This window comes from Panthera pardus, unplaced genomic scaffold, assembly GCF_024362965.1.
Source record: "Panthera pardus isolate Hobbes unplaced genomic scaffold, ASM2436296v1 HiC_scaffold_1, whole genome shotgun sequence".
NCBI classification, from domain to species: Eukaryota; Metazoa; Chordata; class Mammalia; order Carnivora; family Felidae; genus Panthera; species Panthera pardus.
Genome location: NW_026526654.1, coordinates 8733450 through 9021807, shown reverse-complemented (window position 1 = coordinate 9021807; position 288358 = coordinate 8733450). Strand labels below are relative to the sequence as shown.

The 288358-nt window shown below is 45.4% G+C and overlaps 5 protein-coding genes and 2 long non-coding RNA genes across 17 annotated transcripts in view; 5 read left to right on the top strand and 2 right to left on the bottom strand.

Moving 5' to 3' along the window:
- The window catches only part of RASA3 (RAS p21 protein activator 3), a 119771-nt gene extending 41006 nt beyond the window's left edge, over positions 1–78765 (bottom strand). Inside the window, exons 1-6 of one of the 3 annotated variants that reach the window (XM_053907271.1) lie at positions 78577–78765; positions 42761–42840; positions 29419–29536; positions 18553–18656; positions 9331–9425; positions 2384–2460 (exon numbers count right to left, since the gene is read on the bottom strand). In XM_053907271.1, coding sequence (XP_053763246.1) covers positions 2384–2460; positions 9331–9425; positions 18553–18656; positions 29419–29495 — 353 coding nt within the window. In that variant the 5' untranslated portion in view covers positions 29496–29536; positions 42761–42840; positions 78577–78765. Of the gene's footprint in view, positions 1–2383; positions 2461–9330; positions 9426–18552; positions 18657–29418; positions 29537–42760; positions 42841–78576 lie in introns of those variants that run through there. The other 2 variants (XM_053907258.1, XM_053907294.1) reach the window with 2 other exon arrangements.
- Positions 78766–78855: 90 nt separating this feature from the next.
- On the top strand, positions 78856–84591 carry LOC109263984 (uncharacterized). The gene is made up of 3 exons (XR_008423945.1): positions 78856–78962; positions 79309–79498; positions 84459–84591. It is a non-coding gene; the product is annotated as an uncharacterized LOC109263984 (long non-coding RNA).
- A 37847-nt stretch (positions 84592–122438) lies between these two features.
- On the top strand, positions 122439–152964 carry CFAP97D2 (CFAP97 domain containing 2). 5 transcript variants are annotated; one of them, XM_053907500.1, is made up of 4 exons: positions 122439–125151; positions 131757–131837; positions 132755–132865; positions 152430–152964. In XM_053907500.1, exons 1-4 carry the CDS (start codon positions 125068–125070, stop codon positions 152532–152534), a joined length of 381 nt encoding a protein of 126 aa, XP_053763475.1. In that variant the 5' UTR covers positions 122439–125067; the 3' UTR covers positions 152535–152964. The 5 variants fall into 5 exon arrangements, with proteins under 5 accessions (XP_053763475.1, XP_053763538.1, XP_053763516.1 ...); XM_053907563.1 differs by having other exon boundaries at positions 132755–132872; positions 152430–152561; XM_053907541.1 differs by having other exon boundaries at positions 132755–132872; positions 152427–152561.
- A 16417-nt stretch (positions 152965–169381) lies between these two features.
- CDC16 (cell division cycle 16) lies at positions 169382–216235 on the top strand. Of its 4 annotated transcripts, XR_008423865.1 has the most exons (19): positions 169382–169576; positions 171245–171299; positions 171401–171498; positions 172435–172473; positions 172815–172955; positions 174445–174604; positions 175558–175649; positions 176360–176493; positions 177330–177409; positions 178442–178491; positions 179684–179757; positions 181489–181614; positions 191846–191998; positions 193321–193384; positions 195926–195987; positions 197101–197236; positions 198967–199057; positions 213011–213124; positions 216220–216235. XR_008423865.1 is itself a non-coding variant. In XM_019443801.2 (18 exons), exons 1-18 carry the CDS (start codon positions 169529–169531, stop codon positions 213034–213036), a joined length of 1629 nt encoding a protein of 542 aa, XP_019299346.1. In that variant the 5' UTR covers positions 169382–169528; the 3' UTR covers positions 213037–213742. The 4 variants fall into 4 exon arrangements, 3 of the variants coding, with proteins under 3 accessions (XP_019299346.1, XP_019299345.1, XP_019299347.1); XM_019443801.2 differs by lacking the exon at positions 216220–216235 and having other exon boundaries at positions 213011–213742; XM_019443800.2 differs by lacking the exons at positions 213011–213124; positions 216220–216235 and adding an exon at positions 202540–203022 and having other exon boundaries at positions 169383–169576.
- On the top strand, positions 215015–236168 carry UPF3A (UPF3A regulator of nonsense mediated mRNA decay). The gene is made up of 10 exons (XM_019443803.2): positions 215015–215221; positions 216220–216326; positions 217666–217772; positions 221016–221114; positions 221239–221349; positions 225317–225372; positions 225463–225621; positions 231088–231248; positions 232873–233170; positions 235217–236168. Exons 1-10 carry the CDS (start codon positions 215015–215017, stop codon positions 235367–235369), a joined length of 1458 nt encoding a protein of 485 aa, XP_019299348.2. The 3' UTR covers positions 235370–236168.
- A 23039-nt stretch (positions 236169–259207) lies between these two features.
- On the bottom strand, positions 259208–271210 carry CHAMP1 (chromosome alignment maintaining phosphoprotein 1). Of its 2 annotated transcripts, XM_019443797.2 has the most exons (3): positions 271079–271210; positions 267345–267474; positions 259208–262779 (listed from the first exon to the last, which is right to left on the bottom strand). In XM_019443797.2, the coding sequence occupies exon 3, from the start codon at positions 262723–262725 to the stop codon at positions 260254–260256; it is 2472 nt and encodes an 823-aa protein (XP_019299342.1). In that variant the 5' UTR covers positions 262726–262779; positions 267345–267474; positions 271079–271210; the 3' UTR covers positions 259208–260253. The 2 variants fall into 2 exon arrangements, with proteins under 2 accessions (XP_019299342.1, XP_019299343.1); XM_019443798.2 differs by lacking the exon at positions 267345–267474 and having other exon boundaries at positions 271079–271206.
- A 186-nt stretch (positions 271211–271396) lies between these two features.
- Positions 271397–278236, top strand: LOC109264017 (uncharacterized). Its single transcript, XR_002078531.2, has 3 exons — positions 271397–271676; positions 274313–274422; positions 275736–278236. It is a non-coding gene; the product is annotated as an uncharacterized LOC109264017 (long non-coding RNA).
- The last annotated feature ends 10122 nt before the right edge of the window (positions 278237–288358 follow it).

Below are 288358 nucleotides of genomic sequence, written 5' to 3'. Positions count from 1 at the left end.
GTGATGAAATGTGCTGGAACTAGACAGTGGTTAGTGGTGACGGTTGCACAACTGAGTGTGCATTTTACAATGCTGAATTTTATGGTATGTAAAGGATATTTCCTAGCGAAAGAAAAATCTACAGTGCAAGGCAAAGTGAAGAAAGAAAAGTCACTGGTCCCTCAGACACCTTTGACTCATGTGATTGGAGGATATGTGCCCCTGTGGGACTCTGTGGCACCCCCAGCCTCTTTCTCCCTCATTGCACCCCTATGGGGGACCCTTGTGCCCTGGAACTCTGAACAAAGTGTACTAGTGTGTGGCAGTATGTGCCAATGGGTGTGCTGCTTTGTACATATACGTATAGGGTGTATATACGCCAGCATGTAGACGAGTGTGTGTGCTCATGTGTACTAGCAGGTGTACCAGTGTACGTGCTAGTGTGCGCTAATGAGCATGCTAGCGTGCGCCAGTGTATCCTAACATATGTACTAGTGTGTGTTCATGTGTGCTAGCAATGTCAGCGTGTGCTAGCATGTTTGCCGGTGTGGGAAGTCGTATAGGCTGGCATGTACCTGTATGTGTAGTAGATGCGCTGCTGCGCTAGTGTATGTAGAGTATACACTAGTACATCTATCAGTGTGTACTCATGTGTGCTAGCGTGTATGCTAGTGTGCGTACTAGTGTACGCTAGGAAGAAGCAGGCAGGATCCCACCACAAAGATGCAGGAACCAGGCAAACCCCTGGTGCTCTAACCAAGGAGACTTCCAGAAGGCAGTGTCTGGGGAGCTCCCGCGGTTGGTTGGCAGGGACAACATGGAAGGCAGGAACTCTGGGGGTGGGTGGGGACCGGTGGGGATGGCAGGGTGGGTAGTTGTGAAGTATCGCTCCGTCTCCTGCTCTGGGCACCACACCTGTCCTCTGATCAGGCCCACTCCCCCCACCTCTCCCTGGACAGGACCACGGCTCTGTGTCCTCCCCAGAGAAACAGCTTACTTCCACCCTCCCTCACCTGGACATGAGGCTGGACGGGATGGCTGTCAGAACAGGAATCCTGGCCCATGTCTCCTATGTTCACCCTCCTGACTCAGTGCTCTGCCCAGCCTGGTCCATTCTGTCTCCCAACCTCTAAAGCGCACTTCTTATCCTACGTAAGGCTCTTTCTGAACAGCCTTAAGTTGTTTTGGAACACGGTGAGATAAGCCTACAAATAAACAAGGAAACAGGCAACTCTCTCTCCCTGCTACAGGGTCTGAGAGCACAGCAACTACTTCAAGAACAGGAGCACAGAAGCAGCGAAGGACAAAGCTCACGGTGTCCTCCCCATGTCCCATACCAAGTCCTGTGCACGTCCTACACACATTCCCATGCGTGTCCCCCTGCAGCCAGAAGTGACCAGATGACAGGTTCCAACAATGCTGTGGGAAGCAGGCCAGGGCTCCCCAGGGTGGCAGACGATGTAGGATCCTCCTCGAGCCCCCACCCTGGGCCCTATGCAGGGACACAGGGAGCACAATCCTAAAGTGGAACTCGCCCATTCTCACTGAAGCCCTTTCTGCCAGAGATGGTTAAGAGATGAATTCAGGAAACTGTCTTCTCCTAAGATGAAGCACGCGGAAACGTCTGGTCTCTCTCCTGGTTTCTGTGAACCTTCACTCTTCACTTCCTCTTCCGAGACTCCTTTCCCACCGCCCTTCACTCAGGACATACCAGAGGCTCCAAACATGCCAGCCACAGACAGATGGGCCAGATGGCACTCTGACGCCCTCCCACGGGACCCCCAACTACTGCAGGTGTCGTCGGTAAAAACAAATGTGGGGCCCATGGGGCAAGCAGTGAGAGAACAGGGTCTTGGCCAGGGTGTGTGTGCCCCAAGGTCTCATTGGGGTAACAGGGCAAGGACCCTGCACACAATGTGAGCTTGTGCGTGTGTCCGGGCGTCTCCCAAGAGTCCTCGGCCCCCTCCTCTATGGGATCCGTGACCCTAAATGTCAAGAGCCTCACCTGCTTAGACACGTGCACAGACATTCACACTCACCAAGCGTTGCAGGGTAGATGGAGCCCTGGATTCGGAGTGCAAGATCTGAGTTCAGGCCCTAGCTCTGCCGACAGGCCTCAGACACACCTCTGCACTGTTTCCTCACCTGTATTGCCCTGGGTGAGACAGCACCCGCTTTGCCTAAATGTCCCCCTGAGTAAGTATGGCTATTCACAAAAGCCAAATTCATTACCTCTAGCATTTGCTTTACTGAGGATTTCAAGAACAATGTGCCAGAACCTCTAAAAACACTGTCATTGTGGGGAATCACCGACTTTGGGATTTCTGACTCATTTGTTTGAAAAACAAGGACCCGTCCTGGGTCAGAGTTACTACTTCACGAAGACCAGGTGTCCATGTCTTACCGCGTGGCCAGCTTGTGGCAGACGACGCCCGTGTCGGTGATGACCTCACTCAGCCTCAGCTCCAGGTGGACCTTGCCCTGAAAGGCATAAGGACACAGGGTCACGAGGGGCTGGCCACGCGTAGGGGAGAGCTCCCCAGAGTCTCTGCTCATAAACGTGAAGCTGTGTCTGACCGCATGCAGCATCCACAGCGCTGCCCCCACCCTACTCAGATCCCAGGGCTCCAGATGAGGCACGGCTACCCCCGAGTTAAAGGGTCCAACCCAACAGGCACATTGCAATCCCAGCTTTAAGGACAGCAGACCGCTGTTTCAGAAGAAAGAAGTCAAAAGGCACAAGGAACAGGTGCCAGAGAAAGCAGCCTCCCCAACATGTTTGCTTGCTTTTATCTGCGTCCCTTCATACAACAGATGCCTGCGTCAGACACCTGCCCCATCGCCTCAGTACATGTGCATGTGTGTCTGTGTGTGTGTGGCCTGGACACCATGCCAGGGGAAATCAGTCCTGTGCCCCAGGCAGGAAGTTAATGCCCATGGATGCTTCTGAAGGACAGGGGAGCAGAGGTGGCTGGAATTTTGAGAGCAAGACCAGTGCTGTGTTTCTGCCTGCATCTACATCTCTGCCAATGTCAGCCCAGCTGGAGGACCCAACCAGGTTACCATCAGGGGTCAGGGGTCAGGAGAGGGAAGAGGAGAGGGGACTGCGAAGAAGAGAGGAGGTTGTTCCTAAGAAACATGCAACAGCAGCAGGTGTGACACACTGACATATTTCTAGGAGTACACACAATGTTAAAATTAACGCTCTTTTTAATTAGAAAAGTGGCTGAGCTGGATAATCTCCAAGGTCCCTTCTGACTGAAACTTCTAGACTCTGCAACTTGGGGAGGGCCCTCTGAAGGCTGCCTTGTGCTAGAAGAATCCAGGGCCCCAGACTGACAGATGGATGGATGGATGGACTGGAGGAAAGCATAGGCAGGACTGCTCAGCAGCGCCCCCAGTGGCCTCCTGGGTTCTCCTGCAGCTGCGGAGACACCTGCACAGGGCCCTGCTTGCCCAGCGGCGTTGAGGCCAGCCTCCCGGGTCCTCTGGCTCACCCACGACACTGACACGGGAGACCTGACGTGCCCCTGATGTGCCCCAGGCGCTGCCCTCTCTGGCCCTTCCCTCACCTGCAGGACAAATGGTCTCAGGAAGGGGAAGTGATGGATGATGGGTCCAGAGCAGCATCACACCTGCGTGACCCTGGGCAACATCCGGTGTCCAGGGCACTGACCCCGTATCTGCAGAGGCGCTGACGGGCTCCGGCCACGCACATAACTCCAGGAATACCTCCTGAGCACCGCGCTTCCCAAGGGGTCAACAGGCCCTTCCCAAAGCCCTGGGAGCTTCTGGCCCAGAGCGCCCCTCCCATGACAAGCGTGCACACAGCAGGCTCCAGGACGCACACCACCCCATCCACCCAGCCTGGGGTGGGGGGGGGGGGGGGCTCGGTGCCGCCGGCTCTGCAGGTGCGGCAAACACACGTCCACGCTGCCAGCAGTGACCCTGGCGGGCCGCATCCTGCAGCTCCCTTGCGCGTAGCCGGGTCAGGCTCCGGGCTCCCCGCTGGCGCCCTGAGGCAGGCGCTACCATCTGCCAAGGTGAGAGTGCGAGGCGCAGGCCACCCACTCCCCCTCGTCGCCCACGCCCCTTCGTCGCGCATGTCCCCCTCCCCCGCTCCCCTAGTCGCGCACATCACCCATGCCCCCTCGCCCCGCACGCCGCCCACGCCCCCCTCGCCACCCTTCAAACCCGACCACTCGGCAAATGCTCCACCTGAGGGAGCAGAGGAAGGACGTACCCCTAACAGGCTGCTCCCGGTTAACGCCCGCAACCTGCATTCCCAGCCGCGAAACAAAGTCCCCACGGCCGTTCGGAGATCACATCACTACTTCTGAGAGGCTTCTGACAAGTGGGGACGTGTCCGGGCTGAGACAACCCCACCAACGACGACCGACAGCCCCATTTCTGGTTTGTCCCAGAAGAGGACCCGCACATCACACGGCAGGCCCCGCTGCTCCGCTGCTGAGCTTCCTCTCCAGGGGGTGCACCTCCGCACCGAGGGGGGCAGACGCTGAGAGGAACACCTCCCTGGCCAGGGGGCAGATTTTGAGGGGAGCACCTCCCCAGCAAGGGGGCAGATGCTGAGGGGAAGCACCTTCCCACTGAGAGGGTAGATGTTGTTGGCTAATGCATGCTGCCACCATATTCGGGAGACTAGGGAGAGGACAGGTCGAAGTTACACAAAACAGTACAAACTCAGAACATCACTGAAAGGACTCCTCCCCCCTCCTCCCAAAGTTAAGGCAATAAATCTGCAGTTCAGAAGTTCACATCCGAAGCCAGACACAGGTTAAGGGCGTGCCCCGTGCCCTGTGGGTGACACACCACCGCCCTCACAAACAACCCGGCCACAAACACCTACACGCAGGGGCACGGGGGCGCCACACCCTCCACCCCCCCCGGACAGACAGGAAGTGTGGGTTCTCCAGCTCGCCTCTGCACAGCATTTGACACCCGCTAAATGCCACCCCGCCCTCGAAGAATCTGACCCTGGGCTTGTTTTGATCTCAGCAGAGGCTCCCCACTTAGAGGCCTAGTCACAGGCCCCACGTGCTGAGCTGAGGGCAGGAGGTGGGGCCCGGCTGGGCAGGCCCCCTGAGGACTCCGCCCAAGGGCCCTGCATCTGTGAGGAGAAAAGCCTTGGAGCAGCGCGTTACAAAATGCTGACTGCATAGCTTTTCCCATTTTTATTCAATGTGAACGGTGATAGTAAGAAGTTTAAAAAGCAACTGGGAGATGAACACCCGGACCTGCGGGCCGGCCGCTGCCCATAAACACCCTGTCCCGCTGCAGAGAGGGACCCATCCACATCAGGACCCACCAGCGCGGCCAGTCCTGGGCCATAAATCACACAATGTCTGCTCTTGGATCGGAACTTGAAATACAAATCACTATCAGAAAGACAGCTTAAAATCCCCAAATATTTGAAGATTGAACAGCATACTTCCAAATAACAGACCAAAGAAAAAGTCTCAAGAGCAACTGAGAGATATTTGATTTTATTTCTTTTCATAAGTGAAAATGAAAATAAAACTTATCACAATGTGTGGGATACAGTGAAAGCAGTGCTTGCTGAGAAATTTATAGCACACATTCGAGACAAAAGATCTAACCTCAATAATCTAAGGAAACTGGAAAGAGAAGAGCAAGAGCAGAAATCAACAAAACTGAAAACAGAAAATCAATAGAAAAAAATCAACAAAACCAAAAGCTGTTTTTGTTTGTTTGTTTTTTAACGACCAATAAAACTGATTAAACCTCTAGCTAGGCTAAGAAAATAGAAAACACAAATTACTAATAACAGAATGAAAGAGGGGCCATCACTGGTGCTGCCGCGAAGCCATCCTGTGGGTTCTGAACCGGCAGTTCCGGGGGCACCTTTGTCACACCAGTGGAACTCAGGACAAAGAATGACCCTCCGTGAATGGAGGATAAGAATCTCTCGTATTGTTATACTCTAGCTCCTGGAGGCAGCTAATGCGCCACAGGGATACTAATAATAGAGGCCTAGTGGGGCAAGGACACAGGAGTCCCTTCTACTTTCTGGTCAGTTTTCTGCGAACATAAAATTGAAAAAGTTTACCACCTAAGAAAGAAAATCACAGTGGTTCCCACACATTTTTCTCAGGAAAGCATCAGATCCCTGGCCTGGAGAGAGGGCCTCGACCACGGGCTGCAATGACAGCAGCAGACTGCACCCTCCCGGTCAAGCCCCGGTCCGCACGCCTGGAGGTCGGGGCCGGAGTCAGCGCACAGGAGGGCCCCTGGTCACCAAGCACTCGGACCTTGGTGGCGCTGAGAGCAGGCGAGACTCCCGTGAACACAGAAGCCAAGGACCAGTCAGAAACGGCACGTGGAGGCCAGTCCTTGCCTCCCTCACTTCCCCAAACCCACAGGAAGATTCAGAGCTGGGCCCTCAATGCAGACAGCTGCTGGCTCTTGGCAAGTCCTTCAAGCAGGGTTGTCTGACACAGAGGACAGACGAAATTCCTGGGGTTTCCAGCCACGCTAAAGGTGCTGGAAGACGGCCAGAGTTTGCTGTCAGAGTTTTCTGGATGCACACTTCAACGGCAAGTCTGCTGAGACCACAGAGCACGTGGCAGAGCTCAGTGGCAGCCGGGTGTCCTCAGAGGAGCTGGGGAAGGGTCCCTGGGCCCGCTCAGGTGATGGGTGGGGACCGACTCCCTCCCCTTGCAATACGGAGAAGCACCTGTCCCTGCCAACCGCGTGGTTCTGATCCTCTCACCCAGGGTCAGGGAAAGAACAGAGCAACTAATTCTTGTGAATAAAGTGATTTTCCAGAGACTTTAACAAACATCAGTTCCAGAAGGAATCAAGAAATTTTTAATTGCCTTTCCCCCCATTACTTTGATTCCTTGATCTCTTGTTGGCCCCAGTTTTCTGGCACTTTCTTTCTGACACATGCCTTTACATATGAATTGCAGAACCGATGGATTCAAGAAACCATATACCATCCTCTGCCCTTCTAAAAATTGTAAATGAGACATTTCAGGATGAAGCAGCTGTAGGCAAAAGATTGTGCTGCACTTTTACGGGCCAGTTTGAATGTAGGGACCACTGCTCCCTCCACAGTTATGACCGCTTCCTAGGCAGGTACTCTGAGATCGAAGTACCCTAAATAAAACCCTCAGCACAGGGCCTGGACCTTGGCGGGCACTCAATACACACAGTCCTTCCTCTGTCTCCCCAGTACCAGCAATACCCATTTGCTGCTCGTAACGCTGATCCCTAGGAAGCTGGCCCAGCTACAGGCACACCCCATCTGGAGGGTGTAAGGGTCGGGCTCAGGAGGACAAGGTCCTGGTCCACAGGCACATGAAAGGCACCAGTTATGAAACAGTCTGGATGCTCCACACAGCACAGTACAATCAACACACACACCGCATTTATAAGGTTTGTGGTGACGGAGTGGTTCTAGACCCTGATTGTGGTGGTGGTTGCACAGACCTCCACACATGATGAAATGCACGGGATACACATGTGATTTGCACATGCACGCACACACTGTATGTGTGCAGACATGTGAAAGTGGTGGGATCTGAGGTCTGTGCACTGCAGAATGTCTGTGTCCCGGCTGTGGCCAGTTACGCAGGATGTTGCCATGAGGAAAACGGCATGAAGGAACACAGGCCTTTCTTCACTTGGTTTTGTCTTTAAGGATAAAGAGGAGAGCACACAGTTTGCTAATCATCATTGCCTGTGTACTATTTTCTGGGACTGTCTATGAATCTGTAAGCATTTCAAAATTAAAAGTTAAGTTTAAAAACAAGGGGAGAAAAAAGAAAAGCTACACTTGACAATGAAGTCAGACTTAAACCAGGGCTGGCCCAGTGTGAAGAACGCAGTGAAGACACATCGTGGCCGGCTGCTGGCGGAGGAGTCCTCGTCACCGCCACAGCCTGTTCCACTGCTGAACAAAAGTCATGGGGAAACCGCCAAATCAAAAGGCAGGAATGGCACGTGGCCCTGTAGCCTTCCGTCTGCAGACGGGGTTTCTGGGCAGCCCGTGTGCTCCTGGTGTTAATTAGCTCATTGTCACTGCTACAGCTGCTCTTGGAATCTGGGCACACATGGGGATTCTGCAGTAGCTGTGTGTCTACTGATTTCTGCGGCACGTGTGGGCCCCTTGGCCAGAATTCAGTGTAAGCCACTGAGACAACATCTTTCTTGGGCTCAGCTCCTCAACCCTTCCCTCCCCCTGCCTCTTTCTCCAAGTCTGTGGATTGATCGCAGGGGCCACCAGGGGCCCCACAGCACATGGAAACTGGACGCTCTGCCTTCACCCTCACAGCTCAACCAAGGCTGAGGGTCTACAAGGAAGTGTGGGGACAAGCAGCCAGCCAGGGCCCCAAATGCCGGGCCAGGTGCCTGTGGGTGGGATGTGCCGGGCAGAGCGGGGTGCTCAGCAGCTACCTACTTTGGGGATTCTGTCCGAGGCACCACCTTGCCGCACATCAGGTCCCGTCCAGTATTCACAGAACCCCATTTTACATATGAGGAAACGAGGCTTGCTGGGGGCCCCGCCGACGTATTTCACTGGTGGATGGGGGCACTGGGCTTGGATCCAGGCCTGCCTATGCCAGACCCTGTGCTGGCTCCCATACCCTGGCCAAGCCCTGGCGACTCCCAGGACCGCTGACGACAGTGCTCCCATGTCCTGGTGTCACAGCGGTGCGCTATCCTCCCGCTTGTGGATTGCAGACACCAGCGCGGGCTTAGGAGCTCAGCTGGAAGCCACACAAGCAAGGTCGAGGGAGAAGAGAGGCTGTGGGCCACCCTCCCAGCGTGTGTTGTCCCAGATGCTTGGTGTGGGCATGGGCAGTGCCCCATCACAGAGAAGGGAGGGTTGGGAACTGGAACCCCACAGCCTCCCCACACCGGGGCAGGGGGTCAGTCCCTGATGACACATGGCCGAGAAGAGCCCAGGGGACGCTTCAGACGACAGGAAACTCGGTGACTGGTCACTTCCCTTCTCTCCAAACCCTCCTTTGCTACATGTGGGAGCTGGAAATGCACGCGGGCCCTTCCAGCAACTGGGACCCGCAGTGCGAGGCTGTGCGTTCGCTCCTGCCCCAGCTTTGCTTTTGCTTGCCCATATTTTCTGTTCACCTTCAGTTCTGTGTAATTACTGTCCTTTCCAATTTTATGCTTCACACATGTCAAAGTGCGACAATAACCGAAAGAATGAACACAGTGAACAGGCCTAGGCGCATCGTGGATAAGAGGACTCACTTGCTAACCATCACTCCCTGTTAGGATCCCAGTCCTGCATCTGTCTCTGCAGCCACCCCGCAGCCCCTCCCACAGGCCCCACCGAGGCCTCACCTGCACTTCAGAGTCTGCATCCACGTGCTGCAGCTGGAACCACGTGTCCCTGTTGTGGTACTTGGGCAGGTCCTCCTTCTGGATGGCCACCTTCCCTACAACACACACGCAGAAGAAAAGCAGTCACACGAGGGGACAAACCCCCGAAACAACAAGCGGGGCTCTCCACCACCACCGCCAGGCTTCGCAGAGGCATCGTCCAGAACAGGTAACTGGGTAACCCAATAACACCATGCTGTCTTCCTTCCAGCGGGTCAGTACGTGCCACATTTCCTCTGGAAAGCCTCACATGGGACCTGGCTGGGGCTACCCATTCTGCTCCTTGATTCGAGGTTTTAGGAGAAGAAAAGCCTGCCCATCTGTCTGGTCCCAGGGAGCTCAGAACAGGCTGCCTCAGAATAGGCCGCTCTGAGCTGGAGGCAAGTGAGTGCCAGCAGGTGCAGGAAGAAGCCTTCCCAGAGCTCCCTTGGCTGCCTGCCCCCTGCAGCCCAGGAAATGTCTGAGGAGCAGAGGCTGCCATGGACCCTCGCTCAGGAGGTGTTATGGTGAGGAGGTCAGAGGGGTGCCCCCAGGATAGTCCTGCACAAACAGCCCTAACTCCACTAACCCCCATGTGCTCGCCTCCCAGTCTGCCACCCTTGGAGGCCCAAACTCTTTCCCCCTCGTCTGGTTGCTGCTCTGGACACAGACTGTCCAGCCTGCTCTTGGAGCAAGCCGTCACTGAGGTGTCCCCTGCGTGACATATGCCACAGGTGTTAACTCTCTTGTTAATCTCTCTGTGAGTCCAGTGTCACAGGGAGAACCTCGGTGGGCAGAGAGAAAGGTTTCCTCCAACCTGGGACTCCAGACCCCATGAGACTTACCCACTGGGCACAGAGGGGTACTTGGAAGGCAACAAACGTGCCAAGAAGCCTGTCCAAGTGCCAGAGGGCTGGGCCCTCGGGACTTGGGACAACTGACTCCCACCATTGCTACCTTCAGCCCCCATGCACCCGTCCATTGGCCATTCATCATTTCGGCATATTTGTGTGGCTCCATATTCCCAAAGAGAAGGTCACAGCACCTCGCACCTCCCAGCCGGAAAACAGCCCTGGGAAAGACCCTGGAATCATGCCACTGGGCTCACTGGCACGGCCAGCACCACTGTCCCCCCGCCCCCCGAGAAGCAGATGCAGTGGCAATGCCACTGACCACCTGGACCCCACTGGTTCAGCTCTCACCTGGAGGACCCTGCACAGCCACAGACCGCACAACATATCAGAGCCACTGCTGGCAGTTGACAGGTGGCCACGGAAGGGAGAAGACAGACGGCGAGAGGCAGATGCAGAGCCAGGGACATGCAGCACACAAAGGCGCTACAGAAATGCAACAGAAGCCCAACTTACAGGCCACATGGGATCCCCTCCAGCAGCATCGTCATGGGGCAGGATGGCTCCCTCGGGACCCCCACTCCTTCTCCACCTCGGTCCTCCCTGCCCCCAGCACCTGGCCTGCTGGGTCTCGGGCCTCCGACCACCCCCCACCACCCCCACACACGGCCACCAGGCAGACTGGCAAGAAAACACTGTCCTTCCTCTCTGCAGCTCTTGCAGACCGATCCCTTTTCCTCGCCACGGGAATGTGATTCTGAGTCCATGGAATAAAGCCATGTGAAAACAATTCTTGGAATTGAATTGAGCAATATATTTCATTGAAAAAAAAAAAAAACCTTCAGACTGTGATTAGTGCAGCTGGATGGGAGGGTTACGTGTGAGGTTTGAAATTTTAAGTAACTGCAATGTTTTTATGAGCTTTAGTCGGAACAGGGAAGAGCCGCGTCTTTAATGCTTACGTGAACCCTACAGCTTACACATCCAGGCTTACACAGAAGTATACTAATGCGTCCTTTTTAAACACATATATTAGAGTTTCTAAGTGCCGTTTGGAGACAATACCTAACCCACAAACTATAATATCTACTTAAATGTGTCCCCATCTATCTGAGTGACAGCAAAAGGTCACTGAGCCGCTCTGGGCCTCGCTGTCTCACAGTGGTGGTGCTGCCTGCCTTAACACAGTAAAAAGTCCAGGCTTATTTCCTCTCTGGGGTGCTACATCTGTGAGGGTCTGTTCAGAACACAGCATATGCCAGGTGGCACAAGAGGGCAGGTGACGCAGAGAACCTGGTACAGAGGGTGAGAGGACGTGGCGGAAGATGGATACAGAAACCTGCAGGAAGGTTAAGCTGACTTAATGAGGGACAGACAGATGCTTCCTGAAATGAGCCGGCAGCAGGGATGCTGCTCGTATCACTCCAGTTCACCCCGGCGTCCTAGCTAGCGCACAGAGGCAAGAAAAAGAAGCAAGGGCACGTACCCTAGAAAGGAAGAAATGTTTGCAGAATCTATAGGAAAAGATAGTAGAACAGGTGTGTTCAGCAAAACCACGGAATGCAAAGTAATACATAAAGATCAATTGTACTTGTGCATGCAAGCAATGAGAACAAAAAGTGAAATAAAGGGGCACCTGGGTGGCTCAGTTGGCTAAGTGTCTGACTCTTGATTTTGGCTCAGGTCATGATCTCAGGGCTGTGAGATCGAGGCCCACATGGGGCTCTGCACTAACAATGTGGAGTCTGCTTAATATTCTCTCTCTCCCTCTGCTCCTCCACTCACACACTCGTGCCCTCTTGGTCTCTATCTCTCTCAAAAAAGAATTGAAATAAAAAAAAAAAAAAGTACCATTCACAAAATGATGCTTTTATGGCTTGTGCCTCTGGTGTGCTACCTAAGAAATCTTTGTCTACTCCATCAAAACCATAAAATACATAAGGATAAATACACACACACACACATATGTGTGTGTGTGTGTGTGTGTGTATTTATACATATGACGTATATACTGAAAACCTATCACAAACGCTGATGAGAGAGGTTAAGAGAAGACCAAGCATGTGCTCTATTAGAGGGTCCAAAGAGATGTTAAGATGTTAATTCTCCTCCAAATTAATCTACACACCTACACAATCTCAGTGGTGTTGGAAATTGAGAAGTGGATTAAAAAATGTGAGTCACAACTCGAAGGGCCTAGAACAGCAAAACAAGTTTGGAAAAGAACAGTTGACATGCTCACACCGCTGACTTGAGACTGGATTTGAGGCTACAGGCGCCGAGACAGCGGGCACCAGGGCCAGGCAAGGATCACAGACCAACGGACCAGGACAGAGGACCAGAAACAGACCCGTGCATATGAAGTTGGTGGTTTTCAGGAAGGCATCAGGGTAACTCAATGGATAAACCATTGCTGGATGGTCCTTCAGCAAACGAGGGTGCCACAACCCGACATTTATGAGAAAAAAAATGAACTTTGTGCCACGTGTGCAATTCACCTGGAATAGATGTAAATGTAGGAGCTAAAACCATAAGCTTTCTACAAAAAAGAAGGAGGAGGATGAGGAGGAAATCTTCACAGCCCTGGAGTAGGCAAAGATTTCTTAGATATGACATCAAAAATATAAACTATTAAAGAAAGAATTTTGACTAACTGGACTTCATCAAAATTAAAAACTTCTGGCCTTCAAGAGACACTGGTAAGAAAATGAACAAAGGGAAGAAAATATTTGTAAAACAAATGATCCAATGAAGCACTTGTATCCAGAATACACAAAAAACTTTAACAACTCTGTAATAAAACAACCCAGTTAAAAGGGCAAAAGATTTGGACAATTCACCAAAGAAGAGATATAGACGGTAGACATATGAAAACATGCCTCATTCTTCATCATGAAAATGCAGTAAAAACCACAGTGAGATCCTACACACATATTAGAATGACAAAAATGGGTTAAAAATTAAAAGTGCCAACTCTGAGTGTGTGGAGAGGCTGTGTGGTTCCTGAGGCTCTCACGCAGCTGCGGAGAATTCAAGATGGCACAGTCACGGAGGAGCACGGTGTGGCAGTCTCTACCAGGGGCAGACACACACCACAGCGGAGGGGGAACCTTTTTCCTCCTACCCTTCTAGGTTCTCTAGGGCTCTGCAACAGAGGAAAGATGAACAAGAGAACAACAAACAGAAGTTTACCAATATGTCTCTCAGATCTACATGGGGGAAACTCAGCAGTGCACAGGCACTTGTGCTAATGCAACATCTTAACCTGAAACAATGACAAATTTCAGAGAAGAGACACCAAGGAAAGGCCTTCAGGTTTCCAGGGCACAAACTGCAACAAGGGGTGAGTGGACTAAAGGGTGTCATGTAGACCCCTCTGGTGTCACCTTGAAGCTAACTCTAGGGTCATCTCGGTGATTAACTTCTGGCAAGTTCATGTCCTACTTTTAGGGCAGGCTGGAGATCTTTTCTTGTGCCTGCTTATTCTCAACTGCCTTCAGCTCAAAGTAATCCTTATGCCAAAGTGTGTATTTGGGGATGGCAAATTCTGCCATCTTTCAACACTTAGACGCCCTGGCAATCTGCCTCTTAGGAATCTTCCAAGAGAAACAAAAACACGTGTCAATATAAAGACCTGGTATAACGATAAGAGTGTTGCCAGCAGCTTTATTCACAACCACTAAAAATTGGAAACAACCCTCACTTCCATCCAGTGCTGAAGTGGTAAATAGCAGCACATGTGTACAAAGGGATGCTAGGTGAGGGGAGCATACTAGATGAAGGGAGCCAGACATGGCGGCCCACGTACTGTGTGGCTCCATTTGTGTGATACTCTGGAAAAGGTAAGACTGTAGAAATAGATGCCACATGCTTCGTTGGGGGCGCTGAGGGTATAGGGAGTGCGTCAAAAGAGGCTGCAGGGAAGCTCTGGGGGATGGAAAGAAGTCTTAACTGTGGACCATTAACACGGCTGTCAACACCTGTCAGACTCCATGCCTGAAGAAGGTGCATTGCACCGCATAAAAATTATACTTCAATAAACCTCGTTATAAACAAAAGAATAAAGGTCTTGTTTCTGCCTCTCCCCTTTGGTAGAGAATCTGGAGGAAGCTGCTGCCAGTCCTGGGCTGGAGGGACAGCTGGAGAGACAGTGGTTTGAGCCAGGTCCCCCAGAGGAAGAGGGGCCTTGGGAGGACCCTGGGCAGGGGTGGCCACCAGAGCCAGAGGCTGGAGAGTGGGGAACGCCCCAGCCTCTGCCCCACCTCCCAATCCTGCCAGCCCAGACCTAACTGGAGGCTGGGTGGGTGGAGGGGGAGAAGGGGAGCCCAGGAGCGATCCAAGGGGCACAGGGACCGTTCACTAGAATCCCCCGTACCAAGTAGCATGGACTAAACACACTTCCTTGTTTTGGTCACCAAAACCATCAATGCCGTTCAGAGCCTTGGTCTGCACCACAGGACGGCTCTGTGTTGGTGCAATTCTAGCCCAAAGGAGAGCAGCCACACTTCAGTGTGTCTAGCAGCCGCATCCCGGTTAAAGGACATCCGCTGTGCACGAGAAGCACTGAAAGCAGCTACTGGACCACGGCCCCTCAACACACTGAGGCCACCTGGCTGGAAACCCTGCCTGATATCAACTCCTTCTGGTGCTAACCTTCTCTGGCCCAGGAAACCCCAGGCTGCCGACCACATGTGATGGAGGGATCGCAGCCGATGTGCACCCTCCCGCGCAGGTCACTTCCAGTTACCCCCAAACCCACTCTGGATGTTTCTCGCCTGCAGCTGACCTTCAGCCCACAAGGGCACAGGGTGGACTGGAGGGAGGACACCTGGACCAGGTCGCGGCACCCTGCTCCTGCAGCTCTGGGTTCTGTAATCAGCCCTCGCTATTAAGCTCCAGAGTCTGGACTATGTGTTTCCAGTGGGCACCTCCACCGGGACACACGTGCGGCACCAGGGAGCCTGGAGGTGAGTGCGGTTTCCTCCAGGTGTGCGATGCCATCAGACCCGACATCAGAAACCCCAAGAAGTCAGTGACACTGTGATTGATCCCATGGCATGAATTTATACTCTCATCGTGGTAACAACATAATCACTAGTCCTAACTTTAGTCTCTCCCTGGAGACCCAGGTCGTTGATTATTTCTACAGCTGCAAAAATGGTGGCGGGGCATCGACATCCAACTGCTGACATAGCAGTTTCAACGCCACCAAGACTGCTAAGCCATTATGCTGCTGGTTACCTTTAAAAATGGCAGAGGCCCGGGGCGCCTGGGAGCTCCATTGGTTAAGTGTCCGACTTCGGCTCAGGTCATGATCTTGCAGTTCATGGGTTCGAGTCCTGCATCAGGTTCTGTGCTGACAGCTCAGAGCCTGGAGCCTGCTTCGGATTCTGAGTCCCCCTCTCTCTGCCCCTCCCCTGATCATGCTCTGTGTGTGTCTCTCTCTCAAAAATAAATAAATATTAAAAAAAAATTTTAATGGCAGATGCCTTAAAGAGGATATCAATAAACAGCTTATTTGATTATTTTGAGGAGACATAACCAACAACCATTTGAGCAGTTTCTCTGGTTGAAATGTGCAAAAGTAGGGCACCTGGGGGCTCAGTCAGTTGAAAGTCCAACTCTTGATTTCAACTTGGGTCATGATCTCACAGCTCTTGAGTTCGAGCCCTGCATCAGGCTCCATGCTGCCATGAAGCCTGCTTGGGATTCTGTCTCTCCCTCTCTCTGTCCTTCCCCTGCTCCTGCTCTCTCTCTAAAAATAAATACACAAACATTAAAAAAAAATTTAAATGTGCAAATATAATTTTTTATCCTTAAGATTACCACTCAAAAAAGCTTTCCTATGTCTCCAAAGATAAATCAAATCTTCTTCATTATAGTGTAATCTGAGTCAACACGGAAACCATCTGGGAAGCCTCTGGGTACTGGATGACATCTGATGCTCAGACTGAAGACCTATCACACACGAGCAGGATGAAAAGGGGATCCAGAGCGAGAGCAGGTTCTGGGGTGACGCGCAGGAGACCCACTAAAGGGTCTTTGGCAGGAAGGACCAAAGCGGGTGCGGACACACCCCCTCCTCCCATGCCTCTGCTAACACTGGTAACCACTCCCCTACAAAAACGACAGGAGATGCTTAGCACACATGCTAGCTGTGCATCTTCAGGCAAGTATCTTACCCTCTCTGAGCCCACTGCTTCTTCTTTAGCAAGTGCAGGTGGTACCTACTTCCAGGGGTTATGCCCATGAAAATACTGGCACAGTGTCTGGCATGTACCTGCGTCCAATACGTGTTAGTTTCCTTTTAACTGTTAGGATCAGCTGAGGAGCCCCACAAAACCAGGGAGTTTCAGGCTCAGCCCCCGAAGACAGGCTGCACACGAGCTCATCACCACAGGCTAGTCAGATGTCAGGAAATGGAGGTGCGTTTAGAGACTTCTTGCGTTAGGAAGGTGTGGCAGGCACCCCCATGATGGTGGTGGTCTGTGTGGATGCACAGTGGGGGCCATGCTTGTGTGTGTGAATGGAGACAGAGAGGCTCCTGTGGACATTGAGAGGTTTAGTCCAGATAACAATTTGAGTCAGATTACGAAAGGTCTTCAATGCATGCTACGGAGTACAGACTTTCCTCTCTGAGCCACATCCAGCAGTACAGCTACAAGCTTGACAATTTCTCCCTCCCTTCCCTTCTCTCCTTCTTTTTCTTCCCTCCTTTCTTCTCCTTCCCTCCCTTTCTATTCCTTTCTTCCTTTTTTTTTTTTAAATATTAATCAGGCTCTACAATGGAAGCACGTAGCCCCAGAAAAGGGTTTCTTCAGGAGGGGGAGTGTCTATAAAACACTGAATTTCTAAAATGGGATAAATATAACGTATGGAGGTATGTTATATTGTCTTTCAACAAATGTTTGGTGACTGTCTCCCAAGCCAAAGCCGGATGTTAGGGAGAGACTGGGTCCAGACTGTCCTGAGCTTTCTCGTAGGTGCAGAGGGATGCCAGTGGTCAGCTGCTCACAGGGAGGAGGTGCCAATGGCCGGCATGAAGAAAGGGCAGCTCTGGAAGCTGTGGGAGAACGGAAGGATGGAGGGAGAGAGAGGCAAGCTCTGCGGCCATGGTCCAAGCAGAGTGCAGGGGGTCGGGGCCACCCCTGGGATGGGAGAAAAGTGGACTCCAGGGTACTCCAGGGTACTGGGTCTCAGTGGGTCAGTCAGGAAGGTGAGGAAGGGGCAGGTGTGGGTTTTACCTGGTGATGAGGAACCTTGGGCCACCACCAGTTCAGCATGACAACCACAGGGGGCTGTGGGGCAGCCACACTTAAGGCTGGGCACCAAGGACGCAGCAGAGAAACAGCCAGCTGGGGCGGCAGCTGGACAGCATGAGGCCGGAGGCTGCGGAGGGGGGGGGGGGGGGGTCACCACTGCCTCGGGGCTACTGGCTGGGACAGAAATACCCCTCACTGGCTGTGCAGGTGACCTTCTCCGCAGCCGGATGCCCCAAGAGAGCGCAGGAGAGAGGCATGAACACTCCATGATTCAAATGCTCTACTGCAGAGCTAAGTCCCCCAAACGCCGCCCCAGGAGCAGCCATGGCCACAACACGGGCATCACATGGGGCCTGGAATTCAGAAACTACACTTGTGCCCACACTTAGCCTCTCAATTCCTAGTTTTCGTGCCACAGGAACATGAATAGGGTCTTCCTGGGACAAGTACCCTCTTGATTGGATAGGCCCTCCTTCCTCTCCAGCAGTGCTCCCCCGAGATGCTCGCGCCTCTGAGAGCCCCAGTACTATCCCAATCTCCGTGGAGGAAGTCAAGAGTCAGGGACAGGGACAGCCTGGGGAAGTGGGAGGTGTCCTCTATACACTGGTTCCTCAGAGGAGCCCTTGGAAGTCATTTGGGGACAGGCTAGGGGGTCTCTGTACCCTGACTTTGAAGGACAGTTCTGAAGCCTTTGCCAGTGTGGCCTGGTGTCTGCCATGTGAATTCATGGTGTGAAGTTTCTCTACACGCCGATGGGTAGGAGGGACTTAGGCAGCTTGTCCCTGCCACGGACGACACAGGAGGCCCATCCAGGGAGGCCCATCCATGCCACAGAGGACTCAGGAGGCCCATCCAGGGCACGGGGGACGTGGGAGGCCTGCCCCAGCCACCTCGCCAAAGCTAGGCCAGCCCCGTGATCACTGCCACTCCCCACCGCCACTCTGCACGGCCAGAGAGGCCAGGCCAAGAATGCTGATGGGCACTGCTGGCTCCAAGCAGAGGACCTGGAGGAGACACTGGTGGCTGGCCAGAATGAGATCCCATCCAGAAGAGGCAGAAGAAGTGAAGAAAACATCCATTTCAGTACCTACCTATGATGGAATCCCTCCGGAAAACATCTCTATCGAAAATGTAAAATGACAGGTGCCGAAAATTCCGAGGAATTTCGCAGTAGAAGTCTTCTCCGTAGAAAGGGCTGAGAAATAAACAGAATGGGCTCTGTTAGACTGTGGGAGCCGCGGCCTTGCTATCTGCCGGCAGGTGTGGGAGCCTGAAGACTGAGCACCAGCCTAGGGCACACGTGTGTCACCTCACCTTTACATGTCACACTGCGCGAGTGGCCTGCTATGCTGGCGGAGAGCTCCACGCAGTAAGAGTTGCGCCCACTGTGTGTGCCCAGGACCGCTGCGACACTCTGAGTGTCTGGGGCAGCAGCTGGCAGGCCCCCTTTATGCATTCAAGGAAAACTCGGCGTCCCAGTTTCAGACCACGCCCCTTTTGTCCCAGAAGTCGGGGTGAAACCCACACTTCTCACAGGGGAGAGGACCCCTGCCCACCAAGCTGAGCCTCCACACAGACCCTGTGCGTGAGTCACTGCGCAGGACACTCAGTGGCTTTTGGGCAGAAAGCCAGAGGCCCTGTCATTAAACAGACCCCAGGTGCTCTGGGTGGGCAGGGCTGAGGTCAGCAAATGTGGCTTGCGGACAGAGGACGTACACTGAAAACAGCCCTGCACCAGGCCGGTTGCAGCTGCTGACAAGGTGGTCAGCAGATCACTACAGCACACACACAGCTGCCTCGGACTTTGGTGTGTCCACCCCACGCACGCTCATGGCAAGGGTCCACAGCAGGAAACATAATCAGTCAAGGAAGAGCTAGAACAGCATGCTACATTGGTTAGAAAACGAGCCACGTTCGTTCCTGCTCAAGCTGGAAAGGTGAAGAGGGACAGTGGTGCCCGGAGTGGAAGTTTACGGGGAGGGACACAGACGTGCCCCAGAGAAAAAGGGAGGGGGCGGTGTCAGCTCACTCATCACCAGTCCTGAGATGACCCCCACCCCATGCTTAGGCATCTCTGAAGTCAGATGTCCCCTGCAGACAGCGTAAGGAAGGACTGCTCACACGTTAATTAGCCGTAACAAGATGGTGCCTCTCAGAACTGACCAATGCCACAGACCCCTGGGATATGGTGTTTCTGTGGCACGATGTGCCATGGTTCCATGTGGCTCAGTTGGTGTCTGCTTCCTACCATTCCGCTCCAGCAGGAAATAATGAAATATCCTAAAACACAGGCACTTGACACGTCAGTCAAAATTACCCAGCTCCTGAAGCTCACGGGCCTCATCTCGACTCACTCCGTAGTTGGATCAGCTCAGCATGGAAGGACAGACAGACGGAGCGTATGGGCCCTGGGATCAGCTCGGCATGGCCCGGTGGCCCCAGAAGGATGGAACATATGGGCCCTGGGATCAGCTCAGCAGGGCCCGGTGGCCCCAGAAGGATGGAGCGTATGGGTCCGTGCTGGGGCTAGAAGGAGACCCCATGAGGAAAACAGACCCACGACTGTTGGTTTGTTGATGCCAGCCCCCCAGGTAGGGGATGCACCAGCCCCTGGATGGGGGGCAGAGGGTGCGGTCAGGCCAGCCCCCCAGGTTGGGGACGCACCAGCCCCTTGGGGGGGGGCAGAGGGTGCGGTCAGGCCTCTGTCCTCTCTGCATGGCCGGGACAGGCTGCCTGAGTCCTGTCCCAGGCTCATGCTTGACATGAGGCAGAAGCAAGGAGCAGGTCAGTGCCCTGGCCTGGGCCCCCAATCCCAGCGTGTGGGACTCTGGTGTTTGCTCTCCACATGGAGCCGTCTTCACTCAGGTTGCAAGTCAGAACTACCTGCACAGGCTTGGAGAAAACGTGGCTGCCCTGGCCCTGTCCCCTGAGAACCCTCTCCAGGGTGAGGGGCCACAAAGCAGGAATCTTTAATCCCACACCCACATGAGTGTCTAACACAAGCTGCCAGGTCATTACGGTCTCTGAACCAACCACACATTACACATGGGCAGCATACAGATCCCTTCAGTGGTGCAGAACCCCACCTTGTACCCTCGGGCATGCCACGCGGGGCCAGGCTTCATCTTAGAGGCCACAGGGAGCCACACTCCAGGTGATGCCCGGCCCTGGGCAGCAAGCCCGTGTTCCTGAGGGGCTGGTGGCATCTGATAGAGCCCAGGCCTGTGCTCCGAGGCTCTGTCTGCAGGTACTAGGTCCCCGGTGACCACACCTGTCCTTCCCCAATGGAGCAAAGGCACCCAGGAAAGACACTGTCTTCCCCGTGTGTTGATTCCTAATTAGACTTACACGGATGTTCTTGGAACTGCCCTGTGCTTTGCTCCCTTTGGCCTGAACTGTTTGCTTTAAAAAACACACACATTCGTGGATAGGAATGTTACCTATAACTGTTAACTAAAAGCAAGAAATAGCTTTTTCTTCTTAAGAATGAAACTGTATTGAGAATTTTGCTTTATAAAATCAAAAGTAGGCTCACGAGGATGGCCAGAACTGAAAAGACAGAGAACAAGTGTGAACCCTGACATGTTGCCTGCAGGAACATAACACGGGGCACCACTTGGGCCAACAGTGGCAGCTCCTCAAAGCGGTAAACAGAGTAAGCATGTGGCCCAACAACCCCCACGCCCAGAGCAGGGGAAACACACGTCCGCACAAATACTTGCACATGAAAGTTTACAGCAGTGTTCGTACCAGCCAAAAAGTGAAACCCAAAAATCCGCCAACAGAGGAACGGATACACAAGGTGTGGTTCAGTCCACACAGGGGAATATCATCAGCCGTGGGAAGGAGACACGATTTGCCACCTGCTGCCACGTGGGTGCACCTTGAAATCATGACGCTCAGGGAGAGAAGCCACAAAAGGCCACACACGGTGTGATTCCATCTGCATGAAATGCCCCAAACAGGCAAATGTGGGGAGACAGAAAGTCTACTGGCGGCTGCCAGAGAGCAGGGTACCGGCAGGAAATGGGGGGCAGCAGAGGGGATGGGCTTCTTTGAGGGAGACAAAAATGTCCCGCATTGACCGCGGTGTGAGCTACAACCCCAAATATACTAAACCCACAGAGCTGTACATTTTAAATAGTTAGTTGTATGGCATGTGGATTATGTCTCAATAACGCTATTTTTTTAAAAACCAAAATTTCAGGGGCGCCTGGGTGGCTCAGTCGGTTAGGCGTCCGACTTTGGCTCAGGTCATGATCTCACAGCTCATGAGTTCGAGCCCTGCGTCAGGTTCTGTGCTGACAGCTCAGAGCCTGAAGCCTGCTTCTCACTCTGTGTCTCCCTCTCTCTGCTCCTCCCCTGCTTGTGCTCTGTCTCTCTCTGTCTCTCAAAAATGAATAAATGTAAAAAAAATTTAAAAAAAAAACCAAAATTTCAGAGTGCCTGGGTGGCTCAGTTGGTTAAGCGTCCGACTTCGGCTCAGGTCATGATCTCGCAGTTCGTGGGTTCGAGTCCCACGTCGGGCTCTTTGCTGACAGCTCAGAGCCTGGAGCCTGCTTCGGATTCTGTGTCTCCCTCCCTCTCTGCCCCTCTCCCCACTCACGCTTTGTCTCTGAAAAATGAATAAATGTTAAAAAAAATTTTAAAAAAACCAAAATTTTAAAAATACATAAAGAAGTCAGAAAGTGAAAGCCAGAGTTAGCATTATAGGGGATATCCTGCTAGATTTTTCCTCTGGAGATATATGAATAGATATAGATGGGGGTGCATGTTTTTAGATAGAAGCAGGATTACATGATGCATCCTTATACACAGTCTGCTTTTTCCTTTGATATCATGCCAAGGACCACTTTCCAAACAAGTACATAACAAGCCTGTCGCCAAAGAGCACCTGAGGTGTGAGTGAGCACAGCAGCTTGATTCGCCCTCGCCAACCCTGACGGGCACGGGCGCCTTCCTGCCTTGCCGTCGTTGGGGGGGGGGGGCGGCTGCGGGTGGCCACCCGCCCGAGAAGGACCCCCACGGCAGAAGGGTGCTCGCGGTCTGAAGGCTGTGGTGTGGAACGCCCCTCTAGAAAGTGGGGACAGATTCAGCCCACACCTACCCACAAGATTCTCAGCAGCATTTACAAACCTGTCTGGTCTGATGGCAAACTAAGCATGCTGCTTCCACCGGCTCAACAGCAGCCACACAAGCATGAGTGTGTCCGCTGAAACGCCTCTGGCCCAGGCTCTCTTAACGCCCATCTGTGTTCAGGATATTCATCCACTGAGAACTTTCAAATTTGTGTTGCAGCTTAGGAGACAAATAACTGACACGCAGCACGTGAGAAATGCCTTATTAACTGGAAACACCACAACGTGGTTAATAGTATCGGTCATCAATGGGCAAGGATGGGCGTGTGGTCCCGCCTTTTCCGAAACGTGGGAGGGACCCTGCCCTCAGGAGCTGAGGCCGCCCAGGCAGCAAGGCCTTTCAGAAAGACCAGCTGTGGCACTGTGGGGGCAGGACGGTGGACGGCAGCAGACCCACGCGGGGTGTGAGTGGGCCGGGCCTCGCCGTCGGTACCCTTCCCCTGAGTGTCCCCCAGCCCAGGACACACTGGCATGGTCATCCGGACAACCCCACCCCCTTCACGGGCAGCAGAAGTGGAAGTGTGTTTGCAAAGAGAAGGAAACTGAAGCCTTCTCCATCCCTGCCCTTCTCCGTGTGCCCGGCAGGACAGTATCTGCTTTCTGGTGAACTCAAAGGGGCCCCAGCTCCCAGCCTCCCCTTCCTTCCCATTAGTGTCTTAACCTGGGGCATCTCTCTGCACAGACCCCACTTTGCCCCGACCAAGGTCAGCAGCTGTCAGACGTGCGATTAATGCCCCACACAGTCAGCCCGCACTTGCAGCCTCGGGGCTCCAGAAAAGCAGCCCGAAGGACCCGGCTTGCCCTAAATGCTGCTGCCTAACGGAGGAAGTCACGCGTGCCGCGGCACCCACCTCTGAGGCTGGCCAGGGTGACGAGCTCTTTCCCTCAGTAACAGCAGGAGAAACTCGGATGGAACTTCACAGCATCAAGGGATCACACACAAACAAAACACCTCCAGACCAATCTTCAACAAGGAGGAACCACCTGTGGCCCCTCCGCTCCTCCCACAGCCCAGCGGTTCACACGGGGCCTCGGCTGGGACCCGTGGGAAACCTTGTGCTTGTCCCTGAGTAATTTCCTAACGTCCAGGGTTGGGGCGGGGGGGGGGGGCAGGGCTGCCTCAGCTGGGGTCGCTGGCAGATTTGGGGGAGACGGGAAGGAAAGAATAAGGAACGCCACGGAGTGACTCTGTGAGACGTCCATTCTTAGGACGGTCTTCATAACAGTCTGAGCGATGGATGTGCCACAGAGAAGACCCGTTAAGGTCAGAGCACCCAGAAGCAGCAGGTCCGGGCTCCCAGCGGGAATGTGGGGCCCACCTCATGGCCCAGGACGAACTGGGAGCCAGGTGGGCAGAGCAGGTTTTCTAGAAAGGGCTGCAGCCCATCTCCAAACAGCTCCGAATTCAGCTAATAAAACGTGCGTGTGGTTAAATCATTAACTGAAAGCTAGATTAAAATTTCATTAAGCCAATTCATTGCATTTCATTGCATGCAATTTCATTGCATGGGGGGTCACACAGCACTCTTGCTGCTGGGACTGGAGGGGTGGAGCTACGTCTCCACCAGGAAGGAGAGAATCAGATCAGTTTTCGTCCCAATGCTGGGTGGGCAGAAGTGTCCTGCCTGGACCCCACACACTTGTCACCTGGGTCAGTCACTGCCTGCACTGGCAGTGCAGCTCCGAAGGGTCCACGGCGGCTACTGCCGACCACAGGGACACCGAGGACACTCAAGGGTGCTGGCCTGGCAGGTGGGGCCGGAGGGGCCTCAGGTCAGCACTGGGCAGGCACGGGACCAGGCAGGAAACACACACAGGGGGCTGTTCACACTCTTCCCGCAGCACCAGGACCCAAACTAGAGATATCTCCTGGAGCGCCCCAGAACCGGGTGAAGGTGAGGGGAGGAAACGATTCCCTGCCTGGTGCGCCCCAGGACCGACCATGGTGCGGGGGACGGTTCCCCACCTGGAGTGCCCCAGGACCGTTGGTGGGTTAGGATCCCTGCCTGCAGCACCCCAGGATCTACTCCAGCTGGCAAGAAATGTCTGGGCCTAAAGTCCGCATTTATGTCCAAAAAACTTTTTTTTTTAAGTGGAGAAATTGGAGATAAGAGTAAACATCAGGAGAAAATGTTACGCATGTAGCCTCATGAGTCAAAGTCAGTGTCTGCTCACCAACAACTTGGTCTTTACTGACAACTTATAGAAAATGAAGTGTGTCTTCCCAAATCACAGACCCCTTCCCGTCCCTTTCAGATTCACCATCTGGGGTCTTCCCTGGTTTAGTCACCCCCACCACATTGCAGTGCTGTCTTCTGAGCAATCTGTACCTTTCGGGGTGAGCAGAAGACGCTCCCGGGTCACAGGCCCAAGAGGCACACACGCACCCACTCCACCATCTTGCACTGGGACGTTCTCAGCAAGAAGGATGTGAGGTGCTGTCACCACGCCCATGCCCGCCAACGCGATAGCGAGCTAGTGCACCTTGTCACTTGGCTCCAGAAAGTGGTTATTTTACTGTCTAACTCCTAACTTTATGTAAAAAAGCAAAACCAAAGTATACAAACAAAAGAACAAAAAAACCTCCCCAGAATCCCACTCTCCCTCCCCCACAAATAACCACATTGACATTTATGTCCATATATTCCAGACCGTTTGGGGAACACAGCCTTGTAACCTGCCCTCACGACTCAGCAAACGTTACCACCCCGAAGAGCGTGGGCAGCTCCCACGTTAAGGGGCCACCGGAGCCCCCGCTCTGCAGGAAGACAAGACGGGGGCTGCAGGCCAGGACCGTGCAGTCGGCCCCTTCCCCTCACATGGCGACGCAAATGCGAGCAGGTGAGAGGAGGCAGAAGGTGGCTGCACCAGGGCCGGGTCCTGGAGCAGCTGTGGGGACAGGCTCAGCACCGCGGGCACGAGGGCTGCCGGTAGGAAAGGCGAGGCTCACATCAGGAGCCTCTCCGGCCAGGAGCTGTCACACATCCTGGGGGAAAAGGGAGCCAGTGTCACCCTCACAGTAATCACCTACACCGACAAAAGGCAATGAAGACACTAGCACTTTGTGGAACCTTCTTGCAAAGGAGTGGGCTAACCCAGCACTTAAGAGGTCTTGTTTTTAACTTCTTTTGTGCCTGTAGCATCAGTACCCTCCTTCTACTGGATAAAATGGTGATTTCCTCCAGGGTAACCTTCCCCACCCCTGTAGTGCAAGCAGGAGGTGACCCTCCTGAACGGGACCAAAGATGTGCTCGGCAGACGTGCCGTGCTGTCCAGGACCCAGTCGGTCCAATGTCCTAGAGCCTTTAGTTCAGGTACACAGTAAACAGATAATGAGGTGCCATTTAAGTGATGACACAATCACAACCCTAAAAAGTTACACAAAGTTCGCTCTCAACATCAGGAAGGTTTTTTCCGAGTAAGAAAGAAACTTTGCCCAAAACCACCCTTCAGAGGAAAGGGCTCCTTCGCTCTCACAAGCGGGTCTGCAGCGGATGCTCCCCCACCCCCGCTCCCCCACATCAAAAGGAGAGGAAAGAAAAGGGAAAGAGAAGAACAAACTAGGCCCTCTCCCTAAGAAATCGGCTGAGTAATCACCAGTGAGTGCTGGGGACACCACGCAGTGTGGTCACAGCCTGCTGCCGCCCCAGAGACCACCATCTGCTGGTGAGGAGGAGGAGGAGGGAGACACGTGTCCCCTTCTCTCTCACATTCTGTCTGCACTTCCTACAGAGTCCAAACACATGCTGTGCAGCAGCTAAGCCCGAGGCTGACCTGCCCCAGAGGCTGCGGAAACTCCCGCTGGAGCTCCGTGTCCCTCCAGAGCATGAGGCCTGGCCAGGCCGCCAAGCCCTTTGGCTCTTCGAGTTCACAGACCAGATGGAGGCTCCTGTTTTCCCGGCGACTCTGCCACCTGAAGCATCGGACCCGAGAGGAAATGCTGGTCCTGGTGGAGGCGTGCTGGGGGTGCAAGATGCCACGGCGCAGTGAGGCGGGACCTCCTTGGAGGTGACTACCCCTGGGGTGTGGCGGGCCGAGCCCACACTGCAGACTGTAGGTATCACCAGCTCATGGCCCAATGTGCCCACTTCCTTCTGTCTGGCAGCCGCCGTTGGAGTTGGGGCCTTCTTCCTCTGGCCCCCGATAGCGGCAGAGGCCTACACACGGCCTTCTGCTCCTGGGTTCTGCCCTCCGGCCACGGCTGCTCAGGCCGGAATCTTAAAATACTGTCTTGTTCCAGCTGCTGTCCCATGCGGGCTCCTACCGTTCTCTCTCCCCTCACTGTGGGAAACCTCAGGACACACGTTTAGACACCATTCTGTTTGGTCCTTAACCCTCTCTTCATCCTTCCTTCCCATTTCTTTGTGCACCTGGGGTACGGCTCCACTAGGCCTTCTAGTTTACGAAGTCTCCCTTCAGCTGTGTCTCAGCAGCTATGTATTCATGCAGAGTTTTTCACTTTAATTCGTGTCTTCCTCATTTCTAGAAATTCTACCTGGTTCTTTTGTAAACTGGTTCATCACTTTACCATTTCTCACCCCGTGCCTGTTTTTAATCTTGTCTCTGATTACTTCAAATTCCTTAAACTTTGTTGGCTGACCTGCAAACTCAAAGGTCTGACTCTGTGGTCTATTGTTTCAGCAAATACACACAACACTTTATCTCTTGTGTTCCTTGTGAATCTTCTCCTCGGAGAACACAGACGAAGATTCTTTAAGGTGTGAACTGAAGGATATGCTTGAATTTGCTTTGACTGGCTTTTCATCAGCTCGGTGGACGTCACAAGCTACTAATCCAGGACTACAGTAATGTACGTGCATGGACTGAGGTTTCTGGACCACAGACACAGTATGGATTCAGGCCTGCAAACTCACAAGACAGCTGATTTTCGGTTTCAAACATTTGGTGCCAAGTGGAGGCAGCAATTTTTCTTGCCAACTTCTTGGATGGGGTGGATTTATTTGCCTTTTGTAAATAACTACCATAGAGGAGAACTCCGGGCTACCAGCTCACAAGGCCCACCAGTGTGAATAGGGTTTTGCCTCGATACTCAATGACCAAACGCACCCATGTTTTAAGCTCCTGGAATTATACTGTTGGTGTCTTTCTTTGCTATCAGCTTTCACTTTCTGCTTACAGCACCCTCTCCTTGTCTGGCATATTAGATAAGCACTCGATAAATACTCATTGAGCTAATAAAGAAACAAACAAAAACAGCCAAGCTTGTTGAAACTGTGTGTAAGGAGAGCATGAACATTCCACCAAGAGTTGGACGCTCTGATGAGCTCACGAGAGCTCACTGGCTTCTTGGGACACCATTTTGGGGGTTACCACTTGATTCTGGCTATTTCTCAGAGGGCTGATTCTCCAAACAGAACATATTACCACATCATCACTTTCATTTAGCTCTCGGCCTCCGTTTCCTTCTCTAGCACACTCTCTAGTGTCACCAAAGTCAGAAGCCACCATTTCTATTTCTAAACTTGTGTGAAATGCTTTGAAGACTGTGACTCCAATTCTCAGCCTTGTCTAAAACAGAGGCTCCCAAACACAGTCCAGGTCTGGGGGAGGTCCAGCTTCCCCGGGACTACAGGAACTTTCCAGGTGTATCCCCATGGGCCTCCAACATCAGCTGTGTAAACACGGGAAGGATTTATCCGGCATCAGGACAATGGAAATAACCCTGAAGGTTCCCTGGCACCACCTTCGCCATCAGCCCCAAAGCCGGACTTGACTCCTGACAAAGTCCTCAGGCTTCTGCAGAGAATCTTGCATGAAACAACCACGCCCACTTGGCCTCGAGGGCGGCCCTGAGTGCTGGTGGCCCTGGTGCAGACGGAGCACGAAAGGTGTCCCCGAGTTTCAGGGCCAGGAGATCCTCAACAGTCAGTGGTCTGGATGTGTCACTGGCTCCCACTCCAGGAGCAGTACACAAGGATATAATTCATCTGCTAACACGTTCTCAGATCCCAGCTGTTTGCAGGGATCCACACGACAGGCTTTGCCTGGATCCTTCTCTGCTCCATCAACCGCGTGATGACAAACACTCGTGCAGGAGCGGCCTCGGTGTGCTTCTCCCCGGCCACAAACCGCAACCCCAGCCCTTGCTAACACTCGCATTTTGGGGGCCCCTCTCCCCGCCCCCAATGTGAACTGCTGTGACTTTTAGGGCGCCCTCACCTCCCATCCCTGGGTGTGGTCTAGGGCAGCAACCCAGGGAACTTGTTAGGAACGCAACTCTTCCAAGTCCTGAGCAGACATCTGGGTCCCAACGAGCCCTCCAGCGATGACAGACCCTGAGCGCCTGACCTTGAGAAGCCGTCATGTGGCCTCCTTGGTGTGAGGCCTGTTAGGTGCCTGCTCCTTGACCTGCTCTAAAGCTATCACTGAGCGGTTCCCCAGCCTCTTGCCCCCTGTGGGCATTTACCTTCTCGCCCATCTCAGGTATGTCTCTCTAGGAAAACTGAAAGGAAGGTGGTAAAACAAAAATATTCACCCTCTCAAAATGCTTGATTTGTGCTCTGCGCTTGTACACACCTTCTGGCTCATCTCTGACCAGGAGGTGCCTGCATGTGTCCCCGCAGGAGGTGGGCATTGCCACCAGCACCGTGCCCCCGTGCCACGCAGTCCTGGGTGCCGCAAGCACTTGGGAACAGTGGCGGTCCGCCCCCAGGTGGAAGCACATTGCCCGGAAAACCAGAGCTCGAGGGAAGGTGCCAGCTGGCCACGCACACGGAGCAGTGGACGGCGGCCCCAGGCCCGGGCGCCCCCCCCCCCTGCAGAGGGAAACGTATCCAGTGAACCATCAGCAGACATTACCAGAGTGACTTCTCCACAATTTTGGTCCTAAAAACCTCCTCCTGGTCCAGGTTTACGGTGCAGTAGCAGTCTCGCATCTTGTTTGGCCCCGGGTACGTGGGAAGGTTTTTGGCTTCACCTAGAAAGAAAAGGTACATAACACTATCAACTGGGCCCGGAATTACTCACAGACGCATCTCCAAATCACGGCTTTCTTTCAGAGCAGCACTGCTTTCTCTTGTGTATACTTGGTAGCTCTTTTGTTTGTTTGTTTGTTTGTTTGTTTGTTTTGAGAGAGAGAGAGAGAGAGCAAACAGGAAGGGGCAAAGAGAGAGTCCCAAGCAGGCTCTGCACCATCAGCACAGAACCCAACGTGGGGCTCGAACTCACAACATGAGATCATGACCTGAGCTGAAATCAAGAGTCGGACACTTAACCGACTGAGCCACCCAGGCGCCCCCCATTAACTCTTTATAATGTCCTGGTTTTCTTGTCACCACAAGTCACAATGTCACAGTGAATACCATTTGCACTATTAGAATGCAAGGGAACACACACATTAACCTCCAAAACAGACTGAAAAAGTAGGGATCCATGGGCCTACCATTTGGGGTTATTAGTTTTATTTTATTCACACTAGCCCCCTTAATTTTGTTTAACGTTTAAATGATAGTAAGGTACATATAAACTAAAATTTATCATCTTAACCACCTTCAAGTGTAGAGCTCAGCAGTGTCAGGTGTATTTACACTGTTGGGCAACCAATCTCCATAACTTTTTCATCTTGCAAAACTGGGACTCTGCACCCACCCTACCCCCAGGCCCTGGCACCCACCCTCCCACTTTCTGTGTGTGAATCTGGCCAGTCGAGGTTAATTCACAGAAGTGGGATCATTCAGCCTCTGTCCTTCTGTGACCGGCTGACTCCCTCAGCACAATGCCCTCAGGTTCATCCATGTTGTCCCAGGTGTCAGGATCTCCTTCCCTGTCAGGGCTATAGGTGGGTCACACTGTATACAGATGGGCCCATTCACCCACCCTGGGTCACTTTCTAGTCTGATTTTGATTTGATAGCATTAGAACAAAATTGGGGCAATAATTAAGGAGGACTCTCTTTTATTGACAAGCTGTTTAAAATACAGAGTGATTAGCCAGTTAGAAGTGAGTCCCGAAGGGGGACCTGCGGCACAGATGTGGGCCGAGTGTCTCCCCCTCACAGCCCCTCCTCCACATGGAAGTGTGGCTGGAGTGAAGGAGAAACCCACAGGCAGCAGCACGGCCGGCCAAAAATGCCAGACTCCTCACTGACCTGGGTCTGTCTAGAGGCCATCATCAGAACCACAACCTATGTCCTCCGCTAGAAATGCACAAGTGTGAACGGCAGGCCCAAACAGCCCCGTCCACTTGCAAACGGAGAGTGATGGGTAGCTTGCAGCATGGACAGCTGATGTCCAGGTGACGTCTCCTCCGAGGAAGAAAAGCCTCAAACACACTCTTACCTCTAAGTCTTCTGGGGGGCGTCTGCAGGCACTGGACCCAGTGCTGGGGAGACAGAGAGGTTCTGAGAGCCCAGCACCACGCCATCCACCCAACACGGCCAGTAAATACCTGTCACACCGTAAGACCAAACTACCTCATTCTTGCCGAAACTGAAAAACACACCAAAAACCAACCTCAAACCGGAGCCCAAGTTCCTCCGAGCTCAGCGCCAAAGCCACCTGGCACACACCATCCTCCACAGAACTCCAGCAAAACCAGACATCATCACTCACTTGGGGGAAATGAGCTCATTTAAAAGATGCCATTTTGCAAACAGACGTATGCAAGAGTCCCCAGGAGGGCAGAGAGTGCCTTGATTTGTTCCAAGCTCTCAACTTTTCATTTAATGTCATTACAGAGTAGAACAAGTTGGGAGAGGGCGCTGACCTGGGTGGGCTTTCTGTGCCCAAACATCGTACTTCTGACCAAAGTGTCCTTCAGGACTCCTAAGAGCACCAGGTATAATCTGTGCGGGTGGCCCCTTCCTGCACACGGCCAGAACGTGAGACCCACTTCCGAGCCTCAGTTTCACCAACTGTAAGAACATGAGAACACACTAGCTCTCCAAGGCTCCTCCAACACCAAAAGTGTTTTAATTTCAAAGATTCCAGAGGTTTTTCTTTTGGGAATCATCACTGGCTCTTAGTTGGTAAGGAAAGAAATAACAGATGAGCGTTTTCTTGCACGGCCACCTCAACATTGCAATGCTCCAGAACACACCATTTTTAACATGAGTCCAACCCATGAAAACATGGCCAACCGGGTAAAAGGCACGTGAATCTGAGCCAAGCTTCAAGTCAGCTGTTAACATCAAAAAACAGACTTTGTGAAGACTCCTGGCAGATGTGAAAGGTCAGAAAAACGTGTGCGCAGGGTGGGGGAACAATCCCAGAGCCAAGGGCTGTGGCGGCGTCTTCAGGGACAGAAGGGCAGGTGGGGAGGTGCAGGATGGACATATGGCTCCTTCCGCTGAGCTGACCCAACAGGGCAGTCACATCACACACGTCACCCTGAACCAGCCCTTTCAAAAGTCTTCTGGTTCTGGACTGGGAACTGATCACTTTTGCCACGTTCACAAATCTTTAGCCTCATAAGCAGCCCAAATTTGTGGACGTCCCAGCTGACGCCTGTATGATGTGAATCAGGGCTTCCCACACTTCCCTTCGGAATTTCTTTTTGCAGCAGATGAGATACTTAGGTGCAAGTTCCTGTGTTCCTTAAAAGGAGAAGAGAAACTTGTCTGAAAGCTTCATGGGAGATGATGGTTGGTGGAAATCACAGAACTGGGATTTTGTTCCTGTTTGTTCTCCAAAGAACTTTGGAGCAGCAGGAACAGTGGCTGACACTCCTCTTCAAGGTGAGCACCGTCAGGGCACAAGAGAAAGATGAGCCCTCCCTGGACAAGATGACACTTGACACTGAAAGTGCCTGTGTGAACACAGACTGCCGCGTTCCTCCCACCCTGCTGGCCCCAGGCGGAGGGTTACAGAGGCATCCTGGCCGCCATGACGATGGTGCCACAGAGAGCCAACCTTAACAGGCCACTCAGATCAGCAGCAGTGGGGGCAGTGGGCAGCATCGCCAGCCACGTCCTATGCCCGGGGTCCTCACAGTTGGGGCGGAAAGGTGGAGAATGATAAGCTACCCCGAGTCTCTGCGTGGAGCCCCGCTGCAGAAGGGGTGGGGGTGTCTCAGCTCTCGGGTGGTCCATCCAACCACATGAGGAACCGGCACCACTTCTTCCATGCTGACTACTTGTCCCACAGTCTAGAGGCCGTTTCCCTGGCTGACTGTGTCATGGTGCCTCCCTTTTCCTAGCATGTGGAGACACTTACCCAGGAAAGTAAAGCCCTCCTGGCATACAGTAGGTGCTGAATTATTTGTTGAGCGAACGGATAAACAAATGACCACAAGGTAAAAGAAGGTTTCATTCTAAGAACCAGAGTAGGATCATTTTCCTCCATCTGACCACATCTGAAATGTACCCTCGGCACCAACAAGAGCCGTGTGCTGCAGACGGCAGCTCTGTCAGCCCTGAGAAAGCAGCCCCTGCCCGGTCCGGGTGGGCCGCTGGCCTCAAGGTGCCGAGAGAGAGACAAGTCCCCATCCCTGAAAGCGGATGTCGGAGGTCACAGACCCCAGTGCCCCACGAGAGACTCTGGCGACGGCGGGGGGGGGGGGGGGGGTCTGATCCTGCCTGCTGCCCCCAACACCCCAGAAGAGAAGGATAGAGGGAAGCAGGTGGGTGGAGAGCTCCGCTGACAAACCACCTCTCTTCCAGCTGTGAGCCTCGGGCGTCCTTCCTGTGTGTGCTCTGAGCCACCACATCCACGCCCCTTAGTGGCCCCCCAGCCCGTGGCCTCCACCTGTGAAGGGGAATATTGTGGGAGAACGCAGGCAGGTCTCTTGGCCACTCTGGTTCAGAATACTCAAACGGGCCCAGAGATTCCGGTCACTAACTTATGCTAACAACATAAAAGTCTATTTCCCCAAAAAGATCAATTCCATGATTAAAATATTCTCTTTCCCTGAGTATATATTTTTGAATACCTTGCTATCTTATCTTGATATTAAATAGAACACAACTGCATAAAAACAGACACAATTGGGATTTCTAAATGAAGCTACATGCGATCTTCCCTGCTGCATGCAGATTCGTCCTGAAAACCCCATGTTGAGCTGCCTGGACCCCCGCAGGGCACGACCTCACAACCACTACCGCCTGCTTCCTCTGCCTTCAGGAGGGTCACGGCCCAGGAAGGGGTACTGACACACCTTTCAGATTTCCTCAAGTAGATAAGAGACAATTCACAGGGAAATTAAAAGCTCAAAATACAATGAAAAGAAGGAAAATTACACGTATCCAGCTGCCCCTCCCCCACCACGTGTGACTCAGGGGTCAGTTGAGCTCTGAGTTCCCTAGTAGCTAAGGCAAGAATGGAAACAAGGCAGAACACACTCTTCAGACTTTCTCTGAAAATAAAGCACACCATTCTCCCTCGGGAAACACTGTTTTACAGCAAGGAGGTGACGGACTGGGCCTGTCTTCTGTGCTCCTTTTACGAGAGATCACATGGCTACTTCTCAGCCCGTCTGTCATGAGATGAGGCACACAAACTACAGTTGCTGTGAGAGTCCCGGTGAACGAGGTGGGGCGGCCCCACTCGGCTCAAGGCCAGGCCTCCACGTGCTTACCACAGACTCAGACGGCCATCTCCACAGCCAAACCATCCCACGGCCGAGGCTCCTGGAGACATCTGGATGGCCCAAGTTCAGTTGAGGGGCCTGGTAAGACCCCCAAGGAGGACAGCAGAGCCAGGCCCCAGCGGTCCTCAGTCAGGCCTCTGCCCTCAGATGGACAGCTTCCAGCCACACGGCCCCTCACTGGGCTCCTCTGTCCTCCCCGAGGAACCTGGGACATGGCTGGGTCTCACTTCTGTCTGCCTCCAGCATCTAAAACAGCATACTACTCTGGCAAACAGTAATGATCCTGTAAACGTTAGCTCAAACGAAAAGTGAGTGAATGCACTAATAAAATGACCAGCTGGGCAGGGCTTTGGGAGTACTGATTCCACACCTCTGCTGGGTATTTCGCAGGCGTCTTTGAGAGCCAAGGTGCATAATCAGGACCAGGGAGCTGGACCGTCCAGCAGTGATTGGGCAAGGACAGGGCCCTGTGGATTCCACCCCAGTCCAGGATGTGTGCTGCACCCTGAGCCAATGATCGGGCCCCTGGAGGCCACTGCTGGAGGGACAGCACAGCTGCTCTGGGAGACTGCATGAGCAGAGCCTGAACTCCCAATACCCTTGCAGACCCACAACATGTGACAGAGGCATCTGGGATCCCCAGCTCCTCCACCAGCAGACTGCCATAGCCCATCTGGACCTCACAGTACTGAGGATTCACCCGGCCAAATCCAGCCCAACCCGCCAGCCCCAAATCCCTGGCCTCAAAGCTGTGAGATACAGGTGGCTGTTTCTAAGCCTTAAAACTGTGAGGAAGCCTATTCCCAGGACACACACAAGTCCAAAGCCTCACAAGCTCATACAGGTCTACCCAATGCACACACAGCTTCCTCGTATCACAAGCTCATACGGTATGAGTATCACAAGCTCAGCCGGGCACACACAATTTCTCACGTTAGAAGCTCATAGAGGACTACCCAGGGCAAATGCAATTTACTCATTTTCTGAGCTCCTATATTGCTAACCGGGGCACACACTATGTCCTCAGGTCCTGATCTCATACACTGGAAGTCAAGTGGCTTTCCTTTTCCTCCCCCTCCGGCACACTGCTGATGACCTTAATCATGCGATTACTCCAGTGACAGGGTCTGACCCCATCCAGCCATCATCTTATCTGTGTGTCACAGCCCTGAGGGGCTCAGGACATGTGTCCTGTGGGCGGCACGGGGTGGCTACAGGAGATACTTTGCACATGCCGTGGCGTGATTCGGTTCCTATTGTACATCCGTTATCCCAGATTGGAGAGGGGGAAATAAAACGTGATAGACAGACACCCATGGCGAGCCAGATGACGGCACAGCCCGGTCTGTGGGGACCTTTGAAGGCTGAACCAGCCAGAGCCACAGCTGGTTGTGACCTGACCAGTCCCCTCCTAAGAGGTCATCATAGCAGCAAGAGAGAGCAGAGCAGGTCTGTCATGATGAACTGTGCCGGCTTGCTTTACAATTTCAGGATCCAACTGCTTTTTTTAACATTCCTTAACAGACCAAGAGACTGGAACAAAGAAGCTTAAAGCCCCCGAGTGAGTGTGCAGGAGGCCTGCCTGCTCTTGCCGAAGCCACATCAGACAAGGGCTGTGTTCTCATCAGGGCCCACACAGGATCCTGGACCGGGGTGGCCCTGCTGGTCCTTCGCCTCATGGTCACCTTACGTTTACCCCCTAGAAAAGGGGCTGTTGCCCCGACCTTGATTTCCATTTGTCAGGAAGGTAGCATTCTGAGCCTGTGAGTAGAAGACGCTGTCCCCCTGCCAGCCACACTGTCATAAAAACACATAAATCAGGTGTCGTGTCCCCAGGCCATGGCTCCACAGAGGCCAGGGAGACACCCTGTATTGGGTGCTCCCCTCAGGTCTCAGCCTGGGGCCCTTACCGAACACGGCGCTAAGACACAGTCTGCTCTCTAAATGCTGAGTTAGTGGATGTCATTTAAAAATGGAGTGATTTCACATTTATTTTAAATCCTTTAGAAAACTCTGAGGATCTGGCCATGCCCATAGCCACTTCCCCTTGCTGAAACGGTTGCAGCAGATCTGGTGGGGTGGCCCCTCTCAGGGGGCACCTGCTGGCCTTGTGCATTTGGAACCACCGTGCCACACATTTGGGGGACAGCCCAGACCTGTTCAGGTCTTTTTGTGCATGTGGTTGTCAGAATCCATCGCTCGAGAAAAGCCACCCCATGGTGGAAATGTCGTCAAAATACAAACCCAAGGGCCCTGGCTTCTCATGCAGTCTGCCCTCCCTGACCCCTCACTGAGTCTGCCTACACCCCACTCTCCAGAGTGCCTGTCAGCCAGGGGGCAACCGCCCCAGAGCCCTCCACCTCCCCAACAGTGCAAGTGGCATCTGGGGTCCCCTTGGAAAATGGAATCTCTAGCTGGAAGGCCACCTGTGGCAGACTGCGGGAGGAGGGGGACTCTGGGGCAAAGGCCTATAGTGCATCTGCAGGGACGGAGGGCAGGCTGGCGCCCACCTGCCGGGAGCGCCTCCCCCCTCCACGCCCCTCGCTCTGGGTCACCCCTGGCATCACTTAATCCCATGGTTCCCGAATGGCCGGGCAGACCCCTGTGCCAGGACCACTGCTACAGGTGCACGGAGCCCCCTTCACGTGGCGCTAGGGCTGCCAGGACAGGGTGAGAACGGAGGAGGCGGCCTCGGAAGTCTGAAGAACGGCCCCTGAATGAGAAACAGAAGCCTAAGACACTACAACGCCAAGACAGAAAATCAGTCACTTCTCCATTTTCCAATTAGTTCTGTACACAACAGCACATCCTCAGAATTATTTACATGTTCAATTTTGAACCAAACTCAAACTATTCAGCACCAAAAAGACACAAAACAGTAGCTAACCTCACCCTCTCACTTAAAATCTAGTCTTTTCCCAAGCGGGGAGAAATGCATGTTCTAATCTCACACTTTTCCAATGAAGCTAGAGGTGAAAACAGTGTTCTTGGACAATACCTCGATGCTGAAATAAAAAGCTGGAAAATCAAGAAAAGTGAAAAAGAAACCACCAGTTTCCTCTTCATTTTTAAAATATTGTGTTGAATGGGCCTTTGATTCCTTGGAAACTAAACTCTGTGTCTATTCGCAAAATACCTTTTCACCTAGTGCTGCATTTTCTATCTAACAGCCATGAAGATCAGAAAAGAGTAAGCAGGCCGTCGAGAGCACAGCCACTTTGCATGCTGAAGACACACTGAGTGTGCCCTCCGTGCCCGTGACCCTGACACCTCCCCGCAGCAACGTGGAGACGTGGTCCCCCCAGGACCTCACGCCCCTCCCAGGCAGCACGCTCCGGGCAGACAGGTGTCCACACCGGCAGGAGGGCCGCGCTCTGGCTCTGGTCCAGGCCAGGGCTCGGCGTGTCCCCACGGTGTGTCCCCGCAGCTCCGGGTGCCCCGGCCCCTTGGCAGCACACGGGCTGCCCCCCGGCCCCAGGAGGGGAAGTCCAGTTAGGGACCCCGCGCCTCTGAGCTGCGCGCCTGCACCTGCTTGGCCCTGGCGGGGAGGGGGAAGGGGAGAGAGGTGCCACCAGCAACAGCGACTTAAACCAAAGCCCCCAGACCCGGTCCCGTGTGCCGGGGGACCTGCACATTCGCACAAATCACAGACTTTCAAAGTCACAGAAGTTATCAAAAAATACTGTTTTAGAGACATAGATGCTCCCATGCCCTCAGGTTGCAAACTGCTGTGGGGACACATGTCACCTCCCCGCGACCCAGTCTGGGGCATCTCACACCTGCGAACGGCTCCATGCAGTGGCCAGAAGGGACCGTCCCTCACCGAGCTCCCAAAACGTGTTTGCGTCCCGTGTAGGCGATTCTCTTGTGTCACTTTGCCCAGTGCCTCTCCCCCTGCAAGGGTACACCTCCAAAAGAACCTCAGAATTCTCCAGAGAACATCCTCCCGCGACCTCCTCATCTGAGGGAAAGACGACAGATTTGAACAAATCTGCATAGTGCAATTTCCCAAATTAATGTTCACATGATGAAATGTTAGCTGGTTACTAAGATCAATGAATAAGCTTCCTGAGAACACAGTAGGGACATACATAAGAAATAAATAAAGAGGGACGAAATGTCAGTAAGTGTGAAACTATAATTACTAAAACAGCAACTGTGCCTCGCTGTAAGTAATCAAACTGTAAGACTTCCCGAGTCGTCTACACCTTCCAGCACCGTTCCCCTCCCCAAAGTCTCCTGCTCCTGTCCACTTTGTTTCTACTAATCACAGACACATTCTAGAAGGGGTGAGGATGTCCAGGCAGCTGAGAAGGGTGAAGAGAACAACAGAAACAGATGGCAGGAATATTCTGAGGTGGTGTTTTTAACGTAGGAACTAAGGTGAGGCTACTATGCAAACGTATGAAAGAGTGGGGGGGCCTAGACACTGGTGAAGATAAGGATCTGAGCTGTCTTCAAGCTGAGCCTGGGCCCTCCTGGGGGCAACTTGCAGGGAGGTTACCCCACGTTATCCCTGCCCATTAGCACAGTAAACAGGAGGTGCCAATAATCACAACCACACAAAGAGCATGCAGTCTGTAGGATGCCCCTGTGCCACAGAAACCTCAGCCTGGGAATGGTTTTCACCTGGTGCTCCCACCTACAGAGGAGGTAGAATGTGAATCAAATAGGGCAGAACAGCTGGGAAATCACCTGGGAGGTCACCTGAGAGAACGTCTGGGTCAACACCTGAGAAAACACCTGGGGGATCGGCTGGGAGATCACCTGGGAGATCACCTGGGGGAACACCTGGCGAATGTCTGGCAGTGGACACCAGTGCCACAGGGCCACGCCCAAGGCCCACCGTTTCCTCCGGTCGAGGTGTTGTACACTTGCTTGTATGTGTGCATGTCTCTGCATATGTGTGTACACGTGTGTGTTTTGATTTCTGGTTTTTCCTTTAACAGCTTTATTGTGACAGGATCAGAATACCAAAAAATCCACCTGTTTAAAGTGTACAACATGTTTAAAGTGTACAACTCAATGTTTTTTAGTATATTCACTAGATTGTGCAAATATCCCCACAATCAGTGTGAGAACATTTTCGTGCCCCTGAAATCAACAGCCTCACCCCTTCCGCCTCCCCCAGGCCCTGGCAGCTCACTCTCCATCTCTATGGTTTTGCCTGTTCTGGATGTTCATATAACACGTGATCTTTGGAGTCTGACTTCTTTCAGAAGCATAATGTTCTGGGTTCGGCCACACTGTGGCCTGTGTCAGGACCCTGTACTTTCTCAGGCTGAGTGATACTCCCCCGTATGGATGTACTATTACATATATACCCAGTTCTTCAGTCGACGGACACTTGGGTTGTTTCCAGCTTCGGACTGCTCTGAACCCTGCTGCTGTGGTGACTGTGTACAGGCTTCTGTGTGGACAGGTGCACCCGGGAGTACAGGTGCTGGGTCATGTGGTATCCCCGGGCTCTGGCCTCCGAACTGTTCCCTACGGCGGCTGCCACACTGCATTCCCGCTGGCAGTGGATGAGGGTCCAGTGACACTCACGACTGTCTGTCTTTTCAGTTACACATTGGCTTGGAATCAAAGAGATGCCTGTTCCTCAATTTGTTTTATGATGTAAAATGAGGCGATTGTGGTAACAGGGTTATGAAGACAGTAACATTTTTGGCACAGATTTCTGCACTTCCCACACAATGGCCGGACCATTGCACTCTGGTTTCATGTCCCAGGTGACTGGGCTCCCCAAGCCTTCATCCCAGCATGAGAGATTCTGGGTTTACACCGCCTGTGTCCGAGCACTGACACTGAAAGCACGGGGGGCTGGGCCTGAGAAGCTGGTGTGCGACGACAACCACGCACAACCCAATCCACCCACAAGCCTCTAGGCCGCCGGAGCTTAAGGAAAGATCCAGCTTCTTTCCTAGAGAAAGTGTGAGGTTCCCAAGGCTGGTCTACAACTCTGGCTCAGCCTCAGGGGCCAAGGAGAGAGGCGGAAATACTGTGTGTATAGGTTTCCTTTAAAATAGTTTCTTTATATGTATTTTGTCATTGCTGCTCAGAAGTACCGGTAACACAACTGTGGGAATCCAAGATTAAACACTACAGTCTTTCCACAGCCCCAGGCCCAGCCATAGACCCACCCTCTAGAAATGTCACTGGTTTCTATTTCTTGGCCCTGGAGCAAACATCACCAATTTAAATAACAGCATCACTGATATTTCTTGGTTTATCAATTTAAAATCAACTGTTGACTCCCTGCCATGAAAGGTGAAGAATTTAGGGTCATGCACATCCCCCACTCCTGCCTCCCAATCATTTTACTACGTCAAGTACTCAACACTTCACGCTGCTCTGTACCTCTCACTGTCTCACCTACTCTCTCAGTAAGTTGACTCCAAACATGCTAACTCCACAAGACGCCTGTACATCACGACCATGTGGCTGTGTGTTGTGACCAGACACCACTGCCCCCTCCAGCTCACCCTTCACTTCGTCCCCTCCCGCTCGGCCTGAGAGCCTGCCTTCTCCAGGCTGTGCTCTGGGCCATAAGGAGGACACCCCCCCGGCCCATCCAAGGGCCTTTATCACTTGACAAAGTATGAATTCAGCATCCAGGTCCTCTCACCCTGTTTAAGGCACAATTCCATTTCTAAGAGCTTTTTAAATACATTAAATGGTCCAAATTTCCATTCAAACCTGTAGCCGCTTCCACAAATGACAATTCCTTGATTCATAAAGTAAGACCCTGGCCTGGCAAGGACGACCCCTCCCAGCCTGTGCTGGAAAGAGAGCCAGCCTCTGCAAGACCTAGGGTTTGTTTGTTTGTTTGTTTTCTCCAGAAACAACCAACATAGGATTTCAGGCTGTTCTTTTCTGCCCTGAATACTTTGGTACTTTTCTTTCTTTTTCCCACACCGTTCTCTGTAAGAATCCGGCTTGAACTTGAGAAAGAAAATTTCTTAGATGTTAACAAAAGATTAGAAAAACCATTTTCTTCCTTATAAAATCAGAGCCTGTCACTCATACCTCTAATGCAAAACCCAAAGTTCTGGAAAGACTTTTAAACAGATGATGTTCCTTTGTTCATTCATGTCTGACCCAAAGGGAAACCGCCTGGGTCCTGACAGACCCAGGGTCTGCACCAAGAGCAAGATTTTATGTTATTCTGGGGTAAAGAGACTCAGAGGCCTTTCTGATGAAAGCTTGCCCTTTTCATAAGTAACTTATTATCTCTTCGGTTGGCCATGTCTCAGGCACTTCAAATGCTGCAGTCAGGGTGGTCTCCGACTCTGCTGGGGGGTCCCCAAGTAGTGAAGGCAATTATGACAGGTGAGCACAGGGCCATGTGCTCACAGGACTTCACACATAGGTAACATCCGTGTTAGTAAGTGTCACTGCAACAGTCCTGTGCAACACCTATGAGATGCATGTGTGTGCCACGTGTGGCTCCGTAAGGAAGGAGGCATTGCGGAAACCCTAGCGGTGCTAACATCTGCGTGCAGACGGCAGAGGGACTGCTCCCCCCAACAAACCCATAAAATTCCTTCTTCTTTTCCTTCCTCTCAGCGGCCAGAAGAGAGGCACAGAGAAGACAGACGGTGGCAACCCCCAGGCAGGGGCGGGGGGCTGGAAGAACCCCCCCGAGCAAGGCGCCACGACCACCAAGGCTGGCTGGCTCTGCTCCTCCGAGCCGGACAGAAAGAAACAGGCGATGAGAGCAGAGGTCTGCGGCAATGCAGAGTGTGGGAGACAGTTACCACAAAACAGAACCTGCTGGCCACAGATCTGGTAAGCATTCTGGTATCCAAAATATATAAAGAGTTCCTACAACTCAACAGCTACAAATGACCCAATTTAAAAACAGGCAAACAACCTGAAGGACATTTTCCCCAAGATATCCAAACTGGCACACGGACAGGAAAGGACGCTCAGCATCGTGTGTCCAGGGAAATGCAAGACAGACCAGCAAGGAGAGACCCTCCACCATGAGGGCAGCTGGGATGTCTGTAACACAGGAAAACACCAGGTGTCGGTGAGAAAGTGTGGCACTCCTCCACGGCCACTGGGAGCGTGAGCAGCGCAGCCCTGTGGGAAGCAGGCGGCCAAATGCTCACAAGAACTGAGAACAGAAAGGTGCAGGTGAATGTCCACGGCAGCGCTGTTCACAATACCCCGAAGGTGGGGACAACCCAGACGTGTGCACCTGCCATCCAGGGACCAGCGGACATCATAGGCTGTGCAGGGGCAGGTGGGACGGGCTTGCTGGAGGAATACACACTGCTCCTGTGGGTGATTAAAAAGTCTGAAACTAAAGGTGAGTGGTGGTTGCACGACAGGAGAATGCACTAAATCCCACTGAAGTCTATACTTAAAAAGGGATAGATGGTGATTTTTTTTTTTGAAAGAGAGAGAGCCTGTGTGTGCACAAGCAGGGGAGGGAAGCAGAGGGAGCCCAACACAGGGCTTGATCTCTCAACCCTGGGATGTGACCTGAGCAGAAACCAAGAGTCCAGTCAGAAGCTCAACCAACTGAGCCACCCAGTGGCCCGAAATGGTGAATTTTATGTTATACACATTTTATCACAATTTAAAAAAGAAAAGTAAAGATGCCTACCAGTGTTTTGACAGAGGCCATGGCTGTTCTGTGTGACTGTGGTTATGACACAGGGGCCACATTCCACCCAACATCCTTTTCTGGAGCAAGAAAGGGTATAAATAAATTCTTTTAAATTTTACATTTAATTTAATTTAATTTAAAAAATTTTTTTAATGTTTATTTATTCTTCAGGGAGAGAGAGAGAGAGAGAGAGACAGAGCGTGAGTGGGGGAGGGGCAGAGAGAGAGGGAGACACAGAATCCGAAGCAGGTCCCAGGCTCTGAGCTGTCAGCACAGAGCCCAATGCGGGGCTTGAACTCACAAACCTCGAGATCATGACCTGAGCTGAAGTTGGACGCTCAACCGACCAAGCCACCCAGGCACCACTAATTTCATTTTTATTCGTACATTTTTGTTGGGAGTGAACATACACTTGGTAAACACAACTCAGCGAATTTCACATATGTGCACAGTATGTAATCAGTAGCCAGACCAAGATGTGGAATGGTCCCAGCACTCTAGAATGTTCTTCCAGTCTTCCCAGGTCAATACCCCTCCCAGGAGGGCTTAGCACTCTTCAAAATGTTATAACATTTGTTAGTTTTGCCTGTTCTGAACCTCATAAAAATGGAGCCAGACCTGTTAAAGCACTAGATGTTGCACACTGGATTCGAATTTCATCTTTAAAAAAATTTTTTTAATGTTTATTTATTTTTGAGAGAGAGAGAGAGCACGAACAGGGGAGGGGCAGAGAGAGAGGGAGACACAGAATCCAAAGCAGGCTCCAGGCTCCGAGCTGTCAGCACAGAGCCCCATGCGGGGCTAGAACTCACAGACCATGAGATCATGACCTGAGCTGCAGTCAGATGCCCAACCAACTGAGCCACCCAGGCGCCCCTCACCTCTCATTTTAATTTATAAACTGAAATAATTTTATACAGAGAAGCTTGCCCCTCATCTACCATTTGATAACTCTTTTGTGAAGCTCACACAGAAAGCTGGGATAAATGCTTGATTATTCCACTTATTTACCAGATTTTCAAGTAACAAATTAGTGTCCTGTCGTCCTCGAAAGGTGAATAATTTAGGCTTTTTTGTAATTTTGCAATTATTTTTTATTGACACAATTTACATATAAAATTCAACATTTTAAAATGTACAACTCAGTGCTTTTCAGTAAATTCACAGAGTTGTACAACTATCAACACTAATTCCAAAGGATTTTCATCAACTGCAAGTGAAGCCGCCCTGAGAGCATTCACCCTGTCCTGGCCTCCGCCCCCAGCAACCCACTGTTGGCTCACAGATCTGCCTCATTGGGGTCTTTCGTATAAATGCAATCATGCACATTCGGCCTCTGGCTTCTTTGGCTTGACATCCTGTGTTCAAGGGCTTCCCACTGTGGCCTCAGGACAGTGCTTCAAGGTGTGGGCACAGCTTCATGTGCAAGCACGCACACACACACGTCTACACCTGCACCCCAGAGACTCAGGAGAAACAGCATGAGACAACACTACCCAAACCACATGACCTGGGCACATCAGCCTGCCTCCCTAGGGCTCAGTTTCCCATCTGTAAACTGGGTGGCCAATCATCAGGACAAGCAACACTCCGGTGGCTCAGAAAGTGGTCCCAATCATAGAGGACATGATGCTCTATGTGGAAAACCTGAAAGACTCCACCAAAAACCTGCTAGAACTGATCCACGAATTCAGCAAAGTCACAGGATATAAAATCAATGTACAGAAATCACTTGCATTCCTATGCACCAATAATGAAGCAACGGAAGGAATCGTTCCCATTCACAACTGCACCAAAAACCATACAATAGCTAGGAATAAACCTAACCAAAGAGGTGAAAAATCTATACACTGAAAACTATAGAGAGTTTATGAAAGAAATTAAAGAAGACACAAAAAAATGGAAAAAGATTCCATGCTCCTGGATAGGAAGAACAAGTATTGTTAAAATGTCGATACTCCCCAAAGCAATCTACATGTTCAGTGCAATCCCTATCAAAATAACACCAACATTCTTCACAGAGCTAGAACAGACAATCCTAAAATTGGTATGAAACCACAAAAGACCCTGAATGGCCAAAGAGATCTTGAAAAAGAAAACCAAAGCAGGAGGCATCACAATCCCAGACTTCAAGTTATATTTCAAAGCTGTAATCATCAAGACAGTATGGTACTGGCACAAGAACAGACACTCAGATCAATGGAACAGAATAGAGAACCCAGAAATGGACCCACAAACGTATGGCCAACTAATCTTTGACAAAGCAGGAAAGATGGAATAAAGACAGTCTCTTCAGCAAGTGGTGCTGGGAAAACTGGATGGCGACATGCAGAAGAATGAACCTGGACCACTTTCTTACACCAGACACAAAAATAAACTCAAAATGGATGAAAGACCTGAATGTAAGACAGGAAGCCATCAAAATCCTCAAGGAGAAAGCAGGCAAAAACCTCTTTGACCTCAGCCACAGCAAATTCTTACTCAATACGTCTCCAGAGGCAAGGGAAACAAAAGCAAAAATGAACTATTGGGACCTCATCAAGATAAAAATCTTCTGCACCACGAAGGAAACAATCAGCAAAACTAAAAGGCAACCAAAGGAATGGGAGAAGATATTTGCAAATGACATATCAGGTAAAGGGTTAGTACCCAAAATCTATCAAGAACTTCTCAAACTCAACACCCAAAAACAAATAATCCTGCGAAGAAATGGGCAGAAGACATGAATAGACACTTTTCCAAAGAAGACATCCAGATGGCCAATTGACACATGAAAAAAAAAATGCTCAACATCACTTATAATCGGGGAAATACAAATCAAAACCACCATGAGATACCACCTTACACCTGTCAGAATGGCTAACAACTCAGGCAACAACAGATGTTGGCGAGGATGAGAAGAGAGAGGATCTCTTTTGCATTGTTGGTGGGAATGCAAACTGGTGCAGCCACTCTGGAAAACAGTGTGGAGGTTCCTCAAAAATTAAAAATAGAACTACCCTACGACCCAGCAATTGCACTACTAGGTATTTATCCAAAGAATACAGGGGTACTGATTCAAAGGGGTACATGCACCTCAATGTTTATAGCCATGCTATCAATAATAGCCAAAGTATGGAAAGAGCCCAAATGTCAATCAACGGATGAATGGATAAAGAAGATGTGGTGTATATATATACAATGGAGTATGGAACTAGAGGGTACTATGCTAAGTGAAATAAGTCTGAGAAAGAGAGGTATCATATGATTTCACTCATGTGTGGGATTTGAGAAACTTAACAGAAGACCATAGGGGGAAGGAAGGAAAAATAAGATACAAACAGAGAGGGAGGAAAAGAAACCATAAGAGACTCTTAAATACAGAGGACAAACTGAGGGTTGCTCATGGGGGGGGCAGGGGAGAGGGGAAAATGGGGGACGGGAACTGAAGAGGGCACTTGGGATGAGCACTGGGTGTTGTATGTAAGCGATAAACCATGGGAATCTAGTCCCAAGCCGAGAGCGTACTGTATACACTGTATGCTAACAAACTGGACAATAAATTATTTAAAAAGAAACAAAAAAGAAAGTCGTCCCCAGGAGAGCAGCGGCAGCCACACCGTGTCAGAAGGCAGATTTCAGGGCCACCCAAGGCTGGTGTGTGAGCACAGAACCTGTGTGCTACCAGCCCCAGGGGGGTTCTGGGCTCCCGGGTCACGGTCCTAAGCCCACCTTGCTGCATTTGAGTGACACCCAGCTGTTCTGACACTGTCCCTAGCCGGAGTGCCTCCTCGTTGCCTCAGGAGACCCTCCCTGAACGGACCACCCTCCTCCGTGGCGGTAAAGACCCAGAAGCCTCAGCACCCTCCCTAGGAAGAGCTGTGCTTCCACGGACATCTGTTCCGGCCGGACCACCGTTTCGCCAAACCTCCCCACATGCCTGTTCTGTACTGACAGCAAGTGGCTGACGTGCGTGGGGCACTGTCCTTCCCTCCTCTGCCCTCAAAAGCACCCATTGCCTACCAAACAAAGCACTTCTGCCCGCCGAGCATTCAGAGATCCCCACCAGCTAACACCCATCTGTGTGTGCAGGATGACCTTCAACGACTCACCTCCACGAGTCAAAACGCGGCGCTGGCCCAAGCCCCTGTGTCTCCTCTACCACGGGCCATGCTGACCCACACTCCCAGCATCCACATACGCCCCATCCCTGGAGCCACATGGCAGGATTACCCTGTGCCACTCCCAGGGCGTGCAGGCGCCCCCTCCCACCCCACATGATCGCTGTGTTCTGTGCACGGTCTGCCCCTGCTGAGAGCAAAGGCCAGGCCTCACGGGCCCCACACTCACTTCCCAGAGCCAATCCTCACTCTTGGCAAACACATGCTGAACAAAAGAGCCATCCTTGGAGCTAACCAGGAACCACCCAGAGGTCAAAAGTCCTAGGCCTGCCAAGATGACCTCAGATGCATCACCCATGGAACATTCCGGAAGACAGACTTCTTCATGATAGGCTGGCAAGGAGAGAGGCAGCTGGAAGGCCCATGGGTTGAGGAGGCAGGACCTTCAGAGGGATTTTAAAAATGAAGTAATAAAAGCTTTAAAATTATTTCCAAAAGGCCACAGACTGCTGTGTTAGCTGATTCATGCACAGGAGAAAAGAAAAGGTCTGCCCATCTGCCAACCGCAAGAAAGCAGGAACCCCTGTTGGATTCCAGGCCCACCCGGCACATTTGGGCTGTGTGTCCCCACCTGACTTCACGCCCCAGACTGCAGCACAGGCTGTGGTGACCCCTCCCTCCCGGGGGCCGAAGCAAGTGTCCTTCAAACCCCTGCCCCCAACACCTCGCACGGAAGCCAGGGATCTCTGCTCAGCTGGATTTGTTTAAACTCCAAAGTTATTTTTAATGCTGCCATTGGTCTAATTAGGCAGGAAACACTGGCCAGCGTACAGGCCGGCTGTCCTGGAGGAACCATGGGCCACTAGGAATGAGGCCACGTGGACGCACACAGGATGTCTTGCAAAACTTTGCTGAAATAGTGAAAAAAAGTACCTGGAGACTCTGATTTCATCTCAACATTCAGATCACCCAGCCCCCCTCCCAGTGCTGGACTTCTGTGTGGCCACTTGCCCATCCCCTCGAGCCCAGATACCTTATCTTTAAAATCCAAGGGCTGTTAGGGGCGCCTGGGTGGCTCAGTTGGTTGGATGTCCCACTTCAGCTCAGGTCATGATCTCGCAGTTGGTGAGTTCAAGCCCCGCGTCAGGCTCTGTGCTGACACCTCAGAGCCTGGAGCCTGCCTCGGATTCTGAGTCTCCCCCTCTCTCTCTCTCCCCCGCTCATGCTCTGTCTTTCTGTCTCTCTGTCTCTCTCTCTCAAAAATAAACATTAAAAAGAAAAAGAAAAATCCAAGGACTGTGGAGAGGTCCTCTGCCTGGAGGGAGTGACACGTTGATCACAGGTGTCACAACACCCCCAATACCAGTGACCTCGCAGAGCTCACCAGCCACGGGCACAGCTTTCTGAGCATGACACCCATCTCGAAGCAGAACTGGGATTCAAAACCCACGGGGCTGTTTGGGCTCCTCACCACACCGCGGTGGCATTTTGGTCAGCACGCCACCTCCGCCTTCCTTGCTGCAGATGGCCCTCTGACACACACCAGAGCCTGAGGTGGCCTGTGGCACACAGGCAGTGATTCCAGGGCCCGGTAACACGGGTGTGGTGTTGCTGCAGGAATTTCTCAACAGCGGTCTGCACCGGGCCCACCTGCTAGACGGTGGGGATGGGGGCTTTCCTGCCGAGGAGCCTCACCGGAACAGGGCTGGGCAGACCCTGGTGCTGGCCAGGGCGGGAACCAAGCCCACAGGCAGCGCCCCTCGCCCTGTGCCATGGCGACCTGGGAAGTCTATGGCCCTCAGAGGCCTGACAGTACACTGACGTCTCCTTTCTGGGCTTGAAACTCAGGCCCTCTCTCCCAAGGGAACCGGGCATCACCCTCTCAGGGTCTGGGAGCTGTGGGACAAGCAAAGAGCAAAAGGCCAGGCTGTGGACCTGCTTCACACAGAAGGTGTGTGTTGCTCTGGGTCCCCAAGGAGTAACCAGTCCCAGAACAGGGACTAGAGTCAGAGCCTGTAGCTCCCAGCCCCTCGATGTCCTCATCTGCCAGAGTAAGGCAGCACTGCATCCTCTGCAGACTCGTGAGCCCGACCTAGGGAGTGATTGAGGGGTCTGCTTGCCACCAATGTCTCGGGGGCGTCTGGCAAAGACACGCAGCCCACCACCTCTCTGATGCCATGAGACATGTGCCTGGTTGCCCGCTGGCTGCTGGACTTTGGGTCCAAGCGGATGCTCTCTGAGCAGCACTTCCCATCAGGGTAGCTCTCCCCTGATCAAAGTGCAAGCGTCTAAAAGGCCCCAAGGCACCAAAATGTGCTGCAGAACCCCAGAGGCCCCTGTATCTATTGCAGAGACCACAGTCCTCCAAAGGGGGCTGCAGGCTGGTCACACAGACCTGGGCCCCGGAGAGAGCTCCTGCCACAGCCTGGCCCCCCGCCAGATGCAGCCAAATCTTAGGAAGGGCCTGCAGTGGCCACCAGCAGTCACCCACCACCCGCCGGCAGAGCCACTGCCGCCATCCAAGCCCGGCACTGCTGGGTTGTCATCACCTGAACCTTCAACCGGCAGCAATATCACCCACTAGGGGTGACACCGAGGGCCTTGCCCCCAGCACCACACAGTGGGAGCGGCCACCCTCCTTGGGTCACTGGCCACATGGACGGACGGCTCCAATGTGCTGCGCCCCGCAGAGAACCACAAACCAAAGCCTGTGCTGGCCCCTGGGTTTGCATCCTAATGGCAAGTTTAGAATAGGAAGCAATGGAAAACTTGAAACTTTGGTTTTTCCTTCCTCATTTATCAGTCCGCAAGACTGGCCAGGAGAGACAGATGTACCTTCCTCTTCAGCCTAACACCACGAGGCCCCAGCTGGCACAGAAGCGCAGCCGGGGCGCCGGCGCCCTCTCCCGCCCAACAGCACCAGTCAGCCCTGGCCGGCCCTCCGCTGCCCAAACCCGAGGGCCCCAGACAGAGCCCTCCAGGTGGTCCAGGGCTGGTGGCACGCTACAGACCTTCCCAGCTCACAGGTGAGACCAAGAGGCCCTCACTCCCTCAAGGCAGAACAGCCACCACCCACGGTCTGAAACCTCTGCCCGCAGGGGTTCCTGGCCGTGTCCCCAGTGGGCCACCAACCATGTGCTATCCCTGTGCCTCACACCCTCGTCCCAACACGCCACGGAGGCAGGCTGTGTAGCAAGCGAGGGCCTGGTGTATTTACACAGCAGCTGAGACTCTCAGAGCTTGGAGGCAGGTGCTGGTGAGCTGGCACCTCGACCGCGTCTCTGAACCTCTTTATCCTGGAACTGATGAGCAGCCACGGCTTCGGGACGGTGCCCAGGGCAAGGGGCTGTGGTGGAAAGGGGCTTGGGAGCCCCTCAGCTGAGAGCAGAGCAGCCCCAGCCTCCCAGGCAGGGGCAGGGATGCTCTCCCACTTGTCCCTGAAAAGCCACCATCACATCAAGGGGCCAAGCCTGACAAAGCAGAAGTTCACTTTCCACACTTTCAAGGACCCGCAGCTTGACACTGAGGCGCCCACACATTGTTGCTATGCCATACAAGAGGCCAAGGAAGCTTCTGTCACGCACACACTACTTTTCTGCCTCCCCTTATACCTGGCTGATTTCCATAGTTGCCATAGCTGCTCAATCTTCTAAAATATTTTTTTGAAAGCCATGAATAAATCAATATCTAGATCTCCTGGGAAAATACAACTTTACCCTTAAACAACGAATGCAGTGGTTACAGGTGATGCCCCCTGTGCAGTCACAAATCCACATATAATTTTTGATTCCCCTAAAACTTAACTACTCTTCTCAAACTATTCCAAAAAATAGAAGAAAAAGGAAAACTTCCCAATTCATTCTACGAGACCAGCATTACAAGCCAGATAAAGAGAGAACTATAGGCCAATATCCCTAATGAACATGGATGCAAACTCCTCAACAAAATACTAGCAAACCAAATCCAACATACATTAAAAAAGAATACCATCCACCACGATCAAGTGGGACCTATTCCAGGGAGGCAAGGGTGGTTCCACATCTGCAAATCAATGAAATACATCACATCAACAAGAGAATTGATAAAAACCAGACGATCACCTCAATAGATGCAGAAAAAGCACTTGACAAAATACAACACCCACTGATAATAAAAAAAAAAAAAAACCAAACCCTTGACAAAATAGGTTTAGACAGAACACACCTCAACGTTATAAAGGCCATGTATGAAAAACCCACAGCAAACAACCTCAATGGGGAAAAACTGAGATTTTTCTCCTAAAATCAGGAGCAAGACAATGATATCCACTCTCCCTACTTTTAATTCAACATAGTAACAAAAGTCCTAGCTATAGCAATCAGACAAGAAAAAGAAATAAAAAGGCATCTAAATTGGTAAGGAAGAAGTAAAACTTTTAGTATTTGCAGATGGCATGATACTATTTATAGAAAACCCTAAAGACTCTACTAAAAATCTATTACAACTGATAAATGAATTCAGTAAAGTCACAAAATACAAAATTAATGTACAGAAATCTGCATTCTTTTACAGTAATAATGAAGTAGCAGAAAGAGAAATTAAGACAACAATCCCATTTATAACTGCACCAAAAATAATGAAATACCTAGGAATAAACTTAGTCAAGGAAGTGAAAGAACTACACTCTGAAAACTATGAAACTGTGAAACATTCATGAAAGAAACTGAAGACAACACAAAAAGATGGAAAGACATTCCATGCTCGTGAGTTGGAAGAACCAATACTGTTAAAATGTCCATATTACCCAAAGCAACCTACAGATTTAATGCAATCCCTGTCAGCATTTTCCACAGAATTAGAACAAATGATCCTAAAATTTGTATGGAACCACAAAGACCCTGAGCAGTCAAAGCAATCTTGAGAAAGAAGAACAAAGCTGGAGGTATCACAATCCCAGATGTCAAGAAATACCATAAAGCTATAATAAAACAGTATGGTACTAACACAAAAACAGACTCACAGATCAAGAGAACAGAATAGAATCTAGCAATAAACTTACACTTATATTTTCAATTAATCTATGACAAAGGAGGCAAGAATATGTGATGGGAAAGACAGTCCCTCCAACTAATGGTGTTGGGAAAATTGGACAGCAACATGCATAAGGACAAGGCTGGACCGCCCTCCTCCACCACATACAAAAACAAACTCAAAACAGATTAAAGATCTTGGGCGCCTGGGGGGCTCAGTTGGTTGAGCATCTGACTTTGGCTCAGGTCATAGTCTCACAGTTCGTGAGCTTGAACTGTGAGCTCAGACTCTGTGCTGACAGCTCGGAGCCTGGAGCTGCTTCGGATTCTATGTCTCCCTCTCTCTCTCTCTCTCTCTCTGCCCCTCCCCTGCTCACACTCTGGCGTGCTCTCTCTCTCTCTCTCTCTCTCAAAAAGAGAAAAATAAAAATAAGCATTAAAAAGGTAATAATAATAAATAAAAACAAAGTGGATTAAAGACCTAAATGTGAGACTTGAAACCATAAAAATCCTAAAGGAAAACATAGGCAGTAAGTAACCTCATGAACATTGGCCAGAGCAACATATTTATGGATATGCCTCCTCAGGCAAGAGAAACAGAAGCAAAAATAACTCCACCAAAATAAAAATCTCATGCACAGCAAAGGAAACCACCAACAAAATCAAAAGGCAACCTACTAAATGAGAGAAGATATTTGCAAAGGACATAATCTATAAAGGATTGATATCCAAAATATATAAAGAACTTGTACAACGCAACACCAGAAAAATAATAATCTGATTAAAAATAGGAAGAGGACCTCAACAGACAATTTTCTTTTTTTTTTTTAATTTATCTTTATTTTCTTTTGAGAAACCTTCATGCAAGCAGGAGAGGGGCAGAAGGAGAGGGGGAGAGAGAATCTCACGCAGACTTGGCACTCAGCACGAAGCCCAACATGGGGCTCCATCCCGTGACCCTGAGATCATGACCTGAGCCAAAATCAAGAGTCCGATGCTCAACTGACTAAGCCACCCAGGAGCCCCTGAATGGACATTTTTCCAAAGAAGGCACACAGATGGCCAACACACACATGAAAAGATGCTCAACATCATCATCATCGGGGAAATGCAAATCAAAACCACAATGAGATACCACCTCACACCTGTCAGAATGGCTAAACTCAAAAACACAAGAAACAACAAGTGTTGGGGAGGATGTGGAGAAAGGGGACCCTCATATACTGTTGGTGGGAGTACAAAATGGTGCAGCCACTGTGGAAAACGGTGCGGAGGCTCCTCAAAAAATTAAATATAGAATTAACCATATGATCCAGTAATTCCACGACTGGGTATTTGCCCAAAGAAAATGAAAGTGCTAATTTGAAAAGATATATGCACCCTTATGTTTATTATGGCTTTATTCATATTATGTTATGTTTATTCATATAATATATATTATATTAACATTATTATATTATGCTATTTACATTACTGTTATACATATATATTACTCAACCATAAAAATGAAAGAAATCTTCCCATTTGTGACAACATGGATAGAGCTGGAGGTGCAACGCTAAGTGAAATAAGTCAGAGAAAGACAAGTGGCATACAATTTCACTTATATATGGACTCTTAAAAGCAAACAAACAAACACCAGACTCACAAATACAGAGAACAAACCAGCGGTTGTCAGAGGGGGGGGGGGGGGGTGTGAAACAGACGAAGGGGGTGAGGGGTTATATAAACTTCCAGTTATCAAATAAGTAAGTCAGGGAGATGAAAAGTACAGCACAGAGAACTGTAACAACCCTGTATGGTGACAGATGGTGACCACACTTATGGTGATGAGCCCTGAGCAACCTGTAGGACTACTGAGTCACTATGGTGCACACCTGACACTAACACAGCATTGTGTGCTAATTATACTTCAATTAAATAAAAAAACAACTACTAATAGCCTACTGTTGACCAGGAGCCTTACCAACAACACACAGTTGATTAACACATGGTTTTTAGGTACATGTGTTACACATTGTGTTCTTATAAAGAAGTAGGCCAGAGAAAAGAAAATGTTATTAAGACAACCATAAGGGAAGAGAAAAAATGAGATCATAAGGGAGAGAAAATACATTTATAGTACTGCACTGTATTTATTGGAAAAAATCCACGTGTAAGTGGACCCACAGAGTTCAAAGATACATTGTTTGAGGGTCAATTATAATACATAAAACGAAGATTCGTAAATGATCAATGTTTATTATAGCAATATTTGTGTTGGTAAAAAAACAAGGAAACAATTAAACATTCAACAATGGAGACTGCGACAGATAAAATGCCTTCGACCAGCGCTAGGCCAGGACGCGAGGCTTCAGACAGTGGGTTGGACCCCTGAGGACACAGGCAGGAAGCTCCTGGTGCCCCGAGCAACAGAGCGGCCAGGTGAGGGAGGGGAGGACAAGGAAAGCGAGGCTAGGAGAAGGCCGCACAGCAACCAAAGTGGTTTTTACAAAGAACTTCCAGAAATAAGTAGAAATGTTTGGAGTAAAATTCTCAAAAGATGTATGTAATATAGATGTATACATGTGTGTAGTTAATATCTAATAAACGTATATGTGCCCACAAGGTATCTCCCTAGGAAAAATAAGAATGGAGGAGAAGTACCTGAACAGAAGAACCGAGATGTTACCCAAAGGCTGGCTGTGAAGCCTCTCAGTGGGGGAAGGAGTCTCTTTTTTCTTATTCTTGAAAACCTAGAACTTAGTTTTTTAAAAACATGCATTATGTTTATAATTAAGTAGAAGTGCTTATGAATTTAATAGCCAATAATACCTGTCTTTGATATTAAACACTGACCATGTCAATGTATTATGTGTAACAATAAAGGCAATTTCTGATAAAGTTTAAGTGTAAAATGAAACCTAATTCAGAGCTTTGTGATTAAATGCCCATTTCATTTACCTTAAATCAGAAACTCACCCACAAACCACAGTTAGGCCGGGCCCTTCACAGTGCAGAAAGTGAATTCCTGGTGAATGGTAGACATGCCAGATCTACCTGCTGAGTTAATCACTTAGTTATTTTCTGTTTAACTCCTGAGCCACGTGGGTCCAAATTGTAACACATGCTACAAAATCATCTATCCCATTTCTGGGAATACGGTAGGCACATAATCCACAGTAACTAATAATATGCATCATCCCTTTTAGAAAGCTCTGTGTTTAAAATGAAGAGTTTTAGAGGCGCCTTGGGCTGCTAAGTAAGTTGGCTGTCCGACTTCAGCTCAGATCATGATCTCGTGGTTTGTGGGTTTGAGCCCCATGCCGGGCTCTGTGCAGACAGCTCAGAGCCTGGAGCCTGCTTCAGATTCTGTGTCTCGCTCTCTCTCTGCCTCTCCCCCACTCATTCTCTCCCTCTCTTACTCTCTCAAATATAAATAAACATTTAAAAATTAAAAAAAAATTATTTTTGTTAATGTTTATTCATTTTTGAGAGCAAGACAGAGACACACAGAACACGAGTGGGGGAGGAGCAGAGAGAGAGGGAGACACAGAATCCGAAGCAGGCCCCAGGCTCTGAGCTGTCAGCACAGAGCTTGATGTGGGGCTCGAACTCATGAATGGTGAGATCATGACCTGAGCTGAAGCCGGATTGCTTAACTGACTGAGCCTCCCGGTGCCCCTTAAAAAAATTTATTTTGGGGGGTGCCCCTGGGTGGCTCAGTTGGTTAAACGTCTGAGTTCGGCTCAGGTCATGATCTCACACTCTGTGAGTTCAAGCTCCGCGTCGGGCTCTATGCTGACAGCTCAGAGCCTGGGGCCTGTTTCAGATTCTGTGTCTCCCTCTCTCTCTGACCCTCCCCCGTTCATGCTCTGTCTCTCTCTGTCTCATAAATAAATAAACATTAAAAAACATTTTAAAAACAGATAACTAAAAATTTTAAAATATTAAAAATTTTGGGGGGGGGGCGCCTGGGTGGCTCAATCGGTTGTGTCCAACTTCGGCTCAGGTCATGATCTCACATTTCATGAGTTCAAGCCCCATATTGGGCTCTATGCTGACGGCTCAAGAGCCTGGAGCCTGCTTTGGATTCTGTGTCTCCCTCTCTCTCTGCCCCTAACCCGCTCACACTCTATCTCTCTGTCTCTCTCAAAAAAATTTTTTTTAAAGAGTTTTATAAAGATGGGAGCCTGGGTGGCTCAGTCGGTTGGGTGTCTGGCTCTTGATTTCGGCTTAGGTTATGATCTCACAGTTTATGGGATGGAGCCCTGAGTCTGGCTCTATGCTGAATGTGGAGCCTGCTTGGGATTCTCTCTCTCTCTCTCTCTCTCTCTCTCTCTCTCTCTCTGCCCCTCCCCTCTTCGAGTGCTCTCTCAAAATAAACCAGAGAGTTCTATAAATAGATTGTATTCTTTATCTATCTTTGAACATTTTTAATTACAAAGGAAATACAGATTCATTGTCACCATATGCTACAAAAGCATATATGGACACAGTAAATCATCTTTCCTCCCCTCCAACCCCCCCGCCCCCCACGCTGCTGAGTTGACCATTTGGTTGGAAAGCCTCCAGAGCTATCTCTGGTCTCACAACTGCATAAGGGTTACACGCATGGGAGGAGGTAGTTCTGAACTTGTTCACTAAAACGATAAGCTCTTTCTCTTTGCTGTGCAATAAATACGTTACTACCTGTGGATGTACCTCCATCCTTTTCAGGAATGACACAGTGTTCCACAGGCAGACCGACAGGGATGGGTCCACCCAACTGCTGTCTGGAAACAACCTGCCGCTGCTGCCGGTGGCCCTGCGTGCGCACCCCCACCACGCCTGGGTTCCTGCCTCTAGGATGGGGGCGCAAGCCAAGCACCAGGGGAATGTTGCTGCCGTGCCACTGAAACCAGACACACCTGTGCATGTGGGGCTCCTGGGGTCAGGTCCCAGACGCGCCCTGCAGATCCCGTGGCCCCCTCGTGGTTAGCGTGTCCAGTGTGAGCATGCCGGTTGGCGACAAGCAGGTAGGTCATGAGTGGGCGTCACAGACACTTCCCTCAACTACGTCATTTGTCATTTGCGGTGTCTTGCCATACTCTCATTTTTAGCTCTCATGTAGTCAAATCTGTCATGGTGTCCTCCTGAGCTCCTCCTTTACTGGTCACTTAGAAAGTTCTCCCACCTTCTAGAGGTCATTCACAATAGTCTCCAAGGGGTGCCTGGTATTCTTGTGCTATTTTTTCACATTCTAACCATTAATCCATTCAAATTTACTCTGTGTGGTGTGAGTTAGGATGACATTTTTTTCAAGACAGATGGCTAATTAAGCCAACTCCACTTACTAAACTACACGACCCTTCCTCAGTGAACTAAAATGCCATCTTCATCATAAATTAGGCTCCCGGGCATATTCTGACCTCCTCCTGCGTTCTCTGTGATACTTTTTTGTCTATTAGAAACCTAAGAATATCCTGCTGAACATTTTAAAAACCGACCACACAGCACATGCAGTAAACACCTCCTCCGTTAGTGAGTCCAGCACTTTCGTTAGTCTCCACGTTACAACTGCTCCCAGCCGCCGACTTACATACAAAGCAGGCACCCTGCCCTTTGACCTGAATAATTTTTTTTTTTTCTGGTTTGAAGTCTGGCTTCATCTAATAGAAAACCAACACTGCAATTTCACATTGATTCTTTAGTTCATCACAATTAGGCTTAAGCTGTCTGCTCCGCCCCTTAACATGCATGGTTGCTTGATGAGAGAGGGCTGTCTAGGCAAACCTGGACTCGCCTCACTTCCTCTGCCAGCCTCCTGGAGCTCAGGGCTCTGCTGTCCCTGCCAGGGCCAGCCCACATGCCCCATCTGGAGCCTCTACCCCTGCCAAACTGCCCTCTACTCCCCACTCCTATTTTTAGCTCCTAGAATCTGAGCCTTTGGCTGGCCTGAGCTGTCAATTTTCCATGAATCAAAATAAGTTTAATTCATAGAAAACCCTCAATCTCAATTTCTACCACCAAGACCTACTGCTGGCCCGACCCTGCCAAACACTGAGGAAGAAGGCAGGTCCTGGGTAGCCGGGGTCAGGGGGACCAGGAGGCAGAGAGGAGCAAAGAGGGCAGAGGGCAGGCCTGGCAGGAGGGCGGGACAAAGGCCACGACGAGGTCAGAGGGCAAAGGGCCCAGTCAGGGCAGGTGGATACACAAGGGCAGAGAGACCCAAATGTTTTGCACAACCTGAATTAGACACAGAGGAGGCCAAGAGCTGTGTGTTAAGACAGTAAACGACTGCCTGGAACAGCTAAATCACAGGGAAAGGAGAAGTATCACACACAAGCCCGGGCACTAGCACAGCTCCTGGTGCCCTGTGGGGTTTCAATCACAGATGTGACATCTTGGGCCCTGCCTCTTCGTGCTATCCTTCCACGGGGTTTGCAATCCACCCTCGTAAACTGCTCTGGGAATGTCTACATCTCACGTCCCGGAAAAGTGTGTAAGTCTTCCCACGGAGCAGAGGCCGGGCCACCCCCGACCTGGATGCCTACCACAGCTAGGGAGGGCCCGTCACTCCCCCAGGAGGCTCCCCTCCCACTGAAGGCTGCCCTGGCCCCTCCACTCACATCCCAATCCAGGGTCAGAGGAGACCAGGGTCCTGCAGGGCTCACACTACCACTGCACTTCCCGGAACAGAACCAAGCATGATTTTCCCCAAAACAGAGGTTCACAGGGATGGCCCGCAACTAGCCAAACTGCCCTCCCCCGCTGTCACCTCAGATTGTTGTTGTTGTTGTTTACATTTCCTGAGTTTTTGTTTTGTTTTGTTTCATTCTGTTTCAGGGAAGGAGGAAGAGAGATCCCTGCAAGACCCCTTCCCAGGCTGGGGAGGGGTCAAAATGCCATCATAGTAACATGGGGATAACAGTGCCTGAGAGAGGCCTGCAGAGCAAGCACCCAGCGGTGTTCATTCTGAATCTTTTACTCCCATTCAGCCCTCACACCCAACACAGAGTTTCAGCAATTAATGTGTGAGCAGGGACCAGTCCCCACTGTACAGGCCTCTCGGTGCTCCAGCACAGAGTACACCCGCTGAGAGTACACCCGCCAAGGGTACACCCCCTGACAGTATGCCTGCTGAAAGTACACCTGCTGAGAGTACATACACTGAGGGTACACCCACTGAGGGTACACCGGTGAGAGTATACTCGGTGAGAGTAGACCCGCTGAGGATACACCCACTGAGGGTATACCCACTGAGAGTACGCCCACTGAGAGGAGACCCACTGAGGGTACACCTGCTGAAAGTCTGCTGGGGGTACACCCGCTGGGGGTACTCCCGCTGAGAGTACACCTGCTGAGGGTACTCCCACTGAGGGTATGGTCAGAGGAGCCACGGAGCTGCAGGTCCATCAGGACACAACGTCACCTCGGGGGCTGCCATCCACAGAGGGGTGTGGACTCCAACCCCGACAACAACAACTCCACGGGAGCTTATCGCCATCCCCAAACGTCCCCCCAGTGAATCCCCATCTTCCCATAAAAATCTGGTTCTGCTCAGTTATCCGCACACCCAGTTTGTCAGAGAGCGGGACTGCAGGTCACAGACCCAGTGGCAACTGCATGCGTCACCCGACTCCCAGCCGGCCGCCGCGCCCATCTCAATCCACTCACAACTTCCAACGGGATCAAAACCCCGAGTTTCCCAGGGGAAACTTCTGGGAAGCCGTCGACCCCTCGGGTCTCTCGGCCGGCTCCACTGCAGGTTAAGCCCCTGGCGCCATGGTATCATATGGAGAAAGGGTTACGTAAACAGCAGGTGCTCTGAGGCACAGGTCACCTGCTTCTTCTCTCCCTTCATGCCCCAGCCGGGCCATGCTCTGCCTGTTTCCTCCCTGCCCACACCAGGCACCAGGAGCGCTATTCACAGCCTCCTCCAGCCTCCAGTGTTGGATGCAAAGCTTACCTCCCGTCTGCACCTCAGTCACACTCACACGATCCCAAACCAACAACAGCCCGAGGACACAAGGGTAAAACCAAGCAACATTTACCGTGCACTTTGCGTCCACAATCCGGTTCCACCTTCTCCCAAACCAGGAAACTGGCAAACCTCAACGCTAAAACTGAGCCCTAAGCACCTGACTCTAACTAGTCCTCTTAACACCTGCCCATGCTCTTGCAGAGCCACCTGTGAGGCTGAAGCCGGGCCCTCAAATCCACTGGACACCGTGCACAACCTCTTTCCGACTTCTAAAGCAGAGACTGCAGTGGGTCCCACGCACCACGGTGGGGGAGTCCTCCCAGCTTTAAGCATGGGATGACAGCTCTGAACCCACATGGGACATCGGCACGTGGAGCATCCTGGCGGCAGGTGCCCCATAAACACGCCCTGTGTCTTAGCCACCCACACCCGCAGCAACAGTCCAATCTCGCCCCCAGAAAGGAAGCGTCTGGGGGTTTTATCCATAACAAAAGACACTCGATGTAGAATAACAATTTTTCATATTCTCACTTTGCTTTCTATATCCTCCAAATCTTCTTCAGTGAGAAAACACACACACACACACACACACACACACACACACACAGTATCCAAAAGACACAAAGCCAACAGTTGCTGGAAACCCTCAGGAGACCTGGGTAAAGTGCACCTGTGCCAGAGACCCTTAGGGCAGGAAGAGGGGACAGAAGGCAAGGTGAGTACTGGCCCCCTAGGGGCCTCTCCTCCACTTTGGGGGACTACTGCAGCACGACTTGCACGGTGGTTAGGGTGTCTGGTGCCCTGGGGTGGGCCCCTGTCCAGGGGGGACCGGGAGCCCCTCCTTGTGTTGAGGATGAAATTCCTGTACTGGGAGGTCAGCCTGCAAGCAGCAGGCTGTGACACACCCACCAGCCTCTAGCCCCAGGCTCCTGGAGGACCCGGAGAGAGCCTCACTGCACAGGGACCCACTCCTCCCACCTGGTTCATGGTGTCTGGGGACTGTGAATCCACCCTAAAAGCCTGATCAGCCAGTGGGACCGACCCGAGGTGTCCCGGTGCTAAAAGACCCCGGGCGCATCAATGCTTCCCCCATATGGCCCTGGCAAAGCCCTCCAGGGCTGCCCAAAGACACAAATCAGAACTACAACACAGATCGGCAAACTGGTGATGCCGCAGCTGAGCTGTCACAAAAGCCCAGTGGGCTGGTGACTCTGGGAAAGGGGTGTCACTTTCCACCCCCACACAGAACCCCACCTCCCAACAACTCCTCAGGCGAGGCTCAGGGTTTTCAAAGACATTCGTGACAACCTTCCTTTCCAAAATAGCTCCTCACCAACACAAGCTGTTCAAAAAACCCTCCAATGTAATAGCAGAGTATGTAAAACCTCCATCCAAGGTCAGTAATCAGGGCTCTCCCTACTTGTAATTTGAGCAAAACCAGTACGTCTAGGGGCGCATCAAATCCCAAGTCGTGGATCAAAATAGAACATGATCAACTTCAAGTGTCTTCTATTTATGCTGTCCGAGAAGGCACACACTTCACCCCACCCTTTAATTAAAAAATGGAGTGCGGCTGTTAGTGGAAGAAACAAAAGCAAAACCCAGATGAGCCCCTCGTGTGGCTGAGCCCGTGGCGCTGCCCTGCCCTCTCCTGTAAACCCTGGCCCTGCGCTCCCCACCGGCACTGACGTCTGGGCCCACCACACAGTCTGCATGGAGACGCCGGGGTCCTCGCCCCAGCCTGGTGACCGCAACTGCTTGTGAGGGGAACAAAGCACTCCGTCTACACAGGCTCGCTGAGGGCTCCCGAAGAGCTCCTTCCCTGAGCTGCTTAGTGGCCACGGGGAGCTGGCATGTGGCCCAGGCAGGAGGACCTCCCCAGGGACTGTGCAGAGTTCCTTCCACAGATGACGGTGCTGGGGGCACTTCTGGGTTCTTAGCTGTAAGGGGCAGCTCGCCGTGGGCCAGGGCACTCACTTCAGACTACATGGGAATGAAACATGGGTCTCCGGGCCTGGCCCCAGAGTTCCTGATTCTGTGAGTCTGGGGTGGGGCCCCAACATCTACACGTCCAGCCAGCCCCAGGTGATGCTGCTGGTGTGGGGACCCCACTGGAGAGCCTTGGCAAAGGGGCAAAAACTTGAGGAGGGGGGTGATGGACATGACCCTCTACCTCCAACTCCAAGGGGGCCCAGCAGCCTCCTCTTCCTGTAAGGCAGCAGAGCTGAGGCAGCCCAGCCACAGACTCGGCAGTCAGTACACAGTATTTCATTTACACTGGTTTTTTTTTAATGTTTATTTATTTTGAGAGAGAGCATGTGCACATGAGCAGGGGAGGGGCAGAGAGAGAGGATCCCAAGTAGGCTCTGCACTGTCAGTGAGAAGCCCGATGCAGGGCTCGATCCCACAAACCATGAGATCATGACCTGAGCCGACTGAGCCCCCCAGGCACCCCCAGTGCACAGTATTTCAAAGAGGAACCTCAGTGGGCATGAGACCCTCTCCTGGGGGGTAAGGGAGAGTGAGTGTCAGGGGGGCTGGAGGGCAGGGGGCTGGGGGTCTGGAGGGCAGGCGGCTGGAAGGCTGGAGGGCAGGGGCAGGGGGGCTGGAGGGCAGGGCGCTGGAGAAAGCACTGGGAACTTTCCTGACCTGGGGGAGGGGCTCGGGGTAGGCCTGGGACCGCCCAAATGAGCAGGCCAGGCAGCTTTCCCTGCTCTGTGGTCTGAGGCAGAAGTTGCTCAAGGAGGGGCTCCCGGTCCCCCCTGGACAGGGGCCCACCCCAGTGCACCGGCCACCCTAACCCAATAGTCGTGTCCCCATGCACCCTCCAGGCAGGTCAAGAGGTCACTCAGAGGGTGCACTGCCTGTGTCTGCAGAGTGGCCCCGACGGAGTGGGATCCCTGTTAAGCCCACCTGGGGAACTGCTGTGGACAGACTGTCAAACACACGAATGAGGAAACCAGATTAGTGGGCTTGGTCACCTGCATTTCAAGATTGTGAGACAGTTTATGCTAGAGATTTCTACAATGCCCGTGAACTTACCCCACGAGCCGCTATCGAGCATGTACAGTGCACCAAGCAGACATGTGCAGGAGGCCTGCGTGGCGCTATCAGAAAGCCAGACGGCAACTTCATCCGCGGAGCAGAAAATGATTTCCTCTCGTCATGTGCTAGCTCCCTATTCTGGATTTCCTGGGGCTTCCTTTCTTAGGCTCAAGTCCAAACCAGCCTGGGAAGGATGCTGGGTCATCCTGACCTTGCCCCCCAAGGGGGGAGGGGAGGATAGGGTGGAGGGCAGACCATCACCAGCCATGAGCTCATCACACAGGGCCCAGGGGACTAAATTGTGCAAGATGGGCCAGGACCCTCATTCTACCTTGGAAAAAATAGCACCTTATTTTTGGCTGGTCTTTAAACTGCACAGGCCAACATGAGTGGAACATTATTATGTGTTTAATTTTACGTATCAAAGCAACTTGTTTTTCTTCATTCTTCACTGATCTCTGTTTACTCTCCTCCATTAATAAAATGTGGGCAAGTTTTTAGTATAAACCTAAGAGTCCATAAACACTCCCTCACCCTTGTTTGGTGTTGACCCCTTGGAAGCCCCATGTCCGTATGCAGGGAGAAGGCACTCTATAAATGACCAACGAAATTATCCAGAACTCCCAGTTAACCCCGGGGAGGGGAGAAGTCAGCTCCAGGGCTGGGGTCCTCAAGCCCAGCCAGTGCCCGTGTGCAGAAGGCCCCCAGGCGCGGAGTTCCAGTGCACAGAGGTCACCACTGCAGGAGACACAGAGCAAGGCCTGACCACCTGAAACACCTCCAGCCTGTGAGGCATCCCTTGCTGGTGGGTAACCTGCAACTGTGTCCAGCGACCCAGCATCTGTCCCTTGGGAAAGGTCACAGTTCACCCCGGCATCTCCCCTCGACACGTGAATGTGGTGCCTCATATCCATCATGAGAAGGCCAGTGGGGGCCATGGGAGGTTGCTCAGCTCACAAAAGCAGGGCCTAGGGCGGAAGGAGGGTGGCTGCACGTTGTACATGCTGTCTCATCACGAGACAACTTCCTACAGTTTCCAAAATAGTTAACTGATTCATTAGTACCCACTTCCCACCATCAGGGCCTGTGCCACGGAGATAAAACCATGAAATGACCCAGAAAAACGCTACAGAATTCAAAACAACATGCCAAATAACTTCACCATGCACCTAGCAGGCAGCAAGGCCTGCTGTTTCTAGCTTCTTCCATAGCACATGCAGCCTCGTAAGAGTTGTTCTAACTACTCTAAATGCTTCATAAACTAGCCTAGAACTCAGGAAAACCTCCCATTTCCTACTGCACCCGCAGGGAAAACACGGCCTCCTAACGACGTTCCGACAGGCACAACTGTTCCTGCAAAACTACATTTAAGGGTGAGATTACGATTCTTGGTTAATATTTTACTTTTAAGTCACAAGCAGCTGCTTAAGGAAGATGCACAGAATGGATGGTGTTGGAAGCAGCCTGCGGTAAAGCTGGAGCTGGAGACACCTCTGGGTCCCCTTGGAGGGCAACCTGATGGGACAACCGGGCCCCAAGGCCTGTGGGGTGGGGCAGGTAATGCAGCTGAGCCCACAGAGCCAGGAGCTCGGGGACCAGACCCCAGGTGCCCGCCACCAACTCGTGCTCTCCCAGCCTGGCCCTCTGCACAGCCACGTGCTGGACGAGACAGGGACAGGCACTTAGGCCCAGCACATCACCACCACTGTCACGCAACCCTCTTAGGAACCCTAGGAAACAGCCATTATTATCCTCTTTTTACAGACACAGAGAGGTTAAGTGACTTGCCAACGATCACACAGCAGGTAAGGTGCAGAGCCAAGAATGCCACCAGCTGTGTGGCCACATTGCCCCTCAGCTGCCCTTCTGGTCCACACCCTAGACCCTCAGGCCATATCAGTTTGGTACACGCTGCAGGGGTCTTTCCATCTGGCCAGCATGAGATCTGTCTATGCCCTGCCCCCAAGTGTGACTGAGGCACTTCAAGGCCACACTCCTGGGGAAGCAAAGAGCTAGTCAGACACAGCCTTGGTGTTCACAGGGATCCAACATGATGCCCCCAAAAGTCCCCCCTCCCCACCCAGTGCTGATGTGCTTGGGGTGAGCACCCTATGTGCTGTCAGGGGCGAGCTGTGTGGGTGCCCCCCTCTCCCCTCCCAGCCATGACAGACAAACACCGCCAAACATGGCCAAATGTCCCCTGGGATGCAAAACTGCCCAGGTTTAAAACCACGGCATTAAAGGACAAGCTGTGTGTCTGGACACGCTCCTGGAGACCAGCGCTGCCTAGGACCAGATGTGGGTGAGCCTAGGATACCTCTTGCAGAGGTGGGGTGGAGACGATGGTGGCCCGTATGTAGGTCCAGCCCCCACCCTCTCAAGGAAGGGGCAAGGTTCACTAGTTCCCCAAGAACAAACAATCTAAGAAAACCTCACAGGCCCCCTCTCCGTTGGGTTTTCCACTCTGCTTTCACAGGATCGGTGACTCTGAGTAGTGTTTACTAAAAACCCAGGAAGCTAGGGGGCTGGGGCCTTCCCACTGTGCTGTCACTCAAGGCCTAGAGGCCGAGGTTGGAAAACCCCAGGATCAGGAGGACCTCCCAGAAAGGGGTGAGCCTGCTGTTCCCACATTTCCCCAGTTGGGAGCCTCAGCTCTGGAGCAGCTGAATGACTGCTTTCTTCCTCTTGCTCCCGTGCCCTCCCAGCAAGGACCCTGCAAACTACAGAGGGGTCTGGAGAGGAAAAAGAAACAAACGACCCAAATCTGTGTGTTTGGGTACAGCCTGCTGCCTGCGGGCCTCTGCTGTGCCACACGGTTCTGCCCTGTCCTACGGGCCCTATTTTAGCTGAAGACAGTTTGCAACTCTGAGATGCACATGTGTAAACACAAACGTAGGAAACACTGTCCAGTCTCCAGGCCCGTCCCTAGCCCTCCCTGCTTCTGCTCCCCACTGCATGTCACTGCACCCCGTCTCAGGGAGTCCACGAAGCCTCCGTTACAAGACAGGGCGCTGTCACATCCTGCCAAGGAAGGGGAAGCAAATCTTCAGAGCTTCAAATGGGGGGAAGATTGCACTTGAGAAGAGATAAGCCCTTAGAGAAGGTAAAACACTGACTTGATTTTTAATTTATTTTTAAAGATAAAATAAATGCTATTCTTATTCAATGTGGCCCGTTTGCATAATGACAATCCCGCATACATAGTTTCTGTCATTTCTAAGGGTTCTCTAGCTTTGGGAAGTACGCTGTCAGCATATGTAGTGTGCACACCCAAGTATCTGTGCCCCAGAGAAGTGGCAGGTCAGACCTGTCCAGTCTTCTTAGCACAAGGGAGAGCTCGCCTCCCCAAGACCTGAACATTCTCCACTCACTATCACTCATAAATATGAGACTACTTATCCTTCAGTCTATACAACTTGGAAGGCAAGGCCTATATTTTCTCTGCATCCTGTGAAATCCCCAGTGTATATGGCTCCATAGTCCCATATGATGGTAGCAGCCAACTACCATGGGACAGTCGGAAACGTCAGACCCCCTGGGTTGGCTTTGGTTAATGGTCGACCTGTGTGATTCAGAATCAACGCCTAAGCAACCCATGAGCAGTTTACAGCAGGACAAAATCTGAAAACTAACTTTTCCCCAACTAGCATTTGTGATTAATACATCAAGTCAAACTAAAAGTTGTTGGGGCACCTGGGTGGCTCAGTCAGTTGAGCGTCCGACTTCAGCTCAGGTCATGATCTCACACTCCATGAGTTCAAGCCCCGCATCAGGCTCTGTCTTGACAGCTCAGAGCCTGGAGCCCGCTTCAGATTCTGTGTCTTCCCCTCTCTCTGCCCCTCCCCTGCTCATGCTCTGTCTCTCTCTGTCTCAAAAATAAATAAAAACATTAAAATAAAAAAAAAAATAAAAGTTGTTGCCATTGTCTTGCAGTGACCCAAGAAGTCCTCTGTCTGACACCTACTTCTGCATGCCACCCTTCCTGGCTGCCACCCCTCCCATCCCATCCCAACTCGTACTTACACACCCCATAGAACCCCCCAGATTAGGTGCCTACAGAGATTTCCCCCAACAGCCTGAAATCTCTTCTGGGAAAACAACGCCATCACCACCCTTAGGCCTCAGTGACACCGAACTCCAAGCTTCTGAGTGTGAGGCGGGGCTGTGGGCCCCGTGTGCTGTGCTGCCTGCCTCTCAACGCCAAGTGCCCTCGCCAGCCTGCCAGCTGCCTTCTCTACCGCCACTCGGCAGATATAGCCTACTTTTTCAAATCAGCATTCCCGAATTCACAAAACCGGCCCACAGGAGAGCTGACGCAGGCTGTGGGGACAGCAGTCCAGAGAGGCCAGGGGCGCCTTCCAGAAGGAGGAGAGACATACCATTACACTGTCACTGATCACAGTGAATAACGACCAGGGGATGAGAAGGCCCGGACACTCTGCCGGCCCCTCCTGCCCCCTCCGCCCCCCTACCCCCTTGTCCAGGAAGACAGGAAAGGGGTTCCCTGAAGAGAACACCGGGAAACACTTTAGGAAACAGTCACAAATAGAAAACCAAGATCCTGAGCAAAAACATCATGACAAGTGGTTTTTTTCTCTCCGTGTGACCCTTTATTTCCAGTCAGGACACGCATAAACACATTCTTGGGTCCAAATGCTGAGAAAGTCTTTCTCCACACGCTTGTCGCAAGCGCTCGGAGCAGGAAATGATGAACAGAGAAAGGAATGCCAGAGTCCAGATGGATGCGGCCAGCCGGGGGCTCGGGAAGCCCAGCGGCCTCCTGCCCGGGCCTCCCTCCTTTCTCAAGGCGTGCCCTGCAGCAGGAGGCTCCGACTGAAACAGTGACCCACCGGCGAGGCCTCCTCTCCCCCAGGGAGGTGTGTGCGGGCTTCCCACAAGCAAGTCGCCAGTCCCAGGGACACGAGAGCCCGTGTTCGTGCCCCCACCAAGTTCCCAAGCGGAAAGAACTTCTCATCAAAACCTACAGTCGCTCAAGGACGACCTTCTCCTGGTGCCACCCGGTGCCCCACGGGAAGCAGGCCCCCCCCACCCCGACCCAGTGCCCCATAGGGAGCAGCCCTCCCAACCGGTGCCCCACAGGGAGCAGGCCCCCCCCACCCCGACCCGGTGCCCCGCAGGGAGCAGGTGCTGGGACCAACGCTGGCAGTGCCCCTTGTCACGCCTCCCTGGAATGACAACCCTCGCACTCACTTCACTACATCCCCGGAGTCCCTGGAGAGGAACTGCCACCGCGGGCAGCCAGCTGACAAACAGGCCAGAAGCAAGTAGGAGAAAAAGCCACAAGAACACCCCAGGATGTGGGTCTAAAAAGCAAAGGCTTTTGATTCAAATACAAAAAATTAAAATATCAAAAACAGAGAAAGCTCTCAAGGCAGAGAGGGGACAGGTGGGCTGTCCCAGCATGGAGGCCCCAGGTAGGCTCAGACTAGCTGTGCCCCCAAAACACACCCGCAGACCCTGGGGGGCCAGCCCAGGGAAGCCACACCAGGCAGAAGAAAAAGGACTGATTTGCTTGAGAAACAGGAACCCTTTTTAAAGGCCACACACATTACCAAGGCAAGCAAGGCTGGCTCCCTGGTGCCGTGAGTCTCAGCGAATGGGGAGGAGCCATCACAAGTTAGTGGTAGGAGCCTCCCTCGCGTCTGTGCCACCACTACACTGGGCACACAGCACTGCGCTTCTACCCACAGACAAGCTCTGGGGCCCGTGTGTGTGCCCGTGTGTGTACTGTGTGCACAGGTGTGTGTGCACGTGTGTGTCTCTGTGCGTGCGCCCATGTGTGCACATGGCTGTGTGTATTCTGTGCACGCGTGTGTGCATCTGTGTGTGTGCTGTGCACACATGTGGTGGGTGCCTGTGTGTGCACGTGGCTATGTGTGTGCCTGTGTGTGTGTTCTGTGCCTGTGTGTACATCTGTGTGTGTGCTGTGTACGTGTGTGTACTGTGTACACATGTGGTGTGTGCCTGTATGCAAGCATGTGTAATGTACCTACATGTATGCATGTGTGTGTGTGCTTGTGTGCATGTGTGGTATATGCCCATGTGTGTGTTCTGTGCATGTGTGTGCACATGCAAAACCATGTTCCAACAGGAGGAGGCCTCATAAGAAAGTAAAGATGGACAGCTGCCCCTCTAAGCTAAACCCTCTGCCTCATGTGGTGCAGCTCTGAGGAAAGTCCGAGAACACCTGGCCTTCCATAAGCCTGGCCAGGTCCTGGACATGCTGCATGCTGACAGTATGTACTCTCCACATATGTACCATACGGGCAGAGTTTATTGCCCTGGAAACTCAGCCCTATAAAGTAATAAAATATCCAATTGTTTGACCCCAAGTTAAAGACTGTTTATGGCAGCCAGCCCTAGGACAGGCCAGCCTCAGCCCTGAGTGGTCTGGAATTCCCCAGTGGGGCCCTTATCCCGAAGGCCATGGGAAGACCAGGCAGGTCACAGCACCCACCCCAGACCTCAAAACAAGTAGTAGGCTTGGCCAGGCCCCCTAGGGTCTGCACACTGATGGGTTTTCTGGAACCAGCCCGTCTTCCTGGATCTCTGCTAATAGCTCTACACCACAGTCTGACCCCAGCCTTGGAAAGCCCCAGTTTAGCTGGGCCAAAATAAACAGATGCCCAGAGGCTTAGGGGCCTGGGGCTAAATTCCCCCCTGAAGTATCGGGAGTTTAACTGCCCTGCTCAACCCATCTTCCACCTGCTACGAGGCCAGGCCCTCACTGCCTGCCTCGCCCAGAGAGCTTTCCCTGCATGAGGTAAGGTGGCACCTGGAGGAGAGAGTGGGGCCGCCCTACCAGGAGCAGATGATCAGCCAGAAGCCAGAGGGCGGGAGTCAGGAGAGGCAGCGCTGCCTGGCCATGGCAGGCCTCCTTTGGAAGGAGGTCTCAGGTGTTCTAGGCAGGTCAAGACACTCAGCTGGGAAGTGGCTCAGCAGGCTCTGAGCCCCTGGCTGTCCACATGTTCATGCAAAGGGGTCGCTCTGCTGAGTGAGTCCCATAAATGCTCATTTAAAGATCCACCACGGAACAGAAGGGTTCGGGTGGGAAGGCAGATAGCTGCTGTCTGAGGAAGTAATTTGAGAACACACCCCAGAAGGCAGTTCCTCGTAAAGGAACAAAATGCCTGGGTCTGGGGCAGATGAAGTCCCTCGCAAGCCAACACGCACAGCCACAGGCTCTCTCGCTAGTGTGATCGTGGCAAAGTCACCAGCTTCTCCGAGCCTCGGAGGCGGGGGCCAGTTAAAACAGCTGTTCTGTGCTGCACAGAATCCTTACAAGATCTGACAGGGCAGTGTACTACTTTGGCGGACACGTCCACGGCTCCCTAACCAATGACTGATCTGGTGGTGTGAAAATGGACAAAATCAAACAGTCTGTTCTTGTACCTCCCAGAAGTGGATTCAGGAACAAAGAGAGAAACCACAAGAGCTAAAAAAGGAAAACGAATCTTTTTCCTCAGAAGAAAAGAAACACACGACAAAGCCACAGAGCTCTACAGGCACATGTAACAGTCCTCCAGTCTTGCATGGGCCTGATTGTGCGGCCTCTTTTAACGGACGTGACGAGAAAGCAGGAACCAGCCCTGAGTCAGTGCACGGACAAGTGGCCCACACGAGGGTCACACCTAACCAGACCCACAGTGTAACTTAGGAGACTGTGAGTCCAAAAACAAAGCTCCATAAAGATATACACGCATAATTAACACTCTCAACTCTGTTAAGTGTCCTGAAGAATCCAGAAGCCTGAGCTCAGTCCCAGGAGACCCACAGAGGGGGAAGTTGGTTCTCAGGAAAGGCCTGGAGACTTGGTCCTGCTCCTGGTGCTAAAGGAGGCATCGACGGCACCTGCAGCTGCTGAGGAGAAAATGCTGTGGTGGGTGCACCCTGTGGTGGGTGCACAGGGGTCCGGCCAGCCTGGTCGGGAAAACACTGCCAGGCGCGGGTCTCCAGGATGAGTCACCCTGAGTCTAAGAAAGACTTAGCCACTCTGTTTACCTTTGGGTTTTATCCCATTGGTGATGAGTGGGCCAAGATAGAACAATGCTTCATATTTTGGAAATTATTCAGACAACAGGAACAGAAACAATATGAAGAGGAAAGAGCAGGCACTAGCGTCATTCCTCAACAGACAACAGTGAAGGGTACTATGGTCTGTTGTGTTTCTAGAAAAGGTTCTGATTTACAGCGTAACCCTGAGCACAGATTCCAGCCTCCTCCCAACCATTGGAGGAGCGGGCTGCCCCTCACAGTGTGGGTCAGGTGCGTGGGATGAGGCGGCATGGGTCAGGTGCGAGATGTGGCACTTACCAGCTGACTCTAGGGCCAGGATGCCGCTGTCCCCAAAAAAGGATTCAAGCTTACTCAAAAACTGAACCAGGAAGGCCAAATTTCAAGATGAACAGAGCCACAGCCCCAGGGAGCCCAGCTCTGTGTACAGAAACACACCTCTGCTTTCAGATGCTCATCGAACAAGGAATCACTATCTTTGATCCCACAGTCAGCTTGATAATCCACCACTCCCAGCAAAGACTAAATACTCCAACCTAAAGCTTCCCAGATGCTGAGGCCCTGGTGGTCCCTGAGTCTGACCTGACAACCCTCTTGTGAGAACCACTTCCTGTGTTCTATCCCACAGGGCAAGCTGGGAAGCCAAGATGCGGGGCCATTCATCTCCTTATTGCTAAAGATGATCACGGGCCTGCATTTATACCAAAGCTGGAATGTGCTGACTGTTCATTCTGAACACTGCCTCACACTTAGAGAAAAGTACTGGGCCATCTGTTGTGACGAAATTCCCTTGCATCCATGTCAATTTCTCTGAGGGGCCAGGCTGACCGGAGGCCCGTCGCAAGCCAGCCCCTGCCCAGGGTTCCGACAGTCTTGCCTTTGCCCCACTGTCTTGTTCACTGGTTCCCAACTTCAAGGGCAACTCCGCCCCAGACTCTCCCTCAACTCTCAGCAATCTAGGCAAGTTATTTTACCTTTCTGGGCCTTTCCTCTCCAGAAAGTTCTTTCCATTTTAAAGTTGTGATTTTTAATTTTTTTTATTTCTTTTATTTTTTTTTTTAATTTTTAATGTTTATTTATTTTTTGAGAGAGACAGAGACAGAGCAGGAGCAGGGAGGGGCACAGAGAGGGGGAGACAGAATCCGAAACAGGCTCCAGGCTCTGAGCTGTCAGCGCAGAGCCTGACGCAGGGCTCGAACTCAAACCGTGAGATCATGACCTGAGCTGAAGTCGGATGCCCAACTGACTGAGCCACCCAGGCACCCCAAAAGTTGTGATTTTTAGACTGTTCATTTGCCAATCTATATACATAAATCCACATGCCTGAGTAATAGTAACGCCCTTGATTTTCTGAAACCGATCTTTTCTTTTTCACTCACTTTCCTCTTCCACACTTCCCACCACAGGGAGCCCAGCTGATAGGCTTATGTGGAACTTTATCTCCACATCTGCACGTGTGTATCTGTGTTGTACTATTCTTCACAAGGAATATCTTGGTAGATTTTTCTGCATTTTGTTTTTCTTTCTAGTCATACCCCATGGAACTTCCTGCACGTCACATGGCCTGGCCTGGCTCTAACTCATTCTTCTGAAAGCTGAATAATATTCCATACTGTGGAAGCCCCATAATAGAATCACCCTTTGAAGCGGCATTTACTTCGTTTCCACATTGCGCTATTGTTCATTCAACAGTGGACTGTGGTGGTGCGCCAGGCAGTGACCCTTCGCGTACACCCCCACCAGCTGGTCAAAGCAGTCTGTCCTGCGGTAAGCCCCTCCTCCACTGTTACAGACCCCCGTTCTGACGTCGGGGCGCAAAACACCAGACTATCAGTGAAGACTTCCTGCTCGGGCACCAGGATCTCCCCTCTTCTCTCGAGCGTCAGACCATCCAGGGGTGATCAGCACCACAGGGCAGGACGTCAGGTCCCCACAAGGCTCTCCCAGAGTCTGGAGGCCTGTCAGCACACAGCATTGGCTGTGCTGGCCGCGCTCGCCAACCATGTTGTCCCCCCAGGTCCACGCAAGTCTACGCCACACGCTGACTGCACACTTCTCACCGGGCAGGTTCACACCTTTCCTGATATTGCTCACGTGCAAACACACACGTGAAAGTCCAGCTCTCTCTTCCCGACGAATCCGCCTTAATTGGAGCTAGCTCCACTCCGTCACCTAAGTTACAGGAGAGCCTCAAACTGCACTGGCAGGAACACCCAGAAAGATCGAGCAGTGAAAGTGCCTTTGCTCACACATGCTCATTAAGCGCCACAAAAACAGCCTTACTCTCCACTCTGACAAAGGAAGAAACTGAGGCAGAGAGGGTTTGGGAGATTCTGCTAAAGTCACAGAATCAGTGAGAAACACAGGTGGGACTCACTCTGGAGTCTGGGATCCCAAGTGCCCTTAGTCATACCCTCCTCTTCTAGGCTGATTCCCAGAGGCTTTTGTCCCTACAGCACCCAGGGATGCTTGTCTGTGCCCACAGTGGCCTGAACCCACCTCCAAGGTCATTAGGAAGTAGGGGATGTGCACTCACAGCCTCACTTCCAAGGGCAAATTGCAAACCTCAAGTCTCCGGCATTACCAGCTAGCACTTCCGCTTGTTTCTAGCAAATACATCCATCTCCTTTCTAAACATGTGCACGTCAAGGGCGCCTGGGTGGCTCAGTCGGTTGAGCGTCAGACTTTGGCTCACGTCATGATCTCAGGGTTCATGGGTTCGAGCCTGGTGTCGGACTCTGTGCTGATGGCTCGGAGCCTGGAGCCTGCTTTGGATTCTGTGGTTTCCCTCTCTCTCTGCCCCTCCCCTGCTCATGTGCTCTCTCTCTCTCTCTCTCGCTCCCTCTCTCAAAAATAAATAAATGCTGAAAAAAAATTTAAACGTGCACATCTATGATTAAAACATGATGTGCGATGCTCTGATTCCCCAGTGCCTTCAGGAAGGTGTGAGTGTTTACATACTCAAATGCCTCATTAGTTTCAGAGGAGCAAATCCAAACGTTCCTACCAAATGCCACCTTCCAGCCAAGTGATTCTACCTGCGGGAGCCAATGCTCTGCTCACCTGCCCGATGCCTTCTCCCAAACGTATGGGCTGCCAGTGAACCTGCTTAACGAGCCATCTCTGGATTTCTGTGCTTAAGACCCCATCGCCACAATTCCCCTCCTCTCTAATGTCTACCTCGGCAGCCTCTAGTCAATGACCACAAGTCTCAGAACAACCAGGCCGGTGTCCCTGGCTGATCACCCACAAAAGACTGTGGCCCTGTCCCCCCACCTCATGAACATCAGCTGCCTGCTGGCCCTAAAACTCAGCACTGCTCTGCTTCCCAGCACGTCACTGTACCCAACACCACTCAAACCCAAGATCACACAGAAAGACCATAACAAGTGGTGTGGAGAACAAGAACGTCACCCAAACATGGATTTAAACCCCAGCTCTCTCTTACAGGCTAGGTGACTTTGGTTAAGTTACAGGAGTCTCCCTCAACTTCAATGTCATGGAGTTGTGAGAATTAAAACGAGTTAATACACGCAAACTAGATCCCAAAAGTCTGCAACCCTCTCCACCCCACACATATGCATGGCAAACCCACTCCTTCCCAGGTAAAACTTGGAATCGAACTAAAATCACCCTTGGCCCCTGAGCCCGGTGCTCCCCAGACATAGCCCAGAGCGGCACACTAGTCCTTAGGGTTAAAAATAGTACAGGCAGCTAGCTGAGCTCGGTTAATAGAATATCCAGGTTAATTTTAGCATCAGAGAGCTCAAGAGAATATAAATCCCTGATGCCAAGAACCATGTGTGGCCCGCACGACCCCTTCTTTCACCGTCAAACACACACGATGAAAAAGCCAACATCACTGATACCACTCCCTTATACCCACAAAATGGCTTCTCTAATTGGGGAAAACCATTTCTTCTTAGCCCTGTGAAGACACTACCACTAACAACTATTTTAAATTATCAAGCAGGACAGCACCTCATCTGACCCTTACAGGCCTCTGTGATGGGCACACTACTGCTTCCCCTGTAGGAAATCCACATTTAACAGAGCAGACCCAGAACCCTAAGCTTCCAGCCCCTGTGGTCTGGGCCTTCTTCACCACACCAAACCCCTCCTAACCAGCCATTCAGCCGAGGGAGGTGCAGGCCAGAACCCTCAGCCACCACTTCCTGTTCCCCTCTCATTTGGTCCCTGCCTGACAGACCTCCTGCTTCTGGTCCCTGGGATTATGTTTGGCGACCAGTTGCGGGGAGAGCACGAGGTTTGTGGGGCGCCCCCCGGGTCCCCAGCACCAACAGCCTGCAGGGCCACGGTTTGTGGGAGGAGCAGTCAGTTCTGATGTGCTTGCGCTGGACCCAGACCACCATCGACTTCTTGGTGGACAAGTTATAATCTTCCAGAGAAGGAACACGAGAGCACGCCCTGGGCCCGGCACAGCCCAAGAGGACCGAAGGAGAAGTAAGGGAGAGCTGGGGAACGGAGGAGAGCCCGCGGCAGGGAGCTGGCGTGAGACACAAATGCCAACACACCAAGCGGATCCAAACTGTGCCATCAAACCTGATGATGAAAACCAGTGACAGAGCACGAGGGCTCTTCTCACCCCGGAATGCAGGCTGGGATTTTTTTTTTTTCAGCTTGCCAGAAAAACCTTTGTATATCCCTCTTAATTGAACACATTTATCAAGGTGATACTTTTAAAAACCAGTAGTAGCCACCATGGAAAAGGCAAAAATCACTGGGTAGTGACCGTAACACAGCACCTAAAGGAGCACCGTGTCCAAAATAACACTGCCCTGAAGAGCTCTCGTGGGTCCCTCGCACAAGCTCCGACAATCTCTGAGCAGCCTCCCTTCCAGCACGAAGGTCCTGACTCATGGAAAGTCAGAAGAGCGCACTTCCTCAAAATTACCATCTCGTAGGAAGTGCACTTGGCCTTACCCAACACGAGCCACTGGTGTAAAAACAGTCACGACTGTTACCAAAGGTGGACAAGGTCTAAGGTTTGCAAGTGTGCAGAAGAACTACCCAGAACGACTGTGACATTTAAGTTGGGGGGAGACAAGAACTCACAACAGTCACAACACAAATGCCTCACTCTGATCCGGCATTTGCAGAAGGTGGACAAGCAGGAGGAGGAGGAAAACGAGGAAGAGACTCTGCCCAGTGTCCCCAGCTTCTCAGTGATACCAAGTCCCATCACGCATTCCGAAACTACTTGAGACAAGAGGGCCAAGGCCCAGGCACCTAAAAATCTCTTCATCCTCCCAAACATGTCCTGCCTTTTTTCTCAGCAACAGGAGCAGTGATACTGCTTGTTGGTGTCAGCTTAGGAGGAATTTTCTTTCTGTCCTTTTCTGGGATCGAGGAGGTGGGCATCAACGTGGGCCAGAACAATACCGTCTTGTAAGCCCCCACCGGATGCAGCCAACAGCTATTGCCTGCATTTTGCAAATGGAAAAATGAGTCTATGGAAGGGGAGGGCACTTGCTCCAGGTCACCCAGCAGGCCAAGAGCACACAGGCATGCAGCCAGCCAGCCTGGAGACGAGGCTCCGAGATGAATGGACAGCCTGGCCAGCGTGTCCCCGAACAAGGAGGGGCGAGCGTGCATGTGACCGTGTGTATGATTCATGCACGTCTGCCCCTCCTCCAGATCAACTGTGGTGTTCCTCGTCATCTCGCGCCTTCAAGACCAGGACATTCAGGCAAGTCAGAGCCGAGACTGACCAGAGCAGACCAACAAAGGAAAGAAATCAAGAGCTCAGCACACCCCCTTCCAAGCTCAGGATCACCCTCACCACATTCTATTAACAGGTGTCCCTCAAGTTCAAGCCAGCACACCCACAGTTCACCTTCAGGGTCTCCAGCCCAGGCCCGAACTCAGAAGCACAGCCTAGGTCATTTCTGTGCTCAGACACAGGAGGCTGCCCTGCCTGTGCTAGGTGGAGGCCCCTGCTCCCTGAATGCCCCCCCCCCACTACAAAGGTGAGACACAGATGTCTCCCCCTTGCAGCCCAGCCCCCGCCCCCAAACATGGGGAAGGAGGGCCCCAAAGGGTCCCACGTGGGGGTAGACACGGCAGATGGGCCGGGTCGAGGCACTAACCTCAGCTGAGCTGGGTGTGTTTCTCTTGCTTGTTTAAAGTGGAACAGAAAGGACAGAAAGCCTCGCCAAGCAGCATCTTCAAAGCCCTTTCCTTCCACCCCAGGCCCCTCCTTGTCCGGTCGAGAGCCCACTCACGAACGTGCACCAGCAGGCTAGTGGAGATGCTCTCCTGGATCTTCAGGTGTCTCTCCTCACTCCCCTGCGTCACATACTGTGCCATTCTGGAGAGAAATCAACCTCTCTGCTCAACACACCGGTGTTCCAGAACGCTCCCAGGATGAGTCTGAGACTGGCTGTGCCAGGCCTGAACCATAAAGTCCTCAGACCCACTCCTGCCTGCTGTGCCCGGAAGCCTGGCACACTCCTCCACAGACAGACCCCCACCCAGGTCCCCTCCTGCTCCCCTTGATTAAGGAAGCACCTCAAACCCTCACACATCTCAGTGGACCCAGGAACTGATGAGGGTTCTTGGCCAAAGGACCCTGGTACAGGCACCCTCCCTGCCCCCACGTCAGCAGGAAGGTAATGCCGAATCTCTCAGTGCGAAAGTGACAGCAGATCCCAACCAAGCGAACAGGGAAATGGTTGCAGGCAGCGTAAGTCCGCTTCTCAGCCAAATATCAACAGTGTCTCAGTGACGATCCATAAACCAAAATAAAGCAGACAGGAAACAACACGCTGATTTGGGGGAGCTGGAATTCCTCAGGCAGCATCGAATGTCATCAACAACTGACACTCAGTCACTGGGCGCCTGGCTGGGTTCCCAGCGGCCCCTTTTCACATGGGAATAGAAGGGACTGTGGAGGCAAGAAGGACCTGAGGACAGGCGACACTCTGGGTCCTCGGGAACCCTCTTCAACATAAACTGCCCTCCCAGCCGCACATTTATGGCACCAACGTCTAACGGTCACTCGAGGCAAGGATCTTGTTTTGGGGGGGAGGGGAAGGGGACGTGCACATCACCCTCCCGAGATAAAATGAATCCTCCAGATAAACCCAGGAAGTCCAGATATAGCCCTCCAGCCCACTCCAGAATCCGCCTGTCATTTCCCTCCCCCAGCTCCTGGACCCAGTGACAAGGGCAGAATCCTCCCCAGTGACACAGCCTGAATGGCAGGCGCTGGTGGCCAAAAGCTTCCCCCCCCCCGCCCCGCCCCGGCCAGTTCTCAATGGAAGGGGGGTGTTGGGGTGGCTCCCCGTCTCCCAGCCCGACGGAGCCCCGGACCGAGGGCACGCCACACACATCCGCCTACACGGACGCGCACGCCCGCACCAGTCCGCAGCCCCAGCCGGCCCCATGGCCCTGGGGGAACGCGGGGAAGGAAGTTTCTGGGTGCAGCAGCGGAGGGCAGATGCGGAACCTGAGGTCGGCGGGTCGGCCCCCGGCCATGCACGCACCCAGGGCCCCCACTCGCGCACGCTCCAGGCGGGGACGGGCCCCGTGTCCTGCACCGCACCGCCCCCCACCCCGAACCGCGCCTCCAGGGAGCCGCTTCCCCCGGAGCCGCCGCAGCCCGGCCCGTCCTCGGGGGGAGGGGACGCGCGGCGCCCCGCCGCCCCCGGCGCTCACCGATCTTGATCTTCACGCTCTGGAAGACCCGGAGCCCTTCCTCCTCCACCGCCATGCTGGGTCGCCCGCCCGGGAGCTCGCGGGGCCTCGCCGGAATTCGCGCGCCGAGCCCCGCAGAGCAGCCGGAGCCCGAGCGGCGGCGCAGTCCCCGCGCTCTGCGCCAGACCCCGCGCGCGCCGGGTCCGCGGCGCCACCGCCGCCCGGCTCCGCCCACCGGCCTGCCCAGCTCCCCATTGGCCGCGATCGCAGAGGGGCGGGGCGTGAAGGTTCCGCCCACAGCGCGACTCCAACTGCCCACTGGCTGAGGTCTAGGAGGCGGGAGCGAGACGGCTCCGCCCGCAAAACAGCCCCACCTCCACATTGGCCAAGGCTCGGAGAGGGGCGGGGTCGGTCTCTGGGAGGGATAGGAAGGGACCCCGCGGCGGTGGGGGGAAGGCGGGGCGCGGAATGGAGGGGGAACCGGGCGGGGCGAGGAGAGGAAGAGGGGGAGCTGGGAGGGGGATGAGAAACCGGCGGGGGCGTGGGGTAAAGGACTGGGCGTGGGGCGAGGGGCGCAGGATGAGAGGATGCCGGGCTGGGGGTGGGCACAGGACTGGGGGGGAGCCAGGCAGAGCATGGGGTTGGACCCTGCAGGGGCACGGGGGTGGGGGGCGGGGGGACGGGAAGAAGGGAGACCCTGAGGCTTGGGAGGGGATCATCCAGATTAATGCGCTCAAAAATCTTGAATCCTAGATGTCCCTAAATCTACAGGACCTGAAGACGTGTCCCATTTCTGCGTGTTAGACAGCGGTGCTCTCTCTGTGGTTGAAGATGATTTCAGAGACCTCTGAGACAGTAGTACACCCCGTGATCAGCCTGCAGCTCCACTCCTCCACCATGTCACCATCACCCAGCTGGAGAAGCGCCAGGCCTGAAGAAGAAAGTCCTATCTGCCAGGGAGCATCACGACCTAGGAAACATGTGCCTAGGGACTGAGAAAATCCACAGAACCGGATCCAGAGAATATTGGATTCTGGCAGGCAGGACAAGAACGTAGATCAGGTTAGAGTTTATTGATATGGGATCTTTCCATCATGATACAGGATTTGGCACCTTAGCAAGTACCCCATGCCACTAGCGTGGCCTTTGGAAGCTTATACAAAGTGGTGCCCCACACTAAGTGGAAATGCCAAACAGTCATGGCAGACAGCGGAGAAAAGCATCAAAATGCTCAGAGAAGTGGCACAGGAGAGTAAACACACTCACTAAGACCCGGAAACCTAGTTGTGAGCTAGGTTTCCTGGAAAGCCCAGAGGACACTCCATTTACAGAAAGGAGTGTGCAGATGACACCCTGAGCGGTAGCTGGCATTCTAGGACTGGTCGGGGAGTCTAGATGCTGCTACAGAGAACACTGGGCTCCCTGACAGCAGTGACCATGATCACACAGTGACAGAGGGCGAGCAGTGATGTCTAGCCACTAGAAGCAAGCCAGTTGCTATATTATACTGAGCAGCAGGACTGGAGTGGTGGCTGTGCACTCTGAACTGCAAAGAGCTACAAGATGGTCAGCTAGATGTGGTGTCAGGAGGGCACTTAGCCAGCCAGCGGGGTACTGCTCTATTCTTGCAACCAAAGGAAATCAAAGATAGGTATGAGGAGGCTGAAGGAATTTGCCCCAATAAAACCTGTGAACCAGTTCTCATCTCCAGAACCCCCTGACTGGAGGAGAGGACTTGGCCACACATATGCATAAGTGTTCCCTTAGGACTTCCCCCAATGGCAGCTGTGGCCATTTATCCAGACATTTCAAGGGCAGTTTGGCTTTGAGTCTGAATCGACATGATACCCAGTGACCCAAGATGTCATCATGCCCCTGTTAGAATAGGACTTGTGAGGTCCAGGAAATAAATGGAGGCCTGGCCCGGGGAAGACTCACAGTAGGCCCACTGGATCCAGGGACCCACCTAGTGACCATTTATTTTCTCTGGCACTGAAGGTAAAATTGGCATAGACATACGTTACAGTTGTCAGAAAACCCATATTTGTTCCTTGGTGTTGGGGCTAAGAGTCACCCCAGCAGGGAGGGCCAAGTGGGGTGCCAGGATGGAAAATAAAAACCATAACACATCCTAGGGAAGATTGGGACGAAGACTCCCCTTAAAGACCAGAAAGGTCATGTAACTCACCAGTCCCACCTATGACTCCAGACAGATTCTGGAGGGTGACAGTGGACCACACAAGCTCAAACCATGCAGTAGTCCCAATTGCAGCCACTGTACCAGAGTTGGTGCCACTGCCAGGCCACGTCAGCACAGCCTCTGGCCGTGGAGCTGACATGTCCACTCTTCTCCATCCTGAAGGAGAAAGAGAATCGGAAGCAATTTACATCATGTGGCATGGACTAATGCACACTTACAACCTGCCCCACTGCTAGGCTTCCCTGCCCTCTGTTATAAAACAGTCCAAAGAGACCTGGACCATCTGGGCAGGATTCAGAATGTTAATTGGCTCACTATATTAATGACATCATTTTAATTAGGCCAGATGAGCAAGAAGTTGGCAGTTCATTGGAGGCTTTGGTAAGACATGTGTGGTCTAAGACACATGTGCTCAGAGGACAGGAAGTAAATTTGTGAAGATTCAGGGCCTCCCCACATCAGTGAGGCAAGAGGTCCACGACTATGGGCCTCTCTTTCCCTCTACAAACCACAGAGACCAGCACAGCATACTTCCAGGATCCCTTCCTTAACAAAGCCCGGCATCCACAGAACTGTGCAAGTACCCTGTCTTCTCAAAACTGTGTTCTGCACAAAGGACTTGATCGCTAGTTTTCCAAATTAAACTCAGTTCCCTTAGAGCTTATGATGATAAGAAACAGGAAAATATTGGGGGATTAAAGGAAAAGATGAGACTTTGTTGAAAGTATCTATAATCTCTTTTGTTTATTACTCACTGTTAAATTTTTCCCTCTTTGATAGAACCCTCTTTTGTGACACTCCGCAAAAAAATATTTCTTGAAAAGTATCAGTCTATCAACAGGTATTTATGAATTGCTAAGACAGCATAATTAGACCATTTATTAATCATATCTGATCAATAGACTTTCAAAGTGGCATAAAATAAGTGACTAGTATATAATAGAAAAATTTTTATTATTTTTAAAGGTTTTTATTTATTTTTGAGAGAGACAGAGCACAAGCAAGGGAGGGGCAGAGAGAGAGGAAGACACAGAACCAGAAGCAGGCTCCGGGCTGTGAGCTGTCAGCACAGAGCCCGATGCAGGGCTTGAACCCATGAACTGCAAGCTCATGACCTGAGCCGAAGTCAGACACTTAACAGACCAAGCCACCCAGGCGCCCCTAGAATAATTTTTAAAGGGTCCAAAAAAAGTAATGAAGGAAGAAGCTATTGTATCAAACATCTACAGTGAAAACAGCTACTGCAAAGAGTTCACAGCTCTGCTTCCTGGTTTTCAAGGTGAAAACAGAAATATGGAAATATGGCATTTTATACAAGTTCTATTATTTAATACACAGAAGTGTATTAGTTTTCCAGAAAAGGCTATTTTAACCAACTAAGCAATGTAAGGAATTGTTTTCATAAGGGACATTCAGCACCTTGGGGAAGGATACTTTCAATCTCAAATGACTAAGTAACCTTTGCAACATGCTCACTTCAACACCTGGCTCAGAGTAAAAACTCAACTGGTATTTGTTGGGTAAATGTACTGGAATCTCCTATTGTCTCACAAAAACTTTAGGAACATGATGTTAACTCATAGCTTTCTGAGAAGATTCATCCAGCTCTTGGGAGTTAAGGAGCTCAGCTCCCTCATGGCCCAAGTGTCTATGAGACATGACACCACACACCTTTGGATGATGATGTTTGGGCCACACAGAGCACAGAGGCGTGCGGGGACACATCTACACTCAGGTTCCTTGTGGACACTCGAAGCCCAGATGTGCTGCTGGTAGAAAGGAGGCCCTGTGCTCCGGACGCAAGTGGACCAAGAGGCCACACCGGAGGCCTTGGTGGTGCATAGCCAAAGCTCTTCCGGGCAGCATGAGGGGCCACACTGCCTACCCTGCTCACGCCTCAACAAGCAACTGTGTGCCTGATGAGGGGAGGGAAGGGATGTCACATCTGTCTGGGAGCTGGGAAAACCCACTGGGATATTTTTCAGGCTCTCCTCCTGCTGTGGCAAATGAGAGGCCTCATTTTGAAACTCAGAGATAGACAGAGGCAGCCTGGATCCCTAAGTCACTACTGGAGGGCCACTGGGATCTGCGGCTGTGAAAGCGACAAGTGTGAAAGTTCCCTCAGGTAAAGCCGGTAAGATCTGGGAATCACGTAGCCCAAGCCTGTCCTACCCTTGCTAATAAAAACCTTAATGAAGCGTGTATGGTAAAATCCACAGCACAGGAAGCACCAGATGTTGGTGAGGATGCGGAGAAAGGGCATCCCTCCTCCACAGCTGGTGGGAATGCAAACCGGTGCAGTCACTCTGGAAAACAGTATGCAGCGTCCTCAAAAAGTTAAAACTAGAACTACCCTGTGATCCAATAGTCGCACTACTGGGTATTTGCCCAAAGAATGCAAAAACACTAATTCAAAGGATACATGCACTGGATGTTTATAGCAGTGCTATCTACAGTAACCAAATTACAGAAACAGCCCAAGTGTCCACTGACTGATGAATAGAGAAAGAAAATGTAGCATACCTAATTATCTATCTATCTATCTATCTATACGCACGATGGAATATTACTCAGCCATAAAAAGGAATGAGATCTTGCCATTTGCAATGACATGGATAGAGCTAGAGGGCATTATGCTAAGTGAAATAAGTCATTCAGAGAGACAAATATCATATGACTTCACTCATATGTGGAATTTAAGAAACAAAACAAATGAGTGAAGGGAAAAGAGAGAGAGAGATAAACCCAGAAACAGACTCTTTTTTTTTTTTTTAACATTTATTTGTTTTTGAAAGAAAGAGACAGAGACAGAGCATAAGCAGGGGAGGGGCAGAGAGAGAGGGAGACACAAAGTCCAAAGCAAGCTCCAGGCTCTGAGCTGTCAGCTCAGAATCCGATGCGGGGCTTAAACCCATGAACCACGAGATCATGGACTGAGCCGAAGTCAGATGCTTAACCGACTGAGCCCCCAGGGACCCCCAAGAAACAGACTCTTAACTCTAGAGAATGAACTGAAGGTCACCAGAGGGGAGGTGGTGGTGGCGGCGGGGGGGTGGTATGGGTGAGATAGGTGATGGGCGTTAAGGGGTACACCTGTTGTGATGTACAGAAGTGTTGAATCACCATATTGTACACCTGAAAATAGTATTACACTGTATGTTAACTAAAATCTAAATAACAACTTAAAAAATAAAGTTTACGTGGTATGCTATTTTATTAATACCAATGCAATAGTAATCAATATCAATTCAATCATCTGTGAATTTGAGTTAATAATAAAATACAACCCCAGATGTCCAGTGGATTTACCATTAAATAGATTTGTGTAATGTCTTGATTGCTTATTATGAAAATATTTGCTCAAAATAACTTTTTATCATAATAAAGTTTAATTTGCTATTTTTGACCGAATTAGTCAAATATCAAAGTACTTTTTGAAGACACCTCCTGAAATCAGCAATTAATTAGACTCCAAATCTTGTCTCATTAGCTATGGCAGGAATATATGTATTTTTTTCCTTTTAAAATCTCCATCAAATTACCCCAGAAAAAGTTAAAAGGAGGAGGGCCCCTAATTCACACCATTTGGGATGGGCATGTGCTGTTAAGACCATCGTGACTCTCAGTATTCAACAGAATCACAGCGCAAGCTCCACAGGAGAGAGAGCCCAGAACTGTAGAAAACCCTCTGTCTGCCCCACAGGTGCTTCCTGCAGGGATCCAGACACAGAGGCCAAACACAAGTGCACCAGCAAGTCCTACCCTGTTTCTCAACACCGTTACAACCCAGCAAATCAATTCATCAGCTGCCAGGAAGACCTGTTCCTTCTGTAAAACGTTAGACCCAACATAACAGTAAAAACTTTCAAAGGGTAAAAATGTATGTGTGTGCCCATCATTACAACACAAGTGTTTTTATTTCTCTTTATTTCCTTCAAGGTTTTATTAGTATTTATATGCATATAACTTGTTTAAATGCACATCTCTTGTGTTTAGCAGTTCATTTATTTAGCAAACCTTTATTGAGCACCTAGCACGTGTCCAGAACCTGCCAGGCCCTGCAGGAACACCAGAAAACAACACACACCCCTAACCTCAGGGCCCTTGAACTTCCTGTGTAGTGACTACCACTGACAGCTTTCCCTCTGGCTGCACTTAGTTCAGTTTGGAACAATATGGAAAAAAAGAGAAACAGAGGAGAAAATCCTAGAAGTAGGCACAGTCTCTGAGGTGTAGACACAACAGCAGCACTGCACAGAAAACTCGGAAAACTACCTTTGAAGCTGTGGTGGGGGGTCTGGGAACCGAAGAGCCCCCTCGGGACAGCCCCGCCCCAGGCACTGCCCTTCTGCCTCCAAGGCACCAAAGGGAATGGATGGTCACAACTGCTGAGAAGGAGATCTGCCAGAGTGCGTGTCATGGGAGGCCAGTGACCACAGAGAGGAAGAAAGACGAAGCCGGGGGCTCGGGAACAGACGCGGTCTCTGTGGGCATGGGGACATTTCATTTACCTTTGGGCACAATGTGAGGGACTAACACTGCTTCTCCACATCTATGGACTATGACAGGCCACTGATTTTCTATTCCTGCCAAATAATGCGATGTGAACATAACCGTTCCCCACGGTGATCTCCAAGTGTGTTTGTAAAGTGGGCATAACAGCACCAGTGCACAGGGCTCTGGGACCACCAGTGGCATGGGGGGGATGGGACCACAGTCAAGCCAGACACCGCCAGTTCCTGGTGGCTTTTTCATCATTACTCCCTGCGGGCAAGGGTGGGGCTCTTTCCTCCCTGCCCTGCTGATGCTGCAAACCCCCTGAGCACCTGGTAGACGCCAGCTGCCCCCCAACCACGGCAGGAGCCAGTGAGAAGCACAACTCAGCTTTCGTTCTGGGGTCTCAGGATATGGGTCCCTGCGGGTTTCCTCAGCAGGATGTCAGCTGCCCCTCTAGGCCCCCACCCCCTTCTGAGCACAGAGCAAGAGCCCTCTGCCCTCCTCTGGGGTGTGCTTGAGGCTAGTGTAGAGGGTGGCTTCTGGCGACCAGAGGTGATGGTGAGCTCACGTTCCTCTGCAGGAAGAAAACCTCATTCCAAAGACATGCACACAAAGCCTATGTGTGATAGGCAGAACCCAGAAACAACCTCCAACCTGTCCCCCGACGGGGAGGACGCTGAACAAGCTCAACTTAGCAACAACAAGGAACAAACTGCTGATACAAATGACAACCTGGGTGGACCTCAAGGCTGCGAGGAGAGCCTGTCACACACACCCTACAATTTCACTTACAGCACTGTTCAGGGACAAGCTGCAGAGATGGAGAACAGACAACGGGAGGAGGGACCCTGTGGGACAGAAAGGGTCTGTGTCTTGTCAGCCTTGGTGGCCACGGGAATCTGCACATGTGCTGGAATCACGCAGATCTGCACGCACACGAGTGCATGTACAGCGTGCCCTCTGTGCACAGCAGGTGCATGGGACCATGCAGTCTTCTGGCTGGGGCCTTATATGCAGTCACTGCCATCCTAGAAGGTGTCACCGCTGTACTGGTGGTGAAGAGTACACAGGATCTTTGCCTTGCTGTCTACAATGCATGTGAATCTACAGGTATCTCAAAATTAAAAAAAAACCAAAAAACTGAGGAAAGACAATATGGCAGTAGATACCAACGTGTCGACCGTCCCCTAGGGCTCCTGCTACAGCCCCACCTGGGCTTACATCCTCTCCTGTGGGGAGGCTGATCTCGGGCTACCCACAGGAAGGGTGTGACCTCATGTTTACCACCTGCACCTGAGGAAACTGTGCCCTCCTTGTCAAGAGGGGACAATCCTCGCTTGCAGACGCTGCCATCTGGCGTGACCTCAGGACACCCGATCCCATCTGAAGACAAACATGGTTCCCGCTGGATCCCTTCCTTTTCCAGAATTTCCTTCATCTCTCAGAGGCTCATTTGCCCTGCCTGCCATGGAGGGACAGGCCGACGTTCAGAAGCTCAACCGCCCCAGTCCCTCTCTTACACTGATGGATGGGGTGGCCCTCCTGGGAGTCACTCTCAGACCAACATTGATGGCAAGGCAGCCAGAGGTCCCAATTCCAGAAATGCCCAAACTTCTTATTAAAAGTAAGTAAATACATATCAGGTCAAGACCTGATGTACTCACAGAAACTTTATGAGACAATACCTATTGTGACCAGACATAATGTCTTCTACAATTTTACATTCTATTCCAGATTCAGTGAAACTAATCTTGTTTATTTGATTTTTAATTGATTTCAGGATCCTCAATTAGGCAGTGAGCCACTGGCGTGCTACAGATACCAGTTCACAAGATCCAACCGTTAAATTTTCAACAGTTTTGCCAGCTGGTTGTTGAACAGAATCATTATTAAAAATGAAATTATGGGGCACCTGGGGGGCCCAGACGTTTAAGCATCTGACTTCAGCTCGGGTCATGATCTCCCAGTTCGTGAGTTCAAGCCCCTCATCAGGCTCTGTGCTGACAGCTCAGAGCCCACTTCAGATCCTCTGTCTCCCTCTCTCTCTGCTCCTCCCCTACTCACGTTCTCTCTCTCTCTCAAAGATAAAACAACATTTTTAAGAAATGAAATTATGTAGGGCACATGGTAGCTCAGTCAGTGAAACAACTCTTGATTTTGGCTCAGGTGGTGATCTCGCGGTTTGCTTAGGGGGTCGAGCCCCAACAACAGGCTGGGCACTGACAGCGCAGAGCCTGCCTGGGGTTCTCTTCCTCTCACTTGTGCTCTCTCTCTCAAAAATAAATAAACACTTTGAAAAAGTTAAATTAGGTTATAAAATTACACGCACCGTGCTCTGGAGGCTGCGAATGCCTGTTATGTGGTGGAAATACTACCGGATGGCAGCTGTTTGCACGTCTTCCCACCGTGGAACGTTTGCGCCCTGGAAATTGGCAAACGCTACACACTCCCCCCCTTTCATTTCCAGCGGGATGTCAGGCACTTACCAGCACATGGGTGCTGTGAAGCTCGGTCTGAAAGCCTCCCCTCCCCCCACCGCTAGCTGGCTTCCTCCCCTCCCATTCCACCTCATGCTTGATGGTGAAGAGACTTAAGGAAGGTTGCAGGAGTGGCTGGGCCGGGACCAACGAGTGTCCGAGCAGGAGGGGTGCCCTCTCTGTTCACTCTAGGTCCAGTGCTGTACCCAAAAGTCCTGCCTCTCCTCTGTTCCCCCACATTGCAGGTGAGGGTGCCGGCATGCAGCTGGGCTGTGAGGCTCCGGGGCTGGAAGCGGAACCTTCTCCCATCCAGGGCTGATTGCCCCTCTGGACCTGTGGGCGTGGAGGGTGGGGAGTAGGTGCCAGGACCGGCGGGCAGCCAGACACTGGTCTTCTTGCTTAGGCAGCTGGTGCTCAGCCCACGGTGGGGTTCTGGGCCCGGGGGGCAGTTGTGGGGACTCAGCACCCAGCTTTCCCAGACCTGGTGAAAACATCTAAGTTCAGTTTGCAACAATAAACAGAACATTAATCTGCATCGAGACTGATGATACTCTGTAGTTTCATCTTTTTAAGAAAATCCTTGAGAATCTACTCCATGAATGAATTGGCCTATCCAAGCCGTAATAAGAGTGACAACGCAGGTGGTAGTGAAACCGTGCCATGCTAGGCATCACACCCTCCACATCACCGGACCCTCACAGCAAGGTGACAAGTCCCTGTGGTCCCTGCTCCATGTAAGTGCAGAAAGTCTAGTGACTTTCCCAAAGTCATGCAGAACTTTAATTTTATGAAATTCTTCTTGCAGCCCTTTGCAAGAAGAAAAAAGTCCAGTGTCCATTGGACACCCTCTCCTCTTGCTTTGAGAACCAAACGTCAGGCTTTTTGAACTTCACACATTGTGCTTTAAACCATCGTGAAACAAATCTGAAGACCTTGCGTGTGGGTCCCAACATCTGAACATTTCACAGGCCGTCCCTGGGTGGGGCGCCTCAGCCTGAGTTGGATGAGTCACCTGCCACCCAGATGCTCACTTCCTTCCTCCTTTCCAGAGCAGGGCTCCCTGCAAAGGGATGAGGACTGTCCCCACTCTGCGGTGCAGCTGCAGTGGCCCCCAAGCAAGTCCTCCGAGTGTGTGTGTGTGCGTGTGTGTGTGTGTGCACGCGCGTGCGCGTGTGTGGCCTGTTTTCCCTGCTCTCACCTCCCTTCACTCACACACACAGGTTCCTTTCACATCCATTGAAATAAGCAACTTTAAAAAAAGTGAAAAAAAGAAGAGTGACTAGACCCAAATGGGAATCAAAAAGTGGATTAAGATGAGAACTAAGGTCTGTGGCCTCGTAACCACTGTTGTTGTGATTGAGGATGTTTTCCAGTCTCACAGCTGTTTTGAACCTGACAACCACAGCCTCCCCTCAATAGTCGATTGAGGGTCCCAGAAGCTAAAGGTTGGTGGGTTTTGTCAGGTGTTGAGGGGGTGGGAAACCGCCAGCACAACTTCTGAGCCAGTAACGGGACGGAGACACCTTGCGTGTGGATGTCCCCGCATTCCCTCTCCACCGTTGAAAAAGGCAACTGACAGCGCATGGGGAGGACAGTGCACAGGTCCATCTCCTCCGGCTCCCAAGTCGGTTAGGGCAGAGCTGAGAGGAGTAAACAGGGGCAGGCCTCCAGCTCAGCGCGGGAGTCGGGTCCTGACAGTTTCCTCAGGTTCTTGTCTCCCTCGTGGGTGTTTTCCGGTGCGTGTCTCCATTTTCCCATGAAATAATCAGAAATACAAAACAAATGGTTGTACAGTGTTTTGAAATTCTTAGTCAAAGGGATGGTACCTGGTTGTTCCTCCTTTTTGAGAGGACTTGTTCTCTTGTTTCATCTTTGTTTTCACATTTTTTGTTCCCTAAACTAAATGCCAACATTTAAACTATTGTGTGATCATCAACACAGGACTCTCAAGACAGGTGTCCACAGGCTTTGCACCAACAGAATTCTCTATGACTCCCAACCACGTCCACAATGCCCTTGAAAGTTTGACTTTTCCCTGGACTTTAGAGGTAACTGGAAAGGCCCAGGTCAACCCAGAGCCCTGGCAGGGATGGCCAGCTCTGTTAGTTTCCTGAAACGATGGCGAAACGCTTAATCCCTGGCTCGGTCCTGGGCTGAGCTATATGCCCTCTGTTAAAAACTCTGAGCGGCTCATGTCACTGCTGATTTTCTCCCCGAATCCAGGAGTCATGGGAGCCGAGGTATCTGAGCTCAGTGGGCCGCAGACACTGTAGTAAGAGTGTTGAGCACACCCACTCAACTGCATTTCTCAGTCACATACTGTCATGAGGTAGGACACAAGGTTTCCACTGTGGTCTCGACAGGCTGCTGCGACTGACCAAGTTTTCTTCACGGGCAGAGGCAGAGCTGGGGGCTCAGGGCCCACGTCCCCCACTCCACTGCCTGCAGCTCAGGTTATGCCCAGAGGCCCCATATTCGTGGCTCTCTACCCCTTTGCAAAAGACAACAAGCCCCGAGACCACAATCACACACAGAAGTCACAGGAAGTTGGTATCACATGGGGTAATTTCGCCAGTAGCAGAAAATAACCAATACTATGTGCATTTTATATTAAGACAACTGTGAAATAATGGGGAGATGACAAAATTTTATAGGGCCTCTGTCTTTGCTTAGTCTCCATTTTTTTCCTTAAGAAATAAAAAAAATCCTAAGGGAAGTACAAATCAAAACCACAATGAGATATCACCTTACCCTTGTTAGAATGGCTACTATCAAAAAGACAAGAGATAACAAGTGTCGGCAAAGTGAAATAAGGGAGACGGAGACAAATATCCAGTGATCTCACCTGTATGTGGAATCTAAGAAACAAACAAAGCAGAAACACATTCATAAACACAAAGAACAAACTGGAGGTTGCCGGAGGGGAGGGGTGGGGGATGGGTGAAATAGATGAAGGGGGTGAGGGGTACAAACTTCCAGCTATCAAATAAGTAATTCAGGGACATGGAAAATACATCATGAGGAATGTATTCGACCACACTGTAGTAACTCTGTATGGTGAAAAAACGTACCATGGTGAACATCACATGGTAATGTATAATTGTTGCATCGATACATTGTGCACCTGAAATTAATATAACATTTTATATCAACTGTACTTCAATTAAAAAAAGAGAGGTTACATTTCTGGTCACACATGTCACAAAAGCACCTTATTTTCTTCTCTGTCCCACTGAAGACATTTCACAGATTTTTTTTACCAAACTGGGCACACCCACACGTCACCCACAAAGCACAGCAAATTCAAAAATGTGGTTGAGTAAACAGGCACCAAAGTCCAGAATATCCTTCTGTATCTTCTTCCCTCAAAAAAATCTGTGATTACCAGTGTCACTGTTTACTGGAGCATAAGAGAATTTTCTTTTTAATTATACACCCTGCACTCAAGTACTAATTATGCCAATCACAAGTGTCTCCATCACTGCTGATGGCAGAATCTGACTGCAAGTAGTTTGCAAATATATACGCCTGGTGTCTCAGCAACTAAGTCAACTGTTTGGTTTCCTCCAATTTCAAAGAAGGGTGATTAGCATGTGCCACCTGCTGGATATAATGACAACGTCCTCATGTGAACAGAGAAGCCTGGAAGGGGGCCCCAGAGCAACCCGGGCACCGGGGCCTCTCAAGTCTCCGCAGATCTCAGCTGAGTTGAGACCACTCCTTTCAGCCCAGGGAGCTGGTGGTCAGTCCACCATCTGGCAGCTGAGTGGAGCTGTTCCACATCTTCCCCAGCCTCTGGGCTACAGAGCACAGAGCCCTCCCTGGCCCCTCCCCAGACCAGCCTGGAGCCCAGCACCCCTGGAGCAGATTCTCAACCCTTAGCCGCCATCATGTCCCAAAGGGCCAGATGAAAGCAGCCGGGCAACCCCCCTGAGGTCCTGATTCAGCAGGTCCAAGGAGGCCCAGAGCCTGCATTTCCATCCAGTTCCCAAATGATGCTTCACTGTCCTTCCAGGAGCTGGCGACCAACATGTCCAGTCTGCCAGGAACTAAGGAGGGCTCTCAGGACGTGGCACTTCAGCTTTAAAACTGGAGCATTCCTGGGGCAAACCAGGGCAAGTTGGCCTCTTGGGGACCCCATTTTGAGAACAGCCATCTGAAGTATGTACCCCAGTAATGGAGTCATGCTTCTAATATTTACTGTTCAAAACTGTGTATTTTTATTGCAGACTTCCTCCTCTGAGACGTAAATGCATGAGGAAGACAGCAGAGTAAGTCGTGTGGTCTACCACAATCTCCTTTCTTTTAACAAAAACTTCATTTTCTCTGAATTGTCTTTATTTTCTTTTAATGTCTGAGAGAGAAAGGGGGCAAGGAGGGGCAGAGAGAGAGAGAGAATCCCAAGAAGGCTCTGTGTCATCAGTGCAGAACCCAATGTGGAGCTTGATCCCACCAACTGTGAGATCATGACCTGAGCCAAGATTAATAGTTGAACGCTTAACCCACGGAGCCACTCGGGCGCCTGTGAATTGTCTTTAAAAGTAACATGTGAGAACTTTCACCCTCTCCTGCTAAGTAAGTTACGGTTTCTTGGATCACGGACAATCAATCCAGCCCTAGGCTGGCACATGACAGGGCCTGCTGTAAAACAATGAGTGGACCCATCATTAGTTCTTTCCCAGGACTATGGACAGGGGACACTCAGATGATGAAGCAGGCAGCAGTGGGAACCGATGCTGGACACAAGCACAGGAACAGAGCACCCCTGAGTTGGGGGAGCATGTTGTGCACGTCATGTGCAAGTCACAGTCCGAGCGGCAGGGGCCTGAGGTGGAGAATACACACGCAGAAAGTCAGCACTCTTCTTAGTGCAGGAAAAGAAATTGGTGGCCTAGAGGCCCAGGGCACAGAGTCAAACTCCTTCAGCACCCCATTCTGAAGGCCCTCGAGCTGTCAGGGACCCCAAGCAACCTGCAGAGCCAGCCTCTGAGCCCCTCCGAATGTGACTCCAGCTTCTAAGTTTCCTTCTCCCTGGGGGTCACGCCAGGGTCAGTCCACTACCTGCTTCAGGGCCAGCAGGGTGAGTTCTCACTTCCTTACACACACTGCATCAGTTGAGACAGATGATAGATAGATAGATAGATAGATGATAGACAGATATTAGATGATAGATAGATGATATATAGGTAGATAGATAGATGATAGATATTACATGATAGATGATAGATATTAGATGATTGATAGATATTAGATGATAGATAGATAGATAGATAGATAGATAGATAGATAGATAGATGATAGATGACAGATGATATATAAAAGATAGATAGGCGCGCCTGGGTGGCTCAGTCGGTTGAGCGTCTGACTTCGGCTCAGGTCATCTTCTCTCAGCTTGTGAGTTCAAGCCCCACGTCGGGCTCTGTGCTGACAGCTCAGAACCTGGAGCCTGCTTCAGATTCTGTGCCTCCCTGTCTCTCTCTGCCCAAACCCACTTGCATTCTGTCTCTGTCTCTCTCAAAAATAAACATTAAAAAAAAGATAGATAGATGATAGATAGATATTAGATGATTGATAGATGATAGATGACAGATAGATGACATATAAATGATAGATAGATAGATATTAGATGGTAGATAGATGATAGATGACAGATGATATATAAAAGATAGATATTAAATGACAGATGATAGATAGATAGATGATAGATAAATGATAGATATTAGATGATAGATGATAGATATTAGATGATTGATAGATGAGAGATGATAGATGACAGATGATATATAAATGATAGATGATTGATAGATAGGCAGACAGATAGATGATAGGTTCTGGGGTGCCTGGATGGCTCAGTCAATTGAGCATCCAACTTTGGCTCAGGTCACAATCTCACAGTTCATGGGTTTGAGCCCCCATTTGGCTCTGTGCTGACAGCTCAGAGCCTGGAGCCTGCTTCGGATTCTGTGTCTCCCTCTCTTTCTGTCCTTCCCCGGCTTGTGCACTCTCTCTTCCTCTCTCTCAAAAATAAATAAACATTAAAAATAATAACAAATAAATAAACAAATAATCATTCAAATTAATTTGGTCGTTTTAAAAAATAAAATTCATATTTACCTTCAAAGACAAAAATTTCCTGTATTTAAAGACGTTCCAAAGAACGTGTCACTGCTTTGAAGAAGCATAAAAACGCTTTGAAGGGCAGTGGCATCGTCTATGTGCAGCACTGAACGTGTGCTCTGCCCTCTGCCCACTGCCCACCCAGCGTGCAGGCTCTGTGCAGGACCCTGGGTGTGCCAGGGTCACTCGGCTCTGCATACCGCGAGGCCGTCATTGCTGCCGGCACCGTGCCCACGGTGACAGAGCCGGTAAGTGGCAGAACCACGGTTTGCATCGGTCCCTGCCCCCAAGCCAACGCTCAGTCCCCCAATGTGGGAGCCCCTCTACTTAAGCATAAAGGTGTAAAGGTGGTCCTGGGCCCCAAAGCACAAGGTCTTTCCACCATTCTGCTTGGAAGAACTACCTTCGTTTGTCTGAATAAGTTGCCACCGGCTGCTTGAAAATTAAGTGACCCACTGCTTGCCAGCAGGTCTCCTGTTGGTGGAGACATGGCGGTTAAGTGGAACCTGCTTCGGATTCTGTGTCTCCCTCTCTCTCTGCCCCTCCCCCACTCGCTCTCTCAAAAATAAATAAATAAAAACATTTTAAAAAGTTTTTAAAACGTTTTCTTGTGTTCCTGAATAATCTTTCTTCAGGGTCTTCTTCACGAGGCCTGCCCCTCCCTGGGGGCGTGTGCAATCACCAGCTCCCCCCTCACCCTGTGACCTTCTCCGCCTGAGCCACCTCTCACCTTGGGCCTCCACTGTCAGGCAAGAGCCACAGCCTCTGGTCTCCTATTCCATTCGTGGTCCTGGCTTTATGCATATTCTAGTTCCCTTACTGCATTTTAGGAGCGTCTCAGCAAAAGAAAAGGTAGAAAAGACAGTTGTTGTTTGTTTCTAGGAGTTCCCTGTTTTGCTTTTTCCATAGTGGTCGATCATGGCCCTGGTACAAAGTTCAAACCCTGGGGAGGGTAGTGGTGACCTACAGACCCGCCGCTCACCCGCCTGTGGCTGCGAGCGCTTCCGCGCAGAATGGGTGGTCTGTGCGCGTCCAAGTAGAGACTTGTATCTGCACATGTGTAAACACGACCTGCGCACTGGTCCCCACTGTTTGCTTCCCGTCGTCCGTGTTTTTGTTTATCTAAGTCACCAAATACAGAGCTACCTCGCTAAAAAAAAAGCTTCTGCATAGTTTTCCATTGTACAAATGTGTGGTGGCCTGGAGTTTTCTCCTCTTACACCCTCTTGTGCACATTTTTCTCTTTGTCTTTCAGCGCAGGGCACGTGTTCACGTTGGTTAGTGGCTCTGTTCCATGCACTCAGACACGCAGCTCCTTTTGTCCCGGCGTCCTCTGAGCCTGTTTGGTGGCGGCCGCATTCCTGGTCCGGCCCCAGGAAAGGCAGAGGAGGCACAGCTGTGACCCCAAGGCCCCAGCCTAGAAACAGCACGTGGCTCTTGCACTTCCTGCCCACATGAGGGGACCTGTGGACACCTTTGACCCTTTGCCCATGAAGGAAGAGAGAGTGGGATCTGTGCAACTTGCAGACCCCATCACTGACCTTGTCAGTTTGCACTTGCTGCTGTCATGAACCTCTTACAACGTTAAGGCCCGTGTGTTTCTTTTGCTGTGAAATGTCTATTCATCTTATGGCCCATTTTACTTTGGGCCTATGGTCTTCTGGATTAATTTGCTGGTACTCAATGTTGATTAAAGAAACAAAGCTTTTGTCTATGATTATTAGTTGCAAATACTTACCCGGATTGGTTATTTTGCCATTGGATTGTGTGTATGCTGGTTTTTTTGGGGGTGGTAGTGGGGTGACGATATATTCTATTTTTAAGTAATGAAATTTACTCATCTTCATTCTTTTATTTTCTGGAGTTTTGTATCATACTTAGAAAGAACTTCTCCTCTTGTGTTATTTTTCAAATCACTCATATTATCATTTACTCCCTTCATGCTTTTATTTGCTCCAATTAAATTTTTATTTATCTAGAATTTATTTTGGTGAGAGTTGTCAAGTGGGATTGAAGTTAATTTTTCAGATTGCTATTTAGTTATCATAAGACTGCATGTTGACTAACCCTTTAGTTCATGATTTGAAATGTCATTTTTATCAGTAAATTCCTATATAAACTTGAGTATATTTCTGTATTTCCTGATTGGTTCACTTATCTGTCATTTATATATCAGCATAACCCTACTGCCATGACTCCTTTTCTCTATTTACCTTGTCTATTTAAAAAAAAAATACATACTACATGCTAACATTTTTTTCAGGATCTTTTGCCTGATATGGCTATGTCCATTCTTTCATTGCACACATCTCCTGTTTCAGGTGTGTTCCTGCACATGGCACATTGCTGCGTTTTGCTTTGTGATTCAACACCAAGATTCGAGCTTATCTCGGGGCATTTACTGAGTATCAGGAATGCACAGTTAGCCCTGTTTCGTGTTCTAGTCTTGCTGTCACTGCTTCTTCTTAAGAACTGCAGGGTTAGGTTTGGACTGTGTGTCCCGAGATGGGAGGACAATGTTTCTGTTCAATGAGATGTGTTTGATCACAGTTTTCACACCCTTTGTGGCCACATTTTTTTGCAATTGGTTTTACCATATCCTTCCCCTTTATTTCATAGTTTTCATTCTTACTCTATTTCTGTGTGGATCCTGTGCTGGTTTCTTTCTGATTATGACTCATCTTCAAGTATGCTGAGTCCTCCCTGGATCAATGTTTTATAGGAAAATCAGTCTGGAGATCCAATCCCCAAAAGTGGGGTTGGGTGTGAGTGATGGGCAAGTGTGGGTATTCACAGTGCCACACCCCCTTCCACCTGCCTGTCCAACATGCTGCTTCTGGTAAGAACACCTTCCCTAGTGGCCTTAACCCTACTTCTTCTGCATGTCAAGTGAGGCCCATGCTCCCCCCCCACTTTTTGCTCAGGGTATGACACTCTGACCCGTAGTGACCCACAGCCTCTCAGGGTCTCCCTGCTCCCTCGCCCTGTTTTCTCTGCCCACCCCCCCCCCCCCACACCATCTGCAGTAGTGTAGACTCGTAGCTGTGTCCAGCTTTAGTGGAGGTGAAATGTGTTTCTCTTTCTCCTTTTCTTTGTTTATTTTTGTTCTCAGAAAAGAGCGGGGAAATGCCCTGTGCAGTCTGTCGTTTCACTGCATGGCATCTCAGTCGCCTTCCAAAGTGTTGCCACGGGTCTGAAGCCAATGTGTTTCCAGATCCTCATATGTGATCTGGTCTCTCCTTCCTGGGGCTTTCAGGTGGGGTCCTCTTCCAAATGTCCTGAGACACCCACTGGCCGGGGCTCGGTGTGGCTCCTTACATCCCTGGCTTTCTCAGCCTGGAGTGGGGGCGGTCTCATGACTCACACCTTCTTGCAGCTCTGGGAAATTTTCCTGGTATGTCCTCATGATTAGTCATCCTTCTTTGTTTTCTCTGGAGCCCTGAGTGCTCAGATACGTTGCTCCTCAGCTGCATGTGTATGACTTTGTCTCTCCTTGCTTATCTCATCTCTCTGTTTTGTGATATGTTTAGCCTTGTTCTCTTCTGTGACATTAAAGTCAGCAATCATTTTTTAAATCTCCTTCCCGTTCTCTACCTGTTTGCAAATAGCATCCTGTTCTTACATTCTGGATATCCAATATTTTCTAGACTCTTTCTGAGACTTTTACTTTAATTTCTCCAAGGTAAGTTGTCTTTGTGAATCTCCATTTCTCTCTGCCATGTCGCTGATTTTCTTCTCAAAGCCTGGTGGTACTTGGGTGCTCACATATGTTAAGAATCAGTGGCTTGCTCTGATGAGCTGCTGTGGGTTCTCCATAAACTCCTCAGAATGGAGAGGCAAGCCAAGAGCTCCGCGCCCACAGACGCGTTTGTTGGCTGTACTTCGTTCAGGATAGTTGGGTGAGGAGCTGGGCAGTAGGCAACAATTTCCCTTCTTTCTCACCCTCTGACATCCCCTGACCTGAGCCAGAATGAGGATGCTTTTACCCAACAACCCCAGACCCACAAAGAAAGCTGTAGCCCAAAGGCTGTTTGTTCAAGGTCTTTGAAGAGGAGCTCTTTGGTGTCTGCAAGCTGGAGATGGGCCTTAAGGGGCGAAGGGAGAGGAGGGCAGGGAAGTAGATGGCAGTTCACTCACAAAGCTGTGGACTCACAACTATGGCCTCTCAGAGTCCCTCTGGGTCCCGCGGCAAGATGGCACCCTCCACCGCCACTGTCCTCCACCCTTCCCACCCACCAACGCCTTCCGCTCCCTTTCACCTTTAGAAACTGTCCTCCTAATCTCCCATTCTCCTTGCTGTGACAGGCTTATCCTCCTTCCTCTTGTTTTCTTCTAGTCCTTGGGGCCTAAGGAGGAAGGAGACCACACACGCTCATGAACCCAGCAGAGACTCCATTCCACCAGGCTCGACTTTGGGACAGAAGCCCCGAGCCACAGTGCCCAAACCTGGGGGGCATTCTGCCTCTTCAAAGCATGCCCTATGTAGTATTTCTAGGGTCCTTCTTAAAATGTGGACATGAAAATTAGACACAGTACTGTTCTAAGAGCTTGAATAATGCTGAGTGTAGAGGGCAACTACTGTCTTGAGTCACACTCTTCTATAGGGTACTCTGTAGCAGGTGATCTTTTTAAAGTCACAACTGTTCTACTGTTGACTCATTTCAATGCATGATTTTTAGGACCCGCAATCATTTTTCCTTGTCCTATTGTTTGTTAGTTTCCAGCTTGTGCTGAGATGCTTTGACAGTGTTGGTCCTTGGTACACCTCTGTCACTACTGAATGTGGCCCCTGTGGATGAAATGGTTTTCTAGGTAAAGGTGAGTCTCAGGAAGGTAAGGTTAACACACAAGTAGTGTATACTGAAGGCCTCTGGGATAGTTTCATTCTGAGCCCCTGTCTGTGTAGAGCTTGCAGGATATCACTCCCTGCTTACATGCTCCCGGATGTGCTGCAGAACACAGGGTGTTCCCATTGACAGCCACTCTTTTCTCTTTCTCCCATCCTCCCGTCCTCCCATCTTCCTGTTCTCCCATTCTCCCTTTCTTTCTGTCTTTCCTTTTTTTTTTTTTTTTTTGGTGATACTTCTTTTTTAATTCCAACATGGTTAACACACATGTAATATTAGTTTCAGGTGTACAATGTAGTGATTCAACAGTTCCACACAACATCTGGTGCTCATCACAAATGTGTCCCTTAATCCCCATTACCTATTTCCCCCACCCCCCACCCACCTCCCCTCTGATGCCAACACTTTGTTGTCTGTTGGTTTGTCCTTTTTTTCCTTTATTTTTAAAATTCCACATATGCCTGAAATCATATGGTATTTGTTTTTCTCTGACTTATTTCACTTAGTATTACACTCTCTAGCTCCATCTACATCGTTCCAAATGTCAGGATAAGATTTCCTTCTTTTTTATGGCTGAATAGTATTACATGTATGTATATATCTCCATTCATCAGTCAGTGGACACATGAGCTGCTTCCACAATTTGGCTGTTGTAAATAATGCTGCAGTAGACATAAGGGTGCATGTATCCTTTGGAATTGGTGTTTCCAACTTCTTTGACTAAATCCCACAGCACGGCTGCAGCATGTTCCCATTGACCACCACTCTTTGTGTTTTATCTTCCTGGGTGCCATCTCATCTCTAGTTAGAAGAATGCTTTGTGATGTGAGTAAAAACCCTATGGTTTCACTAATATTCCAAACCCCTGTGCTCAAAATGTAAAGAAAAGAAAAAACTGTCTTTCTGACCATATACTCTTAGCTACATGTTTCACCTGGTGGCTCTATCAGATTGGGGAAAATGTGCTGATTCATTGTCCAGTTCACTGATATCTTTTAAAATTAGATATTGTAGCAAATTTTTCCATGCTCATGACAAAATCATATATATTAGCATGCTATTAGCACTAGTATTTAAGATACCAGCTGTGGACTACTTGAAACTATGGTTTTCATAATTTCTATGAATTCCAGGACATTTTCTTCAAACAAAATTAAGCACAACACCAACATATTAAACATATTCAAGAAGAGCTTCTCTGGTTGTGCGGGAGGCTAATAGGGTGCTGCCCTCTGAGCTGCGCATTCTGGTGGCTCAAAGATCTCCCTCAGGGTACATAATGGTAGAGAAAACACACTAGGAATGAACCAAGAGCTCATTTCAAAAGTGTGTGTGTAAGTAGACATAACTCATAGATAATAACAGAATCCATGGGAGTAGAAAGAATTTTCCAGACAAATAGAGGCCAATCCGGGTTTGCTGGAGCCTGAAGCTGATATAATTTGGTCATGCTGGGATGGAGGTGTAGCATCAATCAAAAGGAAAAGAAATTAAAATTACAGAGACAAAATAAGTAGGGTCTTCCTAAGACCTTGGGGGTCTCTGCAGGGAGGCTCTGACTTAATCTTCTTCAGCTCCAGGGTAAATCTGCATTTTTCTCCCAGAGGGTCCAGTGGCACGGGAGCCAGTCAAACAGCCTGCAGAGAGGTTGGGGGTGGGATGGGAACAGGAATCTTTGGGTTTGGCAGTGAGCAAGTAAGACTACGGAAATCTTAATTAGTGTGGTCTCCTTCAAGATTAGAGGCCGGAACCTGATTGGAAAGGGTCCAGTGAGCATTAGTTGTCAGGAAGCTCCCACAGCAGAGGAAGCAGATCGTGGCAGCCCATGAACCAGAGGAAGGAATGCGGGCACTATCGCCCCCGACTATCTCTGTCCCTTTACTCAGATGCGCTGTGTTAGTAACATGCAGGAATGAAAATCCTTCACCTGTATCTCATTACCTCCAGGAAAGCAACAGCTTGTCTCAACCAAAGGCCTGGTTGAGTCTTCTGCCCAAAAAGAAACAGCAGGTCCAAAATGGACTTACTTGACCCACTGACAGCAAACAAAGGTTTAAATGCAGTTTCAACCTTTCCCAGGAAGGTGACCTTGAGCCAGTCCATCTGGAATTTCCACTAACGAAGCTGCCCGGTAGACCCCCACCATTCCCCAAAGGAAGGTGACCTTGCCTGAAACAATCCACTCTTTGCTGGAAATTTCCTTTGTCCTTTCCTTCTGCCTATAAAAGCCTTCCATTTTGTACAGCTCCTTGGAAATTCTTTCCATTTGTCAGAAGGCATCCTGCCTGATTCGTGACTTAAATAGCCAATTAGATCTTCACATTTTTTCAGTGGGATTTTGTTTTTTCATAGATTTGGTGGCAGCAGTGGGATCTGAAGCAAACTTCTAACAACATTAAGGGGCAAGAAACATGGGTGTGGTACCCGTGAACCCTTTTTTTTTAATTTTTAAAAATGTTTTTATTAATTTTTGAAGGAGAGAGAGACCGAGCGTGAGCAGGGGAGGAGCAGAGAGAGAGGGAGACACAGAATCTGAAGCAGGCTCCAGGTTCTGAGCTGTCAGCACAGAGCCCAATGTAGGGCTTGAACCCACAAACTGTGAGATAATGACCTGAGCCAAAGCTGGATGCTCAACCAACTGAGCCACCCAGGCGTCCCTACCCACAAACCCTTTTTAAGTTCTCTGCCTCTCCTGCCACTTCCAAGAGATATGGGTAAGTTCTTCTCAGTTCTGAGCTCCACTGTCTTTGCCAAGAACTTCTGACCTAGTTGGCTTTTCAGTCCACAATTTCCAATTTGTGGAAACTCCCAGCCCTTGACTCTTTTCCAAAATCCACATGAGAACTGATAGTGACAGGTTGCAACTCTCTTTTATGTGGAGCTCCCCCATCCACAGGTCCCATTGGTAGAGGTTTGCTGGTTCAATCCTTCTCCAGTCCAAGGTTCCACAGGAACTGATAGAGGTACACACAGGGCCTTCCTGTGGCCAGGACACCATAACATCTCTTGGTTACTGATGCTACATTAAGGTGCACATGTTTGCTTTTCTTGTTTTGTGTAGATAAAAGCTATCACTAACAGAGATCTTGGAGGCCAAAAAACCACAAAAATTTGTGGGCATGGGTTAAGCATTTAAAAGCTGTTAGAGGGGCACCTGGGTGGCTCAGTCAGTTAAGCATCCATCTTCAGCCCAGGTCATAATCTTGCAGTTTGTAAGTTTAAGCCCCACATCAGGCTCTGTGCTGACATCTCAGAGCCTGGAGCCTGCTTCAGATCCTATGTCTCCCTCTCTCTCTTCTCCTACCCTGCTTGTATTCTGTCTCTCTCTGTGTTTCAAAAATGAATAATAGTTTTAAAAAATTTTTTTAAGCTGTTAGGGTATTTACCACCCAACTCAAAGACTTCCCTGTTAGGATAAGTTGGTCATGGAATGGGCTAGATAGACATTAGGTCACAGGGCAACATCAAGAAAATTTCTGTGCGGCAAGTACACTAAAACACCACACAATCCCCAACAGAGTGGCACATCCCTTTCATCTAATCGTTTGGCTGCCAGAGACTTAAGAGCTTAGCCAAAATAAATAGGATCTTGAAACTCTAAAAGAGGTAAGCATGCCGCCTTCTGGGACATCTGTTTATTTTATGTCTAAAAACTATGGTCCCAGAAACTATAAATATCTACAAAATGCAAAATCTTACTCAGAACAACCTAGAATTACAATGGTCATTATCAGGAGTGTTCCAAATAGATAAGATCAAGTAGGAAGTGCACTTGAAAGTAAGGATTCCCATGGGTGCCTGGATGGCTCAGTCGGTTAAGCATCCAACTTCAACTCAGGTTATGATCTCATGATTCATGGGTTCGAACCCTGTGGATTCTCTGCTGTCAGCACAGAGCCTGCTTTGAATCCTCTGTCCCCCTCTCTCTCTACCCTTTCTCCACTCTTTCTCTCACTCTGTCTCCCAAAATAAATAAAAGAAGAATTTAAAACAAACTTTAAATTAAAAAAAGTAAGGATTCCCATATTAAACAAACAGAATGAGATATCTATTTTAGAAATTTCCAAAAGGCTTCAAGATTCCAAAATAGCTTTATTGAAAGTATCATTGCAAAAGGCTAATGAAAAATTAAAGACACAAAAAGGATTTAAACAACACCTTGGCTTCCTTCATTATACCCTCCTAGAGGTTCATCATCACAACTGGCCCAAAAATGGTTATCGCATTTGCAATCAACTGGGACACCAGAAAAGAAATTGTCCTTAAAGGTTTTGTGTAAATCCTTCAACATGAACTCAAATGCCTTCATATTTGCCTTCAAAGGAGGGCTCCCACATGGGGTGCCCCCATTCCCTGCCAGCATTGACAGGCCTCTCATGGATTGTTTGGTAAACTGCTATGTTATTCTCTTAAACAGCTAAAGAAAAGTAAAAAATTAAAATTGATTTTAATTTTGATTTAATTAATTAAATGTAATTTTGATAATTAAAACCTTGCCAAATTCTGGTAGATATGGGAGCCTACAGAGGGCGCCCTGGGAAAACAGAAGCTGGGTGATGATGAGAGTCCTTACCAGAGTCATCTCTCCCAAAAATGTCTGTCTGTAGTGCCCAGCTGAGAGAAGGTAATGACATTTCACATTATCCCTTCCATTCTAACTTGAGACTCATTGGTTATTGACCTCTTTTCTCTCAGGGACAACTACTGCCTTCCTGCTTGTCTTGTTTTATGTACTACGGACTTGGCTGGCTGTCTGCCTGGGATGTGCAGGTTATTGGTTCTTTTTTTGATCACCTTTGGGAGTGACTCTGGGTCTTAGGAAGGTGGTGACCTTTGCTTCCTCTTTGAGGACACCTCCTGAAAGAGGTCCCATGGGTTACTTAATATTTCCAGAAATACTGTTTGTTCCCACTGAAACCTGACAAGATGTTTGAAGGAATTTAATAACTCTATGATCAGAAACTTGGCCAAACTGGAAGCCAATATTCAGAGCCTTGTAGGAATTTTTTTAGGACTTCTCTCCTAAGTTAAATATATCCAGAAAGAAAGAAAAACATTCCAACATAAGTGGGTGGGTGTGTTAGTCCTTGATACCATGTAGGAGGTGGCCCAAACAACAATGTTTCTTGTTTTACAAGTGTAGTCTTTATAGGATCAAAGGTGTGGACCCAGAAACAAGACAGAGTCCACCAATCCTTTCTACCAGTCTCCAGACCTCCTCGGTTTATCTCAAAGGGCTTGTAAGTATTGTAAAAATTCTGGTCATAAGAGCACAAAAGTCCTTCTAGAAATATCTTACATTCTTTCCCCATGCCTTTAAAATGTCAGTGTTCTACCTGGTTTTCTCTGGGAGCTCATACATTTTTTTCTAGGCCAGCTCTAACATACCAGCTTCAGGGAGGTAATTTTCACCAGGAAAAAAAAAGGGTGGTGGGAAGTGCATTTGAAACTTAGAATCATGGCAGTAATTTGAAAATGAAAGCAGAGAGGTCCCTGCTGGTGTCTGTCTGTATGCTCATGCATGTTGATGTATATGTATTGTAGACATGTGGTTTTTTCTATGTCTGGGTGGCATTGCCTAAATTAATCTATAAATGAGCTCTATTTAATTGGATTAAGAAAAATTAAGCACAATATAAATTAAATTCTCAGAAATATAGTAGAAACTAGGGGTGCCTGGGTGGCGCAGTCGGTTGAGCGGCCGACTTCAGCCAGGTCACGATCTCACGGTCCGTGAGTTCGAGCCCCGCGTCGGGCTCTGGGCTGATGGCTCAGAGCCTGGAGCCTGTTTCCGATTCTGTGTCTCCCTCTTTCTCTGTCCCTCCCCCGTTCATGCTCTGTCTCTCTCTGTCCCAAAAATTAAAAAAAAAAAAAAAAATTTTTAAAAAAAATTAAAAAAAAAAAAAAGAAATATAGTAGAAACTAGCCCAAATGAAGTTCAGCTATTACTTAAAAGAGCTAAATTTTTTTTAAACAGCTATTTAACTTTTTATATTTGCCTGTGAAGTATTTAACTGTCATTTTGGTTAAATAAATAACTAAGTATTATTTCACAATACCCTGTGATCCTACTTTACCAAGTGTTTTAAAACCTTCCAATATTTTTGACAAGCTTTCTGAAACCAAATTCTAAATAACGTCTTTTTGATCTTAAACTAATTTTGGGTTTTCCAAAGATTCCCTGAAACATCTCAAAAGGTTTGCTCTCCCCTTATGAAAAAGGAGATGTTAAGCTAATTAGGCTTATTTAATGTTAAATTACATGGAAAACATTGTCATATAAGTAGTAATAGTTCTTTTTATGTTGTATTTGTGTATGTTTACAAGTGTTACAGAAATTGTGGGACATTCCTAGAGCCCTGATATGTACCAATATTATGTTATCAGTCATTATCCGGTTATTATCTTAAAATGTTTTGTGCCACAGAAATAACCAAATTTCCTTGGTAATTCCATTATAATGAATTATCATCAGGTCTTTAATAATGGGCATTTTGGGGTCTTTTGTCATTTACAGAGCATTATGGATTTAGCCTGATCCTTTGCAAAAGTATGTCACCTGCAAGAGGTTGCATGGAAAGGACTCTGGCCAGCACAGGCTTCTGACAAAACTGTAAGATCATAAAACTGAACTGGGTAAGAATTTCCTGACCTGATGGAAAAACTTAATTCAAGCAGAACAGATATTAATAACACAGGACTGAATGAACCGAGAAGAATGGCTACAACTTTCTATGACTTTTTGTTTGAAATATTGCTGATTCCTTAATGTTTTATTTCTCCAGATTTAAGGAAACCCTTTTCTCATAAGCTATTTGTGTCTTACAGCAATTTGGTAAAGTCCACCTTTGTCAAAGATGGAAGATTACTTTCTCTCCCTACTTGATTACTCCAGAATTTGGAAACTGTTAAGTATTCCTTTATGACAGTACTGTTAGTTATTTGCATAAGTTCAGTGAGATCCCATCCTCCCTGTAATATGACAGAATGGGAAATCTTGGTTATATTACCAAGGCTTTGACTGACAGGAATTCATCCAAACTATGGTTATTACAGGTAAAATATGACGGCAAATCTTTGGCTTGGCTTCCTGGCCTCCAGAAGTTTGTAAGAGTTCAATCTGAGGTTTCTTATGAAAAGATCCAGCAAAGCAGTCCTAAAAAGAGCTTATATGCTCAATTGCTATTCTTAGCATACTAATATAAACAATCAGGGCAAGTTTAATACAAATAAACTATTTTAAATGTGATTAGGTCTAGTGAAAAGTGGGCATAATTGTAGAGAGAATAATTATGTTTGCACCTTTGTAGATACTAGATTCTAGTCTTGTTGACCGTCTTTGTTATATAACCTGTAAACTGGGCTGGATCTTGAGTCCAATTCTATAGGCTAACATTTCCATTTTTCTCCTACCCTTCTGATGTGGAGTTATTGAGAATGAAGATTGCCCTTGACTCCCCTCAACAGGGGCTGTACCGCATCTTCTCACTGGCTCCTGACCACTGACACCACAGTCACACCAGAGGCAGTGAGCCTTGGGTACAACCCTCATGGAGAGAAAGGCGCCACCTACCCCTGGTCTGGAAAGGTAATGCTGGCATCCTCCTCTCCCAGACCATTGCTAAGGACTTCTTAGACTGCTGGATTTGTTGTTAGGAACTCTGATCTGTCCACTAACAATGCCACCTTAGCAAGAGTGGTTTGTGCCCCAACAGGATTTATCTTTGTAGTGATTATCGTTGTTCCTGGGCCTATACATGCCTACGTGGCTGGTGCATAACCCAGCAATGCCTCTGACGCTCTCTGACTGTGCCCCTAAGTGTTCACAAACAGATGGGGATACCTCATTGATCAGATTCCCTGAATTTTCATCCTTGATTAGAAAGGAACTTCCAGGAGACTTTCATGATTCAGGATTCACCCCTTTGGCAGGTCCCTACTTCCCTAGTTGGGAGTAAATGCAAACAAGGCTATGCTCAGGAACTTCTTCACTCTTGAAACTACTACAGACTCTGCTGCTAAGGCAATAGCTGCCCCTGAAAAGACTTAGACTCTCTGGTCAAGGTAGTTCTTGATACTAGAATAGCCCCTGGTTACCTTTCAGCTGAACAAGGAGGTGTCCGTGCTGTGATCAACGCCACATACTGTACCTGGGCTAACACCTCTGGGGAGCTGAAACTCAGTTATAGAAAACTACCGAGCAAGGCACTGGTTTTAAGAGGTGACTCCTTGGGGCGCCTGGGTGGCTCAGTCGGTTGAGCGTCCAACTTTGGCTCAGGTCATGACCTCGCAGTCTGTGAGTTTGAGCCCCCGCGTCGGACTCTGTGCCGACAGCTCAGAGCCTGGAGCCTGCTTTGGATTCTGTGTCTCCCTCTCTCTCTGCCCCTCCCCCGCTCATGCTCTGTCTCTTTCTCTATCTGTCAAAAATAAATAAACATTAAAAAAAAATTTTTTTAATTAAAAAAATAAAAGGTGACTCCTTTAATGAGGTCTTTCTTTGACTTTTAAAATTTTCATTGGTTTGGGTCTTGGGAGCCATAACTCTGGGGTGCACTCCAGATATTGGGAACTATCCTGTCCAGATAATACACTCCCTGGCATGCTGTATTCTCTCAAAAGCTTTAAATGCATGTTCACAGCCACTGACTGCCAAGCAAATGGTCTCCCTAAGCCTGGGTGGTCAGAGAAAGAATGAAGAGAATGACCAACTTAGAAGTGTGGGCCTGACCTGCGAGTCACAGGGGTTCATGAGGAAGAGAACCACAGAGCAGTAGCTGAGGGAGAACCTACTGCCACGAATTCTGAACAAACCCTCAGGCCGAGAGCGCTTAAAAGGGTGGAGCTGTTAAAAACAGCAGGTCCCATTGGGGCGCCTGGGTGGCTCAGTCGGTCGAGGTCGAGGTCGAGCGTCCGACTTCGGCTCAGGTCATGATCTCACGGTCCCGTGAGTTCGACCCCCGCGTCGGGCTCTGTGCTGACTGCTCAGAGCCTGGAGCCTGTTTCAGATTCTGTGTCTCCCTCTCTCTCTGACCCTCCCCCGTCCCCCGTTCATGCTCTGTCTCTCTCTGTCTCAAAAATAAATAAACGTTAAAAAATTAAAAAAAACAAACAGCAGGTCCGAAATGGAGTTACTTGCCCCATCAACAGCAAACCAAGATTTCAGTGCAGTTTTACCCCTCCCCAGAGTGTGACCTTGAGCAAGTCCAGCTGGAATTTCCACTAGTGGAGCTACCAGAAGACTCCTGTCTTTCCCCAAAGGAAGGTGACCTGCCTAAAACAATCCTTTCTTTTCTTTTGCTAATCAGTAACTTCCTTGTCCCACTTGTTTCTGCCAATAACAGCCTTCCATATCCTACAGCTCCCAGGATTTCTTTCCCATCTGCTGGACAGTAGTTGCCTGATTCATGAGTGCTGAATAAAGGCAATTAAATCTTCAAATTCATTTAGCTGACTTTTGTTTTTTAAGACTTGTGACTTTTACGTCCTTGAAACCAGTCATCTATTTGATGTCTGTGATGTCTTACCACGGAAGCACCTTGGTGCATGTCACCAACACATTACAAACACAAATGTCAAAGCAGAGGAGAATGTCCCTGGACCAAGAATCAGAACACCTGGGTGTCAGGTATGTCTCCATACCGGCTCGACCTACCCTGTGAGATTGGAGCCATCGGTATTACTAGTTACTGGGTCTGGGTGCCATTTCACAATGATCACGTCTATTTTTAAAAATTAAGCAACCCCGGGCACCTGAGTGGCTCATCGGTGAAGTGTCCGACTTTGGCTCAGGTCATGATCTCACAGTTCATGGATTCAAGCTCCGCACTGGGCTCCGTGCTGACAGCTCAGAACCTGGAGCCTGCTTCGGATTCTGTGTGTGTGTGTGTGTGTGTGTGTGTGTGTGTCTCAAAAATAAATAAATAAACATCTTTAAAAAATTAAAATTAAAATTAAGCAACCCAAGAGTGTCACTGGCCCAAGGATAAGATGGCAACAGAACACTCTTCTGACTTAAAACTCAGTTTTGTCCTGGGAGAAGCGTCAGAGCTCATCAACTTGCTATGGGTGAAGTGACAGCTGGTAAGGAAGAGGGAACAGGTCTAAGGAGGGAGACTAGGGTCCTAGTTTTAAACAAACCATTTAAACCAATATAATTGTATGACTGTAAGCCAATATAACTGGGTTTCTGTCTGAGGAACCCAACATAATGTCCAGATTCTAACTACTTAGTGACTGTCCAGTTAGCCAGACCATGCAGAACACCTTCATTTTAGGAAGTTCAAAGCACTTTAAAAATTCTTCATGCCAGGGGGGCCTGGGTGGCTCGGTCGGTTAAGCGTCTGACTTCAGCTCAGGTCACGATCTCACGGTCCGCGAGTTCGAGCCCCGTGTCGGGCTCTGGGCTGATGGCTCAGAGCCTGGAGCCTGCTTCCGATTCTGTGTCTCCCTCTCTCTCTGCCCCTCCCCCACTCATGCTGTGTCTCTCTCTGTCTCAAAAATAAATAAACGTTAAAAAAAAAATCTTCACGCCAACGTGAACCTAAAGATCTTGCAAGTATTTCTTTGGTTTTCTAAGGGAGAAATAAAGAAAGCCAGTCAACTGGAAACTGCAGGTTTTTCTATTCAAGAAGACAGTCACCTGCACAATTTCCTGGGAGGACAAACGTGAGCAACGAGCAAAAGAATTACTTCCCCTTATGGTCTAGATTCTCTGGGTTGGCCTGTGTTCATTGCGGATGGCTCAAGACTGAAGGAGAACTTATCAGCGCTTCTTGCAGCGCTAAACCAGTGCCCAGAATGCCACCAGGAGCCATTGACATCCTGATGCCCCTTCTCTGCTCTTCACATCTCTGGAGGCTGTTTCTCCCTGATTCTACGTCCACAGGGTGGAAGGCAGCTCCCTCGACTCCCCAGGTTTTGTGGGTGTCCCGGTGCCAGCACATGCTGAGACAGGCTAGTTGAACCCAAATACCAACTTCAGTTTCTAAAAGGATCGTTTTATTGATCCACTCAACTGAGGCCCAGGCCAGCAGCAGTGATGGACATTACATGGTAGGACCATGGCAGCCAGGGGCAGGTCTGGGGAGGGGGGAGGGGAGCTGGACAGACCCAGCTGGTATCTGTAACACACACTTATAATAAGATTGTAATGGAAAGAGAGCAGAGATGATGAGATCTCCCCACAGATTTGAAGAAAGCATAAGAATGGAAGTTAAGAAGCCCAAACCCTGACAAGCCCAGGGCTAGGGAGCTGTGTTCCCTCAAGCAGACTCACCAAGACCCCTGAGACACAGCTACCTTACTGAAAATATGAGACTGGGCTCAGACTAATGCTATAACCCTGTCCATTCTCCCTGACTACTCATTCTTCCTTCTATCTGTTCTGACGACCAACCCCTCCCCCTGCCAGAAGTGCTCCTTCCACACTGGTGCTGGCAGGTCTGAGTTCCAAATGGCTGTGTCGAGAAGGAGGTGAAAATAACTTCCAGGACGACAGGGACACCAGGACTCAGCACCCTCGAGGGGGGAGGAGTGGGGCATCCCATCTGAACTCCACCCACCAGATTCCGACATGGGGCCCCCTCCTTCCTGCCCCCACTCCCCCTTGTGAGTTGTTGCTTCAAGTGATGCTCATTTATGGTGGAAGGAATAATGAAAGAAGGTGAAGCAGCGTAGCCTAAGGAAAGGGGTGAAGGTGGAGGGGAGACAGATCACAGCTGTCCTGTGCAGAAAAGCATGTTTCTTCAGCGTGACTTCAACTGCCAGAATTAGAATCAAACAGTAAAGATCACGAAAAGGTAAATTTCAGATCATTTCAGTTAGTTTCTCAGTGAATTCGAGTTGCCCTAAGTTGAAAATGCTTCCACTGGAAACCTGGATGCCCCATCCCTGTAGTTATTCACGTATCAGAAATCTATGAATCGAGGAGGGTCGGAGCAGACAGCACTGTTCAGTCTGGAGACCTGGGGACACCGTTGTTTCAAAGTCTTCCCCTCTGGTCCTCTCTTCCTCTCAAAGCAAACCTCGGACGTCAGGTCCCTGTGTCTCACCAACAAGGACGCCGAGGTGCAGAGGTGAGTGACAGCATCAAGACAGAGCTGGGATTCAAGCCTATGCCTCAGACTTCTGGCCCAGGATTCCCACCCCTGGCGGTGCGGTGCGGGTGGAACCAGGCAGGTCCTTAATCACCGTGGCGGGGGGGGGGGGGGGGGGGTGGGCAGGGGGGGTGCATGTCTCAGCACACACTTCGTTCCTGTACATCCCGGCTGATGGACAGCGTGCTGAGTGCCGATAAGAAAATGATTTGTCAAATTTGATCTGTCTTTCTAATCAGTTTTGGTGAACTTGGCTCAAACTTCCAAACGTAGTTTGAACGGCTTGTTACCCTCTCCATGGCTTCTGTCAATTCCCACTCTTCCCACCTCCGAGGCCCTCATTTCTGAGCCATGTGCATAAATGCTTCTCCGTTTGGTCCTGAACTAGTAGGCACGCACCACACTTCCCCACCAGGAAACCCGTTTGCATCTGGGTTTTGAGAGCTTACAAGTTCCTGAGGACAGCTGTACCACACGACAGTCACTGGCTTCTCCCGCAGCTCCTCCAGCCCTCCGTCTTCCCCCCTCACCCCCACCCCCAGCCCACCCCGGCCCCTCACAGGCACAGACCCTTCCCAAGGGTAGACCTGCCTTCTGCTCCAGCTGTTGGGTACGACCCTTCGACTCTTCGGGCCAGTCTGCCCTCGCCGGAGGCCTGGAACTCATAATAACGATTTATAACAGCCTCCCTTTCATCACACAGGAAAGGGACTGAACTGCTCTGATTTTACGAGACTGACCTTCGGAGAGAAAATCTCCCTCAGAACTAACCTAGTTATTTACCCTGCCTGAAGTTTCACCCATCGGTGGTTCCCAGCTGGGGGTGACTTAGCCCCCATGTCTCCCAAGGGGCAGTTGGCAATGTCTGGGGACGTTTTCGGTTGTCACTCTGGGAGGGAGGAGTGGCTAGCCTCCTACAACGACAGGACTGAGAACCATTCGCGCAGTCCTAAATGTCAACAGTGTTGAGGTTAACAAACCCTGAATTAGCCCATTTTTCTAGTTGCCTCACTGGAAGGTCTTCCAATTAGGCAATAAGCAATCTTGTGAAAACGTGGGAAGGGGTGGGGAGCATTGCTGGGAACAGACCCAGCAATCTCTCCACCCAGATTACCTAGTGGAGGTAACCCTCTCTAAACTCACAGGGCTCTGGGGGAAGGAAGGGAAGGGGACGGAATGACGGGCATGGGCATTGTCCCCGACTAGCCCTGCCAGAGACGAGGCTCCACAGTCAGCAAGCAGAACAGAGATGAGGCCCCCATTCACAGCCACCCTTCGGTCTCCTCACGTGCCAGGAGGGCAGCGCCCCACGGTGCGGCTCCCCAGCAGAAGGTCCAGGCACCCCCGCTCGGGTGAGGGCTGGCCTCTTCTCTCGGTCATCCTCCTTCTAAATTGGAGGAGAAGGTGCAGTTTTTCAGTTGCATTTTCTCCTTTTTCTTGAAAGGAAGGATATGTTGCCAAAAATACTCATGAACTGCTTCTTTGTTTTTATGATGAAGAAAATGCTTTAATTATTTTACAACTGCATCTGCATTTAAATGGCAGCAAGGAACCGTGGGGGAGAAAGCCTGGGGCCCTGCCCCCGCATCCGGGCTCTGGAGGGTCCCCAGGGCAGAGTCTCTGGCCCCCCCACCCCGTTGCACTCACTCACATCCCCGTGCTTAGCTCGTGCCACCGTGAGCCTGGCTTCAAGGGCCTGGAGACCAGGGCAGCCACACCAGGCCCGGGAGGACACCCCCCAGCAGCCTCCTGGCTTGTTGGTTCTCCCCCCCGCCCCCACCAGGGCTGGCCGCCCTGCTGACTCCTCTTCAGCCCACACCGCCTCTTCCCTGAACCCTCACCCTCAAGGAGTGACCCTCCCTTGCAGATGACAAGAGCTTTGCCCAAACGCCTGACTTGGGGACCAACAGCAAGTGACAAAAAGTGGCTGCCAGGTAAAAAATAAGTTGGGGCTGAGGACAGGGTGCTGTTGCCCACGTGACAGTCTCTGCAGGACAGGGAAGAGCGCCACCCCCAGCCCCACAGCTCTGCGTCTTTCTGACCCCGCCGCTCTGTGCCCTCCCCTCTCCATGCTGGGGGCTGGCAACTTGGTGGCTTTGCTGGGTTTCTGAGCAAAAGCAGGCTGAAAATCCAAATCAGGACTCTACTCAGCCTGGCGCGGAAGAGGGAGGAGGCAAAAGAAGGGTCTTTAAGATCCTGTCCAGATGACCTAGCCGGGAGCACGCTGTGACCCTGCAAAGGTCACAGTGCTTACAGTTTTCTTAATCTACGGCCTCTCACTGCAGACGCGCTAGCTCAGCCACACACGGTGACAGTGACGATAGTGTCACTGCTGCTGCTGGTGAAGCTGTGATCCATCCACTGGCCGTGTGACCGGAGAGGGTTGTTTGCCTCACAAGGGGATCCATCTGGGGTTGGGGTGAGGGACAGAGTTAGGTTTCTCTGATTCTCTGAATTCAGTGGATGCGAGAAGCAGAGTCGGGGAAGAGATGCTGGGCTGTAAGCACTGTAAGCAAGTCCTAATACGCACTTCAAATGCATTTGTTTAAAATTAACCACACAAATATGATAAAATCCATTTTAAAAATTAAAATTAAAAATCGCTTAATTCCCTCCTATAAGAAGTCAGGTTTTCCAAGATGTCTTCTGGGCTCTGTGAATCTTCCTGAACCTTCCTGACTCTTACATATTGCAAGAGGAATTATTTGTTTCTGCTCTATCGGGTTTATAATTTTCCCAGTCATGATCGTCTCTGCTGCACATTAACAACATGCCGTCTTGTTAACAGGAGCAAGGCCTCTGCCTCGTGGGCACTGGGGGAGCAGCTCTCCACCAGCAGGGACATAGAGTGCACTGAAATTCATCACTAGTGGGCATAGCCTTTCCTCTCTCTAGTCTAACTCCCTGAGAGCATCTCAGGCAGGAATGACGGACCTGAGTGAACCCTCTCAGGACTAACACCGTGGAGATGCTATTGCACTGAGTAAGGCCGACAGTCAGCACCACCATTACCGATGATTGGCGTTTGGAATCCATCACAACACCCAGCACATGTATCCAGTTCAGCTTGAAAGCCCCTCTTGAAGGTCACAGGGACATCCCTGTCTTGTTCCTTGCCTTAGAATTGCATTGCTTCATTTCCAAATACACGGGATTCCTAGTTATCTTTTGTTGTTAATTCCTAGCTTGATCCTACCGACAACATGTTTTACAGCTCCGCGCAAGGCCGAATTTTGTAAATTTTGTGGATGTTCCTCCTGTACTAAGAACTTTTGTGGTTTCTGTACCCTGCAGATATTTCCTTTTTTTTTTTTACCCCTTAAAACAGTAAGTGTAGTTTCCCTATAATCCATGTCTCATGACCTCAGTGTCTGTTTCTCTGGGGTCTGCTCTGAGCTCTCTGCTGGTTCCAGTTGGAGACATTCAGTTTGCCAGACGCTCATGCCATGGAGATGCCAGAGAGTTTGAGGAGCTTGGGAGGGTGGGAGCATCACTTTCTCTTAGCACCTTGAGACATGGTCAGCCCAGGACTACTTTAGCCAATTTCACTATTTGAGGGCTGCTCAAGCAACGTGAGTTGCGGCTGCAACTTTCCTCCATTTTGGTCCCTTGTCTGTAGTAACTCGGCAGCTGCTTTGGGGGGAAGTCTTATTAAGACAATATCCAGTATTTTCAGTTGTTTTCCCTGGGGGAAGAGCCCAGCCCACCCTTGCTGAAGTAGATACCCCAGTTCTTTGGTTTGGCCTCTCCAGTGACCCATACTCTACAGAGGGCACTGGAGACACATTCATTCTTCTGTGAATCAGTATTTGCCTCCAAAAACTGAATCAATCTGAAGTAATTTGAGATTGTTTTTAAACTACTCTGTCCTGTGGGATAAAAATGAAGTCTGTTGCTTGGTTTTGATCTCATTGCTCTTCTGGGAAGGCAGAGGAACACAAAAACCAAAGCCTGAACTTAAGGTTATAGTCACAAGACACATACAAAGAATTATGAATATTAAGGATTTAATTACCATATATTACTTCACAAATGCTTTATACCATTTATTATATACAATATTATAATCAATTGTACAGGGGCGCCTGGGTGTCTCGGTTGGGTATCTGACTTTCACTCAGGTCATGATCTCACAGTTCATGGGTTCAAGCCCCGCATTGGGCTCTGTGTTGGCAGCTCAGAGCCTGGAGCCTGTTTTGGATTCTGTGCCTCCTCTCTCTCTCCCTTTCCCCTGTTTGTATTCTCTCTCTCTTTCAAAAATAAATAAATTCTGTGTCTCCCTCTCTCTCTGCCCCTCCCCTGATCAAGCTCTGTCTCTGTCTCTCTCAAAAATAAGTAAACATTTAAAAAAAATTTTTTAAATTGTACAATAATGACCTTCACATATTCAGGGAATCACCATTTCAAGGTATTTCTAGTAAACTCAATATTCAAGTCAATACTGAGCCAGAAAACACTGACTAAGGCTGAAGCTAAACATACAGGTATTATCTGAATAAACAAATCAAAATAGGCTTTGCTATTATTTTGTGCAAAGTATAAATAGAAACATTCAAACCTAGATTAATGTTAACAAATTTCTTTAATTAAAAATTCACGAAATACAAAGTGGTATCATGGATTAGATCTCAGAATAGAAAAAGAACATTACTAGAAACTGATACTGACACTCTTAATTAAACTCCAGACTTTCCAATTTTCTACTTTTATGAGTAATTCTTTTTTTAATTATTTTATTTAGTTTTTAAGTTTATTTATCTTGAGAGAGAGAGAGTAGGGGAGGAGTAGAGAGAGGGGAGACAGAGAATCCCAAGCAGGCTCCTCAATGTGGGCATACACTTGACACAGATTCGATCTCATGAACCATGACATCATAACCTGAGCCAAAACCAACAGTTAGACACTTAACTGACTGAGCCACCCAGGCGCCCCTATGAATAATTCTTTGATGTGCATAAATCCTTGTCAGTGTTTCAGATTATTTCCTCAGGAGAGATTGCAAGGAATTACCAGTTAACTGATTTTTTTCTGGTCTGATCTTGTTAAGAATGTGTTATGAACCAACACTTAGTTTGAGCCTGAATGGATGGGTGTGCCGTGCAGCTGACAGTGATCTTCCTGGTTCAGTGTGGGGTACGTCTAGTTCCTCCAATCCTCTGCTGTGGGGCCTCACCAACACGTCAAATCAAATAGCCAGTGTTAATTGGTGGTCAGTCGGTTAAGAGCAAACATAGGTGAGTGGGAGTAAGACTCCTCCCTGAGATCACTTATGTGATAAAGTGCATCAGTAATAATGTGTGTATCACAACCACTCTGAGCACCCACAGTGTTAAGAAAAAAACAAAAGCAAAAGAAACAGAACCTTTAAACATCATTTACTCTGTCCATCTTCTACTTCACCCTCCAGCTGTGGTCTTTCACACAACCATGAGCAGAGTGGACAGAACACTGCTCACATCCCTCAGGTCATTGGCAGTGATGCTGAGCATGGCGAGGAATTTCTCAGCATGTGTGGCAAGCTCTGGAAAAGAAAAAGACTAGAATCATATAGAACCAGCCCCACAGTCTGAATAGAAAAATCTTGGGGTACATTTGGGGACTTCATTAATATCGATGCCATTATGTCATTAATGGCAGGTGTTCCTTGAGCGTCTGAATATAGTACTGAATATGGGGCTTGACCAATGACAATAACTGGGTAAAGCAAATAAATTATTTTATTTTTTTAAATGTTTATTTACATCTGAGACAGAGAGAGAGAGAGACAGAGTGCGAGCAGGGAAAGGCAGAGAGAGAGGGAGACACAGAATCTGAAGCAGACTCCAGGCTCTGAGCTGTCAGCACAGAGCCCGATGTGAGGCTCAAACTCAGAACCGCAAGATCATGACCCGAGCCAAAGTCGGATGCTCAACTGACTGAGCCACCCAGGCACCCCAACAAATTAATTATTTTAATAGAATTCCTCTGAATATGACGTATAGATTTTATAGGCTAGGGAATCTTAATGAAACCTATGTCTTAAAGTGCCAGCCGTATTTTTTAGACAGTAATTCTTACATCTATCTTCTGTGTATCCATAATTTTCTTTAGAAAATCAATTAATACCTGTGAACTAAAATAAATTAGTTTTTGAAAAACCCAACTTTTTAACTCTCAGTACGTGAACAATTTTACCAGCCTGCAAAGTCTTCTGCCAAACTTTTGAAAAGCATTAGAACCAGCTAAGTGCAGCACCAAAAGCTGGGTGGGAAAAAGGCATATTCTGATTTTATTCCCATCTTATTCTTCCAAGTCTGACTCAGTTTAGGCCTAGCTAATTCTAAGACTGACAGCCACTGGATCATGCTCATGTGCAGAACACAGTTCTTAATAATGACCCTTTTCTGTTCTGCCTGTTGACACACAGCTGAACAACGAGCCCCTGAATGCGGTTCTGTGCTACAACATGTCCACCTGGGCATGTGATGACACCCAACAATCTGAAACGAAAACAATATTGTTATTTTGTCATTAGCCGATTCCTCTAATCATGCCATCTCCAATATTATGCCTGTGATTTCAACAAAGATGAACAGCTCAACAGATATTCTAATACCACTGTCACTTCTTCCTTCTCATGGAAAACCTATCCCAACCAGATAAAAACCAGAGAGAGAGGAATGGCTTAAAATGGCTAAAACTTTCTATAACTAACCGTCAAGTCAATTAAACCCATTGCAAGTAAAAATAAATAAATAAATAAATAAATAAATAAATAATAAATAAATAAATAAATAAAATCTGGAGTAAAAATATCTGTCCAAATTATTATAGGTTATTCAAAGATAGGAAAGGGGGCTGGATGGGAAGCAGGAAAGGGAGGAAGAGAACGGGAAAGGAGAGGGAGAGGAGAGGGAAAGGAGGGGAAGGGGAAAGTCTGTTGAAGGACCAACTCTCTGACCTTTTCCATGAGCACAGGGGAGGTGAGCAGTGGGCATAAAGACGGCATCACTAAGCTACTTAAGATCTCTTGAGAAAATACCCTTTTGGAACAGAAGGATCTTCAATGCTCCTTTGCTAAGCTTCCTCTTGCCCTTTCTTTTCTGCCTGGCTTGGGCACCATGACAACTGTCAGGTGACCCAGCAAACACAGCCCTCAGCAGCCTGCACCAAGGCCACCAGTGGAAGGGAGCAGTGGGTTTTGCTGTTTGAGATGCAGGGACAGCGCACCTGGGAGAAAGCCTACCAGCATCACCGGAGAAAGGTAGGAAAGGCAGGTGCCAGGGCACCACCCGCAAAATGCCAGCGCTTTGCCTGGAAACCAAAAGCTAATTTTATTTTCAGAGATGGAACGGTTGAAATGATATTTCCTTAAAAGGTTGGTCATGTGTGTTGCCACACAATAAAAATTCTGTTGAGTGGATTATGGTTATTTTAGGACTCTGAATTATGGCGTGTTTATAAAGTACTTAATTTTTCCTAAATGATTTGAAAGTGTGTTAAGACACAAAGATCCAGGGACCCTCTCCCTATCAAAACAGCATGTTCCAGGGAGAACTAAAAACTGACTTTTATCTCTACTAGGAGATATGCTATTATTTCCATTTATTTATTGCAAATGTGGGTCTCATTTGAGAAGGTCACCTTGTGCTTTCAAAATGGCCTGCCGTAGTGGCCACTGAGATGTCAGTGGGGCCATCCAACTCCATGGTGCTCAGTCGGTGCTGTCTCTCCGTGTCTGTGTTTCTCAAAGTTGAGAAATGCTCTTAAGAAGGGAGCATCCTGGGGAGGGGGTGTTGCTTTGTGATGTTCTGAAGGCATCTCCCCAGGGCAGGGACCCAGGGTTTCTGCAGAATACAAGATCCAGGCTAGCCTTTCTACTCCTCCCAGGATTCTGCCTGCCTGGGTGGTGGGGACACTGTGTTCTCAGGGAGGTCATACTTACTTCAAGGCTGCTCCAGTGCCCACGCACACCTGGCCCTGCACCCACTAACCTCCTTGGGAGCCCGGCTTTCCTCAGGCTCACCCCCACTTCCTCAGACCTCCGGGCTTCCTACGATCTTCTCTGTGCCCTCTCTTAAGAAGCACACCCTCTTCCCTCTCTGGTTCCTGTGTCTGCCATCTCATGTCACCACATGATTGATGTAATGTGTTTATTTTGTCCTATTTGTTCTCCCATCTGGGAGGGCAGTGACTGCATTCTGCTGCTATGATATCCTCAGTACCTAGAGCACATAGTGAGTCACGGTTAGCAAATAGTGGTTGGCAGGGAAAAATTGAAAGAGAGAGTATGACAATAAGTACAAAATCAGTTGGCATCGCCTCTTTGAATAACAGATAAGAATGTAAATGCCATGAGGCTTTTGTTCATGGATGTGTCCCAGAGACTAGAATTGTCCCCGGCAAGAGGTAGGTGATTGATAAACACCCCCAATGTAAGTGAGTAGCTAGGCTCTATGCCTAAGAGACTGTAAGACAAAGAAGATTTGAAATGGTCAGGGTGGGAAGTGGGGGGCTATGAAGAGGGAGAGCCAGTAGCTGGCATTTGGTGTGGGACCCAGGTGTGGCTGTGGAGTGTGAAATCACATGGCCCTGATGAGTGCAGCTCCGAGACGTCCCAGAAACAACATGGTTGCTGGGCCTAAGAAGGCAGCGCTGAAACACTCCGATATGGCGTGGCCAGCAGCAGAGGGCGCGGACCCAGGAACTCACGATCCCAGCATCCGGTGTTAAAGGGAAGGCCATGCGTCTTACCTGGAAGGGAATGAAGTGAAGACAGGGAGCCAGTCTCAGGTACAGTCAACTAAGAAAGCTGAAAAGAAGGGCACGGTGGGTACACAAGGGGGCAACTGGGGCCAGAGGGACCAGTCCAGGTGGGGGTGGTGCCAAGAGTCCCAGCAGAGGCTTTCTGGCGAGGAGAGGAGAGGTCAGGACAGGAGGACATCAGAGGGCAGAGGGTGCAGAGTGCTGGCAGGGCCATCCTGTGGTGCAGACCTCATGGTGGGAAGATGAGATGCTCTAGATGGGGAAGGCCCCAGTGAATGACTGGAATCTGGGCCTGAGCAGAAGGGTGTTGGAGCAGAGGCCACACGGCCCCCCCGGAGGCAGCAGGGAGAGCCAGCAGGCCTCTTTTTACCACCCCAGACCTCACCACTTGGCACTAAAACTTAAATCCTTCTTCCTTATTAAGAGTAAGAGGAGCCAGCTCTTTATTTAGTTTCTTACCGCTTGGCTTCCTTGGGAACATAAAGGACTTTGATGCACTAGAAGGGGGAAAAAAGATTTATGGGAAAGTGCTGTGCCCAAAGCATCTCTAGAATCCAGTGCCTTGTCGTCAGTCTGGCATCTCAACAGGACCTTCTATCTTAGAGCCTGAACACCCATTCATGCTAAAAATAAAACTAAAATAATCTTAGTATAGAAATATTGCTACTGATATTTCCCTAACATAATAAAATATGAATATCTCAGCCCTAAGACAGTATCTCAGTTAATAGGGAAACATTAGGGGGACCTGGGCACTTCAGTCAGTTGAGCATCTGACTTTGGCTCAAGTCATGATCTCGCAGTTCATAAGTTCAGGCCCCACATCAGGCTCTGTGCTGACAACTCAGAGCCTGGAGCCTGCTTTGGATTCTATGACTCCCTCTCTCTCTGCCCCTCCCCTGTTATCACTCTGTCTCTCTAAAAAATAAATAAACATTTTTTAAAAATAGGGAAACACTCAAGGTATTCCCTATGAAGTAAGAAATAAAACAAGAATGCCTACACTCTTATATACCCTTTTAAATTGTGTTGGAGGTATTAGCCAAAGCAAGTAGACAAGACAAATCCATTAGGCATGAAAATGAAATGAAATACGTATCTGGCTTTTTTTTCTATTTGTAGATGAAATGAGTAAATATCTGAAGAACCCAGGAGAATCAATAGAAAATCAAATTTAAATTGGGAAAAGTAATTGCAACTTATATCACAAAAGGTTAATACCCTTATATGCAAGGATCCTCTAAAAATAAGAAGAAAAATGCAAACCACTCCATATGAAGATGGGCAAGTGATATGAACAAAAGTTCACAGAAAAACAATTGCAAACAGCTCTTAACCTACAAAAAGTTGGTCAATTTCACTTATAACAGAGACATGCAAATGAAATTTGCACTGTAATACCATTTCTCACCTATCAGGCTGGCAAAAATGCCCCGGATTGTTGGCAGTGCTCTGGGACAGAAGCAGTGTCAGCAGCGTTGTGGGCACGCAGCAGAGAGCAGCCCCACTGGGGATTTAGTGATACCTAACGAAACTGCACATGCACTTGGCCTCTAGCCCAGCAGTACCCATTCCAGAGGCACACTGGCAAAGATCCAAAAAGAAATTGCGAAAGATGCTAATTGCTGCAATATTTGTAATAGCAAAATTGGAGCTAACCCAAATGTCCATCAAAAACAAGCTGGGTCAGTAAGTTAGGATGATGCTTTTACATGATGAAGTACTATGCAGGTCCAAAAAAGGAATAAGAAACCTCTCTATGGACTACTATAGAATTGTGTCTATAATATATTGTGAGATTGAAAAAGCAACATGGAGAAAGATGTGTAAAATGTGCTACATTTATCCAAAAAAGAGGGATTGAAAATATATCTATATATACTTATATATAAATATATTGACACACACACACCTATTATATATCCTCATATTTTCAGAAATGAAAGGTGTGACAGCAAAATTAGACTTGTCATCAGGGAGCAGGGCAAAGATGACAGGGACCTCTTAGAAAAGGCACTTGTTTGACAGATTTGACTTTGGAGCTAGGTAAATATGTTACATATTATAAAACAAAATTAAACTTAAAAAGCATTCCAAATACCGAAAATAAAATGAACCTGAGTGCAGGTGCAGTTGGTTTCATAACCATATTGAGAGGAACTATTTCAGTTGTCTTTATGTTTTACATTTATGTGTTTCTTTTTTATTGTTGAGGTAGAGTTGACACACAATGCTGTATTAGCGTCAGGTGTGCACCACAGTGACTCGACAGTCCTACACGTTGCTCAGGGCTCGTCACCATGAGTGTGGTCACCATCTGTCACCATACAGGGTTGTTACAGTTCTCTGTGTGGTACTATTCATCTCCCTGACTTACTTATTTGATAACTGGAAGTTTGTACCCCTCACCCCCTTCGTCCGTTTCACCCATTCCCCACCTCTCCTCCCTCTGGCAACCACTGGTTTGTTTTCTGTATTTATGAGTCTGGTGTTTGTTTGTTTGGTTATTAAGAGTCCATATTGTCTTCCTCTGACTTATTTCACTTAACATTGTATCTCTCTGGGTCTACCCATGATGTCACAAATGACAAGACCTCACTCTTTTTTATGGTTGAGTAATATATGTATATAGTATATGTATATAGTGTATATACATAGCATATATATAGTATACATATAGTATATATATATGTGCTATATATAGTGTACATATATGTATATATGTATATAGTATATGTATATACTATTTGTATATACTATATGTATATACTATATGTATATAGTATATGTATATACATATAGTATATGTATATAGTGTATACATATATATATATACATATACATATATATGTATACATATATACATATATATACATATATACATATACTCTATATATATTATATATAACATAGAGGTTCATATATCCTTTTGAATTAGTGTTTTCACTTTCTTTTGGTAAATACCCAGTAGTAGAATTACTGGATCATATGGTATTTCTATTTTTATTTTTTTGAGTACTACACACCAGTAGCACTTCCATACTGTTTTCCACAGTGGCTGCACCAACTTGCATTCCCACCGACAGTGGATGAGGGTTCCCTTTTCTCCACATTCTCACCAACACTTGTTATTTCTTGTCTTTTTGATACTAGCCATGCTGACTAGGTTGAAGTGATCTCTCACTGGTTTCAATTTGCATTTCCCTGATGATGAGTGATGTTGAGGATCTTTTCATGTGTCTGTTGACCATCTGGATGCCTTCCTTGAAAAAATGTCTTTTCAGGGCCTCTGTCCATTTTTTAATTGGATCGTTTTTCAGCATTGAGTTAGACAAGTTCTTTATATATTTTAGATATTAAACCTTACTGGATATGTCATTTGCAAATATCTTATTTTGGATACTAACCCCTCATCAGATATGTCATTTGCAAATATCCTCTCCCATTCTGTAGGTTCCTTTTTCTCTTTGTTGATGATTTCCTTTGCTGTACAAAAGTTTGTCATTTTGGTATAGTCCCAGTAGTTTATTTTTGCCTTTGTTTCCCTTACCCGAGGGACATAAATATGTTGCCAATGTCCACGAGAAGTCAGTATTATTCTTATGGACCATGGGTGTTTAGGGTGGGATAAAGCCAATGAGTAGCTCTGATGGTGTCATTGAGAACTGGGAATTACAGCTCGAGAGAAGGGAAATACAGAACTAAGACTCATGAGCCCAACTAAATGGAATGGGGTTCTGAACCAGAGCTGGAAGGATCAAATGGGCTTTGTCTATGGCAAAGGCCTTCAAAGAAAAAACCCAGTATAAACAAAACTAGCACCCAGACCATGGTCTCTAAATGTCATTTCCCACTGGAAGAACCAGGCTTTGCTGTAAAAATGGTGGATTCCCAGTTGAGATAGGATATTTACAAGATAACCCTGTATCACCTTGTCACTCCAGAAAGCAAAAAAGCTGTCAAAGCTATTAGCATTGTTTAAAAAGCCAACTGTTTGATAAAAACCCTCAAGAATGTAGGGATAGAAGGATCGTACCTCAAGATCATAAAAGCCGTATATGAAAAATTCACTGATAACATCATCCTCAATGGGGAAAAGCTGAGAGCTTTTGCCATAAGGTCAGGAACACGAGAGGGATGTCCACTCTTGCCACTGTTATTCAACATAGTATTGGAAGTCCTAGCCTCAGCAATCAGACACCACAAAGAAATAAAAGGCATCCAAATAGGCAAGGAGGAAGTCAAACTTTCAGTCTTTGCAGATGACATGATACTCTATATGGAAAACCCAAAAGATTCCACCAAAAAACTGCTAGAACTGATCCATGAATTCAGCAAAGTCGTAGGATATAAAATTAATGCACAGAAATAGGTTACATTCCTATACACCAATAATGAAGCAACGGAAAGAGAAATCAAGGAATCGTTCCCATTCACAATTGCACCAAAAACCATAAAATAGCTAGGAATAAACCTAACCAAAGAGGTGAAAAATCTATACACTGAAAACTATAGAAAGCTTATAAAAGAAATTAAAGAAGACACAAAGAAATGGAAAAATATTCCATGCTTTTGGATTGGAAGAAGAAATATCGTTAAAAAGTCTATACTACCCAAAGCAATCTACATATTCAATGCAATACCTATCAAAATAACACCAGCATTCTGCACAGAGCTAGAAAAAACAATCCTAACATTTGTATGAAACCACAAAAGACCCTGAATGGCCAAAGCGATCTTGAAGAAGAAAACCAAAGCAGGAGGCATCACAATCCCAGTGTGGTACTGGCACAAAAACAGACACTCAGATCAATGGAACAGAATAGAGAACCCAGAAAAGGACCCACAAACGTATGGACAACTAATCTTTGACAAAGCAGGAAAGAATATCCAATGGAATAAAGACAGTCTCTTCAGCAAGTGGTGCTGGGAAAACCGGACAGCGACGCGCAGAAGAATGAACCTGAACCACTTTCTTACACCAGACACAAAAATAAACTCAAAATGGATGAAAGTCCTAAATGTGAGACAGAAAGCTATCAAAATCCTCGAGGAGAAAGCAGGCAAAAACCTCCTTGACCTCGACCACAGCAACTTCTTACTCAATATGTCTCCAGAGACAAGGGAAACAAAAGCAAAAATGAACTACTCGGAGCTCATCAAGATAAAAATCGTCTGCACAGCAAAGGAAACAATCAACAAAACTAAAAGGCAACCGACAGAATGGGAGAAGATATTTGCAAATGACATATCAGATAAAGGGTTAGTATCCAAAATTTATAAAGAACGTCTCAAACTCAACACCCAAAAACAAATAATCCAGTGAAAAATGGGCCAAAGACATGAACAGACACTTTTCCAAAGAAGACATCCTGATGGCCAACTGACACATGAAAAGATGCTCAACATCACTCATCATCAGGGAAATACAAATCAAAACCACAATGGCTAACGTTAACAACTCAGGCAACAACAGATGTTGTTGAGGATGCAGAGAAAGAGGAACTCTTTTGCACTGCTGGTGGGAATGCAAAATGGTGCAGCCACTCTGGAAAACAGTGTGGAGGTTCCTCAAAAAATTAAAAATAGAACTATCCTACGACCCAGCAATTGCACTGGTAGGTATTTATCTAAGGAATACAGGTGGGCTGTTTTGAAGGGACACATGCACCCCCATGTTTATAGTAGCACTATTGACAATAGCCAAAGTATGGAAAGAACTCAAATGTCCATCGACAGATAAAGGAATAAAGAAGATGTGGTATCTGATACTCGACAATCAAAAAGAATGAAATCTTGCCGTTTGCAACTATGTGGATGGAACTGGAGGGTATTATGGTAAGCGAAATTAGTCAGTCAGAGAAAGACAAATATCATATGACTTAACTCATATGAGGACTTTAAGATACAAAACAGATGAACATAAGGGAAGGTAAACAAAAATAATATAAAAACAAGGAGGGGGACAGGGGTGCCTGGGTAGCTCAGTCAGTTAAGCGTCCAACTTCGGCTCAGGTCATGATCTCATGGTTCATGAGTTCAAGCCCCTCACTGGGCTCTGTGCTGACAGCTCAGAGGCTGGAGTCTGCTTCCAGTTCTGTGTCTCCCTTTCTCTCTGCCCCTCCCCTGCTCATGCTCTGTGTCTGTCTCTCTGTCTCAAAAATCTCAAAAAACATTAGGGAAAAAAAAATTTTTTAATGAGGAGGGGGACAAAACAGAAGGCACTCTTAAATACAGAGAACAAACTGAGGGTTGCTGGAGGGGTTGTGGGAGAGGGGATGGGCTAAATGGGCAAAGGGCATTAGGGAGGACACTTGTTGGGATGAGCCCTGGGTATTATACACAGGGGATGAATCACTGAATCTATTCCTGAAATCGCTATAGCACTATGTGCTAACTAACTTGGATGTAAATTAAACAATAAAAAATAAAAGTCAACTGTCTCACTGGCCCCAGAGGGACATGTTGACTATCAAAAAGGATGTCAATGGCAGTGTACTGAAACACATCAAATATGTTTGAATTTTTTACTTCCTAATGATGTTAAACAGAAACACCTTATCCACCCCCTTTGGAAGGTGCTAAGAACAACTTGTTATTTTGAAAATTAGTAAATAAAGAGAATGCAGTTATCCTGCAAAAGTGAAGTGTAGACGTATTCCAACAAATAAATGTGAAATGGATGACAGAATCAGAATGTTTCTAATTCTCACAAAAACAGAGATAAGCAGAAATGTGTACCTTGTGATAAAATATCACCATGGGGTAGTCTTGCCAAGGAAAAAAAATTGAACCTGAATTTCTAACTATCAGTTTATAGGTAGTGCCAGGCATTCAGTCAGCAAAATCCAGACTAAGAAAGTCTACAGGACAAATTATCTGATTTCCCTACAACACATTGCAAGGGCGGAAATGGAGGCAAAAACTATAATTTAAAGAGGTGCAAGAGATACATCAAGTAAGTAAAATTTATGGACCTTTTGACCTAGGTCCTAAGTCCAACAAGCAAACAAGCGAGAGGAGAGGGGAGGGGATAATAGAAGACATGTGGGCGGTGCCTGAATACTTAATTAAAGAACTGTTGTAGGGGCGCCTGGTGGCTCAGACAGTTAAGCGTCAGACCCCAGCCCAGGTTATGATCTCAGGGTTTATGAGTTCCAGCCCCACGTCGGGCTCTGTGCTGACAGCTCGGAGCCTAGAGCCTGTTTCCGATTCTGTGTCTCCCTCTCTTTCTGCCCTTCCCCCGCTCACACTCTGTGTGTCTCTCTCTCCAAAATAAATAAACATTAAAATTTTTTTTTAAAAAAGAACTTGTCAACTTGGTGTGATTATGGTATTGTAAGCATGTACTTTTAAAAGGTTCCCTATGTTTTGAAGACATATATTAAGATGTTTAAGGATGAAAAAGATTTGCTTGGCTTGATTTGCTACAATCTCAGGTGGGGCAGGGGCAGTGGGTGGGGGCAGAGATGAAACCGGATTGGCCCCTAGTTAGCTTTGGTGAAGCTGAGTGAGACTCCATGGGGGTTTGTTATACTATTTTTCTCATTTTTATTTATGGTTAAAATTTTATACTACATTTTTTTAAATTCATAATTTTGAGTGGAAAAAGAAGCAGAGTGGGTAGGTAAACATGATTTCCATAAATTTAAAAAGATAATAATAGAAAATATTGGTTATGGGTGCCTTCATAGTGGTAAAAATGCAGACACAGGTGGGAAGGATAGGGGCTGACTTCAGGATGGGGTGGCCTGGGGAGGTGCAGGGGGCGGGCTGAAGCAGGATACAGTGTCAGGTGCAATGTGAGGTCTCTATAGGACAGGATGTTTGCGCTTGTTAATTCTCTATGGGGGGAGGGGCTCTTCAATATCGTTGCTCCGGTCTCTGCCCCCTCCCCCCCACACTTCTGAAACACATTGGTGGGACCCGTAGATGGTGCAACGAAGGAGGCAGAGCAGGGTCAAGGCTGCTGATCTTCCAGAGCCATCAGAACGCTCTATTCCATGTGCACACTCGTCTGGCAAAACCCAACTGGAAAGGACTGTTTACACTGTCTTCTAGCCGCACCGGCAGCTGAGGTGGCCGAGGCGAGCCTTTCTGCGTCACCGGGGGTGTCAGGCTCTTGCACTTGGCCAGGCTCGGCCGCCTCTCCTGTGCTGTTGGCCCTCGAGAGCCTACACGGAGGATTATGCTTCTCTCCATTCTAGTACTCCCTGGACTGGACCTTTTCATTCGATAATTCTCCAGTTACTTTTAATTTTTGTCAGAGTAATGTAAGCACTTTTGAAAAAATTAAAAAGTACCAAAACACTTTAAGAAAAACAGCAGTTTCTCCCCATGGCAAAGCCCCATTCCAAGGCAGCCGTGCTCAACGCGTCTGGCAGTTTCTCCTGGTTTTGACCTCCATTTTTCAGAAGAATATGCTCATTTGCCATATCTTCTCAATATAATCGGTTTTTATTAAGTCAATAACCAGTTATAATGACTATGCAAAACCACTTATTTTTCAGTCAAGTTGTAATTATATCTCCTTTCTTACAATTTCTTATAAGGGTTAATAGTTGCTTTGTTGTCACGTTGCTTGAGTTTTTTGTATATTTGTAGTTATTTTTTCTCAAATATTCCATATTCCATCAGTCATCAAATGCTGATGAATAAATTCTCAAACACTCAAGAACATCAAATAGTCTTTCAGTCCCCCACCCCCCACCCCTCTTCAGCAGTCCTCCCTCCACCTTCCTGCTTCCGGTGGGATGGCACGTTGTGTACGCTCTGGGCCCACTGAGCTGACGATGCGCCGGGAGCTCCCTGTGCCGTCTCCCACGTTGAAAACCCTTTTCCTGGACACCATGCTTTCAGCACCTTGGTTTATGCCCTCGCTGAGATGAAGCACATCGTGCAGGAGCTTCCCAAGTGCAGCAGAGGTTTTCGTTTGCTTGGGTTTGTTTTGTTTTGTTTTGTTTTTTCTTTTCTGTTTTGTCTCTGCGTTAAAAATGCTTTTATTCTCTCATCTCTCTTGATAGAAACTTTGGTATGAGATTCTAGGATCGAAATCACCTTCCCTCAGTATGTTAAAGGCACTGGCCCTCATCCTAAGTTGTGGTAATGAGACATGCTATAACAAATAGGCCCTAACATCATCCTCGTGTAATCCCTGCTCCTGTGCCCGTGTGTGGGCAACTCCAGACCAGCTCCACTCACCTGTGGCTCTTCCACCATCAGGCTCTGTGAGGGGAGAGGACACAGAAAGCACACCTGCTTCCTAGAAAACCTGGCCTAAAACTGGAACTTCACTCTGCTGATGCTGCATTGGCAAGAATTCATCACATGGCCACTCCCAAGTGCCAGGAGTCCTGGGAAATGCTGTCCCTGACAGGACATCCATTTCCCAGGGACAGCTCCAAACTGCGGCTGGGGGAGCATGAGCTATGTTAACGGATGGCCAGCCCTCTGCTGCAGCCACCACCTTCTTTTAAATATCCAGTGCCATTCTGACTCCTGTGTGACTGTGGGTGCTTCTTTCCGGAAACTTCTAGGAAGGACCTCATCTTTATTACTGATGTTTTCACATTCTGTAATGACATGTTTTTATGTGAGTCTCTTTGAGTTCATTCTGATGGATCCTTTCATTTGAGAGAATCTAAAAATTCCTTCCCTTTCTAGGAACCCTACTAGTTACATGTCAGAGACCCAATATCAACCCTCTGGTTTCCTTTTATTTTCTCTTCTGCTGCCCATCTCTCTGTTTTTGGCTCATTTTGGAGAGGTTCCTTAGTTTCATCCTCAGCTCCTTTGTTCAATTTTTATTTCAGTTTTAATTTTCAAGGGCTAATATCAGTAGTCATTTCTTTTTCCTAGAATCTCATTCTTGTTTTATGGACACAGCACCCTCTTTTGTCTCCCCAAGCTTGTTACTTACAGTTTACTTGCTGTTTTTCTCTGATCCCTTCATCTTCCCTGTTTCTTCCACCCCCTGTTAGTGTCCTTATCTCTCTCTTTCATGTTGGAGACATCCCTCCAGTGTCTGGAGAAGGAGGTCGTGGACATTGACTGGAGGCTCTACATACAGGTGGTGTTTGGAGCAGTTTACTCTCCTTGGAGATCTGTCTGGGGAACCTGTGAAGTTTTAGGCACAGGGTTGGGAGAAGCACTGACCCCCACCTCAGCCGCACCCACTTTGCCCTCAGCCAGAGTCCCCCATACCCCATTTCTCCAGAGAAGAAGTTCTGGTATCTTCTGTGGGGAGAACTTGGCCACCTGCCTCATGAGACAGTGAAGACAATGTCAGGGGTCTCAGTTTCTTGGAAAGACTCACAAAAGCCCCCACTCTGGGCCTCTCCAGGCATTTGTGGTTCCTGATATCTCTTGGTGCTAAGCCTGTCAGTGGTTCTTGGAGGTGAACCCTGTCACTTGCCATCATGTCCACCTTGGCAGCTGTCTCCAGCTGTTAGTTACTCCAGTTCCATCTTTTCCATCATACTTTCCCCCAAGATTAAACATCAGTTGGTGATTGTGCCAAGCCAATCTGTGCTATGGTGACTATAAAATGGCAACTTTTCAGTGTCTCCACTCTTTCTTCATCTTTCAACTGGCATGTCTCTGTGCGAAAGAGCTTCCTTTCATTTGTATGTAATGCGCATAATAGGCAAGAGGAGCATCTAGGAAGACAGCGTGTTCCAAAGACCTTGGTCAAAAGCAAGTGCTATAATAAAGCAAGCTAGTGTCATACTTTAATTTTTTTAATTTTTTAATGTTTATTTTTGAGAGACAGAGAGACAGAGCACGAAGCAGGGAGATGCAGAGAGAGAGGGAAACACAGAATCCGAAGCAAGCTCCAGGCTCCAAGCTGTTCAGCACAGAGCACGACATGGGGCTCAAACTCCCAAAATGTGAGACCCTGACTTGAGCCGAAGTCAGATGCTTAACCAGCTGAGCCACCATAGTGTCATATTTTTAATAACCATAATTAGCCTAAAATTTTTACCTGTAGCCCAACTAACTTGCTTCTAGATAGCCCCACCCAACACAGGGTTTACTGGCCACCCCCCAGACTACTCACCATCTTTATTCTTGTCCTGGAGTCCCCAGGCATCAAAGCTGCAAGACTTGGGCCATTCTTCAGCACCCCTTTCTCCCTCATCCCCACCCCAACAGACACACGCCTCCCGGGAGGCCTGACTCCTGCAGACCCTACCCACAGCACAGAGGCACACCTCTGCTCACCACCCCACAGCTGCATGACTGGATGAATACCCCAGCTGTGTGGCCCACCAGCCCACCTCTGGTCTTGTCTTCTTCCACACACAGTGACAGAGAACCTCCAGGTCACGTATGTGTTTGTGTTTCTCCCTTGTTTCTGTTCTTTAGTCCTCCCTCATGTTAGGGGCCAAGCGCCAATTCCTGCGCATGCTTTTCAACATTCTTGCCATCCAACCCTTGGTCTACACCAAGTATCTAGAATATGGAGGAGGGAGATTCCTATTTATTGCAGATGGTAATACAGATAGCCCTCGCGTACTTACTCCATCACATTTTATTTTATTTTTAAGTACTTATTTTAGAAAGAGAGAGAGAAAGAGCACATGCATGACAGGGGTGGAGAGAGAGGGAGACAGAGGATCCTATCCGCACTGAGAGCGCAGAGCCTGATGTGGGGCTCAGACTCACAAACCTTGAGATGTTGACCTGAGCGGAAGTTGGACGCTTTTCCAACTGAGCCACCCAAGGCGTCCCAGTCCAACACATTTTAAACTGTAAATTTCTTCCCTTCTTTGCGCATTTTCTGATGGGAAACTGCAGAGATCGTTTTTGAGTTAATCAATGTTTCAGGTGCCCATCCTGGGCATGTTGCTGGAGGCTCAGAAAGTAGAATGAGGTGGACATGGTTTCACAATTCAAGTCTTAAAGGCCTGACAACAGAATAGAAATGTCTACTGGCAGTTACATTTCATGAGTCCTCACTCCATACCCACTTAATTCTCTACTTGAAAATGACTCGTTTCCCAGGGCTGCCCCTTGGCCTCCGGGGGATACTTGGATTCTGAATCAAGCCCGAGCCTCATTCAGGAGTGTCTGTCCAAGGCTCTGACATGGTCTCTTCAGTGCCACAAACAATTATCTATACTTGTCCCTGGTGCCACAGCCCAGAAGCTGTCCAATCTGAGTTCATGTTAATTGCCGGCTAAAAGTGTGCCTGGGGTCACATTGCCTCTCTGTGTCACAGGTCCAGGATGCCCAGCCCCTTGTGGACACTCGCGCCCCACTGAGCCTCAGCCACCTCTGCCTGAAACTCAAGAAGCTGAAGGTAATGCCAGTTCTTCCTCAGTTGCCCTTGTAACTGAGGAAATGTGGCCTCAGAAACCCCAGAAATGGAAACAGCCGGCTCGGCAAGGGATAAAGGTTCCTGTTGTTGACAATGCCGGGCCATGTCAGCAGCCCGTTAACCTCACTCTGCCAGCACAGGCGGGTAGTAGGGGCATGGGGACCCTTCTCCAGTCTTCCTGCAGACATTTGTCTGCAGAGGAGAGGGCGGAAGGGGCAGGAAGGCGCAGTGGCAGGGCCGTTCTGGAGCAATCGGTACCCTTCCTTCAAACAAGACCATTTCTTGACCTCCACAGATATTTTATTTCTTGAAGTTTAAGCCGTCTGGTGCTCATGGCTATGCTGACAGTAGTGCCTCCAGAACAAAATGCTGTGTGCTCTTTATGTGCCTGTTAGTGATGATATCTGAAGTGGGCAGAGCAGAAGCTAAACGTCATCCTCAAGCAAATCAATAGATCAGTGAACTTTAAAACGTAAAACAAGAGATTTTTCATTTCCTCTGGGCTCCCATCTCTTCTTCTGCACAGTATAAAATCACCTCTCTTAAAACATGAAGTGGTTTCCTCATTAGCATCATTCACTGAGTTTTGGACGGTAACCCAATTTCACAAAGAATCGTAGTGTTCTTGCTGTTACTTCCATTCTGAGCATATGAAATTTGGCCCCTTCCTAACGTATCCCGATTTATAGACAAAGGAGCCTGCATGTGTCATACTCGTTGTTGAAGCTTGCTACAACAGCTCTTGCTGATATTTGAAGAGGCAGTGTAAACCTGCAGCGTGCCCAAGTCAAAGGAAATGTGGGGTTGAAGGAATCCACTAAGTAAATCTGCACGGTAATGGCCTAGATGCAGCTGGTGCTTCCGAAGGCCCCCCCTTGTGTCTGTGTGTCTGTCCGCAGCTCGAGGAGGAGCGTCTCGCGGTCATCGACAGGGATAACCGCTTGCTGCTGGAGAGGGTGTCCTGCATCATGAGGACCAGGGGACAGACTGAGAAAGAAACAACTGCACATGTAAGAGGTAACTGGGGCTCCTGCATCCCCCAGACAGCACCAAACCCAGAAGGACCCGGAGTGCCCAGCTCCAGGGCCTGCACAGGATAGCTGCCCCTGAGCCAGAACGGGGCCTTTCCTTCCCCTCCAGAGAGCCCTGTGCTTCCTGCTGTGTTGTCCACGAATCAGAGTATTGCCTGGGACTCAGGCTGATTCCGTGCCCACTGCAGAACAGGGACACAAACAGTAGCTCTCAGTGCTGTGAGCTCACCGCGCACCTGTGCTGTCCCACTGTGCTACATCATCTCACTGCCTAACTCTCATACTCAGCCCATGAGGAAGGGTCTATTGTGCTTCTTGGTGTACAGATGGGGAAACTGAGGCACCGAGCGGTGACAGAACTTGGTGAGGACGGCACCTAGAAACTGGTGGAAGCAGGTTCCACCCCAGGGCCTGTGCCTGCCAGGCATTTCTCCTAGGTTTTCATCTGCAAAAGCAGCCAAGGCTGTTGTTTTCTGCCAGCGCACCATGGGCCCAATATTTGTCTGGAAACGGCATCAAAGGCCACGCACTCCTGTCTCCAATGTGGGTGGTGACTGCTCCTGCTTGTTGCAGACGAGGTGGCCACTCCCAGCCTCCTGCTGGTGCTGCTTTTTCCCAACCACATTGTTTTTTACCCAAAGTGCAGTTCTCTGTAGAAATGGAGAATAGTAGGCCTCCATGGTCTTTAAAATCTGCCTATAAAAGTTTGGAGACAATTATGAGTCCTAAAAGCCCTCTCATTGTCCTTTCCTTTTAAATGCGACAGTTCAGTAGTGACAGTGATGGATAATTGTAATGCAGGTGGGTTTTCAGAAGTGATCAGTCCTCTTAAAACCTTTAGCCTGTACCTGTCTCCAAGAAGCTCAGAGTGGTTTCCAGATTCTGCAATAAATTAAAATTTAGTTGACTCTCAAGCACAGGAATTGCGTCTTATAGAAAGGCTATAGTGGGCCCAGACCAAAGCTCCATGGGAAGAGTGGATCGTACAGTCCTGCTGGGCTGGGTTTATCAAAGTAATTTGTCTCCCAGTTCAGCAGTGGTTCACCTGGGGCTACACTCTGAGGGGCCTGGAAGGATGGGGAGCAGGCCTGCGTGTCAGGAATGGCTCCTATGCTTCATGGCTGCAGCCACTGTCCAGCCTGTCATTAAAAACCTGGAGCTATGGGTAGACCTCCATTCTCCTGGGATAGTTTACATTACATTTGGAATCACTTTCTGCATTAAAGACAGATATTTCACCTGAGTATAAAAATCACTGTTGAGTGATTAAAGCTTAAAAGCTTAAAGCTTAAAGCTGTTATGAGGGAGCCTAGGCTAATAGTTAATCTCCATACAACTCAGGCCAGGATAGGCTCCTACAGGGAGCTTCTCACACAACATGCCTGGATTCTCTTTGATAAGCAAGTCCCTAGCAGCCTGGAGGGGAATCCACACAATCAAATGGCTCCCCCCTCAGAACCTGCCTGATCTGTCACACACAGGAAATAAGGGAAGAAGGAGGGAAAAGAGGAAGCAGAAGTGATCCCGGGAGGTACCAGCCAGTCAGAAGCCCACAGGAAGTCCCTGGGCTCGAACAAGGGAGCCAGACAGAACCAGACTTCAGGAAACATGAAAGGGATGTGAGGGGCCAAAGGTGGCCTGTGAACCGACCCAGCTCCTCCCACACCAGGAAATTATTTTGGCCGGCTTTGCAAGCCACATACCCCCTCCTTGTCTTGCTTGGATTTAAAGCAGCAGAAGACCTCCTTTTCCCTTCCGACATATTTCTCATTGTTCAGCTCTGGGCCATATGCTGAGGACAAAGGGTGGTTGCTTTGCACGTTCAAACTCAAAGCGAATTCAGCTTCGCGCAACTCTTGACGTTTGGAGTGTGGAAGTAGGAGGCACCTAGCTAATTCAGCTAATGACTCATCACAAAGTAACGGTAGAAATGGTGTGTCTCCTTGTGATTAGTTTAATGGAGCCCCAGCAAAAATAAAAGTCAATGATTTCTGTCAAGAATGCATCAGTTTGGGCCTAATAACTGGCCATTTCATTTCTCTGTCCTTTATTTAGTAAAAGACACTTGTCAAGTTAACACAGGGTGTGGAAGAGAATCAGCCAATTTTCAGGGAGATCTTGGCTATTCCCAGAACATTGCAAACTAGTTGGTTCAGATAGCATGGATGTACCTAGCTAGCTAACTACTCAGTAGCAAAAGTCAACACTATAAGAGAAACTATATAACCAACAATTGGGCTTTAATTCTTCATTTTATTTTGTATGGCTTTATTGAAATATAATTGGCATATGGTACACTATATATTTTCAGTGTACCGTTTGATAAGTTTGACGTGCTTTACACCTGTGAGAATATCACCACAATCAAGATAATAACTATACCCATCACTCCTCCAGGTCTCCTGTTCCCATGAATAATTACCCCACCCCTCCTCTCTCCCACCCTCATACATCCACAGTCTTTTTGTCCCTGTGGACAAGTTTGCATTTTCTGAGTAGATCCATGCATTGTCTGCCTTTTTCTGCCATTTACTCCACGTAATAGCATGGTTGAGTGAGTCAATAGACCATTCCTTTTTGTGGCTGAGTAGTGCTCATTGTAGGGAGCCATCACAGTTTGTTTATCCATTCACCTATTGGTGAGCATTTGGATTGTCTTTAATCTTTGACTATTAAACAAATAAGGGTGAAATGAGTATTCATGTTTTTAAAAAATCAAAAACCAGGGGGCCTGTGTGGCTCAGTTGATTAAGTGACCGACTTTGGCTCAGGCTATGATCTCGCAGTTTGTGGGTTCAGGCCCCATGTGAGGCTCTGTGCTGACAGCTCAGAGCCTCGAGCCTGCTTCGGATTCTGTGTCTCCTCTCTCTGTCCCTCCCTCACTCATGCTCTGTCTCTCTTTGTCTCTCAAAAATAAATAAATTTCAAAAAAAATTTTTTTAAAAAAATCAAGAACCAATATCTGCCCAAGACTGAAAACTCAATGATAAATGAAGAGCCTTAAATATGAGTCACACAGAGAAAGTCTTCCAAGCATGACAGCGTAAGGAGGTCTCTGGACCCACTCCCCAGTAAAACTGATAAAAATTATTTTTAAAACAATCATTTAAGGTTTATGGAAATGGTCCTAAGGACATACACCATATGAAGAAACATTTATCCAAGAAAATCTGCTGAAATGTGATGCGGCAAGAACAGACAGATTCCATAGTATTTGAACTGAGACACACTCCATCCCCCTCCCTCCCAACCCTTCCAGGTTGGGTCTCTATTACTGAGACCGCGTCTCAGGTGAGAGTGGCCCAGAGATGAAGACTCCTTTCTGCCCAGCTCCCACTCAGAAAATGGAGGCTCCACCTTGAGTGGTATTGCTGAGAATACTGGGGCCTGATCCCCTTGGCCTAGTTCATAAAACAGGGGTTTGATGTTGGGACAGTCAAGCCATAAATATCTATGTGTTCTCCCCCACTACAATGGAAGAGCATGGGATGTCACACAGAGAGAAGCTTGCTATTCTGAGCTCCAGAACTCTGAGATTTTGTGTAGGGTGAGATGCAAACCATGAAATAAATGGTTCTTGATGTTCCCTCAAAGCAGCTGACTTCATTTGCAGCAAAGTGTGGCAAGTTCCAAGCAATCACTGAACATGAAATAAAAGACATTCAAATTGGAGAGGAAAACAAAAAACTGTCTCTATTCACAGATAATATGATCTTGCATACAGAAAATCCTAAGGAAACCAATTAAAAAAAACCAAAACTATTAGAACTAATACACAAGTTCACCAAGGTAGCAGGACACAAGATTAATATACAAAAGTCCATTGTATTTTTATATATTTGCTATTAACAATCTGAAACTGAAATTAAGAAAATTGTTTCATTTGCAAAAACATCAAAAATAATAAAATACTTGGGAACAAATTTAATAAAGAAAGTACAAAACTTACATTCTGAAAACTATAAAACATTGTTGAAAGAAATTAAAGAATAAATAAATGGGGGAACATCCTATGTTCGTAAGTCAGAAGACTTCATATTGTTAGCATGGCATACTCCACAAACTGATCTGATTCAGTGCCACCCCTGCCAGAATCCTAGCTGATTTCTTTGTAGAAATTGGCAAGTGGATTTGAAAATTCATATGGAACTGACAAGGGACACCAAGTAGTCAAACAATCTTGAAAAAGAAGAACAAAATAGGAGTCATGTATCCTGATTCCAAAACTTTCTGCAAAGCAGTGGTAATCAAGACAATGTGGTGCCAACATAAGGGTAGACATGGATCAATGAAATAGAATTGAGAGTGCAGAAATAAACCCATGTGTCTATATCAATTTATTTTCAATAAAGATGCCAGGACCATTCAATAGGGAAAGAATAGTCTTTTCAGCAAATGGTGTGGAACAATTCTGTATTCATATGCAGAAGAATAAAGTTGGGCTCTTATTTCACACCACATACAAGAATTAACTCAGAATGGATCAAAGACCAAAATATAAAAGCTGAGACAGGGGCACTTGTGTGGCTTAGTCAGTTGAACAACTGAATCTTGGTTTCTGCTCACGTCATGATCTCCTCGTGGTTCATGAGTTCAAGCCACACATCAGGCTCACTGCTGTCAGGCTGTCAGTGCAGAGCCCTCTTTAGATCCTCTGCCCCTTCTCTTTGCCCCTCCCCTGCTTGTGCTTTCCTCAAAATAAATATTTTTTTTAAAAAAGCTGAAACAAAATATAAAAACTCATATAAGAAAACATGGAAGTGAATCTTCCTGCCCTCATCTTTGGCAATGGTATTAGATATGACACCAAAAGCATGAAAAAAGAGAAAACATTAAGCTGGATAAATTAGACTTAGTTAAAATTAAGGACTTCTGTGCTTCAAAGGACAGTATCAAGAAAGTGAAAAGACAGTCCACAGAATGGGCAAAAATATTTGCAAGTTATATATCTGATAAGGGACTTGCATATATTCAGAATATATGAAGAACTCTTACAGCCAAATGATAAAAAGAAAAATAGCCCAATTTAAAGATACGCAAATGATCTGAATAAATATTTCTCCAAGGAAGATATGCAAAAGGACAATAAATACATGAAAAAATGTTCAACATCATTAGTCATCATGGAAATGCAAGTCAAAACCACAATGTGATATCACTTTATACCCACAAGTTTGGCTAGAACCAAAGGCAGATAATAACAAATGTTGGTGAGGATGTGGAAAAATTGGAATCTTCATCCACTGCTGGCGGAAATGTAAAATGGTGCAGCTAATTTGGACAAAAGTCTGGCAGTTTTTCAAATGTTTAAACATAGAGTTACCATATGATTCAGTAATTCCACTCCTAGACACATACACAAGAGAAATGAAAATATGCCCACAGTAAAACTTGTATAGGAATATCTACATCAGTGTTATTCATAATAGCCAAGGGTAGGAACAATACAAATATTCATCAACTGAAGAATGAATAAACAAAATTTGGTATACCCACACACAATGGAATATTATTCAGGAATTTAAAGGAATGAAGTATTTAAAATAGCATAACATGGGGGCATGACTTCGGCTCAGGTCATGATCTCGTGGTCTGTGAGTTCGAGCCCCATGTCAGGCTCTGTGCTGACAGCTCAGAGCCTGGAGCCTGCTTTGGATTCTCTCTCTCTGCCCCTCTCTCTCTGCCCCTCCCTCGCTCATGCTCTGTCTCTCATTCTGTCAAAAATAAATAAACATTAAAAAAATTGTTTAAATAAAACAGTATAACATGGATGAACCTTGAAAACTTTATGCTGAATACAAAGAAATGGAAAAACATTCCATGCTCATGGATTGGAAGAATAAATATTGTTAAAATGTCAATACTACCCAAAGCTATCTACACATTCAATGCAATACCAATCAGAATTGCACCAGAATTCCTCTCAAAGCTAGAACAAACAATCCTAAAATTTGTATGGAACCACAAAAGACCCCGAATAGCCAAAGTAATATTGAAGAAGAAAACCAAAGCAGGAGGCATCACAATCTCAGACTTTAGCTTCTACTACAAAGCTGTAATCGTCAGGACAGTATGGTATTGGCACAAAAACAGACACAGTGGGATAGAATAGACAACCCAGAAATGGACCCACAAACATATGGCCAACTCATCTTTGACAAAGCAGGAAAGAATATCCAGTGGAATAAAGACAGTCTCTTCAGCAAGTGGTGCTGGGAACACTAGACAGCAACATGCAGAAGAATGAACCTGGACCACTTTCGTACACCATACACAAAAAATGAACTCAAAATGGATGAAGGACCTGAATGTGAGACAGGAAACCATCAAAACCCTAGATGAGAAGGCAGGAAAAAACCTCTTTGACCTCAACCGCAGCAATTTCTTACTCAACATGTCTCCAAAGGCAAAGGAATTAAAAGCAAAAATGAACTATTTTCTGCTCTGGAAAATAGTGTGGAGGTTCCTCAAAAAATTAAAAATAGAACTACCCTATGACCCAGAAATAGCACTGCTAGGAATCTACCCAAGGGATACAGGAGTGCTGATGCATAAGGGCACTTGTACCCCAATGTTTATAGAAGCACTTTCAACAATAGCCAAACTATAGAAAGAGCCAAACTATGGAAAGAGCCTAAATTTGTCAACTGACAAATGGATAAAGATGTGGTTTATATATACAATAGAATACTACTTGGCAATGAGAAAGAATGAAATCTGGCCATTTGCAGCAACATGGATGGAACTGGAGGGTATTATGCTAAGTGAAATAAGCCAGGCAGAGAAAGACAGATACCATACGTTTTCACTCATATGTGGATCTTGAGAAACTTAACAGAAGACCATTTCTGGGGGGGGGGGGGGGTTACAGAGAGGGAGGGAGGGAAACCATAAGAGACTCTCAAGGACTGAGAACAAACTAAGGATAGATGGGGGGTGGGGGAGAGGGGAAAGTGGGTGATGGGCAGGGAGGAGAGCACTTGTTGGGATGAGTACTGGGTGTTGTATGGAAACCAATTTGACAATAAATTATATTTAAAAAAAGAAAAGAAAAGAAAACTTTATGCTGAGAGAAAGAAGCCAATACGTTATATGGTTCAATTTATATGAAATATCCAGAATAGGGAAATCCATAGAAATAAAAAGTAGATTAGTGGTCACTTAGGGTTGGGGGCAGGGAGGGAAAGTGAGTTGATAGTTAAAGAGTACAAGGTTTCTTTTTGAGGATGATGAAACTATTCCCATTGACTATGCTGGTGGTTGCACATATCCAAGACATTTGTATGAGATCAGGAAGTTTTTCATCTTAAGAGAACAGGACTTAAGAGGCTAAATAAAGCTCATTGCTAGGAAGATGGTAGAGTAGGAAACGCCAGGAATCTGTCTCTCTACCTAGACAATTGTGCAATTAAAATCTGTCTGAAGTAACTACTTTGGAGCTCTATTGAAACTACTTTGGAATCTATTGAAAACTTCCAGGGGGAAGATTTGGGCATAAAATTGTGGTTAATTTCAGTCAATATCAGCTCTTAGCAAAGTAGCATCTACACATTGCCCACCCACAGACTCGTGATGGGCAGCTGTACACGTGGTCCTAGAGCAGCCTGTGATAGCCAAAGCAGGCAACAAAAGACCCTTACCTCCAAATATCAGGTCGATGCTGTGATCACTGATTGCTGCTTCTGATCACAAATGTGCAGATGAAGAGGTGACAACCACTCTTGTTGCAAGACCATCCTGCTACTGCTGAAGTGACTTCCAGGGAATTTAAAGAACTAGTGTCCTTTATCTACCCACCTCTTCTCATTTTTCCCTTTCCCCACTTTGGGAGTCAGACACTAAAGACTCGGACATACAAAAACAACTGCATGTACATGGAAAATTAGAAAGTGTCCTTTGAATGCTCAGAAAAAGGCTCAGAAAAGAAATTAGAAGGTTACACCTCAGGCTGATCCTCAGCACAGAGTTAGCCTATGGCAACAAACAAAATTAATTAATTAATTAATTATAATAAAAACCAACTAGCTCTGAGGAAGGGGGAGAATGTTACTTCCAGAGTTACCACAGTACTGGATTCAAATGTCTAGTTTTCAATAAAAAATTATAAGGCATGCAAATAAACAAGAAAGGCCTATTCAAAGGGAGAAAAAAATGCATAAATGGAAACTGTCAGTGAAAATGACCTGATGTCAGATATATAAAACAAAGATTTTAAAACAATGGTTTTAAATGCTCAAAGAACTGAAGAAAGATGTGGGGAAAGTCAAGAGAATTATGTATGAACAAAATGGAAATATTAACAAGGAGATAGAAAACCTAAAAAGAAACCAAAAAGAAATTCTGAAGTTAAAAGTACCATCACTGAAAAGAAAAATTTACTAGAGGGATTCAAAGGAAGATTTAAGCAGGCAGAAGGAAGAATCAGTGAACTTGAAGGTAAGACAAAGGAAAGTATCCAGGCTGAGGAACAGAAAGAAAAAAGATTGAGGAAAAGCACAGAACCTGAAGGACCTCTGGGATATCATTAAGTGGATCAACATATATATTGTGAGAGTTCCAGAAGGACGAGAGAAAGGGGCAGAAAGAATATTTGAAGAAATAATGGCTAAGAACTTCCCAGATTTCATCCAAGAAGTTCAATGAACTTCAAGTAAGATGAACTCAAAGAGATCCATGCTGAGGCACATTATAATCATACTTTGGAAAAACAAAGACAAAGAATATTAAAAGCTTCAAGTAAGAAGCAAATCTTACATACAGGGATCATAAATGAGATAATTAGCAGATTAGCAGAGTGTCAAAAGAAAAAAAAAATGTCAACCAAGAATCCCATATCCAGAAAATCTGTCCTTCAAAAGTGAAGGAGAAATCAAGACATTCCCAAATAAATAAAGGCTGAGGGAGTTCATTACCACTTGACCTTCTCCACCCTGAGTCCTTCAGGGTGAAATTACTAGTTACTATGCAGTAAATCAAAGCCATATGGAGAAATAAAGATCTCAATAACAGTAAACACATGAGCAAATATCAAAGCTACTATTACTGGAAATTTGGAGTTCCAAATCTTATTTTATACATAATTTAAGAGACTAATTTATTTAAAAGAATTGTTATTTTATAGGGCACATGATGTATTAGAATGTAATTTTATGATTGGGGTGCCTGGGTGGCTCAGTAGGTTGAGTGTCCGACTTCGGCTCAGGTCATGATTTCACAGTTCGTGGGTTCGAGCCCCACATCAGGCTCTGCTGACCGCTTGCTCAGAGCCTGGAGCCTGCTTTGGATTCTGTGTCTCCTTCTCTCTCTGCCCCTCCCCTGCTCATGCTTTGTCTCACTCTGTTTCTCAAAAATAAATAAATGTAAAAAAAATTTTTTTTAAAAAGAAAGTAATTTTATGAAATCAATAACTAAAAAGGATGGGAAGACAGCAGTGAAAGAACAGTTTTTATATATTATTGAAGTTAATTTGATATTGATTAAATGTAAAGTGTTATAACTTTAGGATGTCAAATGCAATCCTCATGGTAACCACAAATAAAATAGCTATAGAATATACACAAAAAGAAACAAAGGAATTTAAATGTTTTACTACAAAAAATCAAGTAAATACAAAAGAAGACAGTAATGCAGGAAATAAAAGACAAAAAGCTATTAGGCATATGGAAAACAAATAGCAAAATAGCAAAAGTCCCTCCTTATTAGTAATTACTTTTTAAATTTATTTTAATGTTTATCTATTTTGAGAGGGGGAAGGGCAGAGAAAGAGGGGAAAGTGGATCTTAAGCAGGCTCTGTTCTGACAGCAGAGCCTGTTGCAGGGCTCCAACTCATGAACTGTGAGATCACGGACCTGAACCAAAGTCAGACACTTACCTAAGTGCCACACCCAAGTGCCCCAGGAATTATTAAAAAAAATTTTTTTTAATCTTTATTTATTTCTGAGAGAGAGAGACAGAGTGCAAGCAGGGGAGGAGCAGAGACAGAGGGAGACAGAATCTGAAGCAGGCTCCAGGCCCTGAGCTGTCAGCATAGAGCCCAATGCAGGGCTCCAACTCATGAACTGTGAGATCATGACCTGAGCCAAAGTCGGATGCTTAACCGACTGAGCCATCCAGGTGCCCCAGGAATTACTTTAAATATAAATGGACAAACTCTCCAATCAGAAGACAAAGATTGGCAGAATGGATAAAAACACATGATCAAACTATATACTGCCTACAAGAAACTCACTTCAGAGCCAAATACATTGAAAGTTAAAGTATGGTAAAAAGTATCTCATGCAAATAGCAACCAAAATAGAGCAGAAGTGGCTATTCTACTATGAAACAAAATATACTTTAGATACAAAAAAGTTTACAAGAGACAAAGAAGGACATTATATATTAGCAAAAGTTTTAATACAAGAAGATATCAAATTATAAACATTTGTGCACCTAAGGACAGACCACCAAAATATATGAAGCAAAAGTTGACATGATTGAAGGTAGAAATAGACAGTTCTACAATAATAATTGGACACTTCAGTATCCTGTTTACAACAATGCAGAACAACCAGACAGAAGATAAGTAAATAAATAGAAGACCTAACACAACAAGCCAACTAGACCCTACAGACATACACAGAACACTCTACCCAACAACAGCATACACACTCTTCTCAAGTGCACATGTGGCATTTTCTAGAACAGATCATATTTTAGGCCACAAAGCAAATACTAATAGATCTAAAAAGATAGGTATCATACAAAGTATCTTCTCTGACCATAACAGGATGAAATTAGGTATCAGTAACAGAAGGAAAACTGGAAAATTCACAAAATTCTGGGAATTAGACAATAAACACTTTTTTTAAATGTTTATTTATTTATTTATTTTGAGAGAGAGAGTGTGAGAGAACAAGTGTCAGCACGTGGGGGAGGGGCAGAGAGAGAGGGAGAGAGAGAGAGAATCCCAAGCCGCATCTTCACTGTCAGCAAAGAGCCTGATGCAGGGCTTGAGCTCATGAACCATGAGATCATGACCTGAGCCAAAATCAAGAGTTGGACGCTTAACTGAGTGAGCCATCCAGGTGCCCCTAAACAATATACTCATAAATAAGTAATAGGTCAAAGAAGAAAACAAAAAACAGAAAATACTTAGAGACAAATGAAAATGAAAGCACAACATACCAAAACTTATGTGACGTGCAGGAAATTGGTGCCAGTGAGGGAAATTATAGCTGTACACACATTAAAAAAAAGGATCTCAAAGAACAACCCAATTTTACTACTTGAGGAACTAGGAAAAGAAGAACAAACTAAATCTAAAGCTAACAGAAGGAAGGAAATAATAAAGTATAGAGCAGAGATAAATGAAATAAAGAGTAGAAAAACAATAGAGAAAATAAATGAAACTAAAAGTTGGTTCTTCAAAAAGATTTAAAAAATTAACAAAATTTTAGGTAGACACACTAAGGAAAATAGAGAAGAGACTCAACTTATGAAAATAAGAAATGAAAGTAGGGCCATTACTACCAATGCTATAGACATAAAAAGGATTATAGGAGAATGCTATGAAGGATCATATGCCAACAAATTGGATGCCTAGCTGAAATGGACAAATTCATAGAACCACAAAACCTACCAAGACTAAAACATGAAAACAGAGAATTTGAACAGACCTATAATTAGTAAGAAGATGGAATCAGTAATCAAAAATCCCCTAACAAAAAAAGCCCTGGACCCTATAGCTTAACTGGTGAATTACACGAAATAGTTAAAGAAAAAGTAATACCAATGCTTGTCAAACTTTTCCCCAAAAATGAAGAGGAAACACTTCCTAACTCATTCTATGAGGGCAATGTTACCCTAATACTTAAGTTGGACAAAGACTCCACAAGAAAAGAAGACTACATACCAATATCCCTTATGAATATTGTCTCATTAAAATACTAGCAAACTGATTAGCAGCATATTAAAAAGATCATATACTATGACTAAGTGAGATTTATTTCTGGAATACAAGGATGGTTCAACATATCAAAGCCAATCAATATAGTAAACCACATTAACACGGGGCACCTGGGTGGCTCAGTTGGTTAAGTGTCCGACTTTGGCTGAGGTAATGATCTCATGGTTTGTGAATTTGAGCCCCGCATTGGGCTCTGTGCTGACAGCTTAGGGCCTGGAGCCTGCTTTAGATTCTGTGTCTCCCTCTCTCTCTCTGCCCTCCCCAACTCATGCCCTGTCTCTCTCTGTCTCTCAAAAATAAATAAATGTTAAAAAATCTTTTTTTAAAAAAGTAAACCACATTAACAGAATGAAGGGGAAAAATAGACATGATTATTTCAATTGACGAGAAAGAGCATTTGACAAAATTCAACATCCTTTCATGATAACAACAGTCAATAAACTAGGAATAGAATGGAACATACCTCCATATAATAAAAGCCACATAGGAAAACCCACAGTGAATATCATAATGGTAAAAGACTGAGAGCTTTTCCTCTAAGTTCAGGACAATTTTGTTTTCAGTACTTTTATTCAATATAGTACTGAAAGTTATAGCTAGAACAAATAGTCAAGGGAAATAAAAGGCATCCAAATTGGAAAGAAAGAAGTAAAATGATGTCTGGTCACAGATGATATGCTCTTACATGTAGAAGATCTTAATAATTACACACACACACACACACACACACACACACACACACACACACAAACTGTTAGAACTAATAAATGAATTCAGCAAAGTAGCAGGCCACTAAGTCAACACAAAAAATCAATTGCATTCTAGACATGAACAATGAAGAATCTGAAAATGAAATTACAAAAAATTCCATTTGCAATAGTCTCAAAAGGAATAAATACTTAGGAATGAACTAAGAAGGCGAAAGACTTGTACAATAAAAAGTATAACACATTGCCAAAAGAAATAAAAGAAGACATAAACAAATGGAAACACATGGCATGTTCACAGATTGGAAGAGTTAATATTGTTAAAATGTCAATACTACTCAAAGTGATCTATAAATTCAGTGTCATGGCTATCAAAACCCCAATGACAGTTTTGCAGAAATAGAAAAAAACCCATCCTAAAATTATATGGGATCTCAAGGGACCTGAAACAGCCAAAACAAAATCTCAAAAAAGAACAAGAAGCCTGGAGGGCTCACACTCCCTGACTTCACAATCAGGGAGTTACAGAGTTACAGTAATCAAAATGGTGTGGTATTGGCATAAAGACAGACATATGGACCAGTGGAATAGAATAGAATGCCCAGAAATAAACCCTTACATATATGGTCAAATAATTTTTGACAAGGATGCCAAGACCATTCAATGGGGAAAGGACAGTCTTTTCGACAAATAGCACTGGGAAACCTAGATACCCACATGCAAAAAAAAATGAAGTTGGACTCTTAAACTATAAACAAAAATTCACAAATGTATCAAAGAACTAAATGCACAACCTAAAACAATAAAACTCTTAGAAGAAAACAGAAAAAAGCTTCCTATAATTGGATTTGGCAATGACTTCTTGGAGCAGTGCCGGGCCCTTCCTACCCCTCCGCCTTTGCTCCACACCACTCCTCTGCTGCACGTTCCTTCACACATCATGTCTTTAACCCCTTTGCCACCCCCCCCCCCCCCAGCCATCAGCCTAACGGATGATTCTACCTCAGTGTCCCACCCAGTTAGATCACATGCTCAAATCTAGTGCCACTACCCGTTCTCTGTGACTTTGGGTAAGTTTTAACCTCAGTAAGGCTAATGATAGAGTAGCTAGCTCTAAGGACTAAGTGAGATAAACATACTCCACAGACTCTAAGATACAACCCCCCCCCCCCCCCACTTCCATGCACACATACCCCTAAAGGGCTCTGAAATGGGAATGCATCTTACAGGGCACAGCATGGCAGCGTTTTGCATGCAGCCCTGCCTCTGGCCTTCTCATCCGTCACCTGGGTCCCTGCAGTGGCCCCTCCACGCACATTCTCTCTCACCTGCTCTCCACCCATTCTCTACAATGATCCTTTCGAAATGCAAGAATGTGCTTTACAGCCTTCTGTGGCCCTGCGCTGCCTGCACAGTAAGTCAGGACTCCTCCAGCGGCACCTGGCCCTCCAGGGTCCAGCCTCTGTCAGACTCCTAGATGCACCTGCCACCGGGCATGTCCTTCCTCTCCTTGCCTTCCTGCTCACACCTCTGTCATTTCAGGGTTCTGTCCCAGCATCACTTCTGATTGCCACTTCTTCCCTCTGTCCTCAGGAAGCCCTGAGCATCCCCACCTCTGTGTCCCCAGCACATCGACACCACTGAGCTGCTTTTCCTCCTCTTCACTGTGCCTGTGTGCTCTCTCCCTCACCTGGGCCGTGAGGTCACCGCTCACCTCTGAAGCCCAGCTCCTCCCCAACCAGGCACCTGCAGCAAGATGCACTACCAAATGTTTGTCAGACAAGTGAGAAAGAGGAAATATACCGTCTCTGGGAGCCCTTCCTGCCTTCTGAGCACTCCAGCCCATTCTCTCCAATGCAGTAGGAGGGCTTCCACTGGTTTTAACTCCGTCAGTACTTCAAGAACTATCTATGCCAGGGGCGCCTGGGTGGCGCAGTCGGTTAAGCGTCCGACTTCAGCCAGGTCACAATCTCGCGGTCCGTGAGTTCGAGCCCCGCGTCAGGCTCTGGGCTGATGGCTCGGAGCCTGGAGCCTGTTTCCGATTCTGTGTCTCCCTCTCTCTCTGACCCTCCCCCGTTCATGCTCTGTCTCTCTCTGTCCCAAAAATAAATAAAAAACGTTAAAACAAAAAAAAGAACTATCTACGCTGTTTTTTGGAGTCTAAGCAGGGGGAGAAGAGAACAGGGACTTCATGGAGTGCAAAGAGAAAGGAAAACCACTCTGGAAAGGATCACAAACTGAGAGCTGTTGTTACACAGAGCCCAGAGGTGGCAGAAGACCAGGAAGGGCTGACGGGCACAAAGTTCTGGAGCAACGTGTCCTGGGAAATTGAAGACACGCACCGTGACAAGGTGCCTGTGGTTTCTTGTTTGCTGCACATCCACAGCTATTTGAAATTTCCATTCGCTTCATTGGAGTTATGCATTTGGACTCACTGATTCTTTCTTGTTTTATGGCATTTTATTCTATTGTCTGAAAGCATTTGCCAAACGGTCCTCTCCTAATACTATTAAGACCCAGCACAGTGACTCAGCTGATGAATGCACTGTTTCCTCACACAAAGAAGTCATAAGGAGATGAAAATGAACTCAACTGATTGATTACAGGTTGAGGGAGAGAGATATGGTGAAAAATAACAACTTAGCAAGATGGTATGCAGGAAATCATGTGACAGTGCCAAATTGGTTATGGCACACTATGTCGAGAAAGGCAAAGAAAATTAATAATTTGAAAAAGTTTGCCAAATAATTTAAATTCTAAACTCTCCCTCTTTATCTTATCCTTCTTGCTGGCAAAACCCTAACCATGAATGAAGAAAAATAAGTATTTAATTTTGTCATTAATGTCATCTGTAATTAAATTAATTTGCTTATTGGGGCGCCTGGGTGGCTCAGTCGGTTAAGCGTCCGACTTCGGCTCAGGTTGTGATCTCACGGTCTGTGAGTTTGAGCCCCGTGTCAGGCTCTGTGCTGACAGCTCAGAGCCTGGAGCCTGCTTCTGATTCTGTGCTCCTTCTCCCTCTGCCCCTCTCCTGCTCACACTCTGACTCTCTCTGACCTTCGATAATAAACAAACATTAAAAAAATTTAAAAAATTAAATTACTTTGCTTATTAATGTCCTGAGTGAATCAATTAAAGACTTGTAATATCGTCACTTACTCCTCTTACCTGAATATACAGCCACTATGTTGTGGGACATTTCAGCAGATTGCTTTCCCTCGAAGTCCAGTCCATTGTAAGAAATTGCATAGACACCAAAGTTTAAATAAACACCCCCCAGCTCCAACGCCCCATCCCTGAGCAGGCCCCATAGCCCGGCAAGCCCAGTTCCCTTGTCCAAGACGCCCTGCTCCTTTAGCCCCTGGCCACTGGCCCCACAGGCATCTGGGTTGGCACTGGGAGGGATTTGAGAAGCCCCAGCTTTCCTGCCTGTTTGCCTTGGACATTTCTTACAGAATCTGGAGGTACGGAGAGAGTAAAGCACCTTTCCCAAAGATGCATAACCAATAAATAATTACTAATTGCTGAGGCATTTGGAAAATCTAATTTATTTTTCAATTTACATCGAAACCTTGAATATTTCAAGTCTTTATTTTTAATTACAAAACTCATATTTATTTATTGTGAAAAATAAAATGTCAAACAGTAGAGTGTGTAAGTAAAATGTGGGGCTGCCTTTGGATTGAACTCCTGAGAACTAATCACTGTTAACTTGCTGATGAACGTTGACTTTTATTCATCATTTATATATATCTGTTTATTTAAACAAAAACGGGATCACAGTCTACTCAGTTTTCTGTAAATTGCTTATTTTCATCTATTATGTATCATGGAAATAGTCTCGTGTCAGTACATAAAGATCTCCAGGGGCGCCTGGGTGGCTCAGTCGGTTAAGAGGCTGACTTCGGCTCAGGTCATGATCTCGTGGTCCGTGAGTTCGAGCCCCGCGTCGGGCTCTGTGCTGACAGCTCGGAGCCTGGAGCCTGTTTCAGATTCTGTGTCTCCCTCTCTCTCTGACCCTCCCCCATTTATGCTCTGTCTCTCTCTGTCTCAAAAATAAATAAACATTTAAAAAAAAAAAAAAAAAAAAAAGATCTCCATTCCTCCTTAGCAGTTACAAGGTAATTTTTGTAGAGATACACCTTAAGTTATTTAATCAGTTCCATAACTACAGAAATGTACGGTGTTTGCAGGTTCTCACTATTCCAGAGGAAACTATGACAGTAGTCCTGGTGCATGTGTCTCTTTCCATGTCATTTCTGTAACTTATATGCCTAAAAGTAAATTGTTTAATCAAAAGGTATGCACATTTAATTTTCTGATACTACCGCACTGCCCTCCGATACAGTCTAGCAACTTGCACTTTGCAGCGGAAGTCCCTGTTTCCTCACAGTCCTGCCAGCACTTGGCATCATACGTGTTTTAGAGTCTCGCTCCATTCAATTTCTATGTATTAATTGTCCGGTGTGGTTTTTTTTACTGGTCTGTCTCTCTTCTAGTTGTTAATATGTAATGGCTGTTTATATATTATCAATATTTACTTTTTTCTATTATCAATGACACAAATATTTTTTGCTACATTATTATCATTTCACCTAAGTTTATTTTTAGGGAGACAAATCAGCCACTGTTTTCTTTTATGGCATCTAGTTCTAGTGCCTTCCACAGAAAGGGGAGAGCACTTTCTCCCCTATATTCTCCTATATTTTCTCCTAATGCTTTTATGGTTTTCTTGATTTGCTTTAAATCTTTAATTAATATAGAATTTAATAAATATGGAATTTTTTATATTGTGTTAGAGATCAAAGTTCATTTTTTTCCAAATTTATTGTGAGTTGAAAATAGCAGTTTGCAATATCAAAAATTTTCATACTCTTTCTATTTCACACCAGCTGCTTTCCGGAGGCTTCCACTCCCAGCAGGTGAACAGCATGTGTCCCCCACCCCACTCCCCGCATCACAGCAGGGAGGGGGGACCGCCGCCTCCTCCTCCTCCTCCTCCTCCTCCTCCACCTCCTCTTCCTGGGGCAGGAACGCTGGTCTCTGGCCCCAGTTCTTGGCGTCCTGGGCCCAATCTACTGGGCCTCGTGTTTTATTCGTCTCTGCTGCCTCCTTCAGTTGGTTTCTGTCCCTCTCAGGCTCGTTTGTTCTTTGACATCACGGTATACTTCATATCTGTGTCATTTTATTTCAGGTTTGTGTCTTTAAACAGAACACTGTAAATTTGCTTTATAGTCTAGTCCCAGAGGCTTTTTCCCCTCAGTTTTATCCATTTGTTTATTGATGTAAGTATCGTGTTTGCTCTCATTTCTGGTTTTTTTTTCTATGTTTTGTTTCCTTACTTTTTCCTCCTTTATATTGTTTTCTTTAGCAAATGTCAAGAAAATGCTTGGAACCTATTCTTCAAATCCATCCTTCACCTATTTACTTTGACTCTTGAAATTCCTCTTTTACAAAACAGGAAACAGATAAAGCCCAAGAGCAAAAGGAGATGTTAAGATAAAGTAAAACAAAGGAAGGGAAAACAGGCTCCTAGAAATAGTGTTTCCTGCAGCTGCAGCGCAGAGACTGCACTTTATTGAAGTGTCAGCTCGAGGCACCTGCTTGATGCAGTCGGGGAAACAAGCCTGGGCACAAAAGTACTCACAGTTCTGACAAAGACCAGACCCTAGGGATGTGGGCCTCCTGCTGAGGTTATCCCTTCTGCAAGAAAAGACAAACAGGGATAGCCTAAGGAAACAACTGATTGCCTCTGGATCCCAGATCAGAAACAATTACCATCTGAGCGTCCCAAATCAAAAGATGGCTCTGTCACAAGCATCCTTCCTGCCCTGTTTTAAGTCCCCAGGGCCTTCAGCTTCCATGTCTGTATGTGCAGGAGGAAGAGGGTGACAGGCCCAGGGGCAGAGGGAAGGACGCCCGCTATGGGATTCCTCAGTCAAAAATTTCTTTCCTGCTGTTGGGTCTGTTGGCTTTGAAGTAGAAAGACTTTCTCTAAGGGTGCACTTGCTTTTCCCCCAACAAGTCCCAGCCTCCCAGCCTTGGAAACATCAGGGACATAGTCAGCATGGAGGTGAGGGTGGGGTTAGCAGGACACTTTTACAGGAGAGCTCCTCCCTTCAGAAAGAAAACCAAAATCAAACTATTTGAAAACCGTAGGGCTAGGGAGGAAAGAGCTGTTTTATATAAAGGACCAGAAGGCTAGAAAATGGTCCAAGAATCCACAGGAGCCCTTCTTGACCAGATACCCTTCCTTGTCCAAGAATGTTCATAGCAACACTATTTATAATAGCCAAAAAGTAGAAACAACCCAAACATCCATCAGCTGATGAACAGGTAAGCAAGGTGGTAGAACCAGCCAATGGAATATTATGCAACTATAAAAAGAATAGAGTTTGGATATGTGCTTCTTTGTGGGTAACCCTATAAGACATCAGACTCTGTGAAAGAGGGCAGATCCAAAGGGCATATACTGTATGATTTCATTTAGATGAAATGCCCAGAATATGAAAACCCAGAGAGATGCAAAGTGAGTTAGTGGCTGCCAGGGTCTGTGGGAGGGGAGGTGGGGAGCAGAAGCTAAGGGGCACGGTGGTTTTCTCTTGGTGGAGAAGGGTCGTAAAAGCTTCTAAGCTGGATTTGGTGATGACTGCACAACTCTGAACATAACAAAACCACTCATATATATAGCTTAAAAGGAATAATTGTATGGTACAACACTATAGCTCAATGAAGCTGCTATGTTAAAAAAGGATTATATGATTGATTCTAAATGAAAAGAATTGTCAGTGAATTGAAATACCCCATTTCCCTTGCATTCTAGTGAATAGATATTTTAGTGCCCTTCCCTAGGGAAAGTGTTTCTGATATGTGATTCTGGTCCAGCAGGAACTGAAACTGGGATTTAGCAAGGCCACATCCAAGCCCAAACCCCAACATCGAAGGAGGAGGGGAGGACTCAAAACGCAAAGTGGGAAAAGAAGGCAAATCTGAGCGGTGTGGTGGGAGAAACTGCGAGGCAGCCACAGGCTCCCTGAAGCCACAACAGCGCTGGTCCTCGGGGTGCCGGCTCAGGAGGTCGGCCAGGCCCTCCTCACCAATATCACACGGAGGACAGCTGCACGTGTGCATAAGACAGCACTCCAGAACTGCGTGTGTTTACACAGTGTGCCTGACAGGCTGATGCAGCAGAACTATTCTTTGTGCTTCCAGGCTGATAACTGGAAACCAGTTATGCAGAGAAGTAATACTGGGAGCTAAAGGGCTTTGAATTAGATTTTTTCTCTGGCCTCTAACACTTACTCTGTCACCATATTTGTGCCGTTGTGTATTTGTTTATAATTCTCAAGTGGATTGTGTAATTCCCCTTAAAAACCTGTGATTGTTACTTTAACAAATATCTAAATAAATCAGTTTAAAACTCCTCGACATGAAAAAACTAGCCCTGATTCCAGAACACATAACGTGGAGATGTGAAAGGAATCAGTGGGCCTTGGTCAGATGGATGGAGTGTGGCAGGTGCCTTGGAGACGGCTCACTTTATCCGTCACGTCCAGGCAGGACCATGCTCACGCCGTTCCGCAACAGAGAACGTCTATCCTGTATCAGCACCTGAAACAAATGATTGAAAGCCTCATACACACTTTCATTCATTCATTCAACAAACTAAATCTAAAATTGAATTTGGTGATGATCGCACAACTCTGAAAATACCACAACCACTCAATATACACTTTAAAAGGGTGCTTTTATTGTATGAAATTATGTCCCAATGAAACTGCTGTGTTTAAAAAGATAATCTGATTAATTTTAGACTGAGTGGATGTGCTGGGCACTGAGTAGACCTGGGGTTCAAGATGAGGAAGACAGACGTGGACTCTGCCTCACAGAGCTGGACCCCTCGGTGATGTCACAGGACATAATCACTCTTCACCATATTCAACTCATACTATAAATTGAGGTTGAATTCTCCACTAAAAAAAAAAGAGAGAGAGAGAGAGAGAAAGGAGCCAATTTCATTCCTTTATGCATAAACCCTTTAAAGCATTCTTGTAGATCAATAGTGAGTCTGGTTTAGGTTTCTGTGCCTAAACAGAATCACCCCAGGTCCTTCACTGCTCCTTGCAGGCAGGGCCTTTAGTCAGTGGCGTTTAAAATCACCGACCTGGAGTCAGACAGCCCTGGATGTGAATTTCGACTCTTTTCATTTGCTGCGTGGCTTTGAGCAGATTACTCAACGTCTGAATCCATGGAGCAAGGTAGTGCTAGAAGCCAGCTCACGGCTGCACATTAGGCCTTGTGTGCGAGGTAGGTGTGGGCTTCAGAATCCCTCCCTTTCCTATCATGAAACCTCAAACTGGGCACAATGCTGTGTCGCGTCTAGTGCTAAATTTGATAGGAAAATGGTCTCTTGGTAATGATAGTATACCTGATCTACAAGCCTTCTTGTTTGCATCTTCTGTACAGTCATCGTTTTCATGCCTTGGTCCTCTTCCCAGTGACTACATTATTCCCAGAGTTGTGTTTAGTGTGTCTCTGCAGCCCTGCCCTGAAAAACCCCAATGCAGTGAAATTTAAACAATCTACCACAGAATTGCAAATGTCGCTATTTGGACATGACAACATTGGTCTATTTCTCTGCCTGCCCCTCCCAGAGAACCTCAGTCTGTGAAGACTGCCAGGTGACTCCACATGGGCAAGAAGCAGCTCTCTTCAAAAACAGCAGGGACCTTCTCATTCCAGGAAGGCTCAGAGAGTCTTTAGTGGGCGAATGGGTCTTACTTCACACACGCCTCTCAGAGTGAAAACTGGCTATGCAGGAGCTCTGATTTTGAAATTAACTTGAAAAAATAAGGTACCAGGTGTGTTTTTAGGTGAAGAGATGAGTTTGTCCCATATTACACTGTGTGCCAAATCAGTTTAAATATGTAGAACTTTCAAATGTTTTAAAATCACCATAAATATAAAGAATGGGAATAATGATGGGTTGGGGAAGATGAGGGGGAGCAGGAGGACAGCAGGAGAACAGCAGGAGGGACAGCAGGAGGAGAGGAGGTGCCCTCTGTGCAGGGTGGGCTCTGGGTGAGGCAAAGAGGGGCCTTGTGTAGGGTGGAGGATTGATCCCTGGGCCCCTCCTCTGTAACACCCAAGCCTCCAGGGACAGCTGCACAATGCAGTGGCCACTCTCTTTTCTCAAAGACAGTGACACATGGGGCTGCCAGAAACTCTGAAGTCTATTTTGGGACCAGAGTTAAGTTTTTATGTAACTCATAAGTAAATTAGGGATAATCACAAAAAGTACTGACCCTCAAGACAGTGGCTGAAACAGAAAGCATAATAGTGGTTATTAACCTGCCCCCCCCGCCACCCCATTGATTCTCAGGCTGTATGATCTGGACCTCATGACAAATGTCCTTAACCTGACCAATCTCCTGTCCAGCCAGTAACTTGCACAGATATGAAGTCCCAGGCCAGCTATGGTCCCTTACAACGCTTTGAGGAAACCAGTGGATATGTGGAGAAGTGGCGGTCCCTAGTGGCGCTCCCTGGAACTGCGGTTCCAGCTCCTGAGTGGAAATGCAGGAGGGGCGGTAGGCTCCAACCACAGAGGAGTTCCAAATTGTCCAAGGGTCTGCCGTTTCAGAGCTTCTCTCTTTCTGCAAGTGTGGTGATGCTGATGCTCATTTTCCCAAGCCTTAAACCCTGCTCTCCAGCAGGATTACTGTCCCTGAGCAATAGACAGTAATACCCAGTAAAGTTCCTGTAAAGTTCTGTGGGCATGAGTTACCTTAACTCCCACTGACATAGGTATGTGATGTGACTCCCAATCGCGTCCCTAACTTTGATCGACTGAATAAAGTAATTAATAAACCAACAGTACTCCATAACAGAAGTATGCTCAAACTACCATACCACATACACTTGACTGTTAGAGGCCTGGCAAAATGAAGAAGTAATCAATTTCCCTGTGCTCAGGTGAACACACACAGTCACAGAAGCAAACAGTCACCAGTACTTTAAAGATTCCGAAGTGATCACTTCGGAACTTTTCTAAACTGTTTCCCCTAGAACTTGCATTTGCCCTAAAACCCCACACTTAGAGTCACTAATGGAGGAAACGGCAGAAGTCATTGTTGCCCTGACATCCGACTTTAGCGGTGGCTTTGTGCTGATCGGCTCTGTGATCTTGCGCAGGTTAAGTTATCCTGGCAGGGTCCCATTTTCCATCAGAGTAGGTATTACAAAGCTGTACATTTATAAACTATCATAAAACCTCAATTTATATTAACAAACATTATTTATCTATGCGGGGGTTAATTCAAAAGACAATTAATTGTTAACCAAGATTTTGTTTTCTCCTCAGGAGCCTTGGTAAACTGTTATTAAAGAGAAACTTCCAGGGCCCTGGTGTCTGGGCAACCATTGCCCAGCTCTGCTGGAGATGCTTAACAGACCATGAGAGCCTGACTGGGTCACTGACCGGTGTCTAAGTAGGTGTTTGGTGCAGACACTTAGCAAGCCTGCAAGACAAAGGAAAATCTGTTATCAGTAGGAGAGTCTGTGTTGTGTGAATGGAGAACTCTGTTCTTGGATTCCCCAGGAAAGATTTACATGAGGATCTGCATTCAAATAGAGACAGCCAGGAGCAAGATAGCAAGCACAAAGCAGTTTATTAAGGATGTAGCTCTGCAGGTGGGGGAGGGGCAAGCCCAGAGGTGGCAACTGCTCTGGGTCAGGCTGTCTTTTCTTCTCCTGTTTGTGTAGGTTGTGGGTCACAGCTGGGTGTGTCCTACTGAGGCGGTTTCCAGTCATCTAAGGGACTCCTCCTATTGGCTGGGAGGCAGTTTTTGGCCCTACTAGGTTCTTGTGGATTGTCAGGACCATCTTCCCCCAAGGGGTTGGGTGGAACCCACAATGTAGCAGTATTATAATGAAGCTATAGGTGATGCTGGGTCACAGTTTGAGGAGGAGATGGTTTGTTCGGGCACCTGTGATTCTTAGTCTGTCAGCCCTGGGTGCTGGAAGCTGTCAGACCAGGAGGTTAAAACCCACGAAGTCAGGATGTTGTGCCCTCAGGCTTCTAATGTGTCACCTACTTATCACCATCCTTGCCTCCAGCTCCCATCTAACTAACCTAACTAACCGCCTGCTCTATAAAACCCACAGTAAATGGAGAGTTGATATTTGGTTAATTCCAAATTTACACAATTGTCATGTAAAGTGGCAACAGAGATGTTTGAAATAATTGACTTTTGAATAATTACTTACGCCCTTCCAAAGCCTCAATATTTCTCCAATGTCAGCCAACAAGAGTCTACCAATTCTCAAATTACTCCAATTCTCAAATTACTGTCCTGACTGTATTTCTTTTTTTTTTTAATGTTTACTTTATGAGAGAGAGAGAGAGAGAGAGAGAGAGGAAGTGAGTGGGGGAGGCGCAGAGAGAGAGGGAAACCACAGAATCTGAAGCAGGCTCCAGGCTCTGAGCTGTCAGCACAGAGCCCTATGTGGGGCTCGAACTCACGAGCCATGTCCTGAGCCAAAGTCGGACGCTTAACCGGCTGAGCCACCCAGGCACCCCGTCTGTATTTTATGGACAGTTTAAGGAAAGAATTGTAAAACAGAGATTAATGTATATACAATTTCAAAAAATTCAGTATTGCATAAAAATAACAATGTACAGTTGTTCCCCAGTATTTGGCTGACTTCAGACTAGTTACACATCAGAAAAAATCTTGGGTTAGGTTTAGAACCCCTTGATTGAAAATTTGTTATCTAATATAATTTGTGACTTGATTGGTGATCTCAGTGTCCTGTTCTCTTTCTTTACATGATTCTTCATTGTCCCATTTTGAAGGCAGTGGGAATTATTCTTGTAAAAGAGCGGGCAATTTGAGGGTTAGTCATCCTTCCCACGGCCCTATGTCACTCTGCTAGCCTTTGCAAACAGTCTATAGCTGTCCCTTGGCCTTTACCACCCCCTCAGACACTGAGCAGTGATTGGTGCATTTAGGTCATGGGTATAGGTGCAAGGGAGAAAGTGGAAGAAAGATTGTGCCTAACACACACACATGCCATCCTGGTCGTACATCTTTTTCAATTGCTGCCACCTAAAATAATGCACCTCTCCCTGCACGTGGTGAGTCTGATAAGCACCATGGGCACTGACTACCATTTAACCTCACGTGCTTGCTTAGAACCGTGAAGATGAATGTGGTGGTTACAAAGTGCACAGGTGCTCATCTGATGAAACATGAAAGGCAGAGAAAGCAAATTCAAATTCTGATGAAGCTGTTATTATGGAAATAAAAATGTGTCGCTCCTTCTGTGGTAGGATACCAGTGTAGCCAACCTGCCATGCAGCAGCTGGCTGGGCCTTGGTACCCCAGGGCCCATGAGGGCTCACAACTGCATGCCTGGTGACTAAGCAGTGGAGCATCTGAGGTGAGGGAAAGCCTTGCACCTTCTTACTGTAACTGGGGCAGAAGAGGAAGAAGGAGGAGGAGGAGGAGGAAGAGGAGAAGAAGAAGAAGAAGAAGAAGAAGAAGAAGAAGAAGAAGAAGAAGAAGAAGAAGAAGAAGAAGAGGGGGAGGGAGGAGGGGGGATGAGAGGAAGAAGAAGAAGAAGAAGAAGAAGAAGAAGAAGAAGAAGAAGGGGGAGGGGGAGGAGAGGAGTGGGAGGTGAGGAGGGGGAGGAGGAGGAGGAAGGTGTGTAATCCTGGCTAGCTGACAAGTGGGCCAACTGGCCAGGCTGAGGCTGGCCTGGAGTTGCTGTGCAAATAACAAGCCACCCTCCCAAGGGTAGGTAGGGAGCAGGTGTTAGTATGTTAGGTTTTAACATACGGATTTTGGTGGAGGAACACAGCCCTCCAGTCTGTAGCAGACACCTAGTTTATGCTTGTGCTTTTTCTCCACCTATGCCCACTGCCACATCATCATCACTGATCTGATCATCATGCTTCTTAGGTTAGACCTTCTTCCACCATTATGTTTCCCCTACCACGCTTACTAACTTGGTAAACTAATATAGCTTATAAATATTGCTAGCAAGAATGTTTGAAATGAGAAATTATATTAACTAAAACATTTTGGGACTCATTAATGGAAATGTTACCGAGTCGCCTGGGTGGCTCAGTCAGTTAAGCATCCAACTTCAGCTCGGGTCATGATCTCGTGGTTTGTGAGTTCAAACACTGCATCGAGCTCTGTGCTGACAGCTCAGAGCCTGAAGCCTGCTTCAGATTCTGTGTCTCCCTCTCTCTCTGCTCCTGCCCTGCTCATGTTCTGTCTGTCTGTCTCTCTCTCTCAAAAATAAATAAACATTGGGGTGCCTGGGTGGTTCAGTCGGTTGAACGTCTGACTTTGGCTCAGGTCATGATCTCACAGTTCGTGGGTTTGATTGAGCACCCCCTCGTCGGGCTCTGGGCTGACAGCTCAGAGCCTGGAGCCTGCTTCAGATTCTGTGTCTCCCTCTCTCTCCCTGCCCCTCCCCCGCTCATGCTCTGTCTCTCTCTGCCTCTCAAAAATGAAGAAATGTAATAAATTTTTTTTAATAAATAAATAAACATTTAAAAAAATAGAAATTTTACCATAGTGAGGACACTGCCTGCCCCTCCAGGGGACTGCTGTGCAAGCACAGGATTCAGAGTGAGCCAGCTCCCTCCACGTGAGGTGCACCCAATCCCTGAGGCTCAGACCCCATCCTCCACTGATGCACCCACGACACAGGAACGTGTGAAATGATTAACATGCTGCATGGAAGATACTTGGAAAATGGAGATGTCTCATACAGATATTGGTTATTACTTAAAGATCCTTAGGACTTTGAAACGAAATGTCCATGGTTGAGATTCTTCAGACAGTCAAATGCCTCACCAATCCTCTTGGTTTAAATGCAGTGAAGTGGAGGGGCACCTGGGTAGCTCAGTCGGTTGAGTGACTCTTGGTTTCTGCTCAGGCCATGGTCTCATGCTTTGTGGGATTGGGCCACACTGCCAGGCTCAAGTGCAGAGCCGGCTTGAGATTCTCTCTCAAAATAAATAAACCTAAAAAAAAAAATGCAGTGGAGTGGATTCCATAGCTGTTGTCAAGAGCAGGAAAGAACAAGATGGAAAAAGTGATAAGCTGTACTTTCAAGGTATGTATTTACTCAATGAAGTCCCTTTGCAGCAAAATGTGTGTGTGGGAGAGCCTGGCTGTGCAGAATGGGGTAGCATGTGTGCACTTCAACACATCTGGGAAACATCAACATGATTTAGTTACTAAGGGCCTGTAATCCAAACTGAATTCAGTGTTGTTGTTGGTTTTTTTTTTTTTTTGTCTTTTTTTAAATGAGTTTAGAGAGAAAATTTTAGACTATATTTGTGATTTTGCTAATTATTCATCTCAAATACATAACTTTAACCAGGACATATATATTAATAAAAATATTCAATAAAGACTCTAAACATGAAGTCAGGAAGGACAAGTTGCCTGGCCAGCCTTACCAGGTCTATCTGAGGTTCCAAAAAATGTGTTCAGTGACCTGGTTACTGCCTTTCAGCTGTCACATAGAGCTGAATAGGCACAAAGGTAAGTGAGAACAGACTTCAAATGGCACTGGATCAGACCATCCAGTTTGGGGATGGACCTGAGAGATGGCTAAGAGAGATTTCCATGCTGCAAGTTTCTATCCCTCAGACTTGCTAGCAAGGCTGCTGCTAATAAATGGCATTAAAATATAATGTAACATAGTGTGATGCAATATACACTGATATACTTATGTATTTTAATTACAATATGTTCAGCGTGATTCTAAGCACCTTACATAAAGTATTTCATTGAGTCTTTACATGCATCAATCATACGAAGTGTGAACTGTTATCATCCCATTTTATAAATGAGGAACTTGATGCACAGAGAGCTTGAGGAACTTGCCCAAATCTGAACCAAGGGAGTCTAACTCCAAAGGCCCTTGTTCTCCAAACAGCACACTGTTGCCTCCCCATGGTGTGGCCTTGCCAGATGGTTCTGAGAGGTTTTTTTTCATTTTCATATTTTATTGTAGTTTGGTATGGACATGAAAATTGTTTTATGTCCTATGGCAAAGTAAAAATGACCACTAGTTACACGCTTTATATAATATAGTAAATTCTTAGTTTTGGCACTGAAATTCTCACATCACAGGCAAATTGGGATGGTGGTTACCTTATAACTTGTGTGCTCAGCACAGTGCAATTAGAAATTGTGGGATTAGGGGTGCCTGAGGGCTCGGTCGGTTGAGTGCCTGGCTTCAGCTCAGTCATGATCTCACAGTCAGTGAGTTTGAGCCCCACATTGGGCTCTGTGCTGACAGCTCAGAGACTGGAGCCTGTTTCAGATTCTGTGTCTCCCTCTCTCTCTGCCCCTCCCCCCCTCACACTCTGTTCTCTCTGTCTCTCAAAAATGAATAAATGTTATTCTTTATCCAGCAAGGCTGTCATTGAAAATAGAAGGAGAGATAAAAAGTTTCCCAGACGAACAAAAATTAAAGGAGTTTGTGACCACTAAACCAGCCCTGCAAGAAATTTTAAGGGGGACTCTCTGAGGGGAGAAAAGATGAAAAAATATATATAAAAATAAATAAATACCAAAAGCAACAAAAGATTAGAAAGGACCAGAGAACACCACCAGAAACTCCAGCTCTACAAGCATCATAATGACAATAAATTCACATCTTTCAGTACTCACTCTAAATGTCAGTGGACTCAATGCTCCAATCAAAAGACATAGGGTAACAGAATGGATGAGAAAACAAGATCCATCTATATGCTGTTTACAAGAGACCCACTTTAGACCTAAAGACACCTTCATTGAAAATAAGGGGATGGATGGGGGCGCCTGGGTGGCTCAGTCGGTTAAGCGTCCAACTTCGGCTCAGGTCATGATCTCACACTCCATGAGTTCAAGCTACATGTCGTACTCTGTCCTGACAGCTGGGAGCCTGGAGCCTGCTTCGGATTCTGTGTCTCCCTCTCTCTCTGCCCCTCCCCTGCTCATTCTCTGTCTCTCTCTGTCTCAAAAAAAATAAAGAAAGAAAGAAAATAAGGGGATGGAGAACCATCTATCATGTTAATGGTCAACAAAAGAAAGCCAGAGTAGCCACACTTATATCAGACAATCCAGACTTTAAAATAAAGACTGTATCAAGAGATGCAGAAGGGCATTCTATCATAATCAAGGGGTCTATCCACCAAGAAGACCTAACAATTGTAAACATTTATGCTCTAAATGTGAAACCCCCCAAATATATAAATCAACTAATCACAAACATAAACTCATCAATAGTAATACCATAATAGGAGGGGGCTTCAACACCCACTTACAGCAATGGACAGATCATCTAATCAGAAAATCAACAAGGAAACAATGGCTTTGAATGACACATGGACCAGATGGACTTAACAGATATATTCAGAACACTTCATCCTAAGCAGCAGAATATACATTCTTCTCCAGTGCACATGGAACGTTCTCCAGGATAGACCATATACTGGGACACAAATCAGCCTTAAGTAAGTACAAAAAGATTGAGATCATACCGTGCATATTTTCAGACCATAACGCTATGAAAGTTGAAATCAACCACAAGAAAAAATTTGGAAAGGTTACAAATACTTGAAGACTGAAGAACATCCTACTAAAGAATGAATGGGCTAACCAAGCAGTTAAAGAGAAAATTAAAAAGTATATGGAAGTCAATGAAAATCATAACACCACAACCCAAAACCTCTGGGACGCAGCAAAGGCAGTCATAAGAGGAAAGCATACAGCAATCCAAGCCTTCCTAAAGAAGGAAGAAAGATCTCAGATACACAACCTAACCTTACGCCTTAAGGAGCTGGAAAGAGAACAGCAAATAAAACCCCAAACCAGCAGAAGACAGGAAATAATAAAGATTAGAGCAGAAATTAATGCTATTGAAACCAAAAAACAGTAGAACAGATCAATGAAACCAGAAGCTGGTTCTTTGAAAGAATTAACAAAATTGATAAACCACTAGCCACTTTGATCCAGAAGAAAAAGGAAAGGACCCAAATAAATAAAATCAAGAATGAAAGAGGAGAGATCACAACCAACAAGCAGAAATAAAAACAATAATAAGAGACTATTAGGAGCAACTATATGCCAATAAAATGGGTAATCTGGAAGAAATGGACAAATTCCTAGAAACATATACACTACCAAAACTGAAAAAGGAAGAAATAGAAAATTTGAACAGACCCACAACCAGTAAAGAAATCGAATTAGTAACCAAAAATCTCCTCCCAAAAACCCAAGAGTCCGGGGCCAGATGGCTTTCCAGGAGAATTCTACCAAACATTTAAGGAAGAGTTAACACCTATTCTCTTGAAGCTGTTCCAAAAAATAGAGATGGAAGGAAAACTTCCAAACTCTTTCTATGAAACCAGCATTACCTTGATTCCAAAACCAGACAGAGACCTGACTGAAAAGGAGAACTATAGACCAATTTCCCTGACGAACATGGATGCAAAAATCCTCAACAAGATATTAGGCAACTGGCTCCAGCAATACATTAAAAAAATATTCACCATGACCAAGTGGGATTTATACCTGGGATGCAGGGCTGGTTCAATATCCGCAAAACAATTAATGTGATTCATCCCATCAATAAAAGAAAGGACAAGAACCATATGATCCTCTCAATAGATGCAGAGAAAGCATTTGACAAAATACAGCATCCTTTCTTGATAAAAACCCTCAAGAAAGTAGGGATAGAAGGATCATACCTCGAGATCATAAAAGCCATATATGAACGACACAAAGCTAAGATCATCCTCAATGGGGAAAAACTGAGAGCTTTCCCCCTAAGGTCAGAAACAAGACAGGGATGTCTGCTCTCACCACTGTTATTCAACATAGTATTGGAAGTCTTAGCCACTGTAATCAGACAACACAAAGAAATAAAAGGCATCCAAATTGGCCAGGAGGAGGTCAAACTTTCACTCTTTGCAGATGACATGATACTCTATGTGGAAAACCCAAAAGATTCCACCAAAAAACTGCTAGAATTGATTCATGAATTCAGCAAAGTGGCAGGATCTAAAATCAATGCAGAGAAATTGGTTGCATTCCTATACACCAACAATGAAGCGACAGAAAGAAAATCAAGGAATCGATCCCATTTATAATTGCACAAAAAAACCCATAAAATATCTAGGAATAAATCCAAGCAAAGATGTGAAAAATCTATGCACTGAAAACTATAGAAAGCTTATGAAAGAAGTTGAAGAAGACACACACAAAAATGGAAAAATATTCCATGCTCCTGGGTAGAAAGAACAAATATTGTTAAAATGTCAATACTATCCAAACCAATCTACGTATTCAATGCAATCCCTATCAAAGTAACGCCAGCATTCTTCACAGAGCTAGAACAAATAATCCTAAAATTTTTATGGAACCAGAAAAGACCCTGAATAGCCAAAGCAATCTTGAAAAAGAAAACCAAAGCAGGAGGCATCATAATCCCAGACCTCAAGCTGTACTACAAAGCTGTAATCAAGACCATATGGTACTGGCACAAGAACAGACACTCAGATAAGTGGAACAGAATAGAGAACCCAGAAATGGACCCACAAACGTATGGCCAACTAATCTTTGACAAAGCAGGAAAGAATATCCAATGGAATAAAGACAGTCTCTTCAGCAAGTGGTGCTGGGAAAATTGGACAGCGACATGCAGAAGAACAAACCTGGGCCACTTTCTTACACCATACACAAAAATAAACTCAAAATGGATGAAAGACCTGAATGTAAGACAGGAAACCATCAAAATCCTCGAGGAGAAAGCAGGCAAAAACCTCTTTGATCTTGCCCACAGCAACTTCTTACTCAACATGTCTCCGGAGGCAAGGGAAACAAAAGCAAAAATGAACTACTGGGACCTCATCAAAATAAAAAGCTTCTGCACAGTGAAGAAAACAATCAGCAAAACTATAAGGCAACCAACAGAATGGGAGAAGATATTTGCAAATGACATACCAGATAAAGGATTAGTATCCAAAATCTATAAAGAACTTATCAAACTCAACACCCAAAAAACCAATAATCCAGTGAAGAAATGGGCCAAAGACATGAATACACACTTCTCCAAGGAAGACATCCAGGTGGCCAACCGACACATGAAAAAATGCTCAACATCACTCATCACAGGGAAATACAAATCAAAACCACAATGAGATACCATCTTACACCTGTCAGAATGGCTAACATTAACAACTCAGGCAACAACAGATTTTGGCAAGGATGTGGAGAAAGAGCATCTCTTTTGCATTGTTGGTGGCAATGCAAGCTGGTGCAGCCACTCTGGAAAACAGTGTGGAGGTTCCTCAAAAAACTAAAAATAGAACTACCCTACAACCCAGCAATTGCACTACTAGGCATTTATCCACGGGATACAGGTGTGCTGTTTTGAAGGGACACATGCACCCCCATGTTTATAGCAGCACTATCAACAATAGCCAAAGTATGGAAAGAGTCCAAATGCCCATCGATGGATGAATGGATAAAGAAGATGTGGTATATATATACAATGGAGTATTACTTGGCAATCAAAAAGAATGGAATCTTGCCATTTGCAACTATGTGGATGGAGCTGGAGGATATTATGCTAAGTGAAATTAGGCTGTCAGAGAAAGACAAAAATCATATGACTTCACTCATATGAGGACTTTAAGAGACAAAACAGATGAACACAAGGGAAGGGAAACAAAAATAACATAAAAACAGGGAGGGGGACAAAACAGAAGAGACTATAAATATGGAGAACAAACTGAGGGTTGCTGGAGGGTTTGTGGGAGGGGGAATGGGCTTAATGGGTAAGGGGCATTAAGGAATCTACTCCTGAAATCATTGTTTCACTATATGCTAACTAATTTGGATGTAAATTTTAAAAAATAAAAAATAAAATTAAAAAAATGAATAAACATTAAAAAAAAAGTTGTGGGATTAGTATCAGATAATATGATATTTAAGACTTTTCCACTTTGGGCAAGTAAATTTTCATAACTTTCTTATGCTATTACCTGTCTGTTTATTCATATACATTTGTGTATTTATATATTTCATATTATTACATCATGATAACACTTCCTCCATTGTGTTAGATGTGAGATTACATGAGATAATGTGTTTAAAACACAGGGAGTAGTACATTATACTAAATACTGCATCACCCAATAACAACTTAAAGAATGAATGGATGAATGCAAATATTGAATCTTACCTTACTGGCTAGGTGTTGAATCCTAAACTAAGACGTGGTTTTCAGAGTTAAAAAGGTTCATAACCAAAAATGACTATCAGTATATTTAGGAGCTTCCTTGATGGTCTCAGGAGTCTACTTAAATCCTATATAATCCTATAAACAAAAATATATCATTTCTTTGGAATAGCTGCTGTAGGAAATAGATTCTTATCCCATGAGGGTTTTTTTTTTAAATGTTTATTTAGTTTTGAGAGAGCAAGAGACCGAGAGAGAATGAGAGGGGGAGGGACAGAGAGAGAAGGGGACAGAGGATCCAAAGCAGCCTCTGTGCTGACAGCAGAGAGCCTGACACGAGGCTCGAACTCATGAACCGTGAGATCATGACCTGAGCCAAAGCTGGATACTTAATCGACTGAGCCATCCAGGTGCCCCATGGTCTGAGTTTTTTATAGGGCTTCCTTAGTCTGTACTTTTATTACTCCTCTGCCTCTGGTTGCATCTGAAAGGTCTGCCCTCCCCATCCCAAGGCTATCCTCCAGCAAGGAGTGGGTACATCACGGGCTATGGTGCTGGAAAGAAGAGACAAGATGGTCCTGGGAAGGGTGGTCCATGTACTTTAAATTGGTTTCAAGTAGGAAGGGTGGGTTTTCTCTGATCCACCTATATTTCCTACCCTGTGTGATAAAGGCATGCCTTTGGGTGACTGACTTGGTTAAGCAGTGTGGAGGGCAGAGTAACAGCCCCAAAGATACCAAATTTCTGACCTAGTGAATGTTGTTTCGAATGGCAAAAAGGACTTTGCAGAGGTGGTTAAGGATTTTAAAGAAGGCAAATGTCCAGGGTTATTTGGGTGGGTGCAATGTAATCCCAAGGGTCATCATAAATGAAAGAGAGAGGTAAGAAGATCAAAGTCAAAGAGAGATTTGAAGATGGATAATGAAGCCATGCAGGCGGCCTCTAGAAGCTGGAAAAGCCCAAGAATTGGATTCTTCCCTAGACCTCTGGAAGGAACACAGCACTGCCAACACCTGGATGCTAGTCAGGTGAGACTTATTTCAGGTACTGACTAGAGATTAGGAAACAAAATTAAAACTTTGCCCAAGTGTGGTTTGACTAATAAAGGAAATTCTATTTATTTTCCTTTCCTCACATTCATCCCTAGCATTTGCCTTCAAGGAACACACAGACTTCAGAGTGATATGGAAAAACGAACAGGCAGTTACCATCGTGTTTCTATGAGGAAAATACAGAGTGTTACTAAAAAGTATAGGAGGGACACACAATCCCAACTTGGGGAGCTCAAAGATTTCCTAAATGAAATGGCCATTGTATTAATCTGAGTTTCCCAGAGAAATGAGCCATGGAGAGAGGAGTGTGTGTGTGTGTGTGTGTGTGTGTGTGTGTGTGTGTGTGTGTACATATATAATTTATTATAAGGAATTGTCTAATGCAGTTATGGAGGCTGAGAAGTCTCAAGTCAGTAAGCTGGGGACCTGAGAGGACCAATGGTGTGAGTTTCTCTGAGTCTGAGTCCCAAGGCAGGAGAAGATCAATGTCTCAGCTCAAGAAGTTAGGCAGAGACTAAATTCTCTTTTACTCTGCCTTTTTGTTCTATTCAGGCCTTTAATAGATTAGATGAGGCCTACCCTTATTGGGGACGGCAATCTATTTACTCAGTCAACTGATTCAAATATTAGTTTTGTCCAAAAACCTCACAAACATACCCAGTATCATGTTTGACCAAAAATATGGGCATCCTGTGCTCCAAATTGACACATAAAATTAACCATCACAGCCACTCAGGTATGACGTGAAGGATTAGTTTGTATAGCATCATAATCCAGCTTGGTCCGATGAATATAACATGAAACATTTTTTGTGAAATATTTGTTCATAAAAAGAACAAAGCAGGTTCTGACAGGGAAATGTCTCTAATGTATACAAGTGAACAAGGCAATTCTCAGAGTTATTACACATTACATCATCATCGTTTTAGAAAAGAAAGATGTTTGTAAATGTGTATATGTACATTCAAAGCACAGAAAGGAGAGTATAAAGTGTATAACAATAATTGACAGTGATTCTTTCTGGGAAGATGTGAAGGAAAGGGAAAGATACAGAAGAAGAAATTTCAACATGTTACCAGTGTATATGCATGCATAGAAAAAGACATGGCAGATTACTCACAGAAGTGTTAAGAGAAGAATTTTTGAGTGAGTGGGATTCTTTATGGGTAGTTTTATATTCTTTTAGTTATTCTGCATTTTCTTTCTTTTTTAGGCCTTTTATTTATAAAGGTTTTAGCTACCTTTAAAAGGTAATACATGTACATAGTCTGAAATTCAAAAGGCACAAGATACCTAGGGAAAATCCTCTCACGTTTGGAAATGACATGGTGATTTATGGGAAGGAAGATTTTATTCAAGCCCGGGAACTATCACCATAGGGTTAGGGACAACTGTGATGGAAATCCGCAGTGAGGAAGAGAGATCCGGCTCAACTTTGAATACTGCACAAGCCAAGCGGGAATCTATAGCCAAGGAGCAAGGTGGGGGTCTCTGAATAGAATATTATTAAGAGGAAACATCAGAGTTAAGGGGGGGGGGGGGGAATTCGGTCTAAACGCACCCATGCGGCGGCGCCTGGGTGGCTTCGTGGGTTAAGCCTCCACTCTTGGTTTCAGCTCTTCATGATCTCACTGTTAGGGTCACCGTGGTGAGATCAAGTCCCGCTGTCGGCTCCGCGCTGACAGTGCAGAGCCCACTAGGGACTCTCTCTCTGCCCCTGCCCCACTCACTCTCTCTGCCTCTCTCAAATAAGTAAACTTACAAAAATAAAATTTAAAAAGATAAACCGAACCAACAGGACTCTTGCTGAAGGCAAGCCGAGGTGATCAGACCCCACTGGGGGATGCAAGCGATGAGGACTTTGGTCATACGTCAAGGGAGAGCACACATGGAGGGTGGGGGATTCCGGCTGAACTGACACGGGAATTCCTGTTAAAATGGGTCGATGCAGAACGGCACGTGGAAGTCCAACAGTGAGGTCTGGTTGCACCGGGGTTGAGGGTCGCCTGAGTAGGGTTCAGTCAGTGGGCGAACCCTCGCCAGTGGAATCAGGGTGTGTGGTCCTTGGGGGGCTGGCGTCCCTCACTAAGCAGGTGTCAACACTTCCCTTTCATTGCCGAATCCCACTCCATTCAAAGTTTTAATTGGCCAGCCCTTTTAGCTTACTTGTTTTTGGTCACTGCTTCCTCTACCTAGGGCTTCGGGCCCTAGGGCCGCAAGACAACATGACGGGGAAGCGTGGCGACCCCCGCGGCGATCCGGGAGGTGGGCCACCCCCCTTCCCGCCCCCGCTGCCACCCGGCTGCCGGCCTTGAGCTCCCCGCCCCCCAGAACGAGCTAAAGAGCGAACGGCGCCCGGACACAACAACCGGCCGTGCTACCAGAGCCCTCCAGTCGGGAGAAAAGGCGTCCGTGGTCCCCAAACCCCGGCAACCCAAGGGTCAAGGGAGCGTGCCGGAACCATCAGCGCACCCCCAGTATCTGGAGCCGGAGGGAACGCGTTTGCGGAGGACTTCCGGGGCAGGGCCTGGCAGGAGCGGAAGATCCCGGCGGCGCCGGACAGGGAGCTGGCGACAGCTGTGCGGGCTCGGGGCGGGCCCGGTTGGCAGCGGGAAGGAGGGCGCGCGCGGGGGCGGTGGACCACGCTCTGCCGGATTCTCCGGCCGCGCGGCCATGAACCTGGAGCGGCTGCGGAAGCGTGTCCGGCAGTACCTGGACCAGGTGGGCGGCCCAACCCGGGGAGCGCAGGCCCCGGGGCTCGTTGAGGCCAGCGCGCCCGAGCCCTTGCCCGCAGGGTAACTGTCGTCAGGGTCTTGCTGGCGCTTCGTCCGGCGGGGCCTGGGCTGAAGCCCCGGAAGGGAGGGAGGCAGCCCCTCAGCCCTCTCTGCATCTGGGAGGATGAGGAGCCCTGGGAGCGCAGGCCACCAAAGCGCAGCGCGAGCTTTACACGTGTTGACTCCCGCTCTGCAGCCGTCCTAACTGCTGCGCGCAGTGGGTGCTCAGTACAAACTTAGTGCTCAGTGGAAGTTAAAGGGTTATTTTAGGAGGAGAGTTGCAGGATGGCCTTTGAATTTAGCTAGCTAATGGAAAAGTTTCGAGAAGCTTAGTTGTAATTCTTATTTGGCAGAATTCAAGTGAATAAAGATACAAACAAGCCTGTTGTGTCAAATCAGTACTTTAACAAATTCATGTTGGGACGCCTGGATGGCTCAGTCGGTTGAGCCACACGGACTTCAGCTCAGGTCATGATCTCAGGGTTTGTGAGTTCGAGTCCCGTGTAGGGCTCTGTGCTGACAGCTCAGAGCCTGGAGCCTGCTTCGGATTCTGTGTCTCCCTTGCTCTCTGCCCCTCCTCGGCTCGCACTCTGTCTCTCTCAGGAGGAAATAAACATTAAAAAAATTTTTTTTTTAAATAAAAAATAAATGTTAACTCTGTCTGTATTCCCTGCACTGCCCATGAATGAGCAGCAGTTTGTTTAGGAAGTGTCTCCAGAATCAGCAGCATTACTTTTATCCACAAGGTCAGGTAGTTTGTTTGTTTGTTTGTTTGTTTGCTTTTAACATTTAGTTTTTGAGAATGCTAGCAGGGCAGGGGCAGAGAGAGGGAGACAGAGAATCCCAAGCAGGCCCTGCGTTGTCGGTGCAAAGCCCAGCCTGGGGCTTGAAACCACCAACAGAACCCTGAGATCAGGACATGGGCCACCTAGGCGCCCCAAGGTCATTTAGTTTTATAAAATTTATACTCTCCAAATAAGTTGAAAACCAGGAAGGGGAGGGAAAAGCATATTTGATATGAAATGTTTCTAATGGATGTGACATAACACTGCCAGATGCCTGCGGTATGTTAGGGTCCTGTGTTGGTGAGTCAGTTGAACTGAACAGGTGCTTCTGAGCACTTTCTTTTTGGTTCTGGGGATGTAGTGAGAGATGAGACAGGTCCGGTTTCCACCCTGGGGGCACCTACCTTGAGCAGATTTGTAACCATTCCATAAGCATTCCTTTTCCCAGATTGACTGGTGACAGAGTACCTAGCTGGTGTTCAAGAACTGTACAAAGACAGAACGTTGCTAATGAGGAGATAACTGCAAAATAATTGTTTAAATTATCTACTGTCTTAGATACCTGCTTATACATTTTTACAATGTATAAGTTTAAAAAAATCCTACCTTCTTGAGCTGTATGTATCAAAGAGCCTACAATAATGTTTTTGTACCTTTGAACCAAAACTCACCTAGCTGAGATGTAAAATGGAGATAAGATTGGTAGACCTTTGCTACATGTAAAAAATTGTATTAAGATGTTGATTTATTATATAGCATTCTAACGATATTAGATATCTGTTTAAAACTATTGAAATAACAAGGTGGTTACTTTTTGTGTTTTGATACAGCAACAGTATCAAAGTGCTCTATTTTGGGCAGATAAAGTAGCTTCACTCTCTCATGGTAAGTGACAACTTGTAATTTTTTTTTCTGATTTCTATTTTAAAAACTTTTCTATCTTTCCTTGTGCCTCTGACCATTTATGTGATTTTTTTTCCTTCCAGAGGAACCCCAGGACATTTATTGGTTGGCTCAGTGTCTTTACCTGACAGCGCAATATCACAGAGCAGCTCATGCACTTCGGTCACGAAAACTGGACAAAGTAAGTGATTGTGTGAACTTTAAAGCTTCCCAAACTTTTCAAAAATGCTGTTAGATGAGGGGCACCTGGGTGGTCAGTTGTTTAAGTGACTCTTGGTTTCAGCTGAGGTCATGATCCCATGGTTTGTGAGTTCGAGCTCTGCATTGGACTCTGCACTGACAACATGGAGCCTGCTTGGAACTCTCTCTCTCCCTCTCTACCCCTCTTGAGCCCTTTCTCTGTCTCTCTCAAAATAAACTTAAAAAAAAATGAAAGGTATTAATTTAAAAAATATCATTAGATTAAATGTCAAAGTTATTTAAAAGGATTCAATTTTTCTTATTGAATGTAAAGAAAAATTGTCTTATTCCTAATCTCAGTCACTTTTGTCCCCCAATCTAATCACTCAGTTTTGAAAATTCTGTTTTCTAAGTAACTCTGAAATTATGGATATTCGTTTCCATTTCATTACTGCTCATACATGTCAGGCCTTTAATTTGTTTTGTTTTAGCTTCTTGTCTCTTTTCTTTGATAATATCTTTCCCACTTCCATTTTCCCTGACTCTTTTTAGCAGTCTTTTAAACTATCACAAGAGTGGTCTTCCTAAAACACAGAAACACAGACCTGATTGTAGCACTGACAGTATCAATCAGTGATTTCCCACTGCCTACATAGGCACCAGAGTCCCTGTGGTTTCTCTCCGTCGGTGTCGAACCCACCACCACCACCAGTACAAGTAACATGTGCAAACTGACTGTTTGCAGTCCCATAGAGGAGTGCCCCTGCTCAGTGCCTGGAATGCTGGCCAGCCCCTCCACCTCTGTCCCTTGCACATGTTTTCTTAACTGCTAGTACTTTTATGCCGTTCTTCCAGAGTTTATATAGTTTACGTCTCACGAGTACTGTGTTTGCATCTTCCTGCCATAACCTCCTTAACAGATTGTTTTCTCTCCTAGCTGTATGAAGCATGCCGCTACCTTGCAGCTAGATGCCATGTAAGTATGCCATCTGTTTTAATTTTCTTGGTAAAAGTTTAATTATGTTGCTGTTATACAGAAATCTGGTGGTGGAGCTGGCAGATTAGTAAAGTATTCATGAGGAAGTGTTCTTTTCTTTAGTATTGTGTGCTATAAAATATTGATTCTCTATTTACCAATATCTGACATGCATGAAGAAAACTCTGCCTTAGAATTTGAAATTTTAAGCTCTACATTTTAAATATAAGTAATGAGTAGGTATATTCTATGACCCTTTTAAAATTGACAGTATTTGCTTGTATGTCTAGTGTTCGAAGTGATAGGTGATAAACAGTAGTTCTGGCTTTTGCACAACACAGTATGCTGCGAAAGAGCATCAGCAGGCACTTGATATTCTTGACATGGAGGAGCCAATCAACAAAAGGTTATTTGAGAAATACTTGAAGGATGAAAGTGGCTTGAAAGACCCCTCCAATGACTGGGAAATGTCACAGTCCTCCGTAAGTAATGCTGCAATAAGCATACTTCAGTAACATCAGTAAGAATTACTCACATGACATGCAAAACATAAATCACTTTCTTTTATTTCAGTATCACCATGTTAAAACAGTTCAGTTGCCAACTTACTTAATTTGCCACTGAAACACAAGAAGACTCCGAGACATTTCTGAGTCATTAGATGGAAGCTATAACTATGTCCTCATATGCTTGAGTCTGAAATACGCTGACTTGAGAGCTTTCTTCTCATTTGATGCCTTAAATTACTCCCACAGATGGAATAACTTTTCCCTTTCTTACTGTGTTTCAATACCTACCCCAGGAAACCATAGTTTGCTTCTTTCCAGGGAGTGGTTTGGTGTTACTCTTTATGTAATTTGTTTACTTCAGTTTGTATACTTCATACCTGCCTGAAATTGCAAATTCCTTGTTGGCAGAGATTATATAATGTAACATAATAAATGACGTTCACAGATTACTAATCTCGACTGTTATTATTTTTTCTTTTTTTCTGCTTTTTTTTTTTTTTTTTAACAGCCTTCTTGAGACTATTTATGTGCTAAGGAGCACGTTTATTTTTCTGCTAATAAAGGTATTTATGAGGGAGTCTGGTATTACCATTATTATTTTTGGACTACATACCATTTACCTGCTAAGAAATACATGGTTTGTAATGCATTATTTATCTTATGAAATTATTATTATTATTAGTATTATTTTTTACAAGTCATAAGATACTGCATTGGTGTAAGATTCTCTTGTTACATCCTCTTATTTTTAAGTTTGGATTTTATGATGAGTCTTCTTTGTCCCTTTACCAGTTTTAGCTGCCCGTCTCTGGATCATCTGTAGGTTTAGTTGCATGTTTCTTGAGGTTCAGAGTCTAGAATCTAGGTTGGATTGCCGCCCACATCCTCTTGTTAGTGGTAGTGGTGAGGTGGCTACTCTGTGAACACCTCACATGTACTCGCTTTGCAGAAGACTAGCACCTCTGCTTCTCACAGGGCCCTGTAAGTTAGATGAGGAAAGGAAACTTGTCTAGGGTCACTAGGAAGCATCAGAGCTGGGGTTTTAACTCAGGTCTGTCCAGTGCTACAAGTTCATGACCCTAATCGTGGTACCTTATTGTGCCAGTTTTTCAGTGTTTATTACTAAGATCCTTTCATTGCGACCCGCCTATCAAACTGTCTGAGTTTAATTTAACATTTGGATTCTGCTTGCTATCTAAATCATTACCCTCTTTGAGACAGAACAGATAAGGAACCAAGTAGCAGTGACGTGCTGTAGTTCTAAAGATTGTTGAAGTGAGGAGAGCCTAGGGAAGATAGAGAAGTTTTACTTCGCTTTCCTGTTTCTGTTAATTTGTTGGGATTGAATAAATTATTTTAGAGGTCAAGAGAAGTCTCAGCCTTAAGATAATAGATCATTCTGATCAAAAATTAAATTTCGACGTATTGATTTAGTACATGACTCATCATATTTTTCCAACAGATAAAGAGTTCTATTTGTCTTTTACGAGGGAAAATCTATGATGCTCTGGATAACCGAGCCCTAGCTACCTATAGCTACAAAGAAGCGTTGAAGCTGGATGCCTACTGTTTTGAAGCATTTGATCTTTTAACATCACACCACATGTTGACAGCTCAAGAAGGTTTGGAAACTCAGGTGTTTTCATGTTTAGCACAATTAATATCATTTGGATTTTTTTTTCTCTGAAACCTATACAATCAAGAGCAGACTATGCATGTTTAAACAGACCTGAAGCACATTGCAAAGGACAGTGGTGGATTGTGCAGTGCCCTTTGCTGTCAGAATCTTTAGGGTTGTGATGTGGTGAGGTCATCTTTTTGGGAAGTAACTTGAGGTAGTGTAAACCAAGATCTCAGTATCTGATTCAGAGATGCCCAACATGGCTTTACCTCAAAGCCTTTAACAACATCAGGGTGCAGGTCCCAGCTCCAGACAAGTGGAATGGAATCTCTGGCAGTGGGGCCCTGGCGTCAGATGTTTTAAAGCTCTCAGATGACCCTAAGGTGCAGCTAGGCTGAGAACCACAGACCTAGTATGTCAGCAGTAATATGAGGTGGATATGTGCAAGAAACACAGAGAAAATAGGGATGTTGTGTTAGTGGGGTTCAAGCACATTTTAGTCTATCTAGTGTAGTAGTTCTCAGGTTGATTTTGTGCCCTAGGGACACTTTTGATTTTTATAAATTGGGGACGGGATGGGAGGTTGCTAATGGCATCTAGTGGGTGGAGGTCAGAGATCCTGCTAACCATCCTGTGGTGGCGTGGGACAACCAACCGACAGAATTATCCACACAGAGTGTCAGCAGTGCTGAGGCTGGGAAACTGGCTGGGTGGTTCTTACATCTGGTGGTGACCAGAATCGCCTAAAAGGCTTCATGGCTTAACCCTCCAGGTGGTTCTTATCATCTGGGTCTGGAACCACTGTCTTAGATTTTCAAGTATATTTTGATCTTGTTATTCTCTCTTTTGAGTTCGATTTACTTAGACCAAGAACTATAGAAGAATATTTTTTATTGATGCCTTTTTTCCCCCATAAATATTGTGAGGACATTCTTTTTTCTTAACATTTTTAAGAGAAAGAACTTCTTGAGTCACTACCTCTTAGCAAGCTCTGTACTGAAGAACAGGAATTGCTACGCTTTCTATTTGAGAACAAATTAAAAAAGGTGAGTAAAAACACAAAATTAGTGAGTAAAAACACAAAATTTGCTTTATGTAACTATTTTACTAAATTTGGCATCTATTCTTTTACTAGTTAAATTTTTAAAACTTAATTTTTATTAGCACATTTGCAAGAATAGATTTTAGATTACTTGAAATAGATGATATGATTCCTTAAAAAGTGTCCAAAATCATGTCTTTTTTCTAGGGATTCCTTATGCTAAAAGATTGAACTGTAACATAAGTGGGACGTTGTGTGAAAATGAGGATTTTTTTCTTATGCTTAGTGAACTTTTTTTTTTTTAATTTAATTTATTTCTGAGAGAGAGACAGAACATGAGCGGGGGAGGGGCAAAGAAAGAGGGAGACACAGAATCTGAAACAGGCTCCAGGCTCTGAGCTGTCAGCACAGAGCCTGACGTGGGGCTTGAACTCAGAAACTGTGAGATCATGACCTGAACCGAAGTTGGATGTTCAACTGACTGAACCACCCAGGCGCCCCTGAACTTCTAATTTGTAAAATACTTCCTGCCCTGGAATTCCGTGATAAAATTGAGAGTCCAGCTGATTAAGAGGAGGACTGATAAGATATAAAGTCAGGGCTCCCAGAGGTTCACACCTGCCCTGTGTAAACCCTTGAGCCATTGGGCCAGATCGAGTCTGCTGTTTGATTTGTACTGCACATTGGGTTCATGTTTCCCTTTCTCTGTTGCAGTATAATAAACCCAGTGAAACTGTCCTCCCCGAGTCTGTAGATGGTTTGCAGGAGAATCTGGATGTGGTAGTGTCTTTGGCTGAAAGACATTATTATAACTGTGATTTTAAAATGTGCTACAAGCTTACTTCTGTGTAAGTATATCCACTTATTTCTGTGTAGGAGCATAGAGTCCATTCTCATTTTACCTAAGAAGTATGTAGGACTGCTTTGTGAATAAGCTTGAACTAATTGGTGATGATTGAAGTTGCCTTTACAATTTGCAGAGTTTACTAGAAGGGTTATTGTTATCTTAAAAGAGCAATTTACAGACACAGGTTTATGGGCACTTATAGGTTTAGTCCATTGCCTTGGGAATAGACAATTCCCTCGTCTCAGTGTTTTATAATTTGCAAATTTGAAAATACCATTCTGGCACATAGTCTCATAAAATCCCTTCTTTGTTAAAGTAGGGACTAGTCAAATCCTGTAGATGCTGGGTGCTCAGTCAGGCTTACTAAGTAGCTAAGCCATCTCCCTGCCGCCCCCACCATACCAGTTTTCCAGCGCACATGATTCAAACTTGTGTTGTAGCTAAATTACATATGCTATTTTTAACAGATCTTTGGGATTACTTAACATCCTTGAATTCACAAAAATATTAATTGACAAATACTTACGATCTGTTTAATATTTCATATTGTTTTTAATCCTTCTTAGTAATTAGACTGCTTATTTTGTAATTCTGTTGATTTAAAATAAATGTATGTGATAGTGTTTATTTTTATTCCTTCTAAATAAACCAGAATTTTCCCTTTCATTTATAAGATAATCATTACCTTAATTGAGCCAACCTGAAGGTAATGGAGTTAAAAAAGTAAAAAAAGTATTTTACATAAAGATGTAATGACTGTTTAGACATAGCTATTTTAATGAGGTATGTTCTGTTATGTATTGCTTCTGGCATGGTAAATGTTGCTTTGACTTTCAGAGTGATGGAGAAAGATCCTTTCCATGCAAACTGTTTACCTGTACATATAGGGACACTTGTGGAGCTGAATAAAGCAAATGGTAATTTTTTTTTAATCAAAATAATAATTGTTAAGACAAAAAAATTTTCTGTAACTCTTGAAATTATGTCTCATAAGTCCTGGATAATTGAGATTGCAGTTAACAACATAATGGAGTTCTCTGACAAAAGTAACAGCTAGTGTAAGAAAAGCTTATCAGAGTGACTGAGGATCAATTCTCTTATGCCTACAGAACAGTGTTTGTTTTCCCTTGCTTCCTGTTGTCAAATGTACTTTATGGTTTAAGTTGTATAAGCTTTAGAGTATCGGCAGATAGTTTTTCTTTTTTTTGTAAAATCCTAAGAAAACTGATAGAAAATAGTTTAGAAACTGGGTGGGGGCAGAGTTTTTGCTTGTGTTTCCTATACTTTAACATTTCAGAAACATTTTAGTTATGTTTGGATGTTATTTGCCCTTAAATCTTTTAAGCTGTGTCAGGAGTTTAAAAAGCCTGACACTCCAATTCCAAACCCCTTCTGCTCCGGGTGTGGTCTATGGACCAGCAGCATCACATCTCCTAGAAGCTTGTTGGAGATGCGGACACTCCGGCTGTGCTGGTCTAACGGATCCAAATCTGCACATAGGAAGCTTCATCATGATGTGTTAGGACTTACACGTTACTCAAGAAGAAATCATCTTGCTGATTTGAAACTTGAAAGTTTGATCACTCAAATTGGTTATGGGTAGTTAAGATGGTCCATAATAAGGGCACAGAGTGTGTGATACCAGTTATGAAGATAAGCGAAGAGCTTTGAAATTACTTCTCAAGCACCATGACGTGCTTTATCATGAGAGACTCGTCCAGTTTTCCAGTCACTCCAGAAACACTCAGTGTCCACTTGTAGGGTAAGACGTTGGTGGGGGGCTGTGAATGAAACAACTGTAGTAGTTGTATATTTTATTAAGTAAATAGAAAACTATGAAAGTGTTACTATGAGAATAAATTTGTTTGATCGTGAAGAGTTGTAACTAGAGGAAAGTCATATCTTAAAATTGACTGGATCTAATTCTTTTTTTCTTTTTTTTAATGTAGAACTTTTCTACCTTTCTCATAAATTGGTGGATCTGTATCCTAGTAATCCTGTAAGTAAATGTAAACCTTTTTTCTTATGGTGTATTTTTCTTACCTGAACTCTAAAAAAATACTTAACTGGCTTTTAGGTAGTAACTTATATTTAAGTTCAAGCAAATAATGTTTGTTTATTTATTTATTTATTTATTTATTTTTATTTTTTTATTTTATTTTTTTTTACATTTATTTATTTTTGAGAGACAGAGTGAGACAGGGTGCAAGCAGGGGAGGGGCAGAGAGAGAAGGAGACAGAATCCAAAGCAGGCTCCAGGCTCTGAGCTGTCAGCACAGAGCCTGACACGGGGCTTGAACCCACGAACCATGAGATCACAACCTGAGCCGAAGTCGGATGTTCAACCAATTGAGCCACCCAGGCACCCCCAAATATAATGTTTATTTTAAGGTGTTGGAGGAGGACCTCCTAGTGCTATGATAATTAGAAGTAGCGTTAGCTTTTCAATCCATGAAAGTATTTAAGTATCTTGAAACAATAGCTTAAAACAAAAATCCTTTTATTCTGGTTACAGAAATAATATATGCTTATTTTAATATACTTGATATACAGAAAAATAAAATGTTGAAAATGAAAGTCATACTCTCACCTCTTGTAAGTGATGCTAATAATTACTTGGTGGCTTCCTCACCTTGCACGTACAGCATAACTTACTGAATTGTGCAGTAGTTGGGTCATTGGGTCTCTTAGGCTACCTTGGAACACAACTGGGACCCAGAGATTAAAACTAATTCAGGAACTGTGTCCTTAGAGACAGAAGTTAGGGATCAAAGCCTAAGCCTCACCCAAGAATCTCTGCCCTTGGCCAGTATGAAAATAATTTAGAAAGAGGCAGAATCAGTGCAAGAGAAGTCTGCTAATGAGGTCGAGCCTGCATAGTGCTGGTGAGAACCTGGGTGGAGCCAGGGAGGACACGACTCAGGCTGGTGTTTGTACCAAGTGTGAAGGAACCTCATCTTGTATCGAATGCTGCAGGGACATCATTGAAGGCACTTTGAGGAAGAATCTGTTCTTTTTTCATCTAGGACCCTTAGTAAACAGCCTGTCTCAGAGAAGTTTCTAACTTGAACTAGAATAACTTGAGCTAGAACACGTAATGGAATGTGTAGTCCACCCTCTGGCCTGGTATGTTAGAGATTTCCAGTTCCAAGTCAACCATCTTTGGTCACAGTAAATTTTGAACTTTTTAGGTGTCTTGGTTTGCAGTGGGATGCTATTATCTCATGGTTGGTCATAAAAATGAACATGCCAGAAGATACCTCAGGTATGGATCTGTTGTCTTTCTCCCTCTGTAACGAGCCTATAGTAAGGGATTTCTTGTTCATCCTTTTTAATACGATAATTAAGTACTTTAAAAGCAGTATGAAAGGATAATTTTTTTCAGATTCAGTTCAGTTGCATCAATTATGTACCTTTTTTTTTTTTTTAATGTTTATTTATCTTAGAGTGAGAGAGAGTGCACACATGAGAGCAGGGGAGCGACAGAGAGAGAGTGAGAGAGAGAATTCCAAGTAGGCTCTGCCCTGTCAGCACAGAGCCTGACGTGCGGCTCAAATTCACGAACTGTGAAATCATGACCTGAGCCAAAATCAAGAGTCAGCTGCTAATTGACTAAGCCACCCAGGTGCCCCAATTACATACCTTTTTATAAGATGTCATGAGGGGATATAAAAGTCAGTGGTGTAGACCTTATTCTCAAGGAATTTACGATGTGTGTAAATTATAAGTGAGAAGAAACATGAAACAATAATAGATGTTTGGAAGGTCCTGTTTTTCATTTACAGAGATACTCGGCACCTTTTAACTTTAGGACTTCTTTTGTTAATACTTGTGAAATTACATGAAACTACATGAGATTAGGGTCACTAAATGTGACTATAAAACAGAATTCTTGTCATAGTGAACTGGTTTATATAAGGATCTGCTGTGTGCAGCCCAGTCAAGCTACTTTATAAGTGTGATTTCAGCCACATGAACAAACTGGAAAGTGGATCTAAGAAAAAGTGTGTAAACTTTGGACATAGATTTGAATTCTAATACAAGCTCTACCACTTGCTAGCTGTAATTCCTTGGGAAAGTTAATAACCTCTGACCCTCTCTTCTTTAAAAATGGGAATGATACAATACTTGTATCCCAGGATTGTTAGGAAAATTGGTAGGATGACTCATAAGGATCCTGCACTCGGAAAAACAGGGAGTTCTCTGGTCAGTTGAATGTTAAGCATTTTAGAAGAACTTGCTTGTGCTTTTTCCTGGAGTAGGCAGATGATTCAGATGTGATAGTTCCTCTGAACTGTGCTTCTCTGATTTAGTGATGGACTCCATGTGAATCAAGGAACATTTGAGTGATAGAAAACTTAGAAAATAAAATGCTGGGAAATGGCATCTCATTGTTTATATTTTCCTTGTTTTGTGGTGTGTTCTCTTTATTCTGGGTGTCCTGGGTCACCGGGTGTCTGCTGATTGAAGACTACTTATGACGGCTTAAGACTGTGTGGTGCAGTCTGCAGGACCAGGGTGTTCTCCTGCTGCCGTCCACAGGGTGTCACTTAATCTTCCCAGCCTCAGTATACTGATGTTTAAAATACAAATAACGATTTACCTTGTAAGTTACTAGGTGATGCACATGAAGCATTTCACATGGAGTCTGGTGTAAAATATGCCCTCATTAAATGGTTGTTGCTACCACAATTACTGAAACAAAGCTCTTGGATTAAGTAATATTTGTAAATTCAGAGTGTATTTGTATTTGTAAATATAGAGTGCCAGTGGGTTCAACTATTGGACCTAAAAAGTTGTGGACCTCTCTTAAAATGTCTTAAAATTTTGCTTGTACTATTAAACATTCTTTTATTTCAAATGAGATTAACAATTGTTATGTAAGTATTTAATATGTTAAGAGCTCATTTATTTAATTCCAATATCCTTGAAGCTATCAGCTTATATAAAATTAACAAGAATGAATCTCTCACTAGAATGACGTTTCTTGTTTCAGCAAAGCGACAACACTTGAGAAGACTTACGGGCCTGCGTGGGTAGCGTACGGACACTCGTTTGCAGTTGAGAGCGAGCATGACCAGGCCATGGCTGCTTACTTCACAGCCGCGCAGCTCATGAAAGGGTACGGCAGAGTGCGTGGTGAAATCCGTGAAGGGCTGCTCTTGCTAACAGAATGACGATTCTGTTACTACTGTCATTGCCATTTGGTCGCTGAACTAAACAAAAATATCTTATTTGTATCTTGTTAGTAGCTTATGATTGAACATGGAGGGAAAGAGGCTGGTGTAGTGGTTTTGACCTAGCAGGTCACTTTCACCAGTACAGAATGGCACTAGGAAATTAAGCTGAGGGAAGAAAGGAGGGTTAGAGGCTCCTTCTCATGCAGGAATGAAAGTATTCGTGAGCAAATATGTTATCTTTATCCTATTTATGTCCAAAAGGTATTTGATGTAGGCTTTGTGGACTGTATTTGACAGCGTTCTTGATTTTATTTACTTACTTTTTATTTATTTTTATGAGAGAAAGCATGCGCGTGTGCGCATGAACCAGGGAGGGAGGGGCAGAGAGAGAATCCCAAGCAGGCTCTGTGCTGTCATTGCAGAAGTTGATGCGGGGTTCCATCTCATGACTATGAGATCATGACCTGAGCCTAAATCAAGAGTCAAGACACTTAACCAACTGAGCCACCCAGGTACCCCTCCAGTGTTCTAGATTTATATCAATATTAAGAGTATTGATATTAAGTGATATAAGTGCACCCTAAGAGTATCTTACTTTGTGGTGGGGAGTCAACTCTCCTGTCAACTCTCTTTGGACTTGCCTAACACTTGTCCTAGCCCTACCACGTGGTGTTCTTTTGTGTGGGCTGTGTCCGTTTCTGGAGAGGTAGTAGGAGTGTAGTAGTTCCAAGGGCTGGTCTGGAGTCAGACTCCTGGGGGTCTCAGCCAAGTATGTACCCTCTTGAAAAATAGGGAGAATTGCAGTACTTATTTTCTGGGAATAATTGAGACAATACCAGTTAAAGACTTGGAACAATGTCTGACATGCAGAAAGCAGTCAGTAAAAGTTAGCTGCCTTAATTTCTTTGCTTATAGTATTCAGAAGTGGGATCATATATTTATCTTCATTGAACGTCATCTCGTTAGGTTTGATTTACCTTTTCTATTTCCTTACAAGCATTCTAAGTGTAGTCACTGGGGTAGGGCTTTATATATGAATTTGGTCAGGGTGAGGATATATAATTCAGTCCTAATACCAACGTATTATTAGAAATAGTTCTCCAGGTTAAAATGGTTTCAGCAGTTACTGACCCACCTGAATGGTCCTCAGTACCAATCATGGAGAGTCCATGATTCTCCAGCTTATCCACTGTGATGTGTGAGACCTTTCTTTCCCAGTGTTTTGCTAAAACTTGGCTCCCGTGTCTACCAAGACCTCTAATCTATCAATCTGGTCAATTGGCAGAAAAAAAAGTCTCCACAATTTACCTTGGGTTGTTTCTCACTATTTTTTTTAACGTTTATTAATTTTTGAGACAATGCGAAAGACACAGTGCAAGCAGTGGAGGGGCATACAGAGGGAGACACAGAATCTGAAGCGGGCTCCAGGCTCTGAGCCGTCAGCCCAGAGCCCGACGCGGGGCTCGAACTCAGAAACCGTGAGATCGTGACCTGAGCCGAAGTCGGATGCCCAACCAACTGAGCCACCCAGGTGCCCCCTTGGGTTGTTTCTTATGAACACAGGCTAGAGTATGCTTTTTAATTTTATTTATTTTATTTATTTATTTTTTCTGGGTGCTCACAAACCCAGAATAGTTATTGTTTGTCAGTTTCTACCTAAGAATCAAAACTAATTACAGAATTTTCCAGTGTAACAAACTACATTCAAGTAAATTTTCAAATCTGCTCACCAAGATAAGCATTATTCTTTTCATTTCTTCCCCATCAGAACAACTTTGCATTCTCTTAACTTCCCTGTGTTTGGATAAATGTTTGAAATTGTGTAAATACTGTAAGTGTTCCTTTATGATTTCTTCTTTGAGCCACTGGTTATGTAAGAGTATGTTGTTTAATTCTCACATATTTGTGAATTTCCCAAATTTCCTTCTGTTAGGATTTCTGATTGAATTCCATTGTGGTTAGAGAGCATATTATATGTATCTCAGTCCTTTCAAATTTATTGAGGCTTGTTTTATGACCTCACATGGTCTATTGTAGAATGTTCCAGGTGCACTTGAGAATCTGCTTTTTTGGGGTGATTGTTGTACTGCAGTCCCTTGGGTCTGATTGGGTTCTAGTGTTGGTCATGTCTTCTGCTTCCTTGTTTATCTTTTGCCTAGTTATTTTATCCATTGTGGCAGGTGAGCTGTTGAAACCTCCCAACTATTATTTTTGAATTTTGTCTTTTTCCCTCCAATTCTGGCAGATTTTGCTACATGTATTTTGGGTCTCTATTGTTAGGTTTTGAGTGCAGTCTTTCACTATTATAGGAGGTCTTTCATTGTCTCCGGTAACAGCTTTTGTCTTAAGTCTATTTTGTCTGATACTAGTATAATCACACCAGTTCTCCCTTGTTACTGTTTGCATGGTCTTTTTCCATCCTTTTACTTTTAACTTGTGTCTTCAAATCTAAAGTAGGTCTCTTATAGACAATATGTAGTTGGATCATTGTTTTATTATTCATTCTGCCAATTTCTTTCTGATGGAATTTTATGTGTTACTGTGTTATGTAATTACTGGTAAGTAGGATTTATGTTTACCATTTGCTCTGTTTTTATGTCTTTTTTGTTCTTCCTTGTTACTGCCTTTTTTGTTAGATATTTTGTAATATACCATTTTAATTCCTTGGTTTTTCCTTATACTATATTTTTTGAGCCTTTTGTTTTGGTTTGGGTTTTTAGTGGTTATCTTGGGGATTACAGTTAACATCTTAAAAGAATCTAGTTTGTAGGGTGCTTTCCAGCACCAACAACCAATTCTCTGATTATCTGGACACTAGCTGGGTCCAGTTCTGACTGGTCAGTTCAGTTCTGACACTACCCGGATTTAGTACAGACCCTTCACAGGTTAAGCACTCAGTCCCATAAGACTGCTGCTCCCCACTTCAGACGCCAGTGGTAAGTCCCAGACCACTTTCACTTCTGACTGGCTAGAAATCGGGGGTTCCCATGACCCTCTCCTGAGATTTGGTGATTTGCAGAATGACCCACAGAACTCAGGAAGGCATTTTACTTAATTCTTCTGGCTTGTTATAAAGGGTATACTCCAGAATAGCCAGACAGAAGGTATCCACACCCTCTGCAGGCAAGCCACTCTCCCGGCACTGCACTGTGTTCACCAGCCCAGATACTCAGTCTCTTTGTTCGCAAGTTTTTATGGAGCTCAATTTCCGGCCCTTCCCTTCATGGGAAGTCAGTTGGAACTTTTGTTCCCACCCTCTTATCACTTGGTCTTCCTGGTGACCAGCCCCTTACAAGGCTGTTTTGGGGCCCTACCCTGAGTCACCTTCATTAGTATAAACTCAGGTGTGATCAAAAGGGGTCACTGTGAATACCAAAGAGACTCCTATCACTAAGGAAATTGCAAGGGTTTTTAGGTGCTCCGTATCAAGAACCAAGGGGAAGACCAAATACATTTCTTACTTTACCACTGCAACTTAATTCCAGTTGTATACAATTTTACTCTTCTGCAGTTCTGTTTCTTTCTGCCTCCTTTGTGCTCTTATCACACAGATTACATGTTACACATCGTAAGCCCCCAACACAAATTTATGATTGTTCTATTACTCAGTTATCTGTTAAATCAGGTAGAAGAATTGCAAACAAAATATATTTGTACTGTCTTGTGTTTACCTAGGTGGTAACTTTTATTAAATTACTTAAAAAAAATTTTTTTTTTTTAATTTACATCCGAGTTAGCTAGCATATAGTGCAACAGTGGTTTCAGGAGTAGATTCCTTAATGCCCCTTACCCATTTAGCCCATCCCCCCTCCCACAACCCCTCCAGTACCCTCTGTTTGTTCTCCATATTTAAGAGTCTCTTCTGTTTTGTCCCCCTCCCTGTTTTTATATTATTTTTGTTTCCCTTCTCTTGTGTTCATCTGTTCTTTGCCTTAAAGTCTCATATGAGTGAAGTCATATGATATTTGTCTTTCTCTGACTGACTAATTTCATTTAGCATAATACCCTCTAGTTCCATCCACGTAGTTGCAAATGGCAAGATTTCATTCTTTTTGATTGCTGAGTAATACTCCACTGTATATGGAAACCACTTCTTTATCCATTCATCCATCGATGGACATTTGAGCTCTTTCCATACTTTGGCTATTGTTGATAGTGCTGCTACAGATATTGGGGTGCATGTGTCCCTTCGAAACAGCATACCTGAATCCCTTGGATAAATACCTAGTAGTGCAATTGCTGGGTTGTAGGGTAGTTCTATTTTTAATTTTTTGAGGAACCTGCATACTGTTTTCCAGAGTGGCAGCACCAGTTTGCATTCCCACCAGCACTGCAAAAGAGATCCTCTGTCTCCACATCCTCGCCAACATCTGTTGTTGCCTGAGTTGTTAATGTAAGCCGAATATTCTGACAGGTGTGGTTTTGATTTGTATTTCCTTGATGATGAGTGATGTTGAGCATTTTTTCATGTGTTGGTTGGCCATCTGGATGTCTTCTTTGGAGAAGTGTCTATTCATGTCTTCTACCCGTTTCTTTACTGGATTATTTGTTATTTGGGTGTTGAGTTTGATGACTTCTTTATGGATTTTGGGTACTAACCCATTATGTGATACGTCGTTTGCAAATATCTTCTCCCAGTCTGGTGGTTGCCTTTTAGTTTTGCTGATTGTTTCCTTCATTGTGCAGAAGCTTTTTATTTTGATGAGGTCCCAATAAGTCATTTTTGCTTTGCCCTTGCCTCTGGAGACGTGTTGAGTAAGAAGTTGCTATGGCTGAGGTCAGAGAGGTTTTTGCCTGCTTTCTCCTCGAGGATTTTGATGGTTTTCTGTCTCACGTTTAGGACTTTCATCCATTTTGAGTTTATTTTTGTGTCTGGTGTAAGAAAGTGGTCCAGGCTCATTTTTCTGCATGTTGCTGTCCAGTTTTCCCAGCACCACTGGCTCAAGAGACTGTCTTTATTCCATTGGATACTTTTTCCTGCTTTGTCAAAGATTAGTTGGCCATACGTTTGTGGGTCCATTTCTGGGTTCTCTGTTCTGTTCCATTGATCTGAGTGTCTGTTTTTGTGTCAGTACTGTACTGTCTTCATAATGACAGCTTTGTAATACAGCTTGAGGTCTGGGATTGTGATGCCCCTTGCTTTGGTTTTCAAGATTGCTTTGGCTATTCAGAGTCTTTTTTGGTTTCATACAAATGTTAGGATTGTTTGTTCTAGCTCTGTGAAGAATGCTGGTGTTATTTTGATAGGGATTGCACTGAACATGTAGATTGCTTTGGGGATTATCGACATTTTAACAATATTTGTTCTTCCTATCCAGGAGGAGTCTTTTTCCATTTTTTTGTGTCTTCTTCAACTTCTTTCATAAGCTTCTATAGTTTTCAGTGTATAGATTTTTCACCTCTTTGGTTGGATTTATTCCTAGATATTTTATGGTTTTTGATACAATTGTAAATGGGATCGATTACTTGATTTCTCTTTCTGTTGCTTCATTGTGGGTGTGTAGGAATGCAACCGATTTCTGTGCATTGATTTTAGATCCTGCCACTTGCTGAATTCATGAATCAATTCTAGCAGTTTTTTGGTGGAATCATTGGGTTTTCCATGTAGAGTATCATGTCATCTGCGAAGAGTGAAAGTTTGACCTCCTCCTGGCCAATTTGGATGCCTTTTATTTCTTTGTGTTGTCTGATTGCAGTGGCTAAGACTTCCAATACTATGTTGAATAACAGTGGTGAGAGCAGACATCCCTGTCTTGTTTCTGACCTTAGGGGGAAAGCTCTCAGTTTTTCCCCATTGAGGATGATCTTAGCTTTGTGTCATTCATATATGGCTTTTATGATCTCGAGGTATGATCCTTCTACCCCTACTTTCTTGAGGGTTTTTATCAAGAAAGGATGCTGTATTTTGTCAAATGCTTTCTCTGCATCTATTGAGAGGATCATATGGTTCTTGTCCTTTCTTTTATTGATGGGATGAATCACATTAATTGTTCTGTGGATATTGAACCAGCCCTGCATCCCAGGTATAAATCCCACTTGGTCATGGTGAATATTTTTTTAATGTATTGCTGGAGCCAGTTGCCTAATATCTTGTTGAGGATTTTTGCATCCATGTTCGTCAGAGAAATTGGTCTATAGTTCTCCTTTTCAGTCAGGTCTCTGTCTGGTTTTGGAATCAAGGTAATGCTGGTTTCATAGAAAGAGTTTGGAAGTTTTCCTTCCATTTCTATTTTTTGGAACAGCTTCAAGAGAATAGGTGTTAACTCTTCCTTAAATGTTTGGTAGAATTCTCCTGGAAAGCCATCTGGCCCCGGACTCTTGGGTTTTTGGGAGGAGATTTTTGGTTACTAATTCGATTTCTTTACTGGTTGTGGGTCTGTTCAAATTTTCTATTTCTTCCTTTTTCAGTTTTGGTAGTGTATATGTTTCTAGGAATTTGTCCATTTCTTCCAGATTACCAATTTTATTGGCATATAGTTGCTCCTAATAGTCTCTTATTATTGTTTTTATTTCTGTTTGTTGGTTGTGATCTCTCCTCTTTCATTCTTGATTTTATTTATTTGGGTCCTTTCCTTTTTCTTCTGGATCAAAGTGGCTAGTGGTTTATCAATTTTGTTAATTCTTTCAAAGAACCAGCTTCTGGTTTCATTGATCTGTTCTACTGTTTTTTTGGTTTCAATAGCATTAATTTCTGCTCTAATCTATTATTTCCTGTCTTCTGCTGGTTTTGGGTTTTATTTGCTGTTCTTTTTCCAACTCCTTAAGGTGTAAGGTTAGGTTGTGTATCTGAGATCTTTCTTCCTTCTTTAGGAAGGCTTGGATTGCTGTATGCTTTCCTCTTATGACTGCCTTTGCTGCGTCCCAGAGGTTTTGGGTTGTGGTGTTATGATTTTCATTGACTTCCATATACTTTTTAATTTTCTCTTTAACTGCTTGGTTAGCCCATTCATTCTTTAGTAGGATGTTCTTCAGTCTTCAAGTATTTGTTACCTTTCCAAATTTTTTCTTGTGGTTGATTTCAACTTTCATAGCGTTATGGTCTGAAAATATGCACGGTATGATCTCAATCTTTTTGTACTTACTTAAGGCTGATTTGTGTCCCAGTATATGGTCTATCCTGGAGAACGTTCCATGTGCACTGGAGAAGAATATAAATTCTGCTGCTTTAGGATGAAGTGTTCTGAATATATCTGTTAAGTCCATCTGGTCCATGTGTCATTCAAAGCCATTGTTTCCTTGTTGATTTTCTGATTAGATGATCTGTCCATTGCTGTAAGTGGGTGTTGAAGTCCCCTCCTATTATGGTATTACTATTGATGAGTTTATGTTTGTGATTAGTTGATTTATATATTTGGGGGGTTTCACATTTAGAGCATAAATGTTTACAATTGTTAGGTCTTCTTGGTGGATAGACCCCTTGATTATGATAGAATGCCTTTCTGCATCTCTTGATACAGTCTTTATTTTAAAGTCTAGATTGTGTGATATAAGTGTGGCTACTCTGGCTTTCTTTTGTTGACAATTAGCATGATAGATGGTTCTCCACCCCCTTACTTTCAATCTGAAGGTGTCTTTGCGTCTAAAGTGGGTCTCTTGTAAGCAGCATATAGATGGATCTTGTTTTCTTACCCATTCTGTTATCCTATGTCTTTTGATTGGAGCATTGAGTCTATTGACGTTTAGAGTGAGTATTGAAAGATTAAAAAATTTTTTCTTTTAATGTTTATTTTTGAGAGAGAGAGAGCGCGAGTGAGTCACGGAAGGGCAGAGAGAGAGGGGGACACAGAATCCGAAGCAGCTCTAGGCTCTGAGCTGTCAGCACAGAGCCAGACATGGGGCTCAAACCCACAAACCGGTAGACCATGACCTGAGCCGAAGTCGGACTGAAGTCTTCTAAATTCCTTTTTTTAAAATGTGGGATTTGAGTTACTGTATAGTCTCCTTTCATTTCAGCGTGAGGGACACCCTTCAGTGTCTCTTGTCTGCAACAATATTTCTCAGTTTTTTGTTTTCAGAGAAATGTTTAATTTCACCCTCATTTTCAAGGGTAGTTTTATTGGGTATGAAATTCTTGGTTGGTGCTCTGTTTCTTTCAGCACCTTGAATGTCCTCCCTCCGCCTTTCCTGGTGTCCAGGTATTTGATTACAAGTCAGGTGTTAATCTTATTGGGAATCTCTTGTATGTCACTGGTTGTAGTTTCTTACTGCTTTAAAGTCAGTAGTCTGGGAGTGCCTGGGGCGCTCAGTCGGTTGAGTGTCCAACTTCGTCTCAGGTTATGGTCTTGCGGTTCGTGAGTTCAAGACCCACATCAGGCTCTGTTCTAACGGCTCGGAGCCTGGAGCTGCTTTGGATTTTCTATCTACCTCTCACTCTCTGCCCCTCCCCCACTCATGCTCTGTCTCTCTCAAAAAATAAATAAATGTTACAAATTAAAGTCAGTAGTCTGACTATGACTATAATATGTCTAAGTGTGGATCTCTGAGTATCCTGCTTGGAGTTTTTTGTTTGTTTTTTTAATTTGAGGTGTTTTGGGCCCAAATATTCTTTAGTATCTAATATTCTTTCTGCCACTTGCTGTTTCCCTTTGCCTTCTGGTGTTGTCATCGTGTATATTTCGGTTTGCCTGATAGCATCCCACAGGTCTCTGAAGCTTTGTTCATTTTTCCTTATTCTTTTATCTTTATGTTCCTTAGACTGGGTAATGTCAGTTGACCTAACTCCAGGTTCACTGATTCTTCTGCCTTTTCAAACTGCTGTTGAACCCTTCTACTGAACAACCCTTTTCGTTATTTTATGTTTCAACTTGAGATTTTATATTTTTGTTTTCATATAGTTTTTTAAATGTTTGTTTATTTTGAGAAAGAAGAAAGAGAGAGTGTGTGCACTCACACACGTGAGTGAGAGAGAGGCAGAGAGAGGGAGAGAGAACCGCAAGCAGGATCTGGCTGTCAGCACAGAGCCTGATGTGGGACCCAATCTCACAAACCGTGAGATATATGACCTGAGCCAAAATCAAGAGTCAGATGCGTAACTAACTAAGCCACTCAGGCACCCCTCTATTTTCATATTTAAAATAGCTTATTTAAAGTGTTTGTCTAAAAATAATAATAAAATGTTTGTCTAGTACATCCAACATCTGGTGTTTGTCAGGACAGTTTCTATTGCCTGCTTTCTACCCACTCCCCTGGATTGCCAATCGTTTCCTGGGTATTGGCATGTTTCACCTGTCTTTGTGTAGTAAACAACCCTCAGATTGTTGTTTAGATAGTTAGCTTCTGAAGTTCTGAAAAATTTATTTTGACAATTAGGCAGTGTTGATACTGCTTTTTCTGGTGTCGAGTTTTGGAGGTGTTTACTTGGCCATTTTGGAAGTACTTCCTCCAGGTAAATCCTTTTAAAGCGTCCTTCATGAACCTATCTGTAGGTGATAGACTCTTCACCTGAGCTGATTCTTGATTAAAACCAAAGCACCTACCAACCTGTTGGTTAGTATTTATAGACTTTCTTAGATTCATCTTCAAAAAAATATTATTTTATTCTGTTTGTTTTAATGTAATTACTGGTCTGGCAAGAGATTCAGTTAAGAAGTGGTTAGTACTTGCTCTGTACCTACAACTGTTTCAGAGGATGTGAAAATGGGGTATACATGACATACTTTTGAAACCCTTGGGGATAGAACTGATAGTAATTGAGATAATAGGAATGGACACAAGGGAGATCCATTTAGGTTAGAAAGTCCGAAGCATTTCCTAAAGGGAAGGGTCACTTGAACATGTCACAAAGGATAAATAGTAGAGGAGGGGGAAGACGGTCAAGGCCAAAGGTATGACATTAGCATCGTAGAAGAAAACAGGAAGCACAGACCTGCCCTTCTGCTTAGGAGAGTTTTGGTTTTTTTTGTTTTTACTATAGAATGATGAAAAATAAAGATAAGTAAGTAGCTTGCTGATAGATTCTAGAAGTGGTCTGAAAGTGATAGATTCTAACAGGTCTGAAAACCTATTAGACATTTATTACGTATTAGTAAATGAAGTGTTAGGAAAAAAAGTAAACACATTATTTTGGGCTATGTTTAAGTTATTTTGCATACAGGATTTGAAGTTGGTAAATTAATTTCTGCTGAATTATAAAGTTTTAGGTGTTGCATATGTGAAATTCTCCAATATTTTTAGGTGTCATTTGCCAATGCTCTACATCGGATTAGAATATGGATTGACCAATAACTCAAAGTTGGCTGAAAGATTCTTTGGCCAAGCGCTAAGCATTGCACCAGAAGACCCTTTTGTTATGCACGAGGTTGGCGTAGTTGCATTTCAGAATGGCGAGTAAGTCTTGAAAGGCCCAAAACCCTGTTTTCTTTCTGTAAATGAAATAAAACCAGTCACTAGAGTTTAAGTGATTAGGGACTCTTCAATAGATTTTTGTTTTTAAATGTGTATTATTTGAAGAGAAGGAGGCAGACATTAGAAAAAAAAATAGAAAGTGTTATTGTGGAATTCTTTAAAAATACTGTACTGGGGTTTTGGTCCCCTGGGAGGTGGGCTCCTGCAGACTCCATTCCAAGACTGGACAGTTATTGCTGACTGTCCAGTAACCACACCCTGTAGGGTGCCTGGAGGCCTTGCAGAACCCTCAGTCAGTCATCTCCTTGTTGGTTAGGAGTTGGAGTCATACACTGAAGGGAGATTGCCCACAGCTGTGAAACAGAAATGAAGTTAATCCAAAAATTAAACTAATTAGAATGGCCCAGATTCCTGGTCATTTGAGGCATTAGTGTAACCTTGGATATTTGTAGAATAATTCAGTATCATGCTCTAAAGAGAAAAATGTCTGTAGTGCTTTGCACTAAATTATACATAAATTTAAAAACAACAAATTAGTACTACTGTGTTTTTTATGGCATGTGTGTGTATTCTAAGAATTGGATTATCTAGTGTTTACAAAAGCAAGTTTGGAGCTGTTGTAAAATGATGTAATATACAGCCTGTTGGTTTGTAGCCCAGGGCCCGTTCCTGGAGTACTTTCATACTTACGTGCACGTTCCCAGCCAAGGTCATAAGTGACATTCTGCCTTCCTGTTTCTGCTCTCATACTGTAAATGAGTTTGTGGGTTTTTTTTCAGTGCCACATTTTTCGCATTTTTGTGTTTTTTGTTGATGATTTCACTGTTTGAAATGATCCCCAAGCCTGGTGCTGATGTGCTGTTAGTGACCCTAAACACAAGAAGGCTGTGATGAGCCTGTGTTAGATGAGCTGTGTTGCTGGCTGTGAGTTCAGTGTCAGTAAATCAGTTTGTATGTTAAATAAGGTATCGATCAACAGAAACACATATAAAACAGGTTATATGTTGAATGGTTGACCAGAGGTTTATAGGAACCTGAGCCTGTACTTTTGCCAGGAGCAGTAGTTCAGTATTTGCTAAGGCAGTGTTCACATTGACTTTATAGAATGTGATTACCAGGAATAGTGATAATTAACCATATCCTAAAATCTTGAACTCCTATAATGTTAATGCCATAAAATTCATTAATTTCACCTTTAAAGTTGAATTTTAATAAACTATTTACAGAAGCTTATCTCGTTTTTTCTTAAAATGTTTATATTTGCTAATTTTGAATAACCTGCAACCTTTTCCCCTCTATTTTAGATGGAAAACAGCTGAAAAGTGGTTTCTTGATGCATTGGAAAAAATTAAAGCAATTGGGAATGAGGTATCTTATGTAACATCTGTAACTCTTGTGTGTGTTTACTGTTGAATGAGAACAATAATATGGACAAAGTCTTGCCTGGGAGATAAAGGGCTAATATTTATCATGGCAAATGTCTTGTTAATGTTTGAATTTCAGGCATTTATTTTGCTGCATGGTGTAAAATGAGTTTGTTTCTAACTGAGAAGGTAGATGTCAACTGTTTGCTTCCTAGGAGGCTTTGATATGTGGGAGTAATCAGAATATATTTGATGATTTTTTGATATGGGGAATATGTGACAGTTAGTGGATACTAGTGGGCACTGTAGCATCTAACATAAGATGTCCTCTAGAACTGAAGAGGCTCCTCTTGAATTAATGGGTAAGTATACAGCACCCACCTCTGTAGGAATAAGGCCAGGTATCATTTTATTCAGACCTATCATGGCTCTTCCTGACCTTGTAGTTACTACATATTTAGATCTCTCAAGGTTTGAAACATTTTGCTAGGTTCTACCATATGAAAGACGTGTGCTCATGAATTAACCTTCTGCTAGCTTGGATGTGTATATGTGGGTATTTTTGTAAAATAATATTAATTTTAGATACTGTCAACTTCTGTAGGTAAGGGATTTGCATATTGCTACTTTTCTAGTTCTTGATTCTTTTTATTCACATCTATTTTGTTTTGTGCCATTCTGATTGTCACTTCCCATTTTTACTCTGTTCCTATTTGGGCCGCCTTGCTTATAACCCACATCTTCCTTGGTGCTCGTTCCCTTCACTGACACAGACACAGCTCCCTTGGGGTCCCTGCCAAGTCTCTTATTTGTCATACATATGAACTTAAAAACACTGTATTTCTGTGTGTTGGCACATCTTTTATATAAAACAGGTTCTTTTTTTTTTTTTTTTTTAATGTTTATTTATTTTTGAGAGACAGAGCGAGCTGGGGAGGGGCAAAGAGAGGGAGACAGGATCCAAAGCAGGCTCTGCGCTGACAGCAGAGAACCTGGTGTGTGGCTCGAACCTACGAACCATGACCAACCGAAGTTGGATGCCTAACCAACTGAGCCACCCAGGCACCCCTATAAAACAGGGTCTTGAACAGCTCAGTCTTGGGTGGTCTGGATAATAAATGTGTTTTTGTTATATGGGATGGCCACATACCACCTTGCTAGTTTTCATAGTAGGATACCTTAGGGCCTTGCTGCTCTAATGGGACCAGCTGCATCAGCATCACCTGGAAGATCACTAGAAGTGTAGGGTCCCAGGTCTACTGTGTCACGTCTGCAGTTCTAGCAAGATCCAAGATTCTCATGCTCAGAGAAGTTTAGGATGCACTGTCACAAACTACACTTAGAGTTAAAACTATATTCGTTGATGATCGGAGGGCACTGTGGAGCCTTGCAGAAATTTACAGTAATGGCTTTAAGTACAAATGCCCAATGCTACTGAAAGTTATGTGAAAAGGGGGAAATAATGTTTGCCTTCAGTTGTAAACTACAGCAAATGTCCAAACAGCCAAAGGGAAGCAATGTGCCTAAGAACCATGAAGGGTTTGTTTTCATTCTCATAGGCCACACCTCCTGGAGCCAGGCTCATGGGAGCTGGAGACTATGGCTCAGATCTGTTGCCTGGTTAGCTCAGACTGACTGATGTGTGTTGACTGTGTCCTAAGCTCTGAGCTAGGTGTTGGGAGGAAGTAGGAAACTGACGTGATAGCTCCTGGCCTTAGACCTGTTGGGGATTGCAGATAAGTAAATTGGCGGTAATGATACAGTGCACAAAAAAGGCCATGATTGAGGAAATAAAGAAACTCACGCAAGGGAGCAGTTAACCGGAATTTGAGGATGGGCCAAGAAAACCTCGTGGATACAGTTGTGACATTTCAGTCCTAAAACATGAGCAGATATGTTTTGCCAAGCAGAAGTGAGGAAAAGAGTGTATTAGGTATAGAGAATGGTATGTGCAAAGTTGGAGCTAATCGAGAATGTCAAGAAATGGGTCAGGAGGGCTGAGTGTGGATCGTCAAGGGCCTTGTACCTTATCTTGAGGTGGTTGGGCCCAGACAAGACTTGTTACATGGAGGTTGGCGTTATGCTGGGGCAGCTGATGAATAAGCCTTCGGTAGTTGCTAGGGGTTAGGGTTGACATGGGTGCCGGGCATGAGAGGCAGGCACTTAGAAGGGTGTGAGGTTGGGGAGCTGGGAGGGCAGGAGAGAGGGTAAGAGATGGACGGGTGGCATGCTGGATTTGCAGTGCTTATGAGGTTTCCAAGTGGGAATGTTTAGTAGGCAGATGGAAAGCTCTGGGCTCAAGATACAGAATTTGAATGCCAGCACAGATGGGCTCATTAACAGTGTTGTGGTAATAAAATAACAGCATCCTCAGGAAGTCTCTTCTAATAGGAAAGAAAGATGGAGAATCCACAAATACTCTGCTTTGTGCTGTGCAGGCACCGCCAGAGAGGGCGGCCTGCTTCGCTGTGTGCAGTGGTGTGGTTGAATGGGCGTGACTGGAAAGTGGCACATGAGTCATGGGTTTGGTGTTGCTGTGTTTCAGGTGACGGTTGACAAATGGGAGCCTTTGTTGAACAACTTGGGGCATGTCTGCAGGAAGCTTAAGTAAGTGAACTAGGACCATTGAAGAAACATTCTTTGCGATTAAACGTTTACTTAATTTTGTGTAGCCTTTCTCCATGTTTTGTTTTGTTTTTTAAGATTTTTATTTTTAAGTAATCTACACCTAACATGGGGCTTGAACTCATAACCTCTAGATTAGGAGTCGTATGCTCTACCAACTGAGCCAGCCAGGCACCCTTCTTTTCCCATATTTTTATTTTGAGGTCCTCCAGCTTTGTACTTTGCTTCTCAGACACAGCAAGCATCAAAATAATTATCTCTAGTGAGTTTTATTATCTCTTTTTTTATTATCCCTGGTAGTATAATTTTATTTTAGAAATATAGAGAATTACAATTCTCTAATAAATTTCATTTTCTTAGATAAAAAAATTGGTATTCAAAATTAATTTGGAAGAATTAGGACAGTAGGGTTTATTTAAAACCATATCCATATTCTAACTTACTGTTTTTCTCTAGGTACCAGTTTTATGATGTGATAAACAGCATTGCAAAAATAGATTCTTTGGTTCAGTATGTTTGGGAAACTCTAGGTTACTCAAAATTTAAGAGGTTTTTCTATTTCAGGATATGTTGGTGTCTTGAGTATTCATTATGAGCTGCAGCATTTCCCAAACCTTATTGAACCTTCTTCTCACGAAAGATTTTACAGGGCAGGAATTCCAGAGAACTTAGGAAAATGCTGTTCAAGTGACTTCTTTGGACCTTAAAGCAAAAACCTTTGGTTGCTTTTAACCACCCCCAGTGTGGGAGGTTTGTCTGGCCCCAAAAGAGACCTTGCAGTGTGGTGGGGCACAGGACCCAGGGCCAGAGGTTATGTTCTGGCTCATGTCTCCCACCTGTGTCCCTGTGAGAGCACCTTCAGCTGGCTGGGTGAGAAGGGCAGGAAGATCCATTTAGGAAGGCGTCAAGGTACACGAAGGTGGTATAACCATTCTGGATGGTTACGGTGATGTACCAGATTGTTTTTGATGTTGGCACATAGATGAATACTCATCTTAGATCTAGAAATTCAGTACTTTCACTGTACCCACTAATTGTTTTCTCTTTCTTCCCGTTCTTTCTGCTCTCAACTCCCTGTCTTTTCTTCTCTCACAGAAAGTATGCCGAGGCCTTGGATTATCACCGTCAGGCACTGGTGTTAATTCCTCAGAACGCGTCTACCTATTCTGCCATAGGGTATATCCATAGTCTGATGGGCAACTTTGAAAATGCTGTTGACTATTTCCACACAGTATGTCTAGTTAACATTTACCACTTTTTTTTTTTTTTTGAGAAGATCTTTTCTAGCCAACATTGTATTTACCATTTTAAAATTCTTCAGACGACTTTGTGGTTTCTTCTTTCCTTTCCAGAGAAAAGCATGTGTGTGTGTGATACTCATCAAATTAGAGACAAATGTGAGACTTAGGTCCTAAGTGTGCAGTCAGACATACATGTGTGCATGAGGTTTGTGGGCCTCATCTGAGCTGGGCATCACATCTGGGCAGGAGAAAAGAAATTCTGGTCTCTCTGTTTAGGACTTATAGTTAAAGTCCTAAAGTCCTTGGATCACTTTTTTTTTTTTTTTAATTTTTTTTTTTTAACGTTTTATTTATTTTTGAGACAGGGAGAGACAGAGCATGAACAGGGCAGGGTCAGAGAGAGGGAGACACAGAATCTGAAACAGGCTCCAGGTTCTGAGCTGTCAGCACAGAGCCTGACACGGGGCTCGAACTCACAGACCGAGAGATCATGACCTGAGCCGAAGTCGGCTGCTTAACCGACTGAGCCACCCAGGCGCCCCACCTTGGATCACTTTAGTTGGTGAACAAAACATCTGTGTCATCACAAGGAAAGAATCTCACGTCATACTTCACTAGACCTAAGACACCATCAGTAATCAGGTTGGGTGCCCCGCCCCCCAACACACAGACAAACCTTTAAACTTTACACAATTCTTTCCAATCTCTCAGTTTTTTGGTACTTAGAAAAAGCACTCTTTTGGGGCACTCTTTTTGGGCATATTAGGACATAGGTTTTTTTTCAGAGATGACTCTAGTATCTACATAAAAAAGAAAATATAAGTGAAATAAATACTTAAGATGCTCTATTCTTTACATTCAGAGTTTGGTTCTTTTAAATCACTTTCGTACCAGGCGGTCAGTGTCCCTGTTTTCCTGGGGCTGGCACGTATACCCTGCTCTTGAAGGTTTTTCCCAAAGGCGTTGACTATGCAAATCTTACGCTGCCAGAAGGTGTCAATGCAAGGATTTTAGGCAACAGTCTCAGTTCCTGTATTTTTGAGTGTTCACGTGGTTTCAAATCTAGTCTGTACATCACCATGGCTACCCACGCAAAACACCCTCATCAGAGCTGTGGCCAGCTGACAGCAGTAGTAAGAAACCACCAGTAGTTTAAAGCGTCCCAAGTTCAGAAATGTTAGAATAAAAAAAAAAAAAAATGGGTCTTAGAATTGATGAAATAATGGTATTTGGAGAGAAAGATAAAATCTGAGAAAATGCATAGGGTTGGTTAGAGATTTTCAGATGAGATCAAGTCCTGAAGATGCCATTATGATAACTAGGATACTGAGCTAGGCAGAAGTGTGGACTGGGCAGCTTTTCTGGTTTGTGTGATATTTCGAATGTGTGTATTTGAAGATTCTATAATTTACCTCTCTTCTGTGATGTAATTAATGCAGAAGACTTAGAAGGCTCTATGTGGAGACAAAGTTTTGAAAATCTTTTTGGAGGACTGGGATTTCAAACATAAACAGTGGTGTGATAACCCTACATGTGCCCATCGCCCAACTGCAACAGACATCAACTCATGGCCACTCTTGTAGGCCCCCCCCCCCCCCCCCCCCCCCGCCCAACCTCTGATTCCCTGTAGTGTTTTGAATGGAGTCCTGCAGGAATATTTTTAAATGAAAGAGAAGGAAATACATTTTCTTGTAATAACCATGGTGAATCTTTTCTGCAGGCCCTTGGTCTTAGGCGGGATGATACATTTTCTGTTACAATGCTTGGTCATTGCATTGAGATGTACATTGGTGATTCTGAAGCTTACATTGGTAAGATTATAATTAATTACTCTGATTGACATTGCATCCCATTCTTTAGATTGTTGTATATCTCTGTTTAGGTTTCTCAAATCTCATGTAAGGTTTTAAGTTTAACTTTCTAACCATTTAACTATATTATTAAGAAACTCCATTTATTTGTTGGAACAATTCTGTGGGAGTTAATGGCTCATTAAGTGTTCAGTTTATAATTGAGTACTTGGTATATGCAAAATACTATTATGGAGTATGTGTAAAGTGCTGTGATATACAAGAATCAATCTAATTAATTGCAAGGCACCTGGCTGGCTCAATTAGTAGAGTGTGTGACTCTTGATTGCGGGGTTGTGAGTTCAAGCCCCACGTTGGGTGTAGAAATTACTTAAAAATAAAATCTTAAAAAGAAAAAGTGTTAAAACAATCTAAATTGCGTAATGGGAAAAAACCTTAGAGACTTTTAATTTCCAATAGTTTCTAATTTCTAATAAGTAATGAAAACACTCTGGCCTTAATACTTTATAATGAGGTTTGTTGCATATTAATAACATTAATTTTTGCATTTCAGTGGACTGTTAAGTTGGCTTACATTCACACATTACAGTGCTGTGTAATTTTTTAAGTATTTTTTTTGGTAATGATAAGCAAGTGTTAAGATAAATTTGGGTAGAATTGCTCTCCTTGGGCCTTCATTTAGTGACAAACATTGTAAGGTAAAGAGGGTGTAATGAAGTTAAACTCGAGGTCTGGACTTTGGGGTAGGCAAAGATTTCTTTCACAGGACACAAAACCATGAGAGGAAAGCAGTGTTCAAGTAGGTTTCAGTAAAATTAAGAACTTTGTTCATCAAAACACTGTTATCAGAGTGAAAAGGCATGTCATAGACTGAGAGAACTTACAATTTATAGACTGGTCAGAGCTTGTGTCTAGAATACAAAAAATCCTATAAATTGGTGAGAAAAAGTTCAGTCAAAAATGGGTCCAGAAGGGGCAAAATACCTGAACAGGAGCCTCACCAAAGAGGCTGTCCGCCAAAGCAAATGAATGTGCGTACTGTCGTTGCATATTATGGAAATGAAATTAAAACCATAACAAGATGTCATTGCACACCTGCAAAATGGCTACAAGTGAAAACACCGCTAGTGCCTAGTGTTGGTAATGACGTATACACCTGGTATGCTTGTATATTATTGGTGGTTGGTGCTCATAGCAGGTAGAACCACTTTGGAAAACTGTTCAACGTATCTGCTAAAGTTAAACAGACCTGTTAAAGCAGTTATCTGTTGCTGCCTAATAAGCTACACCAACCGACAAGGATGTATTACCTGTCTCAGCTCTGTAGGTTGATTGGTGGCTCATTTACTGGTCTCATCACTAATGCAGCTGTGGTCAGCAGTCACTTGATGGGCTGACGGGCTAAGATGGCCTTATGCACAGATGGAGACCTCAGCCAACCCAGCTGGGCCTCTCATGGGTCTTTCAGACTTCTCCATAGCATGGAGGTCTCAGGGTTCTAACAACAAGAACTAACGCCTCAAGACCTCTTGAAAGCTGGAAGTTTCCTAGAATCACTTCCGTCACATTCTGTTCAGCACAAGTCATGTGATCGAGTGCATTGTCATCAGGGGTGGGGTGTGATTCATTGGGGTGTTAGGGTGCTGACCTACCATGCTGCTCTTAAGCCATAGCAGTTCTCCTCCCAGGTGTGTGCCCAGTGGATCAAAGTCTCCGTAAGCCAATGCTCACATGCAGAGTTGTTCACAGCAGCTGTTTGTAACCACACCTAACTAGAAATAACTGGATGTCCATGAGTAGGAGAATGGGGAAGTGAATTGTGGCAAGCATAAGCGGTAGAGTACTACACAGTTAAAAGGACCAACGATGAAGTCACACTGTAACCTAGGTGAATCTCCCAGATTTTGACAAAAAGAATATATACTGATAAATTCCATTTATGTGAAGATTAGTTAATCATAAGCAAAACTGATCAGTGGTGATAGAAAAATTAGAGTGGTGATTCCTTCTGGTTTGGGAAGGGGAGGTGTTCACTGGAAAGGGCGTGAGGTGGTTTTCTGGGAACTGAAGGTGTTTTCTTTGTGGTCTGGTGGTGGTCATGTGGGTATATGTGTATGTGAGAACTTGCCCAGCTCTGCACACTTTTTACGGTGTGTATGTTGTGGCTCATTTTTGTAAAGCTAAAACAGAAAACTTGAGCTCTGGCACCCTAAAGACCCTGAGTTGGTATCTCAACTCTGCCACCAAGCCCTGTGGCTTTGGGCAAGTCTGAGCCTCAGTTTCCTCTTTTGTTTGAGGAGGGTCTTACAACAGGCTTAAATGCAAAATTCTTACAAAGCTAAGGAAGGTCTGGAGGTAGGGTACTGAGTGAGACAGACATTTTGCCTGTCTTCACGAAGATAATGGTCTTACAGAGATTTCCAAGTGTATTAGTCATTACTTACTATTTATATATATTTTTTATTCAGGTATAATTGTCATGTAACATTAGTTTCAGGTGTATACCATAATTCAGGATTTGTACATATTGTGAAATGATCACCACGGTAAGTCTAGTTAACATTCATCACCATACATAGTTAGAAATTATTTTTCTTTTGATGAGAACTTTTAAAATCTTCTGTCTTAGCACCTTTCAAATGTGCAATACAGTATTTAATCACTGTGCTGTACTGTTTTTCTTTTTAGAAGGCTTGTTATTATCTGTCAAAACACCTGTTGCTGAAAGCTATTAGTTTGAACTGTGTAAAATTATTTTGTGTCAGAAATGATTGAACCTAATACATCTGTTGGAAATCTCTTCTCCATCATTCATAAGATTTTGATGTGTGGAAAGTGTATTTCCCCTCACTGTGTTTCTGTGTGCATAAGGGTGCAACTGCACCGATGCCAGAATGCCAGTGGGCTGTTCTTGTTTGTAACATGCAAGGGCAAGTGCCTGCTGTGGCTCCCTTGTGTGTGGGGGCTTTAGGGATGGTGCCGCTGCCACATGGGGCTTGAAGTACATGTGCTTGTCAGTCTCCCAGCAGCCGCCCTTGATAATCGAGAAAAAGAATAGGAGGAGAGTGATTGGAATTTCTCCTTCTGAGCTGTACTTGTGCTCGTAAAAGTACCATTGGACTTAGGGGTGCCTGGGTGGCTCAGTCCGTTGAGCATCCGATGGCTTCCGCTCAGGTCATGGTCTTGCAGTTTGTGGGTTCCAGCCCCTCATTGGGCTCTGTGCTGACAGCTCAGAGCCTGGAACCTGCTTTGGGTTCTGTCTCCTTGTGTGTACCCCTCCCCTGCTTGTGTTCTCTCTCTCTCTCTCTCTCTCTCTCTCTCTCTCTCTCTCTCTCTCTCTCTCAAAAATAAAAATAAACATTAAGAAATAAAAAAGTACCATTGGCCCTAAACGTTGGAGGTGGTGCTACATACATGATGATGGAAATGATAGATAATGACAGGGTTTCTTATTTTATTCTCCTTGTGGTATTCCCTTTTAGGAGCAGACATTAAAGACAAATTAAAATGTTATGACTTTGATGTGCATACAATGAAGACACTAAAAAACATTATTTCACCTCCGTGGGATTTCAGGGAATTTGAAGTAGAAAAACAAACTGCAGAAGAAACGGGGCTTGCACCACTGGAAACCTCAAGGAAAACTCCAGATCCCAGACCTTCCTTGGAAGAAACCTTTGAAATTGAAATGAACGAAAGTGACATGATGTTAGAGACATCTATGTCAGACCACAGTAGTTGATTGCAGACAGATCTCCATTCCATTTTGCCTTGGGGGAGGTTGGGGTTTCCTCACACCCTTGTCTTGTCTTCAGAATTTCCCATTTCTTAACACGAATCCAGACTGCACCTCTACATTTAGGAATGGGGGCCTGCCAAAAGAGACTGGACTGCACACCTTTGCAACAGGTGTTTTCTGACCCTACAAAACAATTATAGGTAGAGGAATAAAGAGGTAAATTGTGTATTATGTCTGTTTTTCCTTTTTCAATAAACTTTCATTTTCAGAATAATTTTAGTCTTATGAAAAAGCTTCAGAGACTGCACAGAGAGCTCCCATAGGACCCCCAGACGGTTTCTCCCTGTTCTCATCTTATGTGACTGTGAAACCTTTGTCATGACAAAGAAGCGCACATTGGTACGCTACAAGTAATGGAACTCTGAGCTTTATTTGGATTTCACCATTTTCCCATTAATGTCCTCTTCCTGCCCTGCATCTTATCCAGGGGCCACACTGCACTTAGCTGTCACATCTCCTTGGGCTCCCCTTGGCTGTGACCATGTGTCAGACTTCTGTGACCTACAGGGATTTGAGGAAGACTGGTCAGATGTCTTGTAGAATGTCCCTCAGTTGGAGTTTGATGTATTTCTCATACTGGACTAGGGTTATTTGTTTTGGGGAAAAAGTACACAGATGGGAATGAAGTATCTTTCTCATCACATGTCAGAGGGTATATAATATAACATGACTTATCACGGATGGTGTTAATCTTGACCACGTGGTTACAATGATGTCTACCAAGTTTTTCCACTGTAAAGTTACTGTTTTTCCCTGCCTGTAATGTGTGATTTAGAAGCAAATCATGAAGTTCAGCCTATCCTCAATAGGACCAAGGTTGTTTTTGTTTTTGTTTGTTTGTTTGTTTTTAGGACCAAGGGCTCCACCATCTGGAGGGGGGTCTATCTGCACATATTTGGAAGTCTTCTGTAACAAAAATTCGTGTCTTCTCCCATTTATTCAGCCATTAGTTAAGTATTATCAAAAATGAATATGTATACATATGTATATGTATACATACTTTGTATTTTAAGTTATAATCCTACACAATATTATATTAGGGCTTCATTTCTTTTTTTTTTTTTTTAATTAATTTATTTTTTTTTAACGTTTATTTATTTTTGAGACAGAGAGAGACAGAGCATGAACAGGGGAGGGGCAGAGATAGAGGGAGACACAGAATCCGAAACAGGCTCCAGGCTCTGAGCGGTCAGCACAGAGCCCGACGCGGGGCCCGAACTCACGGACTGCGAGATCATGACCTGAGCCGAAGTCAGACGCTCAACCGACCAAGCCACCCAGGCGCCCCAGGGCTTCATTATTTCAACTTTGGCCATTGGGACCTCCTTGAGCCTGGCTCCTGTGTCCCTGTGATATAACCCCATCCATTTTTGTTGTGATTCTTTGTTCTGGTAAAATACACATAACATGAACTATGGGCTTTAGTTAATAATGCATCACTATTGATACAAATGTCGCAGTGCAAGGTGCGGATACAGGTGTGGTGGGGAGCATGTGGGAACTTGTGCTTTCTTTTCCATTTTTCTGTAACCTAGTGCTCTAAGAAATTATGTGCATGTGTGGGTATAGATATGGGTAGGTAGCCATTTTAACCAATTTCAAGTGTACATTTCAGTGGTACTTATTTCCAGGTTTTTTTCATTCTTGCAAATAAGTTTTGTACCCATTTGGGCAGGAACTCTACACATGTCCTCCCCCCAGCCTTTGGTAACCTCTAATCTACTTTATGTCTGAATTTGCTTATTCTAGACCATGTAAGTGGAATCACACAATATTTGTCCTTTCGTGTATGACTTTACCTAGCATATTTTTTTTAATGTTTATTTATTTTTGAGACAGAGACAGAGCATGAACGGGGGAGGGGCAGAGAGAGAGGGAGACACAGAATTGGAAGCAGGCTCCAGGCTCTGAGCCATCAGCCCAGAGCCTGACGCGGGGCTCAAACTCACGGACCACGAGATCGTGACCTGAGCTGAAGTCGGACGCTTAACCGATTGAGCCACCCAGGCACCCCCCTAGCATATTTTTTTAATAAAAGTATTTATTTTTGAGAGAGAGCATACAAGCTGGGGAGGGGCAGAGAGCAAAGGGGACAGAGGATCTGAAAACAGGCTGTGTGCTGACAGCAGAGAACCTGATGTGGGGCTTGAACTCACAAAACCTGAGATCATGACTTGAGCCAAAGTCGGATACTTACTAGATGCCCCTATCAAGCATATTTTTAAGGTTCATTCCTGTTGCAGCTTTTACCAGAACTTTATTCCTTTTATGGCTCAATAATATTCCATAATGTACATCACATTTATTTATGGATGGATATGAGTTATTTCCATCTCTTGGCTATTGTGAATAATGCTGTGAGCATGCGTGTGTAAACATCTGAGTCCCTGTTTTCTGTTCCTTTGGGTATTTGCCTAGGAGGGGAATTGGCTCATGTGATAATCCAGTGCTTTTTATTTTTACATTTTTTTAAATATTTATTTTTGAGAGAGAGAGAGAAACAGAGTGCAAGCAGGGGAGGGGCAGAGAGAGGAGACACAGAATCCAAAGCAGCTCCAGGCTCTGAGCTGTCAGCACAGAGCCTGATGTGGGGCTCAAACTCACAAACTGTGAGATCATGACCTGAGCCGAAGTCGGATGCTTAACTGACTGAGCCACCCAGGGGCCCCATTCAGTGCTTAACTTTTTGAGGAACTGGGCAACTTTCTACAGCAACTGCCCATTTTACATTCCCGCCCCCAGAGCATGAGGTTCCAATTCCTCTGCACCCTCACCGGGACTTTTATTTTTTGTTTTTACAGTCCACTCCAGTGGGAAGTAGCTGTTTCATTTGTGTTTCCCTAATAACTAGTGATATTGAGCATCTTATCCTGAATTTCCTGGCCATTTGTATGTCTGTTTTGCAAAACTGTCTATTCAGATCTTATGGCCACTTGTGTGTGTGTGTGTGTGTGTGTGTGTGTGTGTGTGTGTGTGTGTGTAAGTTTATTTTTGAGAAAGAGAGAACACAAGCAGGGGAGGGGCAGAGAGAGAGACACAGAATCCAAAGCAGAATCCACACTCAGCACAGAGCCCAATGTGGGGCTTGAAGTCAAACTGTGGAATCATGATCTGAGCCGAAATCAAGAGTCAGATGGTTAACTGACTGAGCCACCCAGGTGCCCCCTTATGCCCACTTTTAAATTGAGCTGTTTCTTTTGTTGTTGAGCTATAGGAGTCCTGTATTGGTTTTGAATATTAAATCCTTGTCAGATATGTGATTTGCACATATCTTCTCCCATTCTGTGAGTTGTCTTTTCACTCTCTTGATAGTGTCCTTTGATATACAAATTTTTAATTGAATGAAGTCCAATTTATGGTTTCTTTTGTTTATGGTGTTTTTGGTGTCATATTTACAAAACCATTGCCAAATCCAAGGTTATGCAGATTTTCACTAAAGTTTTCTTCTAAGATTTCCATACATTTAGGTCTTTGATCCATTTTGAATTAATTTGTCTAAATGTTGTAAGCTGTGTTCAACTTCATTCTTTGGTGTGTGGATATTCAGTTTTCCCAGCACCATTTCTTAAAGAGACTGTCTTTTCCCCATTGAATAGTGTTGGCATTCATGTCAAAAATCAGATGATGGTAGGCATATCTGGGTGGCTCAGTTGGTTAAATAAATGTCCAACTCTTGGTTTTGACTCAGGTCTTGATCTCACGGTTTGTGAGTTCGAGCCCCATGTCAGGCTCTGTGCTGACAGCATTGAGCCTGCATGCGATTCTCTCTCCTTTCGGCTTGCTCTCTCTCTCTCTCAAAATAAATAAACTTAAAAAAAAAAAACTTAATTGATGACAAAGATGAGAGTTTATTTCTGGGCTCTGGATTCTATTCCATTGGTCCATATGTGTATCCTTAGTCTAGTTCCACACTGTTTTGATTACTATAGCTTTATAAGTAGGCTTTGAAATTAGGGTGTGTGAATCCTCCAACTTTTTCTTTTTCAAGATTGTTTTGGCTGTTGTGGCTTCCTCGAATTACCATATGAATTTAAATGTTTGTGTTTTTTTCCCCATTTCTGAAAAAAGATGGCATTGGGATTTTCAGAGAGATTTCATTGAATTTGTGTGTCTTCTTAATATTATATCATCTAATCCATAAACAAAAACTGTCTTTCCATTTAATTGTGTCATCTTGATTTCTTCCAGCAGTGCTTGTAGTTTTCATTGTGCAAGTCTTTTACCTCTTTGGTTAAATTTATTCCCAAGTATTTTATTATTTTTTTGGATGCTATTATAAATGGAATTGTTCTCTTAGTTTCCTTTTTTTGATTGTTCATTCCTAGTGTATAGAGAAACAACTGTTTTTTGTGTGTTGACTTAGTATCCTGAATGTATTTATTAGCTTTAACAGTTTGTGCATGCATGTATGTATGTGTACATGTAGAGCTTTCTACATAACAGGATCATGTCATCTGCAAATAGAGATAGTTTTACTTCTTTTTTTGAATTTGGATTGTATTTATTTCTTCCCACTTGCATAACTTCTCTGGCTCGAACTCCAGTATTACATTGAATAGACGTGAGAAGCAGGCATCCTTGTCCTGTCCTTGATCGTAGGACAGGCTTGATCCAAGGCTTCAGTCTTTCACCATCAAGGGTAATGCTATTGTAGGTTCTCATCGATGCCCTTCACAGTTTTGGAGGAGTTCCCTTCTATTCCTACTCTATTGAGTGCTTAGTTGTTTCATCAAGAAAGGTTGCAAATTTTGTCAAATGCTTTTTTTTTTTTTTTTTTTTTTTTTTTTTAGGTGGATGAATGTGATGATGAGGGGTAATGAGTTCTAGGATTTCAGGGCTGTTGAGGGAAAAACATGACCATAAGGTGGCAGTAGCATATTTTATTTGGGCAAGTGTATTTGAGCGGCTCTTTGGGGGTGATGTGGTAGCAGTGTGGCAGGAAGAGGAGGTTAGAGAAGACTGAAGCGCAGTGGCTGTGTGGTCCTTCATAGTCCCAGGGTGTGTCTTATGTACAGGTTGCAGATGCTGCGTGTAGATTTGCCCAGTATGCAAAACAGGCAGGCTCTAGATGGCTAAAGAAACGCTTGTTTAAGCTATATTTAAAACAATGATATGTGTAAAAATTGGACTTGGCATTGTTGGGCTTGAGCTAACCAACCCCGTCTGCTGTGAAGAAGTAAACAACATAGGCTTCAATATACAAGGGCCACATCTCTGGTTCACTTATATAACGTCTTGAAGGTTTTTTCCTTCATTATATTAATGTGATAGTTTACATTGATTTTTTAAAATTTGTAAAAAAAAAAAAAGTGTTTATTTTAGAGAGAGAGAGAGCGAGCAAGCGAGCAGGGGAGAGGCAGTGAGTGAGACAGAATCCCAAGCAGGCTCCACACCATCAGCATTGAGCCCGATACAGGACTCGAACCCATGAACCATGAGATCATGATCTGAGCCCAAATCAAGAGTCATGCTTGACTGACTGAGCCATACAGGTGCCTCTTACGTTGATTGATTTTTGTGTGTTGGACTACCCTTGCAATCCTGAGATAAATCCAGCTTGGTCACATTGTATGATCCTTTTAATAGAATGTTGAATTTGATTTAATTTTTTGTTGAGTTTACATATATGCTTATAAGAGATCTTTATTGGTCTGTAGTCCTCTTGTAGTGCCTTTGTCTGGCTTTGGTGTTGGGGTACTGCTGGCCTCATAAAATGAGTGAAGTAGTATTCTCTCCTCTTCAGGTTTTTGAGAAGAACTAATGTTAATTCTTTAACAGTGAAGGCTTTTGGTCCTGGGCCTTTCCATGTTGGGAGGTTTTTGATTACTGATTCAATGTCTTTACTTGCTAATAGCTGTTTCCTCTTGAGTCAGTTTTGGTAGTTTGTATGTTTCCAAGAATTGTCCACCCAGGTTGTTCACTTTGTTGGTTAACCATGGTGCATGGTATCCTGTTACAATCTTTTTTATTTCTGTAAAGTCTGTAATAATTTCTCCTCTTCCATTTTATGATTTTAGTAATGTGAGTCTTTTTTCCCCCCCTCAATCTGGTTAAAGGTTTGACAACTTTGTAGCTCTTTTCAAAAAGCCAACTTTTGATCTTGTTGACTTCCTCTGTTGTTTTTCTAGTTTATATTTCATTTCCACTCAAATATTTATTATTCCTTCCTTCTGCTAGCTTTGGGTTTAGTTTGCTATTCTTTTTCTATTTCCTTAAGGTGTAGAGTTTTATTATTGAAATAAGATTTTTTTAACACAGTCATTTACAGCTATAAATTTCCCTCTGAGCACTGTTTTTGCTGCAGCCCCTAAGTGTTACACTGTGTTGTTTTCATTTGTGCTAAGGTATTAGCTAATTTTCCTTGTGATTTCTTCTTTGACTCATTGGTTGTTTAAGAGTGTGTTGTTTAATTTACCACATATTTGTGAGTTTTCCAGTTTTTCCTGTCTTAGGATTTCTAGTTTTATTCCATTGTAGTTGGAAAGAATATTTTGTGTGATTTCAGTCTAAGTGTTTAAGACTTTTCTTGTGGTATAATTTATGGTCCTTCCTAGAGAATATACCCTGTTCACTGGAGAAGATTGTATTCTCTGCTTTTGTTGGGTGGAGTGGTCTGTGTAAGTCTGTTAGGTCTAATTGGTTTATGGTGTTTTTCAAGTCTTCTATTTCCTCATTGATCTTCTGCCTACTTATTCCATTATTGAAAATAAGGTGTTGACGTCTGAAACTATTATTATAGAAGTCTATTTCTCCCTTAGTTCTGCCAATGCTTGCTTCATGTATTTTGGGGCTCTCTTATTGGATGCATATATATTTATACTTGTTATAACTTTTGACCCTTTTATCAATATATAATGTCCTTTTTGTCTCATAACAGTTTGCCAGCCCAGCTCTCTCCATTACTATTTACATGGAGTAATTTTTTCCATCCTTTTACTTTCACCCTTTTGTGTCTAAAGCAGGTTTCCTATAGACAGCATACTAATGGATCATATTTTTTTATCCATTCTGGTTTTTAATTGGAGGGTTTGATCATTTACATTCGAAGTAGTTACTGATAAGGAATTTGTCTTGAGCTGCCATACAGCTATTTGTTTCTGTAAGTGTTACATATTTTTTGTTCCCTCCTTATCTTATAGTTGATTTTGTGTGTGTGATGTGCCATTTTGATACTCTACTATTCTGGGACTTTTTGGTTTTTTTCCTCATGGCTACTCTGGGGATTACAATATCTGACTTAAATTTATAACAACCTAATTTGAATGATTCCAATTTAGTTTTAGTAGCATACATACACTGTTGTTATACACCTCCCTCCCTTTCTTCTTATTATCACAGATTACATCTTTTTTCATTGTTCCCATTAACATTGATTTATAAATACTATTTTATTCATTTGCTTTTTAAATCATATAAGAAAAAAGGAGTTAGAAACCAAAAACCAAAAGTACACTAATACTGGCTTTTATATTTACCTATGTAGTTATCATTACTATTGTTATTTCTTGATATGATTCCAAATTATTGTGTAGCTTTCTTTCATTTCAGCTTGAAGGGCTCCCTTTGGGATTTCTTAAAAGGGCACTTGTACTAGTCTACCAGTGATAAACTCCCTTAACCTCTGTTTGTTGGGGATGTCTTAATTTCTCCTTCCTTCTTGAGGAATGGTTTAGCCAGAAAAATTTTTGGTTGACAGTGTTTCTCTTTTAAAGCTTTAAATATGTCATATAATAAAGGGATAGGGTTATATGTTTCATTTGTTGTAACCCTTGCAAGCCTGCATCCTGACTTCACCAGGTATATTATCCTATGTTTTTGTGGTTTCTGAGACATTCGTTCAGAGCATTAACAAAGTATTGTACAGAAATGAATTTTCCTGGCACCTGAAATGGTTCCTTAAACATCAACTTTTTATCTTAATCTAACATGTATTCCATATTCCTTAAGAAGCTAAGGCAAAAAAAAAATAAAATAAAATAATGGCTCTCATTTCCTGAGGTCTTTAAAGTAAGTTGCCTGGGGGGCTCAGTCGGGTAAGCGTCCAACTTCCACTCAGGTCATGGTCTCACAGTTTGTGGGTTTGAGCCCTGCATCAGGCTGTGCTGACAGCTCAGAGCCTGGAGCCTGCTTGGGATTCTGTTCTCTCTCTCCCCCTCTCTCTGCCCCTCCCCCACTCGTGCTCTGTCTCAAAAATTAACATTGAAAAAAATAAGACTTTGTACATTTGAGGAATTTGAGTGCAGCTATAGATGCTTCCAAGGCCCAGCATCCTAGCTATTGTGTGTTTCAGCTTATGACAGCGAATGTCAGTTTAGTGCAGTAATGCACTTAGGTCGTGAGTTACCTGCTGCTCTTCAGACTCAAATAGTGTGGTTCTGAGTTTTCATCTTTCTATTTAATGGCTTTTTTATCTCTTCTCTATCAGGATCACATGTGCCTATTGTTATGCCTCCCCTCTTTAGCTGGGGCTGGAAAATCAAATGACTGAACTTAAAATAGTAATTTTTAAAATAGATAAAAATATAGGTATTAATACTTTTTTCAAGTTTATTTTGCCTTGCAGATAAAGTATTTCTTCCTGTAATTTCTTCATTGATCACATGGTATGTTTTTTTAAGTTTCCGAAAAAGCAAACTCCTGATAAATGAGCCTCATTACCATATTGACAGTGCTTTAAGAAATGAAAGGCAAAATCCAAGCTGTTTTTCAGGTCAGCAGTCTAGTACCAATGTTTAGGCTTCAGAGAGTATCAAAGAAAGGTAATGTGTAATTGTACTGTCAAGTAGTTTTCTATACCACCCAATATTTTACTCTCATAATGATGCATGGTTTACTAAAAAGGCATCCTTCTTGCCAACTTTAAAGTGATCATGGTGTCATTTTCAAAGGGATATGGGAGTGTTATGGTCACCTGCTGCTTTAAACCAGTGCCATTTACCAATTAGATGTGCTCCCAAGTAAAATGTAGCCTTTCCTGTGACAAGCATTCACCCCAGGATCACATTCATGTGTGGCAAAGCAAAGTTACCTACTTTATTCACTCTGACATTTGGAGATTATTTTCTTTTATTGTCTGTAGTTGTGTATGTAAAACAATGTAAAAGAAAACATATATAACAGGCTTGGCAGTATGTAGGAATCTAGACTTTGTGATGTACTTATTTTTTCATATAAAATCTTAAGCTATTTTGCAAGTGTATTTCATTCACTGTATCTTGAAATTTGTACTATAAGATTTTTTAATTTACAGAATAATTTCATAGTCATACCTGAATTCTAAAATTCTGTCATTTTTGGGAAACCATTTCTGAGAACCTTATTTGTTAATAACAGGAAGTAAAGAATCTGAGGAGTCTTTAAAAATTGACCATGGTGGCCGTTGGCTAGGGGAAAAAAAAAACATTTGGGCATTTTGCTGTCCAGATTGCAGTACACATACAGCAAACATGTGAGTGCCTGTAGGTGCCAGCTACAGGCCTGGACTGGGCACAGAGTTGGATAAAGACATAGTTCCTGCCTAAGTGAAGGCACAGTTCTAGGTTGTTAGGGAATATTCAGCATTGAAACAATGTAGTAACTAGTAAATGGAGGTATGCTTGAATTTCTGGGGATCTTGAATCACTTTGGCTGGGAAGATGTTGGGTTGGGATGAGAAAGACTTCAGGAACGTCCTTCAGGATAGGGCATTCCAGGCCGAAGCCATAGCATAAACCGTGGCTTCACTACGGGGGCACAGTATGGACACAGGAATACCACAAAGCGTTGCACATGACTTGGGCCTAATGAGAACTCCCTTTCTGAAGACAGTTCTTTTCTCCATTTGACAATTTTGCTTTTTGGCCTAGTATAGATGTGAGTAGGTTTGTGGTATGAGGTTTAGAATCCTTATCTCAATTTAAAAACCTCACCAAAGAGCAAAAGATACTTAGATGACTGTGTCAACCTGAAAATAAAGAGCCACAATGAGAGGCAAATGAGTATTTATTTGGGACCAAAGAGTTGCAGTGTCGGGAGCACAGATTCAGGAAAGCAAGGTGGTTTTCATGAGGAAAACAAATGACATGATTTAAGGGAGAAATTTTTTTTCTATGGGTGTTTTAACAGGCTAGGCTACTCTGGGTTATATACTGACTGAGTGCTGATTCTGTCTTCAGAAAGTCCACAACCACCAGACTTGTGATCCGGATGTCTGTTCTGCTGACTTTTCAAACAGTTGCTTAAAACAACTGCCGTTTTACCCAGTGCAAAGGTCTTGGCCCAGTTCAAAGGTGAGTATGGCGGTTTCTCTCCACTGGCCACTCAGACTTGATTTTAAAATGGCTCCAGTAATGCCAGTTTTTCAGTTGGTTAGTCTGAATAATATCAAGAAATTAGAAAAGTAAAGACCTGCAAATAGATTGAGAGCAGTTTTTTAAAAGTCCAAATATGTGCTCTGTAAAGACTGCTGAAACATTCCAATTTTTCAAATGAATGGGTTTCACGTTTTTCAACATCAGCCCCTTCTGCATCTACCTCCTTTCCGTCTTTTGTATTAAAAGATTTTATTTTTTAATTTTTTTGACATTTATTTACTTTTGATAGAGACAGAGCACAAGTTGGGGAGGGGAAGAGAGAGGAGGAGGCACAGAATCCAAAGCAGGCTCCAGGCTCCAAGCTGTCGGCACAGAGCCCAACACAGGGCTCGAACTCACAAACCGGCAGATCAAGACCTGAGCCAAAGTCGGACTCCTAACCGACTGAGCCACCCAGGCGCCCCTGTATTAAACGATTTTAGGTGGCAACCATATTTTCCTTCTTTTTATCACAGGTTATACCATCAGAGCTTTTGATCAGCATACCTAAACTGCCTGTACGGAGTTGATTTGAGACCAAAAAAAAAAAAGAAACCGTGGAGCCAGGGTGGGCAACCTTATCATAGGTGTGTTTCTAATAGGATTCCTTTAGATTTATGAAATATTGACAACTGCTCCTTGCCCCCTTCATGGGGTTTTAGAAAACTGCTTTGGAACTGCTTTTTGAGTCTTGGCTCATTTAAAAGTCACATTCCCAGTGTGTTCATTGGTAGCGAGTAGTTTAAGGATAAAGCACTAGAAGTAGGCCTGGACTTACCTCCAGTATCTGACAGTGACTCCCTTCATCTCTGTTTGTACTCGGAAGTTCTCGGGAGAAAGATGCTATGAATGACAAATACAGCCAAGGTAATTAAAAAATAGGAGAAAATATGAAAAAACGTGGCATTTAAAATTGAAGACCTGATGGGGCACCTTAGTTGGCTCAGTCAACTAAGCATCCACTTCAGCTCAGGTCACGATCTCGAGGTTTGTGGGTTCAAGCCCCGCGTTGGGCTCTGTGCTGACAGCTCAGAACCTGGAGCCTGCTTTGGATTCTGTGTCTGCCTCTCTCTCTGCCCCTCCTCCACTCGTGCTCTGTCTCCCTCTCTCAAAAATAAACATCAAAACAAAACTGAAGACCTTCTATACATTCTAATCTGAAGTGCTACTGCCTCTTAAGTTCATAAAAGAAAAATATATGAACGAGAACCTGGCTTGGTTGCTGTCCCATTAATAGCTTCGAACAGTTGTGTAAACACTGCTGCAAATCCTTCAGGCTCCGTTTTGTGGGTGCCCTGGGTCTGAGCAAGGCACTCGCCCCTAGAATGCGGGGCTCAGAGATGAATAAACCCTCTTTCTGAGCCGGCCACTTTCTGCTTCCAACTGCGGCGCATTTATTCTCCTCCGTATGGGGAAGCCATTTGTGCTGTTTGCCAACCCCTCCATTCTTCTTAAGTGCTGTTCTCTGAAGAAAGGTTCAGATTTCCTTGGAAAATAAAATAGCTGTAAAATGTGAAGCACGTGTATGTAATTCTCAGGAACACTTAGCCAAACGTGCTCTGGTCCCTAATTTCCCGCCGACTGGCTACTGGGAGAGGCCTTTCGACCCCTTGCCGTCCCAGACCTACCCGGGCTGCCAGGGCCCACCTCGGCTTTACGTCCCGCGGCACTACCAGGTTGAGTCCCCTGGGACAGAAGGATGCCATGCTGGACGTGGAGCATCATGGGTCGGGGGAGCGGGGGGAGGGAGAAGGGGCGGTGTCGTCCCAGTTCTCGCGAGGTTTCGCCCTGGGAAGGAGGTAGAGGCGGCTCCGCGGCGGGTGCGAGATGCGCTCAGAGAAGGAGGGGGCCGGAGGCCCAGGGGCTGCCGTTGCTGCGCGGGGCCCGAGCGGGAGGGAGAAGCCGTCGGCCGTGGAAGTCCAGTTCCGCCGGGAGTCGCCGCGGCGAGAACCCGAGGCGCCACCAGCCTCGTTCTTCGTTTGCGGGGACGGCACTTGCAAACATCGCGAGGAGAAGAAAACGGTCCTGAGCAAGGTGGGGAAGGGGCGGGACAGATAAGCCTCGCGAGAGGAGGAGGGTCTTCAACAGGAGAGGCGAGGGCGTCCCTGCAAACCTCGCGAGGAGAAGAGGGATGCTCTTCAGCGTGGCGGGGGTGGGGCCAATGGTTGGGGTGGTCTCGAGGGGTGGGGCTAAGAAAGGTGGGTGGGCGGAGGCGAGGGGCTGCGGGAACGGGGTTGGGCAGGCAAACCTCGCGAGAAGAGGGATGGTCTGAGCGAAGATGGGGCGGGCTCAGGGTTTGGAGTGGTGGGAGGAGGTGATGCCACGCGCGGCGTGTTCTGGGAGCGCGGGTCCGGGCTGGGCCAGCCGCTTCAGCACCGCGGACAGCGGTTGGGGGAGGCGGGGACGACGTGCAGCTGGAACCGTTTCCCGTTCCGCCAAACGCGGCCTTTTCTGATATGGAAGGAGGAAGAAGAGTGCGTTCAGCCTGTGTTGTTTCCGATTGGGGCTGCCACGCTGAGATGCTGGGCCACGGGGAGGCTCTGTCCTCGGCCCGGGCGATGCGAGGGGGCGGCTCGGCGAGGGTCCGGTCCTGTCCAGGGAGGGCGGCGGGAGGATACTGCGGGCAGGGGCGACAAGTGCGCATCGCAGGCGGAGGTCCCTTGGCAGGAAGAACCGGTGCACCGCCGGGCTGTTAGAGTTGCTGTTGCTCTGCGTGCAGGGAGAATGTAGGCGGAGGTTTTATTTTTCAACTCGGGCATGGACAGTAAGCGTCATGCCAAGAGTTGTCTGGTTTCCTGAAAAGGAGCTGCTTTATGCACCCCTTTTTCTGACCTTACTGATTCCGTTTAGATTAGTCAGCCCTCATTACCCTTTTGACAGCCATGTTCTCCATGCATGTATTTCTTAGCTTTAAAATGTGTGTTTCTGCTGGACTCCTGGTTGAGATCTCCTTCTGAACCAAAACACAGGTGACATTCAAATTATTGAGGCAATGATAGTGAAACAAAACCCACCCAGAGTCCTTTCTACAGGTGGTCATCCGGCGGCTTCCTCCCAGCCTCACCAAGGAGCAGCTGGAAGAGCAGCTACACCCACTGCCGGCACATGATTACTTTGAGTTCTTTACTGCCGATTTCAGGTGAGAAGCTGCTTACCAACATTAAGAAGCTGGGAGGTCTTGTCACTTGGTGAGAGATTAAGATTATTATAGATGATGAAAGCTATGTTTATTTCCATCTTCTTTCCTACATGTACTCAGAAATCAGTGCAGACCTTTATTTCTGCAAATTGTTTCCAAGTAGGCAGATCATTACATTCTACTAGCACCACCATAGTCTAAAGAGAACAAACACCAGAGACAGAAACAATATTCCAGCCCCCAGAAACCGACTTGTGCTCCCTTAAATCACTGAGACCCCTGTCCCCACCTCACACCTGCCAGGTTATATCTTTTTTGATTCTCTTTTACATCTTGGTAGTAAGGTGGCTCTGACAACACTTTCACACTTCTAGATTTTCTTTTTATTAACAATGAAAGAGCAGACCTCATGTTAGACCTTCAACGGGTGATAGTTCAGCTAGAATTTTGTGATTTTTCACTGTTTTTATTATTACCTTTATTATCATTGTTATCCTTTTTATCTTCAGTGTCATGAGTGCCATGAGTTTGTTATGGTAGCCATATAAACTTTCCTTCTGAATAAATACATTTAAGTTAAAAATGCCAGTCCATTCAAAGAAAAATATCACAGGTAAATATAGATTTGGTTTTAAAAAAATAGATGATTTTCAGATGACTAACCTTTAAGAAAACTGGTACCATTAAAGGACAGGCACCGGACTCAGAGCGACTCAGGTTGAATCATAGTCCTATCTTTAACTAGCTGCACCTCTTGCACATACTGAATTTCTCTGGGCCTCAGTGTTCATGTCTGTGAAATGGGGTTGAAAGTTCCTGCCTATGAAGGAAATTGGTAGTTGTGAGATCAAGGAGAAAGAGTTAGTTCTTCTATAGTCCCCATACCATGTGCTACAATTAATATCCCTTTAACATACGTAAAAGTGGTCATCAGTGAAGAATATCTTGTAAATATAACGTTTTCAACTGTGAATGAATCATGATTAGGTTGTATTACATCATCGTGTGTACTAAGGAAAACCTTTAAATAACTTTGCCTGTGATTTTCAACCTCGGAAGACCATTATTTTAACCCTGGTTTTGTGTAATAGAGAAACTGACCTTAAGTGTCTTTCCCAAGTTATTAAAAAGATCTCGGGTAATGTTTTGTTTATTTTTGTTTTTTTGTTTTTTTTGCTAAAGAATAAACCAGATTATTGTAATTAAAAGAGAAGTGATTCTTTGGCATAAAGGTTTTATTTGAAATAGTTTGTTGCATCTAGAAAAGGAAAAGAAAATCAAAATTAAAGAAGCCTTGCATTTTTTTGCTAACAGTTTTCACTGTTATCTTTTATTTCAGTCTTTATCCTCATCTCTACTCAAGAGCATACATTAATTTTAGAAATCCTGATGACATCCTTCTTTTTAGAGATCGTTTTGATGGATATATCTTCATTGACAGTAAAGGTTCGATTGTTGGCTTTTTAAACTATTATAATCTCTAACTACATTAATTATGTTTTGCTGGAATGTTTGTGAACTGTAATTAAGTTCTCAGATACCGACTTAAAATAAGTTCATAAATTTTTATTGTGTTACTGTGGTTATGTGCTTGTGTTGAAAATTGAAATTATGTGTAAACCAAAGAACTCCGGCAAGTCTTTGTAATCTATTTGTGTATTATCAGAGAGTGAAGTTTTTCATATAAATGAGTTTCCTGGATAAGTGAGCTTCACTTTCTTTTGTACCAAAACTGAATTGCTTTGTTCATATTCAATATAAGTCTTTTAATTTATATTATTCACTTATATCTATGTCTTAAACAGAGAACTTTTTTAATCATACATGTCTGGATTATGTCATGGGGGATGGGGATTGTAGTAACGAACATCACTTTCTCACTGTTGAACAGCTGCCCGCTGAGACCATGATATTTATCTCTACTCTAAACGGTCCCAGTTCTCTGTACTTTTGGGTCCTCCCTTTGTCCTCCTTTCCTGTCAGACTGTCAACTGTTGTGTCCACTGCAATCAAGTCTGTACACCTGTATCAGCATATTCTCTGTACACCTTTCACCAGCCAGCCTCCTCCCACTCCACCCACCGCACTACTGATAAGTGTTTTCTCCTCCACTGAGAGGGAGCAAGAAACCCTCAAAGAGTGACTAGGCCAAGAGATTCTTTTCTTTGAGCAAAAACAAATTTAATGCTTGAACTATTTGACATTTGTGTTAAATGCTTGTTTGTTCAAGTGCCTTTTTCCTTTAGTTTTTAAAAAGTTATGGTAAGATACGCAAAACTAGATTTACCATCTTAGTCTTTCCTGAGTGCACAGTTCAGTAGTGTTAAGTACATTCACACTGTTGTGCAGCCCACTTCCAGAACTCTTTTGATCTTGTAAAACGAAAACTCTGTACTTGTTAGATAACTCCCCTCTCCTCCCCCACCCCCAGCCCCTGGCATCCACCTTTCTGTGTTTTGTTTCTATGAATTTACTACTCTGGATACCTCCTATAAGTGGAATCTTACAGTATTTCTCTGTTTGTGCCTGGCTTACTTCATATAGCCTGGTGTCCTCAGTGTGTTCACCCATGTTGTAGCAGGTGTCAGAATTTCCTTTTTAAGGCTGAGTAATATTTGGCTGTGTGTGTACCACATTTTGTTTATCCATTTTTCAGTGGACCCTTGGGTTGCTTCCAGCTCTTTGTTGTGAACAGTGCTGCTGTGAACATGGTGTGCAAGTATCTCTTGGACACCCAGCTTTCAGTTTTTTTGGGTGGATACCATTGTGGGATTGTTAGATCATATTATAATTATAGTATTAATTTTTTGAGGAACTGCCCTACTGTTTTCTGTAGAGGCTGCTTATTTTCTCTTCCTGCTGATAGTGCACAGGGTTCCAGTTTTTCCATATCCTTGCCAGCAATTGTTGTTTTCTGGGGTTTTTTGGTAACAGACATCCTAGCGGGTATGAGGCAGTATCTCATTATGATTTTGATTTGCATTTCCCTAATGCTTAGTGATGTCGGCATCTTTTTGTGTGTTTGCTGATGTCTTCTTTGGAGGAAGAGAAATGGAGGGATGTTCAATTTCTTTGCCCATTTTTAAATTGAGTTGTTTCTTGTTAAATTGTAAAATTTTTGTTATTATAGATCTTAACCCCTCATTGGATATATGATTTTTTTTCCCCATTCCATAGGTAGTCTTTATATTCTGTTGATGTTTCAGTGCTTGCTTTGGCAGCACATATATTATATTCTGTTGATGTTTCTAATGTGATGTCCAATTTTTCTTTTTTTATTTTAGTTGCCTGTACTTTTGGTGTCATATCTAAGAAGTCATTGCCAAATCTAATGTCAAGCTTTTACTCCATGTTTTCTGCCAAGGGTTTTATAGTTTTAAGTGTCATGTTTAGGTCTTTGATCCATTTTCAGCTAACTTTTGTCTATGATACTAGGTAAGAGTTCAACTTCATTCTTTTGCATGTGGTTATCCAGTTTTTCCAGCACTATTTGTTAAAGAAGATTGTCATTTCCCCATTGAATGTCATCTCCCCAATTTCCCCATTAGAGAGAGAGCACGTGTGAGTGAGGAAGAGGGGCAAGGAGGGGAGAGAGAGAGAGAGAGAGAAAGAAAGAAAGAAAGAGAGAGAGAGAGAAGGAGAGAATGAGAGAATGAGAATCTGGAGCAGGCTCCATGCTCAACAGAGCCCAAGGTGGGGCTTGATTCCACAACTCTGGAATCACGACCTGAGCCAAAATCAAGAGTCAGATGCTCACTGACTGAGCCACTCAGGTGCCCCAATACCATACTGTTTTGATTACTGTAGGTTTGTAATAAGCTTTGAAATCAGGAAGTGTGTCAACTCCTATTTAATAACTATCTATGTCCCAGGCATTGTTGATGGAGCAGTGAATGAGACATTGTTCCTCTCTGTCCAAAGCCCTGCTCTCCTCCTGGTTCTTGACTTTCTCCTGGATAGTTTGGGTTAGCATCGAAATATCTTTCAGATAATAAGAGTTGCAATATCATAGTCACGTGACCATTCCTGACGAGGCTGAAGGTGATTACTCAGTGAATTTAGTACCAACATGAAAGTGTTCCATGTGTTGATTAAGTGTATAGCAGGTTATCTTGGTGAACATTTCTTGGTATGTTTTTCCCCCCCGCACATAATGACCAAGTCAGTTTCTCATGGCTTTCATTGTAAACATTCCTGTTTGAAGCAAACCCTGTCTGATTATTGTGCACACCCTTCGAAGCCCCTCTTTTAGTCAAGTGTCTCTTGTAAGCAGAGTAATTCCCTTGAACTCACATAACAGATTGATAATGGCATTAACCTTTTAAAATTAGAAGAAATTTAAATGTGACTAAGAAATGTATTTAAAGGTACTCCACGATAAACTCTTCAGTGGGAAAGAGAGAGTTTATTAACATTGAGTTAATGTAGAATTCACCATTTGATGAATTTTGAATGCATTCAGTTTTGTAACCACTACTAACACATGAAAAATCATTTTATTTGATAAATAAATGCTCGTCCTTTGTTCATGTCTGGAGTTTGACATGCTAAGGTTATGGTTGCTCGAAATATAGTTAAAACAGTTAACATTGTCATTGTTATATGCGGTCTTTAAGAAAGCAAACGTTATTTACTAAAATGAATGTAGTGGAATTTCAGAATGGCTTTTGCAATTTGTTTCTAATACAGGCCTAGAATATCCTGCAGTGGTAGAGTTTGCCCCATTCCAGAAGATAGCCAAAAAGAAGCTAAAGAAAAAAGATGCCAAAACCGGAAGCATTGAAGATGGTGAGTCCTTTTACAAAGGCTGAATTAGGAAACTGCCAAATCAAATACACTGATCAGATATAATTCGTCTACCAGATATGGGGAGGAGCATGTTTATTTTCCATTTTTCTTTTTAAATTTACAGATCCAGAATACAAGAAGTTTTTGGAAACTTACTGTGTGGAGGAAGAGAAAACGAATGCCAGTCCTGAAACTCTTCTGGGAGACATGGAGGCAAAGACAAGAGAGCTTATTGGTCTGTTTGCTCATTTCTTCTATTTGTTGAGACGTGTACCTACAAAGCTTGTATTTCTTTTTCATGAGTATTTAAAAATACACGCTCATGGCAGGCTTGGCAGGAATGTAGAATGTTTTCCAGTTGTAACAAAAGGATGGCAACCCGTGAAAATATTTCTGCGTGTCTGTTGATGGAGAGCACCAGAACTTCCAGTCATAGGCGTTTTGTTGACAGTTACGATGCTTCCAGACGAGCAGTAAAGAAGACTGTGGAGTGCTCTGTACCTGCTACATCAGGGAGGGAGTGCTGTGTCTCAAGATTGAAGTCAGTCATCTTTCTCAAGAGCAGTCCTAGAGATGAGATGCTTTGCCCAAGTGTGAGGCCATGTTGTTACTGTTCAGAAAATACCAAGCGCTCTGAGAGAGCAAGCAGACAAGTGGATAAACCCATCCGGAGCACAGTCTGCTTTGAATCAGGCTTCAGCCCTTTTTTGCAAGCAGCATATTTTAGAAATGGCTATCTCCTGGTGGCAGGTTGTAAACTTACCTGGTGTCTCCCTTGCTGTCTGCTCCCACTCGCCCCTGCTCTTCTATCCCTCCCTGTGGCTGTGTCCCACTTGCCCATCAAGATGTCTAGAACGGGATGATTGCCCTGTTAATAGTTTACATTTTTATTTACCCATCTCTCCCCACCCTCCCCCCCAGTAGAACCGTATTTTCATATTGGTGGTCCCAGTAGTACATGGTTAGACAAGGTTAGGTATTCAGTAAATGTTTGTTGAGGAAAGTAGTAAGAGAGGTTAACATTTGAAATGGTCTTCATTAGTCAAGTAATGAAGGTTTATGTTTTGTAACAGCTGATTTAATGTGTGGCTCAAAAGATTTTTAATCACTAAAGCAAATATTTGTAAAGATGTGCTTAGGGTACATTTGCTCATTTTTGGTCAGCACATGTTGACTGGGAGTAGGGAGTGAGCATGGCCACGGCCATCACGTAGCTGCCCTGCTCATGGGCAAGACTGCAGTAAACACCCGAAAAATAACCAGGCTTCAAGCCAGGGCATCTTCATGGGGCAGTGCCACGATGTGGTGAAATAATCCTGAGTGGGAAAGACCCTCTGAGTCCACATTTGAGCTGAGAGCAGCCATGCTAAGAGGTGGGAGAAGAGGGGACTAGAGATGAGAGCTGGGAGCTGAGCTGCGGGCCCATAGGAGTGGGATACATGCCTGTGTGCTTGGTACACGGGTGGGCCTCAGGCGGAGCGGCTGGAGAGGCAGGTGAGTGAGAGGTTCGGAGTTTATTGGAGAGACAGCTGGAGACCATTGAGGGAGTGGCGTGGCTTGATTAGTTCTCCCCGTCGCTCCATACATGATGGATTGTGGATGCCCTGAGAAGACATTGGGCTTCCAGTGGGGAGGCTTTGCTCCAGTCCAGGGAGGGCTGCTTGTGCTAGCCAGCAGAGTCCACATAAGCTCTGGTGGATTGGGTGTGGGAAGAAAGGAAACAGAAAGAATCCAGGCCCCCAGGAGTTTTACCCAAACAGATCAGTGGATGGGGGCACCATCACTGACCTGGGGCAAACTGGGGAAGGAAACTTACTGGAGGCAAATTGAGATCTCACTGTAGAGCATGTTAAATTTAGGAAGAGCTTAGAAAAGAAGCAAATTAAAAATTTACAGGACTTGCCCTGTCCCCCACCCCCCCACTATCATTTCTTTCCTACTTTGCTATAAAAGCCTTTGTACAGGGTACCCACAGAAAAGGACCAGGAGCTTCCACTGGTGGATAGTTTTGAGGCAGGCCTTGGTGGCCAGACACACACCATCCAGCTGCTCCAGCCACCCTCCCACACAAGGGGGACATCCTTTCCCATTCCCAGCCCCTCACCTTGTTCCTGGTGTACAGTAGGTGATCATAGTGTTTTACTGAATGAGTAAGTGTGATTCAGAATCTGTGCCCATTGAAGTTTGAATCTTAATCAGGCAATTCATGGCAGATTGCCTTTTTCTTTTCTTCGATTTTGGCCTTCAGTGGACTCTTATGATCTAGTCTGAGCAATGAGGGTTAAATGGAAATATTAAATCCCTCTGAAGTTGCAGGTTAGTGCGGTGGCATGGCAGGGTCTGTGGAGCGGACAGACCTGGGCTCAGGTTCCAGCCCTAAGACTTAGCAGCTGTGTGGCCACACCTGAGCCTTAGCATCCCTGCTGCCAGGTGGTGGTGACAGTGCCTAGAATGGAACAGCTCTCTGTGAGTGGTGAGAGTCATGCTGTTGGATAAGTTAGTGTTATATTACATGGCCATGCACCTTGTTTAACAAATGATACATTTCTGTGGTTTGTAAAGCACTTTCTTATCCAGGGTCTCATGTACCCTTCATATCGATCCTTTGGGGTAACAAGGGAGGTGTTTGTAGAAGGGGGAAGGCAGGTGGGATCTCGGTGTTAGCTCCCCCACCTACCCAGGGAGATCTTGGTCCTGCTCTTTGCTGACAAGTCCAGAACTCCCATGGTGAAGAGCAGATCCTCCCTATTTGAGGTGATTGCCTATTACAAAGGGCATTGGCTGTGCTCATCCTGAGCCAGAGTTCATGGTTAACACAGGAGCCACCCAGGGAGGAAATGGGCTCTTCTTGGCCCCCGTACTTATGATGAAACGTGGGCATTTGCACAGTCCTGAATCCAGGGCAAAGCTTTCTTGGCAGAAGCCATTGGTATATTATGTTGCGGTGTTCAGGAGTCTTTAATTCCAAGGTAAGAACCCCTGCCCAGGGGCTTTCTTGTAGAATTTATGATTAATTCCTGATCCTTAGAATTCTGGAAATGTATGTCTTGGCCAGCCTTCAAGTGCGTCCAGGGATTCTTTCTTCCCTCACTTAATCTTAGATCTTGAAAGAGCTGTAGCATAGACCCAAACCATCTTCTGCCTTCCCACCTGCATCCACAGCCACTGCCATAGGGAACACATGCTTCTCAGAAGCAATCCCTTTGAGAGGCTATGCCCGGAGGCCTGCCACAAATGGGAACCAAATTTCAGGTTAGGTCAGACAGGTCCAGGGCATGAAAACTGAGGATCAGGTTTGAGTTTATGGAGAGGTTCATTCCTGGGTGGCTAGTGCTGCTTAGATAAAATGCCATGGGGTGGGGGGCAGTGTCACTGTCTAAACTTTTACACCTGGTTATTCTGGTTTGTAGAGTGTATATCATGAGAAATCACAAGAATCCACATTGCTTAAAATCATTGTCTAGAGAGCAGAAAAGGAAGAAACTCCCAGAATATATGTTGAATCAGTGAATCTATCAGCGGGCTATGTAATGTTTTAAAATATCCGCAAAAATGCAAAGATACTTGGGCGCCTGGGTGGCTCAGTCAGTTAAGCGTCTGATTCTTGATTTCGGCTCAAGTCATGATCTCACGGTTTGTGAGTTCGAGCCCTGTGTTGGGCTCTATGCTGACACCATGGAGCCTGCTTGGGATTCTCTCTCTCCCTCTCTCTCTCTCTCTCTCTCTCTCTGCCCACCCCCCTCCCCCGCCCCCAATAAATAAACTTAAAAAAAATAATGTGAAGATACTCGTAGCATTCAGGAAGTCTAATCCATTGTACTCATTTTTCTTTTTTGCTTTTATGGCGTCTTTGTGAGTAACATGAAGCCTCCCTTAAGAATCAGGAGTTCGTTGCCTACTGTGTGTAGAGTTGTCAGTGCCTCCAGATGATGTGATTTTATAGTGCTGGAATAGGAATTTCTCCAGGTACAATGTGTGCACATCTAAATTGTATTCGTTTATTTATTATAAATATTTTATTTTTAAGTAATCTCTGCACTCAACGTGGGGCTCAAATTTCCAACCCCCAAATCAAAAGTTGCACGCTATGCCTACTGAGCCAGCCTGATTATTTAAGGATTAAATTGAAAACAAGTATTTAAAATAAAGGAAAGAAATCATATTTTAGAGTTAAATACTACATTCGAATTTTTGTGTTTTAGCTAGAAGAACCACACCTCTTTTGGAATATATTAGAAATAGAAAATTAGAGAAGCAGGTAGGTTGACCTTTTTACCTGATAAATATCCTTCCTGTCTCTGCCACATTCGTGCAGACAATTTATACACATGCTTTTCCACGTCTTCAGAGGATTCGAGAAGAGAAGCGAGAAGAGCGAAGGAGGAGGGAGCTGGAGAAGAAGCGCTTACGGGAAGAAGAAAAGAGAAAAAAGAGAGACGAGGAGAGGTGTAAGAGAAAAGAAGCAGACAAACAGAAGAGAACAGCAGAGAGAGAAGTAAGGATTAAGGTAATCTTGAGGGGACCTCTCCTTTCGTTTTTCCAAAAGTAGTTCTGCTACAGGCACGCCTTTTAGGTGTTTAGCTCTTGCTACTTGTAAGGAAACTTTCAGCCTTGTCTCTTACTATTATAGTTCCATTTCTCTGCGATACAGCAGTGGTTCTCAAACTGTGTTCCCTGAGCCCTGGGGGTTCCTTGGGCATGCTGTGGGGGAGGTGGAGAAGGACCACCCAGCGGAGCCCCACACTTACATGTCAGAGTTGGGGCTTCTGCTTACGTTTCCATCAGAGAGAAGACTTCCTGACTAAAACGTACATGTTTGGAAACCACTGACCCCATGTGCACTGGCCTTTCTAGATGAGGGCTCACTCCTGGTGTTGGGTGTTACCATTTTCTTTGCAGGAGCAGCAATGTTTCTACTCTCTTGCCCAATTTCTCCTTTGACTGATGCATTCATATGGAAGGGTGGCTTCATGCACAGAAGGAGGTCTTTCCAGTGTAAAATATGTTGCCCCAGTTTGAGCCAGCCCTTACTTCTTAGTCTTCTGCTCAGATGACCTTATTAATCCTAGACTTCAACCTAATGTGCACCTCCCCTCATTGCACAAAGGGTTTGAGATGCTTTATAGGGATTCATTAAAATTATATCAGAAAAAGAAAAGATCAGGACTTGGGGGAAGATAGAGTAGAAAGGGAAAGGATGGGGAAGAGATCACAGTCACCATAATTGAGCAATAGACTGGTTTCTGGTATGCTTGATCAGAAACAGTGTCATTATCCATGAAGGAAAAACAGGCCAGTTCTTTAAGGAAGGCGAGGCTTTTTCTAGGCCTTTGCTTCTAAATCAGTTTCTCCTGTAGGTGGTCACATGAGGCTCACTGGCTGAAGGGAACAATTTCTTCACAAAACTTGTACAAAAACACACAACCGTGTGTATCCTTGAGGCCTGGCTAGGTTTGCTGCAGGAACAGGTAGCCTCACACCAGTTCACGCAAGGAGTCTGTTGGTGGCGGGCTGTGGCTGTCGGTCACCACTTACCGTTACTGCCCAGGACCCGGCGACCAAGGCTGCACCTTGGCATTTGCTTCCACAGCCCTTATGACCAGGCAGGAACGTGTGATGCTGCAGGTCGTATGCCCATGTTTCTCTTCTGCCCACGTTTCACTGGCCAAAGCAAGTCACACGGCGGTACCTAACCTCAGGTTGGGGGCATGTTTAGGAAGCACTAGGAGGAGAACCAGAAGTATCTGATGAACAGCACTAAGGAGTAATTTCCAAAGACTGTTTCTTCAGGTGTCTCTCTTGAAGTTTAAAGGCAGTGTTGAAAACCTTATCTAGATGAAAGGTGTGGGGCAGGTCATGTCCCTCGAGCACATTTGCTGCAAAGACAGCACCTGGATGGGCAAGATGAATGGGGAACTGATTGTCCCACAGAAAGTATCTCCTAATCTGATAGCATTGATGAAATTGAGGAACCCAGCCAAGACTATCAAATAAACACGTTCATTCCCCCTCCGTCAGCAAGGACATAGCAAAACCAGGGTATTCCTCAGGAAACAACTCTGAGGTCGTGTTTTTCATTCGTCCTTGTAGTTTTAGTGAACACACAAGTCTCCCAACAAAATTGTAGCAGATAGACTTCCTGTAACAAACTTTTCATCTCCAACAGCATAAATCAACAGCCCTGGAAAGGTAATCAATAAAATGAAACCTTAATATTACGGAGAAACCTTAAGCATTAATCCTGACAGAAATTCAGTTCTGTCATGGCCAGGCACCGAATAGATATACGTTTAATAGAAATTTTGTGGCCACCGATATGGAAATATTATCTAACCTTCTCATTTATCTTTCTAAACATGGAATCATAGCTAACCCAGTGCCTAATCTTTACACTCTCAAAAGTACTTTTGTCAGTAGTGCTGAGAGTTTTTCAGGAATAATGACACTTGTAGCTTATAATTTCAGTTGTAATTTTAAGTAAGGCTTAAAGTATTTGGAATGTAGCATTCATTTTACTTTTACATTTTAAATTATGGAATTAGGAGCGCCTGGGTGGCTCAGTCGGTTGAGCATCCGACTTTGGCACAGGTCATGATATCACAGTTCGTGAGTTTGAGCCCTGCCTCGGGCTCTGTGCTAGTAGCTCGGAGCCTGGAGCCTGCTTCGGATTCTGTATCTCCCTCTCTATCTGCCCCTCCTCCGCTCACACTCTCTCTCTCTCTCTTTCTCTCTCTCTCTCTCTCTCAAAAATAAATAAGCATTAAAAAAAAATTTACAAAAAAAAAATTATGGAATTAGAGTCCAAAATAAGTCAAAGAAATAAAAAACAAAATTATATCACTAAAGTAAACATATGTTCCTTCCTGTAGAAAAAAAGGAGCCAAAACATAAAGAAAGCAAGAGAAAGGGTTATTCTTGTTCAAATCTGGTAAAACAAAATCTTGGTGGCAGGTTAGACCACAATGGCATAGGTAATCAAGCCTGTGTCCTTAGGGGAGTGTCTGGTGTCTAGACCTGATTACCCACAGCCACGCCCAAGGTTTGCCTTTAATGAGCATCTGTGCTCATTTTCAGGATTTCTGACTTAAGAATCATTTGGAGAGTTAAAATTCTTTTGTAACCTGAAAAATAAAATCAGTGAAGAAATGCTAAAAGAGTTTATTAATATAATAAAAATACAGATGCAGAGAGATATCCTCAGGCTATTTTTAACATAAAGGAAACTGTGATACAAGGAAAGCAACCCAGCTGTTTTTATTTTCCTCTGAGGACTCTAAAACTAGGTGATGAGCTTAAGCTGAAGTAGGAAGTTAGAAATACAATACAAAGTTACAAATACAATTCCTGAGTACACAAGTTGTGGACAATAGATGACGTTATTAGTTGTGTGATCTTTTCTACAAAGCTTATTAAAAACCAAGGTGGACTTCGTGGAAGCACGCAAGACCTGGCCTCTGTTCCTCCTCCCTCTCCCTCTTCCCTCCCCCGCCTCCCTCTTCCCCTCTTCTTCCTCCTCCCTCCATCCTCCTCCTTCCTCTCCCCTCCCTCCCTCTTCCCTCCCCCACCTCCCTGAATCTCCTGCCTCTCTGTCTCCTCCTCCCTCTGGTTTCACCTTAGGCCTCTGCTTGCTTCCTTCTACTGGGAGTTTCCCCCAAGACTTACAGTTTCTCTTAAGTGTCTCGTTCTCATTATCTGGTCTCTATTCATGTCTAACCTCCACAGAGAGTCCCTCCATGACCCCCTTGAGAACCCATTCCTGCTCTTACTCTCACCCCACATCTCTCTGGGGATTTGTGTGTGTGTGTGTGTGTGTGTGTGTGTGTGTGTGTGTGTGTGTTTTCTGTTCTATTAGTTGTTTGTAGCATTTCACACCATCTAAGATTATCTGGTTCACTTTTTCTATTTTGTCACTGCGTACACCGTTCTCCCCCTCCCCCCCATGGCCACCACTGCCTCAGCTAGAATGTACTGTGGATTCCTTCACCGTGGGCACTTGTCTCTTACTCACAACTGTATTCCTAACACCTAACACAAGGACTTTTTCCCTAGTTCTGGCACATAGCTCCTAAAACCCTTGCAACCCCCGGAGTGATAAGAGCATCTTCTCTGTGCCAGTGAGGTGACAGGTTGGCTGAGGCCTTGGTAGCTTCAGGATAAGAGCTGATTGTCAGAAAGACTGGGTGTGATTAGAGGGTTGGAACACTCAGCCAGCCCTGTGACCTCAAGAGATGGGAGAGGGCTGGAGATTGAATTCAGTCCCCAGCCACCAATGATTTAATCATTTGTGGACATGTAGTGGAGCCTCCATAGAGTTCCCTAAAGTATGGGGTCCAGAGAGCATCCAAGCTGGTGAACACATCAAGGTGCAGGAGGGTTCTGCTGATGGAGAGGGCCTGGAGGCTCTGAGCCATTCCCCCGTACCTTGCACGGAACACCTCTTTGATCTAGCCGTCCCTGCACTGTGTCCTTTGTAATAATCCAGTGACCTAGTTCCTGCACTGTGTCCTTTGTAATAATCCAGTGACCTAGTCTAGCTGTCCCTGCAGTGTCCTTTGTAATAATCCAGTGACCTGGTTCCTGCATTGTGTCCTTTGTAATAATCCGGTGACCTAGTGTAGCCGTCCCTGCACTGTGTCCTTTGTAATAATCCAGTGACCTAGTTCCTGCACTGTGTCCTTTGTAGTAATTCAGTGACCTAGTCTAGCCATCCCTGCACTGTGTCCTTTGTAATAATCCAGTGACCTAGTTCCTGTGAAGTTTTGCTGAGTTCCACAAGTTGTTCTCATTCAAGAACCCCTGAATATATAGCCAGTCAGTCATAGGTGCTAGTGGCAACTTGGGACTTTTGACTGGCATCTGAAGTGGGAACAGTTTTGTGGGGTGTGACATTAATTGCAACTAGGTGGTGTCAAAACTGAAATGAATTGTAGGATATCAGTCTGTGTTGAGAGTTGGGAAATGGTTTTGGAAAAGACACCACACATTTGGTTTCAGAAGTATTGCAAGTAAAAACGATTCGTAGGTGCACTAAATTATTCATTGGATGGATGGGCAGGAACATAAACTGTTGTACTTCCCTGTGGTTTACTTCTAGGACCAGCATGTAATGCTTTTTTAGTTAAAAATGTGTCAATAGATATGTGAAAGAAAATGTGTCAATTCATAGAGCCCACAGACAGGAGAAGACTATGTAAGGTACTGCAACTTCCAGTGCTTGGCCTCACATTTTACCTGTTTTCTTCTTAAATGAACTCATGTAGTTGAAACTTACCTGTGTGTCATTTTGCTGTAGTGCAATTTAAAATACGTTCACTTTTTCAAGTTAGAAAAAAATTCTCAGAAGTGTACCTTCTGTTTTTGTTTATAAACTGACTTGCCTGTGGCAGTTGAATTTCAAAGAGTAAACTACACAGAGAACAGCGAGGAGGGCCCAAATTCCACGACAGCCGCCTGCTCAGGCTGATTCAAGAAAGAGTAGGAAGTGTTCTGAAAAGTCTAAACTATTCTAAAAGTCATCAGTATAATGCAGCATTTTAAACAATGCTTTTTTTCCTCGTTACAAAAGCAATACTTGTTAATTTTGGAAAAAAACAGAACTTGTTGATACAAGAAAAGATCATTTCAGTCCCACCACCTGGACACCACTGTTAACAGCGTTGCCAGCCTTACAGCTGTTGTTGTGTGTGTGTAAACATAGAGACCAGGTCGTTCAGTTCTGTAGCATTCTTTTGTTGTGTCAGCATGCGTGTCTTCTCACATCAGCCGTCCTAAATCGTTGTTCATAACGATGGTATTTCGTTGACTGACTGTTCCCGTATTTAACCAAAAACCTGGTTGCTGTACCTTTAGCTTACATTGTTTGCTATTCAAACACTTGTGCTCAATGTTGCTTTATGTTTTTAATTTTTTTTTAAACAGCTTCGTTTATACCATATTCTAAAAGTGATATTTTACTGACATTATAATTTCTTAGCTTCTTAAGAAACCAGAAAAGGGAGAGGAACCAACCACTGAGAAGCCAAAAGAAAGAGGAGAGGAAATGGATACTAGAGATGGAGAACAGGAGTCCTGTCCTGGCTGTGCTGTCCGGAAGCCCATGCCCTTGGGGAGCTCGCTGGAGGAGCCCAGGGAAAAGTGAGCCTGTGACTGTCACTGTGTCAGAGTCGTATGTGTCCTTTATCGTATTTCAAACTGTTTGTGGAATCGGGTTTTACCAAGATAATGCTTGCCCACATCCTTATTTCTTCTGGGTCACGCTAGGGGCTTGGTAAATGCATTTCGTCTGCAGCCTCAAGTCTGTCTTCAAAGCAGGAACATGTCCTGCTTCTAGTTCCTTAGCCGTTCCAGTCCTTGCTCCCTTTGGATTCCTGTTATCACTCTTTAGGTCTTCAGGATCTCCTTCCCAGTCTTTTGTCCAAGTGCCAGGATTCCTGTGTTGGTGTTACCATCCCTGTGGCCCTCCCGTGGAATCTGACCAGCAGCTGTGTGGATCCCAGTATTGCACTAGCCCTGCCTGTCTCAGGCTAGGGGTCCTTGGGGCATGTACTTCTCTGTGTGCTTGTGACATGCGGCTCACGAAAGGAGCTTGAGCAGGGCTTGTGTGGAATGGGACAGACACTGTCCCATTGTGCATGGGGGCCAGAGAGACCCGCCAGAACCTTGTCAGGTAGGAGCCCCTCCCTCTCGCCCCTGAGCGTCCTCAGGGTTTGGTCACCTCCCCACAGTCAGTGGGGCCACGTGTGTCTGGGCTTCTTGTTCCCCTGGCCCAGGGCTCTTGCTCGTGCACTGCATCTGGACACCCATGGAGCTTCCTGGATCCCAGGGCTGCTCTGCTTCCAAGGGGTCCAGAAGTGAATTTGCACTTGGATGTGAGATGGCAGGGTTGTGGGGTTAGGCTGCCATTTGCCCAGAAACATACCAGTCACGATGTATTCTTACTGTCTTTCTTATACAAAGAGTTGTGATAAAAAAAAATTTTTCCCTCTTTTTGGGGATTCCGGTTTATTGCTCAGTTTATGAAATTAATTTATGCATGATTATGAAATCTGTGATCTGTTAGGACTGTAGTTTCTGTTATATGTGTTTGTATTATTATCGCTTATGATATAGCGGTGCCTTTCATCATGTTTCTGGTATGAATTCTCACTTTGCTTATAGATCTTTTTCTCCCCAGCAGTCCTGCTGCTTCTGTTTTGTGGGAAGTCAAAAATAGTGTGTGAGGACTTTTGCCTGTTGGTTGTGGACTTTAAGAAGCAAAGGAGCTAAGGAGCCACTTATTTATTTACTATTCATTTAAGAGTTTGATATATGTATAAAATTAGTAAATTTCAATTAATTGTAGCTATGCTTGAAGCAGAAACAAGGCTGTCAGTATCAGCTCTGTGTCATGATGAATGTGTACCTGGGGCCCTAGGAAAGTCACCTGACCACTTTGGTCTCCGGTACTCTATCTGTAAAGGGGGTTGTTAGTCTACTTTGGGGAGTTACTAAGAGTTAGAAAAGTAAGTATACATAGTTCCTCACCACAGTGCCTATTCCTACCTGTCATTCAAGTTTAACAGTAGATACTGTCGTTACCATTGTCAGTTCATCTTTTAGCAGTTTTTTATTGAATGCCTATTATGTGCCCACTTGGCAGCGTGGTGATGTGCAGACTGAGGTATTCCCCGCCTCTTCTGGAACTTGCGGTATGGACGGGCAGACAGGTTCTCGTCAAGCAGTATACCTGAGGTGACTGATAATTTGAATTGAATCACAGGTCACAGAATGAGAGCAATGAAGAGCAAAGGGAGTTGGACCGAAGATTCAGAGAAAAAGACCTTGAAACACAAAGATGCCACTTGGATGACAGTAGAAAGCAGAGAGCTCACTGTGAGTTTGACACGTTTTCGCGGAGAAATGAGGAGGAGCCGAGATGGGGGAAAGGAGGCCCCCCCGACAGAGGGAAGAAGGGGAGCCAGGACAGTGGCAACGCTGTGGAGGCAGCAGAGTGGCCCGGGAAAGAGCAGAGGAGTGAAGGTGGCCCAGCAGCCAAAATGGAGCGCCCAGGAAACAAGGTTCTTCTGCTTGTTTGGGATCATCTTTCATTCATCAGCCGTAAAAGCACAAACAGCACACCTGCGGCTTTATGCCTGCTTTATCAGACGGAAGTTGTTTTAGTTAGCCCAAAGAGAGAAATCTGTGTAGGTGTCGGGGACTTAGGGTCATGCACTCTGCCAGTGGGAAGTCTGCCCCCACTGGGTCCTGTGCTCTTAGGGAGTGCACTGCCCTGACAGTTTGCATTTCATGACGCTTCAGGGAGCTTTCTTTTATGTGATTAACAATGTAGTGATTATTAGTAGATGGTCAAATGGCTCATAAATACTCATCAGTTAGGTGTGCACAGTCAACACAGGATTGGAGTGGCCTACTTAGACCAACAAACGGCTTTTCTTTCTTTTTTCTTTTTTTTTTCCCAGAAGTTTGAGGTTAACTTTTACTCAGATCACATTGTTGTAGAGAAGCACTATTAATGGGGTCCCCTCCCTATAGGGCCAGGCCCTGTGGTGCCAGTGAGTCCCCCACAGCCTGGCCGCCCAGTGTCCAAGGGGAACACCCTCGTCCCACCCCATTCACAACCTCGACAGGGACACTGTCTGCTGTCTGCATGGTTTCGTCATTGCTATATAAGTGCTATGTAAGTGGAAGCATACAGTGTGTGACCTGAGACTGTTTTTCTCAGATCTGCCTTCCCTTCCAGTCACCCAGGGTGTTGCTGGTATTAGTGATGTTGATTTTTAAAATGTTTCCAGGGCAGGCAAAACCACAGGCAAGAGGAGAGCCTTCTTCACCCCTGGCTAATCACATCTGTGTCACCCAGGAGTTTCTCTAGTTTCCTTAATCTCAGGTACACCAGAACAGCCATGGGTCTTTTTGGTGGGAGGTGTTTATATGAACACTTGTTTTCAGCTCCCTTTTTTTGTAGCAGCAGGGAGCACAGCTTTAGGCGTTGGGAGTCCTCTCCATGAACTCTGTGATGCTGTGGTGGAAATGAGGCGCCTTGTGCATAATGGCTGCTTCTTACGAGGCCTGGCAGGTTACGATGTTCTTTCAGTATCAGTGTTGACCCCCATCTGTGCACACCAGTGCTGCCCTGGTGAGAGCAGGACCATGTGTGTTGGCCCCGGGCAGGAGGTGGCATGCGAACCCTGCCCTTCTCTCTGCACCCATGGGTCCTGCCAAGGCCTTTGCCACTCTCCTCCCTGGCCAGGCTTCCACTGGGGAAAAGGGCTGCTAAGTGCCCTGGCAGTGACTGTGGGGCCCTGCAGAAACACCTCCCCAGATATGCCCACCCAAGCTGCCCTGTCCTTGGGCCCCCAGGTGGCCACAGAAGGAGTGTAGGAGGCTTCCTTGAGGGGCTGGAAGCTCCCCTGAGCTGGGGTTTGGTTGTTCCTCCTCTCCATCAGGGCAGAGCTACCTGGCTTCTGCTGTTCTGTCCTTCCCTGGCCTCACTGTGCTGATATCTGGAAGCAGTTCCGTAGTGTCTTATTCACGTTGCTCAACCATCATTGCGTTTCTTCACCTCTAAGACTTGAATCAGATGATGGGTTGGTGTTTCCTATGAAGGGGCAGTTCAGAAATAACCCACATAGAAATCACTCATTACAGACATCAGTAATTATTTAGTTCATGGCCTTAAAAAGCCGCCGCTGAGGGGCCATGCCTTGCTTTGTCTCAGGCCACGTGTTCACCCTGCCTGGTAATTTAGAGGGGCTGAAATGTGTAAGTCTTCACCTCTGCCTGGGAGGGCAGACGCCGTGGTTCTGCTGGTTCCAGGGAGATCTGGGTTTGCACAGTAACCTTTTCCCAGATACTAATTTTTACCTTTTTTCAAGTTATTTTAAATATTAACTGTCTTTCTGTTCATGGCTTTTTTTTTTTTTTTTTTTTTTTTTTAGCTTCAAAGTGTCTGGTTTCTGAGATGAGATAGTGCTGTGAAAAAGGCAGATTTTTAGTTGATTTTTTTTTAGGTAATTAGAGTTATCAGACCCTGGAAGTAGAGAAGTTACTCCCTCCTGTGTTGCTGGCCTTTGGAAGGGTAACCCACTGCTCTGTCCTGGCAGGATCGGCCGGCCTTGCAGCTGTACCAGCCAAGAGTTCGCATCCGAGCACGAGAAGGTGGTAGGGGAACTTCTGTGGAGTGCCCTGGCAGGAACAGGGACGAGGCTGAAGATTCAGCACAGGGGGGTTCCCAGAAGAGCGAAGAGGCGGGGTGAGTCAGCGCATATGTTTGGGACCTTCCATTCGGCATTCTGTGGGTTAGAGAGGGCATTCTGGAAATGTACAAATCAGCCTTGAATCTAACCTGCAAAGTGAATTTACTCCTTATAAAGAAATCAGAAACTAGAAATATAAATGTGGCATAGAAACATCTAGAAACCATTCTTAAGAAAGAAGCAATCTTTTAAAAAATTGAAAAGTTGTCATAGATTTTATTATTTTTAGTATAAAGTAGTATGTATCATTTAGCCAAAATAACCTGTACTTTGAGTTCTACACATTTGTAAGTGATCTGTTGGGATTCATATCACGTAGTATGTGAGCTATTGTTCGGGGGAAGGGAGGGCTCTCATTCCATTGTAACTCGGTGATACAGACACCTGTGCCATCTGTCCTGAAGATTCCCTGAAGTCTGTATTGTGTTATAGCCCCTGTGATAGGAACTTAACACTGTATAAAATCTGACAGCTTTAAGAATTGCCCTTTTAGCAATGTGGTCACTGACTTTTTTCACAGTCTTTTGATGGATGTGCTCATGGTGTATAACCACCGTGATTTAAGGGTTGCTGAGACAACGTAAGGGCATTATTTTGGGACAAGGATAACTTACTTATGGCATCTAGGGTTTTTCTTTTCACAGTCTGAGGCAGTTTTATTTTGAAATGACTCATTGGAACTTTCTGCAGTTATGTGTTCTACAGTATTTTTTAATGTTAGTGAAATTTTTAAACATTAATGTATTTTTGGCACTATGCTTTGAACCACTTACTAAATAAAAATTTTAGTTGCTATGAATTTGAAGTCCAGTTGTACTTTTCCTACATCAAATTTTACATAATAAAACATTGCTTTTTAAAATGTAGCTTTAGGGGCGCCTGGGTGGCTCAGTCAGTTAAGCATCTGACTTCAGCTCAGATCATGATCTCACACTTCGTGGGTTTGAGTCCCACGTCGGGCTCTGTGCCGACAGCTCAGAGCCTGGAGCCTGTTTCAGATTCTGTGTCTTCCTTCTCTCTCTGCCCCTCCCCACTCTCGTGCTCTCTCTCAAGAAATGAATAAACATTTAAAAAAAATTTTTTTTAAATAAATAAATGTAGCTTTAGTTATCTGAGAATTTTGCTGGTTGTATCTATTCCTTTCTAGATATGAAACATTTATCAAAAAACTTAGAATACTCATTTATCATTTTAAAAATGTCTGTCAGACATATAGTCTATTCCATGGCATTGCTATGCCCTTGCTCTTGACTCTGGAGCTCCAAGAATTTGGCGGGGGGAGGGGGCAAAGGACTTGCTGTGATTTAGTGAGGTCTATGTGACCTGGTGGGGTCATCCCTGATGGAAAAAGGGTAGGTGGGTAGTAACTATTTAGATGTTGCAGGCTCTCTGGTCTCTGTTACAACTTGCAAACTCTGCCATTATGCAATACATAACAAATGGGCAGGGCTGTGTTCCAATAAGATTTTATTTATAAAGATACATAGCAGGCCATATTTGGCTTGTGGATCGTACTTTGCTGACTCCTACTTAGACTTTGGGTCACACTGGATTTCCTGATCAGTGAGACACTGTGTCCTCACTGCTGACTTGGGCTTTGATCTGTAAACACAAGTACAGCTCAAAATAGAATAAGAATAAAGCCTTGAACATAAGACCTGAAACCATCAAATTTCTAGAAGGAAACACAGAGGGTTAGCTCCTTGATACCGGTCTTGGTGATAATTTTTTATATTTTGACACCAACAGCAAAGGCAACAAAAGTAAAAATAAACAATGGAACCACATTGAACTGAAAAACTTCTTCACAGGAAAGGAACCTATCTATAAAATGAAGAGGCAGCCTATGGAGAGGAAGAAGATATCTTCAAACAACATACCTAATAAGGGGTTAATATCCAAAATATGGAAAGAATTCATAGCAACTCAATAGCAAAAAAAACCAAATTACCCAATTAAAAAAGAAAAAGGAGCAAAAGACCTGAATAGACATTTTTCCAAAGAAGACATCCAGATAGCCAACAGATGCGTGAAAAGGTGCTCAGCATCACTCATCACCAGGGAAATACAAATCAAAACCACAATGAGATACCACCTCACACCTGTCAGAGTGGGTAAAATAAAAAAGAGAGCAAGTCTTGGCAAGGATGTGAAGGAAAGGGAACCCTCATGCAGTGTTGGTCGGAATGCCAAATGTTAGAGCCACTATGGTTTGCCAGCGTGGAGGTTCCTCAAGAAATTAAAAATAGAACTACCATATGATCCATCAGTGCCACTGTGGGCATAGATCCAAAGGGAATTGGAACCACTACCTCAAAGAGATATCTGTTCACATGGTTGTCACAGATTATTCACAGTAGCCAAGGTGTGGAAACAGCCTTAGTGTCCACTATGGGTGAATGGATAAAAAAAATGAAATGAGTATTATGCAGCCTTAAAAAAGGAAACCCTGCCATTTTCAACAACATGGATGAACTTGGAGAGCATTATACTAAGTGAAGTAAGCCAGACAGAAAAAGACAAATACTGCCTGCTATCCCTTATATATGTACAGCCTAAAAAAAAAAAAGTCAAACTCATAGAAACAGAGTAAAATGGTGGCCGCCAGGGACTAGGGCATGAGGGAAATAGGGAGAGGTTAGTGAAGTTCTGTTATTCAGTTATAAGATTAATAGGTCAAGGGTCTAATGTATAACAGTGACGATAGTTAATACTGTATTGTATAATTGGAATTTGCTAAGACAGAATTTTCTCACCAAAAAGAAGTAAATATGTGAGGTGCTATTTATTACTCAGTGTGAATCCTTTCATAATGTATGCATTTTACCAATCAATATGTTGTATGCTTTAAATATATATTATAAATTTACTTGTCAATTATACCTCCATGAGGCTGGAAAATAAGTAAATAAAAAGTAGCTACATCCTGTGAAAGATTCTTGAGATCTGTCCCCAGGGCTTCGCAGAAGTCACTTTGAGATTACTGATTTAAAACAATAATACATTTGTATAATGGACTACTTCGGTATAAAACACTTCCATGTATACTCCCTAGTTTTGGCTTAGACTCATTTTTAAGATGGTTGGACAGGACACGACACACATAATCTCCCTTTTACAAACTAAGAAACAGGTTTAGAGATGTCCAGCACTTGTTGCTGGCAAAGCCAAAAGCTGTTTTCATATTCGTAAAGTTTTTACTACTAATTACCCAGAAATAAGTTTTTGAGTTTATCACATGTCTAAGAAATGATAGAAATGTTAAAGAATATTCTTCACATGGGCATTGCCCATGGGAGCCCGTATTGTGGGGAGGGCTCACCATGACCAAGGAGTGGGGTGGGGTTGGCCACCTGTTGGTTCACTTTCTAGTAATTCCTCTGCAAAACTTTCTTTTTTCTGTTTCTCATTTTGGATTTGTTTTTGGTTTTATTCAGCTACCTAAGTATTTTATTTTTATTTTTATTTTTCAGAGAGAGCATGAGCAAGGGAGAAGGGCAGAGGGAGGGAGACAGTTAATCCCAAGCAGGCTCCATTCTAAGCACAGAGCCTGATGCAGGGCTCGATCCCACAACTCTGAGATCATGACCTGAGCGAAAATCAAGAGTTGGATGGTCAACCGACTGAGCCCCCCCCCCCCGCCCCGAGGCACCCCACAGCTACCTAATAATTTTAGTAATTATATTTAAACATGAACATAGCAAAGCAGAGCATTAACTATCAGTATTTTTTTTTTAATTTTTTTTTTAACGTTTATTTATTTTTGAGACAGAGACAGAGCATGAACAGGGGAGGGGCAGAGAGAGAGGGAGACACAGAATCCGAAACAGGCTCCAGGCTCTGAGCTGTCAGCACAGAGCCCGACGCGGGGCTCGAACTCCCGGACCGTGAGATCATAACCTGAGCCCAAGTCGGACGCTTAACCGACCGAGCCACCCAGGCGCCCCAACTATCAGTATTTTAATGGCTCTCAGTCTTGCTAGTAAATTAGAAACACCAACTGACTGAAGTAATTCCTCAAATCTGACGTGAAATAGGTACCTTGAAGAATCTCACATACATCTTCGGAAATAAGTTTTCACTTGCTTGATAATAGTATTACCAAGTAATTGTCTCCCACTTAATGAATCACATGACAGTGAAACACTTGGGGAGGGTGAGGTAGCTCACGGGGCAACAGATTCTTTAATACAAGTCTCAGGAAGTCTAGTGGATCATGTGGCCCCAGGAACTAAGGAGAGGAGTGGTTATGGCTCAGCCGCAGTCGTGACATGGAGAGGACCTCGGGTGGAGAAGGGCATGAATTTCTTCACATTACGCCATGAGAAAGGATTTTTTATTTTCATCTGTATGAGTGAATTCTCATTTTTAAGTCTATTTTCTTAACTCTGATGAAAAGAGAGGTAATTATACTTTAGACAGATTTGTTTTCTGTTCTATTCTTCCTGTCTTTAAAATTAAGAACATGTCAGAGATTAAAATGGAGAATTTAAATGGATATTTGATCTATTCAATCTGTGTTAATTACTACCAAAAAAAGAAAAAAAAAGAGCGAAAATAAGTTTATTTTCAGAACAGTGTTCAGAGTCAAGAGGGTTGTTTTTTTGTTCGTTTGTTTTTCCCCAAATTAGCCTGCTTAAATCTACCAGGTAATTTCTTCCACCCAGTGTCAGCTTTAGTAAGGTTTAATGATAGTCATTATTATATGAAAATTCAGTTTAAATCCTTACTTTTAAAAGTTTGTCACTTCAGTCAAGTTTAGAAAAATGCTGTCTTCTCTGTGTGTTTCTGTTGGCCTGCATTTTGGTGGAAAGCTTACAACTTCTTGTAAGTGTCTATCCTTCTTTGTGTCAAAAGCATGTTTGTCTTGTAACATGTTAAATTTCTCCCCAAGTTCTTCACTGTTACACATCTAAAAAAATAATTACATAAGTAACTTGGTATGACTAAAGGGATAAAAGGTAAGGCATCTTGGCCAATTTAAACACAAGCAGTCTACCCCATAGAAGAATGGCATTTTTCAATGATAATAGCATTTTTAGTAGAATAAATTATTGTCATGATAGAAAAATCAAGGTGCCAAACTGAGAGCCGTGTGCCTACATATAATTTGCCCAGTTATACATGCACGAAGTAGCCACTTCCTGCATCACTGGGACCATGCTTTTTTTTTTTTTAACGTTTATTTTTGAGAGACAGAGCGTGAGTGGGGGAGGGGCAGAGAGAGAGAGGGAGACACAGAATCTGAAGCAGACTCCAGGCTCTGAGCTGTCAGCACAGAGCCTAACGTGGGGCTCGAACTCACGAACCGCGAGATCATGACCTGAGCCAAAGTTGTACGTGTAATCGACTAAGCCACCCAGGTGCCCCAGGACCATACTTTCCTGAACCAAAAAATGGAACAATTGATTTGACAAAGGATTCTTGTGTCACTCGGGTGTGAGGGCCAATGTAGAAGATGCTGTTTGGGTACAAAACTGCTGGTGTTTCTTAGATGTCTTAACAGTGATAGAAACCATGATATTCACACTCAAGCCTTACTATGGACTGAACTTGGTCTCCACAGGGTTCACATGTTGAAGTCTTAACTGCTTCCTCAGTGTGGCTATATCTGGAGTAAAGAAGTAATCAGTGTTAAATGAGGTCATAAGTATGGGGCTCTGATCTGATAGAATTAGTGTCCTTGTAGGAGGAAACACCAAAAGGTGTAAGTTAGGAATGCCTCACTAAGAACCAAAACAGCTAGCACCTTGATCTTGAACTTCCAGCCTCTAGAACTGTGAGAAGTGTCTGTGGCTAAAGTGGCCCATCTGCAGTATTTTTTTTTTTTTTAATTTTAATGTTTATTCATTTTTGAGACAGAGACAGAGTGCAAGTGGGGGAGGCGCAGAGAGAGAAGGAGACACAGATTCTGAAGCAGGCTCCAGGCTCTGAGCTGTCAGCACAGAGCCCGACGTGGGGCTCGAACCCACAAACTGCCAGATCATGACCTGAGCCAAAGTTGGACGCTTAACCAACTGAACTACCCAGGTGCCCCCCATCTATGGTATTTTGTTGTGGTGGCTGGAGCTGTGAGAAAGGCCTGTCACTGGAAACCCAAGGGCTAAGAGTGTGCAGGACATTAGGAAGGAAACCAGTGGTGGCTCCCCTCTCCTGGATCATTCCAACAAGATTTGGTCATTCCTGTGTTAGGAAGGAAATTCCTCAGGCAAAATTGCCATATCAAAATATAAAATGGAAATATCCTCACACTCAGCATTTGAACTCCTAACACTGCACCCTACAGACAGACCTGCACATGTACAGACAGTAAGCATGCCAGCTGTCCCTATGCTCTGCCCACTGCTCCTCAGCAGCCATGGCAGAATACAGACATTGAAATGTCCACAGTGTGTCACAAAATTACAAGTACGGGATGTGCTTTAAATAGTTCATAGATATACAGGATGTCTGTGCTAGAAAATGTCTGGAAAGATGTGTACCAACATGTAAGAACACGGTCAATCAATCTGCAACAAAGGAAGCAAGAATACACAATGGGGACAGGATAGTCTCCTCAGTAAATGGTGCTGGGTCTGGACAGCTACGGGCAGAAGAATGAAGACGGATCACTTTTCTACACCACACACAAAAATAAACCCCAAATGGATTAAACATCTAACAGTGAGACCCGAAACTGTAAAACTCCTCAAAGAAAACATAGGCCGTAATCTCATGGATTACTCAGCCTTAGCAACATATTTGTGGCTACCTCTCCTCAGGCAAGGGAAACAAAAGCAAAAAGAAACCATTGGGACTACACCAAAAAGAAAATCTTTTGCACAGCAAAGGAAACCACCAACAAAACAAAAAGGCAACCTACAGAATGGGAGAAGATATTTGTAAATGACATATTTGATAAGGGGTTAGTATCCAAAATATATAAAGATTATACAAATCATTACTGGAAAAAAATAATCTGATTAATAAACAGGCAGAAGACCTGAATAGATATTTTCCCAAAGACACAGATGGTCAAAAGACACATGAAAAGGTGCACAACATCACTAATCATCAGGGAACTGCAAATTAAAACCACGATGAGAGATCACCTCATCCTGTTCAGAATGGCCAAGATCAAAGACAAGAGATAACAAGCGTGGGTAAGGATGTGGAGAAAAGGGAACCTCGTACACTGCTGGTGGGAGTGTATTGTGGAAAATGGTACAGAATTTCCTAAAAAAATGAAAAATGGGAATACCATATGATTCAGTAATTCCACTGCTGGGTATTTTCCCAAAGAAAATGAAAACACTAATTTGGAAAGTTATATGCACCACTATGTTTATTGCAGGATTATTTACAATAGCCGAGATATGGAAGCAGCCCAGGTGTTTGTGGATAGATGAATAAAGATGCGGTTTGTATATACCATGGAATATTACTCTAGTCACAAAAAAAGTATGAGATCTTGTCATTTGTGACAACCCGGTTGGACATAGAGGGTGTTATTGTAAGTGAAATAAGACAGAAAAAAAAAGTAATACAAATGATTTCACTCCTATGTGGAATCTAAAAACACAAACAGAAACAGACTCATAAATACAGAGAACAAACTGGTGGTCGTTGGGGGCCAGGGGCGATGGGTGGGAGGGATGGGCAAAATGGGTGAAGGGAGTTAGTAGGTACAAACACAAAACATACTCAAGCTTTTAGGAAAAATACAGGAACTATTCCACAATTTAATAGCAATTGGAGGTAGGATTAAGTGATTTTTAGTTGTTTTCTAACTTTTAAATAATGATTATATACAAAGATAGATTTTCATTGCTTCTCATTCCTAAGGAATTCAAAATTTATTTATTACCAAATATCTACAGATGCCTGAAACAATATGTGTAAAATTAGGAATTTGAAAAGTAATTCTTTCCCCAGGGATCTTTGTTAATCTGCTGCCAAGTTTCTCATTGAAGGACACTGGTGAAAACCACCCTTAGGAATTTCCATGCAATTTCTTTTTCTGTTTTTAGTATTTGCTTAAGTTCAATTAGAAACTGTATTAGTACTGTTTTTAACATTCTCTTTAATATGTGTGTTTTAACACCATTTACCTTGAAATGCAGCATGATGCATTTCCTTTTGCTAGAATAGTTTTGCCTACAGTGCTCATTGACCTTATATTTTACAAAAAACCACTTTATCTTTCTTTCTTGGTGCTACTTTTTCCTCTTGAGCATAACTTAACCAGTTTCTTAGGCTGTAAGTAAAACATATTTTATCATTGCCAAAATCCAGTGCGTCATTACATGAAGTTAAGGTTTTCTAAATCATGTCCTTTCTCTTTGAAATTCTGTGTAATATTTACCAGTAAAAAATACATGCACACACGTGTGTGTGCGTGTGCGTGTGTGTGTGTATATAATATTTTAAGGCCTTACCTTTTGGAATTTTTTTGCAGGTTTTTGAGAGCTGCCCAATGTCATCCAAATCAAGAAAAGAGAAGATCTGTAGCATTATGTTGTCAGGCATGTGAATTAACAAATCAAATTTTCATGACGCAGATTCAAAGAATAATCCAATGATACTTCTTTCCCAAACACATTGTGCATCTGCCCTAAACATCAGTGAGAGAGAGAGACAGAGACGGGTAGACACAGGCAGAGACAGACCAGGTTATAATAGGCCAAATCAGTCCCACACACTCTCAAAAAACATCACTTGATTTGAGGAGCACCTGTGCTTCTTCACAGAGGGTATACCTATCTTTGTAACAAAGCCATATTCCCACTGAAAAGATGGGCATCATTAAGGAATTCCAGTGTCCCTCAAGTGAAGTAACAGCATCTCACATTTATGATGCTCTTTACTTGTAGTCTGACAACAGTCCTTTGAAGAGGCAGTGTAACCACTCTGGGAGGTTCCTGCATTCCTTCGTCACATTCTCTCCAAGCGCCTCTGTGTGGCAGGCACTTTTGTAGGTGTCGGGCATAAGCAGTGAACACAGCAGACCAGTCCCTGCATTGTCAGGGCTCATACTCTTCCTTAAACATACAAGGAGCTGAAACCCCTAAAAGGTAGGGTCTTCCTCGAATCTTCCAGGTCATAAGTGCCAGAACCAGATTGTCTAGATCAGAAACCCTTCATCCGAAATCCATGTTGAGTGTTGATATGACACTGTTGCTCTAGTGGCCATCCATGGCCCCTAAATTAGTCTCCCTGATATTATGAATAAACAAGATCATACTCTTTCTTTCTATGGAATGGTCTATATTAAATGTTTGTCAGATACTCAAAGGAACAACTTTTAAAAAGCTGTAAGTGTCATACATTAGGCTCTTTGTAACCCAGCACTAAATTGTTGTCACCATTATCTTGCCATAAACATAAAATGGAGTGATTCAATATTCTAGGGAAAAACTGTCACCTTAAGTGACAGATAATGATATGTATTTTCTCTCCATTGCCAAGTAGCCATGTGATTCCTGTCGCCTTCCTTCTTCCAAGCAGATCCCCCAGCAGCCTGCTTCCTTCTGACCAGGGCAGACCCCAGACGCGGCCAGTCTGCTCTGGGCCTGGGCCTGGTCCTGCTGGCTGTCACTGGTCAGGTGATGGGCACATGATGTCAGTGAGTGCAGGGAGGGCACAGGGCAGACCTAACTCTATCCTCCCGTATGTGGCCAAAGAGGCCCAAGGGTAGTCAGCCTTCACACAGAGCCAAAATGAAGAGGTGGGAAGACCCCAGGCTCCTGACCGTGGTGGTCGAACTGCCCACCTCCTGTGGGCTTCTGTTAGGTGAGGGGGGTGTCCCTTGTGTAAACAGTTTGAGTGACTGTTTCTATTACTTGCACACAAATCTGACCCTGGACGAAAGGTTTTGTTTTGTTTTAATGTGTGAGGAAGCTTTCATTCACCCCAAGGAAATCCACTCTTTGTACAACAGTGTGATACCCCACCCCCAGCAGCTCCTAGAGGACTTGTCAGAAATGCACATTCTCAAGTGCTGTGTAAGAACTACTGATAATTTAGGTCTCAGCTCTTATCCTCAAGGTGGTTCTGAAGCCTTGAGAAACCCCACCATACTGCCTATCAGACCCAGAGGCCCCAGCAGCACACAGCCATTACTTCCACTTACAAACGACTATGAAGAGAAACCCCAAAGGCTCGAGGTTCTAATGGACAACCAATTGATAGGTCGTAATGTGATAGAGCTGTGGTTCCTCTTGCAACTTTTGCAAATTAATCAAGAAATATTTAGAAAAATGTGAAGTCATCCAGGTTTTCCTAGAACCTAGCATTTCCACTTAATACACATTTAAGTAACCGTCTTGTGCTGCTTCTAAGATGTGAATTACAAGTTCTACCCTCTAAGAATAAGAGAGATGACTGCATCTCCCCCTTCCAGACCACAGACACAAACCCTCACCTGCCAAGGGCAGCTTTACAGCCTACACACTTACTTTATTCCTTCAGTGACGACCCACTTGTCTGGGTGTGTATGCTGTGCCGGGGACAGATGCCACATGCTCATGTTACAAAGCACAGGACTTGTGCTGATAATGAGCTCTCTGTTTGCCAGGAAAATCCACACAAGTGGATGAATAGACCATTACAGTTCACTGGCGTAAGGACTGAAATAAAGTGTGGACAAAGAAATGTACCTTTTAATCAATCATCTTCTCCCCAAGTACACTGATCTATTGGGGTCCCTTGCTCCTGGCAACAGGAAGCCAGAGCTTGACGTCATAACCCTGACTCAAGAGTGATGCAGAGGCAGGCACAATCAGGCCATCCAAGGCAGCAGCCTGTGGTGGTGGGGATAACGGCACCCAGTGGGAGGGCAGTGGTGCTTCCCCAGGGGCCCAGTACGTGCTCACTACACTGCACCCGGTCTGTTGGTTCTGAGACTTAGCTCATTCTCCAGGCTTCAAGTTCATTCTCTGGGCCACTTGAGATCCTTCCAATAATTTCCCTTCTCTGCTTAAGTCAACTAGGATTGGTTTCTGTTGCTTAAAACCAAGAACTCTAAAGGAAAACTGACAAACAGGGAGGGAGTTAGAGGCAAAAGTAACACAGGGAAAGCTGAAGGAAGAAGTTACACTGGCCTGAGCAGAAATACCATTAGTATCCAGCAAAAAGAATCTGGCAGCCCATACCCTGTGGTGGAAAGTGGCTAATCACCTGTGGTGACCTGGTATCAATATCTGTTGTGGATTTGTTCAGGTTTGCTCCATTGCGATCACCACGGAACAACGTGAAAGGCAAAAGCAATGCAAGATTGTAGTGTCGGGTGGTGATTTCTAACAGTCCTGAGTTGCAATGTAAGCAGCAAACAAAACAACCTGAATTCTTAAAACATAAACCCTGAGAGTTGCTATGCAAGGGGTAAAACAGGGTTGAAATAGCCACATATGTGACAGTTCGTTCAGTAACACAGAAAGAGTGTCCTCTGAACCAGAATGGAGGTATTTAGGAGTCTTTGACAGGCTCACCAACACCCAGACCCACTGTTACTCCCATGCTGTCCCGTCCCCAAGGAAACAGATCTTATGTTTCTCCCCACGCCACCACTGTTTTCAGACCTGAAGTAGCCAATAACAAAGTTGATACTGGAACAACTTGGCTTCCACACAAAAAGAACACAGCCCTTTAAGAATTCATGTCAGCCAAAATGAGGGTAACAAATGAAAGAATAGATTCTGAGGGCAGGAGTCTAGAGAAGAAAGAAAATGATACTAAGTTGGATTGAATTCATGGATAGTGTGTTGGTTTAAACAAAGGAGAAGTTCTAGTTGTTTGCTCGACTGGCTACTAGGGGCCTAAACTCAGTGGTGGCCAAGTGAAGTTGAGAGGCCAAAAATTCCCATCACATTTAAGGTGGACTCTGGAGTGGGCTGGAGGATGGCCGCAAGAGATGTCCACATCCTAGTCTTTGGAGCCTGGGGAGAAAAAGGGTCTTTGTACACGTGATTAAATTCAGGATCTGAGAGGGGGAGGCAGGGAAAGATTTTACACCCAGGTATGCAGAGAAGGTGATGTGCAGATGCTGTTACGAGCCAAGGAAGCCCAGCCCCCACAAGTTGGAGGAGGCCAAGATCAGACTGTCCCCCAGAGCCTCCAGTGGGAACAAGCCCTGCTTATACTGATGGTGGGTTCAGCCTCTAGAACTATAACAGAATAAATTTCTGTGCTTTTAAGCCACTACACTTGTGGCCATTTGTCATGGCAGCCAGAGGCAACTAATACAGGTACCCTGGCTTAAATGGGAAAGGAAGACTCAGGAGTTTAGTGTCAAGCCAGGAAGCTGAACATAGCAGGCAACAGGGCCAGTGTAGTGATCAGAATGGCCCTGCCCCAGATAATTCTGGGGGTGACTGATTACCAAGTGCCTAGGTTTGAAAAGGATAAACTGCCCACTAGATTCCTGCTTGGTTTGCGTAGTTAAAACCTATGTCAGGTCTTGTGAATATAGGCCTGACTTGAGCAACAATCAGGTAGAGACATGTCCCTTCAACCAATTTCTAGACTAGAATAATTCCACAGATCAGAGATCCTCCACCAGCCAGGAGGTTAGCTACACTCGAAGGACCTTGTGAGAACCTACACGTTTGTTATGGGACTTTTCTTTCTGTAGGCATTTACTGCAGATTGGCAAAGATCCACAAGCTTGACTCTGTTGGCAAGGCTGTGTCTCCGTTGGCAAGATTCAGGGGCCAGTATGCCGCAGGAACCCAGCTCACTGACATCTTGGGAGCAACTGTGGAGTTGACTGTCTCAAGTAGAGGACACAAGGGACCAGCATGGGTGTCACCAGTTGGGGTCACTTTAGGGACGGCACTGCTGTGAACCTGAGTAATCTGAGATAACCTGTGCCTCGGTAGCATCCTTCCTGCCCCTTGCTGTGTCCAACACACACATGCTGCCTCAACAGTCACCTCTTTGTGTCCTTGTTTCCTGCTGAGGTGGCTGTCCCCTTAGCTACTGAGATGCCTCTCCTTTGTATCCTCACTTGTTGGAGAGTACAGCAGCTTGAGCCCCATGCAGACCTTCTAATCCCACAAGGCTCCCAGGCTCCACCTGCACCTAAGGGTGTGAGCCACCTGCTATGGACCAGTCTCCCCAGTGCCCCAAGTACCCAGATTCCCCTGGGAAACTCACTCTTCATTTAAGAATCAATTCAGTGTTGGGGCACCAGGGTGGTTCAGTCGGTTAAGCGTCTGACTTCAGCTCAGGTCATGATCTTGCCATTCCCCAGTTCCAGATCTGTGTCGGGCTCTGTGCTGACAGCTTACCTGGAGCCTGTTTCAGATTCTGTATCTTCCTCTCTCTCCCTCTCTCTCTCTCTCTCTGCCCCTCCCCTGCTTGTGCACACACACACTCTCTCTCAAAAATAAACATTAAAAAAAAAAAAAAAAAAGGAATCAACTCAGTGTCCACTCATCCCCTCATAGCACTAGTTTTTCTGTTACCACTCCCCTCTGCCTTTGAACACCACAGAAGCAAGCTGCTTTATTCATTTCATATTCCAGAGCCTAACACTGGTTCTGACACAGAGTAGGCACTTTTAAATGAGTGAACAAATCAATTCACCCTTTGTTGGTTCCACTCTGGGACACTCTCAGGAAAGAAAAGCATCTGACCATGTGGCCCATGGAGGACCCCTATCAGCTCCTAGACAGGAGGTCTCATGGATGCTCTGCAGCTCTCCTGGGGGCTGCTGTAAACCACAGTCAGCCTGTACAAGTTCAGCCAAGTGGGACACGCCCTGGCTTCCCTCATATCCATGAGTCAGGCCTCTAGTGCCAAGAACAAGGGCTTTCTTTAAATAGGGAGGAAGGAGCAGCCATGATGCCCAAGGTGACTTGAAAATGCCACATGCACCCTGCGTCCCCTCCACCGCAGCCCGTACTTGCCCTGCTGCTGCTCGTTCAGCAGGAAATCTGTGGGGGGCTCCTCACCTCTCTTGGGAGGGTCATTTCTTATTCCAGGCAGAGAGAATCCATCCATGACTTCCAGGTAACCTGCCCAAAGAAGCAGACACACACATTCTGGCACAGGTGTTGCCCACCATGGGAGCCTGTCAGTGGTGGTCTGCTATAGCAGCCTGACGAAGACCTAAGCAGAGAAGGTATAATGTCCCTCTGTGAACTGAAAACAGCAGCATATTGGCAACTGCTGAAGCTGGTATGGGTCCATGTTATTACTCTCTCTCCTGTGAATGTTTAAAATTTCCAGTAATAAAATGTTAAAAAGAAAATTCATCTCAGATGGGGATTTTTTTTCCAGTTGGTTCATATGTTCACAGATGAATTGAAAGAATACCTTGTCCTCTTCTGTTTTTCATTTTTATGGGTCTAATTGCTGAGACTGTGTTGATGTATGAGGGAGCAGAGGGGTCTTGTTATAAAAATGCCACCTAATTCTTTAAATTTCTTTCAAGTTATACACCAAATGTTCCAGTTATCTATAATCACAAATTACTTCTGAGGGTTTACCATCTGATAATCCTCTGAATCTTACTGAAAGCAAAGACCTGCCTTATTTATTTATTTATTTATTTATTTAACTTTTTTAATGTTTGTTTTTGAGAGAGAGAGACAGAGCATGAACAAGGGAAGGGCAGAGAGAGAGGGAGACACAGAATCTAAAGCAGGCTCCAGGCTCTGAGCTGTCAGGACAGAGCCTGATGCAGGGCTTGAACCCACGAACTGTGAGATCATGACCTGAGCCGAAGTCAGATGCTCAACTGACTGAGCCACCCAGGCACCCCAAAGACCTGACTTTTTTTAAATTTTTTTTTTAACGTTTATTTATTTTGGAGACAGAGAGAGACAGAGCATGAACAGGGGAGGGTCAGAGAGAGAGGGAGACACAGAATCCGAAGCAGGCTCCAGGCTCTGAGCCATCAGCACAGAGCCTGATGCGGGGCTTGAACCCACGAACTGCGAGATCATGACCTGAGCCGAAGTCGGATGCCCAACCGACTGAGCCACCCAGGCGCCCCAAAGACCTGACTTTTAAAAGGATTTGTTATTCAATCAGTAGACTCATTAATTTTCTGTTCCTGGGAAGCAGGCACAGAAGAAGACTTTACCGGGACTTATCAAATAACTACTAATCACACCTGCTACCCTTTCATTCTTAGAGGTAAACAGTTTAATCTGATCTATTCAAGAAAACTTGTTGGTGGGTGGAGTTCAAGGCAGTAATTTCAGTACATGTTTGTCAGTACAATATTTTTACAGAGAGTTTACGAAAGCCTTGGATTGTAGATTTAATTAATGCAATTTATGGAAAATAGTCACCATGTAACCTCTGCCAATTAGTCTTTGTTTTTAGACCAATGAGTCAAAATCAGGCTTATTTTCTCAGAAAAGTATAACTTTGTTTTTTTTAAAGTTTATTTATTTTGAGAGAGACAGAGAGAGAGAGAGAGCAAGTGGGGAGGTGCAGAGAGAGGGAGAGAGAGAGAATCCCAAGCAGGTTTCATGCTCTCAGCATGGAGCTAGACACAGGGCTCCATCTCATGGACCCGTGAGATCATGACCTGAGCTGAAACTAAGAGTCAGACGCTTAACCGACTGAACCACCCAGGTGCCCCCAAGAGTTTTAAGTAAACTTTACACCCAACATGGGGTTTGAAACCACAAACCAGGGATAAAGAGTCACATATTCCACTGACTGAGCCAGACAGGTGCCCCATAACTTTGTTTTCAATTCAAATAAATATGAAATTTATGTCTCAAAATGAGGACAAATTTATACAAAGGAATCAGGAACACATCTTGTTAAGAGATTACTAAATGCAGTAAAGTCAAGATTAAACTTATGTAGAGCTAACAGTCTGTTTCTTACTACCTAAGGTAATGCAGTATAATGTGTAACTAAACTTAGGAGTTTGTGAAGCAGGGAATATGGTAATGGGAGCTATGTTGCTTCAGTAAATAGCAGTACATGAGTATATGAAACTCTAGTATTGGGCTTTAGGAATAGTTAATTTATTTAAAAACTAATCAATAAACCCTTTAATTTTGTTCTGTACTACTACCAAACATTTTACACATATTTAATAGTCAAATATATATTGCTAAAAACGATTCTGCCTGGCAACTAATCTATATGTTTATTTTTTAGTCAATAGCAAGTAGAAATATTTAATTGTATGAAAAATGACTGCAATTGGGAAATAAAGTTGATAAAAAACAGATTTTCAGCGGCTATTTCAGCCTTCACTAAATACACTGTTGTTCCCCAAATTCTCCTTTGGGAACCGGCTCATTTGCTTATTCTGTACTCACAATCTGATTAAGTCTAAAACACATTCATTCTGCTTTTTTAGCCTTTTGGAAATCATTCTGTGACCTCAAGCTCACACCCTTCTCTGTGTTCCTAAACTGTCTCTCAAACCTCCTCCTGTGTGTCCTTGAACTCATCTTAGAAGCAGTATTATCATTCAGGTGTGTTGCAGACAAACCATGTGATGTGCCAAAGACCAGCCAACCCATAAGGGAAAGAGGCCTTTGCTGCACCAAATTACTGGTTCTTTCTGCCATTTGTTCGCTCACCCCAACCCTTAAATGCCATCCCTCTTCCAGCTTACTACTTAAGAAATTCCAGCTTACTACTTACTACTTAAGATACAGGAAAATCTACATCCCTTAAACATGAGAAACGTTTGGAAAGTTGTGTAGTCTCATGATACTTTATGCTTGCCTTGAATTCTGTCCAGAGGAAATCCCACCCGTTTAGAGTGGAAGAGGCTGGGTGAGACCAGCAGAGGCTGCCATCTTTCCGCCCAGCCTCCCCTCTGTGCTTCTCCTCTGGCAAACATGGCTTCACTAATGACAGGAAGCTCCAAAGGTGAAACATAGGCAGTAGAATTCCCCACTGGGAACAAATGTAATTTTTTAACCACAGACTTCAAGTACTGACTCGGGCTCAGACTCACAAACCATGACCTGAGCTGAAATCGAGTCGGATTTCAGACTGAGCCAAACAGGCAGCCCTCGTGGACCACAATTTAAAGAATTGAACTCCTTTGGCTTTTTCTCTGCTTGTTTAGATATTGTTTTAAAACTAAAATTACATGACAGGACATTCCTGCTTTACTACGAATGTGATTCACAATGGGCACAGTCATTGTGCCCTACTCCTGTGTTCCCCAATAGCTCCATGAGGGTGGGCTGGCTGGGCTATGGGTAAGCCTGAGGGCTTAGCATTCATGGTTTATAATGCTGGGTCTCAATTGTGACTGTATTTGGAAACATGTGAGACTCTGGAAAACACCCAAGCCTGAGTTCTATACCCAGATTTCACTGGCCTGGAATGGGGCCCAGGAACCAGTAGTTTTTAAAGCTTTCCAGGTGATTTTTTTTTCTTATTAAAAAAAAATTTAACATTTATTCATTTTGAGAGAGACAGACAGAGCATGAGCAAGGGAGGGGCAGAGAGAGAGAGGGAGACACAGAATCTGAAGCAGGCTCCAGGCTCTGAGCTGTCAGCACAGAGCCCAATGTGGGGCTCGAACTCATGAACTGCGAGATCACGACTGGAGCCAAAGTCAGAGGCTTAACCGACTGAGCCACACAGGTGCCCCATAAAGCTTTCCAGGTGATTCTAATGTGCAGCCAGGTTCAAAAATAACTGATAGGTAGCACAGTGTCCATGGGAAAATGCTGGGTAGCAAAGAATGCCCAATCCTCTACTCCTCAACAAATATTTGAGAAAATGCTACTTCCAGGAATATGACATGCAAGTCTCTGCCCTCAAGAAGAGGGAAACACTCCAGTAAAAGTCAGCAACAATAGGTGTCTGGGAGCCTTGGAAAAGGTGTCTTGCCCAGCCTGGAAGCAAGAAAGGCTTCCTCGGTGAGGAAGTAGTGCCTGGGTTGAGTTTTAAGCAGGACCCAATGTCTCACTTACATGGTGACTTACACTCACATGGTGTGTGGGGAATCAGATATCTTGCCCACTAGAGCTCCGACATCAGCTATGACTCCAGGGTGGGAGTCCACCATTGGATATTTTCATGGTGGTTACGTGTTGGCTATTTGTAATTCAGATGTTTGATAGAAAGAAATCCCCAAAGGCCCGCAATACCTTGCCAAGAGGAGGTAAGCCATAAAATCTTCATCCTTCAATATTACTTTCCCTACCAGTGGTGAAAATTCTCATTTGCACAATTCAATTAACGTATGAGTAACAGTGGCATCTAACATTTACTAACTGCTCTGAGCACTTTATGCTGTCTTATTCCATAATAACCTTATGTGGTAGGTCCTGCAATCTATCCCATTTTGCCTATGAGGATAACAACTCACTCAAGCTCACATTCAGGCATGCACACACATATACACACACATTAAGTGATGAAGGCAGGTACAAATGTAGGTCTGTCTGAATGCACAGCCCAAGCTCTCAACCACTATGCTCATTATCCTCAGCAGGAGAGTAAGTGTGTGCTTATCAAGCGTTAAAGCTATAATGTCCAACAAAGTAGGTCCTTAGCTTTGCTGGTGCCTTACCTCAGTTTTGTTAACAGTCAGATGGTGGGAGTCCTTGCATGGAGAGGGAGCCTGGCTTCCAGTCTCATACATAATATAGGGCAGGAGAGAAGTCATGGGTTCCTTTTGCAGTTCCACAAGCACAAAGAGTATCCAAGGTCAGGCTGGTTTCTATGCTCACCACTCCTGCTTTTTTCTTCACCAGCAAGAGCAGGTGACCTTTACTCAGGAACCCTGTTCCAAGCAAAGTGCCCTCTGCCTCCTCCTTAGCAGGAGCAAACAAGACTGGAAGATGATTGGCTTTGTGTTGTCACGATACATCGCACAAAGGGACTCAGCTGGCCAGCATCAGGTTCCTGGTAGCCTTTCACTTGCATGTGTGTGGAAAGTCCATTCACTCATGTATTCAACTAGCATTTATTGAGTGCCTACAATGTGCCAGGCACTGTGGAGTCAGCAGACCCTGTCAGTTCCTGCCTGCCTCACTCTGCTGGCTGTGAATTTGAGATGGTCATTTAGCAGAGCCAGCTCTGCCTGGCAGAAGAGAAGAGCCCCTTCGCACCAGCAAAACCCTCTGGGGTCCTGCCCCCGCCCCCCACCCCCCGCTTTTTTCCCACCTATAAGGGGGCTCGTGAACTGTCCTCAGTTTATCATCCAGTTCTTTCTTGCTGAGGTGGAAAGTCTCTGTCTGATCCACTAGAGGAGACATTGTGCTATTTGTTTCCCATATGCTCTGTAGCTCATAGGGCATATTGAAAGTTTGTCCAGATTTCTTCCCCTCATTCCTGTATTTTTCCCTTTTACATTTAGTTGATTTTTAAAAGTAAAATGTTTGAATTCTTTATTTCCTTTTGCATGAAATCTACAGCAATTTTCTTTGTGGGTACCATGGGGATCAACATCTTAAAGTTATAACATTCTAATTTGAATTTGTAGCAGCATAAGTTGAATAAGCATACAAAAACTCTGCTCTCTTACAACTCTATCCCTCCCCCTTTACGTTGTTGATACCACAAAATTACAACTTTATACACTGTATGTCCCCAAACCAAAACTAATTCTTCTAAATGCAGTAGTCTCCTGAGTAACGTAGAAAACAAGACTTGGAGTCACAAAGCCAAGTTACAATAATACTGGTTTTATAATAATTTTTTTCTTTATATGTATTTAGTCTCTGAAATCACTTAGCTAAGAAAAAAGTACAGTTACAAACCATTGTTATAGTACCAGCATCTATAATTGACCATACGTTTACCTTTATGAAGATATTACTTTCTCCATACAGCTTCAAGGTAGTGTCTAGTGTCCCTGCAGGACTCTGCTGAACATTTACTGTGGGACATATCTAGTGGTCACAAACTCCCTGAGCTTTTTTTTTTCTGGGAATGTCTTGATTTCTTCCTCACTTTTGGAGGACTGTGTTTGCCAGATATTTGATTCTTGGTTGACAGGTTTTTTTTATTTTAGCACTCTTACTTTGACCCAGTGTCTTCTGGCCTATAAATTTTGATAAGAAATCTGCACATAATCTCATTGAGGATCCTGTGTATGTGACAATTTTCTTCTCTCTTACTGCTTACAAGATTCATTCTTTTTCTTTCAACTATAATGTGTTTCTGAGTTCATACTTCTTGGAGTTTGTAGAACTTCCTGGATGTTTGGGAAGTTTTCAGCCATTTATTTCTTTGAATATTTGCTCTGCCCCTTTCTCTCCCTCTTCTGGGACACCCATAGAGTGTATGTTCGTCTACTTGATGGTGTCCTACAGGTCTCTTAGGTTCTGCTTGCTTTTCTTCAATCTTTTCTTTCTGTTCCTCAGCCTGGATATATTTCATCATCCTGTCTTTACGTTCACTGATTTTTCTGTTTGCTCAAATCTGCCTTTGAATCCTTCTAGTGAATTTTTCATCTCAGTTGTGGTATTTTCAGCTCCAGAATTTCTTCTTGGTTTCTTTTTAGGTTTTTGATCACCCTGTTGGTATTTCCATTTTGTCCATACATCATTTTGTTGACTTTCTCCACTTCTCATTAGGCCTTTGAGCATCTTTAGGTCCATCGTTCTGGAGTCTTTGTCTAATAAATCTGCCATTAAGTCTTTCTCAGGGACAGTTTCTGTTCAAGTTTTTTCCTTTGAATGGGTCACACTTTCCTGTTTGTCTTCTATTTTGTGAAACACTGGACTTTTGAATCTAAAATGTGTAACTGTGTAAATCAGTTTCTCCTCCTTTCCCAGGATTTACTGTCTTATTATTGTATGCTCTACGCTGAGGATCAGCCTGAGGTGTAAAGTGTCTTATGTCATTCTGAGCCTTTCCTTGGGCATTCATGGCCACTTTCTAATTTTCCCTGTACATGCAGCTGTTTTTCAAAGTCCTAGTCTTTAAAGTCTGGCTCCCCAAAGGGGAAAAGCAAAACTGAGGTCAGGGCAGTGGGAGATGGGTGGGTGGAGTGCTGCCCCTTTAAATATCCTGAAAGTCACTTCAGCCGGGAGGTGGGAGTGGGGTGGGGGAAGGGGATTGCATTAATGGGGGAGATAGAATGAGAATGCCTGTCTGCCTGCACCTCTTTGATCAAAACTAGCAATCAGCAAAGCACAGATGCCCAACAATTTGGAAGACAGGGTCCTTTTTACCCACCTTAGTTCCTGTAAGTTGTGGGCAAGATGCTCACATGGCCAGGGGTGGGGGGTGGGTAGCTGCCACTGTGTGAAGAGCTAAAATTTACTGTACAAGTCTTCCCCTGGAAGTTGTGAGCCTTCAAGAGACTGGAGTTCCAAATAGTTACATCAGACAGGTTCTATGAGTGTAATTGTCCACATGGGGGGGGACAGATTCCTGGGGTGTCCCACTCCACCATCTTCCCAGAATCCTCACTGGAATTGATTGGCTTTTACTACCTTCTTATTTCACATGACTAAAACTCTCCCATTTATACAAACCAGGCCCACGACAAGCATTCGAATAGATTGGGTGGTGATGGAAGCAAAAGTTGATTAAAATTATGCTCAAACCAACTAAGCCATTAATTGGTGAGGATCAAAAGTGTTGACACATCTGATTTCATTCCAATGACTTTTTTCAGTTTTCAGATTTAGTGTAGTGTCTCCAGTCTGGAGAATTTGTAACGAAAATGTTACATTCCTGCACTGAATCAATACTAAATGAGGCCCAATTCAGCCTTACAGGGTTTTTCTGTTCTTTCTCCAATTCCTAAAATACAATGCAGTTTGGCAAGACTAGCATTGGAAGGTGGAGGGAAATGTGCCAGGCTTGGTGAGGATAGCAGTTTAACAGGAAACAGAGGGAGCATTTTCTTGGGGAAGAAAAAAATGAGCAGGGGGAGGGTTGGAAGGCTGCTTGAGTAAGGTATGGTTTGCCAATGGAAGATCCTAAGTAACTGGACCTTAAATGTGCAACATAAAAATCAGTCTTGTGGAGACCTTACTTGTGTGTAAAGGGTGAATGGGGGTTGACACTGGAGTCCCCAGACTACAAGCAGTCTACGGTACTAATACATGTACACAGTGAGGTGGCCACAGAAGATATACTGCTGAAGAAACCTAGCTTGCAATAGGTCAAGCAGAGGAATCAAAACCCCAAATTTCAAGCCCAGGTCTAGCAGGCGGTAGCCCCAAAAGACGTCCAAGTCCAAACCACCAGACCCTGTGATTATGGCAGTTTATATGGCAAAGATTTAGGGCCGCTAATCCGCTGCCTTCAAAACAGGGAGATCATCCTAGATTATCCAGGTGGCTTAATGTAAACGTTAAGGGCCCTTACATGGAAGAAGGAAGCAGGAGATGTAGGTGCTAGCAAGCGGGCCACGAACCGACAGAAAACATAAAGGGAAGGGAACGGATGCTCTTCTGGTGCCTCCAGGAAAGGCAGCCCAGCTGACACCTTGACTTTGGCCCTGTGAACTACAGAAATGTCGGAAAACAAATTTGTGTTGTTTTAAGCAACTAAATTTCATGTCATTTGTTATGACAGGAAGGGGAAACTAATACACTGCATACTCAAAGTTACTCAACAGAAATTGCAAGATTGAGAAATGGGGACAATTTCAGGGTTTTTAAGATCTAGGGATGTAACTCAGCTTAAAAGATGCCCCTCTTCACTTTACGATCTCTGAAGATCCAACATGGTAAGCACCCGTCTAGGCCTTCATCTAAGACAAAAGCTACAATCCACACCAATATTTAAAACAAAAGCAGTATCTGCTAAAGACACATCATAGTTCATGTACTTAGGGTCAAATTAATGAAAACTAAATAGGCCACCCTAAAATGTAATGGTGTCAGGTCCATGAGTGTTGAGCGAAAGATGGTACAATTTTTCGTATTATATAAAATAACTGGATCGAGTTCATTTAAAATAGTTGTAATTACATAGGAAAATAAAATGAACATGTAGGGCTGCATTGATTAGAGTTGGGATGCTATCATATAGAAACCAGAATTATCAAGGTTGAAAAAAAGGGTATTAGGTTACTTTGACCGGAAGAGGTAAAAGGAAAAAAAAGTGGAAAGCCACAAATGAGATGAGCCAAGAACATGGTGGCTTAGAGGCCAAAACTATTTGTCACCCCCTACTTTAGCATAACATCCTGTGTTACGAAAAAACTCACCTAAGATGGCAAGTCATGGGATCTAGTTGGCTCCACCTTGAGCAAAAGTCTAGGAAGCGTTCTGTGAGAAGTATGCAAGGTCCTAAGGAAAATGTGTTATACATAACACAATTGGTCTGAGACTGCAGGCTTCAAAAGGGTTTCTGGGTGCTGCACATTCTCTTTTCCAGTTGTAATTTTAATCAAGTCAGTATAGATGAGAAAAAGACCACTGTATATCCAAGATATCCCATCTGTCCTGTTGGCCTAGAAGGAAAACTCAGTAGTAGAAGCTTGCTCTCAAGGTGCCCAGTGTGAACTGAAAACACCATCAACTACTCACAGTGCTTTCCCTGCCAGACTGTGCTCAAAGAGGGGAGAGACCTGGAGCCTGTAAGACCTTCCCAGTATTCTGTAAACACTACCTTCTCGATTGGCATGCTAATTATGATGCTATGAGAAAAAGTGCTCCCTGTTCAAAAACGTCTAGAAACAGCTTAATTAAAAGTAGTCTCCCAATCCTCATGGCACTAAATGTTTCACGAGTCAGCCAGGATGTGGATATTCCACAAGGAGCCTCACCTAGGGTAGCTTCTCCCTCACTTACCTGACCACAGAGCTGAGAAAACACAGCTTAGAAAATGCTTATCTAGACATGAAAATCAGCATGCTGAAAAAAGGGAGTATGGGAAAGAATAATGGAATCTGGGTATTATACAATGAAAATTACACAAAAGAAGACACACACATGAAGATACTGCTGACATGAAAGCCTTTGCTTTTAATTTGGTCGATACACATTTGACAAAATATTTTGGAACAAAATAACCCACGAACAGGTACAAGGTATTTACAGTAACAACCGTGGAAAACAGACAATTGACGTACTCTCAAACAGAAACGTCTACTTATAAAATTTTCTACTGTGAATCTGGAAGACTCTTCAGTTCCTACTCATTACCAGGTCTGAAATCCCAATAGGTGGCGCATGAGGCCCAGGGGCAGAAGTGTAGTTCTGACACATTTGGCAGTTAAGGATCATCTATTGGTGTGAACTCACAGGTAAGAAAAGAGCCAGAATGGAGCGGGGGGGGGGGGGGGGGGGGGGGGGGGGCTGGGGTGTCAGTGCAGTGTGGAAGAACCCAAAGGGAACATCTAAGGACAAGACCTAAGTCTAAGTCACACTCATCTTTCCCAGTCTCCTAGAGGAGAAGGCTGCAAACATTTTCAAACTTACTTGACCCCTCTTCTTTTAGCAGAAAATCAGCAACCCTGAGACTCCAATTTTCCATGACGTAAAAGCTAATAAACATCTAGAACTGCTCAAAATTCTAACTTTATATGATCAAATAGGAACTTCAAAATAACTTTTATGATCTGAAAATAAGGAAAGAGAAAAAATTTCATGCCTAATTGTTAAACATTCCAACTAATAATTTCCATTGTCTGAAGTCAGTTTCACAAAAAAAAGATACACTTTATTAGATGTTTTAAATCGAGTACAACTTGCTCTGGATTAAGTGGACCGCCTACATCTTCATATTATTCAAATACATTTAAAGAAATTAGAGAAATCTGAATCCACCTGGAATATAGTTACGAATTTATTAACTTAACAAGACAGCCACATAAACAGAGGCCATGAAAAAAAGGACCAAATGCTTACCCTTTGTAACACTACCGAGACAAACACGGTACATCATACACATCAACATCTACCATTCCAACTATGCTACTTAACTAGGCTTTACAGTTTCAACAAACAACTCTGTAGATCGTATATCCACGCCAAGTGTAAAAATCAGATTTGCTGCTCCTCCAGTGGCTGTTCAAGAGCTTCCATTAGCTTTTTATTTGCCTCTTCATTATGCCGGCTTTGACAATGAGTTAAATGTTTCTTAAAGCCTCTTGGGAAATTTGATTCAAAATTACAACGTGGACATTTAAGTAAACTTTGCCCATGGGCTGCTACATGATTTTTAAGGAGAGATTCCAAAAGGAAAGCCTTTCCACAGATTGTACATTTGTAAGGGCTGTGAACATTATGCTTATTAACCAAATGATGCAAAACAGCACCTTTTTTCATAGCTCGACAGCAACAAATTTTGCAATAATACTTTCCTTTTCCACGCTTCATATATTTTGCAATCTCTTCTTCAGAGATAAAAGCCTCTTTTTCTTCAGTAAATTGTAATACGTTTTTGGACTGCTCTGGACTGGTCATGTCCATTTTGTTCTCTTTACTAAAATCAATAGATTCCACATCAACCTGCTCTTGATCGCTGCTTGATTCTTGGCCCTTGCTGTCTATCACATCTAAATCTGCTTTTATATACTCACTGCTACTAAGCTCGGCATCTGAGTTCTCTTGGTTGTCTTTCTTGAGCTTCTTTGAGGAAGGAAATAAAGTGTCTTCTAAGAGTTTCTTAGGTGTAGCTAGTAGGTCTTCCTGAACCAAAATATCACACTTTTGATCATCTATGGCATCTGTCTGTAGGTCATCACCAAGCTCAACTGCCTTCTGGGATTCTGAGAAGATAGCAGACTTGGGAAGTTCTGAGAAAAGGGCATGTTTCCGGGGCTCTGGAAAAAGAGCACGTTTTCTTGGTTCAGGAGAAGCAGGAGGGGCTGTTTTGGTGGGCTCAGAAAACAGGGCAGGTTTTCTAGGTTCAGCATCAAGAGAGAGAACAGGCTTCCAGACATCAGAGGTGGCTTTGGGGGACTCAGATGGTCCAGGTTTCCGGGTCTCAGGGAAGATAGGTTTCTGAGGCTCAATAAAAAAGGAAGACTTCCAGAGATCAGGGGAACCACCACGGGAACTTTTCTGGGACTCAGGAAAATCAAGTGAAGCAGGAGAAGTTTTCCGCTGATCCGGAGATAGCTTCCAAAGCTCTGGAGACCCTGAAGGTTTTCTGAGCTCTGGAGATCCCGCTGGACTGCGGATCTCTGGGGACAATGGTGGGCCTGGTTTACGAAGCTCAGGAGATAAGGGAGGTCCTGCTTTACGAAGCTCAGGGGACACTGAGGGAATGGTCTTCCAATGTTCAGGTGACAAGGTGGGAGTTGTCTTTCGGAGTTCTGGTGGGCCAGACTTCCACGACTCAGGAGATGCGGGGGGAGACTTCCAGGAACCAGGTGAGACCGATGAAGACTTCCAAGATGCGGGGGACACAGAGGGAGCTGGTTTCCATGGTCCAGGTGAAACAGAAGGAATTGGCTTCCAAGGACCAGGAGACACAGCTGGAGCAGGTTTAGCTGGCTTCCAAGGTCCTGATGATGCTGAAGGACTGGATTTCCAAGACCTTGGGGACCCAGGTGGCCCTGGCTTCCAAGAACCTGGTGACACAGCTGGGGCTGGTCTCCTGGGCTCTGGGGAGGCAGCAGGGAATGGCTTCCAAGGCTCAGGAGATTCCGATGGGGATGGCTTCCTTGGCTCAGGGGAGACAGTCCGGGCTGGCTTCCGAGACTCCGGAGATGCAGTTGGGGAAGGACCCCAAGGTTCAGGGGAGGCAGCTAAAACTGGTGACTCTGGAGAAGAGGCTGAAGGTGGCCCCAATGTTTCTGGGAAATGGGAGTGTTTCTGGGGTTTGGGATTAGGAAGAGTGGCCTTTACTGGCTCAGGAGATAAAGGAGTAAGTTTCTGTGGTTCTGGAGAAGGAATAGGGACTGGTTTCTGAGATTCAGAAACAACAGGGACTGACTTCGGAAGTTCAGGAGAAGAAAGAGAGGCAGATTTTGCAGGGTCAGGAGAAGGAAGAGAAGGTATCTGTGGCTCAGGAGAAACAACAGGGCCAGGCTTCTGAGGCTCCAGGGAAGTGAGAGGTGCAGGTTTTGGGGATTCTGGAGACAAAACTGGGCCAAGTTTCTGTGTTTCTATGGAAAGGGCAGGTATAGATTTTGGGAGTTCTGCTGAATTAGAGGGTATTTTCTGGTGTTCAGGAAGAGGAGGGCTCTTCCCAGGATCTGCTTCTTTGCTTAGCTGAGTTTTTGGTTTCTCATTCCACTTCTCTGGGCCTGCGTGTTTGGATGTGATGTGATAGTACACATTAGAGTACATCTTGCTGGTGAAGAAGCATTTATGGCAGTGGAATAGCTTTGCACTTTTCTGGTAAAATATCATTTTACCTAACCCACCAGCATCCATTTCATCACAAAATTCTGGATGGATGGTGCCCATGTGGATTTGCACATTTTCATAATCTGTGCCTCGGAAACTGCAGTGGTCACACTCCAAACGTGCTGAGGGCTTACGGAGTTCCTGGAATACTTCCATTTCTCTTTCTGTTACAACACACACGATTATATTCTTTTAAAACTTTCAATAGTGCTGCAATAAAGTAGAAATTAATTATTTTCAGGGAACATAATTTTAAATAAAATGCTGTCCTAGAACTTTTCATTCTATAACCGCTTAATTTTAAGTCTAGAATGGTACGTGCATTTATCAGATAATATCTCAACAAAGATTTTGAAGAGAAAAGGTAGATGGAATTAATTTTTTTCTTTTTAAAGTAGTGGAGTCCTAACACAGGGCTTGAACTCATGACCCTGAGATCAATACCTGAGCTGAGATCAAGAGTCAGATGCTTAAATGACTGAGTCACCCAGGTACCCCGAGATGGAATTAGTTTTTAGCTGAGCCTCAAAACTGCCTTTACATATATCATCTCATTTAATCCACCTAACACTATGACTCAGTATTAGTATTTTCATTTATAGATGAAGAAACAGGTTCGGAATGGTACCTTACCCATGTTCTAGACTACCAGTGACCCAAGCCTGACCCCAGAATTACCCAGCGTGTGCCTTACACCTTGACTCTATAACTCTGCATCAACAAGCTGTCAGCACATAAAGTTGAGCAAACATCAAAATTAAAGCTAGGCAAATTTAAGGCTGAGCAAGAAAACTAGATCCATTTCAGAAAGCACTCATTAATCTAAAATTATGAAAAGATGGCTTTTTAAAAATATCAACACATTTTATAATATTTTATCCATCCTAATATTTTACTCTTTCATTTAAGATTAATTATTTTCTGTCCCCTGCTTTTCTAGGCACTTGGGTTTAAAGATGTGTCTTGTACTATGGTGCTAACATTAGTTGCACAGGTAAGTGTGAAGGGCAACACAGAAAAGGCTGTCAAGGAAAGAAGCTCCAGCGTAGATCCTGAATGATGTAAAGGAGTTTGCTTAGCAAAAGGGCAATTCAGATAGAGGACATCCTTGAAGCAGGAACTTGCTTGCCAGTAATTATGACTTTTTAAAAGTTTAAATAAGCACGTTTTCTAGGATGGTGAAAAGTAACAGAAGCTCAGAGTTAGAAATATACTCATTCGTGCAGAACAAGATATTTACACAGTATCACTTGCTCTAAGACTACACAATCTCTCACAAAGACATGCTACACAAATAGGATTCTAAACACAATATTCTACAACCTGCTCATTTAAGTAAGAGCAGGTGGCTCAAGAGAACCAAGACCAGGCTCCTGAGGCTTCAGGTAAAGCAAAGAGAGGAGCAGGTTTTGGTGATTCTGGAAACAGAACTAGGCCAAGTTTTCATGTTTCTATGGAGAGGGAAGGCATAGGTCTCAGGAGTTCTGCTGAATTATGACGAGCATTTTCTAGGACATTTTTACATAGAGGAAGCACTATATTTCCTTGTACATATCTTGAATATGAGGGTGCTGCTGAAGGGAAAATTCCTACAAGTGAATTACCCAGTTCAAAGGCTCTTTGCATTTAAAACTGATACATTTCACCCACCTCTCAGAAAGTTACAGTAGTACTGCACACCAACCAACAGTTCAGGGGCAATTCCCCAATCCCTCAAGAACACTATTATTAACTTCTAATCTCTGCTACTTCTAGGGTGAAAACTGGAGTCTCATCATCGTTTTAACGAGCTGTTCTTTAATGAGAAAGAGTGAACATTTTCCCTTTTTATTACACATGTGTATTTCTTTTGTAGGGTATGCCTTGTCCTTTTAATTATCTGTAGTCTTTGCATAAAATAAATCAGTCCTTCTACTGAAGATATGTTCCTAGTTTACCATCTCTTGACTTACGGTATGTGTGTGTGTATGTGTGCATGCGTTGTTTTCACACACAACTGGTTCACATACAAATGAAAAACTTAAAGGTTTTCCTTACGACTGTTTTAAATCATGCTTTCCCACTCCATTACTTTTAAAGCAGTCTACATATTTTTCTTGTGATTTTGATGGTTTCATTCTTTTTTTTTTAACATTTGTATTTTTACTCCATCGTGTATAAGGAGTGGGATAGCCTATTTTTTCAGCTTATTTTTTCACCCCAAACGGACAGTTCAGTTGTCTCTGCAACCCTTTTCCTCACTGATGTGTAATGTTCCATTTAGCATTTACTAAATTTTGTGTTTATGAATCCATTCTGAACTCTTTTCCTTTTTTTCCTTTTTCTTTTTAATTTTGTAAGGTAATCTCTACTCCCAACGCGGGGTTCAAACTCATGACCCCAAGATCAAGAGTCCCACGTTCTTCCAACTGGACTCTATCCTATTCTCCACCGGCTCCATCTGGTGTGTTCTTCTCAGTATGGGAACCCAACAACTGCTAAAACAGATTCTGTAACACATACAGTTTATCCAAATGGATCACAAAGTCTTTTCCCATTACATTATGTCCCATCCTTTACCAAAAGTACCAGCCACTCCCCAGGACCCACAATGTGCTCTGTGCTAACAGTAATGAAGGGTCAAAATGTATTCCTTCCATGTTACTGCTCCTCAGAAAACAGTACAGAGACACTTCTTATGTTCACAGGATCGCCCTTTAATAATTTCAAAAACATTCATTTAAAAGACTTAACAGGGACGCCTGGGTGGCTCAGCTGGTTAAGCATCTGACTTTGGCTCAGGTATGATCTCAGTTTGTGAGTTCAAGCCCTGCACTGGGCTTTGTGCTGACAGCTCAGAGCCTGGAAGCTGCTTCAGATTTTGTGTCTCATTCTCTCTGCCCCTCCCCAACTTGTGTTCTGTCTCTCTCTCTCAAAAGTAAATAAATGTAAGAAAAAAAAAATTTTTTTTAACAAAATAAAAGACTTAACATTTCTGGGGCACCTGGGTGGCTCAGTCAGCAGCTCAGGTCATGATCTCGTGGTTGGCAAGTAAAACATGTAGAAAGAACATGCAGGCTAACCTCAGACCCAATGTTTCATAAAACTAGAAGAATGTTAAAAGAATAGGGAAGATTTATCTTAATAATCCCACCTGGCAATAAGCGGCCCTAATGAACAGTCAAGGCATGCTCATATTAAATAATGGGGGATATCACATCATTGTAGTATAATATTCCCTATGTCGTATGTATTATGACACAGAGGTTAACAGCTCAGGCCTGCTGGGTTTGAGGGAGTCCTAGCTCCATGATACGGCTTTTGTTAAATTGCTAAACCTTTCTATGCTTCAGTTTCCTGGACTCTAAAATGGATGTGATATTTTGTAGCATGTTCAGAGTTAGCACTCAGTGTCAGCTATGATTTATTATATTAGAAACTACAAGAGTACCCTCTAACAAATACTTCATTTCTGGTAAATAAATATTCCCAAATGATCTTGGTAACTTTATGACTGACCAACACACAGTATCTCATCCCAAATATACTCAGGTCCCACTCATGACAGGAAGAGGCTTTTTACTTCCATGACTTCAGAAACTTATTAAACAAAACTATGGAGACTTTTCCCATCTTCTCAAGAAACTGGCATACAGCAAAAGTATCTTACTTAGCGACCCCTCTCCTTTCTTTCCCTAATATAGTCCTATCAATGAAACGATTTTATTTTCTATATGCTAACTCACCAACTTTTACCAATACTAACTCATAAAACAGAAGTTATCAATGAACCCAATAAGTGTACAATATGGGGATCAGATTATGAACTCTGAGGGTATAGAGCATTTCCTTCTACTACCACAGAAATGACTGAGCACAATATTCTATTGCCAGGAAGGTTTTACCAAATGAAAAAGAGGATAACACAAAAGCACAACTCATAAATAGACACCTCTGACACAGTGCAACAGTAGAGAGCTGGTCCCCTCTTCAGCCACACCCCCGGTCTCGACTACTACCCAAGTCCTGTGGATCTTTTCTACGGGCAAAGCTCTACCACTCTTCCTCCTTATTTCTATCTTCCATCAGTTGTACCTCTGTTTCTTGCCTCTCTGGAAATTGTACGCTCACTACATTTTACAGCTGCTCCTGTAAATGAGTCCGTCTTTGAGGAATACCATTTGGCCTAAGTCTGCTGGCTTCTGCCTCGGGCGGCCTCCAGCCACCTCAGCTTCTCTGACTGGACGGTCTCCTTTGGTCTTTAATTGTTGCCTAAATCATCAGCTCTCCCACCCTTCATCTAGTGCCACCCAATCAGAATCTCACCCATCCCATTCTCTTTCAAGCTCCTCACACTTTAAAAGTCCCCAGCTCTCCCACCTGCCCCTATTTCCTCTTCCTGTCACCAACTCTTCTGGCCAATCTCAAAGTGCCTACTACCCAAACCTGCCTACTCCCACACCTCATTATCATACTCTATAAACCTCTTAAAAAAATTAAAAAGAATGGTAAAAAATTCACTTCTCAAACCCCAAACTCTGTCATATAAATGCATATCTAGCACACATTCCCACATTATTACATATGAGTGTATATGCTTTTATAAGTGGTTTTTCCTTACGAAATCCAAACACTTTTCAAAAATGTTCATATCTTAAAATATTCTCCTAAACATTAAAAAGCAAACAAAAACATATGCTAAGTAAAGCTGGTAGAAAGACACTATGAATCCAGGACAAGTGCTTTTACAACAGGGAAGAAATAGAGACCAACATGCTATCCCCTGGTAGACTTACCAGCTATCTTCCTAGAAGTCTTAAAAGTCTGTCTTCAAAGGGCAGGCAAGTCTACATGGCTTTCTGACTTAACTACAGAAAAAAGCCTGTAGTACATGAAGAACAGAGATACAGAGATGAGAAGTTGGACCTGAAAAAAATAAAGGAAGTATAATCAAAACTACATTTCTGTGGTCATCTGTGGCCCTGTAATAGAATTCTGCCTATTTCTCTCGCTGTCCTGCTCCCTGCAACAGTGACAGGGGTCCAATCCAATAAGCTGAACACTTGCTTTACTGAAATAATACCAAAGGTGACCGTACCATGATGCCACCCATGTCTAATTCCACTTTAAAATCCACTACAGAATTAACGCTCATGTGTTTAACCACAGCACTCTCCAGCCCACCATCCCACTTCAGCTGATGTGACAGCACTCAGCAGACAAAACCAGGCATGTAAAGCTCTTCACGATCTGTCTGGCCGCCGACAGGTCTAAGTACTGACCCATCTGTAACTCCCCCACAAACCAAGCGTCTGGACCTTTGCACAGGCATCGCCCCTTCTTTACACTCCCTGTCTTGCCACCCAGCCATCAGACCCCTCACGCAGAATTACTTCTTAATAATGGCCACTCCCACCCCCCATCCTCTTTGTCTGCGCACCTCCAGTGTAGCCTTCACCCTCTGGCAGGAGTCTGGCTCTCTGAGGGCAGGGTCTACCCATTCACCCTGTAGCCCTTGCACATCCCTGGCACACGGTGTATGCTAAGAAAGTATGTGTTTGTTACCTCTAAAACATCTGGTCATGAAGACTGGAGACCTGACCTTAGGTTCACAAGATTTTAAAACTAGAAGAGACCTAAGCTATCATCTAGCCTTTGAACATTGGGATTTAGAGCAGAAAGACCTCAGGGAGCAACTACTTTAAAACTCAATTTATAGCTGAGGAAATTCAAGCCTAAACATTAAGTAACTTGCTCAAGATGAAGCAAATAATGAACATCTGACAAAGGACCAGATTAAAGTTCTGCCATCTTTCCAGGTTCTTTCTAACACACCTTGACTAATACCCTGGAATTTAGTAAGATCTTGACAAGCCAGTACAGCGCACAAAATCAGGAAGACGAATCTACAGAGAACTGCATTCCATAGTCTACACTGGACAGAAAGTCCCAGTAGATCGCTGTCTCTAGCTCTGAGCAGGAAGGACACTTGAGTTCATAACACAGGGGAACACGCAAACAAAAGCAACCAGGATGGCAGGCAGTCTTTAAAAACATGTATTTTGGGGGGCGCCTGGGTGGCTCAGTCGGTTGAGCATCCAACTTCGGCTCAGGTCATGATCTCACGGCTTGTGAGTTCGAGCCCCGCGTCGGGCTCTGTGCTGACGGCTCAGAGCATGGAGCCTCTTTGGGTCTGTCTTTCTCTCTCTCTCTGCCCCTCCCCGTCTCACACTCTGTTTCTATGTTTTTAATAAACATTTAAAAATATAAATAAATAAATAAGTAAATAAATAAATAAATAACATGTATTTTGGGATTACAGAAACTGATTAACTTCAAAAGTGGAAGAAGTATGGATTAATAGGTAAGGTGTCCTAGAAGCAGCAAGTGGAAGCCAGCAGGGTTACAAAGTACTCAGTCATGGACTAGAATGACTGGCCCTGCCAGGTAAGAGCCCTCCCTAATCGTAAGTCAATGATCAGCAAGGGACTGAAAGGGTCGTCAGAGGACTTGAGTCCAAACCCTTCACTTTAAAATGAGAAAAGTGATGCTGACGGAGAAAAGCGCCCAAGATCACAACACTTAGGTCAGAGGAAGTAACACAAGATCCTGATTCTGGATCTCTGCTGTAACACCATGAGGTCTTTCCCATGGGGACTCCTGAGTACAGGCCAGACACACAGATTCCTTCTGCCCTCCCACCCAAATTTCAGAGCTCCTAAGCCTAAGTATGAAGGTAACTCTACAAAAGTTTCCCTCATCCTACTTTCTGCCTCTACAGGCTACACGCAGTCCCTAAAAAAGTTCTGTCATTAGTGGTTTGCCAGTCCACCACATCACACTTATCTCCTATCCAACAGCTTCATTAGACTCTAACACCACTAGTTGTCTTTAAAAACATTCTGATGCATAGTTTTAAAAATAAATGCACAAAATTATGTATAGCACAGTTAAAACCAATCGGGTTCTATTATATATCCAGTAGCATTTCTCTTCACCCCTAAATGTCAATTGAAAAGTAGTAAACTTTATTTGTAGTTTTAGGTTAAAGAAGAAATTGAATGCAAAGTTTCAGCTTTCATATACCTTCTTTCCTCCTCTGCACACAACTTCTGTTAGTATTTGTTATAACTGAGGAATGAATACTGATATATTATTGTTACTGAAGTGCAGAGTGTAGTTAGGGGTCATTCTACCTGTTGTACAAGTCTATAATTTTCCACACACACTGTGTCACATACCTAGCATTACAGAATGGACAGAATGTCACAGCCATAACAATTCCCTGTGCTCCTCATTAACCACTGATCTCTTTACTGTCTTCCTGGTTTTGCCTTTTCCCGTACATTTTAAAAACTTATGGCAAAACACAACAAAATTTACCATTTTAACAATTTCAAAAGCACAATTCAGTGGAATCAAGTATATTGCAATGTTGTATAACATCACCATTGTCCATTTCCAGGACTTTTCATTAGGACAAAGAGAAACTCTGTACCCATTAAACAGTAACTCCCCATTCCCCCCACCCCTCCACCTCGGCAGCCCCTGGTAATCTCTACTCAATTTTCTGTCCCTATGAGTGGAATCATACATTTGTCCTTTTGTGTCTGGCTTATTTCACTTTCCACATCTATATTACAGCATGTATTAGAATTTTATTCCTTTTTATGGATGAATTACATTACACAATTTGCTTTCCATTCATCTGTTGATAGACATCTGGAGTATTTCCGCCTTTGGCTCATTTTGAATAAAGCTGCTAGTAACACTGGTGAACAAATATTTGAGGCCCTGCTTTCAATTCTTTAGAGTTTAGCCCTAGGAGCGGAATTGCTGGGTGTTAGAGTAACTACGCTAAAATGTGAGCAACCACTAACCCTTTTTCCATACCTCCTGGCTGCACCCCTTTACGTGGCTGCCAGCAATGCACGAGTGTGCCCCCTTCTCCACACCCTCCCCAACACCTGTTATTTTTCTTTTGATGACAGCCGTCCGAGTGGGTGTGAAGTGGTACCTCATTCTGGTTTTTATTTTCCTAACTCTGATGTCTGGAAGCATCCTGCGGAGCATCCTGTGACGTGCTCACTGGCCAGCACTTGCCCGTTTTTTAAAGCCAGGTTGTTTCTGTTGTTGAGTCGTAGAAGTTCTTTACATATTCTGGGCAGTAACCCCTTCCCAGCTACGTGATTACGTGTCTTCCACTCTGGGTTGCCCAGCTCATTTTTAAGCAGCAACAATGACAAAAGCCCACGCCGACTAGGTGCCGCGAAAACTGCGTCCTGGCCCGTAGCGGAAGGAGCGCTTTCCTTCCCGAGCCGGTTCCCGACCTCCCCGCGGGATCGCGCAGAGCGTTTCCCGCCTCCCGCAGAGAACGCGGGGCTCGCCCCCCGCTCCGAGGCCCACCTCGCCGGCGGACCGGGCGCAGGCCGCTCCTCGGTGCACGCCCCGGACGGGGTTCCCCGGACTCGGGCCTTGGCGGAGGCGGGGTGGGCCCCGGCCCGGGCGACAGTCCCGCCCCGCTCCTCACCGGTGGGCCTCGGCGGCGTCCAGACACTCGAATGACCTCGGAAGCCGCGCTCGCGGGACCCGGCTGCTCCGCGAGGCCCTGCAGCGCGGCGGCCTCCCGAATGGCTGCGCGGCGCAGGCGCGGGATGCGGGCGCGCGGGCGTGCGCGCGGCCGCGGGACGGTCCGTGGGGGCTGATGGGAAGCTAGTTTGTCGTCCCGCGCCCTCCAGCGCCGCCCAATCAGATCGCAGATCGCCGGGCGCCGTTTTGGGAGTACGTTGGCGTGCGGAGCAGCCCGCCCTGCCTCCGGAAGTTACGCGCTCAGTCCCGCCCCCGGAGGATCCCGGGCGCCGGCCAGGGTTGGGTCTACAGTGCTGGTTACCCTGACCGAGTGAGCTGCGGTCTCAGCGGCTGTAGTCCTTGTTGACTCCGGCAGGTCGACGGTCCGATCCCCGGCCTAAGGTCGCCTGGCCGCTCTGTTTCTCGCTTCTGCCGGTTCCTTGAGGTGAACACGCCCGCAGACCTCGAATGGCCGGCCGAGACGGTGCTGCGCAGCAGATTCATTGTTGCGAATGCCTAGTGGACTTTGCCGTCGAACCAGCAGCCCGCGGGGTTGTGCAGTCGGTACCCACTCATGCTCAGTGCAAGGCTTCTCCAGTCTGCTGTTTTGACCTCCCATTCACTTGGAACTGAGGGCCCTGCGTTCTTTGATTTTTGAGAATATTCTGACTTCTAATATTTAAATAGTGACAGGCGCATTTTAGGGCATTTGCAGGTTTTTGCTTGTGTAGCAGAGTGATCCGTTAGTTGTGTTTAGATTTAATAGCCTCGAAAGAAAACTGCACAATTAAAAGGGTTAAAACTATATATATATATACATATATATACACACACGCAAATATATACACAAATATATATATATACACATATATAAATACACATGTATATGTGTGTATATATATATATATATATATATATAGTGTGTATATATACATATATATATACACACAATATATACATATTGTGTATACACAATATATATGTGTGTATACACACATATATATTGTTGCCTGGGCCTGAAGACTGTACCTGCCAAGGTACACTGTAAACACACTCCTGGGAGAGGGAGGAGGAACCATTCATCTTGTAAGGCACAATAAACAAACATTTTAGAATCTCTTTAAAAAAGAGCATTTTGGGGCACATGGGTGGCTCAGTCGGTTAAGCGCCCGACTTCATAATCTCACAGCTCGTGAGTTCAAGCCCCGCATTGGGCTCTGTGCTGACAGCTTAGAGCCTGGAGCCTGTTTTGAATTCTGTGTCTCGCTCTCTTTCTGTGCTCCTCCCCCCACTCATGCTCTGTCTCTCTCCTTTGAAAATAAATAAAAACATTAAAAAATTTTTAAAAAGAGTGTTTTATTCAGGTCTAGATTAGGACAACTTCCTGTGATACACAATCTTCAGTATAGGGTTATATACATATTTTACATTAAAAGTTCCATTTTATTAGGCAAAGAACGTTTCCAAGAGTTGCAGTCTTTAAGTTTCCAGTATATGCAGCGCTGTGTGACTTTAATCTTGAAGGAATCAGGGAAGTTTCTTACTTTTTCTTATCTTTTTGTGTTAAGAATGCACCTCTTTTGTTATTTTATTTAATGAAGCAGACATAGTGTGTGCTACGGACCTTGGTAAATGTTAAGTAGTTTCCGGAAGCCCAGGAGTAGGGTCCCCAAATGTTAAAAGCTGAAAATTTCCTTTACCTGGGAAAACACCTCCCACTCTCCCAAGTCCAAACTGTGACATGAACTTTTATCTACTAACACAACAAAACTTTCTTTGTGAAAAAGGAAAGTTGAACACCGCATTAAATATACAGAAAAAAGACAAACAGCTTATTTACAAGAGAAGAAACATAGATGTCCAATAAATAGTGAAAAAGTCTTCAGCCTTAATAGAAATACAATCCATACTCTTTAAGCCATAAATTTTAAATGTAGAAATGAGAGAATCTTTTCTCTGACCACTTAGTTTTACATATTAACTTTTGAGATTGCTGTTTTTCTCATTTTAGGCCTGTATTTTAAAAGTATTGTAATAATTACGTGTTGCTGCTGTATCAGTGTTACCAAAATAACTTTCAACTCTTATTACTGTTGTTACCCCTAAGGCCTCCCCCTGGAAGGTAGTGTAATTTGTACTCACATCACACAATTTCCAGTTAAAGAACTGGGTAGTGACCAGAGACTGATAGCAAGATAACAGTGTATTATTTCTTCAGTTGCTGAAGATCTGCCCTCCTGGGGTGGTTTGTCAATTTGTGAACTGTTTGCGGACACAGACTTGTTCTGAGCTCTGCTATCTGCAGATGGAAGTCCCTAGGGTCTGGACCTGGTTGCCAAGTGTGTGGATGCCTCTGGAGCGCTGGAGTTCTGAGTTTCTGTTATTTAAGAACCTTTTTTTTTTTAAACATTTATTTATTTTTGAGAGTGTGTGTGTATGTGCGTGGAGGAGGGGCAGAGAGAGAGAGAGAGAGACAGAGACAGAGACAGAGACAGAGGTTCCAAAGCAGACTCTGTGCTGACAGCAGCAAGCATGCTGTGGGGCTTGAACTCATGAACCTCAAGATCATGACCTGAGCCAAAGTTGGATGCCCAACTGACTGAGCCACCTGGGTGCCCCAAGAAGCTTCTGTGGAGCTTTTTACCTTCTGTTTTGAAATCCAATTTCAGAAACAAGGTTCATGGTGGCTGCAGGCCAGAATTTGGCTGTGGTACTTGGTTTTTTCCTCAAGTGTTAGAATGAGTTGTTTTAACAGAACTCTGAACAAACAAGCCTCTAGCGTAGGGCAACTCTTGGAAGCCAAATGTAGATTGTGATGGGGCAGTAATTCGGTCCATTTTAGTGAGAATTTCTCTATAAATGACAAAGTAACATAGCAACAAAATACCCTCTGCCATTATTTTGAATTGAAATTATGTAAACAAAGCTATCATAGAGTATATGGATAATTCAAATGAACTCCCAATTATTGAAACCTTAGTCTTAGAGCCTGTCAGTATATTGCCCTAAACCTGAAGTAACCTAAGAAAGCACAAATTAGCCTCATAAAACCCTGTACTAAAACTAGACCTTACAGACTTTTAAAGTCCACTTTAAGTCTCCTATTTAGGAGACTTAAGTCCTATTTAGAAACTTTAAGTCTCCTATTTAGCACATACTTCATAACTTATTTGGGTGTTTTCTCAATTCCTGCTAGATTCTAGGGTCTAAACTTGAAGTGGGGAGCAGGTGGATACAGGAGAACTAAAGTTGCAGCAAGAAGTGATCACCTCAGTGTCCTTGATGGAGGAGGACACAGCTGTGCCTGTGCGTATACTCAAAGCTGACACAGAATCACAATTGCAAACACAGTGCAGTCTGTGAACTGAAGGTCTAAAATCGTACAGAATTTTTGTCAGAAAAAGGCAGACTTAAATTTCCCATCCAAACTAGAGCATTAACGTACGTCTCAAGGAACATCAGAAGAATGACAGAGAAATAAATACAGACATTTACACAGGGTAACTGTGGCATTCTGTTTCTCAGTTTATAATTGTAAAGAGCTGCTCTTCACCTGCTAGTGTGTTTTTCCCTCTTAAGTCACATCTAGTCCTTCAATTCATTTCAACAACAGGGCTGCCTAGATTTAGGTGTCTCTGGTTTTCTGTCTTTCCCATAGAATATATAAGTTACTGATGTTAGTATTATAATGAAAGAATGATAACTTGTTCTTTGGGAGTTATTAGGGATAAACATTGTCCATTTTTCAAAGCAAAAAGTTCAAATAGCCACAGTTCTCACATTTGTCTTTGATACAAGAAGGGGCTTCTATGGAGGTCCATTGAAAGCTATGTCTCCTACTTTGCGAAGATCTGGCCTGCAGCTTGGATAGAGCAAACTGTGATGCTCTGGCCTTTCTGCTCCTTTTTTTTTTTTGACTATCTGGGCAGCTCTCTAGTCACTGAGAGTGGATTTTAGGTGAACAAGTGGCTGGAGTAGCTATAAGATCACCCCTCTCTGTCTTTAGGCCAGCCCCTGGGCCTTTCAGAGAGCTTTGTGTGTGGAAAGGGTGGACCTGTTTGCCTTCGCCTATTTATTTGGACTGCCTGCCTTGTTTTCAGTTTGTTGTCCACCTCTGTGATGGTTAGCACTGGCCTTACCAATATATATATTTTAAACTTATTTATTTATTTTGAGAGAGAGAGAGCATGAATGGGGATGGGGAAGAGAGAATCCCAAGCAGGCTCTGCACTGTCAGCACAGAGCGTAGCATGGGGCTAGAACTCACAAACTGATCATGACCTAAGCCGAGGTCAGCTGCTTAATTCACTGAGCCACCCAGGTGCCCCTGCCCTTGCCAACATTAAAGGTAGCGTTCTTATTGTCCCATGAGTAGTTGGAAGCAAACAGAAATTTCAGAAGTTCATAAAAAGGCCTAAGGGAGATAGATGTTTGTTCTGCCACAGAAACCAGATGATAGCTGTCTTTTCTGAGGCTACCAACTTCTTTTCAAAATTTAAAATGCAGAAGATACCACAAAACCAAAGACTATAGGGCCAAAACTTTGTAGTGTAATGTTTGGATTTACAACTTTTACCTAGACTGACATGTTGACTCACTGCTTTTTCCTTACTCCTCAGGAAGCAAGCCTTCCTGACTGTGGGGGTTCCTTGAAGTATGTCATGGATGATGGAGGACCCCAGGGCCATCCTCACTGTGACAGGATTTGTCCAATGCACCTAGGTGGCCACATGATTGATGTTTTCTCAGGAATAAAGCATTACATTGAAGAAGCTTACATAATTCAGAAGGTTTGACATGCTATGGAAAAAGAAGGGAACATGGAACTTGGAAATTAGCTGAACTCTAACTGTGAAGACACAGCTGAAGCTCTGGGAAATATTTTCTTGCTTGAAGTGGATCTATCCTTGCTTCCAGAGGGCAGCAGAGGAGGGGAAATCAGCTTGGACACATTTTTCAGGGCATCTTGGTTTGTTGAAAAAGAGGTACCATGATGCATTTTAATGTGCTTTAAGTTTATTTTAAAAGAAAAGCAAAGAGTGAACACCAAGCATGAATGCCATAGTATTTACTGCTTTCAACCATCTTGAACTGTTTGGTGCTATTCAAATCAAAGTTCTATAATAATGAGAAGGTCTATTCTACTGAATTACTGTGACTAGAATTAAACATATACTCAAATGCACACACTCACATTCACACCTCCATCTTTGAGCATCACTGCCATATAAACTGTAGTGAATTCCCAAACTGCAACTGATCATGTTATTTAATGAATCAGAAAGCACCTTTAAAATCACCTGAGGGATGTGGCGTCTAGGTGGCTCAGTTGGTTAAGCATCTGGACTCCTGATTTCTGTTCAGGTCATTATATCATGGTGAGATCAAGCCCCAGAGGTCATGATCTCATGGTCGTGAGATAGACCCTCACGTTGAGTTCTATGTTGGACTCCATGCTGGGAGTGTAGCCTGTTTGGGATTCTCTCTATTCCTCTCTCTCTGCCCCTCCCCTGCTTGTGTGTGCACTCACTCTCTCTTTTATTTTTTTTAAGTTTATTTATTTTTGAGAGAGAGAGAGACAGCAGGGGAGGGAGAGAGAGAGGGAGAGAGACAGAGAGACAGAGAGAGAGAGGAAATCTCAAGCAGGGTCTTCACTGTCAGTTCAGGTGCTCGAACTCATGAACTGTGAGATCATGACCTGAGCTGAAACCAAGAGCTAGATGCTTAAGTGACTGAGCCACCCAGGTGCTCCCTTCTCTCTCTCTTTAAAAAATAAAATAAAATAAAATAAAATCACCTGAGGGCTACAGGTCATTTTATTAATACCACTCCCATTGGGTTGTAGACATGTGGATGTGCCATTATAAGGTAAGTTAGAGTTGAAATATTACTAAAAACCCTTTTATTGAGAGCTTGCAGGAGAATCTGGGAGCAGTATTTTTTCTTTGCACCATGTAGAGCTCACCTCCACAAGGTTCTGTTCTCAAGTACTCAAAGAAGAGGAACCTTTGCTGGTGTGGATGGTGTTTCTGGTTGCCATGGTGATAATGGTTTGGGGATGTGTGGTGGTTGATGAAATAAATATTAACTTATAGAATTGAGTATGTCCCAGGTGCTGGCTTGGTATGAACTATTCTGCAGAGACAATGGCTGAGAATGAACAAAGTGAAAACCGGTCTGGAACACACAGGTAAGGGGTTGTGCAGAGTAGGGGGTAGGGGTCACAGCCCTGGCCAATTTACCTAGGTTTAGAAGGTGTGAGGGGTTGGTGGTGTTTCACCACAAGTAATTTCACAGAAGAATGGCTTTTGGATGTTGATGTATTTTGTAGTTGGTAGAGAAGTCGGAGAGAGGGCACCCCATCTGTCTGAAAGGATCTGCAAATCTCAATAGACATGACAGCCCGAGTGCTCTTAAGAAGGTACCTGGCTTTCACAGGGCTCACTTTGAGCCTGCACGCAGGACTGATTAAGACAATAAAAAGAATTGTTCTAAGGATGGGGTATTGGAAGAATGATGCACTTTGTAATCTTGGGAAGAGGGTGGATCTGGAGTCCACTGTGGAGTTACTTCACGAGAGTGGTGGTGAACCTGCAGCGTCTGGCTGATGAGATACCGGCCTTTTTTTTAATGAAGTATGGGCGTGGTTTCTGTGACTTTGTTCTAAGGGCTGGAATTTCCAAGGAGCAGGATTGTTAAGATGTAGGTTCCTGTAAGAGTTGATGCCTGAGGAGTGGGCAAGTCCCCTTCTGTTGCTGGGAAGTATGTCTCTAGCGGCTGGAGTGGGTATTACAGGCATCTGGTAATTGACGGGGTGGTTACAGGGGACAGCAGGCTGTTGTCACTCATGATCTTAATGGATGTATTCCTTATGGAGAGATGTTAGATTTTATGGATAGATGGATAGGTATCCTCATAAAGTGTGATTGTTGAGTTTAATAGTAGATATATTTTTATTACTTCTATCAATCTCCTTGTAGTTGGTATTCCAATGAGCCGTGTGTTACAATATTGCCTGCGTTTTATGTATTTGCATATTGAAAATGTTGATGACTCCCCTACAAATTGTACACTGGAACATCCAATTAGTTGTTAATACAGTTTTATTTTTGACAATGAAGTAAGTATCCTCCTGTGATTCTTAGCTTAAGCCAGGGGGAGGGAGCCCTGTTTGGTACCAGTAGTGAGTAATGATATGGGAAACTTTCAGCTGTTAATGTTTGTCGGCCTTGCTCCTGGGCTCCCCAGAGAAGCTACAATTTAACATTTACCAAGGTCAGAATGACCTGGCAGAACTTCAGAGCATGGACTCTATTTCTTCCCTGAGCACACATTGTATGTCTGCTTCATTAAACAAACATACAAAACAAACAGACAAAAAACCACAAAGGAGGATTTTGAACAGAAGATAAGAAAAGGAAAGAAACATCCCTGGTTCCCATAAGATTAAAGTCACATAGCCCTGCACATACCAAAAAGATAAGATAAAGTCTGTAACTTTCTGGAATGTCCTTTGTCACATAGATTTGTAACTCTCTATTGAAAAACCATGTAACCCTGTGCCAAATGTTCCTTCTCCTGAGCATTCTCTTCTTTGGGAATATTGTGTATGTTGGCAGCAGCCCTAACTTGAGCTCAAATAAAACTCTTTTTCCTTTCTCTTTAAAAGGGTTTCTTGGGGCGCCTGGGTGGCTCAGTCGGTTGAGTGTCAGACTTCAGCTCAGGTCATGATCTCACAGCTCGTGAGTTCGAGCCCTGCGTCGGGCTCTGTGCTGACAGCTCAGAGCCTGGAGCCTACTTCTGCTTCTGTGTCTCCCCTCTCTCTGCTCCTAACCCACTCTCATTCTGTCTCTCTTTCTCTCTCAAAAATAAATAAACATTAAAAAAAATTTTAAAAAAAGGGTTTCTTCATTTTGTGTCGATAGTACCATAGTCACTCCTGGGGTACATTATAACATTCTGTTGGGAGCCAAACTCGATATTTGTTATTGTGAAAGAATAAGGAGTCCATGAATTGTTTCATATTGTATCCTGTTTCATATTCCATGAGTCCTGGTCTTAGTTTCACACCTCCATGAATCACACAGTGTGTGTTCTCTGCAAGGGTATGTTTGAGACAAGGGGCAGCCTCTGTGCAGCTGGCCAACTCTAGCATCAGAATGCTGTCAGTAGGGAGTTACTGGGACCCTAACTCTGAACCTGTTCATGACACACAGAGTAAATAGATTCTAGGTTTATACCCTTTGGGGAGAAATTTTGTATCTATGATGACAACCTGAAGAAAATTTGTAACCTCTAACCTTTAGCCTACCCCCTAACCTGAACCCTGAACCTCGAGCCCAAACCCCAATCTGAAACCCTAGCCCTAAACCTTGAACTGCAAACCCAGACCTCTAACTCCAACCTGAATCTGAACCCTGAACCCAAAACCTGGACCTAAGCCCTGAACCTGGAACCCCTAACCCCTAGCAGTGTTAACAATAGCCAAAATGTAGAAACTATGCAAATGTCCATCAGTGGTGAGTGTATAAACAAAATGTTAAGGTTTAGACTTAAGATTTTATTGTTAAAATACACATGCGTTGGGGTCAGTGCAAGGCTTGAGATCAGGGCCTGTGTTTCATCCCCCTTTTCCATCTCTCTGGCCCTCCAGATTGGACAGGACTCAACCAGGATCACACATGCATCAGAGGTTGATCTGAACATCGGTCTTCTGCCCCTTCAGCCCTGGGTACTAAGAGAAAGAGAGTCAAATGTCCGCTTGGTCCCTGACTATTTCAGATCGAACTCAGACCCAGTCCAGCATTGTGGAGAGCCTCAGAGATTACACAGGATTCTTCCACCCTCTCACCTGGTGAGGGTGTTGCTGGCCACACTCTGCCTGGGCAGCCCTAGGTTTCAGCACAGCCCTGACCCACAGGGCACTCAATGGACATGTGTTGGTTTATATAGGTCTGAGTGCAGCATCCTATAAGGCCCCATGTGCAGCCCTTCTTGTGGAATGGGAGGGGCCTCCTGGCACTGGCTGTATCCCTGGTCCCATTGGAGCCATCAGCAGTAGACAGTCAGGTCTCAGACAGGACAGCCCTTGGCCTCTGACCATCCAGGCAGGCATCTGTGGTCCACCAGCTCAGGTCCTAAAAACCGCCATAGCCAATTACTGAGCTGACTATGCTCTTGGCAATTTAACAGGTCTATGGGCAGTGTAGACCGGTCCACAGGATGTTTCCATTCCCAACATCTGTGTGGTTGAGACAAATAACTCTTCCCTCCTAGCCTCCTATCCTGCCAAGAGATATAATAACCCTCCAAATGTTGAATGTGGCCTTGGCCACAAGAGCCACATAGCAGACTGGCCCTGTAGTCCTTGGCCTCTCTGTTGTAATGTAATCTTGGACATTTATACTTGTTAAGAATCAAGAATATAGGAGGAACTGTTTCCCAGCAGGCAGTTTCTCACTGAGGCTGCATGGTCTCAGAGAGCCACATGCATGACTCCAGGACCATGGCCTCCAGAAAGCCTGCCAAGTGTGGATTCTGTGCTGTGGAATAATCCTGGAGTCTCCCACTCCTTCACTGAGCACTAATTTCCTTACCTTCCTCACATGTGGTCTCTGCTCTTTGTAAAGGAGAGAGAAGAGATTCGAAGATGGGACAATTTGTTCTATGACAATGTGTAATTAATGTGGCCAGGGGCAGGTGTGACTCCTGGTCTCCTTCTGAGGGTTAGGGTTAGGGTTAGGGGTTAGGATTAGGGTTAGGGGTTATGGTTATGGTAGGGTTAGGGTTAGGGGGTTAGGGTTAGTGTTAGGGTTAGTGTTCCAGTTAGGGTTAGGGTTAGGGTTAGGATTTAGGTTATCATTAGAGTTTGGGTTAGGGTTAGTTTAGGGTTAGGGTACGTCCCAGACGGCTCCAGGTGCTGGACTCACCATAGGGCACTTGTCTCCCTGAAGGTCTGAGTCGAGTGGTCAAGGGAGGGTGCCATTTAGGGTTAGTCTTTGTGTTGCAAGTCTAGAGGCCTCTATGGGCCTATGGTCCGGTAGTCTTCAGGAATCCTCTTTTGTAGCTACATTCGTGGTTTTGAAATGATTCTGTGATATTTTAGTTTCCATGTCGAGTATTTATCCACCATTTCTCGATCCCATTTGTATTGTGTCAGAATGTGGAATTGGTTCCCTATGCGGAGAGGACCTTAGTTACACTTTGAATTTGGGTCAGGGAAGTTTGTAGCGCCCAAGTGATACCAGTCCTGTGTCTCTCTGCATCGATGAATTGAAGGCCCATGCATGTTGGGAGTTAGGTGTAGGTTGGGGGTTAACGATGAGGTGAGATTTAGCTTCACGTGTATACCGAAAGTAACAGTTAAGATTAGGTTTGGTCATAGGAGGCTCTTGGTGCTATACACCCAGTAGGGAAGTTGTTTCCCCGCAGGGCTGAGTGGGTGGTCTAAGGAGCGTCCCAGTGAGGCTGAGTTTTGGGTGCCAGGGTCACTCCTCGGTTAGACCTCAAGAAATCCCCTGTGGATCTCCTTCTGTCTTTGGAAATGACACGGTGATGTTCCAGTTTCCATGGCGAGTAATCTTCCTCTGTTTATGGTCCTCACGTCCATTGTGTCCTTAGACTTAAGAATGGGGTCCCCACTGGGGAAATCTTTAGCCAAGGTTAAGGTTCGGTCCATCGATGTTGCCAGTGCCGAAGTGACACCAGTGCCGTGATCACCCTGGAAGGCTGAATGAGGTCCATGATTGTGCGGGTCATGTGTAGGGTTAGGTTTAGAGTTGGGTTGAGGTTTAGTTTGAGCAGTATGCTGAGTGTCATGGTTTAGGTTAGGGTTAGGTCCCAGGAAGCTCCAAGTGCTTAAACTCCAGCAGCGTAGTGGTCTCCTCAGAGGATTGAGTATAGGCCTCATTTGAGCGAGCTGTTCAGACTTAGTCTTTGCCAAGGCCAGCCTCGTGTGTGTGACATCTTCAGTTTGGCCTCATCAACCCCCTTGTGCAGCTCCATGCGGGCATTTGAAATGTCATGATGATGTTCCATGTTCCATGCTGAGTAATCCTGCACCACTTTGGGCCCTTTGTTTGTGGTGTTCTCAGAGATAGGAATTGGGTCCCCAACCAGAGAGATCCTTAACTAGGGTTAATATTCTGTCCAGGGACTTCACCAGTGCCAATGTGACACCATTCCTGTGTGTTGTGAGCATTGGGTTAGGGTTTGGGTTTGGGTTTGATGTTAGGGGTTAGGGTTACGGTTAAGGTTGTTGTTAGGGGTTAGCGTTAGGGGTTAGAGTTAGGTTTATGCATTAGGGTTGGGTTTAGGGTTAGGGTTACTGTTTAGGGTTATGGTTAGGGGTTAGGGTTTGGAGTTAGGTTTAGGCATTAGGTTTGGTTGGGTTAGGCTTAGGTTTAGGTTTAGGGCTTGGGTTTGAGAGTTAGGGTTAGGTTAGGGTTAGGGTTAGGGTTAGGGTTTTCATTAGATTTAGGGTTAAGGTGAGGTCTAGGTCTAGGACATTGGTTAGGGTAATGGGTCGGTATTTGGATCAGGGGTTAGCGTTAGGGTTAGTGTTACAGTTTATGGTTAGGTTTAGGGTTAGCTTTAGGTTTTTTATTTTTAGGGATAGTGGATTAGGGTAGGGTTAGGGCTTAGGCTGGGGGTTAGTGTTCGGTCCCAAGAGTTTCCAGTCGCTGAACCCACAGCTTTGCCGTTATCTCCCCGAAGGGCTGCGTTGAGGGCACAAGGGAGGGTCCCGGTCAGATAGTATTTGTGATCCAAGGCCGTAGAACTCTATGGGCCAGTGGACCGGTATGCCTCAGGAATCCTCTCGTGCAGCTGCAGCCGAGACTTGGAAACGACATGGTGATGTTCCAGGTAATATGCCAGGCGATCCTGCACCGCTTATGGACCCCAGGCGAGTGGTGTTGTCAGACCTTGGTGTTGGGTCCACATGGGGAGAGAGCCTTAGCTATGGTTAGTGTTCTGTCCAGGGACATTGTCAGGGCTGACACGACTCCAGTTCTGATGTCCCTTGAGGGCTTAAGTGAGGGCCCATATGATGGCGCGGGTCCAGTGTAGTGTTAGGGTTCGAGACAGGGTTATGTTTCGGTTGAGGGTTCTGGTTAGGGTTAAAGTTAGGGTGAGCGTTAGCGTTAGTTCCCAGGAGGCTCCAGGCGTTGAATCCACAGCAGTGCATTTGTTTCCCCGAAGGTCTGAGTTGAGGGCACAAGGGAGGGTGCTGGTCAGGAGTAGTCTTCTTTATAGCAAGTTCATGTTTACCTGAGTTGAATGGACTCCCTGAGTCTGCCCTCAGCTCTGACCGTGCTTGAGGCTGTTCTGGTTATAGTTAGGGGTAAAACCCGGAGAGAGATACGCAGGAAATTTCATGGCGGCTAAGGTGGTAGACATTGGAGAGAAAGTGTTCTGAACCTGGAAGAGAACAGTCTCATTTCTCCCAATCCACAAACATCTGCCATCTTTGTTGTCTACCACTCTTCAGCCGCCTCCTCCCTTCATTGGGTGCTTATAAGCAGGCAGGTGAGCAGGGGCCATTCCCACTTGAGGGGGCCTTCCTGAGAGTTGCATCTTCCAGAATTTGATCATTGCAGGGCGACTTTTAGTAGAGTTTTGAACAAAAATGCAATAGCCATTTGACCAGTATCACCCAGGTAGAAGCGCAGCACCACTGCCAGCAGGAAGTGACCTTCTGGTTGGACCTGATGCTGCCCAGAACCTACCAGGAGGGTAAAGAAGCTGATCTAGACTCAACACAACTTGAGCTTGTCCACTTTTGGGGCTTACACAACAGAGCTTTGAGGAAACAGCCTTTGTGTTATAGCCTAGTACACACACACATCTGTATGGGTATATATGTGGCCAAAAGAGAAGTTTCACAAAACACTTCTTACATGTGATGTCTTAGGATTTCTTTAAAATCGATCTTTGCCTCTGTAAAATGGATATCACAACCTAATAACCTGATTTCACAATCCATTAGGCGGTCACAGTAGCTAAACAACACTGTTCTGATGTATAATTTATCACGGCAGCATTGAGAGTTCTTTCCAAATGAACATCATACTTTTACCTAATATCACATCTTACTGTATTATTTCTATCTGTAATGATTAAATTATCTGCTAATTGTGGAGAGTTATTGACACAGAGTGGTATAGGCATTTGGGGGAATCAATAATCTGTCCCTAGTTAAAGCATTACTAAACTGTGGTCGCAGAATTTCCATCTGTCGCCTCTGTCCCAGGGACTTCCTGCTATTTACCCAAGGATTCTTTGCTGGTGTCTGTTTCTGTGCTCTGGCTGAGTTTCTCTCTTTTCCCTGTCACTTCCTTGGGGCTTGATTTGCCCTTTGGGAATGGCTTCTGCCACGTTAAACTTCCCCTTCACCTCCTACATTTTCTCAACCTCTTTTGCTTTCTTAGGCATCTCTTCAACTGCTCTGGTTCTCTCTGCCTCTTCCAGTTGGTTCGTTCGCATGAGCTAAATGATTGTGGACTCACTGTTAGTACAGTCACCACACATCATCACTGGGATGGCTCGGCCCATAGCAGCTTGTAAAAGCAGGGCCCAGGAAGAATGGGCAAACCAAGTAGGGATAAAGAAGTTACCCTTCGGTAATGGAAGACTCCATATGACCTAAGAGGCAGTGTCTGTGCTAAACACTTTCCTGGAATGCTGGTCAAGTCAATTCTTGGCTTTAGCAGATAGTGCCCTGCAGTTAAGAGACAAAACATACCTAATGCCTTGTTTCCTGAGATTATTTCAAACATGAAGCTAATAATACTTACCTTGTATATAGAAGCTTTGGGTATTATGACAGTGGTAAAACACCTCGAAGTTCTCATAACCTGTGACCTTTGTCCTTACTTGTCTTAGTATTCTGTTGCTACATAATAAATTACTACAAACTTATTACAGTAAAACCTTGGATTGCAAGCAACTCATCCTGCAAGTGTTCTGCAAGACAAGCAAACATTCCTAATAAATCTTAAGTTGATAAACAAGTGATGTCTTGCAATACAAGTTGTACATGATGCTGAATGTCACGTGATCACAACTGAGCCAGTGGTTCTTGAAATTTGTTTTGATTATACGAGTGCTTTGGATTACAAACAGTTTTCTGGAATGAAGTATGCTCGCAAACCAAGGTTTTACTGTATATTTATTATCTTATAATTTTTATAGATGACAAGTCTGGGCATAGCATCTATGAGTCCTCTGCTCTGGGTCCCACAAAGCTGAAATAAGGAAGTTGGCTGGGTTGTGTCCTCATCTGTAGCTTGGGGTTCTGTAAGTTCATGCAGGTTGGCAGAGTTCAGTTCCTTGTGCTTGTCAGACTGAGGTGCCAGTTTCCTCATTGGCTGGTTGGTGGTTGCAGTCAGCTCCTGGAGACCACCCTCAGTCCAAGCCATGTGTGCCTCTGACAACACAGTAGCTACTTCTTGAAGCCAGCAGGAGAGCCTTAAATAACATACAACCTTACATAATATTCTATAATCATGGGGGTGGCCATTTCATCATATTTGTAGGACCCCTTGCTAGGGGAGGGGATCGTGCACACCACATACACAAAGAGGTGAGAATCTTGGGGCCATCTTTGAAACCTGCTTGTCATATTATCACATTTATCATGAATCCAGCGTAATTGCTGAGGATTCTCTTTACTGATGCATGATAGAAAAGAGTTTCATCTCTTTTCATTTACAATTAATTGTTTGGACTCCACCTACCCTAAAAGCAAGAAGTCCTTTTTCTCCCTTGAATGCTCCCCTCTTTCTCCACACAGATGTGCACACGCATACACACACACACATGAGCACACACATATTGGTTACCCAGGACTATGGAGATTCTTGAGGAGGAGGGCACCACAGGGTCACTGTGGACGATGCTGTGCATCACATTAGCAGAGGGTGCTGTTTGGGCAGTGCTGGGTCCTTGCTGGTCCAGCCCTGGCCCAGATTCCCTACTCCCACCCCCAGCCCCCTGAACAGGGAAGTTCATCTCCTCTCATGCTCTATGCTTAACCACTCTTCTCCACAATGCAACCACAGTCCCTGTGCGACTGGGACTGGAGGGGCAGCAGGTCCAGCCACCCCAGAGCCACACTCCTCCACCACTGAGGCCCTTGTGCTGGCCCAGGTCATTGCCAGGCTGCATTTCTGTGTGGTCTCTGCTCAGATGTCACCTTCTCAGTGAGTCATCCCTCAACTCCTTGTTTAAACTTGTGTTATTATCTACTACCCCCTCTCCCTTGCTCTCAGCCTGCCAGCTCTTACTTTATTTTTCACCACGGTGGTACTTACTGCCATCCAACACAGTTCATATATATTTTTTTACTTATTGTTTGCCTCCCTTTTCTGGATAGAAAGCTCCTCCTTGGCAGGGACTTCTGTCTGGCTTTTCATTGTTCTATCCCTCGCGCCCCATCCGAGGGTCCAGTGCAAAGCTAAGCTCCTTAGTAGCACCTTGGTGTGGCTTTTTAATGGATGCATAGATTATGAGAACCCACGGCATTTTTTAAATTTATTTTTTATTTTTATTTTTTAAACATTTATTTATTTTTGAGAGAGAGAGAGAGAGAGAGAGACAGAGTGTGAGCAGGGGAGGGGCAGAGAGAGGGAGACACAGAATCAGAAGCAGACTCCTGGCTCTGAGCCATCAGCGCAGAGCCCGACACGGGGCTCAAATCCACAAAGTGTCAGACCATGACATGAGCCAAAGTCGTATGCTTAACTGACGGAACCACCCAGGCACCTCTAAATTTATTTTTTAATTTAAGTATAATTTATATACAGTGTCACATTAGTTTCAGATGTACAATATGATGATTCAGCAATTCTATACATTACTCAGTGCTCATGAGAGTAAGTGCACTCTTAATCTCCTTCACTTGTTTCACTCTGCCCCACCTACCTCTCCTCTGGGAACCGCCAGTTTATTGTTTGTATTTAAGAGTCTGTGGATTTGTTTGCTTCTTTTTTCCTTCGTTCGATCAGCAGCATTTTTAGGCACACACTTCAGTGTTCTACTATGTGTTGATTGATTAAGGCAAGTTAAACAGATCACCTTATGTCACCGATTGACGGAAGCATCTCATGGAAATCATAACAAGTTCTATCTAGTACATAGAAGTCCGTGTGTGTGGATTATGGGAGGACTGGATGTGAAAACATCTGTATCATATGGAGAATGAGGTACTGGTGGTGGTGATGACTGGGCAGGAGTCTCTCAGATCAGTTTTGTCCTTGAAGTGATAGATTTAGCAGCAGTTGGGTGCTGGGTATTTAAAAAGATAAACACAAGAGGGCTCCTAGGTGGCTCATTCAGTTAAGTGTCCGACTCTGGGTTTTGGCTCAGGTCATGATCTCTCCATTCGGGAGTTTGAGCCCTGCATTGGGCGCTGTGTTGATGGCATGGAGCTTACTTGGTATTCTCTGTTGCCTTCTCTCTCTGCCCCTCCCCTGCTCACAGTCTCTCTCTCTCTCTCTCTCTCTCTCTCTCTCTCTCTCAGAAATAAATAAACATTTCAAAAATAATAATAATAAAATAAAAAGATAGACTCAAGCCCTGGGAGCCAACCAAGGAGAAACGGCATAGGAACTCAGGTCTGCTGAGTTTCACTATAACTCCTAACTCTCCGTCTTAACTAATCTTCACTAATACTTCCCAGGGAGCTATTTTCTACACAATTATTCATAAAGCAAGCCAATTTGTACCAGAATTATCTACAGATTCAGTGTCTAAGATCCTGGATCAAATTGTGTATTTCTCCAGGCCATTTTTTAAAAGAAGAAAGTTGGCAGGAACCTAGATGACAACTATATGATCATCCAACATTACTGAGAAACAGTCCACCTTCTCCCTTTTCCCCACCTATGGCCACATGGACTCAAGTCACTGCAGTGGCAGTTTCTCTGGACATTCCAAGGTGCAGAACCAAGGGGCTTCAGCTTTCATAGTCATCTCTCTTTTCCAAAAAAAGGGGGTGGCAGGCATCTTAAAGGAAACTGGGTTGACTCCTTGGAGCCTGCACTGAGTCCGAAGGGCCTTGACTGGGCAGCTCTTCTAGGGGAGGAATAGCCCCTGAGCCCCGCCCGCACCTCGCAGGGCCCCAAGCCTCAGGCACCCTGGAGGGGAGGGGGGCAGTGAGACAAGGACAGTCCCGTCAGCGGAGTATATAAGGATGCAGCACTGTAAAGGGGTCCTGCCCTCCCACCCCTTTCACTGGGAA

Coding starts and splice junctions, on each gene's coding strand:
- CFAP97D2 (XM_053907474.1), top strand. CDS start 125,068: ATGGTGCAGCCACTCTGGAAAACAGTGTGGAGGTTCCTCAAAAAATTA. Junction 125,152..131,756: donor ACGACCCAGCAATTGCACTG/GTAGGTATTTAT, acceptor TCTGTGTCACAG/GTCCAGGATGCCCAGCCCCT. Junction 131,838..132,754: donor TGAAACTCAAGAAGCTGAAG/GTAATGCCAGTT, acceptor GTCTGTCCGCAG/CTCGAGGAGGAGCGTCTCGC.
- CHAMP1 (XM_019443797.2), bottom strand. CDS start 262,725: ATGGAAGTATTCCAGGAACTCCGTAAGCCCTCAGCACGTTTGGAGTGT.
- CDC16 (XM_019443800.2), top strand. CDS start 169,529: ATGAACCTGGAGCGGCTGCGGAAGCGTGTCCGGCAGTACCTGGACCAG. Junction 178,492..179,683: donor ATCTGTATCCTAGTAATCCT/GTAAGTAAATGT, acceptor TGAACTTTTTAG/GTGTCTTGGTTTGCAGTGGG. Junction 179,758..181,488: donor CATGCCAGAAGATACCTCAG/GTATGGATCTGT, acceptor TTCTTGTTTCAG/CAAAGCGACAACACTTGAGA.
- UPF3A (XM_019443803.2), top strand. CDS start 215,015: ATGCGCTCAGAGAAGGAGGGGGCCGGAGGCCCAGGGGCTGCCGTTGCT. Junction 217,773..221,015: donor TATCTTCATTGACAGTAAAG/GTTCGATTGTTG, acceptor TTTCTAATACAG/GCCTAGAATATCCTGCAGTG. Junction 225,373..225,462: donor ATAGAAAATTAGAGAAGCAG/GTAGGTTGACCT, acceptor CCACGTCTTCAG/AGGATTCGAGAAGAGAAGCG.